Source organism: Synchiropus splendidus, chromosome 1, assembly GCF_027744825.2.
Source record: "Synchiropus splendidus isolate RoL2022-P1 chromosome 1, RoL_Sspl_1.0, whole genome shotgun sequence".
Classification (NCBI taxonomy): Eukaryota; Metazoa; Chordata; class Actinopteri; order Syngnathiformes; family Callionymidae; genus Synchiropus; species Synchiropus splendidus.
The window spans coordinates 23,035,114-23,266,389 of NC_071334.1; the positions used below are offsets into that span (position 1 = coordinate 23,035,114).

The 231,276-nt window shown below is 41.6% G+C and overlaps 1 protein-coding gene across 3 annotated transcripts; it reads right to left on the minus strand.

Annotated features, from left to right (window-relative positions):
* Positions 1–583: 583 nt before the first annotated feature.
* nlgn1 (neuroligin 1) lies at positions 584–212,236 on the minus strand. 3 transcript variants are annotated; one of them, XM_053855132.1, is made up of 12 exons: positions 211,860–212,236; positions 194,017–194,772; positions 193,376–193,435; positions 141,702–141,761; positions 135,227–135,379; positions 14,814–15,026; positions 11,920–12,186; positions 11,475–11,836; positions 11,222–11,382; positions 8,212–8,368; positions 7,040–7,117; positions 584–5,785 (listed from the first exon to the last, which is right to left on the minus strand). In XM_053855132.1, the coding sequence occupies exons 2-12, from the start codon at positions 194,552–194,554 to the stop codon at positions 5,183–5,185; spliced, it is 2,652 nt and encodes an 883-aa protein (XP_053711107.1). In that variant the 5' UTR covers positions 194,555–194,772; positions 211,860–212,236; the 3' UTR covers positions 584–5,182. The 3 variants fall into 3 exon arrangements, with proteins under 3 accessions (XP_053711107.1, XP_053711091.1, XP_053711099.1); XM_053855116.1 differs by lacking the exon at positions 193,376–193,435 and having other exon boundaries at positions 585–5,785; XM_053855124.1 differs by lacking the exons at positions 141,702–141,761; positions 193,376–193,435 and having other exon boundaries at positions 585–5,785.
* Positions 212,237–231,276: the final 19,040 nt, after the last annotated feature.

Consider the following 231,276-nt stretch of genomic DNA (forward strand, 5'->3'; position numbering starts at 1 on the left):
GAATCTAAAAACAATGACATTGCTTCATGAAGATTCATGAGTCAACCATATATTTTCCATTTCAGTATGTGGCCTGGGTCTTTGTGCTGAAAATCCCTCTGCTGAAACAAATGAGTGTGCATGTGCAAGACAGTATGGATGCGCCATTTTTTTTTCTCTTTTGTTTGCTTGTTTGTTTCTGTATAAACACCTCATCCACTTCCAGCATTTTGTGTTGCACCAATGTATAAAAAGTAGTGCTGAGCTCATGAAGTTTCATGAAACAGATCTACCTAACCTTTGCCTTTAAAAAACAAATGAAATGGATCCAAGCTTTTTTTTTTTTTTTTTAAACCAAGTGCGCCACCGAAGCTGAGAAGGAAGACATTGCATCATGACATTTACCCTGCATGAACACTTTCCAGTCTTTGGACTGGACACCATTAGCACCAATACCATGAGAGATGAAATATCTTTGCGGAACATTAAATATCCACTTTGTATCGACAAAAAAAAAAATTATATATATAGTCTATTGCCCACCATGGTGTGGACTGACGACAGCTGAGGCCCTTCCCACAGAGAAACACGGCACTTTGGAAAAGTAAGAAACACAGAGTCAGTATATTAAAATCATTTATTGTGCTCCAGAAGAGTAATTATTATTTAACCCGAAAAAAAGACGTGACAAATCATGTACATTACAAATGCCAGACCAGCTCACATCGAGAACACCGTTTCCCACCATTTTCAGAGAACAAATCCACTGCGAAAAAAAAACCTCGCTGGACGATGGTGAGGTTTGGCGGTTGCTTCGTCCGCTGTGATCTGAGGTTAGAGAAATAACATGAAGCGTTACATTCATTTGCAGCGCTTGTTCGACAAACTGGAACTGAAGATGCAGGTTCCATCAATGTCAGCTCAGACGAACCAGTCCAGTCACTACGGTGAAAGCGAGACTGCGGACAAATGGGTTCATGTCATTCATCTTGAATGAGGGGAAACGGTTTGAGGGACATGTGCAAGTGGTGTTTGTATTTGTCTTCAGTCTGCTTTTGACGGACCTCATTGTGGGTATCAGACCTGTAAGTATGCGGAAGAGTGTTAATGCTAATTGCTATTGGCTGACCATGACTGAAAAAGAAAAAAAAATCCTCAACAATATCGGTGAAACAAAAACTAAAAGTGAAATATCAGAATCATAAGAGGAACAGTTTTACTGGAAGGCAGCAAACTTTTTTTGTGAGACCATCAAGGTATCTGCAGGTCACTGTGGAGAGCTATTCTCTCTTCCAGCGTGCGAGTCAGGACCATGATCTTTCCTCACAATCTTGATGTTATGAACTTGATGAGCTAATGTCTATTCTAGGAGGGCAAGAAAAGCACACGACTGAATATAACCCTGCTTGAGACCGGAATCAGTGCAGCTCCCCTCGGATTTTTCCACTCTTTGTAAACTACATAGCAGCTAATGGGAAGTGTTTATTCTTGTATATTAAAGCAAGATTGAGCAAATATTAGTTCATCCTTCAAAGTGAACTTGTAGGGTGGATTGTTTGAAACATTGCCAAAGTAGTTCAGAATGATACCTCTTAACAGGGCAACAATTTACATGAAAGCAGCACTTGGCGGGATTTCATTAACATTTCTTTCACGTATTATTATCATTTCTCATTATCTCAGTCAGACTGTCTTTTTTCATTCACACTTTCCTCTATGGCTGAAATGCAGACTTTGTTTTGCAATGACATGATTGGATGAATGGTGTATTTTACCACCTGATGTGGCTTCATGTGGTCAGATCTCAATTTCTCTGCACTGGTGTCTGACCTCGCACTTATGCTTCGTAACAACATTTCTACACCTCTGCTGTTCAATAGGGGGCCAAAATGCTCAGGGAGAAAAATATGGCATTGACTAGGAAATGCTCTGACATGAATCAGTGACTCTCATGTCATCACATTTGGGTCCAACTCCACAAACTGATGGAAAGCAGTAGTGGAACCTTTATACATTATATCTCAAAACAACATTATTACATTGTGTTCAGTCACACTAAGCCTTCAGTGGATGGATCTGAATCGGACATGTGTTGCGAAATGAGCGTTACTTACTGAATGTTAAATTAAATGTTTAACTATTTTTCCAACAAACCAGGTTTCTCCCCTTTTTTACAGCCTGTTCAGCAATACATTTTTATTTCTTTTTTATTGCCGCTCACCTTTCACTATTTTCTTTTCTCCTTTTCTTTAATCAATTGCTTAATCTCAGGAGGAGAACTAATGACTTTGACTGTGAAATTCAGTCATTTTTGATTGTCATGTCTTGGTTCTGTTGTGCTTCTATTTTGTATTGCAAAGTGAGCAATCAAATTTAACTCCACCTCAGGCAACGGTTTTAATAGCGAAACAATTTTTTGAAGCGCCTTTAGTTATATTGTCGTGAGAACTGAGTGACCACTGTTTGGTTGTGAAGAGGAAACGGTTAGTCTGTATCTAAAGTTCTCTGCTGTCAATTTTTCATGTCTACTACGTAGCCAGCCAAAGGTTAAGGTGATGAATGATTTAAAAATGTTACACTGATGAAAAGGAGAAGGGATTAACCTGGTCTAGATTCTGGGGGTCAAGTTCACAAGGATAAAGCATCAAAACGTCTCACAGATGTTTAGTTGTGAAAGGAATTGGGCAATGACTACCTTCTTCGCACTCTGGAATTTTGTTTATCCCAAGCCTTTTTTCATGGCATGCTACTTTTGTATTGGGTTGATTTTCATCTAAATAATAACTGCGGTTGAAAGGGAAATGTCAACGGAAAATATTTGTTGAAAATACAGAATCATTTCTCTGAAGGAGGAATAATAAATCCCACTCTTGTATTCAATATATCTTTGGATTGAGTTCAATCTCCAGAGCAGACACTACAGCATGTGGAAAACCCTGACGGCAAGTTTTCTTTTGCACCTAAACTATGCCTTCTATAAATACCTCATTCAGATGTTTGTGACTCGCTGTTGTCGTAAATAATGTTATGATTTGTTGGTGAACTCTTCATTCAGCCTTGACCAATCGGGTCAATGAGATTTTTTTTTTTTTCATCAGGATACTGACTCCCACAGCATTGGCTTTTATACAAGCTAACAAAAAGACTAAGGCTATCATTTTGAATGACTGCAAAGTGCCGAGCGAGCACACCAAACGGGACAGGAGTTATTCTTACAACACATATTGAAGAGAAAACAGTGAGACAAGCGTTTCAACTCGCTAAAGAGCATCTCGGCACCAGAGGACATTTATACATCCGAGCACAATGGGCTTGCCATCCCTGGTATTCCTCTCTTTGATTCAGCCACCAGATCTGTCTACAGATGGATGACACACTGTGACTCTGGTGGCTAACATTGTTAGTCGCTACAGCTCCACTGACCTAAAGATGTTAGCAGCAGCAGACAGCCCCGCAGAAGAGGAGCGCTGTGAGGGGAAACCATTTTGCTAAACTCAGATTAAAAGATCAGACAAGCGAGAGTTGAAAAAGAGCCAGGTCACCGGGAGAATTGGTAGCTCTTTAAAGTGAGGTAAAAGTAAGCTGACAGTGACTCTCCTCTGCAGTGGGAAGTTTTCTGTCTTCCTCCGCGTTATCTACTTCTAAACAGGATCGTCCTGGACTAATGATGAAAGCTAGATGTGTTTAAAAAAAAGGAGAAAAAGAAAGAAAAAGACAGATCACAGAAGGCGCGCGCCTCTTTACGTTTCCCGGTCAGTTTCGTTTTGATCATTCTGGGTTTGGCGTTTGAGCAATATTAGTCACATATAAATACTCATCATACAGACGCAGAGAAATCAACAAGCTATGAGATTCACTTCTACTTCCGCTTTATACTAAAGCACTTCATTCGCTCGTTGAACAGCCACCCTTACCAAAGAAAAATAAGAAGAAAAAAAACAAACAAAACAGAACCAACAGTGCAGGTACTTACTTTTGTGGTGATCCAATAGGTAGAATAGCAAAGAACATAGACTTTTATCTGATGGTTTGGACTGATACAGTGTCATGTGATTTAACCACTATCAAAAAGTAGTAACAACACACAGAGTACAAAACTAGTCCTTATGCGCTCAGCTCCACCCAAGCTATTTCAGGTTTGGCGAGAAGATGAACTGGAGCCCAGCCTCTCGTCTGCCTCCTCCTCAGTCCATCCAGCACTTGGACCTCGGCTTTCCGTGGTCCTCTGTGTGTTTCCTGTAATCCAATCAGGAGCACTCGTCTGGAATAGCTCCAGCGCGAGAAGAGGGTGTAAATGATTCTCAATAATGACATAATCAGCCGAGCAGCCATCAAGCAGATAAATTGTCATGCGCATCGTGCTAAAATATCCAATTATCCTTTTTAATCTTCCAGCTCTCGGTGTTCAAGTTGACAGGGCGCCAGCAGGTGGATCCTCTTTTCCCACTGGTTGAGTTCTAGGAGAACATCAGCAGTACAACTCCCCCGGACACAGGAGGGAGTGAACAGCCTTGGTGCTTAATGTACAGATAGATATTCAAATAGGTTCTATACAATAAAATTGTTTCTGATCCTCAAAAATAAATGATGGACAGTCTCTCTGATATGTCCCCGCCCCCTTTCCAAAAGTCCATGGACCGTTCCTAGAGTTCTTTTGCGTCCAAGTTTTCCAGTTTTTTTTTTTTTTTTTGTCCATATAATACATTGCCCTCTGCGGCGATGTGAGAGCCCTGCTGGTTTACACAGCTGTCAGTATCTTCTGGGCAGTGCCACACCAGATCTCTTTACGTTTGTTTACAAAGAGCTTCACCATCCTCGCCCCTGTGGCACATTAAACCGCCGAGCAGTCATTTGTCAAAGGATCCTGAAGGCAGAATCCATTCTGTCAAAAAAAAAGTAGTTCCATGTTTGCTACAATATCCAGAAAAAAAACATCTTCCACCTATTTTTTGCTCATTTTTAATCCATTGTGTTGTACTTTTAAATCCTGTCACTTTATTTTCGAATAAAACTTTCTATTAACTCCAGGTTCTGGCCAGACATAAATCCAACAAGCCATTCCATCCTTGTGTATTCCCAAGCATCAGGATACTCCAGTCTGGCATGTCAGCGCTTGACAAATCTGTCTGTGTTGGACTACAGTGTCTGCAGCATCGGCAGCGATATCAACAGCCAGTCCTGCCAGTAGTGGGCGGCAAAAGGGCTATACACGAGTGGTGGAGTGTGAGTGGGGGTGTGGGTGGGGCAAGGTGTTGTTCTGCCCACTGTTAGCAAAAGTGTTAAAAGAGTGCAATGAGGAGATCCCCCCCATAGTGCTGGGGATCATGGTTATTGTATTTGGCGTCATGAGTGGGATGTCGTCTGGCGAGCGCCTCATGGCCAGAGTGTAGTCCGGCGGGCAGGCAGTCCTTAGAAGTACATCGTGAGGGTGCAACGAATCCCCAACTCCTCTGCAGTCTCGGTCCAAATCTGAGTGCTGCTTCATCTGCAGAGACATGATCTCCTCCTCCTGGGTGTGGGCCAGGTCGTTGGCGGCACTCCTCTGTGGACTGCAGCGTCTGTGGACATCGTGGCGACGCTTGTCCTTCTTGTAGTAAAGAGCGGCAAAGGCCAAAATGTTGAGGAACAGCAGCGAAGCTCCAACAGCAATGGTCACAGACAATTCAGTGGAGTAGTCTCGCTGGTCCAACAGGTTGGGCTGGTTGTGTCTGTCTTGGGTCTCTGTTGGGAACGGAGTAGGGTTGGGCCTCTTTGTTACCAGGACCTTGGTCTTCGGAGTACGGTTAGTGGCCTCGGCTGGAGGGACCTGCAGACACCAAGGCCAATATTAGCAATGATTTTTTTATATATATATATATATATATATATATATATATATATATATATATATATATATATATATAATAGACATTATAATTTATGTTGCATCTAAGCCAACAACAATTTCTAATGTCAGCATCGGCTCAAGGGAGCTAATAAAACGCCCTCAATATTGATCAACATAATTCATTGTACCCGAGTCCATGACTCCCACGAGCAAAAATCATATGGATTGGGGCATGTTATTGAAATATATTTTTGTTATTTAGGTATTCCTACGGGGCATCTTTTCCTTATACATAGCTGCACAAAAATCTGTTGACATTTAGACCTATTGATGGGTGAAATTTTGATTCTCATAACTTTAAATAACATCTGGTATAGCGGAAAATGACCATGAAGAAAACCAGCTAGTCGGCCACAATTATGGCTGTTTACTTGGTGTGTGTGTTAAATAGAGAACATCAATGATGGTGATGATCTAATGCTAAGATTTAGCAGGTAAATAAGATGTTAAACTTTTTTTTATTTTTTCATGCAGGGGAAATAAGTACACAGGTTTTATTTTATATTGTTTTGAAGAGCGCTGTTTGGAGAATCAATTGCTTTGGTGCCAGTTAGTCACAGTTCTCGTGATCTTTTACAGGAACATAACTGAAATGATAAGACTGTCGGACTGCACTAGCATTGTACTGAAGCGTGTGTGCGCGCGAGTATTAGTGTTACGAGTAGTTAAATATATTAATAAGTCCATTAGCAGAAACATTTTGTTGAGTTCTATTTTCTTAAAGAGATCATTTACTTTCCTGGTTGTGACGATAATAAGAAACAATGACTGTTACTGTGATTCAGATGAATGTGAACCTATACATTTGTATTTCAGTTTTGTATGCATATATGCTCATTGCATGGCGAACCTGAAGACAACTATATCCGAGTCTTCATTTGGGGTGTATGTGATTCACAGTGCCTGCATCCCAGTCAAAGAACATATCCATTCAGATCAAAACACACTGTCGCCTAGGTATTGTCATGGCGCATAGGAGCTTCTCTGTTGGTTTCCAGGTTGTGTTTAGGTGACCTGGGACTGTTGTTTAGAGTGAGTATTGTTTATCGGCACAATGACGTAGTAGCTACGGGTTCGCGCCATCACTGCTGGCTCAGCTGTTTCACTTTCAATGATGAGGACTCGTCTTGCAGTGGTCTAACTCCATGTACTACAGGAAGAGAGGTCACTCACCTTGGTAGTGATGGGAACAAGCTGAGTGACTTCGTTGAGGCTGTGCAGATGGGGAACCAGCTCCAACCACAAGTTGACCTGAGGGAAGCAAGGACTCTTCAATTTTCATTGTAATTGTTGAAAATATCGCAGACACTAAACACATTGATTTACGCTGGATTCCATCTGCAACCACATTGCACTGATCAAACAAAACCAAACAATGATCCAGCTATGATTTTCTTTGGAGGTTAATCATATATAATGGATGACATACATAGTTAGTGGAGAGCAAATCTGCGCCATTATTATCTTGATCATTTGAAAATGAATGCAGTTTGATCAACACTTACATGGAAACATGGTTTAAAAGTAGAAACGTGGTCTGAACAAAGGAGCTCCAGTAATAATACATTTGACACAGACTACAAGACCCCAAAAATGGCTGCATAATTTTACATGTAAATCATTCTGATTCATCAAACTAAACACAGCATTTTGATGATAACAATGAATTATGCACGGCAACAACAGGGAATATTGATTAAGAGTTCCAGCTCACTGTCAGACAGAAGTGCTGTTAAACACTAGACAACTTCCTCAGGGGAGATGCGAAGCTAACACACGCTAGTGTTTTTGCGTAATGATGTTTGCTTGAATTCACATGAAGGAAAAAAATGATCCTCTAGGTACGTTCGAAGATAACATCATTGACAACGCTTGCAATGCTCCCACCATCCTCACACATGTTTGTAAGCAAACATTACATCAGTAATAACCTTCAAGAACTGGTGATCAAATAGTATTGTGAAAGGGTGGATGATACAGGCTGCACAGAGGTGTGAATAGGTCAGAGGTATCAGCCCAAATATGATATCTTTTCAATAAATTGGCTCTCAAATTTGTTCTTTTTCCACCTCCCAAATGATGAACTGTATCGTAAAAGAAGAAGTACTGTAGTAGAAGACTATTTCATTGTAGCAGCATTTGATCTGAGGTTGTGGCCTTTAAATTTAACCTGAACTCTTCAACAAATCCAAGGAGTTAAGAAGCTGTTTGGGATATGTTTGGTGAGCTTAACAGTTTTTAATGGTTTAACAGAGGGGTCTGCGACACAACCCCCATGATTGTGAAGGAACACAATCCTGTTGTGTGTTGGGAAAGGATCATAAGCTGTCTCTTCTCAATTCTACCTTGTTGGCCCTGTAGTGCTCCTTGACCCGAGGCTTAAGGCCGATGTGCAAATACAGTTGTTCTTTCGGGTTGTAGCGGGTCCACGCCACTTCCTCAAAGCGGTTGGGCTTGGTGTGGATGAACTTGGTGTCCTGGGGCACAGGCTGGTTGGGATCCCTGAGACGGGAGAAGAGGAAACGTGAACATTACAGCATGACACCTGCTGATGAAAAAGACTGTCAACTATTTTTCAACAGCATTTTCCATGATGAATATGTGACCTCACTGAAGGGCACTGCAAGCGCAATGAAGTATGATGAAGAGGACCCATTCCTCACAACCCGCCTTTATTATATTCCGAATTTTGAGCAAGGACTTGGAACTCCCTCAGGCTCATCACAGTAATTAAGAAAACCCAGAGTTGCAGAGGTAAGAACCCCGCGGCATCAAAATTTAATCAACCATCTTAGAGATATTACACCTGATAGAATTTCATAATTGTTTGAAAGCTTTATGGGCTGAAGCTGCATCATTGCGAACGTACCTTTAATGAAAGATGAAAACAATCCAGCAGAGAAAATAGCCTTGTTTGAAGATAAATCTGAGATTTATTGGCAGTCTAAGTCACAATTTGTGAATATGAATATGATAAAAACAAAGCCTATATATATAGAGTGTGTTCTTTTTTTTACCACCAGTTTATTTCATCTGTTTCTGTTAGACCACTCCATAAAAGGTGCAACAGATTAAAGCTCCATTGGTTCAGAGTTACACTAGTGTGTTCCAAAACTATCCACCAAAAGAGTGTAGTCCTAAGATTTCATGAAGTTGACTGGAGGGTGTTACCCATTCTCTTATTGGGCAGCAGTCAAAGAGGCTCGATCATCCCTCTTATCCAGGCGGTCCCTGCCAGAGATAGAGAGGCTTCCCCAGGACAAGCAAGTATTAGTGTGCTGGGTCTGCCTGTCAGGACGCCAGAGCTATCTCACTTGACAGAGATCATTTCACTTAAATGATGCTGATGAAATGGCGAGCCATTGTTCCTGTCAATATGCATTTACAGTCAGTGCATCTCTTTCTGTACAGGGCTGCACGATAATGAAAAAAATTGCCATTGAGAGTCATTTTTCTTAGCCATATATATATTGAGATATTACTACTAATTATTAAAATTTTATATTTGGAAAGAATTATGTTGATTCTCACCAGTGGACTTGAAAAAAGAAGAAAATTTCACATTTTTACACACTTTTATTTGATTCACAAGACACAATAACAGAATTATGAGTTATTGCTATAAAATATTATATTTTAATTTGTAATATTTGTATTTCTCTGTTTCATGTATTATATTTATTATATAGTTATTTAATTTTGCATTCATATATGCCTTTATGCCAAGTGCATTAAAGTAGATAAACCCACAACAAATTAATGTCAACTCTGCCTGGCCACAGTAGCTTGGCTAATGCTGTCAGCAGAAGGCTCTAGATAGTTTGGCTGAACACTCGCTACTGACTTCCATTCTTCTCTCGGTCGCCAACAATTTAAAATAGCTGAAATGTTCAACACTGCATGCAGTCTTTGAATCACACTTTACGCAGAAGGGTCACCATGACGACGGAGGAGGCCGCTCTTGACACTCGACAAAATGATCAAATAAAGATGAAACAATGAGACATGGGTCGGAAAGTCGAAATGGTTTCTGCAGTGCATTTTTTTATTCAAAAAATGCTTTTTTTCTTTTATATCAAGTTGTCGATTTGAAGCGAAAATAGTGGTTCAGGCCAACTTTGCATGATGTTTGATTGTGTCACACGTGACTATACGCTGCCAAAGCCCCTGAAAGGTGGGTTTGTCTGGTTGGAGAAAAGGGATTTCTCAGTAATACTTGAAGAAGAGTTGAAAAGTCCGGGAAAAAATGAACGAATATAATGCAGTGCCCTGCGACGTCACTGTCGCACATTGTGATGACGAGGTTTGTCTCCCTCCCAGAGTTTGAAAAGACACTTAAATTACTAGTGTCTTTAAACACAGTAAGTATAAAGTAGCCGGTGCGAGGGTTATAGGTACTACTGTCGTTGCAGATCGCTGCGTGGGAGTGAGACGCTGGGATACTGTGCTGCCGTAACTGTTGTACGTGTTGTGTAAGTCAAGCAGGTCGTAAGTCGGCTGTTAGTATATATATATATATACATTTAAGCGTGTTTCTGATAATATATAACCATTGAATTAAGTCCATTAAGTGAAGAGTCTGTACTTGCAAGTTAGTCCTGTGAGCAAAGAGGAGTGATGGAGACTCATTGAGAGCCAGTCAGCGCCTCATTGTCTCAGAGTGGCATACGGAGCCAGTCAGAGCTCATCAGCAGCACACTTCACCATTCAATTTGGAGGCATAAATCTCCCAGGTACCAAGCATTCAATGTCAATCTTGGATTATATAGGTAGGTCATTAGTGCCTCTTAGTTCCCCTCAGGGCTCCTGGGCAGAGCAATGAAAAGGGGTCCCGGTTACGCTCTCATATACTTAACAATTAGAACTCTGACTTATCGCTGCGGGCCACTGCAGGGCCAGAGCAAGACGCATTTCAACAGTGCTACTAATTATGGAAAACACTCTCAGAGTGGATTTCAGAGACAGCATTCAGCTTATCCAGCATCTGGTCCGCCATTATTCTCTGGGCATCCTGAGGTTCAGTTCAGGCTTTTCTTTGGTGGACTGGAAACAGATTAGCTCGCAGTGAAGATTTGCTTGAGATTAGAAACACAAAAGCCAAACTGTGACTATAGAGATGCTAATGATGCTAAGCTTTAAACACCGCAAATTTAATGGTTATATTTCCTGTAAAAAGACTTAATTCGGAGTAATTCAGAGAGAGTGAGAAAATACTTTGGGATGAAAAACAATGTGCTGAGGAAAGAACGAAAACAGAGCTGTGTTTTCATCCATGGAAGCGTTATATAAATTTCTCTGGTCATGTTTTTTGTGTTTTGCATTTTGCAAGGAGGCTTTGCGTGTTTAAGGTCATACCCTGTTTTGGCGAAGTTTGTCCAGTAGGTCATGACCACTGCGCTGAGCATGACATCATTCTTGGAAAAGTTACAGGGGAACAGTTCAGTGGGTCCAATCATAGGCAGTCCAAAAACATATGGGATCTCATCTCCATGGGCTGCGTCAGCCCATGGCGGCACCTAATGGACAGAAGGACATTTTTAAAAATGTTTTATTGTTGAAGATTATTATCCCGAAAACTTGAGGGTGACACAAAATCAGGTCACTTTACCTGTTCTGTCTGGCAATGGTGGTAGAAGGCATAGAAGTAGGTTGGTGACCCGAAGGCTGAGTGCAGGTCTGCGGTGGCAACTGCCGGTGCCACCCACTGGTGGTCAGTAAATAGAGCTAAAAGAGTTTTCCGACGCGTCTCCGGGTTGTGCCTGTCAGCCCAGTCTGTGTACATGAACTTAATAGTCTCTCGAAGAATGTCTTTGCCCTCAGGATAACCGTAGAGATCATCCACAAAGCTGGACACGGCATAGTCAAAATCATTGGCCTGGACACCATTCTCGTTGTCCACGATCAGTTCCACAAACTTCAGTCCTTCCCCCTGGTTCACACCGAGCATGATGTCGTAGTTGAGGAACTCACCTGCAACGGAAAAGAGCCTTCATTTTTCTTGAACATTAAAAAAAAGAAGAAAAAAAAAAGAATTGAGAATCTCTCCACTGCACCTTGTTCCATCAGGATCTGGGGATCATCTGGGATGACGTCGCCATCGATGACAGGCCCAAAAGCTATGTGGTAACGGGCCGGCTGGATGTCCTGATCCACCAGCTCTTTGTAATGTTTTTTCTGAAGACATGACACAAGCTCTACCGTGTCCTCCAGGTTACAGCCCACTTTGCGAGCGAGCATCCGAGCATACTTTGCAGGCTGGAAACTGACCGCCCAGCTGGAGAGAGCTGTGCCACTCTGTGCGATGGCCCTCTGAAACAAGCCTGGAGAAAGTGCACAACACGACAAATGTTACCGACCAACAGTCAAACATTGAAACACAGACAATATGGTTGGTAAAATTAGATAAGGCTAAGAACTCTATACATTGTTACACATATTTTCAAGTCTAATTTTGTGATCAGGTTTGTTACAGTTTTATAGAAAGGGCATGCTGTATTACAATGCATGTTATATGATGCTGTTTACGTTTGTACAAAAGAAACAATAACACATGGACCACCGCTGTCAGCCTTTGTTTAGGGCAGTTTTAGGGCATGGTGTATTCTGTGTGGATCATGGAGAGGACAGGTGCTGCTACCTGACACCTCACCTCTCTGTAGCTGAGGCAACCACCTCACAGGGGTCGCAGAAAGACACAGAAGATGAATAATGTGTGTCTATATGGTCAAGTAAATCAGTAAAGATTATCATTATTAGATATTTAAAAATTGAGCCTTCTAAACTGAAACACAAATGTTATTGATGTCTCTCTCTGTCTCGCTTAATCAGGCGCTGTCATACATGGAACTTAAAGTTATGCATTACTGTAATAACAAAAACACAAACAAACATAACAACAACAAAAAAAACGTGATATTACATATTGTAATATAATACCCAGAACAACATTTAGTAATGCGCGACACAAATAATTCTGAATAAAGCATTACCCATTCAAATTTGCTCAACTGGACTCTACCATCATATTCTTTTCAGTAACTGGATAAAAGGCTCAAAGTTCTGACTATGTATATGAAGCCATAGGATCTGCCTACCTTATGAAATTCATGTATCTGAACTTCTAGTGTGGTGCCACACTTACATCAAACTTGTAACCAAAACAAAGCAATGAGATCAGAGAAACTAGTAATACATGGAACAAAATGAAATAATCTCAGTCACAAAATGTTCTGTGTACCATGAGTCATAAATGTAGACATTATACTGTACTGTTCTTAGCCTCAGTGTCCCTCGCTCGGTCATGATGCCACACCACATGTGTAATACGCTGCTATATCAGCAAACCAAACACCAAATCCTTATTTTTGTTATGGTAGAAGTAAAAGTTCCGTAATGTCTAATGATTTGCTGCTGGACCCCATCTAATTGTTCTGAAAAGACAATATCCAGTAGTAAATAATGCATTCCATTTTTAAAGGTACTTGCCCAATTACAGTGTAAGTATACAGTGCAATCATTACAGTGTAAAAAAAAGCAATAGTTGGGCGCATAACACTCTCGCTGTTGACTAGCCAGCCAACTTTTAGAAGAAGAAATCACACTCCAAATTCGTTGAATGAGTGATGTGTGTTTGAACAATATTATCTAGATTTCTCTTATGTCATAGTGAGTGCATATATAAAATCCTGAAATTAATTTGGTTCCATTGGCACAGCCTCAGGCCTGCTTCGTTCAGTTCCGCAGTCGTCTAGCCTTTATTGATTTTATTTTCCCCACTACAGCTAAATGGTACAGACTTTATCTGCTCACCAGATTCCACCAAATTCAATTCATAATCCCGGTGGTTTGATCTCTACCAGAATTTATGTCCTTCTACCTGCTTTATTTAAGATCACAGTAGCTGTATGCTACGAGTCTTTGTTTCAGTTCCCACTTTTCTAAAGCCCTTCATGAAAGGTTCAATACCTGTAAAACACTTGCACACCTTGTGAATTAGTGAGTAAAATGGCAAAATGGCCGCCCCAGAATTCCTTGCATGCATGCTCATGTTCACACGTGACCAAATTAACCTGATTCTGATATCAAACTTGAACTACGACTGTCGGTTCTATTTAGACTCCACAAAGCTGCGTCCACTTTCTTCCAGTTTATTCAGTGTACTCGAGGGCTGTGATCAAATTGTAGGACTTGTAGGAATTGTAAGACAAATGAAGTCAAATACGTTCCTTTCTATGGTGCTTTATGTAGTTTAATGGACAGGCTGCTCTGTCAATGGGATGTTCGGTCAGTAGATTTCATGTTGTTTAATTCACTTACTAGTTTTACATATTGACTGGACACATGCCACTAAATCAGCCTCATGTTAAATCTACACACAAAACCTATATCCTGCTGTTTTATTGTAGTGGGCCATGTTTAATCCTTCTCGGTCTTGCAAAAGGATGAAAGAACTGAAACTCTCCCATGGCCAACAGGGCCTTGGATATAAAAGGGACTGAAATGGACTGTCTGGTTTGTTACGAAGTACCCAGACATCCCATGTCACCAGAGCATTTTTTTCAGTATCCCCAGTGAAAAATGTGTTTACACTTCCTACTCGTACTTAAAATCTGCATAAAACCAAGGTTGACTATACTTTAATGTCAGTTGTTATGCTGTACTGTGTGTGAACTACCACAGGCTTCAGCAACGTTGACAGTTAACAGGCACGAGTCGTGACATGATATGTATCACCTTGAAACTCAAGACTCAAATTTCTCGTTCTATTTGATCAACAACTACAGTCAATAATGGTGACATGTTGCTGCAACTTGACGGTAGGTAAGCAACAGTATCTATAGTGAGAGAGTGTGCAAAGCTGTCTGTGTTGGAAGCACATGTAAATGTGCTGCCCACATATTCTCACAAAGATCAGTCATTGAAATCCCCAGCGACTGGGCACTGTTACCTTTGGTGGAGTTGCTCCAGCGGTTGCCTTCTGAGTAGTGAGACAGCGTGAGCAGGTTTACACATGACGCTCCTGCTCCCGAGCCAAACACAGTGATACGTAATGGATCCCCGCCGAAGGCTGCGATGTTTTCACTCGTCCAGCGAAGAGCCTGGATCTGATCCAACAGACCATAATTCCCCTTGGCTGCCTGGTCACCTGTACTCAGGAAACCTGTGAGACACAACACAGCGAGACAGCCGTGAGCCCTTTGCCATCACAAAAAAGGTGTTTATCTTGTGAGACAACCGTCCTAAACCCCCTTCAAAAACAATTTCATTTTCACTTTTCACAACTTGATCTGATTTAAAGTGTGAGCAGCAGATATGTGCATATATATATATATATATATATATATATATATATATATATATATATATATATATATATATATATATATGTTTCCAACATGGAGCTATAATTTATCCAGAATTCAGTGCATGACATTTAGGTCATCAGTGCCACATGAACTCCTGGGGCCGTTTTACATTCAATTCCTTCCACACAAACATAATTCACCTTTGCTTCCAATATCGTTTGGAATGCATTTTATTTCTCATAAATTTAAAAGCATTTCTAAAGCTCCGCAGTTCATTGAGTTTTCCCCAACTGAAAGCTCAAAATTGCACAGGACACAACATTCATTTTTCATGTATTTTCGTTCTGTCTTTTTAATTAAAAAATACCTGCCGTGAGATAATGAGCCAATTTGTCACTGCAGAAGCAAAACCAACACGCCGGGCTGTTTAAAATGTGCTGCACTAACAAATCCTATTACCCCGAAGAGCCACTTAAAATGTACTTGTGCTAAATAGAACACAGACAGAATGTTACCCAACACCACTTTCTGGGGGAGAATAGATTCCACATGAAAGGAGCTTTGTTTGTGCTGTGACTATCTCCTTGCTAGCTTTTTTTTTTCCAATTCATGAGACACTGTATTTAATCTGGATGAGTGCATCAAAAAACAGTAAACAAAGTCTCAATCATACACATCATGCTTTTGAAAACATATCAATATTGTAATATTGCTCCAAAACCTTTAACTAAGAAGGTGAAAAACAGTAATAGAAGAAGAAGCCATGTTGCTTCAGATGGACTCAGCGATTCTGATGCACTCAGTTCTGGCTCCCATAATATGTAATATTCCGATCTACTTTATCTCCATGAACTAATGAGTCCTCATGTCTCCATCTCCAGATGTACTGCATACATTGGTTATGGGTGGTCTCCCACCTGACCATGCGAGAGATGAACCCACTAGTGATACTCTCCTCATGGGAATAACTTAATGTATACAATACTAGGCATCAGAATAGTCTTAATCTATTCATACTTTTTGCACAGAATGTTGTATATGTCAGTGGTTCCCTATCTATTAATGTCCTAACTGTTTTATTTACTCCACTATCCATTGGCTGTGAGTTGAACCTCATTAAACTGTCGAGAGAAGACACAGAAATGTCAGCGAATGAGCACTAAAGAGGGGACATTAGTCGCGTGGTTTTCATTAAAGAGAATTACACAAATGATCATTCTGACCACCAGACAGCTCTGACTAAAACAGACAAGACTCCAGAGGTCACTGTCTTGAAGAAGAATACATTTGGGAATCAGTTCCAAGTTTCATCTCTGCACAATCTGGAAAACAATGCCATCACTGTCCTCCAGAAAATACGCACATCCATCTTTATATGCAGCCAACATCACAACAAAGAAATGGAAAGCTAAAGTCTTTTATCACGACATGCAGGTAATCTCTTCTGAATGACATCATCATCGACTCCATCCTCCCTGCTTCCCATTTTCACCATAAATCCATGCGCTTATTCCCTCAGACATAAAAGCCACTCAGGGTGACTCGGTGTTGCCGCGTGGATACCTACTGTAAGTGAGGAATGAAAGCACAAATATATTCATAGCCGTGGCCTTTTCTTTAGAGCAATTCCATGTCCGTCCCTGCTTCCAACCCCCGCCACCGCACCAGCACCTTCCTCACTGCTAATGCAAAATGAAAAACACAATTTCTCCTGCACTCCTCACGTCAGTCTCACCCTCACATATGACATGGAAGTAGACCGTGTGTGTGTGTGTGTGTTTAAACATATCTCTCCAAGTCCAATTTTGGAAAATTCACTGCTTGTGGGGCCCTTTCATCCGACTCAACATGGTTAAGCCTCAATTTGAGGATGAGGGCTTCACAGTAACTTGGTCATTAGGTTTGGTTACGACTCGTGGTTAAGGTGTTTTGGATGGTTAGGTTAAGGGTGAGAGGCTGGGGAAATGATGGACACCTTTGTGAGAGGTCCTCACAAAGGTGGTGTGACAAACATGTGTCCACCCTCATACACTCAAATAATCACCACTGTCTCATATTTCTGGAAAAAGGCGCGTTGTCGTGAACCATTATTACAACTCTTACACTCAGCAGGGAGTAAGAAGCACAGACACGTCAAAAGACTGTGCGTGTGCCTTACTAACACCTATAGCAATGATGCTGTGAAGGGATATGAATGACAGAGAAGGAGAAGGGGTTCTAACTCTCACTATCAACGTCAGTCGAAGTTGCTGCGCTGTAATTTTTTCATTGATTCACTTCATCTGGTTTACTTACACGATCAGACAAAAACATTATTTGTTATTTATCCAATGATTTTATAAAAATAAATAAATGAAAAAAGAACTAAAAATAAAGAAACTGCCGGCGACTGCTGCCCATTTTAAGCCCTGTGTATGAAAGTAGCTGAAAACCCGGTCCGTCACGACTGTGCTACTTCACAAGCCTCATCCCTGGAGAATACAGATGAAGAGTTATTATCAGGGCAGTTTCATTACAATAACTGCATTAGAAAAGCATATGCATTTTTATTGCACATCACACATGAATGAATGAGACTCACATTTGATTGTGCCACTATCACAATCATAATGTATGTATAATATAGCTCGCTGAAGGGTGCTTAACCATTGCAGCTGTTTAATGTGCACACGCACACACTCACACACTCCTGTGCGCACACACAAGGAGAGGCACATTCTGCAGCCAGGCTGTTTAATTGAGTTCATTTCTTTTCTATTCCCTTCCCACTGGCTTCTTCATTTATTTGTGTGTTTTTGATCAAAGACTAATCATGTGGAAGCAGCAGCAGCCTTCTCCAAGAAAGATTTTAATTGATTCAATTTAGCTGCAGTGCAGGGACGGGCTGGCACTCACAAAGAGAGAGGCAGGAGGAGCAATTATTGTGCCAGCAGTGGTGGGGCAACAGGGCAGAGCATCACTCACGCAACTCAAGCACACACACACACACTCACTTATGAACACACGCTAACATCAAGCACCAGCACAGTAGCATCTTGGTGTTGGTATTTCAGATTCCCTCACCTCAAACTCAGGCTCCAATTGAGCATTGGATAGACAATTCTGTCATATGGTCAGAAATAAAGTGACTGTCACAAAAAAAAGACATGACCTCAGAATGCGCTTTGTCGTTTTTGTTTTGTTTTTGTTTTTTTTCACCATGGTCAATGAGTTTCACTTGAGTCAGAATTGCATTTTTTATGGAACAAATGACACCATCTAAAACACTCTTTTTTTACAGTTATAAAAGCAACGGAGGCAGGATAAAAAATAAAATAAAAAACTGCCAAGAAAAAGAGATTTTGTGGCGCTCTGGTTTAAGCTTTGAAGGTGTGAGTGATAATTCCTGGAATATTTTTGACACACTTTCCAGCTCTTGGAGAGCAGAATGTGCTTGTTGCCTTAATGAAGCTTCAAAAACTGCGCAGCATAAGCTTCTGGACTTCATGCAGTGGGTTGCAACACATATAATAGCACCCCCACGTTCAGTCAAATAGTCATGCTACAAGTGGGCTTCACTTGCGAAGGTTGGTGTTCAGATCACAGGCGAAAAATGGAATTCACGTCAACCATCTCGCTCTCAGTGAGCGGAAGTGTTTTTTATGGTATCCAATTACTCATACTCTGCCTTCCTTTGTTCCAATTCCAGGATGAAAAGTGTGACATATTATTTAAAATGCAGGCTTTTAAAGCCGTTCCATCTCTACACGTGATGATCGTGTCCCCTTTCTGACAGCCTGATAAAAGCCTGTCTGCCCACTTTGATACATGCATCTACCAGGGAAGGATGTAGCATGACCCTTCAAACAAGCACACTTCATCTTCACACAGATCAAAATGACTCGCGGCTTTAAACCACTGATTTGAGCTGTTTTTTTTATATATGTTGAGTGAATTCACTCACAGCTTAAACATCCGTAGAGAGATTACGTTTATTTGGGATGAAGGAACGGTGCCAACAGTAGCAAAGTAAGATAAATATATTTGATACAGCAGAGGGATGAATGTAGATCCCTACATTGAAGGAGTGCTTACATCGTTTAAGGCAAATCCCTTCTATTGTGCATATCTGTCTCAAACGCCCATGATCACTGTGTCGAGAGTCACAGCCGCTCAGCTTCCTCTGGCGACAATACAGAGGAAAACCTGAGATACAGGTTGTGAAATATTATTCCTGCTATCTCCCCCCAACCAGAACCAGATAGCTGGAGGAAAGAGTTTTGTACATAACCTGTATCGTCAGATCCTCTGCAGTAGACTCTTGGTCTGAACACCTTAATCCTCTCTCTGTTCTCGCTCTGAGTCATGATGCCAGGAATTAGAGGAGATTGAGAAGAGACTCTAGCAAGCAGCGCAACTACCAGATTTTAAAAAAAAATCTTTTTAGTGGGATAAATATATTTTTAAATATCGAATAGATCAATTGAAAGTTTGTCACCATCGAGAAGAAGTGGCAGGCTGCTGCATGCAAACTAGACACCCACCAACACAGAAACTGATCAATATTCTAACCAGTCATTTTATGGGATCAGAACAGGGCTATCTCTTCCTCAATCTCGTCCCCCATGCTTTCATTCATCCATCACTCTCCGTCTGCGTTATCTACCTTCTCCACTTCCTTCCCTACATCCTCCATCAAACACCCCCACCCCGCCTCCCCCTTCGTCCGTCCCCTGCTAAATCAAATTACGCCATCAATTCTGCGAATGAAATGAGCTGCCGTTCATATTTCTTGTTGCACACAAACACAAACACGTGTTAATTTGTTTGGCTGCCCGAACAGATCTGCCTGCAGGACACACTGAAACAGACCCACCCCCCTTCCCCACCTCCCACTGGGGGAGCAAGTAGGAAAAGGAGGGGGCGACTCCTGTGTGGGTGAGGATGCCATTCAACTGTTATTGGAGCTGCAGCCTTCCTTGACATGTTCATGCGTAACAAGGTGCTAATTAGAAAAATGTCTGACGGTCTTTATCAGAGAAGCAGGTTCGATGTGGAGACAGAAGATTAGAAAAGTTAATGGCTTGACAGAGCGACAAATGAACGCAGGAGGAAACTGAGGTAAAATAAACAAGGCCTTTTCTGGAGATGTCAATGAAGATAAGGCTCTTCCGTTATATCCGGATGCCACACCAGGCTCCTCATCTCTCGCGCTGACTTATTTTAGTCCACCAGAAGCAGACTTGTGCGCTGAGTCAGCGCCAACCACATGTGCTGACAACAAGGGTTCAGATTGTTTCGGCGCTGGTGCCTAATTAATCCTTCCATTTTGCTGCCACCAGCAAAAGAAGATATGAAGTTATTATTTAGCAAATAACAAGTCAGAGACGTAAACATTGACGGTATATATGACAATGAGTTATAACATAACAACCCCCAGCACTATAGCATGACGCTCAGACTGCTCAGGGCTTGGACTCACCTGGACTCACAAGGTGCAACACTTCAGTAGTTTTCTTATGAGGAGTGAAAGTTGAGCTTCATGAATCAGATCAACAAAGGTTTGAACAATATCATGCTAACAACTGGCACAAAAATCTCTGACAATATCTTGAGGTCACCGCATGAATTATGGCATCTATATTCTGCTGCCCGCCAACATACAGCGACAGTAAGAGGTGGCTGACGTCCTTCTCCTCCACATCCAGAACTTCATATAATATTTCAAAGAAATAAATCAAAAGCTGTGCATGGGGCAAAACTCCTACAAAACAAATGAGTCTTTAGAGCTTGGCTCGTATATGAATTTTAAATCACCTGATTAAATGAATTTCTGTTAATCCCGTTCACAAGTGGGCGTTGGTGTTGAAATGGGATTGTTGAATAAAGTTAAAGGAGGCTGGAGGGGCTTTTAAGAAACTCAGCTAGGAAGTCGGAATGAGAGGGTTTCAAAAAGCAGCGTGTGCGAGTGCGTGTGTCATTACACTGAAAAAGTGCGAGGTCCCTGACAATGTGAGAAAAGCTGAGTGGGAGGTGCTGCGGAAGAAGGACACAGAAAGTGGATTTGAGGAAAACAGATCTGCGTCAGAAGTAAAATGGTTGCTGCTGTCCGCTGGTAATAAATAAAGATGGAGGCAGGAATATGGATACAAGCAGAGCAGATGAAATAATAATGCCACACTTTGGCATCAAGGAAAGCCCATATTCAGCACTCTCACCGACCCTGTCACTTGTCGACTAGACGTGATATGAATATCAGATTGAGGTTCCCTGCTTAACCTTCTAATGTAAAATATTTAAGTTCCCTTTAGGTTCGCTCACTCTAGTGCTTAAGAATGGTTAGCAGTATTTATCGCAGTTTTTTGACCAGGGCAAATTTCTTGTTCTGACATGCCTGTACATAGCGACAAATAATTTCTGAATGAGACACGCGGCGTCATGCTGGACAGCCATCCACAAGCGGGGGAAGAAAGAAATCAAACCAATATGCTGGTGCTTAAGAAGGTAGGCAAAACCACAGGATAGAAAGAAGATATTCAAACCTTGACATTTGAAATTACATCAGAAGCCTTGAATTCAGAATCTTGACACTACAATCAAAATGCTAGTAACACTGTAATTTAAGTTCATACAATGGAAGGGTGTTTTTTTTATTTAAATCGAAACACTTTTGGTTATTAATTTTCAACAAAGACCCTATGGAGAAAGCAGTTTCTCACTCCAAAATCGGTAGAATTCCGATCTACACTCTTTATTTTGACACTTTCCCAGTATTGGCCGTGAACATAATCCAAGTATTTCATGTCTTCAGGTCATTAATTTTTTTCCTCACCCCTGTTCAAATAATTTTTGCATTTTCCATTTTTACAGGTTATTGCTTGCACATTAAATTTCACATTACAAATGTTTGTAAGCAGCAGCAAGGTAGGTACTGGCTATTGCAGCAGCCTCACAGGAAGCAGAGGAGTTGATTCCTGCTTGCGGCAATCTGGCTACTTATTGCAAGTTCTTCCTGTGCTTGCATGCGTCTCCACTAGTTACCCCAGTTATGCCCACGTCAAAAAAACATGGAAAACATGACTCTTAAAATAACTGAGCAATCAATACGCAGAACAGTTTAAAAGACAGTAAAATATATAGCTAGAAAATTATTTAGTGCTAAAACCAACCTGAATCGGTGACATGTTCAATAAATAACAAAAATAAATAACTGTTTATAATTCTATCTACAGGAGTGAATTGGTGTCCCTGAATGATCTGCTTGTGTTCATGAACGTCTACCATACATTTACACCGCAACAGGCTTGCGACATGTTCAGTTCTCTGCTACAGGCTCCATCCACCAGCGAATCCAAGAGGCAATAAAGGGAGGATGATGGTTGAATTTATGTTTTTTATCCTGCCTTGATCAGACTATTTTGTTTCCCCATGCTTATAGTCATGTTTCTCTTTGTTTTCTGAGTTGCCCAGCACATCCAGCTTCCTTTTTGTGAGTGTTTCAGTTCTTTTTCTTCTGCTGTTATTGAATGTTCTGTGGAGGCTTCTTTTCCTTTTTTTTTTAAAGGCACTGACTTTTACTCAGCACTGAGTGTCCTCTCTTGAGACTACTCCTGTCACACACGTCTCATTCGGCCTGCTTCAGACGAACAGAGTTGTAGTCTGATGCCTATAGGCCAGAGGCCAATTGTGGTGCAGTGGTTATGATGACAAATTAGTATGCAACATTTGTACCACAATTCTATTTTACTCTGTTGTATCACATTGGTTCATTTCACTGCAAAGCATTTTGTGACTCATCCCGAAATGGTTTTCCATGAAAGATTATGTGCCAACTTAACACTTGCTCTTTGAAAAAGCAAAGAAAGAAGAAATAACAAAATTCCAACGACAGAGCTCCTTCAAGTCTGACCCTCACTGCATGGGAGCAAGTCTGGATCCTTTCAGACATGGATCTCTTTTCCAAGAGTAGTATAAGCTGCTTAGTGCCTTTATGTTAGACATATGATTCAGGGGGTTGAATGTTAGAAGCCCTTGACTCAACAAATAAAATATACCATTGATGTTATTAGACAGAGCTTTAAGGCTAATGATCAATAAAAGTCCCCCAGAAACTGATCAATGTACAGTTCAATATGGTAAAAGTCTGTTTGATGGTGTATCGACCAATACAGAAACATTTGTTCATAGGTGGACAAAAAGTACCAAAATCTAAAGGAGGGAAACATGCAAGTGCTTCAATTTAAATGAGCATAATAAAACAAAACAATCTGTCACAAGCTTGTCAGAGGGGCCATCGACATGCAACCTGAAAAGAGTGCACCAGGACGCATACACACCATCCTGAGAAAACGCACACTTCGCAGCAAAATGAACCAAGCACGGATCGACCGTTTGTACAGATGTATGTACTTTTTCACATCAGCAACGGTTCTCTCTGACTCTGACTCGACTCAACACCGTTCTCAAGTAGGTCAAAAGGTTTAATAGTATCATTTCCTCTCCCTCGTGTTTTGCCCCTCCCGGTGTCAGCCTTCACTCTACCTAATGAGGAGACAGGAAGTGATGTCGCAGTCAGGTCGTCTCTGTGTCTGCAGTCACAAACAGGCCACACTATCTGTTCTCTGCAGACGCGCACGATGCCCGAATGTGTGTGCACTTGTGTACGCCCCCGTGTCAGTTTTCCGACAGCTCCTGACATCCTGGCACACACTCTATCTCCGTGCTTCTTCTTCGGTTGATACGTTCAAATGTTCTCACAGACAGAGGAAGCATTGCAAGCGCACACATGCACTCACACACACGTAGATATGTAGTGGGAAAGGAAAGGTTACTGGTCCAGATGGAACATTCGTATTTTCCCACTTATGTTAGGATATTTATTTGAGTCAAAGGAAAGGTTAGTATTGTTGTGCCTGATGTAAACAGTGTTACATCGTTTTTATTACGGTCTGACCTTTACAACTTGGGACTTGACAGCAAATGTTACTTCAGCTGCGAAATCAAAATGGCTTGATCTATCGTGATGCTCCTGACACAAACAATTTGGTTTTTTTTTTCCATGAAGTAAAGACATTCACCAAAGTTTAACAAGATTGCATCAGCATACAAAAACAAAAACCAATAAATCACACAAGTACACAAGTACAAATAGAATGTAGAAAAAGAAGGCAAAGAAACCCACACACATCCCAATGACATCAAACCAAGAGCAGAGGAGTCAGGATAGGTTTGATTCCCTGCTGGTCAACTATCTGGGAAAGCTAGTTCCACACACATCATCTCTGGAAGTAGAAGCGACAGTGACTCCTGGACATCAACTGAGCAAGGAATGACAAATGTACAGGCTGGGTACATCTCTTCTACAAACCTGTCGATCCTAACTTTGGTTTGGACCAGAAATACATCCAACATTGCAGCGAGACATTTGGCTTTCAGCAGGAGTTTCAAATCACCACTTATTTCATGTCCTGATAAGAACCCCAAATCTTCAAGTGTAAAGATAAATGAAGCTCTAACCACTGACAAAACTACCAGAGTTGTTCATTGGTTTCATCATCAAGTTAAGTTTTCATTCCCGCTATTGCCGCCGTCGGATCTGTATTGTTACCTCTGTCTGTTGAAAATCCTTCTTGGCGTACATCTGGGATTACAGGGGAATACAAGGAGTAAGAAAAAGCCCGGCAAGGAGAGGATTATCTCTCTCTGAGTCATGCTGGAGACGAGTTTCAACTTGAAAGCTCAATCGCACAGATTTGTACACATAAGCAAGAGGAAGTGAAACTGTTGTTGAAATATGTTGCCTGCCTTTTCAATAACCCGGTTCCTATACGTGAAAGAGTAAAACATTGCGTCTCTGAGGTCAGGAGGAATTGCTGAACGCAGTCATGCAAAGATTTTTTGATGCTTTTATATTCCCGTTGAGATCATTAGGCAGCACCTATAATTGTTATTATGAAACAGTTCAATGTCCTTCATTTGTTTTCTTTTCATCTTTAATTTGGTTCAAAGGTTTGCTGTTGAATTTGTCATTCGATTCCATCCATGAACACGTTTTCTTTTTCACTTGTTCCCAGTCCATCACAGAGGCCCACACAGAAACTTGAACTATGTCATGATTCAAATAAAAACTCTGCACATTTGAAGCAATATATTAAAAGTCAGAAAAGGTCACAAACTCATGACTTAGATGGGACCATAAGAACCTTAAATGTGGTGGTGGTGTTTTGGATAATCCAAAGCCCAGAACACAAAATCCACTGCTTAATCAAAGGTCCACTACAGCATGGAAGGAGAAAAACTCGCCTCTGAGTAGTGCTGAAACATCTGTTGACAAATGAATCCTGGAGCAAGCGAATAGAAGGTCTGATTTGTGAAGTCCTGGAGAAGTCCTTTTGATCAAAACCATTTGTTTGGTCAGGAAACAGAGCATGTGATGACCTTCCCCAATGACCAACCCCTCCCTTTCCCCCCTTGTCTCTGTATCTGTTAGCAATGGTGAATACTTAAATGTGTTCCAGAATCAATACTTTGGTTCAAACTTGTGGGTTTCTCCTTTTGGGTCAACCACAACCTTCAATTCTCCACAATCAAAATGTCATTTCATGGTCCAACCTCTCCCTTCTCGCTGCTGCATTCTGATGCCTGCAGATAAATCTAGTTATCGATCTGTTTCTGCTCATCACACCACAGGCCACTCATAATCCACTTCATTATTGCACCCCCTGCACTGCCTCCAACACACACATGCACTTACACATGCAAGGACAGACACGATCACCGACAGGACAGCAGGACAAAGGGCCCACCTCCTCTACACCAGCACTTGAGCAGGACCGACCAAATAAACACCCTTACACGAATGCACACTCTGATACAGGCATGCTGACGTGCATAAAACCAACACACACACACACGCACGCACAATTAAATCCATAGATTGACTTGATCTGACATTGCCTCAATTTCCGCTAACACAACATGATTGTCCAGCCTGCGGTGCAGCTCCAACATCAAGATCATTTATCAAAGTTTGTGTTGTAATATGTAACAGCTGCATGTACACAGACAATTTCATATTCATTAAAAATAATGAAAATGTATGGGCGTATTAACGCATGAACTGTACAATGAATAACAATGTCATGTGTGCAGTTCCAATGGCAAACGGGCAGAATGAAAAATAATAAATAAAATGAAGGCAGAGGGTATCAGGGTTCGTACGTCGCTCTGTATTTTGACTATAGACCACAGTTGCTCTCTGAAATATTTTTGCCCTGATGTCTCATGTCGCGCTGTCTGAATGGGTAGTTTGCTTCCTACCTACAAATACTACAAAGTCAAAACGAGAAAGCTTTTATGGCTTCTGCCTTCACAGAGCACATAAAAGGTCTGAAAGCAATCCCGGGGAGAGTGTGCCATTAACAAAGGAAACCTGAAAAGTAAAAAGCTCTCCTTTCCTGTATCGAGATTGTGAGGCAGAATTATTTGCAAAGTGAACAAACCTCTATTTTAGTGTTATATTTCACGCTCAAAAACCGAGAATTATTCGCAGATTGTTTGCGTCTCACATCGATCAGTTGTAGTCAAATGCATTTCCTGGTGTGGGCTGTCCAACCGATTCTGTTTCGGGATACCAGTTTAAAAAGAAAGATTAACAAGCAACTGAGCTACAGCGCTCACTACTTTCACTGTGTAATGTACTTGTACGCGTGCCCTGTATTGATTTCTATACTGTATGGAAATGGGCTCAGAGAGCTTTAATGTGCTACAAAGCTATTTTCCTCTCTGATTAATTCTGACATACATGGTCTCTGCTCAATAAATCAAACTACACTAAATACCAAGCAACCTACTAATGCAAGTGCAGTCACAACAGCTGTGGCTGTTGTGCCCTCTACTGAGCAGTCAGACGAACTATTATGGGTTCGATGGGTAGCAACACAACACGTGAAGTGTCAGCCAAACCGAGCTGTCTACAAATGGCAGTCAGTTCTGCTGGACTACTATCCAGGTGAGACCAGAAAACAGATAGTTTAACCTGTGGCCGCGGGTGAAAAACAATCTCAATGTAGTATATTTACATTATATATAAAGGCAAACCATAGAATAAAAATGCAGCACCTTTTAAAGAAGCAATTAAAAATACTTGTTAGCAATAAATGAACGCAAATGACGTGCTCTCACTGAATGTATGGCAGGCTGTCAAAAAAAAAAAAAACCTTGGGGCACCGCAGGGATGCGGCGTTTGGGCGACAGATTCTAGGGTGATGACTGGATGAATTTTGATTGTGCTGCTTGAGGGCCCCAGTAGAAACAGTGTCGTCAAAAATACAGCGATTTAAAATGTTCCTTTAATATATAAATAAACATTTGGTTTTATTCAGGCACCAAGAGTACGAGACACGTGGTCAATAGAGGTATGTATATTCCTAAGTCATATATGAATGGGATATAAGAAAAAAGGAGCAGGGCCTCATGACTCCATCTGTGAAAGAAGAGCCACGATGGCAGTAAAGGAAATCTATTTTCATGCTAGGAATAAACAGACGCAGAAATAAACAAAATAATGTGCGTCAAGGACGATGAATTGATGAATATGTAAATTGAATCCCAAACTTCTGAGAGTGTTTCTGAAGCTTAACTCAGGCAGGATAGACAAGAAATCCACACCTAATCTGCTTGATTCCGTTAAATCATAATTCCACAAAATGCTTCAAACATAAAAACAGAAGATCTAATAAAACCATGTTGTCAGTGAAACCGAAGCTTTGTCCAAGTAGAAAGATGCAGCAGCGCCACTGAAACAAGATAAACCGCCTTCTGGGCCTAAAGGCAGATCAGCAGGAGGCCCATGTAAATTTAAAGAACTGAATTCACCCCCAGGAAGTGGCTGGCTTGTCAGCCACGTATCATAATGTGAATAGCTAAATATTGTGGATTATCGCGAGCCTGGGCGCTACTGTATTTTGTATAACGTCAAGAATGTCTCTGGGCATCACATTTGGATTTGAATGAATTATGCGGCTTTCTGACAGCAGCGAAAATCTCGGTTGCACATAACTTTTATCCCACTTTGAAAGAGGGAGACAAAAGCTTCGGGTTCTCAATTGTTGATGAGCTCATCAGGCATCTAACACTTCATCTGCCGCTTCTGAACGACGGAGCACTTCGGCGCCATATTCACATGTTAATTAAGCATGACCCATCTCATCATCGCCCGTCAACAGAGGCATCTTTTATTCATCTGTCATATGTCTGCAAACAGATGTGCACAACCAAACTCGGCACACAAGCACGGCACGGCGGAGAGGTAATCTGCTCCAGACGCCATCCGAGTGCAGCTCAAGTTTATTGCAAACATAAATGTGGGAGTGAGGTTTTTCTTTTCTTTTTTTGGTTTTCTTCTTCTGCTTAGCTCCACGGCTCGAAATGCGCAATTCTACAACGCCCCAAGACAATACCCCGACGAGGATGATGGCCTTAACTGGAGGGAATACAGTACCAACGTCTGCTTACATTGTTTCTGAATTATAAAGAACAACACTCAAACCCGTTTTAAACCCGTTCAACCTGAGAAATATAATTCTTTCATTCGCTTTTAACAATGGCAGTTGGCTTCAAATGGATGCTCACACCTGCAACGCTTCTTCAAGAATCAAGTTGTTTAAAAAAAAGTTCTCTCAATCTCAAATGTTGATTTATCTTTTAAGGGTAAGATACTACTTAGTTACTTTTCCTTACTAACTGCTTTCAAGTACTTTATTGAACACTTATTTGTCCAACAGTAATTTCCCCTGCACACAAACCACTGCAAACAAATCATGTTTGTATTTCACTCAAAAAAGCATTCAATACACACCGCAACATCTAACTGTACAGACGATTCTGTTGCTGGACTGTAATTGTATTGCAGTCAATGCATGCTGGTGTTTCTGAATTCAGCAGCGCAATATTCAAAACTTGATGATTTATGACATCATTATATGCTTTTGCTAGTTCAGAAAGCCTCTTTTGGAGTTAAGGCTACAGACCTCTGAACTGAATGAGCAGGACAAAGGAGTGTCCAACAAAAGCAAAGTCAGATTTTCTTTTTTTTTACTGCACCCTCTATCAGATGGAATGAGGCTTTGTCGACGCAGCCAAATGAAGCACGATTAAAATGGGTTCTTCTGATGGGAATTCCGGCTTAATCCTGCTCCGTCACTCCTTTCCCACGCTGCATAAATCCATTTCAACCGTTGACATCACCGATTCTGATCATCCCTATCTGCTCTTCGTCCACAGGGTTTTATTTTTTTAAGTTACCTCAAACAAAGCTGATTTATTTTCTTCTGTCAAGATGTTAAGATCATTTACATCTTCTCTGATCTAGAGGAAGAGGATACTCGGCATGAGAACAAAAGCTTCCATAGAAAAGGTTGAGTCATGCAAAAGACACAATGACGCTATCGTTTCATTCGTCAACCCTTCACTGTCCTATTGAATATTCTGTCATGAATCCTGTTATCACTCCATACGTTTTTTATGACTAAGAAAACAGGTGGCAGTGATCGGTGTCTGACCTGATGCTCTGTCGTGACAGCATTTCTAGACCACCCTAAGGGGTGGGAAAATATGTCTCATAAGGGGCCATATTATATTGACATATATATCTTTTTTATAAAAAGAAACGTAAATAACATTTTTTTCTTGAAGACAAGTGTTTTGCTTTTTTCATCTTAATGACAAGGGTGATGTGGCAACCGCTTTAATGGCGCAGCAGCAGTGTCATTAGAGGAACAGTGGCTCACATCGCGTGTCTTTTACTAGTCATCGATGGTCACTTATCTGATGTGTTTTGTCGTTGCCATAGCTGAAAACATAAAAACATGGATTCAATAACCCATTTTCCAACAAGAGGACATGGGGGGCTCTTCAGCCATCTAATGGAGCCGGCGCATGTGGCCGTCTGTGTGTTTGTTGAATGTGTTTGTGTAGTTGTAGGCTTGTGTGTAATAGCTGCTGTGGGTACCATCAGACGCTCAGTGCCTCAACACTGCATGTGAACAGCGAGGAAGGGTGAACGCGCAGGAAATATATGGCCCCAGGGCTGGCTATGAAGGGCTGGGCAGCTTGATATATCGGCCAAGGCCTCCGCCATAGATCTAAAAGATACAATGATCTGTACTTTGGTGCACTCACAAACAACAGACACGCACGCATCACACCCACACATGTATCTTAAAAAAAAACAACGCTGCCGGATGAGGACAAGATTTAGTTATTTTTTGTTTCCCTTTACGCTCTGTCCCACACACACTTTACTTCTCTGACAGTCACTTGACATCCTGACATTTTGTCGTACGCTCTAACTGGTATGTAACTGGTTGTTTTCTTGACTGCTCTGTCAGTGGGTCCTGTGGCTGCAGGCGAGCCATCTGCTGGACCCGACATGTGATGAGCAGGCACATAATCCACTCCTCAGTCTTCAACTGAAAAGTCTTCGCTCACAAATAGTCTTGTTTTCCCTCATAGATTGGTTCTGTCTCACTGAGTTGATTTTAAATGCGGCGCGTGCTGCACAGCACACAGGGAGGGAGCTCTGGATTAGACTGTATTTGCCAGCTAAACCTCCAGAGGTCAGTGGGGTTGAGCCTTCGAACCATCTGTGGTGTTAGATTAAGGAACGAATGACATATAAAAAAATAAAAAAAAATACGGGAGTAAACCAGGGGATCGATGAGATTGAAATGCCTTCAAAAGGCGTGACACCTCCGGATGAAGACGTCAGCTGACTTGCCCAGGGAGTGGATTATGTCATAAAGACAGCTGTTGAAGCACAGCGCCACAAATCTGGACTGAGAAATCCCTGAATTTTTGTCAGCTGGTATCACGGGATCAGGCTTCACCATTAGACCAATTACCAGCCTCTGATGTTCAGCCTCTCTCAACTTTAGCCGTCTTTAATTTCTTTCTTTCTCCGAATCTCAGATGGCAGAATGCAATCTTCACTTAATGATCTGCTGGAAAAGTGCAATTAGACGGCTCCCTGGATGCTTTTAGTGTTTGCACCCGGTCCACATATCTGATTGTGTGTGCGCGCGCGTGTGGTTAGTGCCGTTTGTAATACATTTCCCGAGGCAACTGATGAGACTGAAGCTTAATCATTCCTGGCCGCTAACCTGTTTCACAGCAACACCGGGCGACCAAGAGAACACAAAGTAAAACTCGCGGTTCACATTTGCATATGCATGTGTGTGTGTGTGTGTGTGTGTGTTGTCTCCCGACTGTGTCCCTGCTAACCCGAACAGCTGGCAGCCCATTAGAGCACCTGCTCCTCTTCCTGTAGCACCGCACACACACACACACACTTACCACATTTGCATACATCTACAGTTTGAGTGGAATGACCACCAAGGTCTCCCTAAAATGCTTAAGGCTCAAACTCTGCATCATTCCCCCCTCGAGTTGTACACGAGTGTGTTTCAGATGGCAGACTTTCATTCAGTCATATTTAAATGTTTTTGGAAAACAGGAAAATAAACACATTCGTATTTTCTTAGGCCATGGTTCTCAACCGGAATAAGGTGGCTTGCTCGCTCCGGGTCGGTGGAGAGTTCTTGCCACAAGTGGTGGAGTTTAAGTATCTCGGGGTCTTGTTCTCGAGTGAGGGAAAAGGGGAGCGTGAGATTGATAGACGGGTTGGTGCAGCGGCAGCAGTGATGCGGTCGCTGTATCGGACCGTCGTGGTGAAGAGGGAGCTGAGTCACAAGACAAAGATCTCCTTTTACAGATCGATCTACGTTCCCACCCTCACCTATGGTCACGAGCTTTGGGTAAAGACCGAAAGGATGAGATCGTGGATACAAGCGGCTGAGTTGAGTTTCCTCCGCAGGGTGGCTGGGCGCACCCTTATAGATAGGGTGAGGAGTTCGGTCATCCGGGAGGAGCTCGGGGTGGAGCCGCTGCTCCTCCACATCGAGAGGAACCAGCTGAGGTGGCTCGGGCATCTGATCCGGATGCCCCCTAGACGCCTCCCTGGGGAGGTGTTCTGGGCATGTCCTACCGGGAGGAGACCCCGGGGAGGACCCAGGACTCGCTGGAGAGATTATGTCTCCGGTCTGGCCTGGGAACGCCTCCGGATCCCCCGGGAGGAGCTGGAGGAGGTTTGTGCGGACCGGGAAGTTTAGGCTTCCTTGCTCCGAATGCTGCCTCCGCGACCCGACCCCGGATAAGCGGCAGAAGAAGGTGAAGGTATTTTCTTATAATATTGTAACAGAAGATTCAACCACAAGTGCGAACAAGTTCCCCAAAAAGTAAGATGCAACATTGGCACTGATTGCATAACAAAAGTGACTTGGGCAATTTATCTCTTCCATAAAATACTACGATAACGTTTGTGTTTGTTTTCCAAGTTCTTTTAAATGTCTGCACACTGTTCACACTTCACACTGTCTACTGATGAGGGAGGTTGTCAGGATAAAGTCTGAGGAAATAGCCAATAAGCCAGTGTGACGCAGCAGGGCTAGGATCGTAAAGTCCGGCAGATATCGCGACTTCAGCAATTACGCTATGAGGCTAACCACAAGTCCACATTCGAGGGAAATTGTATGGTGTTTCAAGGTGTCCTTTAATCTTCACCAGATGAATGAAAATGTTATATTATCAAATCCTCACTCACCAGTCAGGAAATAAATGGTTAATAACTGAAATTGGCGACCAGGTCAGCGTCAAAGGGTCAAAGCCTTTTTACTCAAGAATCAGAAACAGAGTACCAAGAATGCCTGCTTGTCATTTTAGCTTTGATTCTTTGTTACGGTTTATCAGAAGTCACGCTCTTGCTATCAATATTTATTCATTGCCAAGCACTACGACCATCGGGCACGTAAAACACATAAGCAGGAGGACAATGTGTGTAAATATCACAAACAATATGTAGGGAGAGGAGTCAAAGTGAAAGAATGAAATGAACCATCCTAACTTTTATTTAACTTGTGGTGCAGTGGCTGGCTGGGTGCAACATACTCTGCAACCTGGAAAAAAGCAACAACAACAGAACTGACGCCCCACTGTTAACAAAAGCCGGGCAGTGATACACAAAACCCAGCCAGGAAGCCGGGCCGTTAAAGTCTCCGACAGATAAAAATGAGCAAGGCTGTGACCGACTTGAAAAACAAACATTAAAAGTTTGAACATGGCCCTAAAATGAACTGTGCCAGTGAAGTGCAGACTGATCAGAAGTGATGTGCTCATGTCTTCAAGTGTTTGTTAATGGCCTTTTGGACCTCATGAGCTGCTGGTGATCTTACCCGAAAACAGAAGTGAGCAAGTCACTCGCCATCTCTGGTTGTCTGACAAAAGAAAAGAGAAGTAATACTGTTTCCATTAACCTAGAATCTTCCATCTTGATCTTACTGAGGAAGAAGTATGAAACAGTATACCGCAGTGTTTCCACTGACCTGTCCCTGATATGTGGCACAGAGTGTGAATATGTGTGTGCATGCCTGTGACTTCCTTCCGTCGAAAGGTTAATTGGGTGGCTGCTATTGTCCCAGAGACAACAGCTTTTGTGATAGCTGTGACATTCGCTGTTTCTCTGCCGCACACATCAGACGATGAAGTGAGGAGGTGTTTTGTGAGCCAATGTAACTGGACTTTCTCTGGGAGAGAAAGTCAGAGAGGGAGGAATGGTGTATATTATCCTCTTGAAGGATACTGACATTGTTCACAGACCCAAGGGAAGATATGTGTCAGCTCACACCCACATAGCTCTGGATGCACCTTCGCTTCTCACCAGAACATCAGAATCAAGCACGCAGCCGACACCTGTCTCTCCTCAGCCTGCTGACCCAGCTGTGACTGGTGGGGCCAAAGTGACAGTCTGCATTGTTAGTGTGACAGCCCCATCGCTGTGGTTGGGCTGGTAATAACACCTCTCTAATAGTGCGTGGACCAAGTTATGGTGTTATGGATTTAATCCGACATTACACCATTGCTCGATGAAATACTGTCATCATGAGCTTAAGATGACTTCTTTGATCCTATGTAGTTCCATTCTATTCTCAATATAAATAATAAATAACCAAAGATCTGCAGAAAATGTGAATATGACTTTACCACATTTTTTAATGTGCTTTATATAGTAATGTGCTTTATAAATATATAGAGTGTATAGTTTGGCATATATAACACACAAAGAGCATTGTATTTTAGACTCTTCGTTTACAAAAGCTATTGTACTGGTAATTCCACTGTACCTTATGTTACAAACCTAAACATGAGTGGCTAAAGGTTACTTCTACAAGAAAACATATGGCCAAAAGTTATTTTCACCCTTGTTCAGAATTATTCATGCACCCAGCAAAATCTCAGAAAAACAGGTCATTCTTTGTTTTCTGTAGTTATTGCAAGATGTTCCCATGGAATAAAGTCTTTCTTTGTTGACCATTTGTTAAGCAATGGTCAAAATAGTGTCTTTCCAGAAGAGTTTAAATAGAGGAACAATGTTCTGGTCGTTGTCATTTTCGAAACTTTAAAGCCAAGAAGAAGGAGCTCAGTGAGGATCAGCGTCTTGTGCAGGCCCACAGTAAAGGAAAAGGTTACAAGCAGTATGACGTCCCTGACTCAACAGTCCAGAGCATCATCAACACTGCTAAAAACCACACTGGATGTGGCAGGAAGCAGAAGGTTGCTAGGAAAATCTGTCAGGAACAACTCCCGGACAGCAACCATGGCCCTCATTGAATCACTTGAGCAGGCTGGGACAAAGGTAATAAGAGATGGCTGAATATCATGTTTGAAAAATTCCAATAGTAAAGCAAAGTTAACTGGTCAAATGAGAGTTAAATGACGCAAATATGGACAACGCTACTAAATTAAATGAGATGAACTGCCCCCAAGGTCACACGTCTCCACTAATCCATTTATTAGCTAAGACACTCTGAGGCTTCAGTTTGTATTTCAGTTGGCGAATGACAGACATCACATTTAGTTTAATTTCAGTGCAGGTAGTAACTCTGCCAGGATAGCAATATACAGTCGACGACCACATTCAGACCTTTAATGTTTAATCTCAAAATTATAACTCTATAACATTTAGGACAGTTGACCTGAGATCTGATATCATCGACACAGCAACTGCTATGAACTGCTTCCTTCAGTGTGTGCAGGAGACAAAGCAGTGTTTGAGGTTGAACATTCGCCCACACGCTCATACAATACACACATACTAAAAGACTATACTAAATCCAGACAGTGCTGAGGGACAGAGACACCTCAAGGATTATTTTCACATGTCCTGGATTTTGTCTTGATTATTATAAGCCATAAGCGTGGGCCATAAAATTGTGCAAAATCTAATTATTTAATGATTGAATTTTCTCTTCAGGCTCTAACGGCCCCCTCACCATCTGGCAGTTACACCTAGAATAAAAACACAGACACTCACGCTGGTAATAAGTATAATGTCCTTATGAAATGAAGCGGCTTAAGAATGTCTGAATCTTATCCTCATTTGACATGAAACCTGCTTTACAACCAATGTATCTGATTTCTCATATGAGGAGATTACACGAGCACATGAACTAAAACAAGGAGCAAACAGCCCACTACTGTTTATTGTTTCACTGCTTGGAAATACATGACAGAGCTGGTTAATTCAGACACGGGCCAAGTGTGGCCCAGGGGCCGTATTCAGGCCTTTGTCTGTTTTTACGCGACACTCATGAGGTTTTTCTTTCGCCATTTATGACTGTTGATGCATTCCTTCATAGCGATAACAATGCTTGAATCCCACTACTTTTGAAACTGGAGCCCAGAGTCAGAATTTGATTCCCCCCCATGTAAATACTCCATGAGACTCTGCATAATCCACGGAAAACAGAAATCCCACCAATGTCTTTTTTTTTTTTTTTTTTTTTTTGTTTTTAATGAAATGCTTGGTGACTTCTCTGAGGTGTAATTGGTATGTTGGAGCCTTTCAACAATCCGAGCTTATACATTAGTGTTGTAGTGCTTGAGATTGACTTGGTCTCAAGACACGGTTTAGGGTCTCGTCTCGGTCTCACACGCATGCTTTACCTAGTCTTCTGTTGTTATTGTTGAGTTTAGTTGTGTAGCAGGGGTCTGCAACTGATCCACTGCAGCCACTCTGGCTCATTTCAGACTCCTATGAATATTATCTGAGTCTTATTGATAGTCTCCAGTCTTGATAATGTCTTGGTCTTGGTTGGTTTTGACTACAACACTAACACACCTAAAGTGGCTCCTTCCAATACTCAGTTGCCTCGACTGGATTGCAATGTGGATGCTGGAATATGTTAGTAACGTCTGAACCAAACTGTACAGAATGCTCATCTTGCTTCGCTTCTTGAAGTCACAGCTGCTAACTTGGGAGAGTTTATCTTGATCTAAGTGTTTTAGATCATTGGTACTTCTTTCTCTCGTCCACGCGGAAGTTTGCAGCGACGCCTGCACAACAGCAAGGAAGAGGCTGCTCTCTCTGATTGGAAGTGCAATGGTCGCCAAAGGGAAGTCACATAGCCCACGCTTGACTTTACAAACATTAATTGGAGTTACAGCGGAGCCTTCAGCCCCTCTTTAGAGCCCTTTTAGTTCTGGGCAAATATCACACTATCACGAAGGCAGACAATATTGTTACCCAGTAGACAGAGTTCAGGCCGACTAGCTGTAGCCGTCAGGAGCTTCTTTATGCGGCTTTTGTGCCGTTGAAGACGAGGGCAGGAAAGGCGCAACTTGGGGAATGAAAGGCAAGAATGCGTCCTAAAGAAAGTAAAGGGAGCAGGAAATAGGGGAGAAAGATGCAGGCATCCTAGATAAAGAGCTCTAATTGACTGTCACCAAGCTCTGTGGTCGTGCCGCAGCTGCTAATAGCCAGCTAGAGGCGGTGGAGGCCAGCGGACGGAGAAAGAAGCCGGACCCTCATTCCCTCATTACGGCTGCTGCCCTCCAGCAGGCGCTCTCATTTCCTCTGCGCCAGAGTCTTACTATTAACCTCCGTCCTTTTTATTTGTATTTAGTGGCTTTCTGCTGCCATGACTCCCCTCATCGGAAAACCAGACTAAAACAGTGTTTGCTGACACTGAGCAGCACAAATTGTTTTATCCCTTTTCATCTGTTGGTGCTTAAAACAAACCTTATAATGCAATTACAAAAAGGTTACCACCAAAATGGCTTGATGATTTAGCTCACTCCAGAAGATTTATGGCTCTACCTCTAGATCGCCCTGCTCCCACACACAGGGTTGCTCTGCCCCCCCGACCTCCCGCCGTGTCCCTCCTGTCCTGTACACTCTAATAGTCTATTGATTTTCCATCTGTGCGTGAAGCAACCTCCACTTTTACCGTTCACTCATGATATTAGCTGTCCATTAACAGCAGCCTGAGCTTCTTCTTGCACATCAGCGCCCTGACCACCTCACACGCTTAACACACTTTCTACACGCGCACACACACAGGACAGGAGAATCATGGAACATTTCATGCAAAACAAGATCATGTCAGTTCACAGGACAGCCAGGTTTTCTTTCTTTTGTATTTAAAGTAAAAGCCACCATATGGGTTTTCATCACTCGTTCCCCGCCCCTCTCAAGATTTGACCTCAGGTGTTTAAAATGTACTCATTTCAATGAGCTAATTTCTGAAAAAATAGTTTTGGAAAACATTTTTTTTTCTCAAAATCAACTTTGTTGCCAAGGTCAGTAAGGTGTGCTATGTGCTATGGAACGTGCAATAATGAACAAAACATAATACAGTGGTACCTCGGTTTTTGAACGTCCCAGACTTCGAACAAATCGGAGTTTGAACAAAAATTTCGAGATTGTTTTTTATTCAGATTTCGAACGAAAATCCAGAACTCGAACGCCCCCGAAAAAAGCCGGAAAAAACATAACGTGCGTGGACCGATCAGCTGACCCACGATGCGCTTTGTTATTGTGTTTAACGCAGCCTCTGTATGATGACATGTCCCGTTAACTACATTTACTGACTGTTTTTTCTTCATATTGAGGGGTAAAACCTTTCCTGTCTCCACACTGGACCGTGGTAGAGTGTCACAGGGGAGGTGCTCGCTCTCCACACCTCCGAGGCTGGAGCGCTCACTCCAGGGTTTGATGTCCTGTTGTGGGCTGGAGCTGGGACAGGGATGAGGCGAGTCTGGGACAGAGCGTTACTTGGTTTATGACTTTGTCACAGCCAAACTGCACAGAAGCGCACATTCAGAGCTGGACACGCACCGGGCACCTCTTCACTTCTGGAGAGACGTCACTCACTCGGCAACCCCTCCCACATGCAGCGGCCACACACATAGAGGAACAGCGCACCTGCAGCAGACACTCTACATTCACTCCTACAAAAGCCTATTTTAAAGCTTGGAACGCAATATTTCGTTTTCCATTAAATGTAATGGGAAAAATCAATTCAGATTTCAAATAAATCGCTTCTTGAACAGCCGTCTGGAACGGATTGTGGTCAAGAACCAAGGTACCACTGTAGTTCATATATAGTACCTCTGTACTACTACTACTACTACTACTAATAATAATAATAATAATAATAATAATAATAATAATAATAATAATAATGAAGATAACAAAAATAAACAATAATACAGTAGTAACTAAGAAATAAATAAACCACAAACAACTAGGGCTGTTCACAAATTCCGCAGTCTGAGTTGTTTTGACAGTAGGTTCTGGTTCTGGTCTGAAGGGAAGGCTCTTTGGTGTGCCAACTCCAGGAACAGCAGGTTATACTAAAACATCCAAGATGACAGTAAGAAATGGGACCGCAATGGCGTACCAAAAAATGAAGGCCAAAAAATCCAGTTCAGTACTTTTCTCTGTCCTGACTTCTGAGCAGATGTACTGATTCACTTCACCTCCAGCATGTATTTAGAATGAGGATGACAATAATGTCTACAACAGCATAATGGCAGAAAATTAAAGGATTAAAATGTGCTTCGCCTCACTGGAGTGATTTATCAATATAAATTGTTGCATTGACATTAACACATTTTCCAGCAACTTAATGAAATATAAAGATTTCACACACTGAAAAGAATCATCTTGGAAAGTGCTTTATTAATTGTTGATGAGCCCGATCAAATATTAAAATATAAAAGGGTCGTAAACAGATCATGTTCAGATCAAAGCGTTTTCAACTCCAGTTATGGCTGGTGGTTATTTTTGTCACATTATGACTTTCAGACACTCGAATTATTTGTCATGCTGGAGTCTGACTTCAGCCACTTCTCATTTGCCTCAGCAACACAGTCTCTTTTTTTCTGATTGAATATGATTCCTCTAATCAGAGGCTCCGAAAATAGGAGATTTGTCACATCTTCTGTGACACCACATCTCTTCTCTCTTTACCCCCATCCTCGTCCTCACCTGTCTGATCTCTCTGCAGGCGACTTAAAGCGCAAAATCCTCCAAAATAGACAAAAGCAATCTGCGCCGGCTTTGTTTTGTTTTTCACCTCAGAGAGAAGCTGCAAATGAGTCGTTGATAAACAAGAAAACAAATTGTGTGTTTCCCGTGACTAAACAAGACAGTACTCATTTGAGTCGAGACCTTGAAAAGAACGTTCCAACTCGGACAAAGTTATCATTTCCAAGGTGAAAATGAGAGCAGACGAAAGCACGCCCTTGAATAGAACAGTGAAAGAAAGGTTGGCCCAGGAGATGTGCTGCTACTTTAATGTTATAAGACTTTTCGCTCTTCATGCACGTTCAAATTCAACACAAAAGATGTTGTTACACCTGCGATAATTTTACGGCAGAATCATAACTCATAACAGTAACCCACTATAACAGCACTAGTTGTGCCAAATGCTCCAGGAACACTGATAGATTTACTATACAGCAGCATCACTATTTACTACAGTGAAACAACAACATGGGGGAACGGAGGCAGAGAATGTCACATCCCAACTGGTATTATTTTTTGTTGTTTGTTTGTTGTATTTTTATTCTTCCCACAATGGGGAAATTTTGGTTAGTACGGATTGTATACAGATTAAACAATAGAGACATACACAAAGCATCTCACAAGCAACATTAAAACAAAGAAAAACACAGTAGAAAAAGAAAAAAGTCGCATCAAAACAAAACAATGAAATATGCTTCAAACTAACATAATGACCCCACAATGTCAAACAGACCTCATCCCCGCCACACTCAACCCTGGCGTGACTCTCCAGTCTGTTCCTCTCAGCTCAGAACCGGAACACCAGCTAGACCACTTCACTAGTGTGGGGTTAGCATGAAATACTATCTGTGATCCGGACAATGGCACAATGGCAACGAGCAGAGTGTCTGGACTCTAGAGTATCACCGTCTATACACACAAAAACAACACACAAATACAGAAGCAGATGAAACAAAAACGGAAAAAGCTCAGAAATAGCAGGACCCGCCAAACTGGCTGCTACTCGTGCAGACACCTTTGTTCTATATTATATTGTTTAGTGTAAATAGAGTTGGATACACAATGTTTTTCATGACTGACCAGCGTCGGCACTGTTGAACTTTAAAACAACACAATCCGGGGTGACAATTCTCCCAACTGAAACTCAGACAGCGACGCATGGCTGTATGTCTACAGGGATGTCTGTGCTTTATTTCAGTATGAGCACCGTTTTGGCCGCCCGAAACATATTCGCATTTCAGTACCATTTGGTTTTAAAAATTCTCTGCTCAGACAAATCGAGATAGACCTTTAGCAACGTGTTGCCTGCAGAAGAAGCGATCAACGGAATTGCTTCAGAATGAATCCAATCAGTTGCATTGAATGCCCGAGTGTGTATGTGTGCACGAGCGTGCGCTCCTGTGATGAAATTGCACTGGCCTTTACAGAGCCCAGTTAATTGTCTGATTGGGTGGTCGGGCTCCCTCCTGCATGGCTGTAATTTACAGATCCTCAGCCGATGTCATTTGGCCACGGCAAACATTTGACCTTCTCAGGAAGCGGAATAGGCCGCTGTGTGCGTATGTGCCTGCATGCACACGTGTGTGTCTACGCCGGCGCGCGGACGGACAATTTGTTTAATGCTAAAATGGACAGCTGGGCCGACAGCTCTCTTTCGCGAGCTAAAAGCCTCTTTAATTTACAGAGTCAGAGCGAGAGAGGACAGGCCAGAAAAACAGTGAGGAGAAAAGTGCTCTTCTCAAATGATCCCGGGTGAGACAGATGTTGAAATTTCATGTCAGGCCAAAGCAAATACAAACGTTTATGGAGTCATCAATGCAAAACAAACGTTCTGGAGGGTTTTTTTTTTAAATCCATATGAAAAAGCTTGATCAAAATATGTCTTTGCAAAGAGTACAAAGAAATGTCATTCTTTACAGCTAGACTCACGTCACCAGACCGTCACACAGTGTTTGTATATTTCAGGGTACATGCAAAAGTATAAAGTTACTTAAGACAGCGATGTTAGTATTCTCATTTGATGCCAGTAGAAAAATTACCCACCGTAAAAAAATAAATAAAAAATAACCTTGACAGTTCAATGTTGTTTTGTTGGGGGTATGATAAAAAATAAATCACAAAATACCAATACATACCATTCCACTTGATGGTGATGCTTTTATTCAGCACAGCAGACAGCAGTGGTCCAAAAGAGCAAGAAACTATCACATTGTTTGCTTTGAACTAGGCAGAAAAAAGCAGGGCTTTATCCCAGCTAGACAGTGTCTTCTTCTCTAATATTTAAACCAAAGCAAAGTGCATTTGGTCAAGGCCATGTTGAGTTTGCATGGCAATAGGCTGATCATTCCAACACTCGGGATCTGCAACAGGAGCAAGCACCCCCGCTCACCATCTGATTAAACAGGCCAATAGAACCATTCAGTCACTTACAAGAGATGAGCTAAAACTGCTCATTTCAGAGGCAGCAGGCAAAGCCCAGAGTCAAGCAAGTTGCACTGTAGAGAGACAAATAGGAAGCAAATCACAACCCAATATCTACAAACCAAAATGAAAACATATCCTAACCTCCCTCTTGGTTAAACGATCCAAATGCCGCTTTAGTTAGTTTGTATTTTTGTATTTGTTTTCACACAATTGACTTATGATCATGAAACTGAAAGACTTCTTGCAAGCCACAAATGCGTCACAAATAGTATCCTATTATTTATTAACAGCGGAGAAGAGCCACAGAGATCTTAAGACGGTTTCCACAGAAACATTGTAGCTGGAGCAAAACCACGGCATCTGACCTTTACTGAGGAGAGATTTCTAAATTGAGGTGATGCGAGCGAGCTGCAGCCACAACTGACACAATAAAAAAACACTCCATTTAATTGACCCTACCTGCAATTCTGACATTTGCCAGCGGTTACTGTCCAGTGACACCTGCACCGTGTGGTCTGTTTCGGTTTCGAGTTCATTGATTCGTTTGTTTGTTCATCCCTTGCTTTGGAATATAATATGAAAGGGCAAATTGTTCAGGTGCAACAGTTAGGAGCAAGACTAGACGGACATTTTTTTTCTCTTTTTTTTTTGTATTCAATTGCAAGCATAAACTAGTCGAGGAGCTGCTCGTTCACTGCCCTTCACTTACACACACTTGACCACCCCAGCATTCAAATTAATGATACCTTAAGAAGAATCCACAGCGTTTGAGTCCAAGTATGTGTTCTGCTTTGTGACAGCAAGTGTGTGCATTGTTTGGGAGGATGCAGTGCGTATGCCAAACACCACTCATGGAACCCGGAATGCAGAATTATTCATCATCTGGAGACGCCATCGAGATCCCAAAGTTGGACCGCAAATGCTGCTGAGACACCCATCTCTCCTCCTGGCTGCTCCATTTCCTCCTCATATGGATGCACAGCAGAATCCATGTTGGCACCACTTACCAGTGAGCACAACGGCAGTAAAACAGCCATAAGCTAACTAGCTTGCTGGCTTTTTCCATGTTTCAGCATTTGCTGCCAAGGTCAAAAGCGTCGAGTGCTCAATTAGGCCTAATATGTTTGCGAAAATACTGGCAGAGTTCATCCATCGTATAAGAATATCAATGCAGTCCTGGCGTGTTCGCCCGCACTTTAAAGACTCAGCTGCAATGTCCCTCGCTCAACTGCCTTCACTGTGTTCTGCCATTTCTTTTAAAAGCTTTAACAGTCATTAGTATATTTCAAAAAGGGAATGGGGAAAATAAAGCTAAAAAAAAAGCTAGTTAAGGTGCATTGATATTGTTGGCCATGAAAAATATATTTCATTGAAAAATGAAAAATATCTTGGCTGTTGACTTGAAAATAGTCCATCTCCTATTCCCAACTTTCTCGCCTGTCACAGACAAAAAAGAAAAAAAAAAAACCCTCAGAAATTGATCTACTACTTACTATTAAACATTGTTTAATTTTCCCAGACCGATCCACTCTTTGCAGGTAAAAGAAGGCAAGTAAATGCACAGTAGGCATCAAACCCTTCATACTGATACGTTTCCTTCCCACAGCTCATTTAATCCATAAAGCGTTTGAGGAATTGGCAGCACCAACAGGCAAGCTATTTGCTCAATTTGATGGAGATCAAAGAGCTTTCCAAATAAAATGTACACCTCCACATGTGCTGGACAACACACAGGCAACTGAATCAAGCGGCTCATCTTATCTGCAGGAAGCATTAAACGACTCTGGCAAGAGAGAAGTGTCTCTTTGTTGATGCAGAAACCTCGACGGAACCAGGCACATGGAAGTGGGAGGACAATAAAGCAGAATCTAGTCAATATGTTTCTACAAGTGGTGGGACTTAAACGCGTTAATTATGATGAAATAATTACAACATTATTACGATTAATTCATTACAACAACAAAAGAATTACATTAATATTATATATAATTTAATGTGATAAAATTGCAATTCTTATACAATTATGTTCAAGACATTAAAAGAGCTTCAGTTCAAATAAGGCGATTTATTGTGCCATTGTCAAACTGATGCAAAACAAACAATATTTTGTTGTTTAAATGTGTGTATGGGTCCATCATTTGATTCAGTAATATACCAAATTCATTGAAATTGAAAAATGTGGCTTCTTGTGGCAAATATTCTTATCCCATTAAACTGCGATTAATTGAGATTAAGTCATCACAAATTAACTAGATTATTTTTTTAAATCGAATCCCACCCTTAGTTTCTACACATGACTGTTGCGTGATGAAAGTCACCCCAGGGATGGCAGCGCATTATCATTAACTAGGAGCCAATTCAGAGACTTCCGAACAGAAGCGATGGGCTCTGACTTCTGTCCTGCAGCACAGCTGCATGAAGAACCGATGAGTGTTCCACCTTAGACTCCAGTCTGTGGTTGAAATTGAGCTTTTCTTTTAAGAAAAAAAAAAAAAAAAAACAAGGGGTGCAGAGAGGATCTTGGGCACAGCTCCAGCCGTCTTGTGTGTGTGTGTTTGTGTGTGTGCGTGTGTGTGTGTGTGTGTGTGTGTGTGTGTGTGCGTGCGTGTGTGTGTGTGTGTGTGTGTGTGTGTGTGTGTCAATAGCACATAACAACCCACTTCACCTCTTTTACTAGAAAAAGGTTCATTAGAGACCAGCACATTTTAAGACCCTCTACTCTTTTTTTGTAGTGGATTGGTGGCGTCCACTTAATGTGCAAAATATGCTGATACTTCAGGATCAGCATCAGAAAACAAACAAACAAAAACATTTCTCACACAATCAGACCTTGTCCAGCGTGGCCTGTACATGTGATGTAACACACAATAGCATGCTTACACAGTTGGTAGCTCTGAGCTATCTGTTAGCAGGATCCCAGTAACCCCTCCGGCTACAGCAGGCTTCTCCATGCTCCGTTCCGCGTCCTCTTACAACACAGCTAATCCCTCACTTTCAGGCTAATCCTGCTGGTTCTCACTGCCGCGGCTCTCACCTCACACTTGTCTATGCTGAGACTGTTTATTCAGGCTTTTCCATTTCACAGCGGTGCTGTTGTTTTTTTCAGCAGTGCCCATCTGGGCTGGCACTTCATCTTATTGTAAATTCTTTATTTCATGTATTATTTACAGCCAGTGTACAGAGCAATTATCAAAACAACAGCTTACACTTTTCTTTTATGTTGTTGTTAGACTCACAAGAATCCATTTATTTATTTTTTTCACCTCCAAACCTAAGCAAGTTCAAGCAGCTTCATTTTCTTTGTTTTTAATAGTTGAATTATTGAACAAATTCTTGAGGACAACAGAATCCTCAGATGGTGCTCGCTCACTTCATCCTTGTTCAAAGATGCTTGTTAGAAAAGGAAAGGCAGAACACCGAAAGAGTTCGAAGTTTGAATGTATTTTTCTTTACCCAAAGTATACAGCCATCTGATTTAAAGTAGTTTCTGGTTGTGAGGTTGTGAGGCCAAACTGTTCTTCTCTGGTTAGTGAGGGAGAGAGAGAATTATAGCAACCATAATGCTTGGTTTTATTTCCACTCAGACATTTTGCATGATGTATAGCTGAATGATTTTCATCCGCATCATCTACTCACTGAGATGTTGGAAGATACCAATCCAGAAAAATCTACTTCCCATATGTGATAGTGCTCGCGAAGTGCCATCTGCTGTCCTCCGGTATCTTCCGTTGACCTTGAATCTCAGGATGCTCTCTGCGCACGCTGTCCATGGGCCTGAAGCATGCTGCACAAACCCTGAGCTCACCAGGGATGCATCCAAGATACCTTCTAGCTGGCTGCTCAAGCTGGTTTCTTTCAATGGGCTCCTCAAAGGGAGAGTCCAGACACCCTGCGGTGAACTTCAGCCGTTGTTTTGCCTTCAAGTATTTTTTATTTATTTATTTTCGTATTTCATTCCGGGACAAAGATCTCTGGAAGAGAATGGGCCTTTCTTGTCTTCACTCGAACAGACTGGTCACCATCTTTTGAGGAATAAAGGTAATTCAGGGTGTTCAAGTGCCAGCTGGTATTACTTGTAAAAAAAAGAGTTCATCTGATTCTATGTGTGAAAATGCGTCAGATCTTGAAATATTGCAAAAGCAGTCACAGCTCAGCTTCCTCATGATTGACAATGAACACATCTCACCCTCATTATGACATCAGACTTCAATGAGCCAACGCCATCTCAGTCTGGTTAGTGTTTTACTGCTTAACTCTATTTTATCTGCTGGGGAAGGTTGACATGTTTACAGGTTAACCACAGATGAACTGTAATTACATGCAGCGGCACAGATGCGAATTTACAAGCTGGTCTCGACCCTCGGTGTACAAATAACAGAGACGGTTAAATTGCACAGCGCTAACACGGAAGCCCACATGTGCGTGCAGGTGAAAAGCAAACCCTTCTCATTAGCTATTGCAGAGAGCAGCTGTGTCCCACTAGCACGCTGGAAAAGTGGGCTTGATGGAGCACGCCTTTAACATGATGGACATGTCAACAGATGGCTCTTTCCAAATGATTCTATTACACATTCTGATTTTTGTGGGTCATATTTGCATTTTGAGCAGTCTCCAAAATACTGTAGCTTGCACACTGAATGGCAAGACATGGGCGCCGCCTTTTTATTAATCAAACATGTTTTTTGTTTTCAATCTCCAGTGCTAGATTTCATACTTTGGACAGAAAACACAAAAGAAATATATGTAGTAGTAGGAGTATACAAGGTGTCCATAGAGTCTGTAATCTCTCTCTCTCTCTCTCTCTCTCTCTCTCTCTCTCTCTCTCTATATATATATATATATATATATATATATATATATATATATGTTTAAAATATTATTGGTTCACATACATTTTTTTTTTTTTTTTAACAAGTATGTTCTTTTTTTTTACCATGTACCCAATTGTTATGGACACCCTGTATATTGTACCGAGCACGTAGTATTATTAGTAATAGTAGGGATAGGTGATTTATTTAACCACATAAAACACATATTTCATATATTTCTGTCTATTTTGATTAATATTTTTAAAGATAATAATCTCATCTGGAATCAAGCCTGCAATGTTAGCCATGAATTCACTGCGGGCCAGAGCTGAATTATTCTTGTGATGTGATTTGTCAACAATTGGCCACCCACGTCTAAGCTGGGTTTATGTCATTATGTGGATGGAAAACCCAATGTTGAGTTTGTCACGAACACTACATTGGTTGTAGGACATGCAACAGCCATAATGCAGGACTTAACAGGAGACTTTTGGGTGGTTCTGAATTCCTGAATTCTGCATGCAATGGATGTCACAGTGTCGAGTCAACTCTTTAGAACTTTAAATAAAGTTCTGTGGCCTGGTCTGTCTGTTCTTCAATAGTTCTAGTTAATCCATATCTACTCTAAAGAGCCTGACACCTTCACAGCAGTTGGATCAGTCAAAGGAAAACGTAGAGATCTAGAAAGATTCAGAGGTGAGGCAATCTCCAGGTGGAAAATACAAGTCCGCAGTGTCGGTACTATCCATCATTTTGAATCCATCTTGGACCTGTCAGCTTTGACACCAAGTTTAGAAAGTGGGGGCATTAGGATTGATAAATGCCATTCTTCTGCCACCTGTAAGTGACATAAGATGAGGTAATGGTGGCTGGTCTTTGTGACTTTAATGTGCAACCATTAGATGAGAGCACTTTTGTGAATAGACTGTTGGCAAGGGCAGACAGCTTCTTGAAACAGCTCTCAGTTGGGTCATGAGATTAAGGTTAAGCTTGGTGGAAAATACTACACACTCGAAACTGGATCACAGTACGGAAGTGAGTGTGTGTGTGTGTGTGTGTGTGTGTGACTATGAGTATTTGGGCCAACAAATAACAGGGTTGTTTCTCTTCAGACAGCTCAGTGTGAAATCTGTTTCTCGCCAAAGTAATCTAGTGGATATTGATCCAACGTTTGCCTCATAAACACAAGCAAATGCACGAAAACCTAGATGCTCGTGCGCGTAAGAATGCACATCTGGTACCACTGCAGTGGCACTTTCCAGAGAAGTTGGAGTGACATCAATTGCACTCAGATAAAAATGGATTTGGCCCCGGCTGTTGGCTCAGTAAAACATTCTGATCCGGCAGCAGAGGAAGATTTATCAGGAGCCAAATCAGAAGCCTCACTTTCCGAGCCAAACGTATATTACATAGGAGGTGGCGCAAGAGGGAACTCATGCATAGAATTACCTGCTCACTGGTGCATTGGTCTCATTTGGCTTACTCTAAAGCAGCTCATTACTTCTGGAGCCGCGGAAAATAGAGGTCGCCTTTGTTTAGTTGAGTGGATAACACCCTGACACATCATGGACAACACAAGACCAAATCCAGGGTTCAGGTCACGAAGTACTCGATGCAGTTAGATGTGAGTCAAACAGACTTTTCTGAAACTGACTTTTATGAAGAATGCAAGTTGAGATGAACGTTTCACCTATAACATTGACTGTCAGGAGTTAATGCTATAGGTAATAAAATATTTCAGCAGTAACTAAATACAAGGTGGTAACCATGCAGACACACTGTTCAAGTCATATTCAGAGCCAGACAGTGGTGAGGCAAACAAACCAACCACAGCAGCAAAACACGGCTAAAGAACTCAGATTGCTAACCTGATTTTCTATACATACAGACTGTATATAGACTGTGCATTATACAATCTTAGAAGTTTAGAATGCTTTGATTTGAGCAGAACATGAAAACGTTATTGTTGCTGAGACTGAAGCTGGAAATCTGGCATGTTTTGGTTATGAAAAATTATGACGACGCTGTCACGCCCCTGGGGAACACTGCAGGTACAGCTGCAGGCAGCGGTACACGCTTGTGTACTCTCAAAGTGGGAACAAACTCAAAACTGTCAAACTCAAAACGATCACAGCACAGCACAGGGGTAAGTCTCAAATGCATCACCCACTTGGAACGTAACCCGCAATAGCCCATGAACTCACACATACAAACACCGTCCTTATAAACTTCTGAACAAAAGCCTGCAACACAAGAGAAAACCGTTTACTAAAATCGTGAAAACAAAAAAAAGAATGATGCTTAATTTTACAAAGTTTGACTACCTATAAGCCTGTCCATCATTCATAACAACAAAATGTTTTGTTTTTAATTTCATATTATATACATAAAACATCAACATCCAAATATCTTCCACAAAAAAAACAAAACCAAAATGCAAATAGATTGTTGCTAAAATCACACAGCACAAGCAATTGTCAATTGTTGTGATTTATTTACAAAATAAATAAATATAAAGATGCATTAGTAAGTCAGTCAAGACGTTTGTTTACAGCACCAAGTATATACAAGAAGGCATGTTGAAATTACTCACAACGTCCTCAAGTGATCGCACTCGTCACTTTGCAGTGACTAGAAACAAGTCTGTCTGACAAGTATATTTTATTTTTATGGTTGTGGTCGCATGGTTGAAGATATCTGAAAACGTAAACATCACACATTTACAGAACCTCAATGTGATAAAATGTAATTTCAACTGAAAGTAATTAAAATCATGCCAGCCACTTTCATACAATGAAACGGACAACACCCAGAGGACTGAGAGCTTGGCAGAGAGGGAACAATATTTTTAGATCTGAAGAGACAGTTGGCATTAGTGGAATCTGAGGACGAACCAGGAGAGAGGAGGAGATGGACCACGGCGTCCAGATGTCATGTCAAGCCTAATTACCTTTACCTTCAGAGAGGTATGTAAGGAAGCTGAATCTCTGGAGATGAACAAGGCAAAACCTCAATCTGTCCAAAAGAGATACTCCTCTCTGCGTCTCATCGACCCTTTCTTCTGAGGACATGAGCCTCACTGCAGTGAACAGACTTCAGTGACTACCTCAAAAGGATGTTTTGGACAAAAGGAGGATGGCTAACCAAATGAAACAACGACTCCCTCTTTCAAATTGATACAATAAACTTTCACTGTCTGAGGTGAGAGCTTGAAGGTGAGAAACCCGGAATCATAATTATGAAATGGGTCTGACATGAAATAATGCCAGCCCTCCTTTAAGGTATAGCCGTTTCCCCTGAATGGATAATTTCATAAGATAAGCTAAATCTAAGTGTTTATATATGAAATATCTAAAATATATCTAAAAGTTTGTCCAAGCCACAATGGCAGAGCGCACTGTACATCCTTAACAGTCTTCCTTAAAGGTCTACCTTAAAAGGGGAGTCGACCTTGACTGACTCTGAACGAGCGGGGAGAAGGCAGTGGGCATAGCCATTGAAAACCGGTTTCTATTCAGAATCCGTTCAAAATTATCAGATTGGCTGGAATCGTTACGAAATGTTAATTCCGGTTGCTCTTATTTATTCCTGACTGTGAAGTCCGACTTCTCGCTGCGGTTGCTGCACGTTCCCCTGAGCCGTGTCACCACCTCTGGCTGCAGCTGATCACAGGAGTTTGAGCGGTGACAGATGGTAAAACGTTCATAAGGCTTTGTTTCGTTTCAGTGGACAGTAGACGTTAGCTAACAGCTACGTTTACGGTTAGCATGGCGCCAATGTTGGTGTCAGAGGAAACTGATTTGTTTATGTAGCTCAGGAGCTACATTGTAGGCATCATTTTAGGTGTCATGTTTATTTTGTTATTCAAATAAGACCATTTAAGCATGATGAGCCAATATATTAAATGCGATGGATGCATGTACAACGACAAAATTGCTGACATGGACCAATAAAGACCTCTGTTTAAAAGAAGTGGAGCTCTCTGTCAACTGTTTCATGGTTCAGGGTTAATATCTGTTCCAGATCGGGTTGCATGACTCATTCCTGTTGCACTGATGCTTTTTGAACTATCAATGACAGTTACTCCAGTTTTGTTGTCATTTGTGCAACACAGTAACCCGATCAAGAAGTTTAAAAACAGGCTCTTTGATCCTGATTTGACTGAAACTGTTTCAGTCAGTGGTATCATAAATGGAATTGCTCTCATCTAAAATGATACCCAAATCTACTGATACTAATTGACCAATTTCTCCCCCTTTTTTTTCCCAATATGTATCGGTAAGAAGGAACCAATTATTATTTCCCACCCCTCGAATCTTGGGCGTTACAATCCCAGCGTAGGGGGCATCTACGCTGCTTAAGTGCTGTTGAGAAGTCTGACATCACTTTGCATTTTCATATGTACAGCAAACAGGCTGATCAAACAGCAACAAAATATGTCATCAGCTCAGTTCACAAGTAAAAAACAACTCCATTCTGTCAGTCAAAAACTTTAAGACAAGAATTACAGCTAACCAGAATTCAAGAGTCATAAATAAAACAGGATCATTTCACTTCTAACGGCCCAAACTTTCTTCGCCTCTTCTCAATCTGCCTGCCCTTCTTACTTCTCTCCTCTCTTTATCTTCCTATGAAGCCGTTTTACCTCCAGTGCTGCTGCGTCCAGATCAAACAGCTGATCAAACGCTGGGTTTGAACCGGATGGCTGCCGGGGTCTTTGTGGTTTTATTCTATTTTTATCTTTTATCTTTACAGTTATTTTATCGTACCGCTTCTTCTTTTCGAACACCCCACTGCGATCTTACGGCCCTCAGATTGATAGTGTTATCTATTCGTCTTTGCTCTCAATATTTTCTTCCCCTGCTATCACCATCATCAGGTAGTTAAGGAAATAAAAGTGGGACGAACTGAGGGCAACAGGAGAAACCTTCTTTATCTACAGGTCTGGTGGGACAGCATAGTCTTGAACCATGCAGATTCAGGAACATGGGTGTTTTGTATATGGCACTATTACGTTGCATTGCGTCATATTAATATATATATATATGTGTGTGTGTGTGTGTGTGTGTGTGGCATTGTATGTTTGAGAGGAGGTCTGGGGAAATGTCCCTCACTTGACTGTGACAAGTGTAAAATTGCAATAATTATTCACAAAAGGTTTTCTCTGCTTCTTCATCCATGAGGCAGCCATGAGCAAGCAGCGAGAGAGCCAGGTAAGGCTGCCTGCCCTGCTGCCTTCACATGGAACCCCCCTTCCCTGCGCCCGTAATAGGATGCCCCCGCTCAACACAAACACCTGTAACAGCCTTCTCCCACTTGTGCTGCCCGCGCACATGCTGGTGCTACACACCTGGTACAATAAAGTCTCTCAGGCCACAACTGTCATTCCAGTTCACCATTGCCATTAGCCTACAGTTTATCCAGCTTTTAGACAAAAAAAAAATTATATAATGATCACGTTTTGGTTTACATATCTATCTATCTATCTATCTATCTGTGCATTTCAAACACCGTCATCCTCTGATGAGAGTGAGTTATCACTTTCCAGAACCATGTGGTTTAAATATACAGGCTACTGTACAGTACTTAGTTCACACAAAGCACCTATTTCTTAATCAAAAACAAATGACAAAACATTTCATTCTTTGTTGTTGCTGACTATTTCCTCTGCTTCAGTGCATTCAGTCGTGCTTGTTTACAGTTGGTTCCTTCCCTCATAAAATGGTGCTGTATTGTACATTGTACTACTCCCTTCTTGATGTAATTTATGCAGTATACAAGAACAAATGGAAGCATTCTTCGACGTATGAATAAACATTGAGTTGCTCACAAGCACAAAATGTATGTGTAAATGATGACGACCGCCTAAACTCCATGCTGTGACTTTTGTTAGGGATGGGTGTTATTGACACATTAGCACACTTGTGTATTAAAAGTCGACAATAATATGTGTTCACACAGTTTTCAAAAGTTGATCACTCCTCTACCTGGCTGCTCAATGTGTTGAATGTGTGTCATCATGGTCCTAACCAATGACATCATTTGGGGTCTAAGGGAAATGCAGGCAGGTTGTAGACTCTTGAATGGAAATTTAAATTTTAACTCCCTGCTTGACGATTGATAAAACATTAAAGTTCTTAGTAGTCGCTACACAGCGGCGCTGATCACCGCAGTACTTATTGTCTTGAAGATTAAAAGTTAAGAGTCGCTATCACAGCCAGCAATTCAGGCATTCAGCATGTCCACCAAGAGCCACCGCAATGGAAACTTGGTTTAAGAGTGTAAGAGCTAAAAGTCACGTATGGTTGGTCAAAATGCAGGTCAACGCTGAGCAAAAGTGAGTAATCTCCGCACATTATCTCCGCTTCAACAGAGATTACGCACAGAACACAGGTCAGGTGAAGAACTGGGAAGAAAAGGAGTGTTGCGTGATAAAGAAATGTATTCCTCACTTCATGTCATGCTGGTTAAAAGGAGGAAGTACAGGTCTGATGCATCAATCGTCTGAGACTACAGTGATTCTGTGATAGAGAATAGAAGATGGATGAAGACAAAAGTGATAATACAGTATATAGCACACCGAGTATGAGGCATTCATGAGCTTTGATTTATCATATCATGTTTATAGCATTTGCTTCAGGTTACATCCAGACTCTTCAAATGTGTAATTTGACTTTGATGTCTGATGTCACAGTGAGTAACAATGAACTGTTAAAAAAAGTTCAGAAGAAGGTAAGTCTTGCTTTAGTCTGTGTTTCGAGGACTTGGAGAAATATCTCCCTGCACCATGATTCTTCACAAGTGCCATTCTTTTGATGTTTCATGAACGTGCCTGCGTATTACTACAATTCATGACCTATAATGTACAGGAATATACTTGTATGTCAAGCACCGCTGGATGATAAGCTGCCACAAGCTCCATTAGGAGTAATGCTCTTGGTGTAAGGTAGTGCTAAGAGCTCTTCAGGGTCAACTGTGATCCCGCAGTTATATTGGCTACTGTGCAGATCACATAAATAGGTGCTTTCTACCGCTGCCACTTCATAAACTACAGCTCTGTTCCACAGCAGCAATTCACATCACCATGGGGTTGTAAGTATATGCACCTTGCTCTCTCAGGGGACCTGGCTGTTTGTGTTTGAGGTAAATAACAGTACATGAAGTTTGTAAAACTTTCTCTGCCATCAAGTGACGTGCTGCTAAGGCTGAGCACAGTTGGCAGTGCCACCACTGGTGACTAAATTGTTTAACACAATCCCAGACTTGAGAGCATCCTCACACTTATGAGTCGGGCTACTGCAGGGTTGGTGCCAAATGAGTTGGTAGACACACAAGTTATGAAGGTCAAAAGATACTTATTTCTCCACAGTTCCTTAAACAGTTGGGCCTATCTCAACATAATGAGGTGTGGACACATACATACACAGTCACACAACCCGTAGAGCAAGAGAAACCGATTGTGAGTCAGTTGGAAACGTGTACACAAACTAAAAACTGGTTGGTGGGACTATCTAAATGTTTTGTGATGTCACAGTTTGTGATGCAGGAAGCCAGACGCAAATGTGAGCATCTCTAAAGAAGCTTCCAAGATGCTTTCAGCTATTCAAAAATGCACCAAGGGTTTTACTTCATCTTTAACATGCATGCTGAGGCACCAAAGACCCAAAATAACAACCCAAATACCAGAAAAGGTCAGTTTAGCATAATATGGGACCTTTAAAGAGGGGTCAGTGTCACAACGGCAGGGTTATTGACAAGAAGGTCAGGACGTCAGGTGAGTTGAAAATTCCCGTAATCCTGTCCTGATGTATGTACGGCAACAAATAAAAAATGATGCGACTCACAAAGTTGAAGGTTTAATTTGGATTTTTTATTTTTTATATCACAAAGTTGACGCGTATCCCAGGGGAGGAATGAAAAAATATCTAGACGAGTCACAGAGGCAGATCAGAAGCTTGATTTGTGAAAGTTGTCACAGGCTTAAAAATGAAGCGAAGCATCAACATCAGGGACTGAATCTCTGCCTTTAACTTTTTTTTTTTCCTTCTATAAAAACTTTTTTTTTTTTTTCCCACAAGATCACAACCTAAGCACAGAAGTGTTGTATTACTAAAGTTAGCGACGAGAAATCAAGCAGTCATCAGAAGTGCAAATGTAATTGGAAAAGACGGTGAGAAGACGGTGTGTGACCAGATGAGGAAGGAGCCACGGTGACCCTGCTGGGAGATTTGACCATGCCTACAGGAAGTCCCTTCATCAGACACACAGAATCCTTTTAAATAAGGGATTTTGAAAGTCGTGTGGTGCCATGAAGGACAGTGCAGATGAGAGTGACTGCTTAAGGCCTTGCACCAGTATTTATATATCTATATATAAGGACCCATGATGTAACATAGAGCTAAAATAATGGCCGACCTTTTGTAAATGAGAGGAATGACCTGATCTTTTTGCTGTTACAGCAGGTAACATGGAGTCCAGTGTTGGAACAAAGGGACACCAAGTATTTGGGATATTTTTACTATCACCTGCAAATGAATGATCTGTAACACTGTAATTCAGTTCCTGTTAATATGCAAGACATTTGCAAGACAGGGTTTTATGTGACTTCAAATTGGACAGTGAAAATAAATGCCAAAGAGATGCTTACAGTTTTATTTTTTTTTAATTTTAAGCAATTGGATAAGAGCAAGAGCATACTGTTTTGTGCCAGACATGGAGGGGCTGAATGTATTTATTGGGTAAAAAAAAAAGAGGCTTGACTAGTCCCAATGCTGGTTACTAGTGTTCCCCTGACTGGAGTTCTGCCCTGCATCAGCACCACAGTCAGGTGGAAAGAGCAGCATCAAATTTAGATTAGATCGAAATGTCAGTGACTCATTGTTCAGTTGTACAGACTGAAGTCATGCTTCTTTCCATTCCTGTGATCAATCAATTTCCTACCTAGATTTTTTTTTGGTTTATTTTGTTGATTTATTTAAACATAACATCTAACAACGATTAATGTTTTTCAAAAAAGTCATTCATTATATTTTTCTTTTGCTATTTTAGTGAAACTGTCGTTCTTTGGAGAGATCTTTACACAAACCACAGCCGAGGTTTATCAACACGCATGTTTGCAGTTCATATAGCACAGACTGCCAAATAATAAACAAGCACATCTGTCAAGCTTTTTTTGTTGTTCATGAGGAAGAGCAGAGGTTTCTACTGTAGAAATCAGACTGGCCCTTAAATGGTTTGTATCCTCAAAATCCTGATATTTTTATCCATAGCTATATTCGATCTGGAGAACACAGGTTAAAACGGTGATGAAGGAAACTACATTAGATTGCTCTGTTGGATGGAAAATTTCAGTTTCCACAAAGATCCCAGATAGAAGGACATTGGCATCCTTGCACATACAGTAGGTTTCCTTTATATTATTCTTCTTTTAAAAGTTGTTTTTAAGCGTTTTTAAATGGTTATTCAACTTTATAGGGAAGTTACATACTGCATGAGAAGAGCAGCATTTGTTCCATCACACACTACAATAAAGTCAGTTTCAATGACCAAAACAGTTTCCATGATGCTTTGCTGTCTAGTCAAAAAACCACAGTGGTTGATCCACCTTCACAGCCGGTCATCTGAGCAATGCCGTGCTCCGTGAAGCGAATTTACGAATACCACGATGTGAGGTGAAGGTAGCGCCAATTGGCATTCTAGCCAATCAGAAGCCAGGAAGGCAGTAGCTTCCCCTACTAACCTGGGATTCACAAACACCTCCAGCAACAGAAGACAACTGTAAAGAAGAAGAAGCGCAAATACATAAAGCAGCACAGTGAGCAGTCTTATCGTTGTACTGGCCGAAGAGGATGGATAAACCGGACTGAAGTGAGGGAAAGTGAGTCTCGGATGTCAGAGAGCTGCTCAAAGAGCCAGAGACCTTTGTGGGAAGATCCACATCTGGACGTGACATGTAGGATTTACTCTGGTCACCATGACAAGTAGACATGCTTTACACAAGGTAATTTAAAATGACTGCAACAATTGCATGAAAAGGATGAGTGTGTTTCCAGGGGCTCCACTATGACTAAAACTGTTTAATTCAAGCAGATGCGCGTTTGTTCTTCGTCTTGCCAGACGCAACTCAAGATGCTCATTGCCGTCCTCTGTTTTTATCCCAACATTAAATCATGATGGTGTTGTTGGAAGAAAGGTGTTTGCATATGTGGAGCAGTCCATCTGAATCTCCTGACTGAGACATAATCCCAGATGATTTCTCTTCCCTGCTGTCTAACTGCAGCTGTACAGTGCAACTAGTCAGGTGGGAACAGAAGCACAGGAGCTGGAGGAAAAAAAAAAAAAAGCTCTGTCACGCACATGCAGAAGAATTTTTAGCCATGATGGATTTCGCTGCCACAATTCCTCCTTTTCTATCTCACTCTTTCATTTCATCCACCTTTCTTTTCTATTCCCCACATTCTCCTCGTCCTCCTCCCCCAGATGGGTCACCGTGCAGCACGCTCACACACACACACACACGCACAAACACTTTACCGCATGCTTCTACCTCACTGTCACTCACTCCCTCTCTTTCCATATCTCTCTTTCATACCAACAAAATCCAATTTGTGATAGACCTCTGGGAGCTGTGTGTGTGTGTGTGCATGAGTGTGTGCGTGCGTTCAACAGGATGAGGTGAGCCCTCCAATCAGAAAGCTCCCGGTGGAAGGCAATAAAAGCAGTTGCAGTGACGAGGCCTCCACGATGAGATTTTCAGGGTAAGTTGTAAATGTTCAATCAGTTTCCCGCTTTTCTCCAAGCGTTGTACGTCTTTGGCCGAGCGGGAGCTAGAAAAGAGGGGGATTGGCAGTCGAGGGACATTGGGGGTTATACCATGGCATCATCAGCTGAGTAGAAAAAAAGTGTGTTGCAGTATCACCTGACTGTTAATTTGAAAATCAGCTGCACTAACAAACACATACTTGTGATGACATTCAGTGGTTAAGGGTTCCACGCAGATATTTATTGAGAAAACATGAAGCCACACAAAGCCGCTCCTTCTTTTCATTTATATTGAGAAAAAAAACAATGTATTTCTCTGAATGTTTCTTTCAATTAAAAGTCTTGTGAAACAAAACCTTCATGGATGGAGAATCAATTTTATTATGGTGCTTTTGACCAGATGACCAACTAAAACTATTAACTGAATACCTGCTGCCAATTTTAGTTTTTGCAGAATATACAACAACAAGGCGCAGGAACCTTGGCGCATCGTTTTTGGGTAATTAGCGTTTTATTTTGGAGCCACATGCAACTCCGCCACCACGTGGCTCTTTATACTTAACTTCATAGGAAGATCTCCCTTTGTGCTGTTAAGGTTTTCTGGTGACAGGAAAATGGAAATCTTCCCCAGTCATCCATACTGTATCTTGTTTTGCTCTCAAACAGAAACGTATTGGCGCAGCTTATTTTGGTTATGACATCACATTATATAAGGCGGTGCACCTCGAATACAGAGAAAAGTTCAAAGTTATTCATCTGTGTTCGCGATTAATATCCTAAAGTCCCACGCCTAGGTCCAGGAACACACCTTAACCCAGCTGCGTGTCACTCACAAGCGAGCCATTGGTCTCTTTGGTGGATGATCTTGTCCACGGAAAACCTCGGGCACTGGATTATTTATTCAGAGCTGTGTTGATCTCACAGTGGTCCCTCTGTGCGGATGTAAGACAGGCCAGAATTGAACTGTCTGTCTGTGAGACACAGCCAGCGTCCCTGCATCATTCCTCGTAAGCCTCTGACTCAATCACAATAAAAAGCCTGCTGCGTTGGCACTGCGCACTCAGGGCCGGCTCAGAGGGGATCCATGTGTCGGAAAAGAGTAGAGCAGGGAAGAAGAAAGTCGATCTCATGATGAGCCTCTCATCCCTCTCCTCACTTCTCTTCATCTTAATGAATGACAGAGAGGTAGAGCCAACATCTGCATGTACAGTAGGGAAGGAAAAAAAGACGTGGAGAGATGATTGACAAGGCAGATGACTTCATCTAATACATCTTCCACTGTTCCCATAATGAGGGTGATTCGATTTCATCCGAACAGACATGTTGCCAACATGCACGAGCCTATTTGATTCTTATTAACAGCATCAGTCACCGAGAGGATCATCTAGTCTGAGGCAGTCAAATCAGTCACACAACGGGCCAAAAATGTAAAACAGTCCCTTAAGTAGCAGGCAGCGAGGAATGAACGTTTAGTCTAAAAAAATTGTCAAGAATTTAAAAAGAATGAGAATGAAAGAATGTGAATCTCTAAGAAAATGCAGCAATGTTTTTCATTTTCTAGTTCAAAGACAAAAAAAAATCTATACTATTTAAATCAATTTTCTCAACAATAAGTAAGAGAATATTGATGCATATATCAATGAAGACGGTTCATTTTCTCAAATTAATGTTGATTTCATCCTTCTTTCTGTATCCCCTTTTTTCTTTGCGGAGCCGTGCTTGTCGGCTAACTAGGTGTAGAATGCAGATGGGATGCATTTACTAGCAGGAGACATTCACTAATGTGAATTGCTGAATTTCAAATTATTTAAGAAATTCTTCTGGGCCCAACAATCTAATGGTGGTATAAAAGCTTTGGTAGAAATTCTTTATTCGCAGACTTGTAGCATATTTTGCAACTACATCTTGACCATGAGTGAAGTTATCGGTTCGACTGGTTGTTGCTTTTTTGTCAAATATGGTTTATAGGACTTTCTGAAAGCTGGTGTGGATAAAAGCGTCTGATAAATGAAATGCGATATAATAAGTTTCATGTGATACAATAGGGTCCGGTTTGTATTTTCTTGTTCAACCACTGCTTTAAGCAGGTCTAAATAAATACATAAAAAACCCCACAAAAAATCTAATTCAAAAATACAGAGTTTCCGAGCAGCCTCTCCTCCCACAGTTTTTGGTTATGCCAGATCTTTGTATCTTAGTTATATATCCATCAACCTCTGCTGTGCTGGAGCCTTGAAGCACCGAGCGCAGCCCGTAGCTATGGTAGCAAAGAAGAGTAGTGGAAGAAATCTCCAGAAGAACACGACTCGAAATAAATGTAGTGAATTCCTTTTGCAGATTTCCAGATTTGAATTACAATGTATTTTCTCTATCATTCATGTAAATTACCCTGTTTAGATTCTTTATCATTTAAGGAATTTTTTTGACATTCGACATTGTATACAAATATATGAATTGTCCAAAACAAATTAGAAATTAAAATTGGATTATTCACATCGAATGTGAGTCAAGAGTATTTGGGCTGTGTAATTAGTTCTGTGGTTCACAATCCAAGCCAAATTAAATTCACTTTAGTGGACTTTCATGAAGTATTGCGCAAACAAAACAAATGAATCTCGTATTACAGGTCTTAAATTTGTGTTGAAATGGAGGCCAGATTTATGTACATATTCACATTTCACCTTCTTTTTTAAGCCCAACTAAATTTGAGCCTTTAGTTTTCATGGCATTTAAAATAACCACTGAGTTTCGTAAATTAAAAATAGTTTTCATTCTTTTATATTTCACAAAACGATCACAATCATTTTATTTTATTTTTTTTTATTTTTTTTTTTGATATCTTTGTTTGGTGATATTTCTTTCAAATTTGTTTGAGCATTTGGTATTGTGGTCCATGTTGTGTCTTTCCTTTTGCTTGGTGAGGTTACTGTATTGTTGCAACGCTACCAATAACTCAAAAATATCTAATACAATAATAATAGTAGTAGTAATAATAATAATAATAATAATAATAATACTGATTATACCCACAACGGATTTGTGCTCCACTTAACTTGAAATTCTTCATAGCACATTGCCAGACATTCTATTGTAATAAAGGCTGCTCTCCATTCCAATATTCTATGAGGCATTTCTTACCATTGTGATTATGGCCCATATTACCGCCACCATCTGCCTGCCAACTGTATCGGTTGATGCTGTAAATGATGAGTAATTGTTGTACTTTAATTACAGTTGTATGGATGAAGCAAAAGCCTCCCGTGGCGTCCATTATCTGCAGCTGACTGAAGTTGCTGTCAGTGAGGCTGCAGCAAGGTGCCCTGGGCATCTGTCTCCCTGGCAACAGACCTGGCCCTCCTGGCAGACTTGGAGCCAATCCTGCGCAAGAAAAGCTCTTCCAATTTTACCAATTGGTAATGTTGTGATTCTCCAGAAACTTACAGTATCACAGTGTGTTTGTGGAAAATATTTTGAGCAGCAAGCACCTTACAACTGCCAGTTAAAGTTTCTAGCTGCCCTTTCTTTTGCTCTCAGGGGAAGGAAAGTCTGCATCTTCTTTTCACTGCTGAAAACTCAACCAGAGTCAAACCGATTAAAAAAAAAAAAATTCTCATTGATCATTATTCTAGGAAACAGACATAGCCACAATGTACAGGTTCCAACAGGTAAATCATTAACCCACAAGTAAGAAAAACAATATTATTTTCAAGAAAAAAAATCTAGTGCTTCAATCTTTTAAAAATGTATTTTGGTTCGCCAGTATTCCAAAATCAATAACAGACAGACAGTAAAAGTAAGTAAGCACCGTGTATTATGAAAGGAGAACCAACACATGCATTTTAAAATAATTTTGAATTTCTCTTTCTCTCTTCATGTCTTAATTTATATAATGGATAAGTCATAGACAGACAAAAGGACAACATAACTCACGAGCAGCATCAAGAGATGTTATTCAAAGTGTTCTCATTTTCACTGATTTCATATTGCTGGCTGAGCTCTGTCCCTCACTATCCAGACAACAAGTTATACTAGTTTTACTTCCACACTGTTGACGCCGGACAGCCACAGGGTCACTGTATTTGCCTTGGAAGTTTGCAAGAAAATGTAAAGAACAGCGGCCGGTACTACATGAGACATTATTAGTTCAGTAACTGACTGACTGACCGAGAACCTAGACCCATGTATTTGGTAGCAAGTCTCACACACACTTCACAGCACGAGCCAAGTCAGACGATCGAAGGCATGAAAGCACATAAACACAATAGCATTAGCCAGCACTGAGACTGAGGGGAGAATGGATGGTCGTAATCACTGCAAAGCTGATTGATGTACTAAAAGAGAGAATTTGTTTCTGCTCCTCAGAACAAAGAAAAAAAAATGACAAAGGTTTGGTGACCATGAAGAGAATGAGCCATAATCCACAACTGTTTACACACCAAGACACACTGGCTCCATTTCCATCAGGCTGGCCAACTAAGCCAAGGCATCAGTGGATCACAATCTCAACATGTGCCTGCCAGAGAATGTTAAAGTCCTGTTAAGCAGATCTTTGTTGGTTAGTCAAAGACAAATATTGTCTTCAGCCACTTACATCCTTATTTGAGCCAGTTGCCAGCCAGCTTGTGTGTGGGCATGGGCAGAGAGAAAAAAAAAAATCTTCCGAAAATACAATGAGTCACTGGTGCAGCTAAAACACAGAGATTCATCTGGGAAACGCATCTTTCTTTTTCTGTCGACGTCCACTTTCCTCACTGATTTTACTCAGCGGCTGTGACAAAGACCGATGTGTGACTCTGTGAGTGTGTAACAGCAGTGCACGTGCGTATGTGTATAGAGTATCCGCATCCAATTGACACTGTGTGCACAGAGGAAAAATCTGGCAACAAGCAGGCTCACCATTCATATTTGCCCTCCCTCCAGCACCACACAAACATGCACAGACTTTCAAACATGCCCTTTGGGCAACACATCACTGTTGCCCTGCAGCATCAGACCTTGTGTTGAACTGGATCAGACTCCAAGCCCAAGCTGCAATTGATGGCCGTGCACACTCCAGCGAGCCCTTCATATCAGACAAATTGGAGCAGATGTATTGAAATATCACACAAGTGTGGATCCTGCCGTTTCACAGCTTCACTTCCTGGTACAACATATTCACCCACAGGTGGGAAATTCATTTGACTCATCATGATGTTTTTTACTGTTTGGCCATTAGAGAAAGAAAGAATGCTGTCATGTTGTTTGATCTTGTGTCCATATATATATATATATATATATATATACACCAGATATGTCTAACTGAACTCACGGGGGCCAAATTCAACCCCTACCATACAAGAAGTAGATTTAGTTCTACTTCTGATGGGGAAACCTGCTTGTTCCAAATGGATTAGTTTTACAGAGGGACATCAGATGTACACAAAAAATGCCTAGCATTTAAGGCCACTCTGAATGTGCCATCATGTTCGCCACACAATGTCAGTAAACACTAAAAGGGCTTGGAAATTCTAATGCAATGCAACTGGACTGTGTGTGGATTTGACTGATCTATTGCCAAATGAGTATCATGGCAATGGCATCGAACCACATTTGAAACCTGTCTTCCCAACCAACAGGCATAAAGTATTCCCAGACATAGACCACAAAATGGAGAGGGGGGGACTCCGCTCCAACGTGCACCCTTTCAGAATCATTCTCCCACCAACTCAGAGGAGCACCAATGCGCAGCATCACTGAGGTGAACAAGATGCTTCTCAAACATACTGGAAACCAAATTATGAACCTGCGGAATGATTCAAACGCTCACTGGAATATGTGTTACAGATTGAGATGGGGCTGTAAAAAAGCATAACATTGGCACATAAGTGATCTCGCATTTCTCGCACTAAACCAAACGTCTTTCTTTCAGACAGGATCAGTGTGTAACCATAAGCAGTAAGTCCTCTGGCAAAATGTTTTTTTGGTGAAACAAATCCAGTCTGAACTGTACTTAAGAGAGTAATAGATTGATATTTTTGGTTTTCCAATGAAGTCTTTAGGAGGAAAACTTCCGCCACACTGGCTGCAATAAAAAAAAAAAAAGTCAACTGCCTATTTTGACGAACACTTGGTTACGTTTTGTCTCAGGAGGGAAACTGAGCGACACATGTTAGCGCGCTGGAACGCTTCTGAAAGTAAGTGGTGTGATTCATGAAGTGCTGTTTGTAATCCATATGCTTCTGTATTGGCAATTAAGGGCGTTGGGAGTTTATCTAATGAGGCTGGTTAAAGACTTACAGTCTCCAGCTGAAACATAATTAGACAGCTCCATATGAACAGTTTCATCTGCCTGTCAGAGAAACACGGCATTGTTTGGGGTGTGAGTGTGTATGTGTGTCTCCTCCCACCTGCTCTACATGGCGATGTGTACCGTTCTTCTTCATTGTTCTGATGTGAAGGCTTGCGTTTGCAGGGGAGTGTGTTCTACAAACTCGGCACTCTGCTCTGAGGCGTCTACATCTGTTTGGGGCAACTCAGCTCAGTGAAAACCGTCAGACACTGCAGCGTCTGCGAGCAGGGAGGTGAAGGTGAGTCAAAGCTGGCAGCGATGGCCACAGCAAACTTGATAATTCTGTTAGCATGGGCCCGAGTGAGCAAAGCTCTGCAGTGCTGGAGCCTTCTGCGAGGATCCGCCTCGTAGGGCATTCTCCTGAGACACAGACAGCGAGGGGAGGTGGGAGCAACATGAGGGAGACGGAATAAAGTAAAGAGAGAGAGAGCGAGAGAGAGAGCGAGAGATAAAAGGACTTTCTGTATTCACTGGGCTTCCATCCTCTTTTCCCCAGTGGGATGTGATCGCCTCCACTCGCTGAATAATAAGAGCCAATGGTGGATTGGCTGATAGCAAAGACAATATATGAGAGGGGAGAGACGAGGGACAAAAGAGCAAGGAGAAAAGAGGGAGACACATCCAGAGGTCGAACCGGGAGAAAGGGATGAGATGCATTCACACCAGTTTATCTCCATTTTCAGAGCTGTATATTTTACACACAAACAGACACAATGGAGCCGCTGCAGCGGAGCCACCGAGCATCACCAAGGTCAAACAGCACAGCGGAACCAGGGGCAGACGCAGGAATCTCCAAATCTCTATTAAAGCCAGACATTTGCTGCTGTGTTAGCATTCCCAATCAGTGATGTTAGAGGAGCCGGTGAGGAGGAGGCTTTTCATTTAAATGCATGAGCTTCAAATGTTATCAGTGCAACCAAAGAGGAGAATAGAACAGAGACAATGATCAGACTACAGTTTGAAGTAGAACTCAAATGAAAAGTGTGGGAAGTCTGGAAAAAAATAGAAAGAAAAATAAGGTCACAACCATGTGGTGTGTCAGCAACTTACCGTGAGCTGTTTGAATTCATATTTCAAATAAGTTTTGGTTGCTTACTTACTGAATTGTGACAATGAAAACATCCCTTATGCATTTTGGATGGCTGTCAGTCAACAACTTCACAGTAGTACTACAGCACTTTCATTTCCGATGATGCTCAGATGGTCCAACGTTGTCGAGAGGACCATTTAGCTTGAGCTCAGAAATATTCAGTAACACATGAAGAGAATGATCGATCGGCAATGCTACTGACAAATCAGATTATAATCTCCAAAGTCACAACAGAATTGATTCAGAATTATCTTTTTTTTTTTTTTTTTAATTCATGCTACAAGGCATGTTAACACCGTTATTGCATGACAAATCATCTCCACCATCACATGAACGACATGCTAAGTGAGAGTTAGACAGTGAGAATTTCTCTTCATTGGTGTCATATTACAGTTAATTTACAATATAATGCTGCCTTCCTATGAACCACTAACATAGTACAAGATGAGCACCAGCCTCCTAAGCCATGCAGACGTGTACCTGTCTGATGTAAGATCAAGCATAACCTGTGAATCTTCGGGACAGATCAATACTCGTATCTTTGTCAGCCTCTGATTCGCACCGGCAGAGCTCTAGTTTTTATGTGACGCCTCATTACTGTGAGAGATAAATGTCATACAGACGGATCACTGAAGTGTCGGTGAGTTATTCTAACACCCAGGTCCACGGCACGTCACACTCCCTCGCTGCTTCCTCTTGGCTTACGTGCTTGCTGACATTTGTCATCTAATGTGTCTCTTGTGTTATGAATAACTGTACGGAATATTTGTGGTAAAAGTAAATGCATGGTAGCGATCCATTCACACATAATTCCCCAGGCTGAATGAAGTTGAATGATTCTTTTGAAACAAAAGCTGTGATTCATCAGCTTGAAGTAGCAGATAATTCGCAAATTAGTCCTGAAGGACGCTTCAACTTCATCCAAGAGAGGTGAGGATTCAAATCATGCGGCGTACTTCAAACATCACAAAAACGCAGCACCACCACTATCCTTCATTACTGTCTAGGTTTTGTGAGGCATTCCTGTTCGTATGCGTGTATATATATATATATATATATATATATATATATATATATATATATATATATATATATATATATATATATATATATATACACACTAACAGGAACTGATATTATTTATAATATTTCCCCCCCAAAAAAGTGTTCTCACGGTTCATAACTTTAATATTGTGACATAAATAAAACGTGAAAAAGTGCACTACATGACAAATAATAGGGCTTGGACAATATGCATTTGGCCTCAGTCGATATTTTCCTGATACCTGGGTGCAGATTCAATTTATATTCTGGTTTGCATTCCGATTCTTCGTCCGATTGCTGCAACTGTGATTTATTGATATAAAATAAATAATAGTAAAAATCACAGCTTCCCACAGATATTTGGTCAAAGTGGTAACCGTGGTTATATTTGTGTATTTATAAAGAGTATTTTTCACTCTTTACAAACATACCAAGCAGTTTAAGTGCAGTAACAAGGAGCCAGAACAGGTTCTGCCAGTCATATTTTAGGAGCTAGACAGAGTTAGAGAGACGCTGTGGGAGCTGGATTAAATGACCAATACCTACTATCGCTATCAATAACTGCTTTCCCCGCAGACTTGCTGCCCAGGATGACCACTGACCGCATAGATGGTGTCATTCCAGTATCCACTATAATGAACTGTGGTTAGCAGAGAGTGCTAACATGTTCAATTCTCTTGTAGTTGGCATAAAACGACTTCCCATTTGTCTGAGCTTTTTAGCTAAGTGATTTAGTATATATATAATGAATGCAGTCCTTGGTGCACTCGTGAAATGGCACTGTGGAGTTGGCCGCCCGATCTAAGCATTGGATTTGGTGTACATTTTACAATAGCTGGTGAAAATAAAATCACAACATATTTGAGAATTCAAATTTTTCCCCACCCCTAATAGGTGAATTCAATTTATGTTTAAGAAACAGAAACTGCAGACGTCAGCAAAGTCCTTCATCTCCGCTGATTTCTTTTCACGTTAAAACAATGTCCACATATATTTCATTAATATACCTACCTTTTTAAGAAGTGAAAATGTCAGCGACTGCAATGAGCATATTGGGACAGTGTCAGCACTGTTCTGGAAAACACACACACGTTTGTCCTCCTATCTTATCGGCCAAAATGTCCTCACTTTGCAAACATGTCCTCACTCTGTTGATTAAAAACTCATAAAGATTCTCACAAAGAAGTACAAGAACACACACACATACAGTAGGAGCAAAGAAAAAGGAAGAGCTGCAACTTCTCAACACATAGAGTGACGAATCCTTCTGAGGGTTTGTTGATTCAGATGGAATCTATAACACCACCTTATCAATCTACTGTTCCTCATCCCATGTTCTGAAAATTGCAATGAAATCCAATAATCTGTAAGGAGTTAGGAGTTTATTTATTCACTTGGTAGACATTATTTCAAAAATCCACAGTCACACATGACATATAGAAGAGTAAACCACATATATATGTTTGTAATGAATGCTTGCAATATCCCTGCTTCAGGCTTTGAGTAAACAATTTCCTGTGAAAATTAAAATATACATAAATAAGAAGCATATGAAGCCATGTTTTTCCAACACTAAGAATTTTGACACCGCAAAGACCCCAAAGCCCTGAGCCACACTGCCCCCTATCTGCGCTAGAACAGGCTGTAGAGAATTCACATGGAGGGGAAAAGGGAGACTGGGAGAAATATGAGCTGCTTTGTGAATGAGCAGCTTGACATTATCAGCCTCCCCCGAGAAGCACGGCCATTTGCAGAGAAATTAAGGCCCTTGCTTTAAAGTTAATTGGATCAACCGGCAAAGCACCTCTGCAGTCAGCGAGGTCAGTGCCGATTATTCTCATGCAGGTAATTGTGTGCAGAGTGTGGATGTGTACTTGTCTGTCACGACTCAGCACAACAGCAGTCTTCCGGTCTGACAGCAGAGGAACAACAGTGATGAAGTGCTGGAACCATATCAGCCGTTCGGATGACAACGCCATGACAATTGTTTATTTTGCTCGTGTGAGAGGATGCTTCTGCCACACGCTTTTCATTTCACATGCAGACCCTAACTTCACTCTCTTTTTCCACACGTCCAACATGTTCACTTCTAAGAACAGCTCGACGTATTGATGGTAATTATTTAAATCCATCTGAAGGGTGAAGCAGGTGCTAGAGCCTGTAACCCTGGGCTTGCGAGGGTCTCTACTGCTGCTTAATGGTAACAACGGCTGAAAACACTTGTGTAGTCTTGTTTAAATATTGCACATAATAAATAAATTTCATTTCATTTCAATTCATCAGAAGAATGTCTTAGTACCAACAATATGGGAAGCTTGCAAATACAGCACCTGTCCTTTGGCAGCTTTATTTTAGTGGCATAAAAGACTTGGCATAAAAATGAGATGCTGTAGTGCAGGGGTGCAAGAAAATATTGATATGAAGCTATATTTGCCACATGATATTGTATCAACAGATTAAGTTTGTTACATTCACGCTTCATGACTAAATACTTGCAAATGCTGCTGTTTCAGTATATTGGTGTTATTTTGTTGACGGAGCTGTACTTTCCTGTTGGACAGCAGAATTTTCTGACAGTCAAACTGGACTGAGTTTGCAACAGTTCTTTTCACTCATATTCATGAATATAATATTATAATCTTTCTGCACTAGGTGATCTTCTTTCTCCCCTAAAAGTACTAGCTCTTGTGAACAAATAATACAATATATCACTGTAATGACAGTATCACAACATATCATGATGCATTGTGTTATCACTGCTGTACCACTAGGTACCTGCCAATACGCAGCCTCAATGTTGTGTGACTTACACGCCTTCCGGAAAACATGAAGCATAAATGTAAACCAAAATATATGATTTTTAATTGCATTGCGTTCACACAAACCGTCGCTGAGTCATAATATTTGGTGATATCTTCTCTTTTTTTTTCCTCCTTTTGATTTTGAGTTTGTGTATTTGCACCACGGCAGAACTGTGACACATCCTGGACTTCAAGAGAGACAGTGATAGCTAGACATAAAAGTCTCATAAATACAAGTAATCCATAAGACGAATTATGAAAGAGCGATAAATAAAGCAGCAGCAACAACAGAGCCTCGCGACTTGCTCTGCGTCCCCCGCATCATCAGTAAAACATCTCAGCTGTGCTCACAGTGGTCATGGGAGATTTCAGCGTCTGTGCCGGTGAATAAAGCCCATTATTCAGCTAATTAATAACTAAATTAAGGCTCGCTGGCTCGTCAGCCGCGCTTGATTACATCATTATTAGGAGTAATTGGGGATTTCTTTAATGGCACCTTGACTGCATGGAGACGCCGGGTGCGGGAGACAAAGAGTGGAGTCAGAATAGAGAGACGCAGACAGCAAGTACGCGCTCGCCTCTTCATAACCTTCCAATTAACATTTACAAACACGGCAGTGGAAAACTTCATTAACCGCACGTCAGGCCGCAATAACAGTGCTGTGCACCTTATAATATTGAACAGGATCAGATGGAGGGGAAATACAGCCCGAATGATTCAGCTCACTTGTAGAACAAACCATCAGGACATGTTCATTAACGCCCAGCGTCGGTGTGGAATCATGAGGCGGCGGAGGACATGCATCCGAGGTCAGCAGATTCATCCTCCATTCTTTCAGATCACTTCGTCCACAAATAAACATTCAATGAGAAGAAGTGCACCAAATTGTAATGACATGCCATTTTCCAAAGCCAATTTGTGGAGTCTGATTAATTATTTGTACTCTGTTTTTTTTTTTTTTTTTTTTTGCTCAGCTGTTCTGGGCTCGTGTCTAATTTGCAATAAAATGAACATTAGGGAGAATAAAGAGTTTGAAGCGACAGTGTTCACAGCCACTGTCTCTTCGTAATGGGAGATGACAAGTCACTTGATAATGTGTGTAAAAATAACTGCCGACTGTGATTCTCCAGAGCGGAAAACAGGAGGATGCTAATGGAATTAACCCCGACAAACACCTTGGACTCTCATTTGTGTCTTATTTTAGCTCATTTGGAGGCTGCACACTTTCACTTCTCCACGCTGAGCTAATGACACAGCAACCATCGAGGATGAGTTGAGATGTTTAAACAGTCTCATGTTGCCTCCATTATTCATTCGCTGAAGTTTAGTTGAGGCTCATGTCAGGCACACCATCCCAACACTGGTTGCTCAGTAAAATGCGAAGCCATACATGAGCTTGTGAAGAACCAGCTGCCTCCTCCGAAATAACAAATAGTCAAGCGGTGAGTTGACTATTTGATCCATCAAGCACTCACACCGCTGGTCCCATGAAAGACTGCAACACACATCGCTTGCAACATTTCACACCATTTTATTAATAATAGCCTTCAGTGACTCTCCCCCAATAATGTACTGCAATAGCTGAAGCTTGTATACAAGTTAAAGTTAACAGTCTAAAATAAAAACAATATTCCCAAATGAACCAACTTCAACTTTGTTTCATACTCCTTTGCCATTGAGCTTGACACCTCATGTCAGGACAGTCTGTCTCCCTGTGTTTAGCTCCTGACACCAACGACTCCACGGATGTGCTGCGATAGGATGGTTAGGGTGGAGGTGAAGGTCACATATCCAGAGAGAGTCTAAATATCTTCCACTGTCACAGGCAATTTGGCGAGAAGTCCTTGACACTGGCTGTTGACATACTGCAGACATTTTCAGGCCACAACTGATTGTATTGTTTTGGATCAGCCTGGTGAAGTATTTGTCTCATGAGCTGAATTCAAACAGTTATAATGCATGTTTTCAAGCATTCTCTGAGAAGGTGAAGTCAAGAATTAAAGGGATTTATGTGTTTTACGCCCAAAAGGCAGACATTGTCAGAAGGAATGTATAGAAATGATATATCTGAACGAGACTAAATAAATTCAATTCTTGCATGAGAATCAACGACAAGCTGAGGAAGGAAAAACTCTCGGAAAATGTTTTATTGTTACTCCCTCTGCTCTTCTTTTGATTTGTTTGGCTTTAGTAAAAGCCAGAGTAAAATCCACAGAGGAGCCAGGTGATATTTCATTCATAAGCATATTTAGCATTTAAGAGTCTAAACCTCTAAGAAGTGGGGAGCAAGCTGCCTCCATGATCCACTTTTGCAACCTCTATTAAATTAGTTCCACACGGTGGAGCAGATTTGCTATAAGCTTGTTTGGAGGCACATATTTCCACGACAAATATGATCTTGTTAGTAATTATTAGGAAAACCTGACAAGGATGAGAAAAATATCTCACATTTATTTCTACCGCTTGGGAAACTGTGTCACCGCGGAGTGGCTACAAAAGAACCCGTAGACCCTCTTATTCCTCAAAGGACCAGGGTGGAGAAGGTTTTTGTTCCAACTGATCTCAACACACACAAATTAACCAAACCAAATTCAATAAACATCTTTATTGGTTGGACCAGCCCCTATTGCGGCCCTCTGCGGAATAGTTTGGAAATCCAAAAAACTAGAAATCGCAAAGATGGCAGTGAAGCTTGTGTATGAATTGGTTTGTTTTTGCATTACGAGGAGGCATCGTATGACAAACACTTGAGCACACTTAATGTCCCGTGCTAGTTCCACCTTGTTTTGTCCAAATTACAGCTGGCTCAATGGGCCTCGGTGAGAAGTCAGAAATGAAGTTCAGACTTTCAACAAACAAAGCAAATGTTTTGCAAGAACCGAACTAGTGAGAAATAGCTCACTTTTTCATGCCAAAAAAAATTGTTACAGAAACATCATGAGTGTTTGCCATTTGAGGCATAAATATTGCATTGAATTTTGTTAGCCATGGGTCACATGATTGTCCCATGCTCCCATCCCTGCTTGGTACAGCAGAAATATGATCATCAAATATTTTCTGAAAAGAATTACTTTAAATTTAATTCAATATTTATCGCATCATCCCATCCACAGCTAACTGACTGTGTAAAACATAGCTGAGATTTGGCTATCTTTGTGATGTTAAGTATTAAAAACTACACGCAGCTGGAGGTGTTAGTGGGCCAGTCAATGTATTTCCCTTTTATGGCATGTGCGCATTTTGCGAGACAATTCCTTCAAACAGATGTTGTGCGAAACGCGTAGTGTAAAACAGCGTGAAGTAAACTGGACATTTCGTCAGCAACTTAACACTCTGTAGCACCACTTTCCACATCTTCATTTTTCTGGATTGATGTGATTTATCAGTGGGCAGAGGGATGTTCTCACAAATGTTGACACTTGGTGAGAACAAATTACTTTCACAAGATTTGTTTTCCCAAATTATCTGCCACTTAATTAACACTTCATTTAACACGTTATTTGTCAGATACACGAGGCACACTGGCACCTTACCGTCAGGTGATTAGACAAGTATCACACTTAGGAAAAAAAAAAAAAAAGCTTATTCAAGGGGAGCTATTGACACCATTATATATTATATATTGAATCCATCTATTCCTACTTAAATCCCTTTCTTTTTGAGAAATCTTTCTCCCTGAGCTCCACTTGGCTTTGAAACCATTTTACTTCAGTCTGCTGTTGCATTTGATGACAAGTCAAAAGACAAACACAAAGACCTGCCACCGCGAGTCTCGACGTCGGACCCGCGGTGGCTGTGACTCGGGCTTGCTCGAGTGCGGTGGCAGTCTTTCCAGAGAGCAGATAATCACACGCCATCTGTGGGAGCATTTGAATGTGTGTGGGAGTTGAGTAATGCTCTCAGCGCAGAAAGCAATCCAGACCGCCTGCTCAAACAAAGAATAAAGTAAAATGAATTTTGGCGCCACCCTTTATATGGCTTTATTGCCGCTATGAATCAATGTAAGATGAAAACGTACGCGGATTTGTCAGCAGATTGAGTCGTCACACATGGAAACAGATGGGATCCATTGCTGTAATTTCTTTTTTTTATGTGAGAATGACACGAATGTGCATATTCATGCTCCAGTGGCGTCCAGCTGAAGAGTCGGGCAATAACCATTTTTCTGATGACTGAGCGCCTCTTCACATACATGCTGCTGCCATCTCTCAAAACGGACACCGCCGCAGCGGCTCTGAATCTAATCAGACTCAAACAATAGTTCAGATTCCGGGTGTGTACTGCCCGAAAAGTCAAAATATATAATTATGTTTCATGAAAATGAAGAATGGCCCACAGTCGAGCTGCAGAGAAGAGCGAGGCCAAGAGATCCCGAAGGATTGCTCTGAAAGACCTCTCCTCAGTACAGAGAAAACATGTCTGGCCTACATTTCACAGCTCATTAACTATACAAAGACGAGTGCACAAAATAGTTTGTGTGACTCTGGCATCCCTGAGAGCAAACACTTGAGCCTGAAACCCCAGGACGGAGCCTTCCCCCCCGAACTGAAAATGGACCACTCAACCAAAGCATGAAGTTGCCAAGCATTAAGCCGAGGACACATTACTGCGCTCCTTCTTTTCAAGTTCGCTGAGAAAAATCAGGGAGTTAACCTCAGCGACACAGTGGTACCAAGGTCGAGGACCACTTTCTGTTTGTGTCCAAACATGCCAACGACTGCGGCATGAGAAGAGACCTCTTGTAATGTGCAGAAATCCAACCCCACCCAAAACTGCGAGGAAGTTGAACTTTTAAAAAGAAAGTGAAAATGACGTTTCTTTGATGACTCAACAGCAGGCACGGGTGATATTTGATTTGAACTCTGTGCAAGAGTGTGGCTGCACCACATTAGTTGTCTCATCCACACAAATCAAGTTGTGCGTCACCGAAAGACACGTCACTCTAGACACATTCATTAAGACGCTTTAATGGACAAGATTCTCTTCAGGAATAGACATCACCACAGATCAAACATCTCACTTGGGCTTATCATCCATAGTGAGGCACACACCTAAATTCTGATATGTAGCTTAAATATTAACATACATATTAACCATAAAATGTTAATATGTAAGGTGCAGCTGCACAGCAAGATTCAAATGTCACAAATGAAAAAGTACTGATACTCAAACTGTGTTTTTATTTCCATGGTATTTGACAAAACGGTGTCCAGCAGGCAGACAGCCGCACCCTGGCTTTCTTGGCCATCTCCGACAGGTTAGTAAAGCTCGGGTTCATATTTACCCAAAGGTGATGACTGCATGATTGGAAATAGTATTCAGTGTTGAATCTCTTTCTGGGTATCAAATTAACATTTTCTGTTGTACATACAACCCCAGCTAGAATATGCACCATTCCTTCAACCTTGTGTCATTTTTATCAATCAGTGTATGAGCAGAAGTGTACATTTTTATCCATTTTATTAACAGACTATTTTGTTAAGTTATGTGGAAACAGAGGTGGAGTACATTAGCTGACCAACCAAAACCCAGTTTTAAACCCTGTAAATATTCTTTAAAAGCTTTTGACTTGTTTTGTCAATGTGTCTCCCTCATCTTTAGTTTAGTTAGAGTGGTTGATCTAAAGCAGGCAGATTTAAAGCAGGCAGCAAGCCATGGGTTAGACATTGGAAAAAGTCGCTTAGTTTTCTATCCTTGTCTTGAGGTCACTTGAAGGACCTCACCAAAAAGCTCTGTTACCAATCTACAGGGAAAGGATTGTTGAATTGAGAACCGATGAAGCCGAAACCTTAAAAACGACCAGGCATCAATTATTAACTCTACCTCCATCTTGTGTGTGTGTGGTCCGCACCAGCGGTCACGCCAAGTGCGTCACCGGAACAGTAACCCCACTGTACACAGGGTCCGAAAGATTTGTTCACCTGGATAAAAACACTTTTCAAGAAAATAAAGAAACGTGAAAGCCGAAGTAACCACAATGTAAAAGAAACAATTTTCATGAATCCATGACGTCCTACTGTCACATCATTCAAGTTGTGTTAAAAATAGCCATTTATATGCTATATTTGCTACTCAAAAATAGCAAACGGTTGATCTGCATTTTTTGTCAACATTTATCTTTTTCAGGTATAAATTATACAAAAGCATATAACTTTTATGAATTAGACTGATGGTAATGTATGAATGAAGCAAAATGCCATCGAACCCTGGTTTCCATTTTAATCCTCGGATGACTTCCTCTGAGCGAAACACTCCACCAGATATTATATCAGTATCCTTGAACCGCTTATGAATGACTTCATGATGATTTCAATCCTGCAGTGAACAGTCTGCTCTACTGAGTCACTGATACTGAGGACGTGATTTGAGGAGCTCACCGCTATAAGGTTGATGTTTCATGGGGAAATGTGAAGACTTGTCGCCAATGTTTAATAGAAGTAAAACAAAACAAAACTGGAGGGTAGTTGGTCGCTCTGCATCCTTCCATGTGTCACTGAACCATCATTAGCTGATTAATGTCTCCCAGCCGTGTGTGTTAATTGACATAATCTATTCTCCATTAGCGTTGCCCCTGCCCCGGCAGAGTCAATGTGTTCCTTCACCCCTCATTTCACCCAAGGTGCTCTTGTGCGTCACCTTTGCTGAATGCATAAACCGGCTCCGTGTCCTTGCACCCTCAATGACAAAATCAGACTTTTATGACCAACCATACGACAGACGTGAGAATAAATCCCACGACGTTTAGGTCAAATGCATTCGAACCCAAACCTGAAGCGCGCCTAAAGATGCCGCAGATGAGATTCCAACTCGCCATTATCCCTGTTTGCACTGACAAATATCCCAGCAGCAATATCTAATGTGGCAGCGGAAGCTGTGGCAGCACTTGCAAGGAACATTTTTCATGCTGATCAAAGAAATATGCAAATTCAAACTTCACTCTAGTCCAATTAGCTCACAGTGACAACCTGTTTTCTCCAGAACCTGCATGGAACAGTCGGCAAGCTGCGCAGCAGCAAGCTGTTGGCTGGGAAGGAAACCAAATCATTCGGTGACCATTCATTTTCTAGAACTAGCAGCTTACAACTTAAAAGTTTCCCCCTTAGGTTTCATATTTTCACAGAGACCTGGGTTACATTTGTCAACTTTGTACCAGCAGCCAGGGAGAGTTGGCTGGTGCTCAGACCTATGACCAGAATATATGGCACCTTTCAGGGCGAGAACGAGAGCCGATGCTTCTGCAGTGTCGCTCAAGAAGTGTCAATCATCTCACCTGGGTCTGAGTTGGGGTTTCATGGGATGACATTAATGAGACAACACATCTTGATGTCCAAATGTTGCTCAGACAGCAGATTGAAGTGTACTCTGAACAGTACAAAGAGACAAGGACAGTCTGGAAGCGGAGCAAAACGAAAAATCCATCTTGTCTGACGTTTCTCGTCTAAATATTCAGAACTTGTCACAGACAGTTGCAGAAAAAGAAGAACCATATCTAACACGTACACCAGTTTCTCCATCCGTTTCTTAGCAACAGCCTGCACCCGAGGCGAAAATTGGAGCTATGGAGATGGACTGATAGAAAGATAGCTGCACAACAGAGGAGTGAACGAGAGCGATATTTGCTTTAAGCTTTGCAACGTATCGATTTGAACTGATATTCTTTTCAAGTCCCACAGGACATTTAAAAACCTGTTCTTCTTCCTTTGGCTGACAGATATTCTCATCCTGCTCTGAAACCTTTATCTGTAGTGCTACATGTTTTTATCAGCATTTCTAAAGAGAAAATCAATTATCAGCCTGCAAGTTATCTCTTTGATAACAGTTGTCCAGAATCAATATATGAAGCTTCATAAGGTTTTCTGCCCCCTCACTATTCTTCTCTCATGAAAGGGTATTCAGATTTGACTTGGTGGTATCAACATCTGTGCCACGCAAGTCTGCAGAAAGAGTCGCGTGCAGTTTAAACAAAGTCTAATGAAGTCAGGATTCAGTCTTCATTGATCAGTGACAGGTGAGGAGAAAGTATCCTTCAGATCCCTCTGTATTAATCCTGGAGTTTAGCTTTGTGCTATTTGGCGGTGAGGTAAATGTATTTGGTTCCCATGATGAAACGGGGCTTAATCCCCAAAACAGCAAGGTGGCAACAAAACACAACATGGGTAATGGAGTAAACAAATAATTAAATGGTGCAAGGCCAGAGATCCACAGTGCAATAACAAACATTATACTCTAAATCTGAATACAAAGGCACTGTTTTTTATCATGTTTCTCTAAAACATAGAAACCTGAAGGAACAGAGTATATTTGGAACTTTGACTGCAGCTAAAGATAGCGCAGTGAACCGTAGAGATGAAACATGACTTGTTTGAGAGAGATCTAATGTATGATCTGAGTCCAAATCAGGGAGAAAATAACACTTTATTAATAAGAAATAAAGCACTCTACTTCTTACCCTTCCACCCCTCCAACTACTTTTAGACTGTCATGTCTTTTTTTTGTCTGCCGCATGCACCAAATATTTCAGTATTATACTCCTTGTCACTGGTTGATCCATACCTGTCAACTTTGGATTTAAGGAATTGGATGAATGGAGGGATGGAGTGGTGGATGGATGGAGGGATGGACATTCCTTGTGCTCATTTGTTGAAAGACACTGCGCTAATCCCAATTACATTGGCAAAGAAGGGGAGAGGTAAATGTCGGTCTTTATAGCAGTGGTCACATGGGCATCGCAGAATTGGCAAATGACCTCCAAGATACTCACATAAGGGAAGAACTCAGCAAAGCGCATACAGTAGGTTCTGGAGTAAAACACAGAGTCAAAGAGATAATAACAATAACTGAGGCAAGCACAGGGAGAAGACACAAACAGAAGTGTCACACCTCATGAACATTTAATGTTGCTGAGTAGTTCAAGAGGTAACTCTTAGACTCTTCCTTTCTAATAGTGAGGTCCGATGTCTTTCCAGTTTCCCCACAGAGAGAGCGTGTAGAATGAACGACAGCAGAAGATGTTCCTCAGCAAATCCTGGGCTGGGAGCAGTGTAATGGTGGGCACACTCCTGTGCCAACATGTCACAGTACTTCAGTCACTGCCGTTTGTTGAGGGAATGCTTTGGGAAGAGGGTCAGGCATAAACTGCACTTAACTAGTCGCCATGGAAACCCAGCAGGATATTGTTCAGTCTCCAAACTGCTTTCCATGCACTTAAAAAAAGAACAAACATGAAGCGTTCACTAAAATATGAAGGTCGTCACCAGCAGACCAAGAGGCGACTTTGTGTCTTGAGTCTTGCACCTTAATAATGGGATGGATCGTGAAGGTAATGGACTGATATAGTCGGACGACCCTCAAATAATCATGGCTATAGTTCAGAAAGAGTACGGCCTGCAGCAGAGGGGAACGAAGAAGAAAGGAGAGGAGTATGAAATTGGCTTATCTTGTTTAATCCACACAGGTTCCTCAGAGTAGGAAACAGCACACATATTAAGAAGAAGAAAATGTGTTGGTTAGTTGGGTCTTCATAACACCATAGTTCTCCCCCTGAATACTTCTTACGCCTTCTTCACCATTACCAGCCTTAGTTGTTTCCCTGTATATTCTGATAGATAACATTCTGGCAAAAACGCTAACTAAATATTTTCACCACCAACACCTGTCCTGGATACTGTGATTTTGCCCCACACCAATGACCTCCTCTTGGATGAATAAAACTGTGAGCTTGATGGTGTCCACAGCAAGAATGAGGACAAATATATGAATTTAGGAAGGAAGTGAACATCTCAATGAACGCCACATTCAGAGTCTCAGTCAGGAATTTGTGTGATTTTGCTGTTACATTAACTTGCTATAAAATGTTGAAACGACAGTCTCACCAAGATGGAATGCGAGTCAGTTTTGTTTTCATTCGATTCATTTAAGAAGCTTAGCAAAGAGGAGCGCAAGGATGCAGAGACGTACCATTGTTCTCATGTTGGACGTCAGTTTATATTTAACTCAGTGGCTTTATCTTAGCTTTAACTGAAGTCATAGGTTGGCTCAAGCGAAGCAAGTCACAGGTCTAGTCATCATCTTACAATAAGCTAGAAGACGAATATCGTAAAGTGCTTACATTTCATTTGCAAAAATATTTCAATGGTGCATCCCATGAGAGACAATTTATCATTGAGCACAATAGTCTCACTCCACATCCTCTCAAACTTTCCTCATCGCAATACGGATCGTAAAAAGTTTTTAGTAAAAGCCATAAGAAGCTGGATGAACAGAAAGTTAAACGTCAACATGTCTCAAACTTGATGTGGTTTGTAACGCACACAGTTAGCATGAGTCACTTTTGATTTAAGGAGGTGGGCCGTGAGCTCATGTCGGGGTAAAAGGAAGGAAAAAGTACTTCTCTTTGTGTCACCTGAAATGCTGAATAAAAGGGACGTCATGCCAGAAGTGACCTTACAAACAACCGGGCATCTTCTGTATTCCGTTCTTTATTATTGGAATCCAAAGTTATTTGGAGAACATTGGTGCCAGCTGGGCCTTCTGTCATTCAGTTCTATCAGTTTCCGGATCGATCACCGATTTTTTGAAAAGCCTGACCTGCAGATACAGAATTTTTCAAATTTATTTTTTATTTTTTTATAACTCGCAGAATACACCTTCAATATTTGAAACTTGTTTTATTGAAACATTATATCCGTAAATACAGGAGTATTTTGATTTTAAATAAAGTATGTGAGGTAGTAAATAAAACATTTGAGTGAACAAACTAACAAAGCAACACAATAACTCAATAAGTTCATTGCACTATTATAATTTCAAAGTTATATTTAAATAGGTCTAAACTAATCAAATTCAGCGAAAGAGTCATCGTTTCAAACATATCAAACTCAGAGCTATTGTCCATTCATTGTGGGCTGACTTAACCAGATAGAAACATATGGAGTTTTTGTCCAGGAACAGGATTATTTGGCTGTGAATGGAATGATTCAGTGATCTGAGCACCTTCTACTCTAAGGCAGTACTTCATTTATAAAGAAATTGCAGCCTTGACGTCACGGCAGCAACAGTTTTCTTGTGAAGCTGTGAAGAGCTCTGATACGATGACATCCTTCAGTGTTTTCATCAGATTTTAACCGCATCCCTATGGCGTTTAAGCACTTTAGCAGCTGTGGCTGGTCCAGTACTTTATCTTCACACCATCGCAGAGGGCAGATATAACTGACTGAGAAGAAATGATGATAACTGAGAGAAAAAAAGAGGCAGAGAGCATGTGCAGAGGCGAGCAAGATTGAAGACAGGTTATCAAATGCGAACTCCAAATAAATCTCTTTCATCAAGCGCTCAATCTCGCACTTTCCTCCGCTGCTTCTGTATTCTCTTTCTAACTCCATCAAACCTGCGGTGAACAGCTGACTCAGTCCACACTGGCACTCCAAACACGCGGTTCCATCATGACATCAAGAAATTGATGTTCAAAGTCACCAAGTCCAGCTTCTGCAATTCCCTGATTTTTATGATCAAGAGTCGCACCACGATTCGTACGAGTGTCTGATTTGGCTTTTCCAGTTTGAAGTTTCGATAAAAGGGCTGCAATCAAAAATACAGTCAGAATTTCATCACTGTATTCTCTGCCATGTTGCTGTTCTTATTGTAGATGCAAGATGTTTCACCTTCCACTTTCTGATGTGTCTACATGTATCCCTCAAATACAACATTGATATCAGCCAAATGTATGCTGTAGAAAAATCACTTTGCACAACATACAGATCCATCAGAGAGCAACAATTTCAAGGGGACTATTGAGTCCCACATTGATGTCTCAGTGTTCTGGGTTGCTTGTTGACACATTTGGCTTTTCATATTTAAGCACATGTTCCACCTTCCATGGCGGATGCCAGGGGGATTGAAGGTGCAGCCCCATACTAAATGACCTAAAGGAAAACAAAACTGAAACAAAAGCGAAATCACGGTTTCATGGTTTAGGTTTGACTACCTCTATAGAGCATAACCAACCAGCTGCTCGATTCAACAGATGGTAAGCTGAATAAAACTCACTTGACACACCGGTAAAACCTCTAAAATACAAACAGCTTTTTTTTTTCCAGTGCTCTTTGACATGAAAAGGATAAACAACTTTCAGGAGGAAGCGCCACATTGGTGTGTGATGGTGGACCATGTTCAGGCGACTGTCATCAGTATTCTGCAGGCAGCACGGTTGGACAGCAGGGGGGGTCACAGTGGCCCTCAGTGGGCTGTCTGAATTGAGATGTATTCAGCCCAGAACAATTAACACACTCATTCGCACCTCTCCTCCCCCAACGCACTGCAGCACACATACACACACATTCAATGCGCACACACACACACACACACACACACTAAGGTGTGTGTTTGGAGTGCGTTATTGAGGCAGCCATCTTAATGAGATAACAAGATCGGCGATTGCCATCCACAATCTCCTCCTCCTCTTTTTCTTTTCCGAGAGCGAGACAGACGAAGAGGTCGACCTCCAATGGAACAAGTCGGCAATAGTGAGAGCGAATAGAGGTTAAGGAGGAAAGAAAAAAAGATGAAATGAAAGAGAGAGGCCGATATTTGCGGTGTTACGAGGAGGAGGACAGGTCATGAATATATAATAGGAAAAGCGATAGCACAGTGGAAGATAGAGGAACGGAGCTGCGGTGAAAAGACTGAGTAGAAAGAATGACGAAATGAAGAGAGGACCGTGTTTCAGTGGGAAGCGTTTTATGGGCTGCTCCTCTTCAGTTGACGAAGCCTTTCTATCTCAGACGAAACATCTGGTAAACCTCCTATAGTTTGGCTCTGCATCAGCTCCAAACTGAGTCATAGATAGAAGGCTGACTTCATCGCCCTCACCTCTAAGACGAACCAGTAGTTCATGGGCATCTAGAAGAGGAGGAAAGGAAATTGCCCAGTCAAAATCATAGTGGTGCCTGTTGACCCTCATCAACCCAAAAAACTTCCCAAGCTCTTTTCACTGTTCTCACCGCAGCTCTTTATGGGGCAGATTGTCCAGTTTGATCCAGCGTCTTAAGCGAGGCAGCTTATTCCATATAAACAGGCCTTTTTTCATGTAGTTTTTGGTGGTGCCCACCCCCCAAGAATGGCGAGTGTACTACTATTGTTATACTATCGCTATATGTATGAGACTGAGGAGTAACTTCAGAGATAGACTGATGCATCCACAGTGTTTTAATGATAGATACTCGCATCCTTTATTCCTCAGACTTCATCATCAAAGCTGTTCCAATCATGAATTTTTCAATGTGTTTAGTTCCTTGTCACAATGATATTTAAATATTACATGTAAAATTATATGAATGACTTCGAGTCTAACCCTGTTATGACAAATCTACAAGGTTTAAAGACATAGATTACATTAGTTATTACAAGTAACATCTGTTTGCTTGTGAGGAGATGTACCTGTTTTACACTTCACTATTCAACAGTGCTCTCACACTTGCTGGTGTGAGACTAGTTCTGCATCTTTAGGATCATGAAAGCACACACCTTTAATTGAAAGAATCTTTAACCATCTGTTTCCTCTCTGTTTAACAGTGGTGTGTCGAAGCAAACACTTAAAATAAAAAGTGGTCAGGTCACAGAACTCTATAAGAACTAAATGACGGCAGAGATTCAAACTCCATCTGTGGATTATCCTACCAAACTGAGGTGCCGTTTTCGCAAAGATAGAGATGACCAAAACCGCATTCGACATTCGACACAACATTTTAATATCACAAGAATTCACAATTCTATTGGTGATTGAACTAAGTCGTGGCATCTTGTTCAAAATAATGTCTGACCTCTTGAAGGTGGCCCGAAAAAAATAGAAAAATAATAAAATCAGCTTTGCTGATTCGTTTCCCGTGTTCGGTAAGGAAGGGTTGGTTGCACTCAACCATGACTGGAGCAGCTTTGGTGAATTTATCTATTTATTTATTTTAACACAGGCTACAAAGCTGTCAAGTCTGGGTTTTGCTCTCCTGAATCATGTCCATTCCTGTCGCTTTGTTTGGTTTCACTGGCGAGGCATGTGTCAAAGTGTCGTGCCGCTGACAAGTACGGGTCTTTCAAGTTTAAAATGCTCATGTCTGGGTGAAAATTTGCATTCAATTGCTACTCAGGTTAAATAATAATTCATTTTTACAACAATTTGAGCAGTCTGAGGAGGAATTAATCTAATTAACAAAACCTCATGGCTGCACTGTTAATATCCTTGTCATGCCACACCAGAAAGTTGAAAGCACTTGCCGCAAAACTTCGTCCTCAGTGCAAACTCGAGGAGCCTTTCTGCCAGCTTTCCACAGCCGCTTATTTTGATATGGCCAAATGACCAAATATGCGGTTCTTTAGTGACTTAAACAGGACCAAAATTCCAATAATCTCACATCCAAATTCGGTTTCTAGAAGCAGACTCTAAGTCACAGGTGTCTAACATGATTCTGTTTAGGGACTAACTGTTCCTTTGCACATATCTGATTAGATGTGCACACACAGAATGAGAGGTTAGCTAGGAACAGCTGTGACACTAGGTGTGGTGACCTCACTAAAACCTCTTTAGTGGATTGGAAACATCACTCTCATTAGCAACAGTTGGACCGGATCAGATTATCATCCACCACACTGCACTCTTTTCAACGCTTTTTTTTTTTCTTTTGGAGCTGCGAAGAGGACACCCGACACATGAGACACGCCCCCTTGAGACACCACCTTTTCAAAACAGAAGCACAGTCACCACCTTCACCTCCATCCATCGACTTTTTGCTCTGTTTTATAACTTATTTCAATAAAAGTTTGATTAGCATCATAAAGAAATGATGCAGACTCATTTTTAATTCAACTGCCTTCCCAGAAGAAGAAACAACCTTTGAAACGGAGAAAAAAGTCACTTTCTTCTTTCACAGCTCTCTTGACTTCCTTACTCCTTAAAGTGCCGCAATGGAGGCACTTTCTGAAATTTTAATTTAATTTATTTATTTATTATTTTCGGGATGTGGCAGTGAAGTATGTACTAAATAGGTCAAATAAAGAACTTTACTTGACAGACTTTTATCTGACTTGTGGGGCCCAACTGCACCACACCATGTTTACATTTAGATGGGCTTGTGTTCTTTTATTCTTCAGCTCAATTTCACGCCCTATTATCCCCTCACCTGAGAACAGAGTCCTCTACGTACACAGGTCAAACGCGATCACAGGGGAAGTCGGAATCGAAATTTCTGCCGAGTGTTTGGATTTTTCTGAAGCTGTGCACAAATTAGATTTAAACATTCAGCTAGGAAAATAGTGAATGTCATTAACTGTTGTTGTGCATTGTGAGACTTTTGTGTTTCATGAAATGAGCTTTGACAGGCCTTACTTTTACTTTCAGCACTTCCCTCAGCAACTCAACGTCTCTGTGAACCTCTTATCCCCTCTACGTCCACCTGAACTGCATCATTGAACCTCACCGCTAGTTTTTCACTTCTCCCATTACCAGTACTGTTAGCTCATCCACACTCTTTGTTTAACAAGTTCCCAGCCTCATGTCTTGTCAAAACATTTTGAGGCTGCACGCCCTGACGTTTTAGCCATGTCTCCCCTGTAATATATTCATTTAATTCGTGTATTGTTATCTGAATGGACAAAAATAATTACTACATGGATCCTGTCAGATTGCTCAGTATTTTATATTGAAAACAATTCATGTACAATCGTGAATAAAACGGGGAAGGAACTATTCAGTAGAGGCCACAGTGGCGCCCCATCTCTCATGTAAGCATGTTAAAGACATTAGAAAATAAATGTGTTAAATAATATTCTTAACATTAGGTTTGTACTTTTAGAGGAGCAACGTAAATGTTTCATAGATATCACTGACATATTTATATCACAGGGAGCAGAAATGTTAAAAGTTGCCGCTCACTCTTCAGTGCGATAAACAGGGTGATGATGGGACTGAGAACGATTTATATATCACCGCCTCTCTGCCATGATGCAGAGTTGGACGGCACTGCTGGAACGTCAAGTGTGGCTGATTGACAGGTCGAGTCATGGGAGTTGGAGACCAAAGAAAAAAAAATCAACAAAATGTTCATCATGTTTCTTGAAACAGCAACTATTGAGAGTACCCTCCTATGAAGCTACAGACCCTAGTTCTGGACATGACATGAAGTTTTCTGAAGCCTAAAACTAAAGTCTAGTGTTCACCCTCTATAAACAATATTTTATTGTATTTTATTTTATTTTTATTTGAATGTGGCATTGAAATTTTACAGCTCCAAACATTCATTATAACCTAAATTCAGGGTAATATAGAACTGTGTAAGAATGTTTAAAAGTCCTTTTTAAGCTGTTGTTTGTATTAAATTGTACGTACTGAGATGTTCTAAATGTGAAACTGGCTCAGCGCATTTTTTTTTACTGCTGCCACTAGCAGGAGCTAATGACTATATTGATCAATTTGATCAATTGGTTGGCTAATTTATGTATGTATGTACACTGTTAACATTGGCACAGTGCTAAATGTTGCGTTAAACTCTCAAAATGTGGTGTGAAATGTGTGTTTGTCAAATGTTGCACCTCATTTTAATCTTTGATGTGTCCATTGCAAATTAAAAACAAGATCAACTGATAAAGCAGCTTCCTTTTAGCTTGTTTATTTGGTCAAGAGCTGAAAAAATGTTTATTTTCCACACAGATAATTAGCATCACTTGACCTTGAGTGCTATGAAAATGTACTAAATGAGTAGCAGAATTATGGGGAGTAATAGGAGCAAAAGATGGGGGCGCTAAGCATTTTTCCTCAGGTCGAAGCGCCCATGTTGTGTCCGTATTGTCCTAACACAGGAAACTCACAAGCAAAACGCACTGGCACATGTTTTCGCATTTGACAGTTGTTGTTCCTGTGAGATAAAGCTGCAACATTCTTTCACTTAAACACGCATGAGACTGACGCATCCTGGGGTGGATGTGATGGAGAAGCTGATGTTGATTTTTTAGCAGCCTCTGAATGGCTGCCAAGGATGTATGCAGCACATGCACGGCTTAAATCTATCAAACACACACACACACACACAGCAGCAATAAATCACAGTACACAGATGCGAGCACGTAGTTTTAATACATCATGCCTGAGCAACCCATATATTGTAGCTAAAAGCATCACTGGAGAAGGCAGGGAGAGGAGGGAGACAAACCAAGCAGAAGTGCAGAGGAGATGTAATGAATAGGTGAGACAACGTCACCTGCAGTTGAAACAGGCAAACAACACAGACACCCACACACACAGGAGCCATGAGAGACACCTTGACAGACAGCCAATAGCATGGTAGTCATGGATGATGAAGCCTCACAAAGCAGCGTCCTTGTTTTCAAAGCTCAGTAGGTGGCGCCCTCGGTTTAAAAAAGTTTAATTGTAAGCCATGAAAGAGTCATCTGAAGATGATGCTTCATGGCACTTCACCAGCCTGTCACCCATCCATCCATCCATCCATCCTTCAATCCATCCATCCACAGATGCAGGTCATGACAGTGAGGTCTTGTGGTTTTCTGCCATAGACTTTACCACAGAATGTCACAGTAGTTTTCCACCCTGTAAATATGACAGAAGAAAGTTTGTTCTGCTGGTCAGGGAAAATGTGTAATCGTAGAATCATTCCCAAATGTTAGGCCAGCTCACTTGTACTCAACGACAATCGGTGGAGTCACTCGCACAAACAGCAAATGGGCTGTATCGCCATTCACCAACGGAACCAGCCATCATCACCTCCGGAAACAAGTCGCAGAGTCTACGCCTCATTAGGGCTCAACAACACTAACGGATTGACAGGTTTTCTACAGAAAGCTGCTGTTGCCATGGCAGCCACAAATTTCAGTTTCCTCCTGACAGAGGAGAAATCTTGCGGTGAGAGTCAACAGGTAGAGAGTGGGTGAGGACCAAAGCCTTGGTTTCCAGGTGACAGCAAGAACAGGTCCCATGGATGTCTTCTGTCTCTCAAGGCATCTGTCTGCCTGCCAGTCTGTCCTTCTGTGTTTTACAGAGCCGAGACATGACTTTACAAAACACAGCACACAATGCAATTTTTTTAACTTTACACTTCAATCAAACTTGATCTACACTTGACATATTGCAGTGTACTATGGGTCTTTCTCACCAGTTAGTTCTTAATCATCGTCATCCTTTTATATTGTGCATCTGAATTACGTTGCAAGAAAGAAGTCAACGTAGAAGCCACACTAGTTGTTTTGTGTGTGTCATGTTTATTAAGTTTACTGCGTAATCTAGGTCACATTTTCTTTTACTAAGACTTTAGGTCCACAATTTACATTATATTTCGACTCAAGCACGTGTCATTGCGCTTACAATTTCCATCATGACCGTGAATCCCGTGCTCAAACTAGTTCCTTTAGAAGGCAGTAATACGTCAGTTTTCATTTCATGTTACATGGTTTTCTAGGCCAGTTGTGGTCTTCTTAATGCTAGTTATCCATTCATGTGTCGTGTAAGTGTGTTTTTATGTAAAAAATGTAGCACTGCACAACTGCATAAATAAAGTTTGGTGGTGTAATCTGATGTGTGATGATATGGAAGGAAGGAATTCAACTAGATCATAAGCTACTACTGTTAATACTGTTTAGTTATTTATTCATGTGTGACATAGAACCCTGCAAACCTCTTATCGACGTGCACGTTTTCATATTTAGCATTTTCACTAATCTTACATGCAGTGTGGACATTTGCACATAATCATGCACAGCCACGCAGTATACGCTGACAAATGCATTACATTACGGTTGAAGTGAAGGAAAATGAATGATGAGGAAAGGTATGCAACAGTGATGATTTATTAAGAGTCCACTGAAAAAAAAAAAACAAGGCAGTGTCCTCTAAGAGAGAAAAACAAGTGTGGGAGGGCGGGAGAATGGGAGGGTTTGTGTGTGTGTCGTAGGTCTAGTGCCTTCTGTCACTATTTTAGCCTTCAGCTATCTGAGGAGCCAGGGGACAGTTGTGTCCTCAAATAGCTGAAAGAAAAATATGTCCTTCATCTTCTATCAGATTGAAGAGCAAAGACTGTGGCAGAAATCTTTATGTGTGTGAGTGTGAGTAATGTTTGGAGGCATTCCATTCTTTACGCTTCCTCAATAGTTCTGATACACACCTAATAAGCTATTCTTTGTGGAATTGATAGTATCACACGACGCAATCCATTATTTGGAAAACAAGCTGGCAGAGAAGCAGAGTAAATACTAAACACCTGGGACATCACTCTGTTATCACCACCCATTTTTCTCTGTGCGTTAAGATGACCATGCTCCGACAACACTCCCAGGAGCTTCCATCAACAAAAAACACACATATTGTATTTGATACGTCAGTTCTAAGCAGTTTTGAGTGGTCGCAACATTGTGTGCTGTTTGATAGTAGAAGCAGTACTTTTTTGGAGTGGAGTGGCAACTATAGCATCAGTAGTAGCTGGTACAAAAATTACTACAAATAGACAATGAGAGTGAAAGGGTCAAAACTAGAATTAACTCCCATGAAAATTAGTAGCAGCACGGTAGTCTGAGACCACTGGAGTATCAGGATGGGTGTCTTGGCCCAGTGGATTTTAATGGACAAGAATCATTAAGACGACGAGGTTGAGAGCCAAATTTAGAGAAGCAAATCAAAAAATTCAATCGTAAAAATGTAAATGTATCAGTGACTATATTTGACGAATTTACTTATTCACATGGGACAAAAAGGGACCACACTCAAGGTGTAGTTGGACTTCAAGTGGGGGGCCACGGAGCAGCAACCTGCAGGCTACACGGTGCATTTGAGAGCATGGTCTCTTAATCCGTGTTAGTAACATCAGATGATACGGCAGTCTGAGAAAGAATACCATATCGTTGTGCCTGTAGTAGTAGGAGTAGTGAAAGAGCAGCCTCAACAGAAGCAGTGGTGATTGAAGCAGTAGTATAAGAACTGGAGGTTCAATCTGCAGTACTGTAGAAGTACGGAGACAGTTTTAGCTTATCAACAAATGGTGTAGCAAGGAATTGAAGGAACAATATAATATAATGCTCTCTGCAGTTCTCAGGCTGTGTGCAGTAAAGTGGATTGTCCAGAAGGCGGTGTTTTGTTCCCTTATAAACATGGTAATGCCACTGTGGTTCTGCTTCATTGGCGGACCTAAAGCAGGATTAGCGCAAGCTTGTGTTAGCTGATATTTAAATATTTCATCAACGTCGGCTGCCAGGAGATTTCCGAGTCAACACGCTGCAGTAGCGCGTCAGTGTGACAAGCAGCCTGTTGACCCGCCGACTGCTGCTGCACTAACTCACAAATGATGGCAAACAGTGAGTCACAATCTGGGCTCAGCACTAAAAATACAGTTGAGTAACAAATGCACAGATGTAATCTCTGCCGCCATCCTTGGTGACAGAGGAGGGAGGCAAAGCGCTCAGATGAGCGGAGCGACTCGGACACAAGTGGCTGCCATCGTGCTGCACATCATCGTGTCTGTGGCAATGTGAGGTCTTCTGACAGATGAATAGGAGGGTGGAAACACACTTGAATTCATAGTGAATAAAAGTGCATACTCTTAGTGAAAGACAGTCTCAAAGACATGCAGTCGTCAGCACACACACACACACACACACAGATGCAACATTATTTCAGTGGGTGTATGTGTGCACGGTTGTGAACACTTGTGCTATACTACATCATCATTCTCTTTTTCTCAATTCACTGCAGAAAATAGACCCTTGAGGGGAGTTAAAATTGATCTGTTGAAAATATGTGAGGAGAGAATCAGTAGAGGAATGCTTCCTGAAATGTCTGCACCAAAACAGAACGTGATGATCAGTCAGAGTAGAGTCTTAACAGAGTAGAAGCGGGAGGAAAATGGGGAGGGACAGAAATAAACGGAGAGGATACACACATTATGCAGACATTAGGAAAGGAATTACAATTCAAAAAAAGTTTACCACTCCTGACTTAAAATCCTGACCTGAGGGTTCATATTACCTGGAGGTTTAAATCTCAGCGCAGCATATAAGTTGAGCTACACCAAGACGGAAAATGCAAATCAACATTCACCATATTTCATCTATTGTCCAAGAAATGTTCAAAAAATATAAACCTGAATAAAAAAGCAGTGATCCACTGATATCATCGTGCGGTGTTAAGATGTAGCTGACCACTTTTAGAAATGAAGAAGTATCCCTTTGTTTATACGCAAACAGAGAATTGTACCATAGTGGGGATCTTGAAAAATACACTGGTTGCATGTTGGCTTGCTTTCTAAATAAATGATGAAATAGTTACTAAAAACGTTGAACCCCAGAGGAGGTGCTCCTGCCACATCACCAGAGGAAGCAAGCTTGGATTTATTGAGAGTTACACATATCCAACAATCTACGCCTAGGTTTACTTACAGGACTCTGGAAATCAAAATGGACTCAAAAGAAAATGCAAAAAGGTGCAAGAAATGAGTCCTGTACTGCATACTCAGTATCAAGGGTGAGGCACAACAGAAAACGTATAATTTTGAAAACAGAATAAAAGAGCTTTAAAACATCAACTAAAGTAATTGTGAAAAGTAAACAGCCACAAGCAAATTGTATAATCACTTGATGTGTTCTAGCAAAGTTGTTTTGAAAATCTACTGTTGCAGGAAGAGCAAAGACATAATGAAAACTGCTCTCTTTGTGGATTTAGTCGTTTCCTTGGGACTTAGTCTTAGTTTTATTGTGGTTCAGGTTAATTCTTTAATAGCATCCAATTTGATGGTACTTGACAGGACCACTGTAACCAAACAGAAAGCAATTATTGTTTGAAATTATTAAGAAAAATAAACAAATAAATTGAGCACGAACATCTTTGATCTACTCAAAGCGCAGCCGCATGCAGCCTTGTGAAGATCACATCCACACTTGACTAATGCATTAGATGCAGAGCCACCAGTTGTACAAAGCAAGAGCGCTGAAGCCGGGAGGCATCTCACCCAAACGCTTTCTGTGGAGCTGCTCACTCAAAACCTTTTCTCTGAAATATATTCTGTCTATACGCTTCACCAGAGAGACATTCGTCACTTTGCCTGACCACGGTTACATTTGTGGAATTCAAAGTACTGCTGGATTCACGGATATTGTTTGTCATTGAAACAATATAGTTTCCATATAGTTTTAGTGATGGTCCAGAAAAGTGCATCTCTACTATTCGTGCACTGCCCAAAGAGAAATCTCAAGCTTAGACCTACTAAAAAGTGAAATCAACTTGAGACTTTGTGCCACATTTGTAAGCAAGCAATGTACAATGCATCCGATGCTTTTTCAGCTCCAGCTGTGTGAAAGATGGCTTGGTATCATTTGAGTTATATTGGAAATATTGCAGCATGGCATTATAAACATTATTGATTATTCACTTAAAGAGCTACAATTGACTGGGACAACATCTTTCTTTATTTAAATTTAGTTCACTAATCCGGATGCTCAATGGAGTATGTCCTCACATCAGCACACAAAGTAGTGGTTTAAATAGCATGCAGGAGAAGTGATGCCTTGCTTGGTGAGTGGGGGCATCTGGGGGTCCCAACGTACAATTTGATCCATGAAATGATAGATATTGCACTGAGCAGAAGCTCTGTCAAAGAAACAGAAAAAAAGCAGAACTCAAAAAAAAAAAAAAAAACCCAGCATGTCTCGCTCCGGCAACCTCTATCAGTCGCATATGTAGAGCTGGTTGTCACTCTGAAAGTCTTTGACCAGGAGTCCATTCACACTGACCCCTGCCTCATCACATCACACACTCCATTGCCACAGACTGATAAGACCCACAGGACAAGACACGCACTCGCACAAGCGCTCACACAGCCCGCCTGATTCTCTGTGGCTAATCTCTTCATGGATGTGCACAGTAATCATTGGTCAGACGTGTGTGTCCCATTTAGCTCCATTTGACCAAACTATCAGTTACTGACTGAAACCCAAACGCCTTCAAATTGGCCGGTTTGCGTTCAGAAGACTTGAGGCAGAAAATCATATGCTTTGTTTAGCGCTGCGTCTCCCTGCTTCTCCCGGGGTGTTTTAATGAAACCAGGGGAATTGAACATTGTTCTGCCGACTCTCCGGAGCAAAGAGGCGGGAGTGGAAGCCCAAGAAAAAGTGCCATGCTGATTCAGCGTTTGTCAGCCACCTGTATGGCAGAATGCAGTGCTTTTATTTTCGCAAAGACGGCCGACCTGACCATCCCATTACATACAACCTGCAGGTGGAGCCTTTTCTGTTTCCCATAATAACTCAGTAAAATGTGGAGATGAAAATAAAGTATGCAACTTGAACAGTGAGTAATAATGAAATGCAAAACTGGAAACCTAAGCTTAAAAAAGAGCTTTTTAGAGAGATAAGCTTATTTTAGTCCAACTGAAACAAATATGCTGTATTTTTTTGCATTTGCACATATGTCTTACTTTAAGAAAATAGTTTCTAACATATCTGTTCATTTTCTTTACTGGTATCTGACCACTATTAATTCAAGCAAAGGCATGAAACTGCTTTGCTTATTTGACTCATTGTAAAATGACAATTAAATTTTCCTTTACTGGACATATAATTCCACTAATTCAAAATATATGTATATAAATAAATATATATTAGTTTACATGAACGTCAGCCAAGTGTGTTTTGTAGTGTGGCTTGCCGATAATACATCAAATATAGATGTTACCAATCAGCATTTTGGCCACATTCAATTTTCTTTTCCAGAACAATTCAATTCCGCAGAGCGGTTCTCCCGGGAATTTTTGCTGGCTCTTCAACAGTCGAATGAATAGAGAAAGTTTCGATGAGAAGAAACAAGGAGAGGGAGCTCAGCTACAAAGTCTTATTTTTCAAGCTTAAAGGGACATTGATCAGCGACTAAGTGTACATCCTAAATGTAGGAAGAAAAGCAGTAACATGCGTGTGCTTCATCACATCAGCTCTGCGCTGGTGCATCCTAAATACTTGGCCCTCCACTGAACCAATGTAAGTGCCTCCGAGCTTTCGAGTCGGGTTCCCACACACACACACACAAGCGTGCAGACACAAAATACACAGCTTCATTCTACTTGGGTGTTCCACTTTCCAGCAGTGTTTCCGACTTTTCGCGGTAATGAAAATGAATCAGAAATAGCTGACCCACTTTTACTTGAAACCCCTAATGACAGCAAAGCCCTCCTCATCAAGGTTTCATGTCACACCCCGCTGACGGTGGTGTCGCTCCAAAGCAGGAAGTCAGATCTTCACCATGAGGAACCATGCTGGATGATGTGGGTGCAAATGATTGTTTACCACGTAAATATCCAGGGTGTCATTCCCTTCAATGTGGTCGACCTGGTATTACAAAAAGGTTCACACAGTCTCTTTACACCGTCTGCTTCTGCGAGGTCATTCCCCTTGGGAGGAGCAGACACACATCAATTGACCCATCAGGGCTGCGGTCAGCCTTCATGTCATGTCTACTGCCAGAGATTGATTTCAATTTTATTGTGTAAACATTAGCCAGAACCACCAACAATCCAGACAAAAAAACCCTCCTACTACATACTAGTGGAACTAGATACTAAAAGAAGGACCAAAATTTAAACTTAATGATGAAGTTACTCTTCTTTTAAAGGGAGTCCATGACAGTGGAGATTCATCATTATAAAACATGGGTTAGAACAGGGGTTCTTAAGCTTTTTGATCTTGGAGCCCACCTTTCCCCCAGAACAAAAGGGTCCGGGGGCCATTCAAGTGACAAAAATGATTCATTACTCTTGATTTCATTTGTGATCAATGACCATATTTATTCTACTTACATGTAAGTAAACCAAAACCTTGTGAAATGGCATGAAACCATGTGATCATTGCAAAGATATTTATTTCTCATTGAAAACTCCAACCAGCAGCAGAATCAGGTGCAATATTCATCAACTTTAACAAAGAAAAAAATCCACTTGATGCAAACTGTTGAGGAAATTGGAAAAAAAAATGGAATACAATTTTGAATAAAATTAATATAATAAAACCATGTTTAAATATCCTAAAATAAAATAATATTTTATTGAAACAAAGAAGATATAAGTTAAGTAGAAATGAAAGTATCGCCATAAAATATTCTCAAAATTTTCAAAACTGCTTCAACAGGTGCTTAGGTGAGCAGTTTTTACTCTTGGGGGCGGCATCACTTTCTTTCTTCATTTTTTTTTTCTTTTCAAGAACTTCTCCATAGTTTTAGCTGTCACAGATTTGCAGCTGTCTTCCATCCTACCAACAACACCAACCAGTCTTTCGGTCTTCACAACTGAACCAATCACATACAATTGTGAACAAAGTTGATAGATGTTAGAAGGAAGTGAATGATTTCTTCTTCTTCAAAACAAACCCATCACCCATTTGCCTTTTTAATACAACAAACTGCATTATTTTTAAGTGACAAGAGCACACAAAAGATGCTGCCACTTAATTCACATTAAAGACTCCAGTTTTGGCGCAGATACTGACACTGAAGCACCAACCTGGCATGAAAGCTCTATCACTAATAATTCCAACTTCATTCATATAGGACACTGCTCGAAAACCATTTCAAAAAGTCATTATGTTCTTGTATGGTGACGCCAGCGCTATAAGAAAGAGATTCACTGACATAATGAGCGTCCCAATCACATTTTTTATGAAATGATTTTTCAAAGAATGTTTCGTGATATCCCCTAAATTTCACGGCATCATCTGTGCATCATATAAAACTCTTTCCCTTTAAATTTAAGATCAATAACATGACATTTTGCACCATAAACAAATAACCACAACCCCAGCTATGCACCAAAACTCTCGATATTGCTGAAAATAACTTTAATTAAAAAAAAAAAAAAACTATAAAACAATTATTATGATTTTCCATAGGAAAATGTCATACACATTTGCAACTTAAAAGGTCTTTTTATCTGGGATTGTTGATTGTTATGGCATTATAGAGAGCCAGTCAAGCACAGGCTTTCAAATACAAAAGCACCTTGATGTGAAGCGTTTTGTGTGTTGGATCCAGGTCTATAGCATCACGACAATCAAACGGAATACAAACAATCACATCCAAGGTGCCGATGCCAAAGATTTCATTTCACCTCATTCACTACGGTTCACTTCAGACTCTCATCTGTGCACCAAATGTGATTTTTTTTTTTTCAATACCATGAAGTCATTTAAGCTCTTATTTCATGATATTTAATAACACAAACTTGAGGGAAAATGCAATTTCATCCCACCTTAGCCTGCGCAATATATTCAACACAGGAAATTAATCTTCACAGAGCTGCCTCTCACTAAGCAGATGAAAATCTCTTATCAGGTTAGGTGTTTTCTATATATTAACCAGATGGTTTCTAAAAAGAGGAAAAAGATAAATAGCAGCAGAGCTTTTCGGGATGTGTAACATCATTCCCATGTTGCTTTTAATGCTGACAAATCATCGGCAGATGTCCAACATTTATCCCTGTGTCCTCCAGACTCACATTTCAGATTGGAAAAGCTCATTGAGCCAAAGCTCCAAATAAAGGAGGTTGAATTCTCTAATTCAGTTTAAGCCTTCATCTCAACTGCCCTCCTGCCACCGCCACCTTCCACCCAGTCTGTTCCAGCCTTCTCTGAGGACTTGTTTTTTTCTCTTCCTTTTGAGAGAGAGACAGTTTGGAAAGAGAGGCAGCAGCCTTGAGATGCTCTTCCTCCAGGCGGAGATGGATTTATGATGCACCGTCAACTTGCAGACTGAAGAGAAAGAATGAGGAAGCCGAGTAAATATGTTTTCCTGCCGCCTGTCATAATTTGTGAGAGGTGGGGACGAGACTGGATGCAGAACAGGCTTATTTAATTATTATCGCCATTAAAAATCCATTGTGCTGCTTATATTCACATTTGAATGCTACAAACGACTGCACATGAGCTGTGGTGATTCCTTGCATTAATAACAGACAGTACACATTGTGATTTGTCGGATGGCATCAAAATAGTGTCTGTCCGTTGGTGTCACACAGTGGCACCGTAAGTATCCTTTGTTGAAGTGTATAGGCTTGCAATTGGCTCACATGTTCCAATAAGTTTAGCCTTGGGATGGTGCTGCTTACACTCTGTGTATGTCATTGTGTTTGAGTCACAGTGATTCCTCCTTATGTATATATATATATATATATATATATATATATATATATATATATATATATATATATATATATATATATATATATATATATATATATATATATATATGTGTGTGTATGTGTGATCTTATTATTTTCACCACTGCTTTTTCTGAGCCTATTTTATACGTTTGGCAATGATTATTTTCATATATATATATATACCTGTATGTACATATAAGGCAAAAGTACACTGAAAATGGTCAGTGTTTCACACATTGGGAGTGAGAATGGGTTGCCCTTTTGTACATCATTTGTTCAGATACATAAAAGAACATTAAAAGCTGACTTGTCAGTCAGATTTTAAACATGTCAGAGTGGCTCCAGTTCTTGCAACCCAACTCAAAATTTCATCAGTCACTTATGTTTTACAATACTCATGCATGTTCATATGACACCTCCCAGCCCACCCACCCACAATGAAATAAAATGACCAAATAGCGGTTTGACTTCTGATCAGCAGCCGAGCTCTACAATGACTACAACGCGTGGGATGAGTGTGTTTCACATGTAGGGGGGTGAAGGTTATTTCGAGTGAACGAGTGCTCCATCTGGTTTGACTCCAGTGGCCCTTCACTAAATGGTGAGCGAGTGTTGCCAAAGGACGAGGACATGAGGCGAGTCTGCTCACTCTGATGGGTAAGATTAATGTCTTAAATCAATGGTTGCCTAAGCTCCATGTTGCTCCGCTGCTGAGGAGTCATCCATCCCCTGAGAGGGAGCTCCAGGTTACCAGTGGTAAAAGCCTTTTGGCAGTAAATCAAAAGACAACTGAAAAGAAAGATGCGGTCATTTGACCATCTATAAGAGCAATGTTAGAACCCAGGGGACTGTGTCATTGCTTCTTTGACACGATCAACCAATAACACCATGAGGGAGAATCGGACCAGGCCTTCACACAGGTGTCGGCTTCCAAAGAAAGAGTTGAACCTCTAACTGCGGCTCCCAATTGCTTATTAAAGCGTCTCTTCCAGGCATCTCCTTCCCTCAATCTCTCCATCTGAATGGAGAAGGAAGAAAGAGAATTACTCCAATGCTGCCCAGGATTTGCCAAGAATCCTGGTAACCATAGAAACTGTAGTGATGACAAATTAGTCGACCGGTGCTAAAAATCCTGCTCTGTCTTCCTACACTAAAATCACCATCGGTATACACTTTAGCAAACAGGGAATATATTAATTAAATCCCATGGCCATTAAAATTATTTTGTTTACACCACCATTTCTTATCCCAAAATAATAAAACCTCAGGCTAATTTAATTAAATCTCTTGTGTCTCCACCGCTTCCCTCGCTCTTGAAGCAAAGAAGAATTAAAATGTGGACGGTTTCTGGCTGCCACCCACTGCCAGTTCAAGACCTTCACTATCAGAGGAAATGTGTTTATTCCAGGGGAAGCTGTTGCTTACACAGTGTTGTGCAGCTGGAGGAGGAGAAAGCCTTTAAAATATCAACAACAGCAGGCCTCACAGACGAAAAAAAAGAAGCACACAAATGTTATTCTTAAATAGAATAGGACATTACAACCTACACGGCAGGTTTAATACACTGCAGCTGAGACTGGAAACTTTAATAAAGCTGGAAATATAAGGACACGTGGTATCATTTTCAATAAATAAGATTATGTGCAAAATATGGTTTAAATGTTTCATCATAGTTGATCCAGTGAGTAGACGACTGCCCAGATGTGACATTAATGGAATACATTAAACGGGAGAAATCTCCAAAACAATTCTAACCTTGAAGTTTGAACCTTCATCATCACATTCAAGTGCTTTTTAAATATACTTTTGATCATTATTATTTCAAGCATTTTATCATTTCATTGTTTATACAGTTCATATATATTTGTAAACTGAAGGAAACGGTTTAAAAAAAGAAGGACTGTTTACAACAATGAATTGTTCACAGTACCTTGAAGAAATGTATCACATTTAAAGACATATAAAATAAAATATGAAAAATTAGAAAGATATTTGATGAAAATCAATATCAGTTCCCTAACCAAAGTTATTATTTGGTAACCATTACCAGGGATGCAAATCTCAAACTGAAGTGACCCAAATAGCACTGGGTAATACTGGGTATTTTTGGCCAGTCTGAGGTCCAGTAGCTCTAAGATATCATGGAAAGGAACTTAACATAACCGAAATGCAAGTACTCCACCAATTGAGACCTCTCACAGACAAATAGTGGCTCTTCATTTGATTTAATACAACATAACACATTCAAAGGCAGGCAATCTCCGTCTCCTTCCACGGTCTGCGATAAAACAATAGTGGGGTCCACTGTGTTATCAGCTGCATCACGTGTTTGGGGTCAGAGCTCTCAACACTATTTCGATGTTGTGCTTATCAATTCAAATTGAACAACCACCAAGCGCTTGAGGGTTATGAATTATTCAAAACCGCTTCCTGAATACAGACGTGATGCCATCGATGAAGATAGCAGGAGTACAGTGTATTAAATGTAAATTAGAGCAGTAATGGAGTGGGCATCCTCTACCATGAGGACAACTTCTGGAGCTTCACCCGCAGGTCAATACTTGTATGTTCTGTTTCAGGCAGCAACAGCGAGTTGGAGGATCACATCTATTAGCATGGAACCGAGTGGTGTGTTCTCTCGCTCACTTCCCTGCTTCATCCTGTTCACGCCTCACTCATTAATAGGAACAAACATCCGCTCTTCATTTAGATGAGTTACACCTGTGGTGCGGTGAGTTGCTGGGAATCTTCACCTTCACTTCAACTTCAGACGCAGGAGGACTTTTAACACAGCAATTATTGATTCCTTCCTCATAATCATGTTCAGTTGAAACTTGGAAGACACGAGATATAAACGCCTGCTAAGATGAACACCGTTTGAATGAACCTCCTGACTGCACACGATTTCACAGAGTAAAACTGAGCTGTTATTTTGGCTTCATCGACCTGTGGTCATGGTTTCCAGCCATGCAATAGACAAATATTTTGAAGGTTTATTTAAGAAAGGACCAAAACAGAGGGAAAAAAAGTTTTTCCATGCTCTCCCTCAAATCTCACATGATAAGTTGTTTAGTACAGTGCTCATTATCAGTGCTTGCTTCCGTCACTTTCCTGCTCTTGGATGTGTAAATTGGCTCCCACAAACCTCTGCTAAAGCAATTCCAGTGAATATACTTGTGTTGCAGCCACTGTCTCCTCTCCTCAAGGCAATATATGTGATTTTCTGAACTTGGAGTGTGATGTGACAGCTGCTCATTAGCACTTCGCAGTCAAGTTTTGAACGGCTCATCAGATTGAGAGGAAATCATGTCTGCTAGTGCTGTGCGGAATACCTGTGTCGGACAGTTCATATTTTTCATATACCGCAACAACAGTGAATTGTCCGAACAACATCCAGAATGTGCTTTCAGCAGAGACCCATTTCACCCATTACTGACCCATTACTGCGCCCCCAAACTAAAGCAAGTGCACGCTATAACTTAGATACAAATAACCAAATATATATACAGTGGTACCTCGGTTCTTGACCACAATCCATTCCAGACGGCCGTTCAAGAAGCGATTTATTTGAAATCTGAAATCTCGATTTTTCCCATTACAATGAATGGAAAAGGAAATAATGCGTTCCAAGCCTTAAAATAGGCTTTTGTAGGAGTGAATGTAGAGTGTCTGCTGCAGGTGGCTGTTCCTCTATGTGTGTGGCCGCTGCATGTGGGAGGGGTTGCCGAGTGAGTGACGTCTCTCCAGAAGTGAAGAGGTGCCCGGTGCGTGTCCAGCTCTGAATGTGCGCTTCTGTGCAGTTTGGCTGTGACAAAGTCATAAACCAAGTAACGCTCTGTCCCAGACTCGCCTCATCCCTGTCCCAGCTCCAGCCCACAACAGGACATCAAACCCTGGAGTGAGTGCTAAATCCAATCTAGTGGTACCTAAAGCCAAGGCCAAACCAAGTGAGCAGCCTGCTCACAAGCTTGTCATATTGCGCTAGACTAATTGAGCAATATCATTATGAATCAAAAAAAGTGTGGTAAAATAAAAATGAATATTAAATGGTGGGGTGGAGCATTGTGATGAAGGAGGTGTTACTGGTTCAGCAACATGGGAGAGAGCTTTATTTAACTCTGAATTATTCTATTAACTGAACCGAGAAATTCACTGTGAGAGGATCATAAATTTGAGGTGAGGAAGCATGACCACTTATGGCACAGGTATCATCATTTCGTTGCTCAGATATTTTGCACTCATTTGCCTGCAACTTCTTCCTCCTGCTGACAGACACATAGCTCATTGGTTCATCACAGTGACTCTGCATTTGTATTTTTAAGAACGGACACGTCGATGGAAGAGTTTCAGTGGACAGTTTCTCCTTGAGGTTACTGTTTCGTGTGGAGCATTTTAATCTGGTGAAATCAATGAGTTGCCAGCCATCAGCCGCTCATTCTCATCCTGCCGCTTTTGTTCTTCGAGAGAGAAATCAGGTGAGTGCAAACAGACGTGGTTTGCACATGTTGTTTTTCTTGTGTTTATTGAAAACACTAGCAGCTGTGAATTAAGCCATTCTGCGCTTGAGGTTATCAATTTCATAATAGATATTAGTCCCCAAACTCCTCGACTGGGCCGTTCCATCAAGCGTAAACCCATTACACTGATGTCTGCACTGCTAACACGCGGTTCCACACACACAGATGTCTGCACAGTTAACAGAAAGCAACACACTCAAGCACACAGACGCTGGTGTTCTGTGCTTCCAGCAACTGGTATCTGTCGCTACATTAAACGTCGTGCTATAAAGCCCAAATCTGTCCATTCCCTGATGCTCCTTCTGCACGGCAGCAACAATAAAATCCAATATTTTTACACGCACAATTACAGCGAAGAGCCTCGGGGCAGATGGTAACACACACTCGCTGGTGTAGTACGCACGTAACCCAAATGTGTGAATGTCAAGTGGCAAGTTATATGTTAATATACGTGAAGAAATATGTTCACTACCTCAATTCTATCAAACCATGGAGAGAGGCTTTACTCAGCCTCTTCATTACTTCAACAGTGAGACAGGCGAGCAACACTTATTTGCACGATAAGACGTCAGCTGCAACGATTAATAGGTCTCTAAACTGTTACTTTCACCTGTGCACAGCAAAGAGCTCTATTACCTTGAAGTCATTCAGTAGGATATTATTCCTCCCAGACATCATTAGGGTGGAAACCTCAGTAAAAAAAACTCAAAAATGAACCAAGTGCATCTAAAGTCTCTCATCAAACTGACTGGCGACAGTGAGATGTCTGGAGCATCCTTTCATATGGCGTTCAACATCAATTGACTGCATAGCAGTACTAAGAGTCGACACAGAGAGAGAAGCAAACACAGCCTGTTTACTCCTCGCTCTCCGTGCTGTTGCATCTTAACAAGTGCTTATCCATCCATCTCAGCCTCCATCCATCCATGTGAACGCCACACTACTCATCCAGAATGCCCACTAGGAGCGCAGCCACGCAGAAAAATAAATTGCTGTTGACCAGTTACTCTCCAACGTGAGTGTTCAGGAGTAAAAGTCACCCTGTGGCCAAATGAGTAGTCCTTGCACACACATACACAAATGGACACACACTTACACACTCTGACTGATAAGTAGTGTCTGTGTCTAAAGGCAGAAAATACACTTGCTTGGTTATTTCTTGAACTCATAAATTGATGGTGTTAATATTTACACCAAAGTATCAGGGCCACTGGTGTTTAAAGTGCATTTTCCCACCAGAAAAAAAAAAAAAACATTGTTCAGATTTATGAGAAAGTCACAGAGAATTTGCCTGTGGGATAATATTTTTGAGAATGCGCGGGTTTAACAGTAGGCTGCCGCACAAATCACACACAACTGTTGCCGCTGTTGTCTAGAAGTGACGCCTAAAGGGAACATTTTATGTGTGATCATTGCGACTAATTTTTTTGGTGGGAAAGGGTTTGACGGTGACGCCGCAGGTTGTGTGCGTAAACTGTCGGCTGTTCCTGAAGCAGATGCCCCAGGGTGGACCTCCACGGAACCACTCCACTGAGCAGAAGGGCAAGACGAAATAACATCAGTTAAATCAGCTGTTATCTTTCAATTACTATCATTGACAGTAACTGAATGTCAAAAAAGGTTGACTTTTTATTAGTATTATATTTTTGAACTTTTCTTTCACTATATACTCCATCATTATAATAGTACGTGGTTACATTTTATGTATAAAAGTCTCATATATAATGTACACGTAAAGCATTTATTCGCCTTGATAGAAGATAGAGCGATCAGGTTGAGGTCATGGTTCGGGCTTCTTGAGGCTTTGTAACTAGATGAAGTCAAGTCCACAACTTGTGATGTGTATAAATATTGTTACCAATTACCATCAACGAGTGCGGACATTCTAACACATCAGAGATGAGCCCTATAAATCATGTGGTACCTCTTGTGAAATTTAGTGTGAGCAAAAGCTGCTGGGACCCTGAAAAATAAAAAAAGCATTCATGGAATCATATATTTGTGTCACTACATACAAAAATATGTGATCGATCCAGAAACTGATAGAATTGAATGATGGAAGGCCCAGCTGGCGCCAATGTTCGCCAAATAATTTTGGATTCAAATAATATAGAATGGAATTGGGGAGAGCTAATATGTACAGTAATGATGCTTCTAATATATATGCATAACACATTGAAAACAACAAGTATGAATTCCACATCACTTGTTGACCTTCAACCACTTGGCATGCTTTCATAGCTGTGTTAAGAGACTCCTTTCTTGGAGCAAAAGTCTCCACACTTTAAAATTATTACTCTGGTTACAAGTAATAATGTTCCTTGATGTAGCAGGAGGTTCTTTTTTACCAGTGAGTCATTAATAATAGATACTCTGAAACATTATACAGCACTGGCCATGTATAATTGTGTCACAGAGCCGATGTAGCTTGAGGGCCCTCAGTTTGACATGAAAACAAAAGATGAAGTACAGAGGGCCTTTGAATCCAGAGGAAAAAGAAACAAAGACAATTTCGTTCAAATTTCAAGCAATTCAAAGCAAAGACTTGTCCTCTTGCTAGCACTCCATTTCCAGCTGAGAACCACAGACGGCAATATCGCAGGTCCACATCCCCGCTGCCTACGCAAAAATATAATAGGCTTTTCATCCGAGTGGACGCACCCAAAAGGATTAGTAAAGAAATTTGTGCTTGTTTGTCAACTACTCATGAGGGGTTTTGTGTGTAACCAATACATGGTGCTACACCTCAGGTGTGATCTAGGACTGAACAATATCCTATTATCATCGAGATATGAACATTCATGATATTAATATCGCAGACTCAACAAAACCAATTTCTCCCGATCGCCCAGTACGTAAAGCTGAGGATACAGCTGAAGATACAGCTAAGACCAGCTAACCACAAGCCTCATTTTAAGCTTGCTAACAGCTGAAGGCAGCCAATGGCAGGCGTTAGACTGTCTACATTCTTCTGTGCTCTCTTTATTGTTTGGACAGAAAACAAAGTAGTTTTCACAAAACCCATAGGCACATGACCAGAACAAGCAATGTAATGTCGTCCATATGATTCAGCACTGTCTTTATTTAAATACATTTGCATGAATAAGGTGCTTTTTTTTCCTCGGTCATGGCTTGTACCTATTTGACAATGCAAAAGAAGAGAGGCCGTCATATATCTGTTTGGAGTTGAACTCCATCCAGAATTGAGAAGTGATCACCACCATCTCCATCCTTTCATCATCATATTTGGTATGAGCTGCCATTTCTGCAGAGCACATCTGAGGTGAATAATTTCGCCTACGGACATTATTTAAGAGTCCTCCTCAGAAGCAGAGAAGCAGGTTTGTCTGCTACCATTTTATTGCAAACATAGCTCATGAATCATAGGTTTTTATTATGAAACATGAATAAATAAAAGGTATTAACATGGTTATTGGTACGATTATCATCTATCCTCTCGTCCCACAACGCGTGAACGAAGGAGAGCTGTTTATTAGTGGACTGGTCTGATGTAGCTCCACTCTGTGAAAGTATCAGTGCGAACAGCCTTTCATGCCGTAATTATTATTGATTTTACGACAAGCCGCCGGAGCCGTTGGCATTCAATCTCAGCCTCGACTCTACAAGTTATTAGCATTGTTTTGTTTCGTTTTAATAGTCTGAGAGAAAGTAGAAATTTGGGAAGGAGTGTAAATTTCCGCTGGCTCGACTTCTCATTGATCATGCTCCGCTTGGGATGTTTGCAGCACATGAAGTGAAGGACAGCTGAAACCCAGAGTCGCTGTTGAACTCAATTACGATCGGGATCTTGGCTGGAGCGCGTGAGTAATGCATGACTGACTTTCACAGATGTGGAAAATACCGTCCTTCATTTAGTGACTAGTCGTCCATATAGAAGGCTTGATGTAATCAATAAGAGCGAACAAACTGAGAAGAAAAAAGAGAAAGAAGTGCACTAATGTTCACGGTCAAGGGTTAGAATGTGTCTAGTAATATATGGTATATACAGTATAAGTAGTCATTTGTTTTCATTTAGGAACAAACATGACCAGAAACTTATTGCAGGTCTTTTGTTTCACTTCCCACTACAATAAAATTGTTTTTATACATACATCAGCTTTTGTCAACAACAGTGATCAGTGTATGTTTATGACTAAAATAAATTGTTCCATCAAAACATGTGCCATGGTTAGTGAGCGACTTGAAGATACAAACCAAAGAGAAAAGGAGCTGCTGTATTTCTTTCTTAAATAATAAAGTGTAAAAAATAAAACTGTGCTGTCTTTAGTTCACAAAGAAATAATAAAGCTAGTGAGCGTCTTGGGCCAAGTTGAGCAGAAACTATACTAAAGGCAGCCGTATTTTTATCTTTTGATACAGCACATCGCTGAACTCAACAATCTTGCACTGGCATAATTATGAATTTTAAGTTGTGCCTGCTAGTGGAACAAACTGAATTGTTTGTTAAGACAAATGCATTTTGGGGGGAAACACAAATATTTTATAAGGTTGCCAGTGATTTTTGCATTTTCCCCATGTTTTTTTTTTTTGTTTTTTTACATTGTTCTTTCAGTTCTTCAGACAAAGGCCCAGTCCCATTTCTCCCCTCTATAAACTTCAGTACAGTAAGTCCCCTCACCAAGGGGAAATCTTTCCCAATGAAAATGGGAACCATTATGTGATGAGTATAGCGAACATGCACACATACGTCACCTCCTGACGTAAGTCTCCACAACTGTTTTCCAAAGTGCCGGTCAATGCTGTTGCTTTGACTTTGACTGCTGTGTGGTCTGCTTACCCTCAGCTGGGAAATGAAATGCGGAGAACAGAAAATGTGTTCATCATCTGCTTTTGCCATAAATCCTCACTTCAGGTATGTCAATTTATTTTGATGTTTTCACCTCATGTTCACCTCTGTAGTTGGCACTGTAAGGCTAACATTTGGGAAACTAAAACTAGCGAATGAAACCGGTCATTTACGGCCATTTTCATCTTCCTCTTTGCTCAAAATGGGTTAGAGAATGTATGGAGGTGCAGCATGAAGCTGCTCTGAAGAAGTCTCATCAGAACTTGTTCCAAGAGTATTGTTGGCCCTATGAGCATGATACATGTTGGGATACAGATTTCTAAATTTAAATGCAGGTTGCAGCCGTAGCATGAAGACCGAAGCGCATTTTGCACTCCATACTATGTGTCCATGCTTAGCCCTTCATTTTACTATAGTTGGGCAAGACATTCAGCCTCATATATAGGGACTGAAGAATTAAATTTTACAAATACATTTGACCTCAACTATTCAAATTCTGACACGGACCATGTTCATCAGCTTTTTGGTACAGAGCGAAGAGGTGGTGGAGGTATGAGCTGGAGAGAAGCGGAAGCTCGCAGAATACATGTGTGTGGTTGAGAGGGAGACTGGAGGATCAGTGACGATGTAGGGATTAGAGTTAGTGAAAACAGTATTGGGGCTCAGTCATCCAGACTTATTGACGGAGAGCAAGGGAGTTGAAGAAAAGAGTGCAGGAAGGGTGGAGCGGATGGAGACAACTGACACTGGGGTGATTTGTAACTAGGAAGGATGATCGCACTTGACTGACGTGGAGGAGACTGACTTTCTGCTGCAAATCCGGATGGGAAATACCAACAGAAGGTGGCAACTATAGACAGTGCAAAGCATAAAAAGTATGGAGCAGAAATGTCCTGTTCTTTTACACATCCTGTAATGTGTTTATTCATACACACACACACACACACACTCCTTGTTGAACTTTGTTTGCACTCCCATTGTTAACTCAACACGTGTTTTTGTTGTTGTTTATGTTTGTTTTGTTGTTATTTATGTTGTATTTCATTCATAGTTCAATGTCGTATATGTCACCGCACGGGCTGCCAAGTAATGGCATTTCAATCCAATCCAATTTCAACATGCAATGCAAATGGCAGAATTAACAATAAATCTACCTTACCTTACCTATCTTACATGAACATTTGCTTCAATTTTCAATAAAGTAAAACCCTGCACAAGCATACATCATGTCAATATGTCATAGACATTGTTTCAAGAAACAGCACCGATACAGAGAAGCAGAGAGAAAATAGCAGGACTTTAAACCATAGGAGATAAGGAGACCAAATCGTACAGAAACCATCAACAACTGTTCCAAAAAACGTGTCTTGTCATTCATTCTGTAGCCTTTCATCGTCATCCTCCAATCCCTCCTACAGAAGGATATGGAGACATGAATCATGCATCAGAGTAAATTCAAACTAGTGAATAATGTCACCCTGCCGCCTGAAATAAACCCAGGTCTTTGTGTCCTTCTATGCTCCGCAGGCCTCTTGGCACTGAGACACACAGTCACTCATCACTCCTTCCCACTGATGACTCACACAAACAGCGTTGTAGCAGCCACACAAGTCCACTAAATCAGCATCTCTCTAAAATAAAGCCACAGAGGCTTCTCATTGTAATGAATGGACATGAGTGGATCATTTAGTTTTCCATTGTCTCACCATATATGTTTAGTAGCCAAGCCACATGAGCCATGAATTAAATCTACACAAAGCAACACTGAAAGATGGAGGGTCTTTGCAGATATCTTCAATTATACTACATTTTTTTGTTTTCAATAATATTCCAATAACTGCTTCTGACCTTTGCACTTGTTATATATTTCACATTATATTAAGTGGTTTGGCCTCAGATGTACGTGTGACAGGTAAGTAACACAACAAAGAGGGATGAAATATAGTTCCATAAAATGCTGGAGTCAAAGATTACGGCTCCACCTCTTCACCGCTCGGTATAAACGCACTGACAGATAGTTTCAGGCGGAAATAATCGCAGAATCGTATTTTGTCTACTATTTTGCCGTCCGCGAACAGAGATCTGTGGCTGTCTGCTGTTATGTAGGCCAAATTCCCCATGAAGCATGGAGCTGCCAGCTAACTGTCCTGGAGTACAGATTATCCAACATTATACTGCTGTGATAAACCAGTAACTGCTCCGTGCTGCATGTGTCGATGTGGCTGCATCAGTCAAAAATAATAATAGCTCTCAGCCCGGTTATAATAACCCTAATCTGACATGGGAAGTAATTCCTGTCTTCCCTCCACAACAGCAGGATTTGCTCGTGTGGTGGTGGGCTGATAGTGTCACAGGGGAACAATGGGGGCCTCCTGCTCCGCCACCGCAGGGGTTTCCCAAGACGTTATGAATCGGCCCCTCCATCAGACCTGTCAAATTAATTATAAGACAGGAGTTTGCCTTATTATCGTCTGTGTCTTGGTAATTAAACATGGACTAGGTGCTTAATGTGGAAAGGTTTTCTTGGCTTGAGACAACATGCACTTAAGTGTCTCGTTTTTTCGACAAAATATTCACGCATATGCTTTGAAAGGTGCATGGCATCAGTCATGATAATGTCAGTCTTTTCTTGTCTTTCAATTAATGTGCGGGACGCTTATTTATTTACTTATTTATTTACTTATTTGTTTATCGCAAATCCATTATTAATGCATGAGCAAACCCTGCAAAAACTTGACTGTCATTGGACAAATATTGTATTTAAAAAGAAATAAATTAAAGTTGAATAACCTTTTATTGCATTACTTTGGCAGCTCCTGACAAGAGGCTGTAACATGAATTTCCTACTCCTGCAATAATGAACAAAAAAGCCATACACTAACACTTGGTTTGGAGTTTTGATATTTCTCCAGAGTGTACATGCTTCATATATGACATGATTGAAGTTTGCTGTGTCCAGCCAGAAGGAGTTGAGTGGCTTATTTGAAGTTTATTTCACAACTACAATTCTGTGAATGCATTGACTCACATGAGCACCAGCATTTAAATGTCCTATATAATGTTCAGAATGCCAGCCTGAACTCCCTCACAATAAGTAACACCTGCCCAGGGAACACAAATAAAATGATTATTGTCATATTCAATATCACTTTTAAGCTACAAACAGCCACTCTGTTGGTGCTGTTCATTCATGTTAGTCTAGTCTGATCCAAAAAGGGTTTGAGAACAGTCAACAAAAAAACTAAAAAAATTCTACCCCAAAAAATGTATCACAGTCAAATTCACAGGGCCTTCATGGGCCACAAGGTAGCAGTAGTGTTCTGGAGCCCATTCAGCACCATACAGTAGGAAGGAAGAGAAAGAGAGGCTGTTAGCTGCCGGTTTCAGAGAGATAAACACAGACCTTTTCCTATTCTGAGTCTGTACGAAGTGAATGGTTTTACTTGCAAAAAGTTGATCAGACACTAGCTGTACTGTTCGTATGCTCTGAAATAGTGGGGAGTGTGGGGGGGTAGTTGGGCAGGACTATTCAAATGTTCCTGCTTGCTTCACAGTGATCCACACAAACTCCTCAGCATGGTGCACCCAGAAATCCGTAGCCACCTCAAAATTCATGGACGGTTTTATTTCATCTTTTGCATGCACGCTGAGACACCGGAGATCCAAAACAACTCCCTGAATACTTGAAAAAGTGAGATTTGCATAATATGAAACCTTTAAAGAAACAGCAGCAGGCTGATTGTGTTGCCACTTGCTAGTTCAATGAAATGTTTATTTCACAATCAAAATACAGCATCCTGCCTTACTGCAACTATGACCTCAGGGATGAGTCTCTCACTGTACACAGTTGATGTTTTAAAGAGCATTGTCCCTTGTTTGGGCTTAATTATTCTGAGAGAAGATGTCCTTCCGCTCCTGTGGGTGGATTTTGGCTCTAAAAAGTGTTTTCCTGGAGCCAGTTGCAGGAGCATTAGTGACAGTCAGAAGAGGATAAAAACTCTGTGTCGCACACTGTGTCGCTCTCTGTCACACTACGCACAAATTCATTTTCAGACTGGCACACATTGGCACATAGCAGTGTAAACACATGCTGGCCCGCGGGCTCAATGAGCACTTGTTTAGTCCTGCACTAGCACAGACACCAACGCACCTTAGAACTTGGGGACATGGGGGTAGAAGAAACTACGGGCTACTGAGATTGATGATCAAAAGTTCTGTTGTGGACTTTTCTCCGATAGGTTACCACTGAAATACGAGCAGCTATATCCTCTCAGGCAAACATTTTGGTAGAGCCGATTTGGCTGGGTCGCACACAGCAAAGGTGCTCTCAAATGAGTTTATGTAGACACTGTAAGCTGTGCCTCTGGGGATGTGTGCCCTGGCAAAAAAGTCAGCTTGTACTAGAACCCCCACTGAGTGACATATTAACCTGCTACCTGCTAACACGCTCTAAGAGAGACAAATGAAAACACACACACACACACACACACATGCTGTCAGTCTCACCCTCAGCATGTAAACCAAGGCAGGATGCCAGCATGATACGATTACTAAATGACTGTGCTCAAGATGCGGCTGACGCACACAAACACAAATACACACACACACACACACACTCTCACAGGGGGGTATAAAAATTGGTGAGCTGCATAATCAACCCAGCGGAGGTCCAAATTATGAGAATTAAACATTGATTGACATTTAGCAGGGGCTCCGGTGCTCCGAATATGGGCTTCCTCCAAAACAAAACTCCTTTCTCCAACACAACAATAGTAGCGATAATGACTGAAACTGGTTTCTGGGACGTGGGAGTGCGGCGCTTGAAGGAGCTACGCGATGTGGCTAAGGTCACTAATTGAACTGCCGGAGAGAGTGGGTGGGCTGGGAATGAGGCAGCTTTTAGTTGTGAGCCAAGCCGCAGTTTCTCTTGGTAGCGCCCATGTGAGGACTCACATAGACGCATGAGTGGGATGCACACTAACACAGGAACACACAGAGCAAAGAAGTGAAGAAACCTCCTCCATGGCCTTATTGGTTCGATGCCCTGTTGATTGTTAGAGTCATTACATCCTACTACTACCTGCCACTTTAAGGCTCAACTTTTACTTTCACTTCAACAATACTTTTTCTTCACACACATAACTATTGAAGATCAAAGGACAAATAATAGGAGGACAGATGAGACAAGACCTGGTGTTAGATGAGAGGGGAAGCTGAGACCAGTTTACACTCCAGAGTCCAGACCACAAAATCTGCATCCTCAACTAACTGTTCAGATGAAGCCACTGCTCTATCCATGTGTCAACTATGCTGACAGCCTCTACTTCATACCAGACTGCGGTGTCTCTTAAATCCACATACGAGTCGAGTTTGTCACGCTGCTATTGACACTTCAAAACTACTACTTGTGAGTGTGAGTGTTTTCCATAACATCAGAACAAAGACATGTGTTCATGAGGAAATGTTTGGGCTGTTCCAATTGACGTGATCATTGGTGTAGCAACTCAAGATTCAAGAGGTTTATTTGTCACTCATACAGTTATACGCGGTACAACGCATGGTGAAATTCTTTGTGTCCCTGCATCCAATAAAAGAAAAAGAAGTGTGCACACAGGATGCACACTATAAGAATAGTGAATTATAGAATTATTTATTATAGCATTATTTATTATTATATAATTATTATATTATAGCATTATTTATTATAGCGTTATGAAGCAACAGTGCAAAGTAAAAATAAAAATAAAGTCATAAGTGCATAACTAAAAACATGTAACTCACACATATATATATTTAAATAATTTTACAGGATCCAGCAACAAATGACTTCAGGCACTCATATTCACACACAATAGTTTTGCAAAACAGTGTTTGGACATTGCTGAAGGACAAACCAACTTGATATAATAAGTGATGACAACGGCATTTTAGGGTGTTTGTCACAGCGACATGTTGTGATTCATTACTCTCCTTGTCTGTATGCATGTATCTTTGTGTGTGTGTGTGTGTGTTCGCTGGGCGGATGGGGATCAATAAATCAGTTCAATTAGATACATTGTGGATGAAATATTTGTAACAACAGTGACTGATGACAGTCGGACAGATTTACTGACTAAATAATGCCACTGGTCTCAGACACAGACCGATTAGGAAGGAGTCCCTGATGGGACATTAGTCATTAAAAACTGCATCGGCGCCTATTAACCTCTGCTTGTGGTATAGAGTCATAATAATATAATAAGACACAACGCTGCCATTGACGATAAGTCATGAGCCAGCTCCTCTTTTGTGTGTGTGGCAAGTCAAGGTCACCAGCTCAACTATTGTATGCAGATGAAAGACATGTTCCAATACATGACACATCTCAATTCAGAGACATGTCATTGATAGTTATATAGGATGAAAACATGCCACCGACCTAATTATTTGTTAATACGGAGTTAAGACAGAGAGAGAAACTATCATCCAAGCTTAAATCCAGACAGGGAACTTTGTTTTTGATGGAAGCGACCAGAATTTTTAAGTCACGGAAGCTGCTTTATGAATTTGGTTTGCTGTTTGTTGCAGTCGCAGGAAATGAAGTGGAGGTATGGCTGTCTCAGTACTTTTGAATAGGACTATTATTAGCATGAACAAGAAGCAGAGTCATGATTGCCACAATCCTACATTCGAATAAAAAAGTTAATTCCTCACAGTCATAAATCCCTTTCCAACAATGTCACATTTGAGACGAATGGCTTTTATTGTCAAATATAGAGCACATGCTTATCTCTTGATGGTGTCCATTCAGACCGGCAGTCAAAAAGTCTGTACAAATGAAAAACTTCCAACTTAAACTTATGCTCAAAATATATTTATTGTGCATGTTTTATTACTGTATTATACATGATGATTTTGGCAACAGACCTATGGAAAAAAATGTACAAATCATAATCTGTTTATGAATGTTAAATCCTAAAATAATGAAACATTTCTATGACTATAGGAGGAAGAATAGATGTATAATGTAAAAAAAAAAGAATATAAAGGCCTATAAATTTGAGCTAATGCCTCATATTTAGAAAATAAAATTGAAAATAATGATGGAAAAAATGTATGGGATTGCAAAGTAGGAAATTTTATACAGATTCCTAGCAATGGACTGAAGACCTGTTCATCCCATACAACAGGGAATGAAAATTAATTGAATTTTCCTCACTTGCCATTTGTCTGATTCACATTTGGAACTTTTATTTTTTTAATGTAAATATCTCAGTTATTACATCAAAGTACAGCCACAAAGTGTTTTAAATGTTAAAAAAACAGCACTTGAATACATGGAAAATGGTGGACATACGCAGTATATACTTAAGCTATTGTGATGTATGTCGCATCTCGGTGACAGGACGGGCTCAGCGATCATGATCTTCCACCGACCACAGGTGACGGCCTGTGTGTCTTTTATAAGCTACAATGCAATCAGCACACGTGAGAGTGAAAGGTCTGAATTTGATATCAATGTTTATGAAGACAAATGACGCAGGAGATAGCCTGGGCCAAGGGAGACGGAGAATGGAGTGGAGCTCGGGTGGGATGAAGAGAGAAGGAGAGCGGTTGCCAGGGTTACAGTTGGGGCTGCGACCCCTAATGTCAATCCTGCTATTTGGAGCATATTGCAGAGTAAGAGGATTGGAATTTTATGGAGATGGATTTTATCTACTAGAAGGCTTTCAAAGTCTCCCTTCACCTATAGTGCCATGATACCAGACCATTACCTTCTTGCTTTCTCTGCCAGTGATGTGTTGCTCGCTGCTTCTCCGAGTTCACGTCCGCATATCCACACTACTGAAGGTTCACACCCTGGCTGTTATACATTAAAGGGAAAATAATGTAATACAACAATGAAATAATTCATGTCATTTTATTCTCTTCAAAGAAAGGAAGTGAGAGCTTTGCATCACTCTGATGCAGGTCTATTCTAATCTTCATCTTTCTCCCTGTCCTACTCATTTTATATGCTTTTAACATCATATTAAAAGCTTGTGTGTTGATACAGCATTTCTGAAGTTTCAACGTAGCACACAAGCATATATCCCATGTTTGCCCACTATTGATGAGCTAACCTTCATGTCCAGCCTGGCACAGCCAGTTCAAATACTGAGAGATTTCTGTCCAGTAAAGCATGCGACCAAGTGTCCCCTGACACTCAGTATTATACTGTACGTTTCTGGAGCGATGTTGCTGCTGTTCTCTGCAGAACACATTACACAGGCATTCACAGTGGGATCATCATCTCGCCGCCACTCTGTGACCTGGAAACCCCGGAGAACCTCAGTCAGAAGTGAAGTTTGGGAGTTATATGTGGGTTAGACTTCAAGATGAGATTTTACTACTACATCTCAATATTAAGAATGTTTTGGTGCTTGTGTGAACACAGTTGCGTGCGACTCACTTGAACTAACACCTCCTTCTGTGGCTCATTTAGAGTCCAAATTCAATAAATGCACCTTCTTGATGAAGAAACTCCACGGCACCACGACACATGGACAGGAGCACGATGTTAATGTCATGGTCAAATCCATATTTGAATTCAGGGAGTTGTGCCTACGCAGGGACCCAGTTAGCACCTGCTTAGATAAACTCACTCACACTGTTGGTTTTGAGAGGAACGGCAGCTGTTCATGCACTCCACCCGATATGATCCAAACCACTAGCAAGTCACTATCTCATTAACTCCCTGTCTTTCAGGAAGTTCAGAAAACATTTTTTGCCCTCATGAGAGGAGCATTATAATCACCTTCCTGTATCACTCTAGCCAGTACCTACTCTAACTATCCTATGGCCGGAGGCTTTAATCTGCGCCATCTCCCTGCCTCCCTTTCATTCCACTCCCAGCTAGTTATCCTGTCTCCTGAACTGCAGTCTGCTGCTCAGTTAGCAAGAGTGACTTCATCCTAACATTAGGTTGTGTAAATACTGTGCGATTGTTCGACCTCAAGTTCCTTGAAAGTTCAGATTCAGTCTTCTTGAAACCACTGTTCCATCATGGCATATAGTTGTCTAAGTGTAGACCAGACCAGTATTCATCACGCTGTCAGTGTCAAACTGTCAATGTTGAAATCTGAGGAAATATTGAAACAAGCTGCTAAAACGGCTCACCCTGTTTATTCATTTGTATTGAACACCTCTGGATAAACCATACAGTATAAATCAAAATCACTACCAAATATTTTACCTTGTTGTGTTTTACATCGCTTTGTGCATTTCTTTAAAAATATTGAGAGGTCATTTATGTGTACGTGTACACTTGCAAAAAATAAAATAAACATAATATTTCAATATATTTTCAAATGTTTCCTCTTGTCATCATAAGACCTTTTTCCCACAGCAAATACAGTATATTTTATCACTCAAATGTATTCATTTCTTGAAATCTACAGGGCACTATTGTCCACTTTTGTTTGTATTTTAAGAAAATAAACACAGAGTTGGGCGACTATACGTTATTGGAAAGGACTTCAGGCAATCAATCCAGCCTCCAGTCAAAGAAGCACGGATGGCCAGCACTGCTGCGACTCAGTTAGCGGGGCCACAGTGTGGAGTTGGTGGCAGCATTTTCGGCTTCAATCACAGTAATGCACCGTGCCTTCACAATGACCTCCCAGATGTGAGTGCAGTCCATATATCACTTCTATTCGCTAGCCAGTCTTTTCACAGGCCCAAATATCCTATCACTGACACAACAGGCATGACATGTTTCATCCCGACTGTATAGGGGCATGAACAAACTCCCAAAATAGTCCATCATGGGTGTGTGAAAGAGGAAACAGGATTATACCGCTGGTTCTCGGCGGTGCAGACCTGCAGCGTTCTCCGCAAAATGCACACTCATGTTCCAGTGGAACGATAGGAGGAGGGTAAGATAAAAAAAGGATGATCTCTTCTCGTTTATTTGCTTCCCTCCCACCACTGTTATCTCGCCATTTACTTAGTGGAATCCTGTTATGCTGTGACCGAACCCTGGGCAGCATGGAGACTGATCAGGGGAGAAGTCAGCTAAAACAGGAAGGCCATGTGAGTTATGAATGCTCCTGGGTTGGTGTGTTTACAGTGGCTATTACTAGCACTGCAGGTGGGGTTTTAAAAGCCGGAAGAAAATAAAAGTGAACAGGGACAAAAAACAGTATTTACTGATCAATGCATGGTCTCTTTTGAAAATAAACAAAATAATTCTCCTTGCTTTAATTAATTCTTAAAGAAAACTAAATATCATACAGCTGCATTAACATGTCAATGTATATCTTTTAATGCGTTCACACATCTTTTGAATACTATTTTGACAATGTAGGTTGCGTTACAAATCATTAAATTCTATGCTTAAATCTTATGATTTTTGAATACACATTATTATTTATTAAGTTTAACTTAAAACAATATTGCCATAATTTCAACTTATAATATCAAAAAGCTGTTTATTATTAAAAACTGATCTCAATCTCCGACTTTGGTTTTCGAACCAACTGGTGGCTCTTGCAGCGCTATTACCTGTTGCCCAGGTAAACGCTAAACAGGGCTTAAGTATCATAAACAAAACGATACTATTCAGCGCAATAGTCTTATGGTGTCAAGAAGTGGGATCACGGCTCACTCCAAGATGCCGTAGCACATTGCTATGCTGACAGCCATCTTTGAAGAGGTGGGAGTGGGTCAGTTCTTCAAGCCTATTTCACAGTCACTTGAGCATCGGAGGAGAGATTAGGGGAAATCAGAACTGGAATAGATAGTGGTGGTCAAGTAGAGCGTCGACTAGGCCTGCTTCATTCAGATCTCTATACCGTTAGCCAAGTCCCCTATTATCGTCTGTGCAAGCTTTTCAAGTAAGAGGCTAAATCAACGCGGAGTCGCTATCGTTCTCTCCTGCTCCATCCTCAGAGTCTGAACGTTGAAGACTCAATTGCAGGCTCTGCCACAACTAGGTCAACGATTTTCTGTTAGGAGGAACATTTGGGCGAGTCCAGTTTCAAAGACTTTGACCAACGTTTCACTGCTTACGTAAATACAGTCCTGCAAGGCTTTGAAAATAGAAACTCTCTCTCATTAAGAATTGGTTGATGAAAAATTTGAAACATTCTGCACAGAAAAACATCTTTAAAGAGGAGCAGATATCCAAGAGAAACAGAGCGCACTTCACGGGAATGAGGACTACTTCAAGGTAGGGCTGCTTTATTCCTTCTGTAAGGTCACGCTGAGGTTCATTGGGACATTCACTGAAATTCTGTGTGTGCACGCCCCTTCTAATCAATCCTCTGCCCTAACTGGATGTGCACGGGGCACATATAAACCAGCCACTGTAAATAGCATCGACAACTATAAAGATCGGTCAGAAGGAGTTATAACTCTGCTTCTAATCAGATAAAAACAAGGAAGCTGCTTGGCCAGTGGGTGGGGGAGGAGGTTCGCCGGAGTGTGTGCACGTTGTTTTTCAGTCACTGTAAACTGTACTCGAAAAGGCCGTTTAAAGGCAGCACACTTACATGGCTAGCGCTCTCGCTTTGAGACGAAAATAAGGCACAAAATCTTGGACTTCCATGGCGCATAACGACACACAATTTATTTCAGACCCACAGTACCTCTAAACAATTCACGCCTTAACATTGACACATTAATATTATCAAGCTCATGCAACAACACAACTTATTTAAAAAAGAACACAGGCCAAGTCAAGAGAAGCAGCATAAAATGTGAAAACAGGAGGATGAACGCAGATATTTGAAAACAAACACACACACACACACGGCAGATACAGAGGAGTCCAAGCAAAGATTTAAGAATACTAAACACATGAATATGTATCACCAAAAGGAACATTACTGTAAGATGGTTGACCAAGGCAACAGAAGAGTTTGCTCATCCTGTAGTCTCTTATTATTGAACTATCCTTTGACTTGAACTTGAAGTTGAAAACACAGCAGTGCACAACCTATAACTGATCATTTCCTGTTTTAATGAAACGCACACACCCACAGCAGCCATCCTCCCCCCTCCGTGTCAGCCGTGATGGATGCTGCCTCTGCCTCATACTGAAGGGAATAGACTGTTCTCTCTGTGCATTCACACCAATCTGCAGCCGTCAATACACAAGTGCTCACACACCAACTTCCATGCACATCCACACACGCGCCCACGTAGATACACACACACACATACAAGCTGTCATGTCTCTTTCAAACAACCTGCCACATGCATCAAAGACAGAGAGCGAAACACCAGCAGAACATACAGAACTAAGGCACACATTTTGTTAAATCAAAAAAGTTGCAAAATATTGATAGTTACTCTGCAGTGACTTGTCCTCTCACACAGAAACCATGGATGACATCTTCACATATTGCAGGAATAACCAGGATCAATTTTAACTTTCCACTTCACTGTGACCTGTGACCTCTAGTGATAGTTTATGGTTTCAATTATGCATCAGGCATCAATGCGATTGTTGGTTTTGCGCTACAAAACAGATACTGAATCTATTTTTGAAAGTAGAGGCGTGGATTTGAGTCACATGTCTTGGACTGGATTGTGACTCCAGTCATTAATTTGGGGACTGAACTTGCGACTCCACTTGAACGTCAGTGACTCGTGACTTGATTTGGACTTATGCACCTCCTGGTCCACAAAGAGACAGAAAGGGCTGTATCCGCTCAAGCTCCATGACAGATCTGCCTTTCATCCACACGCATACAGCGTTGACAGTCCCTGCGTCCATATCCAATGCTTTTAGAAACCAGGTCCCAGAGTGAATACTTTTGGAAATGCCGGATCCATGTTGCTGTCTTTATAGCTGATCCCTCCCACCCCCAATAGTTGTCGCTTCACAACGATAACTAGCGGACTACAGAGTAGAGCTCATTCGGCAACAACCATTCATCTTGTGGTAAAGATTAACATAAAATCTTCAGCTTCCACTTCATGATAAGAAGTAGCAGATTATTGTGAACACTGACGTGCTACAGACATAACAGTTAAATCGCCTGCACATCCAAGAAGCCAGTCACAAGCAGGTGTGATGTTGCTAACAAACGATTATTCTCTCACATCACAAAGAACTCAAAGAAACAAAATTCCACACAGATTATTTGGTTGTGTGGTGGAGCATTAAGCAGGTGATCACAACGCTGATCCCTCTCTCATGTCAATGTCTGTCGATATTAAGTTCAGTGCCAGGTTTTTGGTAACATGTAAAATCAGCACACAACCCAGCCGAAATAAAAAAAAACTGCATGCCTTCAGAATCATGAGTTTTGTTCTGTTTAACACAAACTAGGGCAGTATTTGGAAAATTCCATAGAGAGACACAAATCTGGGATGCACAGCAGGCTACACATCCCACTGTCTGTGCAAACCCACGACACAGACTGACATCCCTCCTTCTTAAAAACCATGTAACCTTGGCAAAACAGGTGAGCGGAGCTTTGCCTCCTGAAGTGTTGAACAACAGTATTCAGCACCATTCAGTGTCGACACAGTCTTACGTCCAACAACATCATCGTTCACACCATATTTGAAAGTGGATCAGTGCATATGAACAATCAGCCGGCGGATGGTGGATCAACCATTGCGTCACTGAAAATGCGGCACAAAATCCTGAAAAACTCTTTCAAAGAAACACCAGAGGTAACAACTGCTTGCCTTTCTGTCACGGTGGTCTTCAGTAAACCGTTTCATTTTTTTTCTTTTCCAACGTTACATTTTTTCAATATCTTGTTGGACGATGCTCTGCGTCTGGGTCTCTGCTGGCAAATTATTGCCTTTTTTACTGAGCCTGCTGCAGAGAGAGAAAAAATAATGAACACTGGTTATTACTGGTAATTACTGGTTTAGCATTTTATGGTGACTTGGTCATTTGTAAGTGAGTGAACAGAAAGAGTGTGGCCCACCTCTGGTATAAACTGTTGGATGGCTGCAGGGGAGGCAGACAGTGAGGAGGAACGTAGTTAAGCAGAAATATTTACGATATCAAAAGCCAAAATAACGGATTATCCCGAATGTTATTTTCATAGCTGTTGGCGAGATAGGAATGCAGCATAATACACACAGTGATGGTTGAGAATTAAACGGGAGAGGCACAGAGAGGAGAACGAAGCAGGCTGCTCCCACTGAAAGGTGAAAATAGAAAATGTATCGCTGTAGATGGGAATTGAAGAGCTGTCTCAGCATCGCCGTCCGTCCCAGAAACAAGTGACCTTTCTAGCTACTTATTGATCATAACAGCGCTACCAAATACTGGGGGGAAAAAAAATGGAGAATGTTATCTGTATTCTTCAATAACAACCACAATTATTACAGAAAGTCATCTGTGTTTTTATTGAATATTGAAGAAATCCTTGGCCTCTGTAGTACTCAGAGGCCAAGTGTTCTTTTTGGAAGCAATATTTAGGAAGGCCTGTAACATGAGAAAGCCATTTGAAGCAAACAAGCGGCACTTCATACACAAAAGAAGCAAGAGAGGCCATGTCTTGTTTTAGAGCGATGATACAATGAAGAAACAATTCAATGCCTCATTCTGAAACCCAGTCCTCCAAACCCTCCCCTGGCTTTCAGTCAAACAAGGCAACCGATTTAAAATCTTCCTCATCACTCATAAAGCCGTCCTTACCTCAGCAAAGTCCTCCAATGGCACAATCCTTTTTGGAAACCCAACCTCCTGACCTCACCACCAAGGACCCAGCACAGAACGAACCAGCAGTCTCAGTTACTGCCCCCATTTCTTTATCTCGACACCTCCCTCACATCCTCACCAACTCAAAACACTTTTCAATGGAGAAAAATGCATATCTACCATCAACTCAATTACTTAAAACTGCCTAATTTAGAGAACAACATGGTTTCCAGTGAGATTAATTTCAGACTTAAACCAACCACACACTCTAATGTCTCTGGATCTCATTCGGTCCAAACTCTGGTTATTCACTATTTTAACACCATCAGTGGACATGAGATTTGCAGACCGTGCGGACGACACATTCCTGGTTTGTGTGTAGTCCAAGAAATCATTGTAAAAGGAAATAAAAGGAAAGGAAAATCCAGGTGAGAGTGAAAAGAAAGATGAAACTATGGCGACAATAATGCTCAGAGACAGTTGACATTCACACGTACATGCAAAGACAGACACAACATGAAACCTTCAAAATCAGACTTTTTCATCTGGTGTGTTTGAGGCCATTTGAAACACAAGGGAAATTAAGAAATCCACAGGAGAAGAAGGACATGGAGAAACACGAGAGAAATGAAAGCAAATTTCAATGCTGTAAGCTAAAGAACAAGCAGAATCCCATTGTTTGGTTGAAAATGAGTGATTATTTAATGAGTCGAGGAGGAGGTGATTGATGAGTTTGACATTTCTAAATTACTAGATCACAGGCAAGAGAACCTGGGTTTCCAGCATTTGTAGCTGTTGAAAATGTCAGAGTTACCGAGATGTGTTTGTGTGCCATATTGGGGCCATGTGACACCGATCGACCAGCATGACACAAGCAACACAGCAGATTTATTCATCCCACGAAAATGAACAACCATTTCATGATAAATCAGTGATGCCTACTTATTTTTGGAGCATGTGCTGCTTCTGATCAACAACCACATAACGTCAGCCACGTCCAGCGGGCAGCTTATTTTCTTTGGCATTCAGCAGAGGAGACTCTCTGTCAAGTGTTACCATTTCAACTCCAATTAAACCGTGTTAACATTCAGTGAATCACGGCTTTGCCCTCTTTTACTCGCTTCATTTTCTCCTCCCCGTTTCCTCATCTCTCCTCCCACCGGCTCGCACCAACCTGATGACTGAGATGTGAAATTGAAAAGTCAGTCAGCTGCTCAAATATCCCATTTATTGTCAGCTGCTAATGAAAACAATCTTTCACTGTTCACTTTTAATGGGCAGAATTGCATTTAAAAACACCAAAACCAAGAGAGCTTGACAAATGTGAAATGATGGGAGGAGACAGGGGAATGGGGGGGATCAGAAATCTAACTGCTCATCACGGGCCACCGTCGCCACACAATACACCACCCACCTCTCATCCATCTCAAGGCAAGAATTGTTAATTTTGCAGAACTTATGGTGTGTGGGTGAAAGAAAATGACTGTCCCCTGTTCCCATGACAACAACAAAATACCTAGCTCACATTGTCTCCTGTGAAGAACTCATGTTTGTGCTGCAATGGCGTCATCACCTGGAAAAGAAAAAAGCAATCGCCCTTTACACCTACACAAGTGCGCAGTGAGCAATAAGAGGCTCCGGTTGGTCCAGAGCAGCAACGTCAGTGATTGAATGTACCCATCAGATATATTTATCTCATCATTTTTTTTCTTGACTTACTGAAGCCACAGCATTCCAGACTTGTCTGGAGCTGTCCAACTTGTCATATGTTGCTGTGTGTGCCTTGCAATCCACAGAAGACCTACTTTTGAGTCTGACAAAAAAAAAAAAAAAAACTCTCCTCAGGGAGCTTGTCTTCCTCCCTGCACCAAAGAAGAGGTCTCTTTTAGCATCATCCCCCAGATTTAAAACTTTGGTATTCTTAAGTGCTTTTACTTTTGGCTCAGGATCATTCTTATTGACGACAGAGTCTGTTCTTGTGTTGCGGCATCATTTTTGCTAAGATAGGAAGACCACAACAAAAATGTACATCAGGCTACCACATGTCACGTTCCAAAGTCTTCATATCAGTCGATTCATCACAACAGAGCTGCTACTATCACACCATATGGTGGGTATTACAGTACAGATCCATCAGCCTTTTTAACCACCTGGACAGTTTACAGTGTAGAGCTTAGAATGTAATGATATGATAGTATCATTGGATTAGTGGTGATTGTCAGTTTGTGTTTATAAGGGACCTCACCAGCAGTAGCCCATGTCCCAAAAGTGACTGAAGGAGAGACTTTCTTTTTCGACATTCTCTACATAACCATTCTAAATCTGTCTACTTTCAGTATCTGTGGGCAAATGATGGGAAAATGTGTACATGTCTTCATATTAAAAAGGGACCAGACTTCACACCAAGTGCAGAGTCTGTGGAGAAAACTGTGGAGAAAAGTCACTTGTGTTTGCTATTATCATAAAGGTCATCACCACAGGTGAAGGCAGAACCCAGAGAAACGGGACACTTCGGTTCATCTCCTACTTCACTAGCTCTTTTAGCTATTTTCTAATACTCAGCAACATCCTTCTCAAGTCTTTTTGCACTTGAGAAAAACACCCCAAGCTACCAACACTGCTGCTCCTGCTAAGAAGCAGAGCTCAATCTCAGTTGATCCTCATTCTGGCTGCTTCACCTCAGCTGCAGATCACTCCAAAGAGAATTGGAGGTCTCGTCCTGATTGAGTCGACAGCACTACATCATCTGCACAAAGGAGAGACAAGATCTGGAGGTCACCAAGATAAAAAACTCTCTTGAACCTTGAGAGATTCTGTCCACAAGAACCATGAGCTGAACGGTGGACCCTTACAGGCAGTTATATGGACCATACTACAGAACAAATATACTGAAAATGTATTTACAAAAATATGTGAGTATCAATAAAATTTCTCCATTTATCTTCTGTTTGGGCTTCGTTTCATTTGACTTTCGTACAAGTTTACACTTTGAAAGCAATGAGCACCACTTTTCCACCCAGTGTGTGTGTTGCTGTTTACATTCCCCGCCGTAACACCGTCCCAACATTTTGTGCGGCCGTATCGACTTATCCAGCAGCAATCATGTTATAGCACAGATTGCACTCTGATACAACAGCACAAGTCTCAGCAGAGAGAAGGATCCAGCACGAGTTCAGACCTCTTGGTAAGAGATCAATAGCTGTGGTCAGATAAGTCTGCAGTGGTCCCCACCACCGGATAGTTATTGACTTTCAAACTGGGAAGCTAAGGAAAAAGACAAAACCCCACACAATTAGAGGCGGTTTTGTTGGGTCATTTGAGTACTGATCCTGTGACTAGAATGTTCAACAACAAACCACAAACAAGTTAATGATTAATGGCGCTGAGAACCGGACTGGTCACTTGAACAGAAAGAGTTCTGTAATTACAGAGGATAGAAAAGAACAGCATAGGGATGGTGATCCGAGTCCCAAGTTGTTCTGGTCTGACAAAACATTTTCAACATCCTCACAGCAAGAGGTTCAAATATTGTGACAACAGCAATAACAAGTAAAATGATTGGAGCGTCACACAATAAGGTTGCAGATGTCAATCTTGCAGAGACGTGTTGTCTTATTCAGCAACTCCATATAGTGTTTAACAACATCCACATCATCTCTACGCATCCCAAAACTGTAATAAACAGCAGCTTTAATGCACAGTGTATTGGAAGATATCCATGCACTGCTGTTGAATTTTGTTCACTCATCAGAGAAACAGTTGGTACTTCTCAGCACCACTATGGAACTCAGATTCAATCTGCCCCTCACCTGCACGACGACACACACACACACACGCACACACGCACGCACGCACATGTCACCCCTGATGACTAGCTACACTTCCACCACCTTCCGCTTCAAATTGGAAACCAGTGCCAATCCTGTCTATTATAAACCTGTTGCAAGTGTTCTTGTACTTCTATCTTTGTGAGAACATGTACGTGTTTTAAAATCATCTTTTTTGTAAAGTGATGACATTTTGGCTCACTTTGTCAAGGCTCATTTTGAAGGTTAAACTACAAAATATTTTGGTTACTATAATTGGGTTTTAGTTTGGTTAAGAGTAAAGGTTAAGTTTCACCATTTGTTTTAGCGGGAGAAAGGGTTATGTTAATGTATGTCAACGACAGTCCTCACTAAGATAGGAAGACAAACATTTGTGTGTGCTTGGTTATACTGCCTTGTGGGGACCAACTCCTGGCAAACACTATCCTCGTGGGGACTTATGTCTTCGTGGGGACCTTTTGCAGGTGACATTTGAGGATGAAGACTTCAAAATAACTGGGTTATTATAATCAGGTTTAAGTTTGGTTCAGAGTCCTGGTTAAGGTTAACCATGTTTTTTGGAGGGTTAGGTTTAAGGGTGAGAGGCTGGGGAAAGCATTATGGCAATGAGAAACCTCACAATGTCCCCACAGGGGTAGCAATACAAAAGTATGTGTGTGTGTCTGTGTGACTGCGTCTGGTTGATCCTCAGTCGTGGGGACCAATAACTGACAGAACACTATCCTTATGTGGACCTTAGGGCAATGTGGGCACCAAAATTGTAAAACTCAATTTGAGGATGAAGGCATCAAAATAACTGGGTCAAGATAATCCAGTTTATTTGTTTTGGATGGTTAGGTCAACATGTGGTACCCACTAAGATAGAAATACAAACGTGTGTGTGTGTGTGTGTGTGCACAACAAACTCTAAGGTGTGATGATTTATGCCATTAAGGACTTGATTTCTGTCGCCAAGGGAGGCACGTCCCATCAATGTAAATGTGAACAGATTTACAGCACAACAACAGGAGGTGCAGACACGCAAACAAAAAATATGTGACAGTAACCTGTGCGTGTGTGTGAGTGAGTGTGTCATCTGCAGGGGATGGACCCCTGGCTGTGGCTCTGTCTGGCCCTCCAGCACAACAGATGTTGCTCTATTACCCGGAATGACACAGATACACAAACACACAAACTAACACACACAGTGGCGCACCAAATCTGGAATGTAAATGTTGTTTTAGTATTTAATCCAATTATTTGACCCCTTTTGGACTCAAATCCTGCCCCGTTTGTAGATGATCTGCCGCACAATTTACTGTGGTCGAGTTCCCAAGCAAACTCAGGTGCAGCGCAGACAATTATTTCATGTTAATTTAATGTGTGTATTTAGGATTTAGCAGTGCTATTGATAGTACTGTCCCCATGAAAACTCATTTGTTCATAAGTGATTGACAGCATGCATGTTAGAAGCATCCATTAAAGACTTCACACACTCAAATGCCATAATATTGAAGGCCTCTGCAGAAAGACGAACGCCCTTTCTTAAAATCCAATTGTTTGTTAGAAGACGGCAATACACACACCCGCACACGTCAACACCATCACCACTTCACAGCTCCCCTGGGACAGGTTCAAAGCTGCAAGGCCAGCAGATATAGATTTGTTCTCCACGTTATAAACTACTGAGAGTGAGACCCCAGGGTTTGTCGGGTTGCCAGTTAGGGCTCAATACTACGTTCCTATCTGAAACATCTGACGCAAACTCATGGACGTCAGACAGATTTCAACCATGGGACGATCAGGACAAAATTTATGCAGAAACACTGAATATTCTTTGCATCATTTGAAGATGCACTCATCTTTTGATGAGTCATTTAAAGAAACTCTAACCATGTAAACAAATTTTAAGTGGGTCAATTCAAGTATGCTGTTTTCGCTTCATGCCAGAGGTTGTGTTTCTCCCATCTTATTCAAGCTCAACACTCAAAGTAACAGAATCTTCAAGTGGCATGTTGTGTTTTCAGTGCATTTAGGGTTAGACGTGTTTCACAACAATAGCGGAAGGAAATGCTTGAGCAGACGAGGACGCGACTGTGGATGCACTCGAGCATATGTAATGAATGTATATGTGGAAAAACAGGAAGCTGAAGATTGACTGTCATCGTGCTGAAGGGGACACTGAATAATGCTGATGCATATTGATGACAATAAATAGTTGTTTGGCTAGTTAGCATCAATTAATTCATTGTGCACAAGCCAACCAAGAGTGCGGCAAGCGCACTGTCCTCTAACCTTTGCTCACGCTTAGCTGATCAGAAATGTAGCAACGAGACAAACGTGCGCGCTCAGAAATGAACGATAGAGGTTGTTATGTAAATGATCAAGGCTTCAAAGAAGAGGGAGATACACGGGAGTGATGACATGAACCTGGAAGGCTTACATTTGTTTACTTGAGGATGAAGAGAGCCAGCGCTCCCAGCAGAAGGATATGCCAAGCTAACAAGCATACAGGGACATACTCCCAATGTGGAGATGGGTGTGAGTTTTATGTTGGCCACATGGCACCGAGGAATGGTCTAAAATAAATTATTTGACAGGGTTTCTGCCAGGATTTTTAGAAATGATGGCGAAAAAAAAAAATCTGAGTCGGTGACGATGAAAACTTCTCCAGTCTGCAGCCGTCCTCACGTGGTGCGTCTCTTCATATGTCAAGCCGGGTGCACAACTTCTGTCATTATAATGTTTCTTTTGGGATTTTTCTGTGAAAAAAAACACTGAAAACCGTCGTGTTCATCTCCTCCTCCATGATGTGCTATGTTTGTTTCTATGTTTCCACTTTGTTTAAATACGTTTGATCATGTAAAGTTTCATTTTTAAAAAGAGACCATTTTTTCTGAAATGCATTTGTCATTTAAGGCCTGGCGCACCACCATGCTCGTTCAAGTGACGGCAACCCTGAATAAATAATCATTAAATTATAAACAAGTGCTGTCTGCCAGATAAAGGGGTCACGTTAACCTCTTGGATCACTTCTTATACAGTTGAACTGTTTTTTCCTGCCGCATGACAGCAAAACCGAACCCTCTATTTATAGACAATACACACCTCTTCAGAAAATATATACAGGCATCACCACGTACACCATGGTCTTCCCTTCTTACTATAACCTGCCATCGGTAAAGGTTGCAATTTCTGAGGTGGGAGTAAGCAAACCTCGCTCCCCTCTAGTGTTCCGTCATTTCTTTCGGGAGGAAAAATCCAAACAAACGAACACAAGTGCTTGCAGGAGCCGAAGGAAAAAAAAAAAAAAGAAAAGAAGTGACCTTTGAGAGATTTATGGGATTTGCGTTGCAGCAGAGCCAGAAGGCAACATGGTAATGTATATGTACAAGTGGTGCTGTGATTTCAGCAGGCTGCCTCAGATGAAAAGAACGCTGCGCTTCTTAATATGAAGTTTTCTGATCCCAATCCCGGCAGGAGAAGACAGCATGACGTGTGATGTTTCAGTAACCATAAAAAAAGAGGATGATGCATGCGTACTAATTGTTACTTTTCTTATTGAACTGTAACATTTGCGACGATAACATACATCACAAATGGTCCGTTTGTGCAACACGAGCACGCACCTTGAAGCAAGAAGAAGATGAGGAATAGAAAGTTTGGCTTTTAGGTGAGTAATGATGAGCCGACTAAAGCAATCATTCTGTCATTTCCTTTCATTTTTTTCCTCCATATATAAAATGATATAGTGAGTAAAACAAGTTTTCAGGCTTGATTTTGCCTGTTTTGGTATCTTGAGCCTGCCAGAATGTGCCAAAGACCAGCGGTCCCTCTGTGGTTCTCCAAGCAGGTCATGTTCATCACTAGCAGCAATGAGGCAGGAGGAGACCTCCCTATTTTTTTGTAACCAAGCAACAAGCACTTGAGTGCATGTCTCTGAGCATGTACTTATGGAGGGAGTGGAATCCTTTCTGATTAGTGTTTCTGATGTGTTTACCAGACTAATGTCTTTTGGAATCATTTTGTCATCCGTTTCATTTATAGACAAAGTGAAATTTGCATTTCATAGTTGCTAAAAGATGCAGAGCTGCTTCACATTCATGCCAGCACACAGGCACACACCCCCAAACCCTCCTCCCTGATCCCAGCCGCCTCCTCACCATGGTGCTCCGCGCTGACCTCTGTAAATGAAGGCTGCAGCTGATTTGTGGCTCCCACTGATAACCAATCACACGGCCCGTCTTATGCCGGCTAGACGATCACCATTGAGCATTAAATCATATTTTCCCCTCATCGTTCTCTCCTTCAGATTCTCCATCTTTTATACTGCTCGTCCAAGATGGTTTTATTTCGCGGCTGCAGCTAGCACAGCGAGTTCCTCGCAGGGACGCACGGATGGCCGACAGCCTGAGAAAGGGAGCAGCATCCTGACCGAGGCGACCTGAGACTCCTTCAGGTCAGTCGATAGAATAAGAGAGAGCAGCGTGAGACGGTGATGTGCCACATTTCAGCGCATTCTCCAGCACAATTGCCCTATGACTGGACTTGGCCACATTACTACACGTGTATTGAGGGGATGATCAGGGTTACTACTGTCAACCCACATACAAACTCTGATACACACTTGGAGTACCCTTTACGTGGCAGGCTCACAACACTGAATTATGTACGGTGACAGCAAGAAATGTCACCTTAACATATACTGAGGTGTGAAGAATGAATTCCATCCATTTAAGAGTAACACGTAACATCCGACTTACGACAGAGACTGGTTCCGACCAACTGGACATAAGTCGAATGCCATTCAAAATAGTCGACGCGAGGGTAATAGGTACTACTGTAGTCGTAGATGGCTATGTGTGAGAGTGAGATGCTGGAATACTGCCGTAACTGTCGTACGCGTCACCAGACATTGAATATTTTTTTTTTTTTTTTTAAAGCATCAGCTGGCATCTGCTGGCCATGGTCGTAAGTACAGGGGGACGCAAGTCGAGCAGGTTGTAAGTCGGATGTTACGAGTAATATGAAACCCATTGGAGATATTTTATTCAGCATTTTTTCTTTTCCACTTCAGCTCCATCTGGGGGAATTCAAGCTTTGCTCTCAATCAATTTAACATAAACAGCAAACCAAACAGAAGAATTCTAAAAATGACGTGACCATTTGTTCAAATCTCAATGGCTCTCAATGGCTTAATGTCATCATTTTGATATTTTAAGGTGGATCAGTTGGTCGTATGAGCATGCATGACATGTGACTACCTCTGCCAAGAAGGGTTTGTCATCGTCTTGGTCAATGCCTTCACGGACAACAACACAGAAAGCTCCAAATAGATTTCAATATTTTTTATAGGAAATCATTTAACAGTGAGGCATGGCCCAGATGAGTTTTGGAAGGGCCATACATGGCCCATTGGTCTTTGCTGCCCTGATGACACAACAGAGACCTACTTGCTTCTTACTTGGCGGAGGTCTGCACTCTCTGAGTGCGTTTCTAGTTAGTAGCTCAGCGATGTGTTAGGTCATATGACAAGGTTAGGTGTGTTAGTTTACAGCCGAGTGCAGACACCAGACATGCCCATGCATGCTATAGAGTCCATCACATGACTACTGAAGCCATGTTTACCGAGGCACACCACACATTGATAACAATATTCACTTATTTAATCATTTTTATTGCCCAATTAATTAGCCTGGGTCCCCTTTAATTAAATTTCTGACTTTCTGTGGACGCAAGGTGAATCTCCCTGAATCTGAAAATAATAGATCTGGTGCAAACATGATGTTTTTTTTTGTTTGTTTGCCACCTTCCAAGATACCATTTATCAGTATCCTATTAGCAGTAGCTTGCATCTTAAGTTGTGTACGCAAGTTAATAAAGCCTGTAGTCTGTTTCGATCCGTGATGTTAATAGAGGCCATTTTTCATTGGAAAATACTTCTGCATATTAATTAAGAAGCTGTGAGCTAAACTACTGCGCTTCAAGGAAAAGATCATCCACAAGCCAAGGTGTGAAAGGGAAGTGGCCACCCGTGCGTAGGTCCTTTTTGAACAAGAGAATGAGCTTGGTCACGACCAATCACAAGCAACACCCTCAGGACGGAGAAGCAGGGACATAATTGCAGTACTTTTTACAGCACAAGCACATTCAATTAGAGGGAAAAACAGGCTGTATACTGGATGGAACCAAGCGGATGGGTAAGATGAAAGCGTGCGCCTATAAGTCTATAAAAGATCCAGGCATCCAGAGGTGAAGGACTGTCACAACAACACAGATGGATAATTCATTAAACACCCTGAATATAGTTTTATCCATCTAGAAATGATTGAAAAATAATATTGTCCGTAGTAGGGATAGATGATGTATTTTTTTTCCAATACTGTTTGATCTTAAAGATTTATTTATTTATTTATTCCATCATCGTTTATTTTTTGCAAAATGCCAGTTTTATTTAAATATCTCCAGAAAATCTAATCATTTAAATAGTTAGACACTTGATAGAAAAAACACTAAATAATAAAATAAAATAAAGCACTCGCCACGCACCTGTCTAATCGATAAGTTGGATGAATGAATTCAATTTTATTGTCAGACGGTGTCTGTGGGCTCACCCCTGCACAAGAGAATGCACATTCTATATTTTGAACTGGCACATTTTCCAGTCATCTCCGTTTATATCGGTCGGTCTCAGAACATGGTGACCTCTGGTGATCAAGGAGGAGAGCTAGCTCAATCGCCCAGCCATAGTCACGGGGAAGATCATTCCATGTACTGCTGGCAAGTGTATTCCCTACATTTGTACATTTTCACATTTGCCGTATATTCGGTCTAATGTTGTGCTGCGCAGTTCTTGACTTCCCTTCAGTCAGTGATGGCAGTGAGGCCGCAGGAGCACCAGAGGGCAGGGAAATGGATATTTTACTGGCCAGGTATATCTTAAAACAATCAGCAGCTTGATGAATTGGCTGCATGGCTGATGGATGGCTGGAATGGAGGAGGTATTTGGAGAAGGTTTGAGTCAGGGAAATGCACCTCATCAATCAGCGTGATTAAAGGTTTTGGCCGGACCAAAACAAACTCAACGCTGCAAGAGGGGCAGCTTTAGAGGAGCAGACCGCACACCAGCAAACGCAGTGGCATTTATGAGAGTCCACCATGAGTTGCTTTTCAGCAGAGAAACGGAGCCCACAGTTGCAGAAGAACAGACGTGCATCACCAGTGGCTTTGAAGGCAGCGAGCGATGAGGCTTTAACACTGGTTCTTTGAATGTGTGAAGGAGCAGAGTCACACCTAATGTGCAGCTGTGCTAAGTGCAGTATGGCTTGACAAAGCAGTTTCCTCCTCTGTCTGTCTGTTTGGCTGCTTTAATCCTCTTTCATTAGATTAGATTAGATGGCCTGTATTATTCCCCACCAGTCCAAATATTGCATAGCACAATATACATCCAGATGATTCAGTGGATTTGTGATGGGCTGATTCAGCTGAGGCTTTCCCGAACCACCAATGCACACAACCAGAATGACAAATATTTGAGCCAAATTGAAAGATCCTTATCATCACAACATCACAGACATCACAAGCAATAAGTTCTTTGGATATACAACATCTGTATTAGGTTTCCTTTCCTTTCACTGGCCAAAAGTTGAGCTTATTTTCTTGTTCTGTCTGTTTTCTCATATCTCATCTTGAGGCTATAAGGAGTGATGTGTTGAACAATTTAGTCTAACCAATAGTTAAGTACTGGATAAAATGCGAACGATTATCCACCAAAAATAGTTAAAATATTAGAAGATGGAGGAATGATTTGGGATTTTAACATGGCAGTTGAGTTTATCTTGGTAAATATTGCAACACCCTGCTATTTTATCTGGTAATACAGTTAGTCAGAATTTAGTAGCCCATCTGGCTAATCTGTATTTATTTCCAGCTCGATAAAACCAGTGTTTTTTATTTCTCCTTCGCCACATGAGGCACTGATGTCTGTATCTAAGCGATCAAGTTTTCTAATTAATTGGAGTTTCCTGCAAATCAGCCGACTGCAACAAGAGCTTATGTTTAAGTTGATACCTTGACAGCTCATTGGTGCCATCAACAGCCCAACGCTTAAGCACACATACCGAAATTGCACCCGTCGGCCAAGTGCAACCCTGGTCCTCCGACTATAAATACAGCTTTGCTTCAGCAGCTCTGCATATTTAAAGACACTAACAGCTTCCTGTAAACCTCTGGCCGCTGTGATCCAGGCAGAGGACTAAAGCTTCTGTCTGACCAGCGCTGAACAGTCGGGTGCTGCACAGGCTGCTGGCTAAGGTCAAGCGCACACTCGAAACAAGCTGCTGTTATGAATTACCGCCTTTTTTAAAGTTATTAATGAAGAAAGATAACAGTGGTTTCCTTTTAAATGAGTCAGATGAACCCGGCGCCGTGTTTCTTCGAGGATAAATGAACTAATTTATTCAGCCGCCCATGCATGACCGGCCTCTTTTAATAATCCTGTGCGTTGTTACACTTGGCGTGATTGGACTGTAGGAAGGTCAGTGTCTAATCAAATTCACTATAGCAGCGTGAGCCACGTGAGCCACTATACAGTCCACCAAAATGCCATTGCATCATGAAATATAAAGAGTGACGCACGGTTACTGTGTTGACATCAGTATTTGTTTGCTGCAGTGAGAGCAGTTGCCGAGAGTGCATCATTTTAACAAGCACAGGAATCAGGTGGGAACTGTTGGGTTAGCAAGAAGAATGTGCTTCAGCAGTGGCGGGCAGTTAAAGTTCGGAAGGATCCACGTTACGTACGGAGACGGCCGCCGTACAAGTGTTTCAAATCAGCAGTGAACAGGAAGGAGCAGATCCGAAAAGACAGTTCATGAGAAGCGCTTCACAGGACCGTAGTGAGACCTGCCATGATGTCTGGTTTGGAGACAGTAGCTCTGACACGAAGACAGGAAGCAGAGTTAGAAGAGACACGAGAGTTGAAGATGCTCAGGTTTTCATTGGGAGTGAGTAGGAAGGACAAGATTAGAAACAAGTGTATCAGAGGGACAGCTCATGTAGAAATACTTCCAAATAGAGTTAGAGATGACAGACTCAGACAGTTTGGACACGTAGAGAGCAGGGAGGGCAACATGTTGAATGTAGGATGTTAAAAATGGAAGTCACAGGCAAGAGAAGAAAAGGAAGAGAGCCTCGTAGGAGCACTGCAAATTATGTGGTTCTTCAGAAGATTAAAAAAAAAAAAAACTTAATCTCGAAGTATTCAATAATTGAACTTGTTTTAAGAATTTCTGGTGTTCACTGACATCTGAAATCAAGCATAACCTTGTCTTTTATGTCAATAATGGACTGGAAATCTTAAAACCAGGTAAATAAGTGTTCAAATATGATTTTTACATTTTACTTTGCTTCTATCTCATCAAAAATAACTATTGCACTAACTATTACTGAACTCTTTTTTTCTGGTTTGTGGCTGGAAATTCTGTTCAAATGATTATGATGATTCATTAATTTAGTATATTATACTTATTTCAATTTCAATTCAAGAAATCTTGTCGAGTGAAACTATCATGTTTCATGGACATATTATTCCACATGTTCCAAGTACATATTTGCTCAGAATGGTTGTTTTTAATCTTGTTTTTAGACGTCCCTGTTTTGCAGTGAGGGCATGAAGAGGATAAGTGTGGCGAGGAGGTTAAGGTGAATGAGGTGAAACCTTGATGGGAAATACAAGTCACACTACAGCGGGAGGAAAGGAAGAAAAACAGGCAGTACAGTCCTGTACATAGGGTCAAGATTGTTGATGCAAATCAATGAATACAACGCAAAATGATTCATTCCTTTAAAGAAAACATTTAAAAAATGAAATCCACAGTTATAAAATGGGTTTTAAACAGGCGCAATGCTCCAAAAATCTATGTAATTTAATAATAAGGAAGTAATAAAACTGAATTGAGGGAAGGCATGTTCATATGACCTTAACATGAACAGGTTTATAAATGAAATTGAGAGACAAGAAATATAATCATAGGGCATTTCTCTTTACTAAATCATTGCTAGAACTGAAAATAAATGAATCAACGAAATATCAACTACACATTTTAAAAATGCCAATGGAACTGGAAATCTTCAGAACAAAGACAACAATTGAGTCTTTTGATCGTGGTTTCACATTGCTCTCATGAGTGCAGACAAATGATAGATGTGTCCCTTGCCCTGGTCAGGTTCTACTGGACTCACTGTAATAGAGTTTTATTACCTGAAGTGAATTAACATGAGATGACCTGGCTGAAAGAGAGCCCTCTGCACTTTTAATTTGAATGATGGTTGGTATATGTTCTAAAACATACCACTGTCCAGCGGCTGAGTCCAGCGGCCGTCGCCAGAGTTCATATTTTTCAATGACACTATACCATTGTGACTCAAATTTGACTGTGAAGGTCTATCAGACACAAAGAAAAGACTGGGTTTTTGCCAGAGGTATATGCTGTAACACACCATGCGGCATCAGAAGCAATAAAGTAAAGCAGTGCCAATATGGCATCTGTCTTGTAATTCTGTGCCACGAGCATCATGTTCCGTTTTACTATTTTTATCAAAACATATTATGCATGGATTCATCTGCTGTACTAAGTCATTGATCGTGTTCTCTCCCTCGATTAAAAGCCGTTTATGAAGCGTGATGTTCATAAACACAGAGCTACAAACTGGACTGAGTCCAGCTCCCTAGTGACCCTCGATAATGAGTAAATGGATTTTGAGATAGAATGAAGAGCAGATGATGGAGTACTGAGAGTAAATCCACACATTGCAGGTTTGGCACACGCGGGGCGCTCAGATAAAACCTTGACCTCCTTGGCCAGTTCACTCTTGGATACATATTCATTTACGCAGGTGGGGTAAGATGTGACTCAAGCTCACACACGCGGACAAAAAGTTATTACCGGAGTGAAATGCTCATTAAGTCCTGTGCGTTTGAGCGGTTTTCACAAAAAAAAAAACACAGCAACATTGAAATTCACCGCCTCCACCGTGAGAGATGACAACTTAATCTCATAGTGGACAGAAGAAACAATTCTTGCGCAAAGAAAGAATGTCTAGCAGCCAGTGACGCCCCTCGTAAATATAAAGGAACCAAAGCGGTCTGGGTTGAGCTCTGTTATTAAATGCCAAAATGAGATATAAGAGAAATCTTTGCGACAGATCATGAAGCAGCAGTCAATCCACAACAATGCCTCCAAAGGAGTGGAAAACACGCCGAGGCCGATTAATGATATTGAACCTTCGGAAACAAACGGAGAAGCCAAATATATTCATAGACTACAACCAGCCAAACATTCTGGAACAAAACCAGCAGTCGAGGGTGAGCAGGAGACTTGAATTATCAGTCGCAGCAGCAGAGCATGAACTCGTACAGACTTCAGCTTGGGATCACATGCTTCAGCAGCTTCTTACCGAGAACGCCGAGCCGGTAGTTGACTGTGATGACAATCACATTCCCATAGCTGGCCAGGATGCTGCCATCAAACATATTCCCAGTGCCTTCCATGTAGGAGCCTCCGTGGATGAAAACCATTACTGGTTTGGGACTTCCACTCTCCCTAATGTCTGGGGGGGAAGAGATGAGGGAGAGGAAGAGTGATTAGATCACATATGGATGCAGACAGCCACAGATGAAAACTGAATGCTACCATCTCAGACACATGACACTGGCGTTAAATGTGGAGACCTGGGTAGTTTCGGCCGTCAAACCGTTTATTCATCCTCTCTATGGGTGGTGACATGGTTTTGGATAGTGTTTGTGTATTTTACATGGTGAAATTGATTTCAAATGGCAGGTTTCAATTTTCCTTCCAGTGACCGAATGTCAGCACGCACCAGCGGCAGTCGTGTTCGCATGAAAGTTGGGACTTCATTCTGAGCATATTCTTCTTCTCATGCACATTAGTTTATTAGGCGGACAGTCAAGGTTGATATGTGTTTGTCGGTTTTGTTTTTCCAAGTTTTGAAGTTTCGTTTGTTTAGTTTTATTTATGGTTAAAGACAGAAAGCCCATAAGTCAAACCTAATTCACTGCACACTCATGTACTATTTTTCTATGGCAAATACTTCTAGGTGGAATAGATTTTTTTTTTTTTTTATTGTACTTGCTAACCTTACGGAATAATTCAACCCCAGCGACATGGGAAATATGCGCGATTCCAACACGTGGTTAATTCTGTTTAAGGCTGAAGAATTCACCTTCAAGTGTTTGCATGTAGAGCCTCAAGGGGAAGAAAATATTCTGTACTGTATGGTGTCAGTGATTGATGTACTTCTTCTACACATGTTGAGCTGAAGGCTTAAAAAAGGGGTTGTTGAGATCTGACAAGGCGCTGCAACTGACGTTCAAAAATAAGACTTTCCTTTCATCTTTTGCATTTGAGAGAGGAGCTTTTATCTGGCATCCTCGCTATCGACATCAGTGTGTGCCGCCGCAAACGTCGTTTACACCGCTGATGTTTTACCAGGGAGGGACGTGGAGGTCCAGGGAGAGAGATCAGTGAATCCGCAGGGAATTAAAAATTAACCAAGCAGGAAAATAGAAACACATTACCTCTGAGACGAGATGATACTAAGACACTGACTGGGTGGAGGAAGTGAGAAAAGCGGCTGGAGAGTATTTGTGTCTGAAAGTTTTTCCACGGCGTATTTGAAGTTCTTCCACCGTGAATCTAATGTTGCCACTCAGGGGAAAACTCTCACCCCTGAATCAACTTAGCACGTGTCAGTGCCGACGGTGGGCCACAATTCTGCATGAAGTCATCCTCTGCAGGTAAATTTAATACGGAGGAGGACTTCTATAAAAGCACCTTCCTTTAGAATAGCAAGGACACAGGGCCTTTCAGCTGGTAGCCCAGGAAGCGTCTCTATAATTGACCTCTACAGAGAAGGCTTTCTCCCTAAAAAAGCTTTCAGATCAAAAAAAGGAGGCAGTGCGCGTGTCACGTGCACGTCCAGGATATTTCTGAAGACTAATCTCTGTCATCCTCTCCACTGCGTATTCCCTTGGAGGAAAAGATTGGTTTTGAAGCAGCATGACAGAAATACCTGTTTGCATATAATTTTTAAGCCGTTTTAAACATTACTAACTTCACTGAGGTAAGTTTCTGAGCTGAACAGCTGCAGTGAAATCAAATTATCTACACAACACTTTGTGTTATGTAGATGTGTTAGTGTTCCAACCTATCCTGCTTAAGAAAGACAGGTTTTAAAGGAGGGATGCTGGACCTTGGAAATACAAAAAGTACCAATCATCCTGACGTTGTTTCAACAGAGTAGACTCAATGCAATTTAAGTTTAAAACACTCACGCATGGCACCTAGAGTTATCCTAAGCAACACAACAAAGATTTAAGGTTTTTAGAACTTACACTGCCAATTATATTTTAACAAAAAGAATCCTAGTGTATATAGTAGGAGCACATAGACACATTTAAAGTACACTGTTCAAATACTATTTTTTATTTACTTATAACAGTAAAGTATGCTTGCACTGGGAAATTAAAAGAAAAGTCTAAAAGTAAGTACAATGATGTTAAAATGTACGTTTTTTTCTCTTCAGTATACCGTACTTGACAAAGAGCACAATGTATTATTTGACCCTTTTGCAGAGGTCTTATTTTAGCAGAGAGGCATTGTCCCTGTATAGTACATGCTTAAAGATTATATGTGGGGGCGTTTCCTGTAAATGTCTGCTGTATCCCATTATTCTTATACTTAAATTTATGTTTAAATCTTCCACAGTCAATTTATGAATTTTGAGTCATTTCCTATTAAGAGCGGTGGTTAGCCTCAAATCATATAGCTCGCAACGAAAACAAGAAAATGTAAAACTAGTAAGTGATATGCGATTGATTGATAGAATCCCATATCCATATGTGTCCGTCGCTCTATTGCCCACCACAGACTGTTGGTGGCGGCACCATGAGAAGTACGAAAGATGCATCCGGAAAACAAAACTCGTGTCAGATTGAACTCGGGACTGGATCAGAAATTCCTGTCCACGATTGATCGGGTCAAACATACATTTTGTATAACAGATGATTCAACACAGCCTGGAGCTGGTTTCATGGCGGGCAGCAAGATGAAAGTTTGTTTAGAGGAGTTAGAAATGAGCTGTAATCACAGCTCTCATTTGACCACTGCACCGAACAGAGGGGGGTGGGTTCAGAGTGCAGCTAACAGGCCAAACATGGATTACAACATCTCTTCCTTGAGGATGGGCCGGTGATCAAAGGGAGTCAGGTAGTGTGGATTTCTCTGAGTCAACCCTGAGAGATGCCCTCAGGTGCTGCAATATCTAAGCCAGAACAGAGAATTCATCGAACCTATGGTACAGGAATGTGCGGATGATGCTTAGCCTCTCAGACGGCTGATAAGAACTTTGAAGAGAGAGGTGCCAGGAGACCATGAAAGGGCATAAGCGCACCCAACTGATCCAGGTGTATTCCTCAGTTTAGCCAGTATTAGAGGTTTTGAGCCTGGCGTAAAATCAGAATTGTTATGAAATACACTTCCCTTTTTAGAGCCGGGAACCCTTAGAGTACATTAAAAAAATTCTAATTGAAGACAAGAAATGTGTTTCAACACACTTGAGATGTGGGAATTCTTCTAGATTAAGTGGGAAATGAGATACTGTATATGGCTTATGAGAAACGTAAGGAGGTCAATAGACAGCTTCTTTGGTCATGAGGAAGTACAGCTGAGCTGGCTGGCAAATATCTACATTTACAATCCTACCCTCACCTCACTCTGCCTACGAGCTTTGGCGTATTGATCAAGCCTTGCAGATTTTTGATAGATTTTTCTCTCTAAGTGAGCAGCTCAAGCAGCCAGGAGAGGCTCGGGGTGCAACCCTTGTTCCACCCACCTCCACATTTGCCCAAACACCTCCTGGTGAGGTGTTGTGACTACGCTTATGCGGGAGGCAGCCCTGGGGCAAACCCAGGATTTGCTGTCGAGATAGTAGCTTTCTGCTGCCCTGGTAATGGCTTTGTACTCTGTGGATAAAAGGGCTCTTTTTTCCTCAGTCTACATATTTATATATTCTGATCAAAGATTTAACCTTCCCATGCAGAGATGCAGTTACCTGAACCGAACTACTCTGACATGCGCAGTACGATCAAATCAAGATAGATACTAGAATAGTAGAAGAAGAGACTCTTCTGCCACAGCACTCCCCCGATCCATTTCTCAATAAACCACCATCCGAGAATGTTGCATTATTCCATGTATCTGTATTTTGTTGAACACATTCATTTTCACAATATTTTATTAAAAATAATGATCTTAACGTTCAGCGAGTGGTTTTATTTGTTGAGCTTTCACGGTTGAATTTATTCAGACCGAGGCGAATCGGGTCATTTCATTCTGATTAGAGTGGTCCATATAAACAAAGAAAGTGTGAGGCTGACTAAGGAAGTTTCTTTTTTTTCCATGAGGAGTAGAAGAGCTACAGCAATGATTGATCACGTGATATCTGCCCTGAAAACACAGAAGCCAGGATTCAATCTTGGAGGTCCTTTTTTGTAACGGGCAAGTTTTGGAGAATATTTATATAAGGTTCAAAGAAACACTGTTCAGAATCATGCTACTTGTGTATTCTAGATCATATTGGTGGCGAGGGCTGCATCTCCTGCTACTTACAACGGACCACAGATGACATCCTGTAAAAATAGAATGACAAGAAAGCAGTGGAGCTTTGAGCAAATCCTGGCTCTCCGGGACACTCCCAGTTTATTTCTCTATGCGTCGCACAAAAGGATTACAAACAGCAGATTCACAAAGCATAACGCAATTGTGAAATGGATGGAGGGGCGGCAGGGTTAGCCCTTGTTTTCACCCCATCTCCATGAGGAAGGCGACAAAAGTTCAAAGGTTAAGAGCATCAAGATCTGCCCAGGAGGGAAAAGCAGTTGATCCCATTCAGCATGGGCAGAACGTGTTTATTAGTGTGTGCATGTGCGTGTGTGAGTGTGCATTCCCTAGTGCGGATTCTTTATATTAAAGTGGATTATTTTCCTGCCCTGCATCTTTTATTGAGATAATACTTGAAGATTGGTGGGATTTCAATGAATAGATGGTGTGAGTCCCTAATCTCCCTGACAGCGCAGCATCCTATGAGCGAGTTTGCGCGAGAGAGCTTCTAGAAAAGCAGAGATCAAAGGGATTTGGATAGTAGTGAGTCTTATTTGGATGTAATTGCTGTTTACTGCGTCACATTATACAGTGGAGGTGCCTTATTAAGACTTTGTGCTTGTCATTAAAGTTGCACAGAATCAGTCTGCAGGGGATACTGCTTCATCTCAGGGTTTTACCAAGGACATTCAGCGCTTACACCACCCTTAAAAGCGCAACTTGTTTAGGAGGATGAGAAAAGAATGTTTGAATTAGCTCCTTCTCCCTCACGGCAGACGCCTATAGATCCTGCCAGAGCCATGGCTAAGGGGATCTGGATCCAGTGGAGATGTGCTGAAAAGTAGTGCGAGTCTTCAACCAATAAGATCCAAGATTCAATATAAACAATCTTTAATATTTTTAATATGTATCGGCGACCATGGGCCTCATGGAATCTCCAAAAATTACCTTTTCAATAGCAGGTCTGCAACTAGCGACCATTTTCATAGTCGACTACCCACAGACTACTTTAACAATTAGTCGACTAGTCAGCATATGATGTACAGGTAAACATGCGACCAAATGTACAGGTAAACAAGCCACATGTCTGACTACAATGTTGTAAACTGTTACTGTGAAAGAAACAAATATAAATGTTCAAACGCTTGTATCGTGTTAGATGCTGTTTTGAAACGTAATTTTGGAATTTTTATTTCTCGAATGGTGGTGTGACAGGTGGTGTGTCCTTTGATATATCATTTGTGAAATTGTACCACACTTTCGACATTTTCAGTCGCAATACTCCGGTAGCCTCAGTTTCTTTAACTGTGGCTAGTGTTGCCCGAGCAATGAGTCATGGCTAGTCAACTCAACCTGTCTCTTGACTCTTTAACATAACCTAGATTGTCGACTAAGTCAACTGGTCGCTGCAGCAGATAAAGATGTTGGCAAGGTGACACTGGCTAGAATTAGTGACTGGCATGTCAAAGTTCCATGAAGCATGGTCCAAGTGATGTGAGGATCATTGTAATATTAAGCTTTTGACTTCAATTGTAAAGTGACTTTTGTTGAGTCCTGAAAAAGAGGATCTGGTTTCATGAAGCTTCACCAGACCATCACTGGTGAGTATGTTTGGATAGAAGAATTAAATGAACTACTATAATTGGTCCCATTTCTCAGGAAATATTTGATCAAAGTTGACTTTTTTTCTGGCATGAAAGATGCAAGTGAAAAATGACCTCAAATAAAATGTATTATTATTGTTCTTATTGTCATCGTCATTGTTATTCTTCTTCTTTTTTTACATATTACCACCATGTCTTGAATAAAGTCTCAACAGGGTTTTCTGACTCAACACCACGGTCAGAGAGAGGACTGGTCATGGGTTTGACGTCCACAACATCACCAGGTCTCAGTGAACTTGTGTGTGAGTTCAATGAACAAACATGCAAGAGTGTTAAGAGTTAATAAAAAAGTCTGCCAGTGAGATGTGACACTGAATCGAATCAAAACATAAAAGGACAGAAAATCTACTTCACAGTATTAATATAAATAAATGGCGGTCGTCTTAACAAATCAAGTCGAAAAGGACAAAACACATCCAGCCCAAAAATGAGATCACGAGTAAAGAGCAAAAAGAAAATGTCCATCACTTTCAAAAAAAGGACAAGAAACTTGTAAGAAAATCAAAGAAGATAAAAATCGAAAGAGAAAGGGTAAATTTGGTTTCCTATTGTCATGCAAAATCAGTTTGTCATTGGGGTAAAAAATACCTTCGTCTTCCGGCCGTTCACTATCAGCTAAATCATCAGTGTGTTTCTTTGTAAGTGGACCTACAAGGACCAAGAAGAAAGGAGGAGAAAAACAGGGTGATCAAGAACACATACATCCTTAAAAAGATGCTTTCAAAATGTAAGAATATTGCACGTTGTCATCGCCCCCTGTTACAGGCTTGCAAAAATGTTGACACTGAGGAGGAGGCTGGGTAAATATCAGCAGACTGATCACATCACATGTTCACAACAGGCCGTTAAGAGCAAGAAAAGAAGTCAAAAAGAAGAGGCAAAAAAAAGGCTTTAGGTGTGAAGAGAACATCTTAGAATCACAAATTCACAGTTCATACATTTACATCTGTGTGACTGCAAGGTCTTAGCTGAGCAGACAAGGTCGAGTGTGTGACAAAAAACCAGAACAACACCAGCCGCTGACAAACTCCCCTTCATCAGACTTTATAATCATAGGCTGGTCGAATTCGAGGGCATCAGTGTGGAAACTTCACTGCATGCTTTTGGGGATGAGAGGCAAAAAAACCATGTGGGCGTGTGTGAAGCGCAGCGGCAAACAGCAGCTGGTAGTGAATTTAAAGAGATTTCCTTCCAACGTGGAGTCGGGCAGATTATCTTGTTTGACGGGTGAACTGGTCAGCGGCTTTGTTAAAAAACACCAGAAACATCAGAGACCAGAATAAGACTAATCCACACAGAGGCACACACACACACACACACACGTACATAGCAGAGCAGAGCAGAGGGCATGCGAAATGTTCAGGTAAACTTGAGAGGGACATTTAACACACTTAATCGCACTCATCCTGACATGAACTCACAGAGGCCCACCATGAAGCAGACATCGACAGGAGAAGCAAATCATCACCTATGTGCTCTCGACATTTCAGAGCTGCTGCTGTCGTCACAGCTCCAGGGACGGTGATGTCTCTTTTAGGGCTGAATGTAAGTGGTGTGGCTTCGACATGTCTCGCTGCTCTCTTTTGTGATTTTGACAAGCAATTTTATTGTGGAGCGCTGACTGGGCCTCTCGGTGTGCTGAATAAGCTGCGACACACACCACGCGTGTGTTACCTGTTTACAGAGCTTGTTACACTCGCACACAGATCCATGTCAGAACGGAACAAACAGAACTGAGCTGCTTCCTCTGAGACTGTGTGATAATAACACACAATTCTGCCATCTTGCTATCGGGATTTGGGAACGCTGACGTGGAACACAGCAACACTAAAGGCGCAAACTTCCATTTAACATGAAGACGAACGGCATGAGAACACAAAGGGAGTCGAGCTGTCAGGTGGTGATCACCCCCTGGTGCCTGATGCCAGTATGCATAACAACCATCGACACCTCCATAAAGAATGTTCTGTAAGACGCGCCGCCCCCGGCTCTTTACCAGGAGAGCATGAAGAATGTCACCTTTCTAAATGTAATAATTAATGTTGCAGTTGCTGATGTGTAACTTTATATAAGTAAAAAAAAACAACACAATTGAATATTTGGTTAATGGTCATGTAGGTTAATTCCCAAATGTGTGAGCTCAGAAGCTACAGAACCTTGAAAAAAAAGACTGGCAGCACTGTTCCTCAAGTTCCCAGGGCATGACAAAAATTATTTTCACAGATGATGTGGCCATGAGTCAGACATCAAGAAGATGTCATGAGGACGTCGCCAATCATAACTTGTGAAAAGAGACTTCCTGAAGCATCGCCGCAGCCCGTCATTCTTCTCCACCTAAACCTGTCATGATTCCTCCTTCGTCCTCCCCCCGGTCAAACCCTCTTCATGTCCTCCTTCATCACTTCCATGATTGTCAGCTGCCTGGTCTCCTTAGTAAGTGACCCAGTGGGAATAAATGCATCCTCACTTGGCATTCCAGGAATCGGAAACATCTTGGTTCACATTTGGAAACTTCAACTAGGAAACTGCAGCATAGGAAATTAAAAGTCTGAATCATAATAAGATAAGTTGCTCTAGTTGTCACCAGTCGCTACAATTCATTTAAAGAGTAAAACCCAAACAAACCGATGGAAGAGAATCGTGTAAAGCCAACACAAACACCACGGAGATCCAGAGATTGACACCCCTGCCGAGGACGTCTTGTGTGCTACCATTACCATGGCATGTTGTTTGACTGAGGGTTAGGGGGGATCAACGCTGACAAGACAGCAGCATGACAGCAACTATCAAACACACGCACACACAGACACAGAGAGAGAGTGAGAATACACTAATCACGTGTCAATTTTTAAGTGCCCAGTGACAGGGTAGCCTCAACACTGACCTGCGCTCTCCTACCTGTCAAAGTGAGAGCGCGTGTGTCGGTGTGTGCGGTTGGTCTCAGCTGGATAGGACGGTTTTTTTGTTTGTTTGTTTTTCCTTGCATCATCATCACTTGTTAATAAATATCACGCACTGTTTCGGTAATGGTTTAGACTGCATTCTTAAAAATGTCCTCTTCCCATGACTGTGTTTAAAAGACCAAAAAGTTAACACAATACATGAGCCAGCAAGTCATTTATTACTCTTATTTCGCCCCATTGTTACGCCGCACTCTGCCATCAGTCTTCTGGTTTACTCAATAAATTCATTTGGAGCCCAAACCCAGTCGTACTTTAACTTTTTTATCCACCCACTACCCCCCCCCTTCTTTGCTATCATTGAATGATTGGCGACTGATGAAATAGCTTCCTTCTACCTGACAGTCTCTGGCAGCGCAGGCTGTTTGATAGCAAGCGTAAGACGCATGAATGCAGGATGCTACACACACACACACACACACACACACACACACCCGCTCAACCCCGGGGCTTTCCCTCCTTCCAGGATGAGATAATTATAGTGAGGATCCATGCATCGATCGCACATTCAGCAGAGAGCAATCCCCACACATGCATCTGTCAGGCCCGGCGTAGCAGAGAAACACAGCGTCTTAATCAATAACCAATGCGCATTAAAAAGGGGATCTAACAGGGCGCGCGGCTCAATGAGCAAAATAGGTAATCTACAAGGGACCTTGGGAAAAATATCCCTGCAGGCTATAAACTATAAATACAGATTCTATTCCAGCAGGACGGCCAGTCTAATTCTCAGGCTGGGCTCCGATGAAAGTAAGGAGTCTGTGAGCAGATAAGCCGAGGAGAGGGATGAAGGGTGATGACGGGGCTTCAAAAGTGGAATGGAGCAAATAACAGTCCATCATGTGAGGTCCATCCGTGCGGTTTTTAATAGGCATCACATTCATTTGGCTGCACAGTCAATGTTGAGCAGATGAGACATTCAGCACCACAAACATAAATGCATGGTATGAATGTTTACGTACAGTAGGCGGCGCGTGGTTCCCTGCCGAGGTTGAAATTCAACTTGGGGTGAACTTCATCCCAGCTTGTGTTGTTTTTTTTTTTTGTTTTTTTTGTTTTTTTATGTCCCCCTCTTCAACTCCCAGCAACAATCAATCAGCAGCTGACAGACTCATCATCTGATATGTCCAGTGGGCTACATTAGCTCCACTGTCTCGTATCTTAAAGCCCAGCTCCCCATCTGAGTAGCAGCTACAAAAAAAGTCTTCAATCTTAATGCACACCATGTCCATCAGTCTATTCAAACTCAATACAGCTCTATTCATTAAGTAAACACTTGAATGGAGACAGGAAAACCTAGTTCTCTCCCCGTGCGGCAGAACTCACTCACTTGTGGACGCTCATTTTATCATAGAGCGGAGCAGTGTCAAGGATCAACTAGTCCATGAGGAAAAGCAGCACACGTGCCCAGACAGACGCAGCAAAAATAAATAAATGAATGAAACAGTCAAATAACAAAAGAGAGTGGTTCCTTAGTTAACAGTGGTTGCGTCATTGGTTGTAGATAGAAATCTGATGAAATTTTCCATTTTTTTTATACAAATTTGACATGCGAGATGATGAAACCTGACAGAACTATGACAGCTTTACATAGCAGCTGCAATAATAACAAAAAAAGATTCCTTCTTTCTTTTTCTTATAGCAGGCAAGTCACCATCAGAACTGATTTATCAATGCAGCATCCAATATTTTTAATAATATTTTAAATAAATAAAAATGTCTGATTTTTATTATGCTAATTAAAATAGTTTATATTTAAAGAAAATAGTCATTTTTAAGGAATTTCCTGCATTTTTATGAGCTCCACTCTTCTCAGAAGTTCGGAAGAGTTCTCTGGAATTCAGTAAAACATTCTCTCTCACTAGTGTCTGCAGTGGAATCATCTAAAAGTGCTCATGTCAATATGAGTATATCTTCGTAAAGTATGTTAAATCTGTGCAGAGACATTCTGTTGCAATCCAACTATTTCAGTGACAATATTCAATGAATGCAATAGATAGTTCAGTTCAACCAGTATAATGTAGAAACATGACTTTAGTATGGTGTTGCTGGCAATACATTAATAGTTCAGTTACATTTTAGATGTTCTTGATGTACCAAGAAAGCTGAAGCAGAACATTTACTACAGTAAATTTTCTCTCATTCCACTTGGCTAAAGATATTGAAGATCAATTAAATATTATTTATAGAATCCCACCATTCATATCCGAAACAGTGCCCACCTTTGCGAAGCACGTAAGAGCTGCAATGGCTGTAATGCAGAAATAATAAAAGGGAATATGAATGAAGGGTTTTAATAAATGACGTCTCCATCGGTTCAGATGAATCTGTAGAGTGAAGTCAAGCTAACAGTGTCCTCTGACATCTCTGCAAATGTTGACTTGAGCTTTTAATTGAAAAGTCACAAGCTGTTAAGGCAACTTGAAAAATGTAGACGTTCTGTCAAACGGAAACGGTCATGCTGCAGGGAGACATTTGTCATGTGACCACCCGAGCCTGACTACGGGGGCTGGATGTTGGGTACAGTTCACATAGAATCGATTGCTTCTGTCTGCTCAAGCAGATTTGCTGACACAGTTTTGCACTAGATTTATATTTTTTTTCTATTTATTAATGATTAAAATTTGAAAATTCAGCAAAATATCAAAAAAGTTGAAATTACAAAAGCCTTAAAGCCTAAAGCTTTAACCTACAAAATTCAAACCACGAGTGAAACCAAAAAATAAATAAATAAAAAAATGACTCCAGAAGATGGGAAACATTTCCAAATTTCCCAGAAGGTACAGAAATCCACTCCAGGATAATGTCTGCTGCTGGACAGGAGTCTTATGTTGGCTGGAGCTACGTGATCGAAGGGGACATGTTGGGGGTCATGCCTTATCCAATTGACTCAAAATCGGTTTGTTCCTCTGCAGCCCACATTTAAAGTATTAGAGGTTGTAAGTGATTCATTTTGAGCACATCTGTCAGCCAACAGGCCTGTAGCCAGTCCACTTATCGAGGAGTCAAGCTGCTTTTGCGGCTCGCCCTCTCTGCTCATGTCAGCTGCTCTCTGCGTTCACACGTTGCTTTGTGAAATATGGCGTGACAGGAGCTGCAAAGGTTTTACGCCCGGGTTTGTGACCCTGCTTACACCAGAGAGAAATATGGATTTTGACTAGAGGCTTTAAGGCGAGACCCACTTGAAAATGAGTTTGAATCACGGGTGTTAAAAACGTGCTCCGTCGGGAGAGGAGATTATGTCTGTTGTTGGTGATTGTGTTGTCGTAACCACTAATGGGTTGTTACTGTTCATCTGAGGCTGGCACTTCAGTGCATCTTCGGGCACCGGGAGAATCCTCAAATTTCACCAAGACTATCGAAGAACATCCAAAGTGCACAGTAATCAAAGTCAGTGGAGAAAAGGCCGGCGCAGTGCAGAGGTCTCTCCCCTCTGCCACGCTTCAGTGGCTCCTGACAGCTCAGGATCACTTTCAAGCGGCATATTTGATGCATTCACAGACCTTTGCTCCATTTCTGTCAGAGCAGTCTGATCACTTAAGTAAACACATGAATCTATTCCAAAATCTCTGCAGGATATTAACTGGTTACATAAACAAAAACAATCTGAAATGCTCAAACCCACTGGCAATTCACATGGAAAACCTCCATGCTCACTGCTGCCACACGCATCATGCAGGTCTCTCCATCGGCGTCAGATTCGACGCTTCGCTCTTGAACACACCATCAACAAACCTGGGTCAGAGCTTCACCCAAGACACCAAAAAAAAACCTTGACATTAAAATTCATCCCATTTTTCACCCTTAACACTAGCACTTGGTTTTGATCGCCCTCCACTATAAAGACGACAAAGTGAGAAGTGATTGACCTCCTTAAGAATTGGAGCAGCACTCCATGACGTTATGCTTTACTAACATCACTGGCTGATGTGGTGTTTTGTTTCCTGTATATCCATTGCCTGAGACGTTCTGGAAATGCCAGCTCCAGCGTTTTTGCAGACTCTTGCTTCAGCGCTGATAATCTTACTTTGTTTGGTGAACCAACTGAGAAGAAGAAGAAGAAATGAGCACAGCTGAACCAGCTTTGTTGCTATTTTGGGGTGCTACATCTGTGGTATGTCGGACGCGGTAGACCCTTTAGGTCACAGTAATATGAGGAGAAAGTAAAACAGAAGAGTAGTCCTTGTTACTAAAATGTCCCTGTTGTGCTAACCCCCATTATTTTTAGTTTTAATGTTATTCAATTCACAGTTTCGTATCCTGGGAATCTACCGGCACTTCATCTTCCCACCAGCTCTGGAGCCCCCTTTGTTTGAAGGGCTCATTTCAAGTGATGAACGGCGAGTGCCCTCGGTCTTAGGAGTATTGAGACACACAACGCTGACATGTGAATGTGCAAAACTGAGTGTTAAGGTGACAATTGTGCCAGGCCCTCAGAGTTTGCTTTCATAGTAGCCAGAGTAGTACTGTCGCTGACACTTCTTGGGTTTCTTAGGTCCTCTCTTCCTTCCCCATCAAAATTGATACTGTGCACATCATCTTACCTTCAGGAACTCAACAGCAAGTGTATCGACTCAGCTCTCTATTGGGCGCTGCCTAATAAACAAGTCCGCCACAAACATGAAACTGATGTTTCTTCACAAGATTTTGGTCGGTACAATTGTCTCTTGCGAGAGGCCAATTTTGTCACTGCAGCATGAAAGGAAAAAAATGTATATTACATAGAAATAATAATTAGAATGTTATTACTGGTATCATGACATTTTAGTTTACATTTTCTTTTCCATATCCTGTCAACGTGGAACACGTAGAATCCCTGGTGTTCATTTGTTGAAAACATATATTATCATAATGATATTTAATATTAGATATTATTCGAGATTCTATTATTAAAAATTGACTATTAAACGTGTTGGCAACAAAGTTTGCCATTGACTCAAAGTATATTAAACTCAGTTGAAGTATATTAAAAAAGCTGGGTTCAGAGCAGAGAGGAGGTTGAGGAAAGACCATCATGATGAGGTAATCTCAAAACATGGCAGTTTTGCTGATAAAAACAACAAAAAAAAGTCTCCTTCATGCTCGCTGATCATGCTCTGAAAGTGCGTGCCATGAGTTGCCAGCCACAGTAGACACACTCGCGCGGTCGTCCAGCCCTGCATGTTTGTTCAAATGCTCTGCAGTGGAGAGCACTCGGGCGGTTTTGTGTCTTCAGTAAGACTGAGTTAATGACACCAGTACTGCGAAATTTAAGGTTAAACTTCAGCAGAAGTGCCGGTAAAGTCAGCAGACCACAGTGCTCCGTGAAAACAGCGCAGTTCTGAGATTTCATATTGGGAGCCATTTAAATGATCTTCAAGAGACCCTTATTACAAGAAGAAGTCGTTGCTTTAATCATTTACTTCAGCGCTCTTTCTGCAGTGTCCCAAGAGTTCAGTGCAGCGTCGTGAAGAACACACAGGACGCACAAATTCATACATCTCAGGAGGCGTTTGAGCTCCTGCAGTTGTTCTAAAGCAAAGCTTTCACTTTGAAATCCTCATTTGTGTTCGAGAACTCTCCTACACTAGTTCTGACGCTGAGCACTGCATGAGGACCTGCTCCTATGAACAGCTGAAGATGGCCGCATGTGGGAAAGTCGTGATGGGTGGATTCCTGTTTCCCATCTTCAAGCATTTCCTACAAACTAACAACACAATGAAACAGACCTCATTGAAATGTCTTAAATCACGGATTAATATGTGTCTAAACTGCAAGCGCCACCAACAGAACTCTGTAAATAAGGATCAGCCCATCACTATCTGCGCTACCCCATGGTGAGGCACCCATGGTCCTCATGGACATACGCTCAACTCTGATAAAACAAAATCCTAGTGGATCCTAAATGAATAAAATGGTGCTGACAGACCTCTGTTCTGACAACTCATCTCCTAAAACAAAAATATATCAGACTGTACACTTATACCTTATAAATATATATATATATATATATATATATATATATATATATATATATATATATATCTTCTCGCTTGTCTTTTAAATTCAGATCGCGCTCTGGCTTTGGAAATGTTTGGAAATGCATGCTTTTGATTTTTTTTTTTTTATGTATTGAAATCCGACTTGTTGATCAACCAAAAAAACAAACAAAAAACAAAACTACAATTGTCACAATAGCGGTTAATTGCACAAGCTAAATGAAATCCCTCAGTCAGTTCTCACACTTGAAACTAACTTTAAAACCTATTTAACACTGACTGAATTCCACAATGGCTACTCACATTAGATTTTAGTCAATGCCTTCTTCATCACAGCGTGAAAGTGTGGAGCATTTTAGGAAATGTGACGGAGAAAAGCCACTGATTTTGTGAGCAAACACACACACACACACACAAGACTAGGGATGTGAATACATATTTCATTGTGTCGGACTCACTAAACAGGTTTGGATGATTCATTCACAATTAATTAAGTCAAGGTGAGGTGGGTTCACTCTTTTTCTGTCAGCGTTTCCATCCGGCCTGACACAAAGACAAATCTGTTCCTTCACAGCGATGTCCTTTAGAATATAAAGTACGGGTTTGTTTCATATACATGGCTGACTTTTAAACGCCGTGTGAGCACATGTATACAGCATGCATCAGGAGGTGTGTGTGGGTGTGTGTGTCTGTGTGTGTGTGTGTGTGTGAGTTTGCTTGAAAAAGCTCTCTGGGGAACATATTGGCTTTGGATTTAAGAAACATCAATGGAGGCTGCGATGGTGAGAGCTCATTAGCAACAATACCTCTACAATGCAGAGGAACATGCTGCTGAATTATTTATAAAAACATATAGACTGACCCAGGCCCAGTGAAGGCAGGACGGGTTTTAGCAAAGCTGTCTCATTAAGACAAGAGGATGTGTGTGTTGAATCACTGCGCGGTTGTAGGCGCCACGACTCATCAATGAACGCACACGGAGCAGAAAGATTTGAGGACTGTTCTATCGACTAGCTGGTTAATTGCCTGCTGCGTAGGTCTTCATTTAAAGATGAACTGGAGCCAATTATCCTTTTTATAAAACTATTTCAACAATGGGGCTCGGGACGATTAAACCACGATGGCAAATGTTCTACAGGGTGAACTACAATGCAGTCTGCGTTGAATTGAAGAAAACATGTTCCGTAAAAGCAACACAAATAGCTGGTGTCACGTTATTCTGAGGTTGCGAGTTGATCACTCATGATCATAAACTGACATCATCAAAATAAAGCAAACTCAATAGCATCAAGCGTCTTTGGTTTAGCAGACGCTGGATGCTGAATTCTCTCTAGACATTCTGAACTGTACAGCATCAGTTTTGTATCTGAAGTCTTGTGGTGATCACTTTGAAACTAGATATGGACTTGTATGCATTTGTGCCACTGTTCTACTTTATGTGCTGGATATGAACGCCGGCACTAAACATCACCTTGAAGCTTGCCTGAGCACTCTTTTTACCGGATCTCACTCATAAGGAGCCATTACCAGGCGACAATTAAAACCATCAGGAGGCTTCCGCAGAGGTGCGTTTGAAATTGCCCTCCCTGCCACCAGATAAAATGAGAACCGTAGCATGTGGCATGACATTTATTCTGTCAAAACATTTTTTTTTCCGTTGTGGTAACTGATAAGATACTTCTGAGTGCTAAAAGCATTAAAAAAATATATACTGAGAAATTATTTTTTATCCTTGAATACCAAATTGTCAGGAAAAACATAAGAAAATCAATTATTTGAAGAACAATACAGCCTTAACGTGATGATTCAAAATCAATGAAGCAGCTCAAGTATGTGACTAACAACCTCAAATTTGGTGACTCAAGGCTCCTTTCATGCACCTCTGTTGTAACTGGAACATCATTTCATTGTTTCAGAGGACTGGCTGTGACACAGAGTGGCAGTTCCGTAGAATCTTCCATCAAAAGCGTTAAACCATGTGGCGGCCAAGTGGTTAGTGGGTTCGATGCCCGGGTGGGACCACTTTTCTGCATGGAGTTTGCATGTTCTCCCCCTCTGACCGTGGGTTCTCCGGTTTCCTCCCACGGCTCAAAGACATGCACACTGGGTTCATTGGATGTATTCCAATGAACTCAGTGTATTCCTGCCTCTCGCCCAATGACAGCTGGGATAGGCTCCAGGACTAAGTGGTGGTTAAATGACCATGTTTGTATACTGCCATCACCACTAGCTCACCATTTCATCACCACTAGGGATGTACCATAACTTATGGTACACGATATACCGCCACAAACAATCAGCATGATGAAAATTTACAGTTAATTTTGATAAACACGGAGCACGTTGCATTTGACCATTGGATTTATTTATTATAATTATTATATTATTATTTTAGTGATTTCTAATATTCTTCAGTAGCATCTAGGAATTGTCTCCAGATGGGTCCACACTTAAAGTCAATTGTTAAGAGACTTGAGATACATTGGGGACAGCAGACAGATGGCTCAATTTAACCCCTAAATAAAGCCGGCAGAGCAGTCCGTCAGACACAAGCGGGTTCCACGAGAGACTTGAAACATTGAATTTCTCATCTCTACATTTAGCGAACTATTATATTTACCTCACCTTGACCTTCTTCTGCCGCTTATCCAGGGTCGGGTCGCAGAGGCAGCATTCGGAGCAAGGAAGCCCAAACTTCCTGATCCACACAAACCTCCTCCAGCTCTTCCCGGGGGATCCCGAGGCATTCCCTCCTGCGGAACCACCGCCCGCAGAGGGAGTCATAGGGGTCGGAGGACTAGGTGGCAGTCGAGGGGGACCCGACGACCAGGTTCGAGTGGACATTCTCTGGCTTTTGGAACTATTATATTTAAACATAAACAAATAATGATGTTGGAGACAAACTCCACTGATAGGTTTCATCATAAAAGTTTCAACAGCAACTGTAGTGTGTCCAACACATAGAGTAGAATGAATACGTGTTTATCGAGATAATTATTGTTATTGCTGAAATGACTGTCGTGATACGTTTTTGTCCATATCGCCCATCCCTAATCCCCACTGACCAACAGTGAAGTGATGACCAGATCCATACGTTCCCCTGCTGTTGAAAAGGCCTCCTAAAATGAGCAACATAAAGCAAAGGTCAAGCATGTCTAATGAGCTGCGTGAGGTGCAAGTGACTCAGACTCAGCAGCCTGAATGACTCGGCGGTGCTAATTGCCGACAGCGAATGAAGAAGCCATATTGACAAAAGCAGAGAGGGGAGCTGCCCGTCCTTCCACAGAGCTCACTACCTTCCCGGACTATTGACCCGGGACATTGCAAAGCCTCGTGATTATTCATCATTACCTGTGAGGATCAATCACTGATTATTAAATGAAATGTCCATTAGGTCTAAGGGGTATTTCCATACCGGGCACCAGGCCAGACACGCAGCGCCCCGAGGCAGCAGCTGCACAAACAGAAGCGGGGCTACGTCGGGTAACACGACCGTTTCATCTGAAAGCGCCAACTGCGAAGAAAAAGCTCTTTTCCTGTTCAAAAATGCAGCAGCATGGGGCTGCTGGTTAACCACCGGCTCACAAAAGGAATACTTCTCCATGCCTACTTCATTTACCATGACCACATACTGACTGAGTGTTATCCATCAATAACGTCCCTCACGTCAGCAAAATCAGTTTGTATTCTCTTTAATCCAGAACAACCGTTTAGGACATGTTTTACAAAGCAAAAAAAGAATAGTTTCTGAGGAGGCTTTAAGTCTTTCCACCAGAGATTGTTGAGTTATTAACCAGCTCTCAAACACTGACCTTTAGAAACGTCAAAATATGGACATCATCTAATAGAAGTAGAAATTGAAGACACTGCCTTTAACCTTGTGTTTCTGTGTTTTAAGAGACAGAGCTAGCAAGACAAACGCCGAAATGTGCAACAACAATGTTCAGCCAATAAGGTGTAACTTTGTACTAAAGTAAAAATAAGGCTACCTTCAACTTTGAAGCCACAAAGCTAAAAAATACAGCGCATGGCTCATTTTTGTAGTCCGTGCCAGTCATTCAAAGAAGAGAGTTTTGGGTGAGGTGGCCAGTTTGCTAACTTTAATTAACGTTGAAATTATAAGCATTTAAAATTACATTTTGAGGTGAACGTACTGAATTAAAAACAGGACAAAAGGGTCCCATTAACGGTCAATTGTCTCCACCAAGCCATAGTTGCAAAGATAATTGTAGCACCACTTCAGTCGTCATACACAGTTATTGTCCATTTTATACAGATTCAGTTTGACGTCTTGTTGTGGTTGACTTTAAATCAGTGATTTAAGGGTAAATGAAGTCATTATCGCAGTGACTCAAAATGACCACAGAGCAAAAAAGCACGTCATTTTACTGCTCCTTACTGCACTGAAGCGAAGGATAATTTAATTTTTTTTTTTTCTGAAGTTCATATTTATTTATTCACTTGATCCATTATATTCGGAATGATGGGTGTGTCTCTGTTACTGTATTGGGCAAGAACTGCTAGGACACTAAAGTAATGGCATTCACACAGTGTATAGAGTCACCATTCAACCCCTACATGAACTGGAGGAGGAAACCAGAGCGCTCGAAGTAAGCCCACACAAAGTTCTGAACAGCTTCATGGCTTTAAAGTCTGAGTCATGCGAGAACATTTAACTTGGTAACATTCCCACAAGTCCAAATAAAAATCATTTGATGCTTAAATATATTTCTCCTTTGGATGGTGCAAATCCTTGGTACATGCAAGGTCTTAAAGAATCCACCGTTTCGTGAATCCTCCTTCACCATCATTAACAAGAAGTAGATGTGTTTAAGTGGGTGAGGAGGTGATAAAATTAGATCACTCTTTGTCTCTGCCACCGAGGGATGACAGCTCAAGTTTATGCGTTCCCTCTGAGCGGAGAGAAAATTGGAAAGTCAGATACATGGGGAGGATTTAGGGTCATAGTTTACACGGATAACTGGTTGAATTCATAATTCAAGCACATAAATATTGAGCTGGCAAAATTTGTTATTCTGATTCCCCTTCCTAATTTGGCTTCTCCCCAGGGTCAGCACTCTCTCTGGAGCTCCGGAGCATGAGATAGTAGCACACCGGAGCCGGCGTCGGATAAAATGACAACACGACCGGGTTTATACAAACATGCAGCGGCTTAGTCGCACGCGCTTGTGCACACGTGTGACATAAACACTTTCCAATCAGCCTTATCTCGATCTGCGCTCCAGTGGGACGGATGCCAGGCTTGTCAAGGGAGGAGAGTGGTGGAGACATGGAAGCCCACAACACCACGTCCTCGCTGGGGGAGAGGCGCGTTCAAAGAGCTTGTTCGGCTCCGATGGGATCATGGAAAAACAGCTCATTTGCCACTGCAATTCTATTTTCACATCATTTCAATTTCAAAGCGCTTTCTGGCTGCATTAGCATTTAGCTCACATAAAAGAAAGTTGAGATGGAGAGGAGAGGAAGGGCTAAGGAGCAGCGCGTGTGTACTTTCTATGCCTCACATACTGCCCTTTCAATAATTTATTCATTTTTAGGATGCCTTAAATTAATAACCGCCCGTGTGTTACATCTTCCGGTAGCTTCAGTGAAACTGCCAACTGTACTTAACATGTCTCTGAGTCCAGTTAATGCATTCTGGTCTTTGTTCATGGCTGCTCATCTATTTATAAAGTACATCAGCATCATTTAATTTGATCCAAGTATGTGAACACACGAAATATGAGAGAGACGTGACAGGACAGCAGTATATAAAGTCTGTTTCAAATTCTCAAATGAAATACTCATCCAAAACAAATCAAATTGTTTACATTGAGGAAAAACAAACACGATGAATCAAATTTAGTAATATATTGTCTGTTTCTTTTTTCTATAGTATTTCATGGATGCACTGTTTTTTTCCGTTGTTTATTCTGACATCACTACGTTTCAAGCTCGTGATATGCGACGAAAATAATGAGCAGGATCCGTCACAGATCACAACAGAAATCACGTCCATCGGAAGACTCTCTCAGCAACAATGACTCAGTGGACTGCAGCTGACTGGGCTCTCGGAGCCGTGATTGGTGGCGGCTACAATCCATGCTCGGGGCTGGAGTAGTAAACACTGCAGAGAAACCTAATGCCCGATCGATGCCCTATGTTTGCATACCAGTCAATAGCATCAGCAGTAAGGCCCGCTTAATTGATCTCCTCCCACTTTTAAAGCAATCCACGGCTCAGTGGGCAGAGCCGCAGAGCTACAATTCCCAATCAATCAGATAACACTTCAACATAACTGCCGGTTTCAAGAAAGCGGAATAATATTACAGATTTAATGAGAAGCATCACGTCAAGTGGAAAATTCAGTTAGGCAGTCTCAGTGGGAAACGTACAGTAATAAGAACTGTTGAAGTCAGGAATCCGCTCGGATATAATGTGTCAGTGCTTCTTCCTTTTCACAGAAGCCGTCTCAACTATCACCTGTCACATGGTCAGCGCGGAAGACGCAAGCTGTGAGTCTGTTGTCTCGTTGTTGCGCTACTCTTCATAGGTTCTGCATGGAGAGTAGCATGTAACTCAGCAGTCAGTTGTGTCCAAACCGACCAGCAATTGAGTCATCATCGGGATGCGACACCAGAACAGCAATGACTCACACAGGTTCTGAAACAACCAGTAAGGCAAGCAAAAGAGTGCTTTTTCAGTCTTCAGTGTCAAAGACTTCCACCTCAACACAAGTCTGCAAAACTCACTTTGACTTACTTCACCATTTTTGAAACTACTACAGTTTCTTCTATCCAGACCAATTTCTTTTTGTATGGGTCACCAGATTTTTCTGTCCTTCACGCTTTCCTTCTTTACACAGACAGCTCCATGACCTTCCTCTCCGTGTCTCAAAAGCCTCTCAGTCCTCCTTATCTCACCTGGCTCAAACCATCCTCAGCATTTCTCTCCAAAAAAAAAAAAAAATCTCCTTAAGAACACTTTTTCTCCCAAAACTCTGACATGCAGTGTTCCTATAATCTCATAATTCCACATTCTGTCCATTTTAACTCTCACAAGCAGCATCATTACCAGCGACACATCCTCCCTTAGCAGCTGGCAGTCGATGTTCTTTCAACCATTTATATAGACAAGCGTGATAACATTCATTTTCACCCAGTATGTTCATGGTTCTCCAGAGATCGCCATGTAAAGGTGTCACACCCACACCAGACAGGTTCAAACTACCATCTGATGAAACAGCGCACATCTCATGTTCATCCTACCTTGTGCTGTTACAAATTAATTCCAGGTCTTAACCCTTCATGATCCAGGAACTATATACATTCACTTCCACAAGTACCTCCTTTGAAAAAAACTAAAATAAAAATTCCCCTTTTCCGTCTCCCTCTGTATATCTCCAGTTTTTTTTTTTTCTTGGAAGACAGATAAGTTTGGTTCAACATCCGTATTGTAATTTCTCAAGAGCAACAAGTTGAAATCTGACATCGGCACTGGTAGTCAAGTGTAAAGAGTGCAGCGCACGCATCCCAGGGAGCCAATCGTTGACCTGAGTCGAGCTCCACTCGTGACATTCTGATGGGGTATCAGTGAAAAGGCATTGTATGAAGCTCTTGCTGTTCCTCTTCAGTGGGCCGGCCTCATCTCAAAGGCCCAGCAGAGAACGGAGGATGTAGAACCTGGAACCCAGGGGCTGCCCACTCAATTCACTGCACCTCCATCACTGTCCAAGCAGGATAGGAGCAGGACTATCAGCATCGTACAGTCTAAGAGAGGGGCAGGCAACATTAGTGCGGACACTATATATTACTTCTTCCTACCCCTCTGGTGGGATCTACAGAACACTGAGCACCGAAACCAACAAACTGTCACGCTGCCTCCACAGGCTGCAGGTAAGGTATCAACTTTCAACTGCACCAATCACCTTGTTTTTCTGTTTCTTTACGTTGTTGCACTTGTCACTGGGTGGTGCCTTGTCATTTTATGTTGCCCAAGAAGAGTGAAGATGATTCTTGTGTCTCACCAATTCATTCTCCAGTCAGCCCGCCCTTGACCTAGTCATTCAACTTCAATACCATATCACATGTTTCTAAGAATCATTAATTCACATAATCATACGTAGCCATGTCTTTGATGGCGTTTTGCTTAAATATTTGGGGGATTCAGATCCCCCAAAAACAGCCCACTGTTTCTGAATTTCTAAAGTATTTTGGTACTGTCTCAAGGGTGGATGTTTGAGAATACCTCACCATATTAAAGCAAGCGAGAGTCTCAAAGAGAGTAGCAATATGTACTCTGAACGCTCCCTGAATACACAAACTCCGCTGCTGAGACAGATAAAAAGACATTTGGTAGAGAAATGTGAGATTGAGAGGTGTGTGAGGAAGTGACAGCGAGGGGGCGAGACAGAATGAAGACGAAAGAGACCAGCAAAAAAAAAAAAAAACACAGAGGTAGGTTCGAAAAAGGAAACAGGGGAGCAGAAAACAACAGGCAGGGATGTTTTTTGACAATGACTTGATCATGCCGAGAGAACAAGAACTGAAATTCATGGGAATACCTTGCTGGATGTCTTTTTTTTTTTTTTTTTCCTCTGGTGTGGCACTAAAAGTTTGTGCCTGCCTGTTGGCCCAGTGGCTCGTAAAGCAGCTCCATTTACCCAGAGAAGCACTAATTAGTAACAAAAGATAAAGTGCACACGTTAATAGGAGGTCTGCCTTTCATTACCACACACTTCCTTCTCCATCATCTTCGTTTAAAGCCTGTCAACCAAACCCTGGGTTTAATAGCAGCGCTGTCAGAGCTACCCTGCGCCATGTGGTGACGGATTTACTCACCACTTTAGTCGGAGGATGACCATGGGAGAGAAGTCCCACTCGTCCCAGAGAGATTAGGAAAATCTATCAATCTATCCGAGGAGAATGAAATAAATGAAGCAAACATTTAAAAGGCAGATACATTCATTCACATTTATGGCTTCAATAAACCAGCGAGCTCTTCAAATCTTGTTCAGAAGCAATTTACTGGAGACCAATTGAAGGTACTCTGCAGTTTTAAACCGCAGTGACACACATGCAGGTTCACAAAGAAGACACGAGTTCCTGTCAGTAAATTGGGCCGTCAATGATGTTATTAAGCTTCAGTATAATAAATGAGCAAAAAGAAAGGATAATTTGATGTGTTGTTGATGAATATTTGTATTCAAAAGGACTCTACAGTAGGAATCAGGAAATTCATGTGAAAACAAATATGCGTGCAGTAGTGCTGCAAAATTATTGCCCAACTTGGATCATCTAAATAATTTCTTTTCGTGTTTGAAATGCCACTTACATTAATAATACTGAACTTCAAAAGAGGTCAATAAGTGAGCAGGTGGCAGTAGCACTCCTGAGCTCTGTCACATGACCCAGAAGAGACTGAGCAAGAAAGCCAGTTGAGGTCATGCCAGAGTGTGGGAGCGGCTGAAACTGTCAGTTCCAGATGGTAATCGAGACCACCACCAAATTACAATGATTTGTTCCATGTCTTATGTTCAACATTTCCTGAAAAATGTTTTGAAATCTATACATATTTTGGTTAATTTCTTGGATCAGACACTCACTCATGGAAACAAAACCTCCATGGCAAAACCAGTTCTTATTCATTTGGCCAAGCATCATGAAAGTTATTTTCACACAAAAGAAAATTCTGCATAGCCAGGAAACATGTGGGTCAACAACTGTGCATAAAAAGATACTGTAAAGGCACCAAGAAAATATAACAACTGATAAGTGTGCAAACCAAACGGCATCAGCTTCAATAGGTTTGAGGCCATATGCTTCATCTGAACCAGTTGCAGCACTAACCACTTGAAACCTAGATTTTTAGGGGATGTTTGCAGAGGAGCAAAACCTCATAAACAAGACGTGATGGAAAAGAAGCTGATCCGAGTGGTTGCTGACATTCTCCGACTCACCTAGGTGATAGTGCCGCTGAAGGACCTGATGGACCCAGAGACGGCTTTTAATATTCGGTCAGGCAGCAATTCTGCCTCACCCCGCCTCTCTGCCATTTTGACTTTCCACCAACTTCCACTAAGAGCTGCCTCCAGCAGTCTGAGTGACGATTACAGACTGGGCATCTTTTGCCCGCCTCAACCAAGCTCTTACTAGTTTATGGGTCACCACTTGCTAATATCGTCTACAGAGCTTTGTTTTTGCAATTTTTCGGTTCTTTTTCTGTGTTTGTTTCTGTATTTGTAAAGACTAAACACGGCAGCTGCTGAGTCCAATGACACGCATTTCTTGGATTTTTCTGAAAAGCTCAGTTGGTGCCCGTTTTAAATGAGCTACATGAACAACTCATCAGTCAAACTGCATTAATTCGCTCTCATGGAAAAAAACCCTTTCTTTGAATGGCATCTCCGGAAGCAACATCCATTTTTGCATCCAGGTACCATGTAACTGGAGTGGATTAGCTGTCTGTTATCACATTGTTTCGTATGCAAACGACAAGTGACTTCTGCTATAAAATGCTAATATAGATGGTGAGGAAAAAAAATAGCTTGGGATAAACAAATACTGTGACTGACATCAGCTGTCAAAATTATTTATGTGTTTCCTAGTGTGAATAAAGGCAGTCATGACCGGTTTGTCAAAACTGTTTTGGTCTGCATCATTTGTACGAACCAGGGATATATTTCGTATCCTATTTTGACGTATAAACACTGATGGTTTCGTTTAATTTCAACTGGTAGGACGGGATTCATTGAAACTTTTGGTTGCAGTTATTTTACTGAGCATCACTGCCCCCTCCCTTCCACTATCTCGCTCCTCCATCGTTCATATCCCTCTCCCACTACGCTCTGCCAGTTTTTGATGGCTCGAGAGGCAGCAGCAATGAAAGACAAAGGATAAAATGGATATAGATTTTTCTCACTCACCCAACCATCCCCAAGATGAATAAGTAGTTCATCAGGTAGAAATATAGAATTCTTCCCAGCTTGCTCATCGACCCCTGCCGTAGATACATTAAAATGCCAGCAGGAAATCGGTGCAGAACGCATCACAGGATATCGGAGGAGAATGCTACACATCGACTCGAGGCCCCTCCAGTCCAATTGATGTCTGAAAGCGTCTTTGTGTGCCATCCCCTGAAGCACGACCGCAGTGTCTTCCTGAAGCTGCATATATCTGTGGTCACACTGGATTTTACTCGTGTCTGGTTAGCAGACTCTCCATTATCACGGGGCAGTTGAGTATTTCATGAAAACATTCACATCTCCAGCTATAAACCTTCAAAATAATACAGAGTGCTGTAAACACAGACAGGGAGAGATGGTGCACAACGGAGCTCCAAGAATAACCTTGAGAATAGCTGAGCAGATTTTCTGAAGAAGAAGAAAAAACAGGAGAAGAATATATCCTGTGACCAAGGCTGTGGTTCGATAGAAACACCTTTGTACAGACAAGTATCAGAAGAATCTCGTCTTTCTTTCAGTCACTCTGCCTGAATATGTTTCATTTACAGTTGGTAGGTTTAGGAAGGCTGTTACTTCATTTATGAAGCAACTGCTTTCTGCTGTATGAGTTGCTGTCAGTCTCATTGTTTGCAACAGAAATGTATGTCTCCTCTTAGAATTTCTCTGCTTCCCCAGCACCATCCCACAAAGCTGTCACTCAACACATATAGTATATCAAGTTAAGTTCTCTTTTTTTTTTTAATCCATATTTCGGACCGCAACCTGCTAAACAAGGGCACACACAAAAAAAATCACTGTAGCTTTTCATGTGGTCACTTCATGCAATTAAGTTCTTGTGTTCTTGAATACAAAAGTTTACTCAGACAACAACAAATTCCTTGCGTTCATCGCAATGAAGTCTTACAAAAATGTGTTGAAGATGTGCAAAGACTGCTTAAATTAGCTCGCAGGCTAATAATTATTAATTCATCCTTCATTCCAGTCAAGTCACAGGCCACTTAATGATTCAGGAGCTCTGCAGCCACATTGAATCCACCCATTGGTGCTGCTTCACCAACTAGCCTTGTAAATATTGTATCTAGTAGATGCACTTTTACAGCTGCGAGAGCAGAGAATCCACAATCAATCAGCTGAGACAGTGCTCATTTCATTCTTTTGCTCAGTAAAAATTGTAGTGTTTCCGGTTTAAACAAACCATGGTTGGTTCACAATACCACAGTGGATGGAGAAAATATTCCAGTCCTGGTCCTCAGGGCACAATGCTGACACAACACTTCACAAGAAATGCATGAACACAGCACAGTGGCACATGTCCATCAGACTGCCACTCATGGGAAACAAATAGCTTTAAAGCGTTGTCATCCATCAAGCAACATCCTTGCACCTTTTTTTCCTCCAGTGGGCACACGAGTACACCACACTTGTGACTAGCCCATTTACGCTCCCTTTACATAGGAAAATGCACCCGTCTATTTCAAACATTGCGTTGGTATTGCTGTTCTATGACGACAACATGAAACTACAAAACAAAGATGGCGACTGTGGATGAAGTATTGATCATGTACCTCTTTCACAAAAGAGGGAAACAGAGGCAGCTTTGTAGAAGGCGGTGGTCGGTGAGGCTGTTAAATGTATTGCGACTGGAGGACAGAGAATTTCAATTTTGTGTCTCAGAAGAGCTACGTATCGAGTAGTTGCAGCAACACTGCTCCTCCAGTTTTCAGTAGTACAGCTCTGTTTGGTCTGTATCCACAAGCTTTGTGGAAACGTGCAGAAATATGACGAAAATGAATGCAGAGCACGGACAGAAGGCTGAACGTTCTGAACAGACCACTGGTCGAAGACACTTTCTCACTCATTTTTGGCAGTCCAGGCCAGGAACCTAGATATCCAGGAGAGTAAAGTGTTGTTGCTCACTTCACCATTTAACACCAAACCTTTAGCTGCTGAACCTCATCACTCTTGTCTACAGCCTCATGCTGTGCTGCGAACCATTCCAGTGACACTAGGAGCTCTGTGCTTGGTGGAGCGAACCGGAACAATTTCTATTTTATTTCATTTGCTATGTTTCGCCACAAATGTCTTTGCTGCAAACACTAAAGGATGAATTTCACTCTCAAGTCCTTGCTAATAAGGTCAACAGAGCAAGACCTTTTGTTTTGTAAGACGAAGGGCTCAGCAACAACTTCACTTTTCTAAACACACATTTACAACTCGGCCTCATTTTCTTCGATAGCAGCACAAGCTACTGGTTTCCATGCATGCATGTGTAAGTCAGATCATTAAGTGAGTGTAGTGTTCACAGTCCTGTTAAGCCATATTGGTCCCTGAGAAGGCATAAAACAGCATCATTACCAGAAAAATACTCTTGTTCGGAAATTAGAAAGATACATTTTTTTGTTTTGAAATTGATTTTTATGTGTAAAATACCTTTTCGCTGCAGTTATATTTCTGTAGTTTCTTGAGAAGTTAACATGAAAGGTGATCTGCAAGTGGAGTCAGTTAAAAACACGAGGTGAAATGAAGAATTGGTTTCAGATTTCAGGTTTTCTCCTTCCTCGTGATTCATTCACATTTTCCGCTTCCAGGCAACTCACATAGAGAGAGGCTCATCCCCTGCAACTAATTTAAAAGACTCCACTCCATCAAACCTGATGTCGTGAGGTAAATATCTTAACTGCCAATACTCACGCCTCCTCTGCCATGGATCAACATCACGACAAAAAAATTTGAGTGATGGCTTCAGCAACAACACTAGACTGCTGCATTCATTATATTTGATTTTTGAATAAGCATCAAGGGAGAATGACAGCCACATCATGAAAAAATAAATAAATAAAAATACAATTTAAAAAGTCCATAACAATTGAAGGTTTGACAGAGTCTCCAAACAACATTCTTCTTCTTTGCTTAGTCACAGTGTGGTGGGGTTGCAGGATTGTCAACACTGGAACAGTGTTATTTCATGGCCAAAACCAGAGCACCTGCAACACCACCAAACAAACATCATCACCATCTAATTTATTCAACTCATAAATCACAACAGCTACAGCCAGTCCATCAATTTACTTTCATCAGGAAAAAAATAGAGCTCAGAGAGTTCAAACTGGTCTGAAGGGTGAGAGAAGAACGCTTTATTGATGTTTTCAGATATGATGATGTGTGACAGACACGACAAATCGAAAGAGGGAGTCATAAAAACAAGCTGCTAAGCAAACACACAAACGCTCTTCCGCAACGTGGCTCGGTCACTACAGCAACAGAGCAGAGGGTAAATTGCTATGGCGATTGCCCTCGGACGTGATGTGCATGGGAATGCTGCGTCCATGACACCACCGTGATGTGCACATGGGAAACATAATAATCAACTAGTGAGGTAAGCGTTTTATATATATTTATGTGTGTGGTTCGATTCATCCAGATGAATGAATGAGACGCTTATGACTATTGAACTGTATATATTTTCCGATGTAGAATGATGAATATATGGACGTGCAAGACATACTCTTCTGCCACAGCTGAGAGAAGACGAGAGGACAACTGCTATCTCCGGCAGCAGACTGCCAACAATGGTCAGGCCTTGACTCGATGGAAACCTCAGCATAATGCACACACTTTCCAAATAGATTCATAAGGGACCAACAATATATGGACTGCATTTCAATGAGTGGCACATCCTGGGTTTAAGTTTGTGTTGCACATAGTTATTTGAAATGTCAGGAATAAATCTAAACAGGCAAAGCTCGAGGCAGGGGAAACGATCGATGGTATGCCAAGCATCTGGAAAATAAGTATGTGAATGAAAAATATTACTCCATTACTCCAGGGAACCAGGATGGGAAAACACTCACCACCACTTCACCGCACTCACCCATTGTGGGAACAACCACTGCTTGTCCACTCCACATGGCAAATAATATCACAACACACTTCAGGGTGTTTGGTCACAGCAAACATTTCAATGTAAGGCTGTTTAGGTGGTTCAGTGAAATAAGAGGGTGACGCTACGATTCATTCATCTGCAGCCGATCCCAGCTTCCTGGGGCGAAAGGAAATTAACTCCACGGCCGGGACTTCGGTCCACTGCGAACCCAAAGCTGGGCTCAATCCATTGACCAGACGCTACGTAACCTATCACGGTTGTATGAAAAGTAAGAAGACTTTCTAGTGGCAAGACATTATGCAGCAAGGTAGAAATGGGCATTTCGAGTTTGAGTTTGATGTGCCTGTTTTCGGATGTTTGTTTGAATGATTGTGTTTTTGTTGTCGTTTTAACTTGTTCTTCAGCAGCCTGATTTCATAACTTTCTGCTTCACCACCTCCAGAACAAGAAGGTTAGGGCTGTCTTCTTCTCCGCAGCAGCAAGTCACATATTCTCACAATCTTTAAAAAGCCTCATTGAGCCACAAATTCCCAAAGTACAAAGCTGAAGGACATTTTAAAATAGATTGGATACAGCGCTGAAAATACTTCCTCTCATAATGACGATAAACATTGTTGAATCTAAGCCTGGTACTGCCCGTCACTTTGTATTAAAACACTACTTAGTCAGGGGCCAAGAATCAATTTGTTGTCACTTAAGAGTCATTTGTTTCACACCAACTCTTCAGCATGAAGGAACAATCATGGAGCTCACTGCTTCATTACTCCAATTCAAAGGCTGACAATTTCTCTTCACTCATAAATTTACTTCATAAAGTCACACTGTTTCTCAATTTGACTGAGGAGAGCAGGTTATTATCCATGCAAATATATTTATGTCCTCTCCCATGAATTGCCACTGGAAATAAGTCATTTCTGACCACTTCAGTGTGTTTTTCACGCACATCTGCACAACAAAGAATATGACACTGTCTCCTCAAATTCCTCAGACTTAAGAGCAGTGGAAGAGATGACTTTGAGGTTGTCCAGAAGTAAAAAGTGAAGTTGTCAGCGCTTCCTCAGCACTTTAAACCAGAGGTAAAACCTGAACAGGACCATGACTGAACTACCTGAGGATTGACTGAATCAGAGCATGATTTCAGCTTTCAAAAATGACTATATAAAATGTTAAAATTATGCTTCAGAAGAATGTCTATTTATTTATTTTTAACTCCAATCTGCTATTTCCTTTAAGATATTTTTTATTCAAATACATTCTATTTCACTCATTCCAGTTTGAGTGAAAAGAAAATTCTTGCATAGAGCAAGGCATCAAATCTCTTGTCTTTGGAGGACAGCCATGATGTGCCCTCAGAATTCTATTTGATGTGGAGCTATGAAATAGAAAACTATTTCAGACAGAACCTGGTCAATGAACAACAATAGTAATAGCTCCATACTGAAACTGTGAACATTTGAGTTATTCTATTAATAGTTGTACTGTTATGTCTGCTGTCTACACATTTTTTTCTTTTTGAAAAAACTACTTTCAGGACAAAATTTTCTATACATACTCATATTTATATCTCTTGAACCAAGAGAGCAATAGTTAAAGGATGGCCATCAAACACAAAGCTCTGTGTTCAAAGGTACTAGAATATGGAGGAAGGGAGGAAATGTTTGCAAAGTTTCTCTTAAAATTCTGCCATATTTAGCTTTAGTGTACATTAACAAGCATCTGAATTCGACCTTTGCCATCCATGAAAGCCACATTCGCCTAATAGCAGCATGAATCCAGTCCCGCCACAGCTGTGATGAGAAGTGCCAAACTCAATTCACCAATTATTTGGAAACATCCACAGTAGGAGACGAAAGTTGGAAATAAGGTCACCTGTAGATGACATTTACCATCATATATGTGACTTGCATCAATTCCAATTCTTATCCACATAAACAGATCAGCATGAATGTTGGCTTGTTTATCTTTTTCACTGCTAAACACCTCAGTTAGTTGGTGTTCTACGATATTTTTTGTCACCGCTCCTCTGCACTGACTGATGTGACGACCGACAAAGGGTGTCTGCATGTGCGTTGTCTCTATTCCCTCCCCGTCTCAGCAACACTGTCAGAGCAGGAGGGGGGTCTGAATTCATGATGAGTCAAGAGGACGGTGGACGTGCATCAGTAGTCACGACCAGACCTCGGCCCTTTGGTGGGCAGGTGGTCACAATAATACTGGAAAGAACTCCTAATTTAGCATCTGAGTCGAGCCAATCCCTCAGTACTTTCTGGGAGTTAAAGATGTGATGATGAAGGAGAAAGGATAAGAGAGGGAAAATGGCCGCTCAGACTAATTGCTAAAGTAGCAAATCGATAAGTGAGTGACGACTGAAAGAGCTCAGCGACCAGACAAATGATAGGTTGCAGGAATTGACAGCTTCCCCTGGCCAGGGGGTTATTTTAGGAGGGAAGGCTAAATTAGCGAGGTGACCGCCTGTTGCCAATGAAAAATTCAGAACATGGCGCGGATCTGCTCTCCACTGCTGCTTTACAATGTGGAATGAGCGGAGGAACAGACTGTGATGAAATCAATGGAAAGACCCCATTATTCTGACTCTTGACTCAGATTGTCGTTGGTGCACAGAAAACATTTTTCAAACTAATGACAGTGTTCACACAGTCGCCACACCGAGAGACGCCGCATAGACTTTTTTAAATCAGACACAAACTCAAGGTCAAGAAATCGAATTTAAATTTCAATGTAAACATAATTAGACCTTGGGAAATAAAATTATATATATATCTATATAGATATATATAGATATATATATAGATATATATATAAATAAAAGAATAGCTCACGACTGCTCCCTACAAATTGGAACGCAACAAAATGTAGTTCTGTAAATAGTGAAAGACGCAAATACGTACACATTCTACTTTGGTGAAGAAAGGGGCGGAAAATGAGTGTTTGTCTCGTGTGTGTGTGTGTGTGATATATCGACATCAGCACAGTGATTCCAGCCACTTCAGCTAAAATTCATTGCTGTGCAAACTAATAAGGCGATACGTCAAAGAGCAATTACCACCAGCAGCAACACATAATCCTCGGACATCCTGAATTCTGCTCCTTAATAGATTATTGAGGTACAGCCACGTTGCCGTTATTGTGTATGCATGATGCAGATAATTCTCCATGACACACGTGTACCCAAGTTAGTACCGTTACAAATCCAAAGACGATCAAGTTTCACTTGAATGAAGAAAGATCTCTGCAACTCAACACATGGATCCACTCTTTAGTAGCCAATAATATTCCATGGGGTTGTTCAACTGGCCTTGTCCTGCTGTCCACATCTGTACCAATAGAAGACAGTGGTCGCAGGATAGATGGGATGGGTACGGAAGAGGATTAGGGCCAGTGAAGAAAAATATAATAATTGGCAGAATAATGACTTTATTCTCAGAATTCTTTGAAGTGAGAATTCTGACTTTAATCTCAGAATTCTGACTCTCTCAGAATCTCAGACTACCTCTGGACAGATTTCTAGTCCAGAAGGTCTCTCGTCTATAGATGTAGCAGGGATTCAAGACCACAATGACAAATCGTGTGGTTTAAGTAAGGGCCTCAAACTATTTGGTAAATATTTACATATGGCCCATGACATGAATTCAAAATGGCTCAACTCACCAAGGCCACCATTATTCAGTTTAATGATGGTGGAAACCTAAGGTCATGGCCAGCACAAGTCGTACACTAACTGCATTTTGACATTCAAAACATCGAGCAAAATAACATGAATGAGCGCACATCCCTGTCAAGGTGCCTCAATCTCGTGGAACAGCATCATGTTTTTGTTTGCTTCGTCATCTTCTCTTACAGAAAAACGAGCGGACAGAATCTCACCAAAAAGATGTTGGACTTGGATCAAATGTTGTGGCTGCATCAAAGACCTGCGCTGCTAATGAGAGCTAAAAGTTCACATTTAAATGTAGGAAGCTTCTACACAGCCCAACACTGTGTCACCAATAACAGCCAAATCATGCTAGCTTCAAAGCAGCGCTGCTGAGACCAACTAAGTGAAATCGCATACCCCCCGCTGCCCGGTGTGGGTAATAAAGTCTTGTGCCTTGGTGGCCGGCGGCGATGTAATGGGTTCCGCGCTGGACTCATCAGAGGCTGCACTACAGTTAAGCAGACAAAACAAATGGATATGGAATAGGTTCCATGAGTATATCACTGAGGCAGAGAGAGGATATCATGATGTCCTCAAGGTGAAAACAAACCAGTGCTTCATGGTATTGTTGGACTGACCGTGACTACTGGTGTCAAGGTCTAACACAGATGCCTTGCACTTGATGTAACCACACAAGCAGTAGTATTTAAACATCACTATGTTTCGTAACAATGTTAGAGAAGGATGAGACTCACCTCACCTGCATTATACAATCGCTATCAGGATCTTATCTTCAAAGCATGTTGCACACCTTGGAATAAGATAAATGAATCCTTCCTCTGCCATAACTTGGTACTGAGGACACCAGGGGGAAAAATTTATTTTAAAAACATAGATGCTCATTCAGTGAAAGTAAATTGTAAGACAATAGTTGGACAGGTAAAAAGCTCTCCTGGAAGTCAAGCTAGCTTGGTTCCACTAACGTTCACCAAAAAGAACAGCAGTGCTCCGCGTATTTTAATTGTTATTTAAGAAATAATTACAAAGTGACCACCAGTGGACCTGAGGGCTGGGGGAGGCTCGAGAGGTAGCAGAAGATAAGCGAGTTGGACCAAGGCCATTAAGAGTTTAAAAATCCAATTAAAGAATCTTCAAATCAATTCTTAATGGGACAGGAAGCTGATGCTGAGACTTTTAACTAGGTGGAATATGCTATCACTCTTTATGTTATCTCTCCTTCTGGCCCATATAGTGCGGCAGTTCTATAGCAGTGGCACTTTTACACCCGGAAGATGTGATAGATAGAACTACAATAGTCTCAAAATATATATATATATATATATATATATATATATATATATATATATATATATATATATATATATATATATATATATATATATATATATATATATATATATATATCTCAAAATATGGACATCACTTTTGTGGATACGTTTCAAACAAAACCTGCATCTGTTCTCTCACAGAATACAGTGGAGGGAAGTAATGCGAAAAAGGAAATCCCTAGTGGTTTGTATAATATAGGCAGCATGGTGGTGTAGTGCTTAGTGATGCAGCCCCACAGCAAAATGGTTGTGGTACATGTTCTCTGCATGTGGGTCGTTTCCGATTAATTCAGTTTCTCCCCGCAGCTAAGAGGCATACAGAGGTTAATTGATGACGCCATTGGCGTGAGTGACTGTCAGAGGTTGTCTGTCTTTATGTGCCCTGAGATGACCTGTAAACAGTCACCACCCACTGTACGGCAGGAGCTCCAGCCCCAGTAAATCTGTGAGACTCTTCCGCACTTACCTGCAGGATGGGGCTGGGACTTAACCAGCCGCAGTGACTGTGCTCACTTCTCATTAACAACAGGAAAGACAAGTGACAGATGAATCTAGAATTGTTCCAGACACAGCATCAGGGTGCCAAATCAACTAGGAAGGACCTCTGTTCAGCAATGACACATCCACACCACAGAAGGTCCAGCAGAGAGTCGTTGACTCTTTGATAGGGACATCCTGCAGAGAGGGACAGGAGCAGCAAGCCCAGCGTGCCCTGACTGTAATGAGGGGGCAATGAGGTTTGAAGCTGCTCATTAGCAACATCTCGAGCTGTGAGAAAAGTAGCGCTGACAGCCGCCGCGGCAGGAACCAACCCTGGAAGGACAGCCACATGTGGCAGAGCAGCTAATGGACGCCATGAATAGATGTCAACTCCAGGCAAGGAATCGGACTCCTATTCCAGGTCAATTGTGCTGGACTCCTGGACACAGGATGCCTATCCCAATGTACGTCACCAATCCTGACATAAAAAAATATGGCGTTGAAACAAGAATCTGGACTACATATCCTATTGCAAGTTTTGGAATTTAAATATATGAACCAATCAGAAGTCTTGAGGTGTTGAAGCCAGAGATCAATGAAAGTCTTCCCTTTATCTAGCCATGGTTCGGACAGAATCCCTTACAAAAAGCAGCAGTTTTCTGTAAAAATTCCTTTTCATTTCTTATTTCTTGTCTTTGTGCCGTTTTATGCTGATGTTTTTCTTATTCAAAATATAATAATTTTATTTCTTAATGCTATACTTGAGATCCTGAATCTCTCCTCAACGTTCTACCAAAAACTGTAATGAAGGTTAGCAGTCCAGTTGTAAAAAAAAAAAAAAACCTCCAGCATTCATTTGCGATAGTATCCATAAAAAACTGCTCATATCTTTTCAGCCAGTAGATGGTGTGTAACGGTGTTTTTTATCCAGCAGTGAGGAGCCTTTGAACATTAGATTATTTCACCCTTTAAAACGCATTTATTCTGAGGGTAGCACTTTGTTTCAGCTGCTCTGCCTCCATCACCACAGAGGTGCCTGCACTGTGGAACGCGAAGACCAGCAAAGGAGGAGGAATCTCCCTCAACATCAAAAGCGACTGGTGCCAAGGCCAAAGACGAACTCCTCAGCACTGCTCTCTCATCATCCAAAATTCTCATCAACAGCTGACATTATTATTCCACCAGTTTGCTTCATCCTGCCGCTTGACTGAAGCATGGAACCAGAACTCCATGTTCAAGAAGATAAAGTTTAGTTATCAAGGGAACCCAAAACGAAAAAGGGAGCGTGAGATTGATAGACGGGTTGGTGCAGCGGCGGCAGTGATGCGGTCGCTGTATCGGACCGTCGTGGTGAAGAGAGAGCTGAGTCACAAGACGAAGCTCTCGATTTACCGATCGATCTACGTTCCCACCCTCACCTATGGTCACGAGCTTTGGGTAGTGACCGAAAGGATGAGATCGCGGATACAAGCGGCTGAGATGAGTTTCCTCCGCAGGGTGGCTGGGCGCACCCTTAGAGATAGGGTGAGGAGCTCGGTCATCCGGGAGGAGCTCGGGGTGGAGCCGCTGCTCCTCCACATCGAGAGGAACCAGCTGAGGTGGCTCGGGCATCTGATCCGGATGCCCCCTAGACGCCTCCCTGGGGAGGTGTTCTGGGCATGTCCTACCAGGAGGAGACCCCGGGGAAGACCCAGGACTCGCTGGAGAGATTATGTCTCCGGTCTGGCCTGGGAACGCCTCGGGATCCCCCGGGAGGAGCTGGAGGAGGTTTGTGCGGACCGGGAAGTTTGGGCTTCCTTGCTCCGAATGCTGCCTCCGCGACCCGACCCCGGATAAGCGGCAGAAGAAGAAGAAGAAGAAGAAGAAGGGAACCCAAAACGTTTATACATTTTAAAGCACCAGTTGTTTTTCATTTGCATTCAAAGAAACCAAATCCTGTCAAGTCGTCTAGACTGCAGAACGGAGCCATCAAATCCGCAGCCTCACAGTTCTTGATCACTAAAAAAATCATGTCTCCAGACACAGCCAGCCTGGTAGTTAAATAAACATGGATGCAAGGCAATGGTGTAAGCAGCACCGTTCATGTCTGAAGAGATGAAAAGTAGTGCATCACTTCCATTTTCATTCATGTAATCATACATTAGTTGTATCCCAAATCCCAAATGCAACTTTGTCGCAGGTTAATCTGACAGCTCTTAGCAGGAAGCACACGTGACCCCTAAATAATTGCTCCATCGATTCACTTGCGCCTATTTCATGTTAAGTGTGCCAAACAAGACCTGATTCTGACTGAAGGAAGTGCCAGGCTGCAAGAGAAAAGGGCACGCAGTCAAGCATCTTTGCCTGGAAAACATCTGTTCCTCTCTATGTCAGGGCACATACCAAATATGGCCACGCAGCTCCCGCTCATTTCTTCCCCTGTCACAGACAAACAAGTTCACATCAGTACACCAACCCGGGCCTAGGTATACACATCACGTTTGTGTGCATATTCATGTTTAAGTCACGCTCTGATGTCACTCAAACAAATCCTCATAACTTGACATGATTTGCTCTTTCAAGCCTTTTTTTTTTTTGCCCCGGAACTGGAGATCATGTGACGCTTGGTCGACTGCAGGCAACGTCATCCTGCACATTAAACTAAATTCACGGAAGGGTTACGTGTCCTCTAAATCCCTGACATTACATCCTCCGTCAAACAAGACACAAATGTTTTCAGCTCTATTTTTATGTGAAGGGAAATATAGGAAATAAAAACATTGATGTGATTTGATCTGAATGGAATCCAAACAGGATGATAGTTTCTCGCCTTTGGCTGGACAGTGTCCTCATTAGCTTCACGGAAGAGAGTGTTTTGTCCCTTCAGTCCACTTTTTAGGTCAAACATTCTGTTTAAAAATGGCTCACTGATATCAATGCGTGGCCACATGAAGACTACCACGGGGGTTTGAACCAACATTTGCAAAGTTAGTCCCCCATTTAACTTCATGGGTTAACCTTTGACCTTTTTGGCAATTGCTTTGGAGCGTCAACAAACCTGTTGACCTGGCATGGGAGAGGTTGGGAATTCATGTTGGCTAATAATTTGTCTGGGAATCGGACGACATAGCAGAGCAGGAGAAGAGGTGATTTAAGCAGGCGGCCTGGGATTGTGTGTGTTAGATTGCGAGTGAGTGTTAGCATTTTAGATTCGCCTACTGTTTTTTTTTTTTTTCTTACCTCTGATTCTGCAGTTTGTCTGTGTGATTGGGGGCTTGAGCTTGCACCAGCACTTAAGGTGAGACGGCCTGAAAACTTGTCTGTTGCTGGTGAGGAACCTCAGACTAACAACCACTCAGCCAAACACTGACAATTCCAAAACACCCAACATGTGTTTCGGACTGTTGAAATGGAAACTGGGCTGTCTGGAGTCAAGCTGTGATAGTGTTGAGGTCGAGACCATGTTGAGATCAGAGCATGACCAAACTGACAAGAGAATAGTTCTCGGTCTCGCAGCCCACATTGGTCTTGATCTGGTCTTGACACATTCTTGGCTACAACATGAAACAAAGGGTCTTCATTTCCTCCAATTGCATTGTATCTGGAGTATTTTGTCACAATGATACAGAAATTAAATCAACTGAGACCATCTTACACCTGACGCCTCGTGTCGCCGACTCTCCTCACTCAACACCGTCATTCTAAATCTGCATATAGTGTTTTACATTGGACATTCACCGCATCCACTTTGTCTCAGCCGATTTTCAGTCGCAACAATCTGCAATATGCTTGAGCAATGTGGAACCCAAATGCAGTGTGCCAGCAGGCTGCTATCGGCAGGGCTCGGAGCAACGCTGCTGCACTCTAGGGGAAGCATTGTCATACAATAGAAATGAAGTGGATCACACCGCTCTCCACTGTCTTTAATGGAAATGAAGATGGTGAGCTCAGAATATTTTTTTTATTGTCGATTACATTGAGCTCAAAACAAACTGCTTCCAACGCTGCAGAATAAAATCCTCATTGATCAAGGGTGCGTATGCACAGAATGCTTTGTCTTTAATGATTGTAAGACTCCTGGAACAACAACATGGCATGATGAAAGTTTTAATTCCACATTTTATCTATTTATTTATTTTATCATTGTTATTTTTGAAATAAATTTCATTGGGGATTTGTTTTTGTGACTTATTTCTATGTTTTCATATTCATCTATAGTATCGATCACACAAATCATTAATTTCCGCACAAGAAAATGTATATGCACGCGTAATATCACAAAAAAAAAACAAAGAATTCTGTTCTGATAGGGTCCAATGTGTCTGTCTTGTGACACTATTTGATTTCCATCCCTCTCCCTTTTGTCGTCTGTTGCACTCGCAGACTGCCCTTCTCAAGGTCCGGACAGCCATTAATCATTATCTCCTTCTCAAGTTCTTGTTGTAGAGCACGGGCACACGCACGCACATACACACAGTTCAGAATGATTACTTATAGCTGTCTGATCTTTCACCGTAGTTCTTGTGTTCAGAACACACCGTCCTTCCAACAGGGAAGCTCATTGTCCGGCTGTGGTCTAAAATAAGGGGAACTGCTAAGAGACACTCTCGAAGTTTGTCAGTTGTGTGTGGGATTGGTTTATCTCTTCTTGTAGGGAACAAATCTTGGAAAAACACCTCCTTGTTCGGACATTTGGCTTAGTTAGGACCTGTTCCTATGAAGTTAAACACTGAATAATTCACAACAAGATCATCATAATTGGGTTAGCCATGTGTTTTGGATGGAAGAAAAGAAAGCATTATGGCAGAGAAACCTCCAGGAAACCTAACAAGGATAAAAATATGAACATTTGTGCGTGTGTATGAGCGCACGTGTGTCAGCGAGCGTGTGAGAGAGACGCTTCAAAACAAGAAACTTCTCGCAAATGCTTCATAGAATGTGAGAGTGCCGTAGGACTTTTGGGTCAGAAATGTATCATGATGCTTCATAAAAACTAGTGGTGGGACTTTACACCATTGTTACGATTAATAAATTACAACAAAAAAAATAATCATTTAGTTTAATTATTTTGTAAGTGCAGGAGTTCCTGGTCGACTGATCACAGTGATGCACAAGACACGTGGCAGCTAGGATGATGACGACAACAACAAACATGGAGGAATCCCTGACCAAAAGCAAACAAAACAAGTCTGTTTGCTTTTGTTCAGGGATGTTTTTCGCTACACAGTAGCCAGGGTTTCCACTACTCTGAATGTACTTGAAATTCTTATACAAATATTTTCAAGACATTAAAAGAGCTTTAGTTTAAATAAGGTGATATAAAAACTTGAATATAGCCACCATCGTGATTTATTGTGCTATTGTCAAACTGATGCAAAACAAACAATATTTTGTTGTTTAAATGTGTGTATGGGTCCATCATTTTTATTTGAGTAACACCACCCGCTCACAGGCTACTGACGATACTTCCTCGCTGGCTGCAACTAGGTCTCAAGCTGAAAAGGCTTCTCTCTTCTGGCTGCGTTGAGGCACTAAAGTACCCAAATGTCTAGTTGTCCACCAGTTTCCATTGGCTTAAGTGAGGAATCCAGAAATGTGCGACTTGTGAGCTGTTAAACATTATTAACTGAACTACTAAAGGCTGCATGTGCAAACTAAACAAGGTGCAACATGTTGGAGAGACACCTAGAATAGGAACTCGTGCGAGTGCAGCGCAACAATTCTCACAAGAATCACTGAGGCGTGTGCACGTTTACAAACTGAATGTTTACATGACCAAATTATTGCATTAGTCCAGCTAAGTTCAGCCATTTATAATCCATGCAAACAGTTTTGTTCGTCTACTGGAAAGAAATTTCTCTTAGTCGAACTGCACTAGCTGTAATAACTGTGTATAACGCGCTTAATAGCCTGACCAAGTTTGCATGTAGCCGAGCAGCTCGACTATCACCGGAGCAGGTGACGTGCAGCTGCATGTGCTTCAGCTACACAGTGGAAGGAAACAAAGTCCTGCACTAATCACGGTCTAATGGTGTCTAATAATGTTTATCCACTTCTCCCAGATTCCTTGTGTGGACTTTGCAGCAGCTGTGCAGCAGCGCACCATTTAGCAATCCGGAAAGAGTCATCGCATGCCCTCTGAATAACTCACAAGCTACGTCTATTGCTAGCACAAACAGGTTTGAACGTCAGGGAAACTCTGCCCTCAGTTGTGGTGATGTGGTTGAACAAGAAGCAACACTACATGTCAATCAAACACCACATACAGCATGCGTGCGCATGACAAATCCCACAAGCACTCTTTGTAGATATTACTTTGCATAATATATACACATCAGCCACGAGGTAAACAGTAGTATCTTTCTCACTGCTTTCTTTTTAACCTTTCTACCTAAACAAAAATGCCTCATTTACATATTCATTGGCTTAAAATTAAAGTCAAGATATTGTTTGTTGAAGATAAGAGTTCATTTTTGTCTTCAGTCATGTAAATTGTTGCGCACAAGTGTGAATTAAAAATAAAAGACACTTTCTTTTTCAACTACAGCTGCCTCTTCCTGAGTGCAGGCTCAAACTAAGGGTCGTTGCTAGGATACTAACACCAGTGTTTAGCAGGTACAGAACTGGTTTGGGAGCTGAACAACAACCCACCATCCCTTTTAAAGTGCATTCTGTTTCACTGCTGTGCATCCTTGTGATGCAGAGTGAAACTGTCTAAACAGCGTTAGATAACCATAAATATCACCATGTATTTGCACACAAATGCAATGAAATAACAGGTAGGTCGTTCTAATACACACATAAATAAAAATCACCAAGCAGCATCAAATAAAAAAAACGAAAAACTGCTTTATTTTGTTAATAGGTCAGGTGGAAAGGATCAAATGTGAGTAACTTTCTTTTAAACAAAAGTACTCTGTGCTTTACACAGTGTGAAGTCATTAGCAGTGATGCAGATCTGCTCTGTCACTTTTTGAAGAAATTAGAATTCAGAGGACTCCAGAGTTTTGGCACGCACGCAGTATTGGTAGTCATCACATCAATGACCCAAAGTGCGAAAAGGGAATGGGAATTTGATGTTTTATTAAGCCAAAGAGTGTGTTTGAAAATGCTTTGAGGAGATTCAAGCAGCTGAAAGTCACCACATCTCTTCCCTTCAACATGACAGTTCGGAGTAAATGTCACTTCAGCTCATCTCTATTTTAACCCTCAAACATTTGTTTGTCGGGCTCCAATTTGAAACTGCTCCGGCTAGCTAAAGTAGGATATAAAGATCAGGCTCATAAGCATTTTATCTGCTCTTATTTCGGTTGTGTTCGCCACTTTCTGGTGTCTGTTTTTCAAACTAATGTCACATTTGTCAGGTTTTCTGTGAATGTTGAAGAGAATGTTTAATGTTTAAATTTACAACTGAAAAATTGGGGAGGGAAAAATATTACAACTGTCACGTCAAAGGATCAGTGGGGGCTGATGGGAAATATTTTTCATGTATTTATTATACATCTTCAAGGGGAACTAAGCTTTAGTGTGATGCAAAATACTACAAGACGCAAAAACTACAAGGTGGTTTGGGTTCCTTCATAGTTCTGCTCCACATGATCTGAGCCAGCAGGAAGAACCCTTTTATTTAAAGAATAATTCCCTCCCAAACCTCCTCATGTCTAGTCCTACAGAGTTTCAGCTTGTCTACTGATAAGAGAGGCAGCTTAGGTAACTCCACGTCTGTGGCTATCCCAGGTCGATTATCCCATCGCGGTTCCAGATCAGAATATTTACCTTGCACTGTATAAAAATGTTAAATGTCAAAGCAGATAAGTCACATATCGCGTTGTCAGACCTTGGCAAAGTGTGGCCCTCATGAAGTCAGTTCAAACCTCAAATGAAATTGTGACATTTTATTGTCAGTTATTTTTTTAGGTTCCCTTTTATGTCTGTTTGCCTTCCCCTCAGCTAGTGGTAGATGAACTGAAAGAACAAAAAGTGGGGAAAATAAAATTATATATATATATATATATATATATATATATATATATATATATATATATATATATATATATATATATATATATATATAAAACGTTTAAAATTGAGAATGTTACCACAAGATGGAGATTTATAAATATACTCAAACAATATATCATTTTTCCCCTTGTTTAATAATGCTACAGTCACAAGTTAAATATAAGATGTTTCTTCTGTCTATTTGGCTCAGCAGTCACAGTAAGTAATTAATGACTCAACAATGGTAACTAAAGACTGGAGGTTTTCAACCTTCTCCTGCCAATGCACATGTTGGTGTTTGGGAAAAAGGCATTTCACTTCCCTAGTTTTAAGTGTTTGCTGACGCTCTGGTGAGCCTGTGTACTTTACAAACCTGCCTCCTGCAGCTAAGTGCTGCTGGAAATGGAAGCGAGCACACACACACACGGTGGACAGGTCATCCCCAGAGCTTGGTATGTTAACACCAACACAAATGTTTTTTGCTTTGCTTCCAGCGGGGAAACATCACAGCTAAGAGGTGGCAAAGGAACAGTTCTGAATATACATTTGAAACAAACGATTCTTTTGCTCCAATTCCACCTGAGTTTATACTTATACAAAAAAAAAAAAACTGAGTTTCACGCACGGAAGCACTGTTTCAGTCAGAGATCCCCGCTGAGCGCACAAAATATTTTATTTTCGGCAACACAGGAAAACGCAGCTGTGCGTGGGGGAAAACACTAGTGGTTGCCAGAGAAAACTTTGTCCCTTGTGGGTCTACCTGAGAAACACTACTAGTACAACTGAACAGCCTCCTGAGCAGCCAGCTCTCAGCAGGTGGAGAACAAAACTCAGCAACTCAGTAAAAAGAAAGAGCACAAATGCTCCACAGCGAGTCCTGGGGAGTAACACGCCGGCAGCCATGCATCACACCTTCACGTTGTCTCAAATAATATTGACTTATAGCTCGTGCAACGTCTTTTCACACTTCAGCACAACAGGAGGCAAAAACATGGAACACGACGAGTCCGGCCAAAGTGGTGTGGACCATCAGCATTACTCATGATGATGTGTGAACAAGACCGCTGTAATTAATTTTTAGTAGTAATTTTAATCGTTGTCTTATATTTTGTTGAATATTATTTTCATTCATTACCTATAAAACTGGCGTTCCTTTGGAGAAACTACAGTCAACTGTGGTCAAAATATCTCAAAATACCTCAAAAAATGGCTTACATTGTGACCGTTGAGAGGGGCCGTCTAACCCAAAGAAAGGAGGGTCAGAGAAAACTGAAAATAAAAATAAAGTGATGACATCATGTATGATATTACACTTTAAAATGCACAGAAAATGTTGGCTTGTTTGCTGTTATGTATCAGTTTCATCATAATGAACAGGAGCCAAACATGTCAGCTACAACATCAATGTCAGCTATATAGGTTCACTCTCACTCCTCAAGGGCCACATAAATACAGTGAAAGGGCCGGATTTGGCCCCCAGGCCGCACTTTGCCCAGGTCTGCTCTAAACACATTATCTAAATTTCGCACATTTGCTCTTCTTACCTCCGGCATTGTACTCTGCTTTGTATTTGACTGTGAAACTAAGTCGTTCTAGTCTTATCTGGCAGAATGATAACATGAATTCATTATATTTTTATTAGCATAGCTTAATCAAATTTGGCCATTGGAGGGGTCCATCTCAATTACAGGGGAGGCATAGCAAGTCCAGTCTCATCAAACAGGAAGAATAAATGTTCCGAAACTCGCCATATCGTGAATGCAAATCTGATTTGGCCAGAGCTCCAGCTGTCATGTGAGCTGTCTGCTCGTCATCTTGTCTGTCTTCTTCCTCACTCTTTCATCTGTTTTCTGGCTTCACAGTCAACGGCACACAGCTGGAACTGGTCAGCTTATCATCACACCTGCTGCACTAGTTAATGCTCCAAGGTTCCATCATCCTCTGTAGGTGTTCCTTCTCCTTTGTTTGCTCTCAGCCGTGCATGAGTCCTCACTTCATCTGTTACTGTTTTTATACTCTGTGATCGCATTCTGGTCTCCTCCTTGTCTGTTTCAGACTTCCTCCCTCAGTTCTTTTAGTGTGTTTCTCCCCCAGTTCGGTGACGCCATGATAGCGTCTTTCTACCGTGTCTGTCTAATAAACAAGTGAACAGACTCTCTGTCTCCTTGATCCCAAGTAGCCACTTTGGTTTCTATTGCAGGCACTGTGGCAGGAGAGCGGCTGTTGTGATTCCTAACCTGAGTCATGTCAACCATTCATAATAGTCAAGCCACAGACTGCACAACGCTCACTGAACTAGACAGCCTGAGAGTATCAATAGGAAGAAGCATTGCGCAATAGACGGCTTCATCTATTTGTGATTCTGTTGCACACTCATGAGCCACAGCAAATACACATAATTATCTTTGTTCAATTGAATTTATAAGAGGTCAAAGACAGTCCGTGAGTGACATCACACACACTTGCACTGACACATACACAAGCCCTCGGAGTGATTTGCTGCCGATATGCTTAATGAAAGAAGTAATGAGTTATTGACAACTGCTGAGTTCCCGAAGATGCTGAGGTGTCCACTGTTGTCTCATTCTGTTGATGCTAGCTTCCACACACACACACACACACACAAAAAGAAAGACTTGATCAGGCAAATGCAAGCAATGAGTGATTATTGACAGTGTTCCGACTGACTCAATCGAGATTGATGGGCATGTGCACCTGTGTGTGCATTTGTTTAGAACAGCAGCGTGTTAGAGATTTCAATTAAACAGTTACAGCCATCAATTCTAATGGTTAATAACTGGCTTTACTTAAAAGCAAAATCAATGCAGTCAGTAATCCAGAAACAGAGAATTTGTAAAGGTATTTTTACTTTTCGCAGGACAGTGTAATGAATTATAACTCAGCAACGGACAGGCTTGACTTGCCAAACATTTGCTTTGGGTTTAGAGTCGATCAGAGCATGTGCTGATGTTATAAGTCACTTGAAAGAGCACCTTCATGATATCTGAAACTATGATTATAATCCAGCCATGTATTGCAGGAGAGATCCTTACTTGGGCCTCGGGGCTTTCTGGGAGTTTGCGAGCAATGGAAAGAATGAGACCAAAAGGGGGACTTTCAATTTAGTAGCGACTCACTATGGCCACAAGCTTTGGGTAGAGACTGAAAAAACAAGGCAAATATTGTGGACTATAGTATAATACGATGCAATTCTCAAATGTAGAGAATGTTTAAACACTTACGGCACTTCAGGTTCCTGCACATGTGAAAACAAAGTTGGTCACTTCACTTTCCTTTTGGAAGCATCAACACCCTGCAGCTACATTTGTAGGATTCATAACCAGAGTCTGTCAGCTGATTGATGGAAAACTGAATTTATTCCGTTGTCCTTTAAGCGTAATTATTCAAAACATCTAGGAAAAGCAGAATTCAGCAAGGAAAACATGTGTCTGCAGGAAGCAGAAAGGGGACTTTAATGACCAGAGCTAAAAACCTTGGAGCAAATATGACTGCAGGCATTTAGGTGATTTATGCAGTAGTGAAACAGAAAATTACATCTCATTACCTCCCATTGTGGCAATAAGCTGCCCTGTCGTTGGTCAGAGCAGCACATAAATATCAGGAGAGTGGCGAGATGAGCCGGTGAAGGAAAACAGCGTCTGACCTTTCATCACTTCCTGAGTGATCAAGAAAGTTTGATGGCGGACAGTTTGACAGTCGTGTCCATCTCCAGGTGGAAGAGCTGCGCAGCAGCAGAAGCATCATTCTGATGAGTGTCTGTTGACACCTGGTGCGATCACAAGTGGACAGGCTTGTCTCCACGCTGCCCGTTTATTACAGTAGCTATCCAGGTGAGTCGATTCACCAGCCAATCAGAACAGAGCTCATAAGACCCGAGCACAACAAAGAACAAATACAGCCTTCAAGGACAGCACTCCCCCAGTCAGCGCTCAGAAGCCGGAGTAGTCGACGGTGTCACACACCCTGCAGAGAACTGAGTGGCATTCTGTGTGTATCAGTGTTTACAGCGGGCACGAGTCCAGCTCTACAGCGCGCCGCTCCTCCAGTTCAACATCACAGCATAATAAAGGCGACTTGGCAGAGCCCTAGCAGCCAGTTTCATCACCCCCTGCACACTGTTGCACCCAGTTGGGGTTCCATGTTTCATAGAAGAGCGCATTAGTCAGTGGAGTGAAACCCTGGTTTGCAGAGTAGGTAAATGGGATTGTCTAGCTCCGGTGGCATGTCTGCTCTCCCCACGGCTGCAGCAAAGCGTGTTGCCGCATGATCGGCTCTTTAAGGTTTGCTAGGAGTTAATCAGCAGGCAACACAAACACTGTGAGCCCAATTACCCCAGTTGTGCTGCAAACGTGTGCGAGAGGGAGGCGAGCGTTTGCTGTGTTCTTCAGCAAAATCTGCCTCTTTACATGCGCTCGACAGAGAACTCGCTTCCGTTTAACACACGCTCTCAGAAACACAATTAGGCAGCTGCACTTCAGAGCGACGCCTGTTTTTGTTAACTGTACATTCAATTATAACACACACGGAGCACTCATGGTTGCATTTGTAGACAGTTACATTCTCTTTACCTCCAGGATGTTGCAGTGCAGTACGCAGCTTGTCACATCTTTAAAATGTAAAACATTTAAATGTGGCAGTTTTGTGGTTTATGAAGTACCTCATTTGTCGAAGAGAATGAGAAAACTCACCAACTTGTGAAAATATGGCATCGTATTTCAAGTTTGGTTTAAAAAAGGGCCTCTGCACAATACATCCAGAATTGTAATGTCATCTAACAGCACTTCAGTCTGCTGCTTGATTGATATGCATCAAATAGTGACACCCACTGTGCTCTGACCTCCTTTCAATCGCAAGGCACGTTCAATTTTTGTCAGGTTAGGTCAACCTGTTCAGATGTTGCTGCCTCAACTGTCTGCCTGGTGGCCCCTCAGTAGCTAGAATCTCCTCTTTCACTGACTTTTTTCCTTTGTGTTATGGTACAGTTATGTATCCAATCCCGGCAACCAACCTTGTCTTCTTTCCCTGACAACAAGTCAGTCTGCAGGTTGAATCATAATTCTGACGCTTAAACTTAGGACCCATGTTTAGAATGTTTTTATTTACTAGGTTTCACTGGTTAGGATTAGTGTAGTTTTATCGTATTGCATTACTATCGAGATATCTGGCATGGAATATCAAAAATGAAATTCAGTCCATATCATTCAGCCCCGAGAAATGTAAGTAAAACACAGTGAATCCAACAATTTCCAAGCCTCAATTTCAAGATTTATTAGCTGTGTAATAAGGAGCGCTGACATTTTAACATCAACATGGATGGGTAAATATTTTCAATGCATTTTGTTTTAGCTATAAAGGAAGTTAAGTCCAGATATTTCCAGCTTTTTGTATCAAAGTGGATTGCCAACAAAAGACATAATGTCAGGTTAAAATAAAGACTCGGGTAAATCCATGCTGTAGATGTGGATAGGCTTATATTTTTGGACGGAATTTCAAAATTATCAGTCGGAAGACACAATTTTACCGTCAAATTGGCTCCACTGTGTGGCAGTGGTGGGCAATTTGATTTCCAAAGGGGCCACAATATATACAGGGACAAATGTGAGTGACCTGATAAAAAAAAAATCATGAACAAAAAATAAATAACAAAAATAAAATCTTATTAAATGTGGTTTAGATTTCATTTCTTGAATGATTGAATCTGTTTAATAATAATAATTTTGCCACAGCACTATACCTGTATGGATAAAATATGTTGTTTCTTTTTTGTCAGCATTTAGTTTCAACATTGAATGAAAGCACTCAATTAGAAGGGATTTTTTCTATATATTGTATAAATTTATTTTGAAATACAAGGAGCACTGATAAAATGAGTCTTACTTAATATGAGTTTTAGCACAAAACAATGCAAAAACTCATATAATGTAATGTGACCCCCAGACCACACCTTGCACAGCTCTGGTTTATGACCCGTGACCAGCATGGAGGATCATTTTGAATCTTTTAATCAACCACTGTACTTTGCTAGCTTCGTTGTGTTAATGGCTACATTAAAGAAAATAAAATGCTGCGTACGCATGTTCTTAACTCCTTTCAGCTCGTGGATACAGAAACAACTCAGTGCTAATGAATGTTTCTCCTCATAACCACAAATTGTTAAAAGCACAACTAGTTTTCATATAGTGTAAGTGGGCGGCCGTGGTTAATGTTTTTGCGTTGTAAGGCGTATGGAAATGAGAAAGAAGACAGATTTTTGTGATTGTATTATTACAGCAGCAGTCTAATAAAAGATCAATCTGAGAGAGTGTGGACCTCTGCAGGGTCCAGAATGTATGCATCTGCTAGAGTGTGATTGGAAACTGCTGGTGCGACACAATGTGGAAGAGCTATAATTCATAATGGGACTTCAAGTATACAATTCTAGCTTCAAGATAATATATGAGAATACTTTTGTGGACCGCAAAACCATAACATTGCACCATTGAAGAATCATAATGATCAAAACAAGAATTGGGGACGAGGAAAAATCTGAAATATGTAGTAATGTGTAACAATAACTGTCATTTCTCACTGCTCTCCGCCGCAGACTGTGTGTGGAAGCTAAGGTTATTGCCTTGTTAGCTCGCCACCGATGTTCCATCATCACATAAGCAAATGACTTCTTGCATTACACTGTTGTAAGGCCATTTCGGAAAGAGTTTCCATAAATAATGTCAAGCGAAATTGAAACTATGGGAGAGGTTGTTACTTTTCACAACGCTGCGTCTATCCACATCATTCACATTGCTGCGGCTGCTGAAAAATACATGAGGCCAAATGTGTCCCCACTACAACTACTGCAGCAAACAGGATGTGGAGAAGAAAAACTTTTTTATTTTTATTTTTTCAATGAATCTCTGTAATGGGATGGTGTTACGACAATCCCGGTGCGGCAAGGGAAGGTGAGTAAGCTGTTGCTTCCTCACCTGGACCTTCGGAGGCAGGATTTGGCACCATGCTGAAGGTTAAAACGCCCTTCATTTCATATTCAGGAAATAAAAATAAGCTGCTTACTTATTTATTGAAATCCTTGTGTCCTGAATATGTATGAGCAGCGTTTCACCTTGAGCAGCGTTTCATGTTTGTGAGCGTGCTGAGGTGCAAGTTTAAGTGGGAGGATGCTACTTTGTAACTTCTGGATCGAAAACTAATTGGAGGGTAGAAGGCGGTTTACACAAACAGAGGACCAAACTAGTCGCAAACACACGCCGTGGATCTCAAAATGTGTCACACCAACACTGTGTTTAGAGAAGACATACCTCCAGTTCTGAAAAACCAGACCAGCTTCCTGATACTACTACTCACCTGACCTGACCCTTCATCACAAGACTGTCTTAAATGTACTGTAAATACTGTAAAAAGAGCAAGACAAACTGGAGTTTCAGCGCTTAGCTATCCAGCAGAGTTGAACTGTTTTAACATTTATTGACTAACTTCAAATTAAAATAACAATCTGTCTCTTGAAAGCCATTATTTTTTTCTTTAATGGATCCTGAGAACAGAATTGGCATGCTCATTTGAGGCGGCAACGTGAAGTAAAAGATGAATTTGCATTTAGATTGGAGTCTATTTTCACAGAAATCAAAATGGTCTGAAAGAAACGCAAAGATGTCTGAAATATTTTTGATATTTTACTTGCAACAGTTCAGCACTCAATGAAAAACCTGATGAGCAGTGACAATAAAGACGAACAAGTCTCACTATTCTGTCAGCATACCATGCCTGATGCAAATGCTTTTGTCATATCCAGTTGACATTGCTTACAGCAGTATATTGTGTAACTAGGACAAACATTTGAATGCAATTGAATCTGTACATGATTGACATTATTTATTTATTTATTTAAATTGCTTCCGGCAAACGTTGCAGACGTTTGGATTTACTGTGTGGGTAACATCCACCGGATCGTGCAGTGTGACATGGAACTGAAAAAGAAAATCACTTTGTGCTGTGGAAGGTCCAGAGTTACTGCATATGCTTTAGCTCCTTGAGGTACGAACTTGAAGCCTGTGGACACACCAGCGCCACCCAATAATGTCAACAGGAATCCTAACGCGAGAGTCCATGTTTGGTTAGGCCACAGCGTTCAAAACACAGAGGTTTATGGGTGACTCTCAATAACTGGACCGAAAACTGCCCCGCTCGGTCCCCAGACTCCCGACTACTGTAGCTGGCTTTGTCTTCAGCACTCTGCTACCCTCCAGGAAGCAGTTTAATATTGGTTGATGGGCTCTTCTCAATATCTTCTACTGTTCAACACAACCAATCATGTCAAACTCCCGAAAAATCTGAAAGTCTCCTAACGTTTAATAAAATCTCTGAAGACAAAAACACAACAGGCTGGGAGCAAGAAACAGCCGTGTGGAGAAGTTAAGTGAGTAGAGGTGACAGCGCCCCTCCAGGGAGACCACAACCCGAGAAGGGCTCTTCTTCTGCATTCCAATGGCTGTGTGGTTTGTTTGCATGCATGTGTGCGAGTGCGTGTGGCCTCCCACTGGAATCTTCCTTTAGTTACAACAAAACTGGGACAAAGCCGGAGGAAGAAAAGGCACGAGGAGGAGAAAAGGGCAGGAAGAGAAGGAGTGAAATATAGAATAGGTCAGATTGACGGAAGGCTGGAGACCTGAGAAAAGACCAACCTGAGCACATCATGAGAGACGGGACTGGAAAAAGTCCAAAAAGTCTTCTGGAGACTGGTTGATAGCCGAATAATGCAACATGTGAAAGTAGCTGAGGAACCATTTAAGAAATTAAACAGCTTCATCATGTGCAGAGAAATGGCCTAGTTATCCGTTTGAATGTCCTACTTTTAAAAGCATAATTCAGCACAAAGGTAACATAAAGGGAGATGCAGCCCACCACAGAGACACCTTAAAAGGGGCCTGGCTGCGTTCACAGGAGGCATGACGGCTCTGTGCAGTCGTCTGAAAAAGCTCATCATCGGCTGGCGGCGGCCCTGGTGTCTGCTGGCAGCAGTGCACAGCAGATTGTAATTGGCCCAGCATTTGGGCTTCCAGGGATTCATTTTGATCTTTTAGTGTTTAAAGAAGGGGAAGTCGGACACATCCGGAGATAATTTACTGTTAATTATTAACTGCAGTCGTAAACTTCTGGATATTCATTCATCTTTGTTCGGCTTGTCCATTACAGAGATGCTAGATCTCAGCCAAGCTTTGGTGTTTATCTATCTGTAGTCGTGTTCTTCAGTCCAATGAAGTACATATTGCTGGTGTTCTGCATAGGGCGATGTATTGGCAGGAGTCTAGAGATGCGTGTCCCAATACAGGAGTGATGATATATTGCGATACTGTACGTAAGCAATAAAGTAAAGTGCATTTTTTGTTCACAAGAACCAGTATTTTTAGTGAAGAAAACACATGATACAGAGAGCAAATATGTACGTGAAACTCAGTTTATTGTTGAGTTTAACGGAACAGTTAACATTTGCTGTCACCGGAGGACAGAGCAGCTCTGTTCATCAAAGGGCTACAAATTCAGCAGCATATCCTAGTAGTCATTCATGAAATATTGATATGACTTATTTGGGCAATATTTGAGGGGGTTCAAAGAGTCACCACAGTGGCATTTTGTTCTGCAGTATTCTGGAGTCACAACAGTACAACGTGATATTTTGTTGTAAAATAAGGTTGAATGAACAAGTCAAGTTTTCCTTTTTTTGGTCTGTTTTTTTATGGAGAATTCAGAGCTTTAAAAGACCTGGTTTGATGGCGTAAGGTGACAACTTGTGCACATTAGACACAATAAACCAAATAAAAATAGGTTGATAATTACAGTAAATAGGAAGTTTACTGTAATTACAGTTAAAAAAAAAAAAAAATTGAATGAATTCTCCATTAAAAAACAGACAAAAAAAGGAAAACTGGACTTGACATGATTGGTTGTGTTGAACATAACACAACCAACCTATATATATATATATATATTGGTTGGTTGTGTATATATATATATGTATATATATATATATATATATATATATATATATATATATATATATATATATATATATATATATATATATATATATATATATATATATATATATATATATATATATAGTCATTATATCAACTTTTAAAAATTTCATTAATATTTCCTACTTTCAAACTAGTGATGTGGCATACGCAACCCTTATTGTTTGGATTTGGAGTTTTTAAATTTCAGTTGTATGAACTTTCCCTCACCCTGCTGCATGCATTTCTACATCAGTGCATGTTTTTTCTTTTTCACATAATTCTTTGTGACAGGCCGCAGAGTCGAGGGTGTGAATGTGCCAGCAGCTCACAACAGGCAAAGAGCTCGGAAATGCATGCAAAGAAATGTTAAATTACATTTTAATAATCTTTTTGTCACAGCAGAGACGACTCCTCAGCCCCCAACGCTGAGAACCTTCTTCCTGACGTATCCTGGCGTGTCAGTGAAGGAGCTGTTTAAGGTAGGAATAACAAGCATTTGCAGGTGAGTTTGAGCGTCATGTGTTTTCACTGAGCCTCTGCACAGACCTACAGAGGAGTAACCTATCCTCAGGACAAATGAGACAATAATCCTCTGAGCTCTGCTCACCACTGCATCATTGGTAGAGGTCATCAAGGGAAGAAAATGTCTGCCCACATCAGTCATTTAACAGACACTGTTTACAAAATGTCTGTACCTGAGAGCACAGTCATCAGATCAATGAAAGAAGAGCATATTATTCTTCCTGGCCTCATCCAAAACATTATCAACCACCACCAATAGCCAACGTCGAAAGGCTTATGTTGAACATCATACGTGGCGATGACTGGATTTTTGGTGGGAGCAGCTCAGCAAGCATGCGTTCACCCACTCCAAAGAAAGCACTACTGCTTCCCTGTGTGATTGTGCCACCGTGACAAATGTTGAGTGAGGATGTACGATTGTCCGACATTTATCTTTTATAATGTGACCCATTGTCCTGAATAGTGTGTCTTGTTACTCACGAGCAGAGCTCGACTTTAAAATAAGATGAGGCAGCGGCTTACTATTTATCTTTCAAAGTGTGTGTGGGTGGGCTTGTTTATATTGTCTCATGGGGACCAATTCTTGACAAAACACTGTCCTTGCAGGGACCTTTTTCCGGTCCCCACAGGCCCAAACGTCAAGTTGAGGATGAAGACCTCAAAATCACTAGGTTTAAGTTTGGTTCAGAGTTCAGGTTAAGGTTAGTCATTTGTTTTGGACGGTTAGGTTTAGAGTGAGTGGCTGGGGAAAGCATTATGGCCATGAGAACCCTCACAATGTCCCCACAAGGAACGGAAAACAAACGCCAGGAGCAAATAGATCCACTTTTATTTCAGTCTCATTTCTCAGGTGAGGAGTGCTTTGCATATTTCCATTTCAAGTTCCACATTTATTTTCACATTTTATCACCCTGGTATTCCATACTCATTCGTGTTGAGCTGAATGGCTTGTGTTTCTCCAAACTGTTACACAAAAGGAGGATCACAATAAATTAGTCCCTAAATGTTCCACAATAAAGGGTATGCATTGTCGTGATAGAAGACAACAACTGCCTCCACACTTTTCAGGGTACTGGTCCCTTGACGGCCTACTGTCAGAAATAGTCTACTACCTGCTTTATTTCGCTTGTATTTTGTCCTGTTTTCACTTTCACCTATTACTTAGAATATGTCTTTATTATGATGACAGGACCTTTTTTCTAATGTTACTCCTTTCAAAGTCTGTTTTAATGTCGATAACTTCAAGAGCAACTAATGTCCAAGTCCAACATTGCTGTCTCACTCTTATAATTCAAATGTTCAAGTCCTCCTCTCCATGATGCATTAAGTCCCTCATTAGGACGATGCTAACTTCCTTTGTTAGTTAAGTTAATGCTATAAAAAGTTCTCACACATCAGAAATCCAGGTGAATGAGCGGTTAAGAGTGAAGCCCAATGTGACATCACACTGTGCTTGATTCTACTTTCACGGCAGCTCTGAAAATTCCCACCTCCTTATTAGATCCAGCTGGAAAGACGATCACACAATGACACGATGTGTCAAGTTAGTTGGTTCAATGTTTCACATTGCTATGATCAGAATTAATACGTGTTGTGTGTGCATAAGAAAAACACACTCATGTAGGTCAATCTCGGATTGAATAATAATAAAGTTTTACATATAAAGCACTCTTTACACCTTGGTTCACAAAGTGCTTTATCACATCCATGAGACTAGTTGTGTTGCTGAACGTGTCTCAACCCATCTCTCCTCTTCTGCCAATATCCTACATCTTTGCTTCCTCATGGTCATATTTTTCAAACAAATTTCCCTCAACGTGTTTTTCCGTTTGCCTTTTTGTAATAAAATGTGTCGCTGCGTCATAACTATTTCACTATTTCGACACAAATCTTCAGTATGGACCGGCCCTCAACATGGGAGGTGGATGAATGAATTCCTGTCATCCTGGCATTTAAAGCATTCATTCACTTATCTGTACCAGGTCCTTTAAACAACAGCATTTCAGCGACTGGTTGGGTACATTACTTCTCTTTTTACTGTTTGCCGGCTCCTGTGAGAGCGACTTGGTGCGCAGCAGCAACAAAAGAAAAGTAGGGGGCCGGAATGCTGTGGTGTCTAATCTCATTATAGAGACCTCGATCCCAGCGTGTTATAACTTAATGACTGTCCTTCCTTTCTCGAAGCATCAAACACTCTACTTTTAACTACACAAGACTTGTTGTAGCGAGTGCGGACAGTGCAGTGGCCTCTAACAGGACACATAGATCATTCCCGCAGCAATTACACTGCCTCTCACCACTGCTCACTGGTTCTGCTGGCACTTTGCTTTTGTCCTCTCACAGAGCTCCCCACCCGCGTCCCTCATTGCTATTCATTACTGTCCATCTCTGGATCTCTCCCCTCGGCCGACTTCCTCGCTCCTCAAGACTGTAGCTAACTGCAGGGGGACATAAAGTAAAGCTCTCGATATTCTTATTCCCTTCGATTAAAACATCATTAACAGTTATTTAGGAGTCTTACTGCCAAGTCTCAGCAGGCAGACGATAAAAAAGAGATGGATCGTCCGTTGCAACGGATTAATTGAAGTGACCTTGGTCCTACTGGGTGCTGGCCTGAACTTGTGGCAGGTATTTCCCATTAATTTCTGAACCAGTGGAGACACAGGGCTGTAAGGCCTAAAGGCACTCAGGACAAGGTCACCAGGCTGGTCACACACTCACTCATTTGGTTGAACAAAAGACCCTTCAGTGTATCTAAAAGTAGGAAAGAAAAAAGTGCCCTCCCTTCTGAGCAGATGTCATTGAATTCTGGAACAAAAATCTTGATTCTTACCTGTCATCGTATGACTCACCCCTCAATTCCGCACCAACCTTCAGCCAACTCTTCCAAAACCGCCCTCCCCGCACAGGTGCAAACTCTGTATCATCTTTGACAGCAACCTCTCATTCAGGCAGCTCATCCACCAGATCCCCAAAACTGCCCTTTTCCACCGAAAAAAAAAAAAAAAACCCATCACTTTTCTCCATCCATCACTTTCATTTTCTGCCGCACTTATCCACCTTCATTCCTCCTCCTCCGCTCCACTACTGCTGCAGCCCCCTGTGGAGCAAAGCAGTCAACTACAATAGGCCTAAAAACGTATATGTTCCATGAAGATAAATTGTCACTGCCATTTTGTCTTCCCTGGTTTATTGGTGGCATTTCTGAATAGAATAAACAATAAATAAATAAAACCAGCCTGCATGCAAACGCAAATCCGTACAAATAAAAACACATGATTGAGGAGCTTGAGCCAAGAATAAGATCTCTGTATATGTACACGGGGGAACATCTAGCATATTTCATAGATTTCATTTTCATTTAAAAATTAATTTGTAATACACCAAATCCATTTAAATGTAAAGCTTGTTTTTTTCATCAGTGTTAGAAGTGCAATTTTAGTTTAACTGTTCATCTTATGCAAAAAGTTGAGTTGTGATACAATTCTTGTGGTTCAGCATATTTGGAGACCTGAACAAGAAACCAAACCGTCTGTAGAGCTCAATATAAATATTATGGAATTGTTCAAATGTGAATTATTTCAAAATATAGAGAGTTTCAACCCCTCACTTGTAAGAGCTGCATGAAATATTAGGCAGTCACACTGTGTGGGGTCACGAGCCCCACCCCTCCAGGGATGCAGGTGCACTTCTGACAAGCTCATATTGAATCATTAACTGGAGTTTGCTGTGGCGCTGGTAAATATCATCCCTCAACTGAATATGATACAGATGACACCATCAACATTACAGAGCATCATCTAGTGCGGGAGGCCAACATCTGGCCCACAAACACACGTCTCGCTGCACTATTTCACTCACACTGCTGGGACGGGTCCAATATATTGAGAGGTGTCTTCAACTCTGTGCGTGTGGTTTTGGCCTCAGTGTGAAGTTGCTGAAGGAGGAGAAATACAGCCCTCAAGGTTACGCTCTACATGTGTCTGCGTGGCAAGACGCTGAAGAATATACACTGGGTGATAATGTAGGCGCCTGCCAAGACAATGACATTAACACCCAGGCCTTATCAAGGGCACCGTCAGCCTCCGTGTGTCTCTCACTCTCTCTTAAATACACACGTCCATACACACACACACACACACACACAGTTTGGAGGAAAGGGCATTATCTTGATGAAACAGTGCTTGATGCAGTAGTCCGAGCCAACCTGAACACAACTCCACTTCTTTTAATGGAGATTACACTGTCAAGGTCTAACCTGAGCTCATCTTGTGAAAGACGACATGAAACTACATCACGGTGTGTGCGTGCACGAGTGTGTAGGCTCAACAAGATAAGCTGCTGGTGTGTTGGGGTCTTGAAGGGTCTCCTCCTTAGTTCATTAGGAATGGCCGTGTCAGCGCTCCCGTGGCCCCCTGACCTTCAGTGTGGCTGCGTAGGTGGTGTTCAGATCATACATACCTCCTTGTCTACATATTTTCTTGCCCGGTTTCCTGGCACATTCCTTCGATATTCTTTTGACTGTAAAATGAATAGAAGACTAAAGAATAACATGGAGCCCCTGGATGTGCACACAGGTGCTGCATGCACACACACACACACACACAGAACGGAGGGAGACAGGAGGGAAGAATGGATCACACCAGCTCAATCAGTGAAGTATTCTGTCTATTCGGTGGCCAGCCGCTCACTCAGACAGTCAGCCAAATCAATTGGCGATGATGATGACAAGGAGCGTCTTGTTTAATGAACTGCGGCGATTGTGGCGAGGCACAATGGAAGATGATGAGCTACACGTGTGAAGGAGGTGAGCAGAGCACAGGGTGAATAGAGCATTTAGACAGAGAAGTCAGGGAGGAAGTGAGCGGAGAAAAAGACGTGTGGAAACGTGGGGAACACATTTTCTTAAGGTCACACGCACAGGAAAGTCATTTATAGTCATGTGTACGCATATAAATGAAGTCGTGCACAATACTCATGCGCAAAAGTCATGCTTTCCTTCCATTTACACAGACAGACACACATATATACATTTCACTTCTCTGCACTCATCCACGCATCTATACCCGACAGCTCTCCCCACGGCCCACAGGCAAACTCACCATCTTCTGTGGGCACATAGATGTTGAGATACAGGCAGTCCTCGCTCTGCTCCTGGAGGTATGTGGACACCACGTCCATGCTGTTGGTGAACCACACTGGGAGCATCACATCGGGGAGGCGGCCCTCCACAATGCTTTGAGGGCAGACTGGAGCAAAGTGTGTGGCATTGCGGATCTCCGGCCAAGGCAAAGGAGGCTCGGGGGGCTGAAAGCGGCGCTCACCAGTAGGAGGGGCGGCATACGGGACGCCCAGGAACTGCACAACAGGCCCCAGGATCTCATTGTTAAGTTCCTTCTTCATTCCTCGCAATTTGCCGTAAGTAGTGACGGCCACCGGGTCATTTTCGTCCAGTTTCTGAGCCCAGGTGGGGCTTGCGGACGAGTGTAGCAGCAGAAGGAGAAGCCACATGAGAGAAGACGCCCAGCCACCGGCACTTAGGTTGCTTTCAAGCCCAACGTGCGACATGATTCCGCTGTCCCTCTGAGCTGTGTGACGCTTCCGACAGCCAGTCCTCAAATGGTTCCTCCACTGAGCCATTCAAAACACTCTTTCAGAATCAACACTTGCAGCGGCAGGAAAAACCTTTGAATGGTATCCACTTAACCATCTGGTGGGTAAGTAAGTGCCATCGGAGAGCTCAGAAATACTGAGGTGCCTGTTGTTGTCGGACTTTTCACAATATGTGCAAGTGACTTGGTCACTGCAGGGGATGGAAGGAGTATAGGGATGAGTGCTCACTCCGTCCTCATGGGCTCCTGAAAGACACAACCAAAGAAACAACTTGGTTAAAATGCATGTTCATACACCAACTACAGCAGTAACCGATACTCTTAAAACATAGACAACAGCTCAGTAAATACACATTCTTAAGTGGTCCTCCATGAAATAACTAAGAAGTCCATGATGCAACATTCGCGATCAAGGTTCCGTCAAGAAGCAGGACTAGCACCACACAATGTAAGACGTAGACCACCTCGTAGACACAGCTCATTCCACAGCTTTGCTATTGCTGCCTCGGGTACAGTAAAGCTCTGTGGGTGAAGTACAACATAGAACATAGGCCACTTATAAATATTTCATGTTCTTACATGTTTTCTGGGTCATACTTATACAGTTTCTTAATCCAACCCAGGTAACATACAGAATGGCATTTAAATCTTAATTTATCTTATAGTGCTAGTCATTATAATTGTAAATGTATTAGTTTTGTACATTTACATTGAAGCTAAATTGATGCTCTTTTATTGGTCAAGATAAATATTTATTTCACAACAGCTCTTGTCCTGTAGTGTCATTGTTTATACTCTACTCTATACTCTAGCACTAATTTCATCACGAATATTTGCTTCCCAAAACATTATCAATTCAGGTTGAAATATATTTAAAACAAGAGCATTGTTACATATTAGTTATTTTTGGCGCAGCACTACACTGCAGCCAAATTACTGTATTATTATCTTTTATTGCAAATAATGCTGATTTTGTTTTTATACAATACTTTTATACAATATAAAGTCACTCAGTCTAAGAGCTTGAAATAATCCTGCCAGGTTTGATCCTCAATACAATACTGCAAGGGCCTTGGAAAGTGAAATGCTGGAGTTTATAAATGGAGTAATAAAAAGAGTGTAGCCTTTACTTCCCATATAAACTACTGTGATACTTCTCTGTTTACATAACTATTTGTTTGGAGGAAAACATTATCTGTAATTATATGGCAAAATGTTATTATTCTAGAAAACACTGTTTTACTTTAGGTATATTCAGATTCATCTTTTTGTTAGGATCTTTCAGGCACAGCAGGGTCAGTTCACCCCATGTTCGCTCCAAACCCAGAGCCTCATCTGAGCTTAAAGCAGTGAGCTTTCCATGGGGTGAGCGTTTGCTCCGCAGGTTGAGAAACAAGAAGCGTATCAAATGTTTCAGCTGTCAGTTCGACACTGACTTTCTCAGAGGAACGTCTTATCTTCTCCACTCTGATACGAGTTCTTGACAGACAATGAACTCCTGTCAGAATTTGGTCGAACAATAACAATGCAAAGAAAAGGAAGCAGCGAGAGGCATGTGCAGTATGAGAAAATGCTATAAATATTTTTACTGTCATCACAGACAATGGCCCAAGACAATGTTTGGGATTGCCGTTTAAAGGCTTGTGCGAGATCCACTCTCGACACTGAGTGACTGTTAATTTGGGGAATGAGTGCACGCTACTCTCTGTAATTAGAAATCGGTATTTGAAAATAACTTCCGAACGCCTCACATGAGAGCAACACAGTTATCAGCCGACAATATCAGCGTCCAGTTTGATGGCAGGGGATAAAGTGCTTTGTCGGCTCTCTTTAAATGTCAGCACTTTCTGCTATTTGTTCAGGGACACAGAAGAATTGCCGACTAAAACACTTTTGTTTGCAGCCCAGCGAGGCATGCTAAACGGTCCCATTGGATCATGTCAAACAAGGAACGCTGAGGAATATTTTTGGTGTATTAGCAGAAAATTACTTCAGATTTAGCGACAGTGGACTTGCTAGGTGAAACAAAGTCATTGCGGTCAATCCTCATAACAATCATCAACATTGATCTGGAGCAAATGTCTGGCAGGATCCAAATGACTTCCGCTTTGCCATATTAATAATTGTTTTCCGGTGAAAACTACAATAAAAACCATTGCAACCACTGGGGCAGTGTGCTGTGTGAAATGAAGTTTCTTTTTTTGTACTGGATTAAATCTGGTGGAAGCTGCAAACTTCACATCCGAAATTTAGCAAGAGGACGTTTTTAGCACAGGCCATTAGAATCCATCAACTTAACTCACCAGTATTTTTTCTGTTTTTTTCCTGCCAGTAATAGGAGTCTTCAGCCACTGTTCCTCCAGGGCCGCCTCTGCTTTGCTAATAATAAGATCACCCTTCATGAGATCACAAAAGCAATCAAGTTTAAGCTGCGGCACGTCTTCAAAGCACACCGCAGCCGGTAAACAGAACAAGTCTTTTGAGGGTTTTCAAATGGCAAGCAGAGGTAAAGGAAAAATGATTTATTTATCTTTAATCCGAGCTTTTATGAAGCCTGATAAGGATTAGAGAGAAGGACGAGGCAGATTAATTAGCCAGGATTTAGTCGATCAACCAGATCTTAAAAGTGAAGGTTGAAAGATTTCCAGGTGAGGATCCCACCTGATTAGGTCTTTCTGAAGCCTATGTTTTCTCCTACACGAGAGGCTGTTGGAAAGGTTATATTCACCATAAGTAACTCCATCACAACTCCATGAGCAAACACTTGGAGTGGTAGTTATTGCAGGAGTGCTTCCATAAATCAGCTGTTTTGAGAAGAAAAACAGTTGATCGGTAAATTTTTATATTTATTATATATATTTTATATTTGGTGCAAACAGGTAAACGTAAAGTGGCACGACAAGCTGAATAACCATCGTCATCCAGACCAACAAAACCACCCAGCTACAGCATATTCAAGTGAAAACCTGACAACAAACTATGGAGGTGAAGGAAGCACCATTCCTCTCTTCACTATTAATGCTACTAGCTTTTGCATACGCCATCGTCACCGTACCATATTCACCAGATATTGTCTTGGAAACGGAAATGATTTCCATTATTGGAGTGCAGAAAAGACTGCATTCACAGAATGTTGTTGTGATGCTAATACAGCTACTTAATATGCTTGAAGTTGGAGAAGGTGCATGCATGAGCTGCTTTTCTTCTCCTGCTTTTTCGGCATCATCTGCCGTGAATGTGTTCACATGGAAAAGATTGCAACTGTTGGTGAAATGGTAAGGAAAGCAGGACTGCAGAGGAGGAAACAAGTGTATATTGCCTTCCCTCCAATATTTGTTAAAAAAAAAACATTCAAATCTGAAACACTAGCTGGGCTTCTAAGTGGATTCTGTGTGCGTGTGTGTGTACGCATCACATCTTACTTTCGCACGTCGGCGCCACCTGCTCCGTTGCTTTGCCAAAAAGCTGCTCTTTTCCTTCGTCTGTTTCTCCTGCCTGGCTGTTCCATCCTCAGCATGTTTTCCCAATGTATCCCCCGAACCGCCTGTGCTCATGCTCAAATGTAATTGTCAAAATTCTGTGGTGCACCATTGTCCCTCCGACGTCCTTCATCAGTCTGAACAGTGTCACATCTCAGCTTTTTCAACCCCAATCTTCTGTAACTTTGCTTCTTTAATACCTTGTGATTACAAATTAATACCCAAATGACAGACATCATCTTGACAGACTTTTTCCGCCTTACACCACAAGATTCTATATGGCTTCTCTTCCGTTAAGCATGAACCTCTAAGATCTGCCACTCTTTCTCTGTCCTCCTCCAGAAACGTCAGCATCCTTTAAGACCTCTGCCAGCCACCCGTTGCATTACAGAGGGTCTTAATGCCTTGCATAACTACAAACACGCCAAAAGTGTTGGTGTATCTTGAAGGTTCCTTGTTGGAGGGTGTCTGACTTTTTTTTGTCTCTCCTGCACGTGTGAATGTCAACTGTCTCTGAACATCACTGTCACCACACACTTGATCTTCACGCTCACTTGGAGTTATTTTGGACCCTTGTTTCATGGTCAGGATGGTTTCCTTTTCCCCACTTTATGTATAATGCAGTGACTTAAAATGATAATGATTAATAATTGAGTATAATAAATATTTCTTATTAGTCATTACATATAAGTCGGGAATGACACTCATGAGAAGCCTGAGAAATCTGTGCGAATGCAGACATCCACGTGGGTTTGAAGCTTGGCTAGTAAAAATGGTTTTAGAGTGTGTGTGTGTGTGTGTGTGTGTGTGTGTGTGTGTGTGTGTGTGAGCGAGAGGTTTTTATGTTGTGCTGCTTTGAGATTCCTTATCAAGGTACCCTTCTCCTGCTCTTCTGAGTGGACTTCACAACCAGTCGAACAGGCACGTGCACAGACCGCCCCCCACCGCAAGCAGTAATATTACTGTATTTTGCCTCGAACCAGTTCAAAATATGAAACTAAATAATAAGTCCTTTCAGTGTGTTTTTCACACACAATCAACAATCCAAAAATGAAAATGGTGAAATAAATGTTCCGTCTCATATTAAAATACATTTGGGCTGAAATGACAAGAGAGTAGCGAAAAGTAGAGAAAATGCAATATCATCCCTGAACATTGCGTCCAAGTTGAACAAGGCTGAAAAACTTGGCGAGGAGACATTCACTGGCCTTGGTCCAGATCACCTGCCAGGTAATGAAAATGTTCACAATCTCCACGGGAAAGTAAATAGCTTAAAGTTGCAACCTTCTTCTGTCAGTCACTTACACAGCATGTAATTTGGTGGTGAGGAAAAAAGACTGACAGATCAATCAGGAGGCGTTTCTTTTGCATGATCTCTTTCTTCTTCAGTACAAACCACAGTCCTCATAACTGAAGATCAGATGGTCAATCTCACCCTTTGTCCTATATTTTTTGAGCTATTTTGGTGGGGTTCTGAATTCCGCCCACCATTTCCATCTGAGAACCTCCTGGGCTCTTCACACTCACAGCCATGGAAGAAAGTGGACAAACTGTGAAAAGCACTGACAAGACTCCGATGTCACCAAAGCGAAAATCCCACCGAGCTGAGTCAAGTGACCAATTGACCACAGAAGTTGCGTCACAGAGCTGGAGAGCTACACTCCAAGTAGCCTCTTGTCATTGCTCCTTTTAGCGCCCTACCAACGAACGGAAACAAGGACAAAGACAACAGTGCCACTAATGGCAATACAATTGTCTTTGAATGCTTATAGTCATAAACTTGAACACACAACTTATAAAAAAGGTTTATAATGTATAATAAGGTACTCAATTTCCCAATCGTGTCGTTTGTAATAGCATTACGTAGTGTGGTTAGGTGAAAGTTATGGTGAGAGGCTCATGAGTCTTTCTAAATAGATGAAGTCCACAGCTGGTACTTCACAAACTGGGGCTGAAAGATATGTTGTTGCCGTATCAATATGTGAATATTCAAGACGTGACTCCCAACATTCCCAACTCGTCCAGAATGTAAAGCTGTGGCAGTGGGAAAAATGATTTACGTTGAGATCTTGACTCATCTTGACATCAAGATATGAAGTTATCATACAATGGTGTTAACATTAATAGCATGCTCTATGAAGTGTGATAAATGCTAACAATGCAGAAACAGAAAGCAGTAGTAAGCTAGTTAAGAGTTGGCATAACTGATGAATTAAAACTCTGCATGGCACTGCGTAAATGGAGAAATCTGGAGCCCGAATTCCTTCAGTCAACTGCAAAACAGACTTTTCATCATAACAGAAATATAATCCCCTCATTATTGCATCCTTGGCCTAGGTCATGCCCTTCTACTTCCACCTCATGGGACCTAAGTTAACAAAAAAGGTTATTTTCTAATCTCACTTGAAATTTAACATAGATGTCACATATGTCTGTGAATTAGAAAGATATATTTAATGTCATGAGGACACTGCTTATTGACCGGCATCCACGGTTACTTTAGGTTATGCACACTTGCTGCCCACTGACTGCTTGGACTCGTATCGAATTAAAAGGTGTATACAGTAAGCCCCGCATATCAAAAATGCACCGTGTCCTGGGACTTGAAATCTTGTTCACCCAACCACGGCCACTGGGCTGTGACCAGGAGGAAACCTTCATCCCAGTTCTGTTGACAGCTGCTCTCTCCAAAGTTACTTTCCTTGCTACATGACCCCATGTATCCTGCTTTATACTGTATATTTGATGTCTTCAGTATGGCTAGTCAGCATGGTAAGTCAAGACAAAGCTTGACTTAGGGACGTTTCGATCTGAAAACAATGAAGAAACTCTTACACTGATCATTAAAGCTTCAGTTTTCAGCATGAATGTTTCTGTTTTGCCTGTCACACTCTGGACGAACGATGATTTTGGAATTGCTATATAAACAAGGCTTATTATAATGACTATTATTGTGCCTCAGTGTTCCAAGTTATAATTTTCTATTTTTCTACTCTCCAAATAAACATATCCCCCACAGCGATTCACTCTGGACTCTTCCTCAGGTCCTCACTAATATCTTGGCAAATTTAATGGTCAAGTGCAGGTGGAGATATTGAGGCCAGAAACAGGCAGAGCATTAGAAAGAGAGCAAAATACTGCTGGGAGATTCTGGCCGTGACCTAACGTGTGTTCACCCTGTCCTGAAGTCAAGTACAGAGGTAATTTACAACAATTTCAGGCCATTACAAGAAAAAATGGAAAGCTGAATTCCAGATTTCTCCCAGACAATAGGTGGAACATCTTGTGCTGGAGCAGGAACCATTAGGTGTTATAGATAAATGAAAAGACGCAGCAGGGTTCTTTTAGGAGCTGCGTTTTTTCGTTTCTACAATTTCGTTAAAGTCGACTACATCCTGTCTCTGACAAATAGTCTTCCATCTGTCAAGTATAGTGGACCTTCCTGGAGAAGTAAGCGCATGTGGTGGTTTGACAGTAAGTGTCAGTTCTCAGTTTGGGGATAAGAGCATTATGATGACATAAGCTGCTCAGTTTCTGCTGTGTAAGACGGCTTAACTCATAATAACTTTTTCTATGATCCTGCGTTTGAAATGCTCAAATGTTGAATCTGCATCCTTACATTTTCAATTCACCTGTCAATTGTGTTAAATGATTTGATCAGTGGTGTAAACTCATGTTAACTCCGACGCCGTGTTGCATTCAAGTACCAAGCGGCTAAAACTCAGATTAATGCACTTCTTCTATAAATACAACACTCGCCGGTGACAAATCTGACAGCTGCTTTTCTGTGAATCAGCACCAACTTTTTCTGCATGCCCATAAATATGGCCTCTCACCAAGATGGATGTGTGAAAAGCAGAGTCACGGAGACGTAATTACGGTCATCAAACAAACAAGGTAAAACGTCACCCAGCCAGAGTTGCTGCTCCTTCATGACTGTCAGACACTAACTTCATAGATGGTAAAAGCTCTTAAACCAGGAGAGCTCACAAGCACAATAATGAATCAAGATCATCCATTCACTTTGCATGGTTATTCATTTCATGTGTTTGTGGAGCAATGATGCCTGAGGGTGGGGGGCAGGACTGAACCTCACACTTCCACCCAAGGACACTTTAGACCGGCCATCATCTCTGATAAAAGCATGTTTCATGGCTGTTTGAGGAACACCAGTGTGCAGCTCTATTTATGAGGAACACATCGATCAAGAATCAAGCCGTTTTAGTCTCATTTTAAATGCTCACATCATTCATAGCTGCTGGCCGTTCAATCATTGTTGTTTTCATATACGTTCTTGTTGTTTTATGTTATTATGAAAATAAATAATGCCACCACATATGACGGCGTTGTACCCTGCCAATCTCAGCACATGACTGGCAGACCTTGGCACACAGATCACACCTTCCAGGCCAATATGTTACAAAGGACTTTCCTATAACAATGTGTGTGGTTTGTATTGATAACTATTGACTAACGCAAACATCGTTTCATTCCATTTCTCACACACTAATTTAGCTATTTATTTCAGTATTTGCCTTTGCATGATTTTTGTGTTGGATTTCTGTAGACCACAAGGATGACCCAGATTTTCAGTCAGTGTAAATATCACAGTCCATCATCAGCTTTGCCGATTCGAGCAATAATCATGTCTTAGATAGTGAGGTGCCCTGAGCAAAGGATTAGAGGTAAACATGGTGGCAGACAAACTCATCTCACTTCGAACACTGTAAAAACTCTGTACTTTGACCATGAAATAAGTCAAAGAACCTTCCAAAAGCACAAGTGAAAAGACAAAATATTGAAGATTGTATTGTCTAAAAAGACGTCCCCCCCAATCTTGCTGAAATGTCACATACAAGTGAATGTATCTTAAATCATGCAGGGTGGGTATTTTGACTGAAAATGAGGCTCAACAAAATTGGTAGGATTTTGACTTTTTACAGTGAAGATACCGACATCAAATGGGTTTGCATCTGTTGCTTTTGGCCCATCATCTTCTCTTTTTCTCTCTCCGTCTTCTGGAATCATCATCTCTCTACCAGGGTGTTAATTTCTTCACTAGACTGGTGATTGAACGCCATGGGGTGTTCAGAACAAATTTCACACGTGGTCGGCATCGGGTAACCAACTGTAAAATCCCTCTTCAATCTTCACCTTCCGTCTTCATTCCAATTCCTCCCACTCGTCTCTTCCTCACACCTCTGACTCTGTACTTCTGACTCCACTGCATTATTTCCAGGCTCATTTCCATCCCTCTGCTCTTATGAATTTCTTTAAGAACGAATGACTGACCCTCAATAGAACACTTCAGATGAGCATGTAACACGGTCACACACCTCACATGAGACGCACAAATTCTCTTTCCCTTTTTATCTTTCCACGCTCAACAACTTCATTTTAGGAGGTTTAAACCGATGGCTGGTAAAAAAAAACTGCGTCTTAGATTTTGTACGGTGACGTGTGACCATTCACTGTTAACCTTAGCCCATATGGCATCTAAAAATGTCTCAAACTAATCAGAGCGAAAATAGAAATGCCCAACACCAAACAGCCGTGTCCGACTGAAACACAGAGAGCGTCTAAACAAAACACAGTCTAATTGGCAAGCAAAAAAAAAAAAAGAACGTAGCTACGCTGCCAGCCCAACATCACAGGTCAGCATATGGAAATCTCATTGAAATATTGAGAGCTTCTTCACCCACCACCTTCAGATAAGCTCGCCATGAAGCAGTTCTGGGCAGAGCAACCTTGCAAACAACCCCCAGAGAGAAGTAGGACGCTGCAAAGATAACCAACCCCCTGGTGGTTGTGTACTTGTGGGCTGGAAACGAGTGTCTGTTCTGTGTAAATTCTAAATGTTTTCGCCTCTTCATTTTCTGGGACAAGCGAATACACAGCGGACTCACTATCGAAGGATGTCATCCTATCAGAAGTGGGTCCGACTGTTAGCTGTCAGTGAAGGAGCTGCTTGTTCGCAGAGACGTGGAAGCTGACAACCGGGGGAGTGTGGAGTCCATGTTCATGGCCTGTCAGTCTAGATCAGGCAGCGCACTGCCCATGGCGTCTATGTACAGAGTTAAACTCCAGCTCACAGCCTCCAGTGTTCTCCACGTACGTATGTGCGTGCACACACAGGGGGCACAAAGGTATGTTACTCATCCTCTGACATGCCCCGTACTTTTTGTTACATCCCTCCTCCGTGTGTTTAGACATTATGTGGTTGTGTAAATATTACATAAATGTCAGCAATGACGTACAACTTCTGCACGTGCGCGCGGACACACACGGATGATAACTGCACTGGAAGGATGAGAGTATTAAGCAGCAAATGCCTTCGCAACATCCAGTTCCATCATCTCCGCTGAATCAATGCTTCAATATTTCCTCTCAGTCTCACAGTTGATCAGTGGGCGTCCATACTAAGCAGGACGGGGCTGTTTGTAGCTTGCCGTGAATAAAGTGGAGAGCAGCGGCTGTTATCTACGTGGGTGGTGGAAAAACCAGGTTTTTTCTCACTTTCACCTGGAAGACATTTTAAGCTGCTTTGCAAAGAGGTCAGTGGAGAAGCAGTAGGATAGTGTGAAACGTTCTTTGCTCACAAAACCACTCACTCCAGGAAGACCTTACAAGTACGTGGCAATAGCCAAAAAATACATGTGTCAAAACAAATTTAACCAAAAAGACAAGACGTGAATCAAGCCCCAGGTCTGCAATATCATATACCTTTTAATGAAAATGTAAAAAAACTGAAAATAAAACACACAACACTGGTGTTTCACCTACAAAAACCACATTTTAGTTTGATACAATTTTGAAAAGCCTCCCTCTTTGGGGAGTTTTTGTCCCCTCACTGCTTCTGAAAGCTTTGTGGCTCCATTTTTTTTTCTTAAATGAGAACTGTTAGTCAGAAGAGAGACTGTCATCGGTGCAGTATCTCAAGCATTCTTCATCCAACATGTCCTCCATAACTGCTTTCAGTGTCCAAATCATTCTTGTGGCCACACTTCTCCACAGGAGCTTCTGAGAGACTCGTTTCTCATCTTCGGTTTTCCTCATTATTCTCGATGAAAAGTATCTTCAACCGTGCCACTCCTTGACTTTGTCTCAATCTCAAAACCACTCATGGCACGTCTCACACACCTGTCCTGTTAAACAATTTGTATGCTATAAGGGTTTAATGTTGTTGTACTTTCTAGTGTCGAGTGCCTTTTAGTAAGTCATTGTCTTCTACTTTCCTGAGGATGTGTCATTGGGTCAGTAGTAAAGTGGCCCAGACGCTCCTCAAAAACCTTCAACAGCTCATCCTGAGGCATTTTTGCCAGACATTGTAAGAAATAATATCTCTTCAGTGTTCCGGGTCTGATCAGGGAGAGGAAAAAGAGGAAGAAGATAACACAGTCACCTCAACTGACACCTTTCAATGTGGAAGAGCGGGGGTTCTAGTTCCTAGACCAAACTCCACACCTCCTACCAGAGGAAGAGTCCTTACACGCCTGACTGCTCACATCTGCGATCCTGTCAACTTCAGGCAACCCTTGATCAGCATATAAGGGTAGAAGCACAGATTAAAGATAAAAAGATTTCTTTCCCTTTGGCTCAGCTCTGACCTTCCCCAGGACAAAATGCTTTGTCGATCTAATGTTCCATTCTCTCCTCAATCTCTCCTTGGACTCCTCCATTTAGGTGGGGATGTTGCTTCCTCATACTTAGCAGAGGTGATACTCACAGGCTGTTTCACACTGGACCACTTGCCTTGAGTGTTTCTTCACACACTCTCTGCATCAGAGCACACAAATATGTCAACATCAGTAGCAGCGCCGTTCACGTCTGCAGGAGTGGAAGTACACTCGACAACATCTGCAGAGAACTCATCTCAACCTCTGGAATTATCTGAATAATGTTAATAATGACAGACAGGCATGTGCGGTTGTATTTAGAGATACACAGTTATGTGTCGGGAATTATTCCATAGCACAAAAACAATACAATTTTGGTCACTAAATTAAAAAGGACAAACTGTAAAATGAAGCACAATTTAAATGTGAATGTAAATACAGTTTTTGGCTGGAAATGACAGCAGACATCTAGCACTATATATCATGATATACAGCCCATGAAATATTAAATGTGGCATCTATTAACCATGACCAGCCAGTAAAACAAAGATGTGAGTGGTTCAGAGTTTCATGTCTATTGGACCAAAAGCAGACTGTTCGGGGGTCAACAAAATGGGCCTTTTAATTAACTGAAATGAATATTACGTTGCAGAAAACAGGGTCCATTTGCACTCATAAATACATACTAGACCTGTGTTCTAGATTCTTCCATCAAATTCTGCATCCATTGATAGTGAATTGAAGTTGGCTTCTGAATTAAAGACCTGATCTTCAAGCAGCCAAAAATCACTCTTCCCTCACTGCACCAGCAGTATTTGAAAACCCCCATCAAAATTAGATATTTTTTTTCCTACCTTTTGGGCAACTACAGTGGGAAAAGAAATGGTCCACAGCCCAGAAGCAACAGCACATCTGTTACATAATCTTACATAATGCTGACCCTTCTCTATCACACAGTTGTTTATCAGCCACAGGAAGTCACAGCAGCTCTGTGCGACTGACACAATAACAGATTTAAATGAGCTCTGCTGCCTCTAATCCGCTTTCGATGGGTTCATTTTAATAGCAGAAAATAAGAAAAGCAGGCTGGCGTTTCTTTAAAGGTTGACCTGATCACAGCGCCTTGTATTTGATGTATTTTGTGGACGCCTTGTCTTCCACAAGTATGACTTCAGTGTGTCCAGTGATCCTGGTAAACCTCTCAGCAACCTCCACTGCACCTCCCAACCCACGCACAGCCTTCTGCCTGAGCTCTGATCTGGCCTGTGGAACATTGGGTTGGATCAGCGATATCAAGGCCTGATCCATAGTAGCAGTACAGTAGGATATAAAACAACCACAAGTTGGAGGGGTGACTTCGGCTGCGCACTTCTGTCTCCACCTACCATCATGTGCATGTGCACGTAGCATCATGCGGGTGCTACGCTTCTACCACACAATAACCATGACATCAACGAGTGGTAAAATAACAGTTACTGGTAAAGCAGACAGGAACTGGTCTCAAGTACCATGCACTTCCATAGAGTACAACCATTTGGCAAGAAATTTACTCAGAAGTAACAAAGAATGGCTCACTGTTGACAGCAATTTTGACATCTGGACGAAGTCTACACACAGGTTTACAGTTGGGCTTTTTGCAGTGTAATAAGGACCAGATTTAATATCTGGCCATTTCCAATTTACCCCATATCCTGATGTCAAACTAATCCAGAGGAGAAAAAACAATACGACAGATATAACTCACTTGACGTGTCTCCTTGGAAAGCAGTCAATTTTGACTTTGAGAATTTCATACTTAAATTTTTCTTAGATGTAATATGGCATTTACCCTATAATTTTGCTTCACATTTTGGGTAACTTTTTTAGTGACTAGGTGTCAACCTATATCTTATGATGTGAAGAGAAAAGTATATGTATATTATTCTACCTTTCACTTCTGTGTTTGGTTTCATCGTCATTACTTGGTCATTTACATTTCACAACTATCTCCAGGTCCAAATCTTTGGCCCCCACTGAGACAGATTTTACTCCACCCCAAACAGCAGATATGAGCTTCCAAAAGAATTTAAACAATAGAACATACTCAGTAGAACAGCAGCAATGGGACTGGGAATGAAAAGAAAATTCACATTATAAGCATAATTACATAGTTATATAAAATTCAGAATATTATCTTTTCGAGAAAGATATACTATTAATTGATTCTCACTAAAATGAATTAAAGTCTCAACTTAATCACACAGGCTTCATTGTTGCGCCATGTGAATGAAAATGTGAATGTGTTTTGAAAAGACACCGCTGTATTAACTGGCTAAAGCTGAAAATCTCTGGACGCCTGATATTGCTCTCCTGGAAGATTACCATTTTACATTTGCGGGAGAATGAATTCAGCTATATTATACATCACCAAAATGTGCTCCCCCAGCTTCCCAAGACCCCCAGGTCAGCATCAAGACAATCCCAGAAGTTAAATGGTGTTGTCGCTCCCCAGGGAAGTCAATTAAACTGTTTGTCTCGAGGCCCTGAAGGAAACACAAATGCCGCTGTCCATGGTTCTGAAAACATGAACGTTCTTGCACAGAGCTCCAACTTGCATTGTGGTGTTGTGGCAAACTGGACAGTATCAATTTAAAGAATGCTGCTCACTGCCTGATCTCAACACTTTGGGCAGAGGGTGTATCTTGTACTCAGGAGGCTGGCACGGGAATAATACTTTCACAAAGCCTTGAAATCTCTTCACTTTATCTTCCATCAGCAAATATGTTCCAGTTGACTGCGCCAACTAAAATTAAAAGCAAATTCAAAAACAAATGAAGTCTGCTTCATTTTTGTTGTTGGGACAGCATACATCCATTTTGATTACATGTTTTGGTGAGTTGAACATGTCTTTCTGTATTTATTTTTTTAAGTGCGTATTTTGTGCCAATGGAGCTCTTCATTTTACTACAAAATAAAAACCCATGTGGTCAATGAGATAACAGTCTTTAGGAGAAATGCATGTTTGATTGAGGGCTTCACTTTCTATCTCAAAAGAGCAGTTTAGCTTATTGCTACACACAGGGAGCAGTGAGATTTGCGATGCATCTAAACCCACGGGTGGTATGCAAATCAATGTTTTGTAGTCACTGTGATTAGGTGAAATGTTCATGTCACCAAACTGATCTTCATTGATGATTGAGGCACGGTTCATGATTCGAGACATCATGAATGCACTGCTCATTTTGGACTATTGTGTATCCTCATCTGTGGTAGACCAATTGGATGTGAAAAACTTAAGTCTATTCACGCAGTATTAGGGAAGCTAAATGAATCATGAGTCTGTCTTTAGTTCCGCAGGAAGTACCTCAAAAATGCTAAAATTTCGCTGAAAGTTTCTGTGCCTTAAAAGTGAGACAGATGAGGGTTTCAGTCAAAACACGATAGAGTGACAACACATATTTAAGAGCATAACCAACATGAATATATTCATTGGCTCATGTGGAGAAGTTAGTGAGGTCAACCTCAGATGTTCGGACACATGGAGCGGAGAGACAGTGGAAAAGGAGGAACGCGTAAAAAGAGTAGAGGAAGAAAACCAATGAGGTTCATGAATGAGGTGAGGAATAGCGTGACTGAGGAGAAGAATCGGCGGGTTATGGAGGAGGACGGTGACTGGCTATGGCGCCCCCTGATGGGGAATGCAGATAGTCAAAGGCCAATTCATGTTCAGCCACTATGAACTAATTTTGAAGTCACTCTTCTTTGCAATATGCTGTGTGTCACGCTGTGTTATTTAATTTTGTTATGCATAGCAAACCATTTATATTGTACACATGACAGATTTTAGGGCATCTCCTTCATTAGGAATATGCTGGGTTTCATTATAGTTGACCAAGATAGGAAAACCTTCATCAACACTTTTGGACATATATGATTAAAAATTAATTTAAAAAAAAAAAAAAAATATATATATATATATATATATATATATATGAGTGTGCATTGGCAGAATGAAAATAACCACCTCACCAGCACCTTATGCTCTTTGAGAAATGGCAAGGTACTTCTCAAGTATCAAGAACATAAACATAACATAAAGTTTGCGATAATAAAAATGAATTATGACAAAAAAAACAAAAAAAATAAAAGTTTTTACACCGTAGTCCAATGATATGTACAGATGAATAAGCCATTATAATAAGCCGCGCTGACTCTGAGAAGTAGAAGAGAAATGAGAGCAACTCAAAACAAATCTGAATCAAGTGTAATCGCACATCAATACAAGCATGACATTCACCGCTTTGAACTGCTGAACAGGCGCTTGCTTCAGGGTTGACAACAACAACCCAACATTAGTAAACGTGCGGGTGGAGGTTGACCTTCAGCTCACCCGAGTTGTAGCATAGGAGGGGTGTTTTGAATTAGGATCACTCTGACAGTGAAATGACGCTTCACTGGTGCTGTGTGCTCCAGCAACAGAGGTGATGTGATGTTGGGTTGTTGGTTCGGCATCAGCATGAGTGAAAGAGAAGTAGAATTATCATTCTTAATCTTGATCGCATACATGCTATAAAAGTACATCTTCTCAGTGAGGTACTCCAGAATGTCCATTAGGGAAGACTCAGGATACAGGTTAAATCTTAAAGGTGGCCTGTCAATACCAGAGTGCTGGATGAAGGTTCAGCAGAGACGGAAGGCTGGGTCTCTTTGCTTGTCGGCTGCCTCCGCGACAAGACTTCAGCTGACCACAGAGTGGAACTGCTGTTCTTCCAGCGCAAGATAACGCTCTATGCGCCAACTAAAGAGAGTCCTCAGGGCAGACCCACGACCCAATGGTGACAGTAGGTTTGGGTCTCTATGCTGCAATTGCTGGCACCTTTGCTTACGTTGAGGTATGTAGTCACAAACTCTTTATGCTACATATATCAACAGATGTATTATGCACGTTTCCAATAGTTTCTTTGGCTTCGTAACGAAAATAGTGTCTTTGTTCTCTACGCAACTAGAGGAGCTGTCACTGTCGTCAGGCGTTCCAGAATATGAATGGCGGGCTGTTCATAAAACCCTGAATGGGATTTGTTATCACAATTAGACAACAACTTCACATCCTCTTAGCCTTTTCCCCCCCAAAAGCAGCTGCACTGACATCAGTGCCACGCAGCTTTTGTCAACAGGAAATCAATAATTCATAAACAAGCTCTCTCATCGGTACAACATCGAGAGGAAGGAGCGGGAAGGAGATGGGGTGCACCTAAAGAACAATACAAGAGGGGAGAGAGCGAGAAGATAAATGGAGCAGAGTGTGGTGAGTAGTTGTTTTCCTTGAGGGCTGAGCTATGTAGATCAGTGCTCCTGGGACCTGGGAGTGAGAACTGCTGGAGCCGCTCTCCTCCCTGCGGGAACAACATCCAGGCAGCCTCGGTCGCCATTTGACTGCACACAGTCTTGCACCTTCATATGCAGCAGATGTACGAACACGCAGCTCCTGAACATTGAGGTCAAACAAAGGAGTGAACTTTTCACTGCAAGAACCTCACTTTCTGCACTCAGCCCTCCTCCTATCTTACTTTGAGTCAATCCATTCGTTTGAGGTGATGGTGCACTTTGACACAAGTGGGAGAACGTCGGCCCCCACGCATGGGCCTGTGGGGGCCGCCAGAGTCCTGCGGATCCTGGAACACCATAACATCAGACTGCATAAAATCAGTCTTGAGCTATTGTGCCTGATGACAGTGGAAAGAAAGAGAAATCTGCATGATCAGTCAGGCTTGTTTAGGATCATCTCTGTGGCTGCACATTTCAGGGCCATGACTAATGTCTCTATTAAAGTTTCTCACCCAATCCCAGCTGGTTACACGTAGGAGTCATATCAGGTCTGCTGGGGACAGTGATGGCGCGTGCACGCACCCACGCACACGCACTAATCCAGCCAGAAAGCGCTACGAGCACACGTTTTATTCTTCCATCCCCTCCCTCTCTTCATCGCATTCATTCATTCATCCATTCATTCATCTGCATGTCTTCGCCTCGGGTGGCTGTTTGGCGCAGACCCGTGCGTCCCCGCGCTTCTCTATAAGCGCCACGCCAGGGTCTTCCGATAAAACAGCCTCACATTCTGCAGACATCCCCTCAGAATTGTCTTGAACTTGCAGCCCGCGTCACATCTCCGGGGTTTTCCCCCCCCAACATCAGCACACGCACGCGTCATGCCTCTGCCGAAGGCGCGCAAGACATTGTCCGCAACTGAAAGGGCACTTACCGTCATGAGGGCTACACCGCCGCTGCCTTCTCACCCCACACGGGAATCATGTGTCTCTAGTTCCGACCGCGTTAGGTGCATTCCGTGTAGGAAAAGCTCAAATCCACCTGATAAGCCCCATGATAAAGCCAGAGAAAGACTTCTCCTCACTCCACAGACAGAAGAAGGAACCCCGCTGCGTCCAGAAACAGAGAGTCCGTAGTGAATCCAAGCGCTTTTTTCTGTACTTCACAACTATGACAAGCTTTTTGCTTCCAGTCCAGAGAAGCCGGTGGTTTAGCGCGGCTCGTCCGTCCACATGTAAATGTCGATGATGGAGGAAAAGAAACACGAGTGGGATTTTTCCCCCCTCATCGCCCGCTCCTCACGATCCAGGCGGCACTTGGCTGATAAAACAGCGTCCTCTCTCTCTGCACCCCTCGGCCCCCTCCTCATCCTCCAGCACTCGGTCACTCTGCCGTCTTCCATGGAGCATTGGCACTCCTAGTGGCCATCAGGGGAACTGCATGTGCCACAGTCAAGTGGCATGGGAATTGGATTTTTCAGGCATCAAAAATCAGCGATTGAATGATGCAAAGAAAGATCTTTGAGAGAAATATTCTAGCATGGTGTACAGATATAATTGCTGTTACAGTGGCAAAAGAATTTCATGATTTCTTCTATGTGCGGTATTTCCTATCAGTAGTTGATAGCATCTCATCCTCCTCCCTCTTATTTCTTTATGCCCTCGTTCACCACCTCATTGTCTTCCTCTTCTCATTTCTCCTGGTAGCTCCCTTTTTAATATTTTTCATCCACCAAGTCCCTTGTGCCTACTCTCCTCATGTCCAAACTATCTGGCCTCCATAACTTTATCTCCAGACAGAGTTGTCACAGATCACCCCAGCCATTCCACCCTGCCTGCACTCTCTTCTTCACCTCTTCTTTTTTTTTTCTCTGTCAATTATTCTGGGTGACCGACTTTTATTACTTATGCCGTCTGCATCTTCACTGGTCCTCCACCTCCCATGCACCCCCACTCGCAGCCCTCGAGCTCATCAAATCACTATATCATCAGCAAACATCATGGTCCACAGGGACTCCTCACTTACTTTGTCTGTCCATCACCATAGCAACCGTGAAGGTTGAGAATTGATTTAAGAAGTCATCCTCCTTTCACTTGTGTCACTCAAACAGCACACCCACAACTGCTTTCATTGTCCTCATGCATGTCCAGCACAATTCCTCACATTCTCCTCAGAAACACCTGAGTCCTCGTACTGCACCACACTTGCTCTTCAGGAACTCTCGCTAGAGCCACCAAGTATTGCTTTTAAAGTCTCTCACTTCAAAGTATTACGTTTTATAAAGCTCATCATGACATAGAAAATGCAAAGTTATTTCACAGGAAAACCTACAAACCACTAACTATACTACTACTAACTATACCACTATAGAAAGCGAGTGTGGTCAGTGAAAAGCGGTCATAGATCTGCCTCTGCTAGAGCGTCACAAGTATGTTAAAATCTCATCATGCTAAGTGGCTCTTACTTATATAGCGCTTTTCCGCAGTGTTGCCGTGACTACCCAATATGATGCTCTAATGAGACACGAAGAACTGGCAGGAATTCTCCGTCCAACAGTTACAATATGTTTAATGGCCTCACCAGCAACCGCTTCCTACAACACTGCCTCTTTTGTGCATTATCAACACTTCTTCCACAGTCGCCATGTTAGTTTTGGGACTCTTTCCACCAAATCAACAAATGCCAATGGAGTCCATTTGGGATAGGCGATCATTTATTTTGATTTATACCGCCAAACACAATCTCCACAATGACAATTTGGGAACCCTTCCTAATGAAACTGGTCGACTCTGAGTCTCTGGATCTGTGTGTATTTTATTAGCTGGAGAGGTCCTCATAGGTTCCGTGAAGCGGTCGTCTGCCTTGGTTCACATCAACACATGCAGGTCTCCCGCTACGTATCATAAACTTTTGTGTCACAAAGTTTTGGCTCTGGGCTGCTTCCCCTGGTGGATATATTGGTGTATAGCGATACCAGTGTAAAAAGAACATATACAAGCATGTGACCATCAATTGTAGCAATGCTTGAAACGGAAGGGTACGTATGTATGTAATGGCAGCATAAATGGGCCTTTAGGAGGCATGAGCCTGGTCCTTCAACACGGAAAAGAACTTCCCTTTCTAATGGTGCTTGTCTAACGCTGAAACCTTTACAATGCTTACTCCAAATAGTCTTCAGGAAAAATCACATCCTGTTGGGCTTTTACAAAACACACTGAAAATATCAACGTAGTTGGACTTAGGAGCCTCCCATAGATGTTTCAGTCATGCCACCAATCGTTGAGCAATGATGGGAGCTGCATTTTATCAGTAGGACAGTTGATGGCCTCAGAATAACTCGACACCTCCTGTTGTTCTGGAAATATTGTCTCCCTGATAAGAGGCTGCACACCTGAAAGCGGAGCAATTGGACTGAAGATTCCTGACTCAAACGTCTTTCCTGCCTGAGGGCATTTTCAACTCTCATCCTCAGACTGATACAAAGCTGTCGAGCAGTGCTGACAAAAGTACTTGAAAATGAAAATTATGAACAATAAGGAGACATTGCAAGAAAATAAAGTTGCATTGCGACTTATTTATGTGCTGCGAATTCATTTGCTGCTCCAGTGCTGTGTGTAGGCCAGTCTAGATTTAAAGTTTGTCTGCTACAAGTGTGTGAATGTATGAAATTTTAATACGAGGGCATATTTATTTAGTATGGGGCTTCAAAGAGCGAGCCCGAACAAATTGCTTTGGATAAATAAGTCTGCGTCGCCATAAAACCATTCTCTGTGTGGAATGTGATTTAGAGACTAAAACTAGTGCCATGAAGTTGTTAGACAGAAAGCACCACAGATCTTGCCTTTGGCCCATTTGGGATACTTCTTTACCTCCATTAAAGATGCGGTGTCAGCATTTTAATCAGCATCAACCTGTCACACAACTAAAGAGCGGTTAATAGTGACGGGTCGGAAGTGTCTTCAGTAGTAGAGGACATTGCTAGATTTCAATGTCCACTGAAACATGAAACATTTGTTTTGTTTACATTGCAACTGTTTGTCTGAGCAGCAACAAAATGTGACAGATAAGAAGAAACACCCAACGTCCAACTGGGCTCCAATCGTAAGTGATGGGCTGATGAAGCTTCATGAAACAGTGTTGTCATTTACAAAGCTTAGTAGGTGGCGCCGTCAGATTAAAAAGTTATGTCTCCAAATGATTCAGAGAAGAGAGTGGAAACCGCTGACCACCTAAAGTGAGGGCACTGATTCATGAAGCCTCATCAGTCTGCCACTTCCAATAATGTTTTTTTTGTTTTGTTTTTGGGACAGTTAAAGAGCCACTCTTGGGTCACTTTTCTTTAATGCCAGCGTCACAGAGGCAAGGGGCCTACACTGGCTCAGAGCCAAGAGCAGGCATCCAGTCTGTCAGGAAAAAATATGGTGATGTAGTGGAGTGAAAAAGCTTCATTCCTGAGTTGTTTTTGTTTGTATCTTCATCTTTGCCACACTATCAGATTTTTAACACAATTAAATATTGGACAAAGAAAAGAGCCAAACGCTTTTCCCACAAATTCCAGCAGCACCGTTGACGCAGAAGTCAGCCATCAGCGTAGGATGTGGACACATTAGTACATGTCTGTAGCATTTCTTGAAGGCATAGGGAGCATGTTGTGCAGAACAAAGGCAGTGGTTAGGCGAAGTGTGAAGTCATGGGGTGCAGCTCCTCTCACTTTGGATATTCAAACCCATGTCACTTGGTGTATATACTGTACAGCAACTCATGTGATCATGCGTTTCTTTCACGGTGCATTCAGTACTTGTTGGCCTCAAGAAAGAAGCGCAGGGCCACATAACCCGCCATATACACACATCATGCAACATTTAGCTAAAGACTGTTGACGAAGGATCTTTGTTGAAACGGTGTGAGTCAACTGGCTTGGTGTCGACGTTGGAAGTAAAAGTCACATGTCACAAGTGACACATTAGAAGTGAGAATGTTCTGGTTTGTCACACAGAACCACGTAGGCTTGGATTTTGTCCCTGAATCAGTGTTTTCCAATCTTTTTGAGCCACCATACAATTTGTTCATTGAAAAAGGCACACCACCAATGGAGCCTCAGCCAGAGCACTACTGCTCTTGACTACTTGGATATGGTATTTGCAAAATATTATTGTCAAAAATTCAGCTAAAAGTTTGAATAAAAATCTGGACTCCTGATGGTGCTAGGCGATATGGTTAAAAAATGTACTGTTGTACACTTGTACTGTATGTAAAACAAACATGTCTTAAAAGGTTTAACTGCACCAAAACACTAAACAGCTTACGGAAAGGGGTCAAATGAAAATGCTATCTACGTTGCTAATGTTACCTATTTCAGTGGAACATATTAGGGTATCTTCTCTTAGAGTTTTCCTTTCCTTCGATAAAGTGACATTCTGACAGATTCCTGTATCTAGATATATTACATTTGGTCCTGCAATTAGTTTTAAGACAATGATAAAAGAAGGAGGTAAACTGTGATGCTTTATGTGTGTTAATAAAGTTTTGAAATGAGACGTTACACTAGCATTAGCTCAATAATCTTAGGTGTCGCTGGTCAGAGAAATTTGGTGAAATTGGATCATTGCTCCCACAGAACACAATTTATCAGCGCTGACCCAACAACCTTCAATTAAAACTGCACTTTGATTGTTTCATAACATCTTTGACAAATAACCAGATTTGTTAGACAATGGCTTAAGTGTGATAAGCAAGCGAAAAAAATCAAGAAGGGGCAAACACTGCTTCAACACGACTGTGTATGTTTAGACAACTCACTCACGCACACACACACACGCCCTCAAGGAGGTCGGTCAAAGATTTGACCCGTTTTCAAATCAGCCTTCCACTCAACTGCTAATGCATCCACATAAACTGGTGCCCACCGACCTTAACTGACCCTGCGCAACCAAGAAGCCAGAAATTTGTCACTGCCTCCATTTACTGAAAAAAAAACTATGTGTTTTAGCAGAGCAGCAAAGGGTTTCAATAAAAACATTTTGAATGTTTTTCAAAATGAATTCGCCCCAAAATAACAAAGCGCTTATGTGGAATCAAGCCCGTGTGGAGGGAATGACAAATCCCAGTAATCCTTGAGACCACTGAGCGATTTGATCCTTGCCAAAAATGTTGTATTTTCAGAAACCCAGAGTCGATTTCACAGCAAGCCTGTGGAATACACGATGAGGGCAGTGGCACTGACGTACGACCTGAGGAGAAATGATGACACCGACAGTTAAAATTTTAATGGGAAGTCTCAATTTAAGCAGAGTTATTTATAATCGCATGGAGTCTAAGGTGAGAACCGTGTTCCGTCCTTTTATTCCTGCATTAGTGAAGTCTGGAGGCTTATTTTAGGGCGGAACAGCTCTAAATAATATTTGTCTTTGACCCCGCATCTCTGCTGCCAACGAGAGCTATGTGGGTCAACTTTAATCCACACCTGACTGAGTAATAATGTTTAATCTCCATTTGTGATTGCTGCGGCTGCCAGGGAGTGTGTGTGTGGGTCGCACCGTTGGAGAAGTGAGTAGGTATCAACGGAACTACAAAGTCCCACGCTCTGAATTATCTTCAGTAAAGAGAGCAGAACAACACACTTCAAAGTGCAACCGCAGCGGAGCTGTTTGTGGAACTGGAAAGTTCCTGAAGGCAGCAGCTGTGGAAAAAAAATGCACAGTCACACTCCGGCACATCATTCTTGAATTATTGCCCGAGCCCAAGAAATTTAAGAATAATTATGAAAAGGTCTAAACTCAGCATCTTCAATCGTTCGTACATTTAAAATATTTGCATTAGATCAGGTCCCACACAGAAATAAAGTATATGTGGATGTTATGTGCTTTGCAGAGACAGGAAACCAGTTTTGCAAAATTTACTGGCGACCTGGGTAGAATGCTAAAGTATTTTTGGGCAGGTTTTTGCACCAGCACTGCAATAATTTTATATTAGGTGTTTGGTTTAAAACCGGACACGACTATACACTGAAGAGTTGAGATAAGCAGTAAGAAATGAAAGCTTCATGAAGCACTGTCCTCATTCTCAGAGCCCACTTGGTGTCACTCTCTGCTGTCGGAACTTTGGCCTAATGGAACCTTAGAACCAGTCTAAACTAAAAGCACCAGAATGTACTGAGGGTTCATGAATCTGTGTCCTAAATCTTTGGAGTTAAGGAACCATATCACTGAATCCTTGCATCATTTTTTAAATGACAGTGCCACCAACTGAGCTCTGAAAATTTGGACTGTTTCATGAAGCATCTTCATCCAGTTAGTTCTGCCAATTCCATCAATTGAATCATCAGACGTCTACCTCACGAAGATCAAAAAACTCCAGAAAATGTTTCAGAGAGGAGTCCTCCAACGTGCTCGGCAGCTTCATGACCAGACTGTGTTCCATGCTGTGGAAGGTCTTGTCGAAACTTGTCGAACATGTGCACTACTGTAAGTTGCGTGACTGGCCTCGCATCTCCTTGAGCAGACAGAAACTTGTATTTCGGGTTGCGGGTCACATGAGAACATTTTAAGGACAAGTAGACAGTCAAGTCGCTGTGTTCAGATGCAGCTTTTTTTTCAGTCACAAACTTATAGATAAATGTCTTCTGTCCAAAACAGAAGAGGTGGAGGCAGAAACGGGTCGATGCCTTGGATTCAGAGAGTGAGGCGGACAGGCAGGAAAGGGAATGAAGCGGTTGGTCGACTGGCCTGGCGTGGAGACAGTCTTCCAAGTGTTTTGTGAGGCGGTGCTGATAGGTCAACAGGAGTGGGGTGGGCCTGGGCAGGTGAATTGATTATTGATGGGTTGCAGGTGTGACGGAGCAGAGGGAGCGAAGTGGAGAATTATCCGATGCTCAGCGTGGAAGTCTGCCTCTTCATGGGTCGTCTTGTCGACCCCAAATGTAGGATGGGACCGTGCTGTGTGTATCTGATTTGCTTTTCTCCCTCTTTGTCCATTTCCTCTCTCAGCTCACTCAGCAGATTACTTTCTACTTATCTCATTGAATCCTACAGACATTCAGGACTGCACGGATTTGGGCTTGTATTACATCCCATAATGCACTGGGATTTGATTTGAAAACAGGATTTGAGGTGAGAGACCATTAAATACTGTGGATATGTTCACAAAAAAAACAACGCACCGGAGTTGAGTGCATGTGTGAAGCAAGATGTTATTTTTGCTTTTTGCTCAGTTAAATACCAACAAACTGCTGGAGCTCGAGCAAATAGGAATTCAGTAAAACTTGTGTGGAAGCGTGAAATTGATGTTTAATTCTTGAATCATAAGATACCGTTTACATTTCTTGGAACAAAACTAGTGGTACGGACTAGAGGAGAACATTAGAAACACAAGAACGGCTCTACTTAAAATCTAATTGCTGCTCACTCAACCGTTTTTAATAAAACACTGATGGATCGCACACTTTCACATGCAGAGAACAGAAAATGTACTGGGTGCCATTTCAATTACATTTTTTTTTTTTAATGTCGTAGCATTTTTTTTCCCACTAAATTATATAGGGCTCCTTCAATGGCAGAGTGATCTCTACTGACACCTTCAAGCACCAGCCATTCAATTACTTATGCAGATGAACGTGATGTTGCAGGAGTCATGGAAAAGAGACCCAGAATCCGCTCTCCACAGAAACCCCACTGTCTCCTATGAGAGGTGCCCATTCTGACCACCTTAACCTTGCCCTAGATGTATGTGGTGGAGCAGTGGTTCTACTCTGAGCATCTGTCAGATGGCTTTCTCCAAGGTGCAACAGCGTTATTCTGGTTAATATGGAGCTATGGATTTGGCTCAGCTCTTCTTTCACATGAGAAGATGCTGCTCGGATTCATCCGATCTTACAGCAGACCCTGAGAGCCTTGATACAAGACTCTGCCAAGTGGATCTTCAAAGTGGACTGTTATCTTTTTGTTCATAAGGACCTCAGATTATCAAAATGAATCTTCTTTTCCTTTTGGCTGCTCCCTTCAGGGGTGGCCACAGCGGATCATCTTCCTCCATCTCACCCTGTCCTCTGCTTCCTCTTCTCTCTAACCTACAGACCTCATGTTCTCCTTCACCACCTCCATAAACCTCCTCTTTGGCCTTCCTCTCCACCTTGTGCCTGACACTTCCAACCTCAACATCTTCCTACCAATGTACTGGCTCTCTCTCTTCTGTACATGTCCAAACCATCTCAATCTAGCCTCTCTGACTTTGTCTCCTAAACACCTGACATGTGCCGTCCCTCTGATATACTGCTTCCTGATCCTATCCATCAAGAGAACCTCAGCATCTTCATCTCTGTACCTCCAGCTCTGCCACTGTTTGCAAACCATACAACATCGCTGGCCTGACAACGGTTTGGACACCTTCCCTTTCCCTTTTGGCATTATCAAAATGGATAGTTGTTTTTTTTAAAGATGTTTTAACTTTAATTTTTTTTTTTTTTTTTAATGGTATTCAAGAATTTTTAAAAAGATTTCATTATTTTGGGTTGTTTTTCGGCATCAAGCGAGGCAGCAATAGATACAACTTTGAAAATACAAACATTTAAAGTAGCATTTTGATGCAAAGCTACTCTTAATATGTGAGATTTGATTTTAGAAGAGGGAAAATTGCACAATAGGGTCCCTTTTAAAACACCTGAAAAACAGCCTCAAATGAATCATTCAAAGTGGTAAAGTTGGGGTTAAAGCCTGTTCAAGTGTTACTCCGGGAAACAACGTCAACTAGTCTGGTTCTGTTTTGTGACCATCTCATTGCCAATTCAGCTCATGCTGCAACATTCTCTGGAGGCATGACAGAGGAACAAGTGGTTTGCAGTGAATTAAGACGGGCTTTGGCCCCACTTTGCACTTCTCTCACAGCTCTGCCAGCCTCCTCAGGACCTGGTTGTGCTGCCACCTGAGGTGTCACTGCAAGAGCGCCACATTGCAATCTGCTAAGATGTGCCGCAGGCCCTTCCAGAGCGGAGCTGCATGTGTAAGTGGCTCTCATTTTGAAACCGAGCCAGGCATTGAATTTGAATACTCCAGTAGATTTATTGTCTCATCATCTCCTTCTGCATGTAAACAACAAACAGAGGGTTACAAAAGAGAGACGAAACAGGAATTCAAAGACTCTTCCTCAGCTGAAGGACTTCAAAGGAGTTGTTAATGCAGATTTACATTCATGTCCGTCTGAATTCAACATATTTAGGGATTGCTTACCTGGGGTGTGTGTATGTGAGTCCTAAAATGTGTGCAAGAAAAGAACAAAAACAGTCTATGCCATTTATCAAGGCAGCGCTCAGTGGTATGTGAAAGGACATTGTGAGTACATCCACAACTCTCAAGTACAAACACACCTCCATGGAATTCTGTGTTGTCTCTCTGAAAGGAAAAGAAGTTATACAACATCTCAGCAATCCTTTACAGTACATGCTACTTCTAGTCTGGAGGGACCTGAGGCTCCTACCATACGGGAGCCGTTCAAAGTGTGAGAGGACTCCTGTTGAATGCGGCACCAAAGTGCCATACCTTAGTCGGGATCAGTGCCCCCGAGCTCTCGGGAATATGAAGGAGAAAAGCAGGAAGTGATAAGACTAAGTAACAATGGAACTTGACAATAAGAATGTTTTGATTCCCTCTGGGAAACTCTGGTCTCGCTCTGGAGGGACTCAGCCATTTTGAAAAAATATTCAACTAAATGTATTCTCATGGATTAAAATGGCAAACTACATATATAATTTCTGCTTTACGACTAATGGTTGAGCGTTTCTCATGCAATGGTGATGAGATGCTGCGTCGCACTTGAGGGGCTGTAAAATGTGACATTTGAAAGTGCCTGATGAGGAGGCAGCTTAATTATGGTGCCACAATAATGTTCATGTTGGTGAAATGTTAAACATGAACAATCCAGTTATCACTCTATTAAACGCAGAGCAATAGTCGTTGAGATCATTTCATTCAACATTGCAGCAGTGTACTCACTGACCTGATGTTGAAAGTGGAAAAGACAGAATTGTCAATTCGTGGTTCTGTGAAAACGCAGGTGCCCCTCTGCACCACTGTTTCACTGAGTTCATGTATGTATATGCATGTATTGCTTTCTGTTTTTATGAGGCGCACTAGAACTGCAACACAAGACGGGGGGGCACGTCCATGAAATTTTCCCAAGGAGCCACATTACATACAGTGACTGTTGTGAGGGGCAAAACAAAAACGATAGATCAAAGGTTGTCAGTAAGGATTTTATTTGTAAATATGCCCAGCATTGGTTTTTTTTCTAATTTATCATTAAATTGATTATTTTTTTCTTCTTTCATTTTGTCCCATACATTTCAAAACATATTTTTGATTTTAATCAAGAAATAATGGCAAAAAAAAAGAAATGAATAAGTCAGATTTAGAGAGGACTCTAAATTAATTACGTTCTCTGACCTTATGAGGACCACATGCTTGCAGTCAAAGGGCCGCTTGAAGCCCCCGGGCCACACTTAAGCATGTCTTAAGACGGTTCCAATTCAACCTTGTAGCCCCTGAAGGTAAACAGATGATGTGTTTCAGGTTTGGCTTTCCACATCAGTGAGGATCATAACTCCATGAACTCCTATACAGCTGCAATCACCTGACTCTAGAAGATACAGAAGCATATCAATACATATTCATCAGTGTCAGTGTTGGGCCAGGAAAAAGCTGGCAGGCAAACAGTTCAACATCACTGTGCCTCTATTTGGAGGAGTTATCTGTAACATTATACTACTACTAATAATAATTTTTTTTTTATATTATTATTATTATTGTTGTTGTTATTGTTGTTGTCATTGTTATTGTTATTATTATTATTATAATCCAACAGCAGTTAGCGAGTATTGCACCACCTGTGCATTATGCACTTCAGCAATATATATATATATATATATATATATACACACAATGTAACAATAATTTTGAAAAAACTAATGTCATTGTTTTCCCGTCCCCACATAATTGGTGAGATATAGTTTAACTTTGTGCGTTACAAATTGTTTTCAGTAATTGAGTTGCAGAGAGGATTGTTGTGCCTGTTGTCGAACTGGGACAAAGCATTTTTTTGTTTTTTAAAGCTAACAACAGCTCTATCAACGCACCCTGGCAACTGGCACAGGGGAGGAAGAACCTCCCCTCGGTGCTGAGTCACTTGTTAAACACCAAGTAAAAAAGGTGTTGACTGGAGTTGAAGGGCAGGAAGTGAAGGGTGAATCACTGCTTTAATGCTTTTCTACAGTGCAGCCTGATTCCTCTGAATCTAAATCTGGATTCAGCGTCTTTCAGACGTTCATCAAGCTCAAGAGTCTCTTGGTAGGAACACTGCCACTGAGCTGATGCCCTCGCTGAGCACGCACCACAGACGATTGTCCAGATATTCAGAGTAGGACATTTGCACGGCTCACAAACCGCAGCTTTGTTCCTCCTGATGAGGAGTGAGTTCCCAATGAGCTGTGAAGAAGCCAGCGGAGATCAGAACCATACAGATCTGGAATTGAAAGCTGTTGCATCATTGGAAGCACAGCGTGTGATCGGCTGGCGTATTCCAAAAATGAGGTCACACTGAAACAAACCGGACCGGTTCGCAGCAATTGGACACATTCAGAAATAAAATTCTGTCATTCAAAAACGGCAGAAAACAAGTCGGTATTTTGTTCTGTATCGAGAGTTCATGGCCTGTTTGATACGAGGGAAATGAAAATAACCATTTTAATTAATTAATATTTTATAACATTATCATATTTATTTATACATTTTCTCATTTATGGGTATATTTTTAATGTATATATTTATAATTTGTGTTTCATTTATTTTTCTGTAATTACATTTCCACTCTATGGATTTCTTCATGTCATTTTTTGTGCCCCTTATACTTACTACCTATCGTTTCATCAATTCATAACACTCATTTCTTTACCTAGGCAAAGCAACTTGCAGCAGATGTTGCTGACTCCACATATCACTGGGCGCTAACTACTCCATCAGCAGTGCCGCTTCAACACAGAAAACGTGAAGAGAACATTCTCACTTCTGCTAACAATGTGGTTATCCTGCAGCTGACCCTCAGAAAATGAAAAGTGAGTGCTGCAATAAGGTTTATTTAAGACGCAGTTTTCAAATCAAAGTTTTCCCGGCGCCCAAACACGGTCCAAGCTGAATAAACAAGATTGTATCGAGGCCAATCATGTTTGATTGACATGTTTTAGATGGATGGTGGGTTGTCAGGCGCCTGAGCGAGGTTGCGTTCGGAGGGACCATTTCAGCTCCACAAACTGTTCCGGTGGGAGCTGAGAGGAGCCAAGCTGTGATGTGAATGGTAATTCAGAGGAATATTCATTTCTGCAATCTTGTATTCTTGGCTGCTAATGTATTCACCGCTGTAAATACCTTAAGGAGCTGCAACAGTGCCACTGATGAATAATGCAAAACTGGTGCGTGTGTGTGTCTGTTACAGCATGTAGACTTGTGAAAGAGTGATCGCAGATTCAGTCATTCAATTTGCTCTTTAAGTTTATTTAGAGAGGAGCTGTTATAAAAAAAAAGGCAGTGTTTTTATCTGGCCATCACACGCAGTCGTCGGGTTTGATTCTCTCCCTCAGCAGCACGTTTGTGCCCCCCCTCCTGCTGCACTTAAAAGGAAAAAATGTTTTTGTTTTTAAACAAAATCCCATTGTCAGAACAAAACAATGCACTGGAATTTTCGACTGCTGTTCTCAGTCTTTCAACCCTGCAGTTAATTTTGCTTGTTTTCAGTTTAATGCTTAAGTGCTGTTGGGATTATATGGCCGTGTTACCTTTTGTTCGGAAGAGACGGAAGCTGCTTCTACGCTCGGTAAGTTGGCACTGACTTTGACTGACTTTTGTGGCTCAGTTGCTGAGAAACTGACAAGGAAGTTGCAGGGGTGCCAGCGGTGCTGGGTGAGGAAGTGGGACGCACACTGTGATAAGGAAATAGTTGCAAGAATATATCACAGTAAATGTATTAATATTATTATTCAATGCTGTTGCTAGCAGAAAAAAAAACAAATTCAGGAAATTGGTCCAGACAACCTTATTTAGGAATCCAACAGACGGTATCACCAAACGACTGCTCAAGCGCCGACTGAATAATAAGAAATAATAAACCAGTGGCAAAATCAAAACACTGTCGGCGGCTGTTGAGATTCTGAGCAGCTCGCTCTATGAGTGAGACTGTGGATGAATCTTTGCTGGATGTGGGAGGGTGATGCAGGTTGGAGATCCAACTGACCAAAGCAACATTGAAAGCACAGTTTTCTTTTAAGTCCTGCCTTTAGTCCTGAGCTCATGCTTCTTTATCTGGCATGTGTCTTGTGGGACCTTCTCTGGAGGGCGATTATTTGCATGACTGTTCAACTTACATGCTTTTCATGGTCCTAGAAAGCTCCTGAGTGGACATGAGCTCAGGGAGCAGGGCTCTCAGTTGACCTGATGACTGCATCATTGCAATCTGATTTCAAGCCCACACTGCCCGAGGTTGTCTCTGAGTCTAAAGTGGCAGGGACGGGGGTCAGCGCCACTGAGTCTTATTTTCCGCACCATTGCACTAAAAAAGAAAGAGTTTGGTCAGAGGGCAAGTTCTTTTTTTTCTCTGATCTACTTAACTTTCTTACTGTTATCTGTGACCATGACTTTTGGGTTCTGACTCAATGAACAGCTGAAATGGGGTTTCCTGAGTTATACTCTAAGAGTTATCCATAGTGTTAGTGGAATGAACGATACCTGGGCTTACACTGCAGCGTGAGGGAACAATGCTCATCTATTTCCGAGTAATTATCTTTGACAAATACAGAGCCTACATAAAATGTTGAGTTTCACAGATACCTTTTGGTCACAGACTTACTCGATGACAGACGTTTGTCTATGTGACCTTAGCTTTTTTGTCATGGCTTCCGCAGTCTTGAAAGATGTTTGTTTTCGGCTGTGGTATTTGCCTTCCCTAAAGACACAAGAGTCTCCCTATGTAGCCTTGTTTGCAGCGAATACATCCAATTTGCCAGCAGTCATGACTTAGATTGAGGGTTCTGCTGAAAACCACTGCACCACCATGCTCAGTCAAGGTGCTTTTTCAAGGACTCGTCCTGGGTCTGAACCTTGATGTCCATGTAAGAATGTGGAACAATCCCCAGCCTGTCCCCCTTTCCTCTGTCCACCAACCTGCTCTACGTTGTCCACTGCGGGAGTGAAGACAAACGCTAACTGAGAGAAGAACTTCTCCACTCATGTGACGCCACGTGGTTTCGACGCAACACAACCATTGGTGTCGAAATGATAATGAACGTTTGCTTTTATGAACAAAACGGTTCATATAAGCTTCTCCAAATGCGTCAGTGGTTGATATTCATGATCGGCTAAAACCGAAAGGCCCCGGTGGATCAACTGTTTTTGACGCCCTTGTTGCTATCATCCTATAAAATAGTCATCCAGCGAGGAGGTAATGTCTAAATGACAAATATAAAGCAGTTCATTTTAATGTAAAACTATTAGTATGTGAGATTTGGTTACTGAAGGAGACAATGCATGTGAATACATCGTGTGAGATGCCAGATATTGAGTAGACCTGATGCATTCCACAAAGTCATGTGTCACATATTCAGACATATCATGGATGTGGAGTGACCATGTTGATACAGGAAATGAAACACTCTTCTCTCTCTGACTCCAGACAATTTCCCTCTCACCTATCTGTGACAACACATTTTGTTGTTATTACAGCTGCGCCTGCGGAATCGTCTCTCCCTCCTGCCACAGCAAAGGTGTGATTTACCAAGAAGACAAAACATAATAATACATCTGCGAAAACACCTTGAAGTGCAAGAGGGGATGACTTCATGTGCTCATGAGCTGGAAATAAACCTCACATGAACGTCGAAATAGGAAAGTAGGTCAGCGGTATCGATTCATATATGGTGTTGGATCTTTACTAAGATTGATGTTGAACTTCTGAATAAGACACTGCTGTGGTCAAAATGACGCTTCTTGAAGATGTTCTTATGTGACACAGATTTTCTACTGCTGCATGACCTTAAGACATGTAAGACAGACTGTGAGCTGAAGGATGTTCTCACATTTTTTTTTTTTTTGAAGAGAAGAAAAGTGCGATATTTTCTGTTAAGAAGCTGCTTTTGATTTTCAGGGTCTCAAGCAGCAGTCTCCAATTCTTTGTGAGCCACTTTCACACAATGAAAGATGTTCACTGACGTTTATTCAAATAACAACCGTTCAATAGAGAACAGAGTGACAATTAAATTTCCTCTGGGGCCACATAATACACAGTGACTGTAGCGTGGGGCAGTCAAGCCAAAAGAAAGATGTGATGAAGAAAAGTAGTCAGAATGTGATGGGAAATATTTTAAGATCTATGCACTTTAACAACAATTAAAAATGGAGAGGAAAATATTGATTTCATTTTTTTATAAATATTTTCAGCTATATTTTGTGGAACACAGTGAGAAAAAAGTTAGTAATGGGTCATAAAAAAAAGTACATTTTTGGGTACTATCAGAAAATGTTTGTACATGATCATTTTAATGGTTTCACTTTGGTTTCTTGAGGTCCACATAAATAGTCAAAGGGCCGCATGTGGCCCCTATGCCACATTTTGCCCAGATTGGATGATAGGAGAAAGAAATGTGCTTTTAGATTATGTTAACCTTTCATAACATTATCACAAGAAAGTTTTTCTCTGCCCAACCTTATTCCCCTCAGTCTTCACAGAGGTGTACTGTGAAAATGTAGCCTCTCAGGAATCTACACAAATTCCCCCAAAACAGTGAAATGCTTGTTCCAGTTCCATAGGTGGCATTGTAGCGCTCTTGCAACAAACGCACAAGAAGGCGTGGCCATATGGAGCTAGATCTCTGCCACCGACTTGAGTGAACGTGTTTTGGTTGTTGTACACTCAAGACATGTTTTCTACAACCATCCCGTTGCTCACTGAAAAGAGAAAAGAAAAATTTTACTTCCTTATAGCTCCAAGCGGCTGGACATCAGTTGCTATTTATAACCCCTTTGGTGGCTCACCTTTGCCTCAAACTTTGATGGGCTTTAACTGTGAAATTGTTATTAAACTTAGAACGAATGGAGTGCCATTCCATGGCTCACCCAAACCTCAACCTGCGTCTTGTTTTCATGTGTTGTATTTAGGTCCAGCCTTTGTCTGGCGAGCAATGTGAACTGCAACACTATCCTTTTGAAAAACACAGAGACAAGGGCCCTCACTCATGAGGGATGCCCGCTTAAACATCTCCACATAACCAGTAGCTGTTTCATGGCCCTCTGATGGTCAATAGTTTCTTTGGAGGAAAAAGCGTCCCAGATCATTCCCTCCACTGTTCCCCGTAGAAAACATCTGAGGTGACGAAACATTTGAAGACAGTCTTTGTATTTGAAGCCCTTCGTCCACAGATGCCGTCTGATGGTTATTGGGCTGCAGTCAGCACCAGTAATGGCCTTAACTGGGGCCGAGGATCGTACCATGTCTTGACGGACAGCCAAATGGATGCTGGAGCTCAGCACCAGTGACATTTGTTTTTGTCTACCACTTGACTTTTTTGTTCCATAACCCTGTGTATCGTTTGAGAAACTCAACATGACTGCGTCCGAGCGTAGCAGCAATGGTACGATGTGAGAGGCTTATGCAGCTCAACAAAGGACCAAGGACCAGGGAGCTTTTTTGCTGTTGCTATTATGATCTTTTGACAGTGTAAGTACTTGACAGAAAATTACAGGCAATCCAGATTTTTCCACTGATTTCGGCTTTTAGAGACTGTGGTCTAAAACTTTTAATCAGTGGATGAATAGCCTCTTTCATTTAAACTGCCAGCTCAAAATTTCTTGTCTATTTCTTGCATTTTGAAGCTCCACTTAGAACCTTCTTAAGATCCTCAGCGATGGCTTCATTGTTTTCTAAAAGTTAGGGCACAGTCAGCGACGTAGTTTCCACATCTTTCCACCCGGGGACCTGGTTTTTCAGTTGACTGAGAAGACTGGACTACTAAATGCTGGACCGACTCTGTTTTCAAGTGCCCAATTCGCATTACAGTATGTGTTTTCTAAATATACCACCATCATGAAGTTCACATTTCTTAATGCCTCCGTTAATACTCTCGCCTTGTTCATTGATTTTAAGAAGAGAAATTGTTTTGTGCCGTTTTTAGCTCCGTTACTTTCTACTTCTTGGACATGTACAGAGGAGAGGGAGCCAATACATTGGTAGGAAGAGGTTGAGGTTGAACTGCCAGGCAGAAGGTGGAGAGGAAGGCAAAGGGGAGATTTATGGATGTGGTGAGGGAGGAAATGAGGTCTGTAGGTTTGAGAGAAGAGGAAGCAGAGGACAGGGTGAGATGGAGGAAGATGATCCGCTGTGGCCACCCCTGAAGGGAGAAGCTGAAAGAGAAAGACTTCCAAAGGCTGTTTCATGGCAGTAGGTCTCTGGAATTCGGTAAAAAGCTGCTCGACATGTATATGGCTTTTTTATTGACTCATATGCTGGACATTCATAATCACTATTATTAATATCAGAGCCACGATACAAGAGTGGGTTTATTTTCTACATGTGTCAGTGCTGTGTCACTACTGAGCGCTGCCTCACTCTCTCCTGGGTGCATTTACTCTCCTGATCCTTTCACTCTCCTCCAGCCGTGGTGATTCGAATAGAGGCAGTGGTGACACAAATGTCTCTTTGTTCGCTTAAGTGCACAACATCTCATAGCTTTTCCAGTGAAGCACAAGTCCTGATGCGCAACATCTAAATTGTAAATATGGCATCTTTATATCACCACCATCACCATAATGTGGTCCGTGCATCGTGTATAATTGGGTCAAATTGAACTGATTCATTCATGACTAAGACTGGTCTGAAATATGTTTCTGCTGCATGTCTATAACATGTCAATGATGAATGGTGCCAAAAGAGAAACGTGAAGAAGACAAAGCCGGATATTTTCTTCTGCTACTTGGACAGCCGTGTCCATAAACACATCCCAATATATTAGATCTTCCAGTATACTGCAATGATCAGACTTGTTGGGTAAAGCAGCCTCACTGAACATCATCTCTCGCTGTCCCACAAACCTGACTGTAAAAACAGCCTTCAGTTACGTACAGAATACATCATCTCATTTCAAATCAGATGCGTTTGATCACAGCAGACGTGAGACCCTAAGGACCCAAATCCAAACTCACTCCTCACACTGGATCCTCAAGTTTGTGTCGTCACATCAAAAAGCAACCTTTGTTCACAGACCGTGGTTGAATTATACAACAAAGAGCCACCACTCTGCCTTAATCTTCACACTTTGACTGAATAAAACGAGACGTTCGTGGATGTGGATGGTGTGGATGTCCACGGCAGGCAGATCCAGACGCACATATGTCTGTCATCACAAATATATGAGTCACAAGGTTCACTGTGGAATGACTGATGAATATTTGGACTCACCACAACAGAGGTGTCCACAAGTGACAGTGCAATGAAGCGACACTACCCCATAACCCCATATTAGCAAATGAAATGTGTGTGGAAACTAAGGCGGCGCCAATGACAATGAGATTCCACATTTTTTTTTCATCATGATTCAATTGTTATGGAGGTGCATTGACTGCGATTACTTGAGTAGTAGTAGAAGAAAGGTGAGCAAAAATTCAAAGAATATTGCGCCACAAGTTCAGCTGTGTCTCACATTGATTCCTGTTGAAATCCAGCCGAGGTCAGCGACAGCCGAATCCCAGGAGTCCAGGATAAAGGGCAGAGAATCAAATATTAATATATACACCAGCAAGATATGAGCCAGAAGCAGCAGAAATAAACAACCTTCTCTCTGTCACTTGGCAGCCGGCACAGGGTGGCATCGCTCAGCCGCGTCACCCCAGACCCATCGCTGCTTCATTTGCTAAATCAGATACGCAAGTGAAGTGATGTCTCCGGGTTTGAAGTGTTACGGTATTTGGCAGCCAAATATTCTGAAGGTTTCTAACTAGCTCTTTAAAATGCGTCTACAGCACCGCTGACTGGACTTTTGCCCAAACTGTTTCATTTCACTTTCCTCTGCACTCTATTAACACAGCCGGCAGATTCTTAGCCTGGAAACTGATTTACCTGCCGATAAATCGGACGCCATATGGACGGGATTAAGGGCTGGCACGGAGTTTACAGACCTGCTCCATGGTGTCAGGTCAGCACCGCCGTTTGGATTACATCCCACTTGGGCCATTATTCTCCAATTTCTTTGTCCCATTTAGAGAATCGAGTCAGGATTAAATAGGGGCTCGATCTGCGTGCAGGAATTCATTTGAGATAAAAACTGTAACTTG

Coding starts and splice junctions, on each gene's coding strand:
- nlgn1 (XM_053855132.1), bottom strand. CDS start 194,554: ATGGCTCAGTGGAGGAACCATTTGAGGACTGGCTGTCGGAAGCGTCAC. Junction 11,837..11,919: donor CCAGATCCTGATGGAACAAG/GTGCAGTGGAGA, acceptor TTTCCGTTGCAG/GTGAGTTCCTCAACTACGAC. Junction 8,369..11,221: donor ACAAACTTCGCCAAAACAGG/GTATGACCTTAA, acceptor CTCCCGTCTCAG/GGATCCCAACCAGCCTGTGC.